The sequence below is a fragment of the Esox lucius genome, chromosome 10 (assembly GCF_011004845.1).
Source record: "Esox lucius isolate fEsoLuc1 chromosome 10, fEsoLuc1.pri, whole genome shotgun sequence".
Taxonomy (NCBI): domain Eukaryota; kingdom Metazoa; phylum Chordata; class Actinopteri; order Esociformes; family Esocidae; genus Esox; species Esox lucius.
Window position 1 is genome coordinate 8,292,334 of NC_047578.1, and position 280,826 is coordinate 8,573,159.

A 280,826-nucleotide genomic window follows, 5' to 3' on the forward strand; every position below is an offset into this window, starting at 1 on the left:
GGAAGGGCCTCCCAGTCCTAAAAAAGCAAGACCTGTCTCAGCACAGTCTCTTCAGGTGACATTCAATTACTCAACAATACATGTTCTACACACTACGTGTTTTAATTATTTTATTGTGAGATTATGCAGGTGTTTTTAGATTATCCTTTTGTTCCCAACATGCAGCATATCATTTAAATAAGTGTCACAGGAAAGGTTACGCAATGCCAGATCACCCTGAAAAACATCAGGCTTTCGACATTCTTGTTGGACATTGAAGAGACGATGATGATGGGTGTGTAGGCAGTCAAAAGAAAGTCTGCACAGTGATTGGCCTGGAACTGCATTACATAGTTTCAGTGGATCAGCGGAACAACCGTTCTCAGTGGATCAGCGGAACAACCGTTCTCAGTGGATCACCGTAACAACCGTTCTCAGTGGATCAGCGGAACAACCGTTCTCAGTGGATCAGCGGAAGAACCGTTCTCAGTGGATCAGCGGAAGAACCGTTCTCAGTGGATCAGCGGAACAACCGTTCTCAGTGGATCAGCGGAACAACCGTTCTCACTGGATCAGCGGAACAACCGTTCTCAGTGGATCAGCGTAACAACCGTTCTCAGTGGATCAGCGGAACAACCGTTCTCAGTGGATCAGCGGAAGAACCGTTCTCAGTGGATCAGTGGAAGAACCGTTCTCAGTGGATCAGCGGAAGAACCCTTCCGTAGTTGAGTACCAACACAGGGATTGCCTTCTAAAAAAAACAAATCTAAACCTTTGTTAATTTATTTCATATGTTGAAGATTTTATATCTTTATTTTCTTTTTGTTACAGACACCTTGACATATTTGTATGACTATTGTGGAATTCAGTTCTTTACTGAGGACTGTTCCTATGAGCAACAATATGGCTTTAAAGCTTTTCAATAAAAGCACAGCATCAGCAAATCAAGGTTTATATACATCCTTGTTCTTACACACATAAAAACATTCAAGTCAAAGTCATGCTGGGCTGCATATTTCAAAATCCTTAAATACAAAGGTATTTGAACCCAGGTCTGGTGAGTAAATAAAACTATAACTACATAGTGTGATTTTCTCTCACACTTGATCTCCTACCTCAAATATTTACCTGAACCTTACACCTCAGGAACTTTCCCCTTATGCTCGCCCGAGAGCTCATCTTACAGCTCGCCTTGACCAGAGCATGCAGCTTTCCTTCTCCAGCTCATCCTCTCTTAAACTCTACAGTAGACACTCTCTCTCTACTCTCTCTTCTACTCTCTCCTGGCGTAATGCCATAACATTTCTCTCAGCATGTAAATAACTCAGAAGGGCTCAGGTCTGGAAGGCATGGTCGGGATCCTGGCATGCACTGGTGAGGGCGAGAACCACTACCTATAAATAAGGTGTATGGTTTAAAGTTGCTCCACACTGTTGGATGTATTACGTCTTGATATAAGGTAACCATACGAAATCTCACATGTTGTTTTTGTCACTGTAAATCTACAGTGAATTGGCCTACTCTATTCACAACGGCAACATACACCGATCAGCCATAACATTATGACCACCTGCCTAATATTGTGTTGGTCCCCCTTTTGCCACAAAAACAGCCCTGACCCGTCGAGGCATGGACTCCACTAGACATCTGAAGGTGTGTTGTGGTATCTGGCACCAAAACGTTAGCAGCAGATCCTTTTTAAGTCCTGTAAGTTGTGAGGTGGAGCCTCCATGGATTGGACTTGTTTGTCCAGCCCATCCCACAGATGCTCGATTGGATTGAGATCTGGGGAATTTGGAGGCCAAGTCAACACCCTGAACTCATTGTTCTGTTCCTCAAACCATTCCTGAATCATTTTTGCTTTGAGGCAAGGCGCATTATCCTGCTGAAAGAGACGAATGCCATCAGGGAATACTGTTGCCATGAAAGGGTGCACATGGTCTGCAACAATGCTCAGGTAGGTGGTACGTGTCAAAGTAACATACACATGAATGGCAGGACCCAAGGTTTCCCTGCAGAACATTGCCCAAAGCATCACACTGCCTCCGCCGCCTTGCCTCCTTCCCATAGTGCATCCTGGTGCCATGCGTTCTCCAGGTATGCGACGAACATGCACCTGGCCATCCGTGTGATGTAAAAGGAAATGTGATTTATGAGACCAGGCCACCTTCTTCTATTGCTCCGTGGTCCAGTTCTGATGCTCATGTGGCCATTGTAGGCACTTTCGGCAGTGGACAGGGGTCAGCACAAGCACCCTGACTGGTCTGCGGCTCCATATGCAACAAACTGAAATGCATTGTGTGTTCTGACACCTTTCTATAAGTACCAGCATTAACTGTATCAGCAATTTGAGCTCCAGTAGCTCCTCTGTTGGATTGGAACACACGGGCCAGCCTTTGCCCCCCACCTGCATGAATGAGCCTTGGTGCCCATGACCCTGTCGCCGGTTCACCGTATTACCTTCCTTGGACCACTTTTGATAGTTACTGACCACTGCAGACTGGGAACACCCCACAAGGGCTGCAGTTTTGGAAATGCTCTGATCCTAGTCGTCTAGCCATCACAATTTGGCCCTTGTCAAAGTCGCTCAGATCCTTACACTCGCCCATTTTCCCTGCTTCTAACACACCAACTTTGAGGACAGAATGTCCACTTGCTGCCTAACATATCCCACCCACAGACAGGTGCCATGGTAAATAGATTATCAGTGTTATTCACTTCACCTGTCAGTGGTCATAAAGTTATGGCTGATCAGTGTATAATGCCTTTCATGTTTATACTCACTCTACTGATTCAGAACATACTCACCATTCCACTCTCCGTAGGATCAAGAATAAAACGACAGTGGACATTAAAAGCCGGCCTCTGACACATTACACTGAAGTCATAAGGTCAAACCAGAATAATATAGTGGAATTTTTACAAGTAAGAAATGCTCCTGTGTTGCTTTGACAATTTCCTCTGCATGTTGCTTAGAAGTCAGGAATTTCTTCCTGAGGTTAAACAACCAGACAGAAAGAGATTGAGATGATCCTTCTCCTCTCTGTAAGAGGAAGGATAAATTAAACTTACTGTATGTCCCCTTAATTTGATTTCCTTTTCATAAGAGTGGAATGGGCCAAGTGAACCAGGATTAAGACCCATAATGCTCTAAGTACGGTAGGCCCCAGGGCCAAACATGCTATTCTGCCTGATCTTCCATCAGCCCATCAGCCCAACTATTATGTTGAATTGGACAAAATGGATGGCTTTTCATTCTCAATGGTAGACATTCACAATGAGCTTTTCTAAAGATCTCAAAGGAGCGGCCTGATTGAGTCATCTCTGTAGTAGGCCTGGAGTGGGGGCAGCATTCGAGTGAGGGTGAGCAGTTAGACAGAGAAGACAGAGAGACAGCCTGAAATGACATGACAGCAGCAGAGCTTTGAGGACGTGTCTGTCATTTCTCTGGAGCTCCTAATGAGAGACAGTTAAAACTGGAACATAAAGACAAATTCATCCTCCTCTCAGAATAACACGGTCAACGGCACGAGGAGGAAAGGACAGGGGGAACGCTTTTGTTTTAGTGCAAAGACTTTGTTGCCATCTAGTGGGGCAAAGTTAGGCGTTTTATCAGTGACACTAGTACAGAATGTTTTGTTCCAAATTTTACCACATGGCGGCGCTGCCTTCAAAGCAAAAGAGTACAGAATCGGTCCACCTGACATTACCACCACCAAGTGAAGAGAATGAAATAGAAATAACAGGCTAATACTTATTTGGTAAGTTTAATGACCAATTATGAATGTGGTTATGAATTAACAATGTGGCATAACACTCAGTTCCTTTAAATAAATTAAGACAACATAGGATCCTGGAAAGTAATTTTGAGTAGATTTGAGTAGATTTGTTTTTGTTACTGGGAACACTATTCTTGTTATAGTCCCACTATTCTTTATATTGCAGATATCCAGAACAGTATTTTACTTAGGATAATACAATTTCATTGAAGGCTAGACTCTTTGTATATTATTGTATCTAGTTTTAAAACTTGTCCTGTCAGTATTGCTACCAAGAAAAATAAAACCCAACAGACGCCAAGGCTCAGAAGAAGACCCTTAAATAGACCGGTCACCCTATGGAAACACACACAGACACAAACACACACGCAAACACACACGCGAGCCAGGAGTCGTGTCTTATTTTCTCCGATGAATAACAGCCCTGCTCCCTGGGTTTTCTCATTGTGTTTCTCTAACTCTATTCTCCGCAAACTGCCAGGTGGAATCGGCGTTCCACACCGCAGGGGAAACGTTTGCGTGTGCGCGCGGGCGCGAGTGTGCACGAGTGCTTGTGCACGTGTGTGCTTGGGTCCGGCATGACTGTCTCACAGACAGCGACACACCTAAATGCTTTCTCATAGACAGCGACACACCAAGGACTAGAAGTCATGCTGGCTGGGGTGTTTCAGACAGATCACAAATATGGAAGTTGAAAAAATAGCACTTGGTTTAAATGCCAGTAGTCTGAGGTTTTCAACATCTTTATATCGCTGGGAGTAAGGGGGGTTGTGGAGGGGGGGGGGTATTCAGTTTGGACAGAAAGAGTCCCTTGGGCAAGATAAGAGTGGTTTAACGTGTCCAGAGAAAGGTGTAATCTAACAGCTTTTATGTGTCGTGCTGAATTTCTGAACTCTGTCCGGAATAATTCTGCCATTCGACTGTACATGAGTGAGTTGTCTTCATGGGAGCTTTTGTGTCGGGTTCCAAAGGCATTGTGGGACTGTAAATGTTTAACCACCAACGTATGTGCGTGTAAAATCAACCGTACGCTCCCCCAAACACATATTGTGGGATAAGGTCCTATTTTTTGAAGGATTTGGCGGTCCCTACACAAACTGGCTCACGCTACTCTCCGGATGAAGCCTTCAGGAGGTGATGAAGTCCAGTAAGGTGGCAGGCGCATTCAAGTGCACACATTCAGGGCAGAGAAATACAAGAGCAGCGCATTATGTGGATATTATTTACCGTCTTCACATAGAATGCAAACAGTGTTCTGCTAATATGATGTGCAAATATTACACTGATTTGCCAGTTTATTAGGTCTGCGCTCTGAGAAAAAAAAAGGAAGGCATCTAAAGACAGAGAAACAGATGGCTGTGGCTTGCTTGATCAAGGTCACTGTTCGGCAGGACTTGAAAATAGACAAAACAAGTGACCTCAGCTATTTTGGCCTGCTCACATTTCCAACATGAAATCCATGCCCAAAACTGTTTGGCTGTTCTGCAGATAAAGAGATGTCCAGCAAATACAGGTAGATACAACAATACTAAACACTGAGCCCAAAGATTACCAGCCATCACTTCTTGCCAAACATTTGCTGTTCCAATTCTGAGAACGACAGGAAAGACTCAGAAGGACAGGCTATGTGTTTAGATACATGACAACATCGTAGGATTCACAAGAGCAAATCGGTGCCATTGTAAATTAACAGTTACTAGTTGTAGCGGCTCCTTGGATGAATAGCAGGGCCGGTACACAATTGTGTGTTGTTTCTGTGGTTCCAGTGCTTTGACTGTTCCATGTTCTCTTCACCGTGTAAAACAGCCTAAATGAGCCATTAATTAGCATGTTAGTTCAATATGTCAGAGTCCCCTGATAAAAAATTTAAACATGGCAGGCAATTTCTCCGGCCTTAAATCTGTAACCAATAGTAACCGCATACTAGAAGACAATGGCATTTAAGAAAATAGAAATTATACATTTTACACGGTCACAGTATTTAGATGCCCAATTTGCGATTATGACCTTGTAGTACCTCACATGGCCTTGTAGGTTACACTGTAAGTCACTCAGTGTAAATGTGGCTTACTAAATGACTGAGATGTAAAGAATTAACCACGTTTTCTTTCTGCCTCACATTTTCGACAGCTTCGGTGCTGGTCAAACAGTGCCACCAAACGTGAATAACCTAGTGATACAGTAACTGACAGAGAGGAAACTATAGATTAAGGGAGATTCCGATTGGTCTTGTCACCTACACTCTTTTGACACATGGTTAGCAATGTTCACCTGAACGACACAAAAGTTGTCTAAGTAATTACTACATTATTTCTTTTTCATAAATAGACGGACACCTTAGACGCCTACTATACATTACAAAGAGAGGTGGTCTCCTGGACCAGGAAGTGAGGGGTTAACGGGGCTTGTCTGGGAGAGGAGCAGCTGCACTCCTGACTGAAATGAAAACAGGCCGGAATGAGGCCTGTCAACCTTCTGATGTACGACTTGTAATGTGTGTGTGTGTGTGTGTGAGTGTGTGTGTCAGGCCTCTGATGTACGACTTGTAATGTGTGTGTGTGTGTGTGTGAGTGTGTGTGTCAGGCCTCTGATGTACGACTTGTAATGTGTGTGTGTGTGTGTGTGAGTGTGTGTGTCAGGCCTCTGATGTACGACTTGTAATGGGATGTTTCCAAAGCCCTCCGTCCACATGGCTGCCGACACATTCAGCAACACCCACCGCCTACAGAGCTGCTGCACATCTGGTAGACACACTCACAAACGCACACACACACACACGCACACACATTCCCGGATGCGTACAATATACACAAACACTCAGATGCATACAGGACACACGCATACACACACAGAACACACACAGATCAATGCAAACACACACAGATGCATGCTACCATGTGAGATGTGCTACTACGGACGATGTGCGTTTTGTCGGTTCCTACACGACTTAGCTTCTGTTCAGCAATATTTTTGTTTATTTGTATACTTACAAATACATATGGACATATATTAAATTTTTGTGCACAGTGTCCCGAAACTTTGAATTGTAACCAAGCCTTTGCAAAACATATTATACCTGGGCACAGCAGCTACATAAGCCTGGTAGGATATGTAGAAAAAGCTCAGATTATTATGTTACTTTCCTAATTATTTGGGGAGGTCTCAACCTCAGTCAGTCAGTGAATTCAAAGTTTGTCTTAGGCCTTCCTTTATAAGGTTACCTCTTCTATCTGCAACTCCATTCTTAAATTCACCCATTGAACGTGGGAAACAGAAACAGTTCCAACTGTTGGCATCCCTCTGATTTCTCCCCGTTTGCCCACGTGTGGCTCTGCACCATGCCGACTGACACTTCTGTGGTGAGCCTGAGAATGACAGGGAGGAGGAAAACAAACCTGCATTATGTTGATGAAAACTGGAAGCTCAAGGACCACAAGGCCCGTGGCATTATCAAGGACCACAAGGCCCGTGGCATTATCAAGGACCACAAGCATCGCCGCCATGCGCTATTCATCTGCTTGCTGTTGGACAGAGTTTGTCTGTATTGAAGCATGATATCAAATGCCAATAACAAGGTTTGAGAAGTAGTTTACTACGAAAGCAATTATACCGCTCAACATTTGACTGACTGAGTGATTGCACACATAGATACACACACACACAACACTCATCCACACACACATACATATACACACTACACACTACATTTCCACAACACATACACTTCATTATTGCTACTACAATATTCCTTTTTAATATGTATTGTTGTCTTGTGTCAATCATGCTTTATTTAATATTTTATATATTTTTTAAATTAATTTAGCATTTCTTAGAATGGTCCCAACCATGTGCGTCCTTTTCACATAGATATAAAAAGGTCAGGGAAGTTTCGAATTAAGCGCTAAATTAACTCTCTTTACCTGGTGATGACAGCCATGTACTTCTACACATTTGTCTGTTCGTATGACAAAAGATCAACTCAGAGTGTCAATGATGCACTGGTGCCCTCTAGTGGTCCAACTCAACATGTCAGACAGAAGGAAGCGCCACAAACAACTCTGAGCTTGCAGAACACAGTGGGGGAGAACAACATAAAGACGCACTATTTAAGATCATTTGCAGTAGTCACAGACAGAGGACTAAGGTGCTGTTGAAGGTTGTGTGTAGGGCCATGCCCAGCTAGATTAACACAGGGGTCTGTGATGGATACGTTTCCAAAGATTTGAGCTGAGCAGCATGAACCCTGTTCCCCGTTACACCCTCCCCATTGACCTTTGACCAGTCTGTATTAAACGCAGAGACCTAAAACTGAAACTGCCCAAGCCCCCCAGGTATGGAACCCAAAGCATGGCGTCCTCCAGTGTATGAAAAGTGGAGGTGACAGGTAATTGCAACTTATCTGAATTGGTCTGTGTCACATAAGGCAGGGCTTTCGGGCCTGGACAGGCAGGTGGCTTTTTATTGGGGACTGTGATATCACTGGTGAGAACAGGCCAGACACCGTCGTCACACACACATGCTGACACACACACATATACACACACACACACCTTGTGGTGTGCACTACCTCTCACACAATGAAAACCCAGATGTGTGTCACAAACTTTACAATCCAGACTGAGAGCTTTACTGGGGAAAACCTCTACTGTAAGTGTATTTCTGACGGGAACAGCATGTGACACGCACACACACGCGCGCGCGCAGGCACACACGCAAACACGGACACACACACACACACGCACACACACACACAGCAAATGGCATTAAATCAGTGCCATACTTTTTGAAGGAATAACGAATACCATTAAATTAGGTTTCCCCAAGTCCTTGGTCTCAGGCAGCCGCAGTTATTGGACTGGCACAACTTCAAAACACCTTCTCATTGTAGCACAAGCCCTGGTCAGAGTCCTAAATGGGCTCTTCCCTTTTCAGTGCCATACGGCTTTGGTCAAAATAGTCCAGAACTTGGTAGGGAATAGGGACGGAACTATTTGGGATAAAGCCCTGGCTGTTCACATCATGAGCTGACAAGGCATTATATTATTAACATGTTATTCCAAACTTGGAAAAGTGTTGGGAACGGGGGAATCGGGAAAGAACCAGGTTCTGTTAAAATAAATCCAATAAAGCTTTATAAGTGGCTTTCATCTTTACTGTGTCTTTGGCCACTCAGTTCTGTAACGCCAAGAGAAAATCCCCTATTCCAACTTACACTATCAATATTTAAACTGCTATTTCCAGCAGTGGAATTATGCTAAGAGTGAAGACCCGTATTTTTCCAGTTTTGTGTGTGCTTGTGAATACTGTATATAAGGCTCATTTCTGGGCTGGCACATGTTCTGCATTCCCATTGTCTCACCCACATCAAGTATCTTGTCAGAGGAAGGGGCCCAATTGACCATAAAATCATATTTTTTCCCCCTTCTTATTCCTGTGGTGCCAAGAGACACCAAAATGTAGAGACGACCTCTTATTATTTGGCTTCCTCTCTGCCATCCATTCCGCAGCTGGAGTCAATTAGAAACGTCTGGCATTAACAAGAGAGGGACATTTTTAAAGATAGAGGGAGAGAAAGAGAAAGGCCGATTCACAAGTGAGGTGTATTATGGTCAACCTTTCTTTGTATTACGGCAGACCTGCCAATGGATCAGTGTGGTGGGAATCCCAAAAAGCATAAGGAAGAGAGAATAGGGCCCTCCCACCTTCCTTCTAACAACAACAAGACATTGCATGCATTAACCAATAGTATAACTAATTTAAAATGCAAATTCAGGTATGAACATCTGTCAGGCATCAGTTACATCTGAGCAGACGAACAAGGCTTTCATGTGACACAGTTGTACATATCCTGCTCCTCAGGTCTTGTCATTGGAACCAGTAGGGAAGTCCAAGCCATGACTAACATTGATACACTTGGATCCATGAGGGCGAACCAATTGAGCCTTGCTGACACAATCCAGGTGAATTACTCCGCAGGGAGAGTTGGTCTGACTCCCTGGTCTGGACAGGAGCCTATTGTAACCGCAATATGAGCTCAGAAAATGTGAGAGCGTTTTGATTTAAATACTGTCTTATTTAGTAACTACTGACAAACGCGATGGCGCAAGCTTCCTCATACATTTTGGGGACGTTGCCTTGATTAAACACAGATGATAATTAGCTCAGAGTGATACACTGATATTCAACCAGAGGTGCCCATTCCCTAAATTATCGACATCTCTTGCCGACAACATCAAAACACTCTTTCGCAGACTCGGAAGTCAGGAAGAGTTTGAGTAAGTTTCAGGCAGGATTAATTCAACTATTTGTCTGTGGTTTACGTCCCACTGAGCACCTTCGTGTCCACAGCGCAACAGCTACCGGCCGATCAGGTCACTTCGGTTGAAAGTAAACACTCAGAATTCTATATTGACCTCCACAAGTCATAAAGAGAGCACCTGGTAAAAAAAACTATTCACCTCCGTCATCTTCAGATCATTTGAGCGCCTAGTCCTCTTCCATCTCAAAAGCATTCCTGACACCTCTCTCTAGCCACAGTTTTGTCTGCAGAGTTCGACTGCAGTTCGCCTACAGAGTTTGCCCGCAGTTCGCCTATAGAGTTCAGTCCCATCTGAACAGCACAGTAACTTATGCTAGCAGATTCTCATGTGGCAGCCTATGCTGATTAGCCTTTAGCTGGCTAGCTGATGACAATACCACATTTTTGTGGGGGAGCTTCAATGCAGCAAATGGAACTAAACTCAAAACTATTGTTTTGACATGGTAGTGGCTTTTGATATTTTGGTTGATTGTTTTGGGCTTTTTGGCTTTATGGTTTTATAACTCTTTTGCCAATTAACCATGTATTCTCCTTTCTAGTTTTGGCAAGAGGAAAATGACTGAATCATCCGAGAGCAAACAAACGATTAGAGAGTAGAATCAGTGCTGCAATTTCCAACACTGTGGCTTTTTATCTAATTCACTTCATTCACAGTGGCAGTAATATACACTGCAACACGGCTTCACTGATGTAATGTAAACAGTACTGGGATTAGTAAGTGCATATTTTTTACAAGGTGGTGGATTATGGAACCATCATTTAGGAATGTGTAATTCCACCTAGATCCTTGACCACCTAAAATAAACACATAAAGTAGACACGTGTGTGAGTGTGGGTGTGTGGGTGTGTGGGTGTGTGTGTGTGTGTGTGCACGTGTGTGTGTGCCTGACAGCTAGCTAGTTCTGCGACTGAGACTGGAATGCTTTAGTTGTTTTACCTTAAGAGGTCAATGATTGATTTGTCTTAGAGATAATTTTGACGGGAAATGGCAGAGCTTTACCACAAAGATATTTTAATATTCCTTGTGGACCACCGGAACCCTCAGTCCTTCTGGTTGGTGGGAAATCAATAGAGTCAGAAAGCAAGGATGGTGAAGATGATATGTATGCTTCTTCTGAAGAAAGGCAGTATGTGAAAAAGTCGAAAAATGACAGGCATTTGGGCAAAACCGAATCTATTACTCAGACAGCAAAAGTGCTTCCATGGGATATGAACACATTGGCAAAAAGGTTTTATTAAGGTTATCATTCACTAGGTGGTTTAGAACCTGATTGCCTATTGGCTGAAGTCCATGGTATATGGGATGGAATACAACAGGTGTGACATCACATACCTTTTTAACTGTTCTAATCCTGTTGGTAACAGTAATGATAGCAATAAGGCATCTCAGAGGTTTGTGGTATACACCACAGCCAGGAGCTGTATCCAGACACTTTACAATGTGACATGTCTAAGAACAGCTCTTAGCCATGGCATATTGGTCATATACAATACCCTCTAAATGCCTAATTGTTTTGATTGTTCCTTTCCTGTTTCCCTTTTTTTTGGTCAGCTCAGTGTTTCCTGTAACACTTGGCACATCTTTCTGATTAGTTTTTCCCCCTTACCTAAAACTTTAACACCTAGTTTGACATTTGTGACCACAATATGCAGTCATGTAGAATTTTAACACACTAACTTTTCAATTTAGCATGATTAGTGACCACCCCTCTTTGTGGGCCATTTTTAACAAATAGAGGGATTAGTGAGGTCTGGCTAACTGTAGGGCTAGCTGGGGTTATTACAGGTATTTGAAATTATCCGCAATACACAATTATTTCCAAAACACTTGCACTATTCTGGACTTTTATCGTCGAATAATTTAGTCATAATACCAGTATATGTAAATCAAATATTCAATCATAAAAAGCAGCAGTAAGGGTTTTGTTTTCAATGATAACATTACATCCAAAATGGCCTTGCCTCCAAAGCAGACAGGAAACACTAAATACTTTCCAATGCGCTTGCTCAACTATTACATTAATATGATGAATTCTGTGAAAAATATCCTTTGTGATAAACCCAAAGCTGTAAAGTGTTACTCTATATCCCACCAACAAACTGCAAAAACAGACTGACACCACCGCTCAAGTGAAAGGGTAGACAAGAGGAGTGACTGCCTCGCTGTGCATCAATGAAAGGCTTATTGTTGTCCGTGTTACCGGAGACGCACATCTCAGTGTTGCTCGGAGACCATTAAGACTCCCACCAGAAGATTCCAGGCGGCTCACTACTCTTACTGTTCCTCACGCCAACGTCTCAGTCTCCTGTATTGTCAACCAGGCTCACAGGAAATGTCTACTGGACACACAGTTCTACCTCTTCACTTCAGAAGAATTCTCCACGAGAACCTCCGTCAGTTGCTGGATTTTGTGGTAATATTCGTGACATTTGTCAGGTGTCAGATGTGTCTTCTGAAGGAGCCAAATGGTTAGGAATTCATGAACTAGCCACCTCAGCCCCCTCATTTGGAAGGGATGGTCGTTGGGCTACCACCCAAAAAATACTGTCTCTCACTGGTCAGTCACACCCTAAACAATGTTGGCTTCCTCTTGCACAAGAGAAGAAAAGCAGCTAAACACATGACTTCAAACTTGGAAAATCCAGGTCATAACCAAATGCCAGAAGAACTGGGCTTAAATGCGCTATGTAGTTCATTTTTAGCAAGGCGACAGCAGCATGGTGGTGAGGGCACTAGAAACAATCACTTACTAATGGTTGTAAAGGTTTTGAAGGCTGCTCCCAGACCAGCTACAGTGTCATGGTCCCAGCATAACGATAACTACGGCGTCGGGCCGAATGTGCATTCAGTGTTGTGTGAGATTTTACAGGCTTCCGACTTCTCATTCTGGTTCAGCATGAGACTCGACAATAGAGAACCACGATGACCACATGTTAGGAGTTTTACTTAGAGCTGGCCAGTAAAGAGTCAACACTGAACCCCGGAAAATAAAGGCCTAACAACACCCTCCCTGTCCGGGCTGCTCCATCCTGGTCCCGGAGGTCTTCCATCCAGTAGGTTTTCTTTCCAACCCCAGTTGTGACTAACCTGACTTAGCTTTTCATCCAGCTCATTATTAGAATCAGGCGGGCAAAATTATGGTTGAAGAGAAAACCTACAGGGTGGGAGCTCTCCTGTAACAGGATTGGTGCAGCCCTGCTCTATGTTTCAGCTGTGAGAATAGCCATTTGCAGTTGACTATGTTAAAGAAGCAGTCCGCGATTTTCCGGCCAGTGAGTGGCGCTGTTGAGCCAGAAAGGGACCCGGGAAGTGGTGCACTGTCTTATGCAGTGTAACGGCTGGGCCCTCTCCAGTGCCCCACCTCGCCAGTGTACTAACCACCGGCTGGAGAGTGACGGCAGCAGCGCACCCAACACACACATGCTACTCATCACTCGTTAGTTTGTGTTTATGAACGTCCTGTTTGCGCTGGCTCCTCACGGAGTCTTGTGTTTGCTATTGTCTACCGCGTTGGTGCCGTCCGTGATTCCTTTTCGCAAAGATATCCATACAGTCGTACTAATCATATTCTCAGTTGTCAACGTTTTGCTTTTAGTTTTTTTATGTCCCTCGCCTGGTACACCCACACCCCTCGCGTGTACCGTGTGAACATTCGCGTCCCGTGTCATCAAAAAACCAATCGCTTTTTTCCAATGGAATTTTCATGGCTAACTGGGGCATGATGGTGGCTCTATGCACAGCTTCAGTCCGAAAGGGGAGATGAAACGTTGTTCATCCCACACATTTCAGACGACATATTCAACTGATCCTACATGGAGACCTGGGACAGGGCTGTGGACTTTCAGCGGACTCTGGAGAAAGTAGTTCCAGTCGGACCACCGTGGATCCATACGCCACCGTGTAAGAGCTCTGGCAGAGAAGACACCTTGGGCGCCACAGAGACGGCACTGAGTTGGTATTCAACACACATGTGCGTGCCTGCCACACACGCACACACAAACTCTTCAAACGCGCTGCGCTCTGTGCAAATGCATTTTTAATGCTAGCCTAGTGCCAATTGTCTTATCAAAATAGAAGAAAATAACATTATAAAGGTACAGTCAGTTTGTGCCATTGTTTTAATTATGCGTCTCTGTTATACCTGCTACATTTCTCAGGGTAAGAACTGACTGGGGTTTATGTGCCAAAGAAAATACACAGAAAAGCCTTACCAAACAGAACCCTGTAAAGTTGTTGAGCATAACTTTGAAATGTGTTTGCAGAGTGCTGCAAAGGTTGGCAAAACCTCTACATTCTCGAGGAGATGGAAAATGTGAAACCGCTGTCCGAACATCTCCAAACTGTGTTTGTTTACAGAGTATTTATTTTTACTGACATTGTGTTACTGTTCATATTTAGTATCAGTGATGCTATAGAGATGCTATAAGATCACTTACGCACAGAAACTTCACCTCCTGTCACCCATTTGTGACACCTTAAGAAAAGTGCGGTCCAGCTTTAGACAACAGCAAGAGAAAACTGAGACCATTGGTTATCGCCTTTTTCCTGGATGGCTTGTAATTTGATATTCACCGAATGCATTGTTTAGGAGCCACAAGACAGAAGTCACTACACATGCAACAACAAATGCAATGTAATTGACCTATACAATGTAGAAACTTTAAACACACACAAACTTACGATCCAAAATGGTGTATAAAAATGGTCATTAAACGTCCCCCTTACCACACACGCACACACACAAACACACACACACACACACAGTTCTCAGATAGATAAGCAGTGCCAGCCTTTATCTATAAAATAATATTAACCTGGACCTATCATGGCTTATGGCCTCCAATGAGGCATTGATTTGCGATCTGCTGACTAACAGGACGGCCTGTCAATCACGTTATCAATGGTGTGTGAGTGGAGAGGGAGGCTGACGGTATTTGGCACGAGATATCCCTACACAGAGCGCCAACCAAAACAGAGGCTTAAGCCACTGGACAAACCGTTCTCTCTCATCGCAATACTTCATGCTGTCTCCGCCACCATCCAGCCAAAAATACATGGTGCATATATTGTGGATATGGAAGTGAGAGAGTGAAGGAAAACACTTTCCCTCTCTCTTTTTTTCTCTTGGATTCTACCTCTTTCCCTCTTTCTCTCTCTCTCTCTCTCTGTTATGAGACAGAAAACCACTCTTTAAAAACAGGAGTTAGACTTTAGCTTGAGGCCAATGCATGCAGAAGGGATTTGTTATATTATTAATTTGTATAATATACCATTGACAACTCTCATAACAGGAGAAAGAAAAATAAGCTGAGGTACGGTAGAAGTTGGAAGGGGAAAAAACAGCCCAAATCTCCCAGGACAGAGCCTTTCTGGAACTGTTGAGGGGGGTGATTCATTCTATCGTTAACATCAATGGTTTCCCATAACTTTTTCCTGGGCTTTAGATCGCCACAATGCACTGCCCACACGCTGTCTGATGTTCCCAGCATTGTCCTTTAATGACGAACGATCAAAACAGAGAGGACTAGCGAGGGTAGGGACAGAAGCCTGGTTAAGCCTTTCACTTATTCATCAGCCTGGTTTCGGCACTACATTGGCCCGTTCCAAGAGGAAGCGGTTGAACGTGTTCACAGATTTTCAGTTCAGTCATGGACTCACTGTGGGTGGGTCGTCCAGGCATGATCGCGGCGTGCTAGTGGGAGAGCACATGAGGGCAGCCCAGTCTATGGAAATAGGCGCTGCGGGTGAGAGCACACTGCCCCCCACAGGACGAGTATAGAAACAGCAACACACACACACACATCTCACCTGGTTCCCACGGACAGAACACTCCTCACCCACACACACACACACATGTCACATGACCTCCCTTACCCCCTGTGGCGCTCATTGCCTAGACCTCTGTTGATGTTATCTCACTGCCCCTTGGGCACCATGTTCAAGCACAGCGCTACAGATTCTGCACATCCTGAAGAGGAGGTGAGTGTATCCTAGTGGTTTGTAGCCATTCCACTGTCTCGCTCTCTCTGTCACGCAAACACACACACACACACAGACATAGCCTCCCAGCTGCCTTGCTCAGCTAGGACCTTCCAGTCCCGGGGAAGATTTATGAAGGCCCTCACAGTCGGCAGTTCAGGCGCTCTGCAGAGGGGAAAAGGGGTTGTTCTTTAAATAATAACATCCAAACGCCACAGAATAGAGAGAGGAGATGAAGGTCCACAGTGTACTGCAGCTTTCGGCTGGTAGAAGAGAGACCCGGCTGGCCAGGTGGGTCTGGGTCGAACAAAGCATAATACTTCGTTAATTAATAATCCAATAATCTACTTCTAAAAAGGTGACATCAACCTTGTCATCTTTAAGAACAGTGTCTAGCTTCATAAAACCTTAGGAAAAATAGCTACTGCCTTGTTAGATTTAGTCGTTATTATATTGTCACACCTGAATAATAACAGGGCACTCACTCCGGTAGCATTTTGTAAAATCCCAATCAAACACAGGCAGTTTCCAGAAATCCGTATTGCAGACAAAGCATTTGTGAGGTAGTTCACAGTTTTAGTTTATGTTGTTCAAGTTCTCTCTTCACTTTACCTTCCTGTTGTTCTCCCTTTCCCAAACACTTTGCACCCCCTCCTCTTTTTTCTCTTCTCCACCTCTGTCTCTCTCTCTTCCTCCTTTTCTCCCTCTCCTACTTTCCATCTTTCCCACTTTCTCTCACTCTCTTTCCTGTTCCGGACAGTTTAACATATGCCAGAACTCTCCACAAGTGTGAGTGGGGGTAGTTGGAGTGATGAAAGACCAGTCATAACATGTGCGAGAGACTGCCATTAGCACATATGCTTCTTTCATACATTTCATATTTCACATTTGGCCTTTTCATTACCTATAGTTTAAAAAGGAACAGCCTTGGTTTTTTTATCTAACGACCAATAATTGCTATGGATAGAAGGGAACCAGTGCTGAGTTAAGCATGACACAAATACACACACACACGTGTCTAGCAAGGTATCCTCACATACACACACACACACCAGCACACACACCTACACCGCAGATTCCTTGGTCTGTCAGGGATGTTCTGGACAGGTTTTGGTTCTGATGTCATTCGGAAGTGATCATGATTTGTTATGCTGACCTCTGCCATTTTGTGTGGTGAGGTAAAGGTTGTTTTTCCAGAAAGTGATGAGGTGCTACAGGATTACTGTACACAGTACACATACTGTACACACCCTCACACACACACACACACACACACACACTCATCCCCTCACACACACACACACACACACACACAAACACACACACATTATGTCTGACTGACAACCTGCATGCAGGGCCAGAAAGAATGTGGGGAAACGACATGTGTTGTAAAAACTGCTATAGGTAGCTGCTATAGGTTAGAGAACTGTAGGTGTGTCATCCAACATGCTCCAAACATTCTCTAGATGTTTCTAGATATAGTAAAAGCAATGGTAGTGCCATTTCCAAATACACCAGCTACCTCTGCAGTAGCTTGGAATCATATCCGCATTAGAGAAAATGTAAAACCCTCATACCCCACAGACCTGACTGTATGAGGCAGACGTTGACCGAAACATTAACATGATGACGGATGGAGTAGTTAGTTATCCTTTGCCAGTGAGTGACAAGTTAATATTAATGGTTTTATTTATATGTACCAAGTACCGGATAGTACTTCTGAGCCTACCGCCTATGTCCATTCTCATAAAGCATCTCAGAGACAGAGTTCTGATCTAAGGTCATGTCCCTCATGTCTACATAGCCTTGTTAATTATAACCTACAAAAGCTAAACAGAACCTAGATCATTACTCCAACTCTCAGACATGCTGTAGGTCAGTCATATCGCTCTGTAGTCCACACTTACTCAAACAAACACACCTATATTGAAACAGTCGCACTAGTCCAAGCTGGCCTTGCCCTTTCCAATCTGACAAGCTGTTTGTGTTCAGACCTAACAGTGGAACAGTCTTAAAATGACCCATATATGTATGTATCCTACTTCCCTGACTCTTGTCTCCTGCTTCATTTTGTCCCACACGATAAAACAGTGCCACGGTGACCCTCCTTTATTCATTCGTTTTTTCTTTATCTCCTTATCTTTCCATCTTCCTGTGTGCCTCGTGCTTCTTCCATGTTCACTTGTTGATATAGATACACCAAAATGTGGCTTCTGAACTAGTTAAAACAGCCTTTAATTGTTATGCCCAGTAGGTGTAGAATAATCAGCAAAATAAACAGGCTTAAATGCCTTGTGTCTTAAAGCACACTGAAAGCATTGCTGGAAGTTTCCCTTAAAGACAAATGTAGCTGCTTTTTGTATTGTTTAGTGCTTCTTTGTCGTAAAATTTCTATCTGTTTTGGTGTGTCTTACTCTCTACATTATTTTGCAAAACATTTATCTAGTGTTCAGTGCGCCAAAAGGGAACCTACTCTCAATGTGCTTTTCATACATGATGTACATTTATAAGGACGTATACATGTGGGGTACATGAGGAAAAGCAAATGTACAGTTTAATACATCTAGATAATACATCTACAGTTTAATATATCTAGATAATACATCTACAGTTTAATATATCTAGATAATACATCTACAGTTTAATACATCTAGATAATATATCTACAGTTTAATATATCTAGATGAACAGAGCATAAATGCAGAGTAGTTTCGTTATTTCTTCATACAGTTTAGAGTTTTATGTGTGTTCAGCAGCGTATTCCTTTGTTATTTAAGGGTCATGGGGTCGCTAAGGGCCGTGGTGCAGGGAAATAAACTGTGCAGGTGTCAGGTGGTTTGGGTAATGGCTGACCTAAACTGCCGACTGAGAATATTTTGAAAAGGGAGTGACTAGGGTGGACGGTGTCCGCACTGATCTTTCCTGCACGCTTGAATCTTTAAAGGTAACTGCCTCTTGCACATGGACACTATATCCTAAAAATGTGAATGTCTTGTTTAGTTATTCCTGCAGACGCCTCAGGACAGAGCAAGGGTCCTCCTTCATTAGGCCACGCTACAAACACGTTGCTTCATGTGTTTCTCCATGGGAAATTGTGAATGGTCTTTCTTTGTAGGCCCGATATTCAGAGGCCGACTCTGCACAGTCCTGGTCTGGAATAGGTCGGAAAAGCCAGCAGGGCAGTGACAGCATGTGGCACTTTGGCACTGGAAAAGAGAGGACATTGGTAGTGGTAAGCCTAAAGTGTCCTGATGACTGCTGGGAAAAATAAAAAAGCTACTCATTGACTGGGAAGGGAAAAGACATGCTGTGCTAAATTAAGTGTGGTAGAGAAATAGCCTTGGAAGAGCAGGGAAGACCTTGGAAAAGCCCAGACGAATAGACATTGACAAAGATCAAAACTGCAACGTGGGTGACATCTCTGTCTATGACTGTCTTCTGGGTCAAAGAAATGACGATTATTTAAAACCAAGCTGGGTCGGTTTCCATTTTGAAAAGAATGGGACTTGCCTTTTTGGTGTTAACTAAAATAACACATCTATTTAGAGATGACACTGGCCAAAAAAACTGCTCTCTGGCCAGCTTCTATGGTCACTGTCATGCCAAATTGCGCAAGACAGGAAAAACAGAGCTGGGACTGAGCTTTTGCCGCAACGCATTACCTCCTGGAATCAGAAACCGACCCCAGGAAGAAATAATGTCTTAGAAATATGCTGTGAGGTAAATCAAACTGTGACAGCTCTAGAGATAAATGAGAGACAACAGATATGTCTCATCCTTTTGATTACCCAGAAAATCGACTTTCTGCTCTGAACATAACTTCCAATCCCTTTTCTGTTTGTAGAGATTTAGTTCAGCCTTCATAGACAAGTGCTTCTAGTGGCCAAGTACTGAATTTGAATTCTTCCAGACACACCCCCTACTGCCATGTCGTTAACATTTCAACTATTTATTTTGTCTTTGTGTGAAGGTGCAGGTAGTACAACCTGCCTAGCTTAAAGCCCTCTCTGTTTAACATCTGGATGTTCTGAACCATCTGGAGAGTGGCAGTAAATCACAGCTTCCTTTTGTAAATCCACTAAAACCTTTGTGTGCCTTTTTCATCTCACCAGTTTCCCCCTATAGACGTAAGGTTACTTTGCATTCGTTCATTCATTTGTCACCAGCTGCCTGTTGTAGCCACGGAGAGGAAGGCAAGCAAATGGGAGAGCAGCACCTTTAAGATTTGAGCTGCTGCTTCATGCAGTAATCTGGAGAGGTTTATTTGTTCTCAGGAAATGTGTATTTCAGATTTAAGCGCAACAAACATTTTACATTTCAGTAATGTTCTTATTCAGAATCACATACCTTATTGCATACATTTACTAGAAACAATGCTTCACTATTTATTTCAGGTGGGGGCTGGGGGGCTTGGGGCTGGCGGGCTGGGGGGTAGTGATTCAGTTGGAAGCTGGGGCTGATCAGGCGGCCATGACACTGTCTGGACCGAACAAATCTGACTCTGGTTAGCTTCAGGGGAGATCTACAGCTGCCCCTGGTCCAGACTGGGACATGGCATGCAGCCCTGGGGGAGGATAAACTACACTCTGTCCAGGACTTATCCAGTCCAACTCCATGGGCCCGAAAAATGAATTCCACCTGAAGGTTTTCGCAGATTTAAAATTGAAATTGAGTTTTGAAGTTAAATTCTTTCACATTATATTTGCGTTTCAATGCACGCTTTGATAACACACATCTGGAAGTGCAGACACATTTCGTATTCTTAAACAGCACATTGTCGTATGGAGTTCTGCTGGCTGAAGAAAACTACTACATTTACAAGTCAGCACCCTGAAGGAAAGCAAGTCCAGCCTTCCATGCAATTACCATGCATCCCCAACCCATGATCCTTTTCATGATAGCTCTTACAAGCCTCTTACTTTTCTTTTATCCCAAATGGCTGCGCCAGAATGGTTAGCCAAGCAGAATTACGTCTGAAGGATGAAGATCTACGGCCATGAGACACGGCATCTCTGTGTTACTGTTGGCCAATTATCCCCCTAAAACACTGTGGATGAGAACAAATGTAACTTAGTAGGATGCATGTCTGACACTCCTGGAAGTGTCTCAGTGCAGGATGCATTCCTTGCAGGATTTCCTATGATAGATCGCGGAATGTTCCAGGAGAGTCCACCGATCCAGGAGAGTCCACAGCCTGGGTGAGGGGTGTGCACTACCCCCCAGGGGAGTCACTTTCCTTGGGGAAACCAATACTGTCCCAGTCCTGGAAGTTTGGTCATTCAATCTGTAATGTCCTTTACGTGACAATACAACAAATGATCTGTTTTTATTAAATCCAAGAGTTACTAAAGAAGCAAAATAAAATGCAGTTTGGTACTTTAGTTTTTTTTTTAACATTACATTTTCAGCTGAATGTGTAATACGTTTATGTGTTCATTATTTTTTTTATTAGAATCACTACTACACCTCAGATGGCCATGAATTTCTTAGAAAATGTTTGGCTAGACAGCACCACTTCTACAACTAGTGGCCAGAAACCCCAGAATGCAGAGGAAAGTATTAACAATTTCGTAACACTTTCACTGTAAACAACGATCAAAGCGTGAGTGCACCAGTTCATGGTTTGCCTGAGACGGGTAAATGTTCTGGGATCGTTTCTGTTGTGTTTTAACCAATATTCTTAGTTTCATGGAGTTTGGGGTGCTGGCGCGAGCCATTTGGTTTGCCTTCCACTTTCAGACAGAATAGTGTCCTCTCTCCGGGAGGTCCTTTGAAGGAAAAACGTGTGTTTTAATTCCAGGAGGGTTGATAAGAGTGGTTAAAATTTGTTCTGCTTCAAAGACCTCAGATGGACATGCATTGGGCATGTGGTAGGCCAACTGCAACATATTTAGGATCTGCCTGGAATAGATATGGTGAGATCCACACAGAACGTATGTTAGTTAGTATGTTGGTTAGTGCTTACAGTACATAGGTATGTAGACCACACGCAACATACAGTATATTACTCTGATTGGCCAGATGTTGGTCGTTAAAAAATGGGATGGAAAATGCTAAATTTGAAAGGTCACGTCCATAACACTGTTTGACCTGAAGTCATAAAATCTGTTTCAAGTCCTTCTTTTCACATGGAAGACATTTCAGGGACCCATAAGGTCTGCCTGCCATGATGAATTTTATGAAAAACATATAACATAATGAAAAACTCTACATTGTACATTGTTGTAATATTTTCAAGACTAGCACCTAAAACAGCAGGTCTGCTAATGACCAATAGATAATCGTATGTATTTGACCTGGCAGATAAACGCTTATCAAAGGGAGATCTCTGTGTGAATGCCCTTTACCAAAAGAAGGCCTCTGGGTGAATGTCCTTCATCAAAGGGAGGTCTCTGGGTGAATGTCCTTTACCAAAGGGAGGTCTCTGGGTGAATGCCCTTTACCAAAGGGAGGTCTCTGGGTGAATGTCCTTTACCAAAGGGAGGTCTTTGTGTGAATGCCCTTTTCCAAAGGGAGGTCTCATTGTGAATGCCCTTTATCAAAGGGAGGTCTCTGGGTGAATGTCCTTTACCAAAGGGAGGTCTTTGTGTGAATGCCCTTTACCAAAGGGAGGTCTCATTGTGAATTCCCTATACCAAAGGAAGGTCTCATTGTAAATATTCTTTACCAAAGGGAGGTCTCATTGTGAGTGCCCTTTACCAAAGAGAGGACTCTTAGTGAAGGCTCTTTATTAAAGTGAGGACTGTTTGTGAATGTCCTTAATCAAAGGGAGGTCTCATTGCGAATGCTCTTTACCAAAGGGAGGACTCTTGGTGAATGCCCTTTATCAAAGGGAGGACAGTTTGTGAATTCCGTTTATTGCTTAGCTCAGACTGTTATCTGATGTGCAAGTTGGTTCTCAAGTCCTTCAGTTTTTAATGTCCCTCCCTATTGTCCTAGACTGACATCCGTGGCAAAACCATGGACATTTCTGGATGTCATCTGACTTTTTCGTTCTGGATTAAATTAGTTTTTCCTATATATATAATGATCTCACTTATATATTATCCATGAATATGGAGAGAATGTGTGAAACAATAATTATATTGTGTTTATAGCTGACTGTGAAGCATATCATTATGGCAATATCATTTTTAAATAATACAATCAGTCTCCTAAAATAGTCTCTTAGAAAAATATAACATTATCCTTTTTAACAAAGTCAATGAACGTCATATATTGGCTATTATGTGAAGTTGCCAAATGTTAAGACTGATGCAGTATCACATTAAGTCAACCAGTTCTGGGCTTAGGTCTTGCATGGAAAGAAAATGACAGCATTTGTTGAACAGATGTTTGTGTTGTGTTCAAAGTGAACTGTCTGGCAGGTCTGTGGAAGACTGCTGAGTTGTGTGTGAACAATGGTTTTCAGTGAGAAAATCAGTGGGAACAAGATCCAGATTCACCACATTCAAAAAACAAAGTCAACTCTAATCAATTATTGTAATCCTTTTGTTATAGGTACAATAACGCATTGGAAGCGTTTATATTATTTTTGCCATTAATAAAATGGGGAAAAGATCATGATTAAAAGAACACAATTACACACGCACAGCAATAAATCTTGCTGAATAGATTTATTTAAAATATTTTCATTTATAGGCATGCTTCTTAATAAAAGTTTTATTTGTAGTGTTTATGGCCACTCAATAAAACTTTGTTTGTTTTATTTCAAATTACAATCACACGCTTGACTGGAGGCGTCCAGCCGACAAAATCATTTATAGAGCAGGATACCATGTAAGTTGTGCTAGCCTATGTTTAAGATGTATGGTAAAATGTGAGCATGTGATGAAATGCTTGTTTGGTTGTGTCAGCCTAAAATAAATTGTTCCTCTTTTCGAATGTTTATTACTTTCATGCTAGGTTTTTGATGTGACCATAAGCAATGGGACAGCTATCGTTGACAGCACTGCAATTGTATCTTCATTGAGGGATTTTTTTTTGTCTTTTGTTTGGCAGCAGTGTGTTGAACTCAGTCCTATATCACTCCAGGTGTGAAGTCACAATTTTCACCTTTACCTCCAGTTCCTGGTCCAGACACAACCATTACCCATACCAGCTATTGTAAAAGCGGCCCTCATGCTAATAAATAAGGCTCTAAATGGCTAAAACAGCTGTCACTCATGGTCCCCTGCCAGTTTATTGGAGGGCTTGTGGTTTCCTGCATTTCGTCATCCAATATCATCCGGCCATAATCTTGTGATTTGGAACAATTTCCTGACCATTAGTCTCTCCTATTCGGCTCTCTGAATGGTCACGGGTGTAACTATAGCATGATTTCAGACTCAAGCAGGTTATTATTATGTTTTTAAACAAAATCCATCACCATTGTATAAACAATATGGTAACCAGTTGGCTAATTTGCCAATATCTGAAATTTGAAGAATTTTCTGATACTTAAGAACCCTGAGAGCATTTGAGACATGAGTCCTCCAACTGTTTGAGCAATTCTGTTTGGTTCAGAGCATTATGGCGTAAAACTCAGGTAACTCAGGTAACTCTGATATATTTAGTTGTTTGAATAAACACGTATAAGTTGGGGATTTTAAAGTAAGTAGGTATTCCAGATGTAATGACAAGACAAAAACTGAGAAATCACACAGAGCTACAGTGGATATAAAAAGTATACACACCCCTGTGAAAATGCCAGGTTTTTGTGATAAATCATGTCAGAACTTTTTCCATTTTTAATGTGACCTATAATGGGAAGCAATTAAATTGAAAAACAAACTGAAATCTTCAAGGGGGGAAAATTGAAAAATGTAAACCTTACAATAACCTGGTTGCATAAGTGTGCACACCCTCTTGTAACTGGGGATGTTGCTGTGTTCAGAATTAACCAATCACATTCAAACTCATGTTAAATAAAAGTCATTACAAACCTGCCATCATTTAAAGTGGCTCTGATTAATTACAAATAAAGTTCAGCTGTTCTAGTGGGATTTTCCTGACATTTTCTTAGTTGCATCTCAGAGCAAAAGCCATGGTCCGCAGAGAGCTTCCAAAGCATCAGAGGGATCTCTTTGTTGAAAGATATCAGTCAGGAGAAGGGTACAAAAGAATTTCCAAAGCATTAAATATACCATGGAACACAGTGAAGACAGTCATCATCAAGTGGAGAAAATATGGCACAACAGAGACATTACAAAGAGCTGGACATCCCTCCAAAATGACGAGAAGAAAACTGGTCAGGGAAACTTCCAAGAGGCCTACAGCAACACTAAAGGTACTGCAGGAGTGTCTGGCAAGTACTGGCTGTGTGCTACATGTGACAACAATCTCCCGTATTCTTCATATGAATGGGCTATGGGGTAGGGTGGAAAGACGGAAGCCTTTTCTTACAAAGAAAAACATCCAAGCCTGGCTGAAGCTTGCAAAAACAAACATCAAGTCTCCCAAAAGCAAGTGGGAAAATGTGTTATGGTCTGATGAAACCAAGGTTGAACTTCTTGGCCATAATTCCAAAAGGTATGTTTGGTGCAAAAACAACATATCACCCTAAGAACACCATACACACAGTGAAGCATGGTGGTGGCAGCATCATGCTTTGGGGCTGTTTTTCTTCAGCTGGAACTGGGGCCTTAATCAGGGTGGAGGGAATTATGAACAGTTCCAAATACCAGGCAATTTTGGAACAAAACCTTCAGGCGTCCGTTAGAAAGCTGAAGATCAAGTTCACCTTTCAGCACGACAACAACCCAAAGCACATGTCCAAATCCACAAAAGCATGGCTCCACCAGAAGAAGATTAACATTTTGGAATGGCCCAGCCAGAGCCCAGACCTGAATCCAATTGAACATCTGTGGGGTGATCTGAAGAGGGCTTTGCACAGGAGATGTCCTCGCAATCTGACAGATTTGGAGCACTTTTGCAAAGAACAGTGGGCATATATTGCCACGTCTAGATGTGCCATGCTAATAGACTCCTACCCAAAAAGACTTAGTGCTGTAATAAAATCAAAAGGTGCTTCAACAAAGTATTAGTTTAAGGGTGTGTTAACTTTACAACCAGGTTATTGTGAGATTTTTTATTTTTCCCCCTCAAAGATTTCAGTTTGTTTTTCAATTGAATTGTTCACGTTATTGGTCACACTACAGGTGGAAAAAGTTCTGACATGATTTATCTTTGTCTCATTCTTTTACATCAAAATAATCTGGCATTTTAACAGGGGTGTGTAGACTTTTTATATCCACTGTATATCCATGGTCAGTGTTATTCTCAAAGCAAGTCTTTCGATGAAGTAAAAAAAAACAAAAAACATTTGGAAATACCAATATTTCAGTGTTTATTTTCATTGTTATGCTGGAGATTCAAGACACAGATTGTGCACTCAATGTCATGTTCGCGGTGTGTTGAAAAATATTTCTCTAACAGAAAGAAACAGAATTCGTACTATTTGCTATGGTTTTGGGATATCATTCTACAGTACACATTTTTTTACATCTATCAACACCTACACTATACTGAGTATGAAACTAAATCATTTTTGTTGGAAAGGCAAAAGAGACACTCGGATCCAATGTGGAAAAGTCTTTAGTTAGTGTGTGTTGTTCTTGGCACTGAGGGTTATAATGACAACATTGCCCTTCCTGCAGAAGGAAAGCTGCTCCCAAAGGGCTAAAGGTGGAAGGTTTATGCAAGATCAGAAGTTACAAGGTCCAGAGGTATTCTACAACAACTCTCTACCCAGAGACGTTTACATGCACGTTGAAACCAAGGGGCCCCACGCAATTGGCAAATCATTTATAACCCCATTTACAAAAAGTTGGGATGCTGCGTAAATATAAACAAAAACAGAATGCAAAATAATTTAAACCTTATATTCAATAGACAACATATCAAATGTTGAAACTAAGGCATTTTATTGTTTATTGAAAAATATATGCCCACTTTGAATTTGATGCCAGCAACACATTTCACAAGAGATGGGAGAGAGGCAACAAAAGACTGGAAAAGTTGTGCAATGCTAAAAAACTAAACCTTGTGGAATATCAAACAACTAATTAAATCAATTGGCAACAGGTTAGTAACATTACTGGTATTTGAAGATAATTCCAGAGAGAATGAGTCTTGAGGATGGCGAGAGATTCACCACTCTATGAAAGACTGCAAAGGCAAATGGTGCAACAATATATGAATAACATTTCTCAATGTAAAATGGCAGTTTGGGGATTGAGTTTGTGGATCTCATCATCTGTGGTACATAATATTATTAGAAGATTTAAAGATTTAGAAAAATCTCTGTATGCAAGGGACAAGGACGAAAAACAATACAGACATGATTCTGTAGTGGAAATCACTGCATGGGCTCAGACACACTTCCAAAAATCAAATGCAAGTTAATGTAAGTTAAAACTCTACCATGCAAAGGAAAAACCAAATAAAAACAAGATCTAGAACAACGCTGCCTTCTCTGGGCCTGAGCTCATTTAAGATGGACTGATGTGGAGAACTGTCCTGTGGTCTGACAAATCAAAATGTGAAATTATTTTTGGAAATCATGGACATCGCGTCCTCCCGGACTAAAGAGGAGGGGGACCATATAGCTTGTTATCAGCGCAGAGTTCAGAAGCCAGCATCCTTGATGGTATGGGGGTGCATTAGCGCACATGGCATGGGTGACATGCACATCTGTGAAGGCACCATTAATGCTGAACAATACATACAAGTATTGGAGCAACATATGCTGCCATCCAGACAACGTCTTTTTCAGGGAAGGCCTTGCTTATTTCAGCAAGACAATGCCAAATCACATTCTGCACGTATTACAACAGCATGGCTCCATAGTAAAAGAGTCTGGGTGCTGAACTGGACTGGGTGCTGAACTGGCAGTCCAGACCTCTCATCCATTGAAAACATTAGGTGCATTATGAGGCGAAAATTACAACAAAGGAGACCCTGAATTGTTGAAAAGTTGCAATCCTACATCAAGCAAGAACGGGAATACATTTCACTTTCATAACTAAAGCAATTGGTCTCAGTTCCCAAACGCTTACAGAGTGTTGTTAAAAGAACAGGTGAACGCAACACAGTGGTAAACATCTCCCACCTCCAACTTTTTTAAAAAGTGTTGCAGGCATCAAATTCAAAATGGATAGGTCTTTTTTCCAAAAACAATAACATTCTCGGTTTCAACATTTGTACATTGTCTTTGTATTATTTTCAATTAAACATAGTGATGAATGATTGCACATCGTTGCATTCTGTCTTGATTAACATTTAACGCATGAAGCTGAAAGGGCTGAAAGATGACCCGGTGCTGAAAACTCCCTGAATCTTCTTCAGGCCATTACTGTCAGTGAGAATTTGTTATAAATGAACTTACCTGGTAAAATACGAATAAAATAATTAATTGTGTTGTCGACCCTGTCAGCGGAGCTTTAACATAATCCTTGTTTTAGAAACTATTTTCTGTGCTTGTCTTAGTGTGACCTGGACTTGTTTAATGAATAATATGTGAACAAAGTTTGTTGCCAATGGAGTCTATTTTAACACGTTGTTTGGACATGACTCTGATCATGCCAGCTGGACAATTGGCTCAACCATTCAAGAAAGCCTAATACATTTGTAACAGATTTTCTTTTGTTCCTCAACAGTTGTGCTTTGATCAAGAAAAGTAATTTACAAACAGCTAAATAGGACTGTCGGCAATCAAAATGCCAGAATGAAAGGGAGAAGTCAGGGTTCTGGAGTCTGATAGAGTATGACCACAACTGAACACAAATCCACTTCGCCCGAGTTATGTCTGTGATTCTGAGCGAGCTGGAAAGCCACAAATCAGTTAAATACAAACTTGAGCAGCTATTGGATAACCAGCTGGTCATATGAGGCTCTGGCTCTGCTTGGGCCAAAATGCCACTCTAAAACACATTAGAATGCACACTCATACAGAAGGGAAAGTCTCAAATTTTTAAATTATGGGTTGAAATTGCATAAGCATTATTTAATATTTTTGCATTTACAGATCTATGAAAATACCATATGTATGTTTGAGAAAAATCTGACAATGACAAAGACGTTTTTTTATTGATCAGTTTTATTTACTTATGAAAACCATTGTATCTGTATGTAACAAAATTATTATAATTCTTTCACAAAAAAAGTAAACTTTTAGGATTTTTAAAAGCGATGCATCAATGGTCATTATGAATTTTACTTAAATGTGTCATTCAGTTACGTTGTTAAGTTAAACAGCATAGCTCAAATAAATTCCAAATGTTTACCTAAAATTCATTGAATGATTTTTGCAATCCAAACTGAGTAAATACAGTAGAATTTTACATTTGACAGTGCAAAAGTCCAAGCCATTCAATCAATGCAAGGCACGTATGGAATGTTCACAATAACAACCAATTGTATTCCTAATATACAGTCTCAGGAGCTTGTGGATTTGCTCACAAGCAACACATCACAAATTCCTTCTATCCTCCTTCCATTCCTTCTTCTTCCTTACCTTTTGTTTGATCTTTTTCCTCCCTTCAACGATTTGCCAGTCAAGAAACACCTTCAGTTGGAACACCTGCTGTCGCTGGTTCTCGAGTAGGCCTACGTGTTTTTCCTCTCCTCTGAGGATATTGAGTACACAGGCCCATATGTTTCCTTTGAGTTCTGACTAGAATCCAAAGAACTGAGCTAGCTACCTACAAATGCAAGATGATCTCATCGACTCGCTGCATTTTTAGATGTTTGTCCGAATTGTCGCAAACATGACATTTGTGCTGCGGATCAGGGGTCATAACTGAGCGTGCTCAGAGCTGAGGTCGCTGTCGTGACTGTCCTCGTTACCAGGGGAGCTGACGGAGTGGTGTAGTCCTCCCACCATGCCAGAGTACTCAGAGGGTAACAGCGTTCCCTTTTTCACGTTGACCAGTTCTTTCTCCCGGGCCACCGCCCCCTGCTGACCCCCTTTAACACGCTTCCATTTCATCCGTCTGTTTTGGAACCACACCTTCACCTGTTGGAGAGAAGAGCAATGAGTTTCCAGGGAAATAGTGTGTAAGTTATACCACAGTGGAATCCAACTGAGTGTCAGGTGTTAGCAAAGCTAGTTAGCTAGCATAAACGGCCGGACAAAATTGGCAATATTAATATTCACTCTAAGCTAAACTGAGTCTGATGGAGTAATGTGAAGCACACATCGCTCATGTATTGGTCTTTAGTGCTACCTCTCAGTTGTTGATGGCCACGGCTACTAGTTGAGGTATCTGATTTTGTTGGGTGATATACAAAATGCTATCATCTTCAAAAACTACAGCTTGTGCATAATACGTCGGTGCGGGTGCTCACTTGTGGTAAACTTTTCCATACTTTCTCATTGTGGCACTCCACGGGAATCAAACCAACAATCCAAACATAGCAAGCACCATACTCAACCAACTGAGTAACCTGTGAGTTGAACTGGGTTCAATAAAAGCTGAACGCAGACATCTTTCAACACATTTTCAGTGGACCAGTCTTAAGAGTGTAGATGGGTTGTACATAGAGGGTGATGCTCTGAGGTAACTCGATGCCATGGTGGATGTCTGGATTCTGGGCCTTCTAGAGACTGGCCTTCTTGGCACGTCAACTCTCAGTAAGACCCTTATATCCACCTGTGCGTCAGGAAACCCGGTGTCCTGAATCTGTTAGTGTGAACCCTCCTCTATCAGCATGTGTGACTGAGAGATTTACAGACTCAAGTGAAACAGACCTCTGCCAGTGCAGCAAAACTCTCACTCACACACAGACGCATATACACACACACACCCATGCACGCACACACATACACACCACCCCCCACACAGCACTACCCCCAAGCACATAATTAGCTGGCCCCTGCCGGCTCCGCCCTCACACGGCACAGTCTTATATAATCCCCCAATGACACCTCATAACCCAGAGCTGGCAGAGCCATAGTGTAATCTACAAGATCCTCCCTCGTTCAGTCACATGTTGAGTCTGGGTTCCCACGGCATCAAAAACAGACTATGCCAGGACGTTTTCATTCCACTAGGCACGATGGACGTTCCACGTGGTCTTCAATGACAATAAGCCCCAGGTTTAGGTAACGCTGGATGACAGTGAGCCCTGGGTTTAGGTAATGTTGGTTGACAGTGAGCCTCGGGTTTAGGTAAAACTGGTTGAGAGTGAGCCGCTGGTTTAGGTAAAGCTGGTTGAGAGTGGGCCCCTAGTTTAGGTAAAGCTGGTTGAGAGTGGGCCCCTGGTTTAGGTAACACTGGTTAAGAGTGAGCCCCTGGTTTGGGTAAAGCTGGTTGAGAGAGAGCCCCTGGTTTAGGTAACGCTAGTTGAGAGTGAGCCCCGGGTTTAGGTAACACTGGTTGACTGAGCCCTGGGTTGAGTAACACTGGTTGACAGAGAGCCCCGGATTTAGGTACCGCAGTTGACAATGAGCCCCTGGTTTTAGTAAAGCTGGTTGAGAGTGAGCCCCTGGTTTAGGTAAAGCTGGTTGAGAGAGAGCTACTGGTTTAGGTAAAGCTGGTTGAGAGAGAGCCCCTGGTTTAGGTGAACGGAGCAGGCGTGGAGCAGTGGCGTTGGCCTCCCCCGTTGAGGCGTCCTATTTCGAAACGGCCAGGTATGCGCTGTTGCAGGGGTCACGTCCGCACCCTGGCACCGGGCCCAGCCTCCGGTCCTTTCCCTGACTCGACAGATCCTTCAGTATTTGCGTCTCTTCTTCGCGATGATTAAGTTGCTGCCTAAAACGGCCCGATCAGATCAGGGACAGAGCGGCGCGCCGACTCCCTTCCTCCCGTGTCTCCTGCAGCCCATGTGTCATCAGCCTTTAATCCCCCATAAACTGCAGCCTCCTACTATATACCACTCACCCCCCCCCCCCCCCCCAACCACCCCCCACCCTTACCCAACCGAGCGACCTGCTTTCTCACAGGGGCCCAATACTCAGCTGTAGGGTTTATTTTAGGCACTGTGGCCACACAGACCAAGGCAGGAGTTAACAGGGTAAACACACACACGTGTGGCTCGTTTTCCAATTAACAGGTTTAATGTTGATCGCCTACAGTATGTACTCCATAGGTTTGCGCTAAACACACACACACACACACACACACGGTCTCCCGGACACCGTATAAAATCCTTTGCCACTGTATAAGCCACTACGGTCCATGACACCGAGCTAAGATGAACGTTAAGTAAATAAAGGTGCAGGCCCCAAATGTGCAATCAGTCAGTATTCCGGGAGTAGCTCGGCACAGGGATATGCACGCAAACACACAGCCATATACAGGTCCTCTGAAGGGGTTCAGTTGATTGGGATCTATGTCTGTTCATTCCCATGGGCTGAGGCCTAAATATGGGCTCAGCGGTGACGCTACTAAGTGGTTAATGACCAGAGGGAGGTAGACGCTATACTGTAAGATAATAACCAGAAGGATGCAAGAGTGGGTTTAACATCCAGGGTCGACACCCACACACCCTTTACACACAATCACACACACACACACACAGACACAGACACAAACCCCCCCACGCATATCCAGATGTATAGGCCATGTATTGGGAATGCATGAAGCGGAGGAATGAAAAGGAGGGAAGGGAAAAGGGAGAACCGGCCAAGGTGAGTGGGAGTAGGGAGTGACGGGGAGTGACGGGGCTCCTAGCAGCAGGGAGGGTCTCACTCCTGGGTGGCATCGGCCAGTCTGCCCCGGCCCACAATGCAGCTGCAACACTCTTGATTGGATTTATACAACAAACTACGCTCTCCAAAAGCACTCGGGTGCTTTTGCCAAGTCTGTACGTTGCTTTGGCTGAGAGCATCGCCACAAATAGATTCGTGGGGCCACGTGAAAAAGCACACTATTTGGTTTTAATTAAATGGTAGTTAAATTAATTTATCAAAAATATAACATGGAATGAGGGTCTTCTTTTCCAGCCACAAGTCACGTGCTTGTTCTGTGGTCCCGTTAGTAACAGGTTGAAAGGAGAGTCTCCATTGTAGAGCATACTGTTCTGTCTCCTTCCCCTAATGTCCAGTGTATTTCCTATTAGCGTCTGAAGGGAATTACAGAAACATCTGGTCTCTGACACATGCCATCAAACAGTCCCTCTGTACACACACACACACACACACACACACAGACAAACCTGCAGTGCTGGCAACACAAACACACACCCAGCTAGACCAGCACCTTTGGCAACACACACAGCACACACACCAGAAGCTCTGAAAACACACACACACCAGCATAGAGATATCAAAGACCTCTGTGGTTTGGTTTGGAAGAGATTAGATTCAGAGAAAGAGCATGACACGTCCAAGCGTTTGTTATTGTCAAAACATACCTTATTTCCCTCCTGAGGTCTGTGTTTTTAATAGAATTCATATCAAATGTCATTACCTGTCATTCAGTGAGCCTCAGTGTGAGTCTTTCAATAAATGTTTCTGTGAGTCATTATGGTAATTACAGAATTAATCCACAATAAAATGCCAATAAAATGCCAATTGTCTTGTTTATTTGCCCCGCAAAGAGAGAAATTAACTGGATCCGTTTCCCATTCTGTTGGGACTCATTAACTTGTGTTTTTTTTTCATTGCAACAACTAACAGGTACGAGAAATACGAGAAAAATCTAAATCGTTGTTTCCCATGTGTCCACACGTTAACGTACTTGTCTCTCTGTGAGGTCAAGATTGACAGCGATCTCGTATCGCCTCAGTCTGGTCAGGTAGTTGTGGTGTGCAAACTCCGACTCCAGTTCCCTGATCTGTTCCTTGGTGAACGCTGTCCTCTCCTTCCTGGGTTTGCTGCTCACATCAGACTTATAGCTCCCGTCCTGGGAATCTAAAATGAAAAACAGAACTTTTTCCAACCCACAGTCAAGTCGCCAAAAAAAGAAAAGGAAAAGGGGCAAAAAAAAAGAAGAAGAAGGAATTGTGTGATAAACTGCAGGGCCCCTGTCTGAAAATAAAATGAAAACAAAACAACTAGTGGTGCTATCTCGTTTTGTTTTACAGGGGCAATGTAGCGTCTGACTGGGATAGGAACGCTTCATGAGAGGAGCCAGCTAGAAAGTCAGAATGAGGTATCTATTTTATTATTAAGAAGTTAAACATGCAAACGTTGCAACAAATAAATTTACTATAGTCACATTTATTTTAAACATCTACACAGACAAAGATTACAATCACTTGTTCTACTGGAACGTTGGTGGAATAGTATCTGTCTGTCTCTTCTACTTCATCATTTATTTTTTTCATCCAAACAGAGATGCACCGCCGTACAACATTTTTAAAAAGCCAACTCAAGACCGTGGCTTTATTGTTTGACGACAAAAGTGATTCCAGAAGCTAACCTTTGCTTGGGCCTGAATAGAGGCAAGGCTGAGTTTTGTCAGGTGTGGGTTAATGTGAGGCTGCAACGTGCAGTATATCTCAGATGAATGTAAAGCTATCAAGTTTTGCCATATCCAATCAGCGCCGGAAATCAGATGCAGGCGGTCACTTTGAAGTGGCGTGTGTGGTAGAATGACAGACATGGTGACATGGGACGCTAATGTGAGCCTAACAACTGTGACCTCATAGACTGCTAAACAACTGACCAATAGACACGCTGATCAGCAGAGTGGAGCACCACCCACGGGCGTAGACATAAAATGGCGGACGCTCCTCTGTGAAGTTCCATCAGCCAGCTCCACTGCTTCAGCAGATGCCACGGGTGAGGTTGTGAGCGGCGATATATTTGAATGAAATTAAAATCAATTTCGGAAAGCCTTTACAGTCTGTAATTACACTGTGTCCGACGGTCCGTATTTCATTCAGATGAACGCTTAATTAATGAGAATTGTTTTAAATTGATCCCAGTTTTTCATTAATGACATTCCTTGGTCATCACCTGCGTTAAGTGCTGTCATTTAGTCCACAAAATCAGCTGACATCCCCTTTTTAACTGCTGATGTTGGACTGGCTGACAAGCCGACTGGCGCCAGGAAGCAGTCAGTGTGTCAGCCACCTCACACTGGCACAGCATGTCATCTATACATGTTTCCTCCATATACATAAACACAATATTCAATATAAGACAAAGGCATTCCTGGAAATACAATATTACAAAATTTCACAGTGTATTATTGTTTTATTTTTAAATAGTAGGTTGATCATTTAAAATATTTTTGAAAGCAGAAATTTGTCTTATTATTATTATTATTATTATTATTATGCAAATTACAATGTGTTGTCCCAGAATGGATTTCTTATGTATATTTTTTATTCTTTTTATGAAAACACCCTTTGACTTGAAAATCCAAACCACATTGTCTTCTGTAACATATCAAAGGTTTTAAAACAAAGACTTGGGATCCATGTCCAATGCTCTGTTGTGCTTCCCGAGTCCTACATCGTGTCAATCAGAGTTGCACCTTGGTGTAAAACTGACTTGAAAGATGGGATTTGGAAAGTGAATTAGTGGTCACCATGGTGACACCATGACTACTGCCTGGCGGGTTACCAGGACAGGAACAATAACCCTGATACGCATTTTCTATGATCGGCAAACAGCCATCCTGCCCAGAGAAAATGGGCACTCTCAATATAAGATGAAAACAGACATAATAAAGTTGAACCTATATTGGGAAGGATGTAGTGACACGAGGAAAACATTTGTTCACTATGACTGTGAAGTGCGTGTGTCCCTCGTAGCTACATTAAAACAAAGGCCCTGGATAGGTGCGCCTGCTCAATCACTCGAAAGTAAATGTAAAATGTCTATCAGTCTCCCAGTGGAAATGTGTCAGTGCACAGCCCGGCACGAAGCCGGCGTCAGTGAAATCTCTTCTGGACACAGAGAGCAGTGACTCAGCGTGACGGTACGCCGATGACCTGAATCTGCCCAGATCTTAGCACACCTGTGACCGGCAGGAAGTCCAGGCACGGTACCAGTCACTTCTCAGAGTCCTGACATGTCTAGTCCCCAGGCCTGATATGGGTAAGGCCTGCATTATTCTGCCGTCTTCCGATAATGAGGACGGCCACAGTCATGTACAGCCTTATTAGGTGTAGTGCAGTGCCCGGGCATGACGCATCCAATGCATTTAGCCGTCGGCCATTTTGAGACGCCACCCTGGGGCACAGATCGGTCTGTCCTTACAAACTCAGCACTTTCTAAGGCAACCCCGGTCGTCGGCAGGACAGTGGGTAACATGAACTATAATATCCCTGACTTGGGTAACTGTGGTCATCCAGCCGTTGAACAATCTGTCCATTTGACCTGGCTGTGCGCTCTTATTTTTGTTTAATTAAAAATGTTACTATTCACCCCGCAGAAAAATATTTTTCACACAGAAAGATATACATTTCTGTCTGTTTGGCTGATATTTGTATTTAATTAAATTCAGTTCCATTCCCTCTTTTATCGTCCACACTGTACCCTCTCTGAGTCACCATCTACACACCGCTGCTCCAGCTTTAGTTAAATAGGTTCTACAGCCATAAATGCAGGGTCGGTTTAACGCTACCAAAATGCCCAGGTGGGGCCGTTGTAACAGTTTAAAAAAGGCAGCTAAAACTCTGCTTCACAGAAATCACACCTGTAGGCCATTAATGCCCTGGAGGAAAATGTCACCGCTGATTATTCCCGGGAGACTAAAGACCCGGACAAAGAAACGCTTGGATGTGCCAGGTTATGTTACCTAAGTAGTTTGAGGCGGTTGGGTTTGGAAAAAGTTAATGGAAGACGGTTAAAATATATGTATGTTTTTTTCTTTGATTCTAAAGAGAATGTTACATTTGGGCAGAAAGTGAAAAGATCCATGTCAGTAATGCAGCAAATGACAGAGGTGAGTCAATTCCCTGATAATCAAAGAGAGGTAGTTAATAACTGTTGGAACAAATGGAAAAGCAGCTTTAGAGATTGGCTCTAAAGCTTCACATAACAGAAGATAGGATTACAGAAATTTAATGTTTTCCACAAGCTAGTTTAATAAACGTTTGTCAATAGAATAGTATGGCGCTATTTTATTGTATATATTTATATAAGTATATATAATGAGCATTTTAGGTTTCATAGGAAGTCAAATGTTTTAATTTAATGTGTTACAATTTTGCAACTGGAAAGCATTTCCTTAAACACATATTTAAAACATTAATTAATTCAGTATAAGCATTGTTTTACTGAGGAGAAATCTATATGATGGTGTGAGAATAATTTCTTCACTAAGGTGAAATCAAGTATATCAAATATAATTCATGATTTTGTTTCTGAGAATTTCACTAATGTGCTAGGTTCACTTCTTTTATTTCTCTTTAAATTCTGGACAAATTCTCCACACTAACTTAAGACATTAGCAAACAATGTAACAATTGATAATACACTCCACAAAGATCCTATAATATATGTATATATAAGACCTAATAACAATGGAATATTGGAATACATTTTTTTATAGTCCACAGAAATGTTTTTGCAGATAATTGTTAATTGATCATTGTTGGTCAGTATTTAGTGTAATACAGTGTGCACCAAGCACTCCCTTTGTAAACATCCAATCAAAGACAACTTTTTCAATCATAAGAGTGATGTATATTTCAGAAGCAAAAAATGTTAACCCTTATACAATAAACAAGTAAATAAAGCCTAAATAGTGAAACAAAAACCCTAACAATTATTGAGGTCAAAACTTTACATTTACCTTGGGAAGAATTTATTTTAATTAAAAAGTACAAGCAATGGTCTTCTGTCGCTGCATGATTGTCCGGAGGTTAATGGAAACATTAGCCAATTAGTAGAAATACTAATCACCAGATTGGTTAATTTTCTTACAGTTTTCTTTTGTGTGTGTGTGTTTTTGCAGAGAGGACTCGTGCTACAATCTCCTCAGCGATAAAAAAATTAGACGGCTGTAAAAGCGAAGAAAGAGAAACGAGAGGAGGTGGGACCCCTCACTGTCCTCGTCTTACCCGAGCTGTCACTCTTCCCTTTACCGTTGCGCCTCCGTTCCGTCTCGTCGGGGGACATCGTCTGTCGGCCAGAGTCCCCGGAGGCACAGGATACACCTGTGGAATCACCACCTCCTCCCAGACCCGGGTTGGCACCGGAGCCACACAGACCGGAGGCTTGGCTGTCCTGCGGGGCCAGGCAGAGGCCGTGCCTGGTGTTGGGCGAGGGCATCGGGGGGATGTGCCAAGAGGTCTGGTGGGTCTGGTGCTGCGGGTGGTGAGGGTGTTGCTGGGGCAGGTGTCCTCCGTACACCCCATCCTCCCCGGGTCCGGAGTACCCCCCGCAGGGAGGCGAGGAACCGGGCAGGTCGGGGTAGGAGACGTGGTCGGAGCGTCCGTGCAGCGCCAGCGGGGACTGGGCGAAGGCAGGGTGCGGGTGCAGGGCCTGGGCCGGGGCGTGGGGGCTACGGAGGCACCCAAAGAGGGAGTGATCCATCACAGTGCTCCGGGAGATCCACCCGGTTGGACGAAACCCCCCTGAGGCTGCCTCACACGGAACCGCCCGGGAACGACGGGGAGAAACCACGCTGCGGACCGATGGAGTATCGCAAAGTCGGAGAAGGCTCCCCCGGACGGAGCAGGAGAGGACCGTAGCCAGCTGTGGAAGGCGGAAGGACTGGGGAGTCTCAAGTCACGGCTCTCCTCCACAACTCTCCTCTCGCACCTCTGGCGGGACCCCGTTAGTTCCCAGGGAGACTGAGTGTAGGAAGCTGAAGAGAGGCAGAGCGCGTCGTGTTGAAAGGAAGGGCCTCCGGTAATCCGGAGCATGCAGCCCGTTGCCAGGCACAGAGAGGGTAAACACAGGCTGGGCTAGGCTGGAGTTCGGGTGTCAGCACGCAGAGAGAGACGCTAGACCAAGAGGAAAAGCAGATGAGAGGAGAGACAGCCGAGTCCGGAGTGGTTCCAGGGAAGTAGTGAGAGAGGGAGAGAGAGAGGGAGAGAGGGTGGGAGGAGGACGAGGAGGGGGGATGTTATATATAGGGCGTAATGTGAGAGGGAGGCCGGGTCACTTGTGCACTGGCTCGCTGCTAGGCTACTGACCGCACGCATGCGATCTTCCTCCAAAACGCAACGCACAATCAATCTTCCCCATTCCTATAGCTTTGCCTCGGGGGAAAGAGGGCCAGTTATTGTGGAGCCACCAGACCCGTTGGCACACTCTCTGCGAGGTGCAGTGTTGCGTCAGACTTCAGGGGTTGGAAGGTTCAGAGGTTCAACATCCCAAAATGATCTGCTGTGTGTGTGTTTATTGTATATAGGTGAAGGTTGGGCTGGTGCTTTGCTTTTGAGTGAAGGTAGTTTGAAAAGATGTCCACTGTATCAGTCTCAATCCTTGACATCTAACTGCAATGAGGAGTAACTTTATACAAACGCACAAATCTGTGCACATACATTACCTAGGTACTTCTAAGTATTTAGCCCTTTGTCATTCTAAATTTAAAACTGTCAAAGCAACTATTTTAGCGGAGTGGTTACGGCCAATGGAAAAGCTCCAGGTTCACAACTTAATTGAAATGCTATACAGTAACAACTAATTATGGGAAATTATAGGGGAGTTATTGAAACATAAGACGGAGACAGATTTAGCACAAGAAAGCGTGTGTTATGTTATGTTTTTTTGTCAACATGATTCATTTGGTGCTTCTTTTGAAAAGCTTTTCATATTAAAGTATGTCAATGTCATATTTATCAAGGGAAAATAACACACACTTATTATCAAAAAATTTATATTTTAGTGGTTGGAATATGAGTGAAAAAACTTTAGGATCAAGGAGTCCAAATAGAGTTTTCATGTTTAAATGGAAATAGTATACTTGATTTGTAATAAATAATAGACGCATAGCTTGAGCACACCAAATTTGTCAAGATACAATTTGGAAATGAACCTGTTTTTGCAGGTCATAAAATCTTGTGCAGTGGTTCCCAACCAGTGGTTCAAGGACCCCTAGGTGTACCTCGCGTCTCTACATCGGGCACTTGAAAAGACTCATGAGATCATATGCTTACTGGACAGAATTCAGTAGGTGGTACAGCAACCAAAAAAGGTTGGGGAACCATTGGTCTAGTGGGTAATGTGGGACGCAAGAAACAGAGACCCATTGTGGCTCATGAGCACTTCAACAACTACTGGCTGAAATAATACAAAATGTCCAGAGGCATTTTTAAGTGACACAGTTGTCTACAGTATATGTATGTTTGGTATTTTATATAGTATATGTATGTTTGGTAGTGAATATTATATATCTATGTTTTGGTATGGATTTGGTTTGGTATTGTTTTTTATAATTAAAAGCAGGATTATATTTCTAAACATACATTATTTTAGATACATAATAAAATGTGTTGTTTAAATCCTGAATGCTGAGAAGTTAAAAGCTGTGATATATAAGATTATATACCATGGCATAACAAAAATAACTATACATTTTTTTAAATGTAATTCTAAATGGGTTTGTGCCTTGTTTATAATATACCAATCCTGAATGCTGAGTAGTTAAAAGCTGTGATATATAAGACTATATACCATGGCATGACAAAAATAACTATTACTTTTTTTTTTATTAATTCTAATTGGGTTTGTGCCTTGTTTATAATATACCAATAAGGCACCTCAGAGTTTTTTTTATCCATGGCCAATATAACACATCTAAGTGCTCAATCCAGACGTGATAAAGAACTGCTCTTTGCTGTGGTATATTGGGCATATCCCACACCCTCATGCCTTCTTGTTTCAACAATGCACTCAAACTGGTGGTTACTTGCACTTTGATAATATCTGTAATTTCATTAATTCCAGACTACACCATTTGCTTTTCTACCATAAAGAATCTTCAGCAACCCCTAATTGCGTGTGTTCATATATACACTACTCTGGTTTGCTTTTAAAAGCATCGACTGATATACTATGTCAGCTCCCTGGCCGTTTTAAGCCTATAGGTGAATGCGGTGGGGGATAAACCACGCACACGAATCCCGGCACTGGAGAGGAAATTAGATTCATCTTTGGAGGAAATTGTTTTAACAGACGGAGAGGAAGAGAGAGTCGGCCGCCACGCAGCGTTAGGGCAGATCCCTCCGAGAGCAGTGGCCATGCGAAGTCCTATCCAGCACCACCACATCCTATCCAGCACCACCACATCCAGTTAGCCCATGTGTAGCTCGGCCGTCCCGAAGAAAAACACTGTGTTTTACTCTACAAATTAGGCCCAATTAGTAGTTGTGTAAAGTAATCCCTGGGTTTAGGCCCCTCGCTGAGTATTAATGCTCATATGGTTTCGTTTTGGGTGGGTACGGAGGGCCATTTGCAGCACAAACGTAGGTGTAGATGGTTGCTCCGCTGCCCAGCCCGGCGGGGCCCCCCCCCCCCCCCCCCCCTCACCCCCCCCCCCCCCCCCCCCCCCCCCCCCCCCCCCCCCCCCCCCCCCCCCCCCCCCCCCCCCCCCCCCCCCCCCCCCCCCCCCCCCCCCCCCCCCCCCCCCCCCCCCCCCCCCCCCCCCCCCCCCCCCCCCCCCCCCCCCCCCCCCCCCCCCCCCCCCCCCCCCCCCCCCCCCCCCCCCCCCCCCCCCCCCCCCCCCCCCCCCCCCCCCCCCCCCGCAGCCCCTCAATCACCACGAAAGACTCCTAACCCCTCCGTAACTAATGCCCTGCTGCTAATCTGACTGCACCCTCGGGACGAGGGATTCTCAACAGGTGAGTCCTTTTACATTTTTCCCACTGCAGACCGTGTGCAGTCTGTGTGTGTGTGTGTGCGCGCGAGCGTGTGTCCGTGCGTGTTTGTATCTGTGTACATGCTGACTCTATAGACGGTGATTATGATGTTAGGCATTTCACTGCAGCCGTTGGTTCACACAGCAACCTGGCTTTGTCAATCAGTCTGGGTTTTCAGTGTGAGAAGAGTAGTCTGATAGCATATTAAATAGACCTGGCATAGCACTAGAACACGAGGCATTACAAACAGGACAGTGGCTGCTCTCCACAGCTCAGTTTTCTTGGGATCTACAATTAAAACTGAGCTTGTGATTTATTGTGTGATCCAATGATTTTACAGTCTTTAGATTACTCGTATTAAATTTGAGTTAAACTCCAGTAAAACATCTCCAACGTGTGAACCTTTACACAGATTTCTTTCGGGCTGTTACGTTTCTTTGTTTTATACGAGGATTCCTCTAAACTTCAATTTAAATGCAGTTTGACATCTGAAAAGGCTACATATTATTTTAATGAGTTCTAAAATGTCAACTTTCCAAATGAAGAACAGTAATGAAAGCCTAACTCTGGTCGGTCCTATTCCTTTATTGTGGTACTTTTAGTGTTGAGCCTCAAAGAGAGTTTAACTGCATAATTTCTCACTGAATTACCAACTAACTCAGTTTTTTTGTGATACAAGAAATGGAGTGGGCGTCAGAGTGAGTGTGACTAAATGTGAAGCCCTGCGTCAGTAAGTGTATCAGATAGATTCAACAGCCGTCGTGTCTTCCTTCTGTAGACTCCAGCAACTGCTTCACAGAGATGAAACAAAAATTGTATTGCGTTTACAGACCTTTCAAACGTTCATAGTTTTCATGGTACAGTTATAATACAGGTATTATTTTATTTTCCAAGCAGTTAAAGCAATAGTAATTATTTTTATTGCTCTTTTAATTGCATTCCAAAAAAAAAAATGTTGTAGAAGAAAACAAAATACACAAAATAATATCCAATAGTCTTGCACCTAGTCTTAATTATTGAATATTATGGTGATTTCAACTGTGCTATTGTAGCCGACACTGGGTCTTTTTTAGTTTTGTTTGTTTAAATCCCATCAGCTGATGCAATCATTGTGTTTAATAAAAAAGAAAATTGAGTAAATGTAGACGTTACAGGCATAAGAATAGGAACAGAGTAAAAATCAAAGCAGCTAAATTGAAAATAAGATAATTTCTGGTTGTTCTGTTTGTGTGGGTGTTGCTTTGCTATGAGGTGTTCGTGTTGTTGTTTTTTGATCAAACGTTCTGCTTGCTTGAGTTACTTCAGGGAACGATAAGTTCATGTTGACATGGCTCTATATAGCACTGTGCATTTACTCTCTTCCTTTCTAGGTTTGGGAACAGTGAAGAAACCCCTGGTTCCATGTCTTGTTGGGTAATTATGGGTGACTGATTGCTAGGTTGTATAAGTGTAGAAACAATTTGGACTTTGAGTCACGATAATATTTCTTATAAAACCACAAAGTGACGCCGCCAGCCTGGAGAGTTAGTCCTCCAATTGTCACGGTCAGTTCTTAAAGGTCGTCTTGGGGGGTGAAAAACGGTCAAACCTCTTTTTTTAATCTGATAACTGTCAACAGCTCTGCCTGTCATGGTTGTTGAATTCTGCTGGAGTGACTGCTGCCCACTCCGTTAATATTTGGATTGGTCATTTTTACAGGACAATGTTTTGGGAAAGAAAATCTGTAGAGCTCTGTAATAAATGTCTCTCTATCTTTACTAACTTGCTAAGATGCTGCATTGATCAGATGTACAAAGTTTAAAGTGATTTTCTCTCTGTTTTTGCCCGTAGTCAGCCTTTAAGGGCATGGCATGCTGATCTGTTCTGAGCATGCTCCAGTTTTGCTAGGTGTTTCTCTGCTGCCCAGAGCATACTGCTGGACAGTGGTCAAGACGGGATCAGACCAGATCCCAAACAGTTGATCTTTGTTTAAAAATTAACAATCTCTTCATAGAGACTTGCTTCTCCCCTTTTTAACAACAGCGTTTGTCAACCTGAGCTTCCCATAAAAACTGACCTATCCCGAGGAGTTAAGCCTCATCAACTCTTTTTTTTTCAAGTCTCGTGTGCAACTCCTGAGGAGAATGTTTTGAACCAAATGCAATGCTTTCAGTTTCAGCTCCATTTAGGATCAGTGTGTTGTTAGTCTTCTGTTCGGAGGCTAACTGGAACTCCATTTAGGATCAGTGTGTTGTTAGTCTTCTGTTTGGAGGCTAACTGGAACTCCATTTAGGATCAGTGTGTTGTTAGTCTTCTGTTCGGAGGCTAACTGGAACTCCATTTAGGATCAGTGTGTTGTTAGTCTTCTGTTCGGAGGCTAACTGGAACTCCATTTAGGATCAGTGTGTTGCTAGTCTTCTGTTTGGAGGCTAACTGGAACTCCATTTAGGATCAGTGTGTTGCTAGTCTTCTGTTCGGAGGCTAACTGGAACTCCATTTAGGATCAGTGTGTTGCTAGTCTTCTGTTCGGAGGCTAACTGGAACTCTTTAAAGTCACTGCCTTCGGGGGCGGACATTTAGAGTGGAATCATCCATTTTGGTTGACAAAGCAGTGGGCCACTCTCTAACCCACGCTGCAGCTGTAAATGGCCACAGGGGTTGTGGCTAAGATTGCTGGTCCACCCTAGGCCAAGCAATAATCCATTAATACTTATGTCCTATGGTCATCTCTTAGATAGGCAACAGTCACCCAAGTGCGATACAAGTTGTGTGTCTTTCTTTGTATTTGTGCAGACAGACATAAACAATTTTCAGTTTAAATCAGTTTAAAACATAAATGTTGTACAAACTAGTTTAACCGAAGCCAGTAGAAACCTAATTAGGTAATTCTTATAGTCTGCTACAGGTGTTTTAAGTTGTGGAAGTACTTCCACATTTATGGAAACAAATTTCCCTTTTAGGTTTTGATTAGTAATGTCTATTTACCATGTATTTAATGCAGTAATTCACAACATTTCTCACTGAAGGTCGTAGATACCTTGTGGTTTAGCATTATTGAAGAACAACACTATTTCCACCTTTCCCACACAACCTGGCTTTGTTTAAAACAGCAGTGCTTCTCTTTGCTTGTTAGACATTTTATGCAAAAATATTATCACTCTTCTGTTGTGTTTTGTCATTTATCTTGGTTTGTTAATATAATTTATTCTACTTTTTCTTAAGTTTAGACAGAATATCTCAATGTGGTACGTAATGCCAACCAATCAGCTAAGATACCTGCGACTCATTCACCACTTTATTTCTTCTGTTTAATTTTTGCATAACCTTTTTCACATTATTTCTATGTAACATCGTGTTTTTCAAGTCATCAGCTCAGCAGTTACTTTTGTTAACAGGTGCATTCCTTGTCAAGAATTTCCATGAACAATTTGACAAATACTTTTAACGCTCTATTTGGGGTTATCGTCTTAATATACATTAGATCAACATAACTTTTTTTCAAGCTTTATTAAAATAGTTCTCTTTAAAGATGCTAGACACTCTAATTCCTTCCTTTAAGGGCCCATGGTATTTAGACATTTTACTGTGAGTGTAATGAAGTGATGATCACTGCAACCTAGTGCGACTGATACAGCCTAGAAATATTGCTCAACCATTTTGGTAGTCATACAGGTTCATAATATGGTACCCAACTTACTAATACTTGTTCTGGTTGGGTGTATCACAACTTTGCATTGATTTTTTTTTTCTTCAAGGAAATGTTAGTAGTAAACCAGTCAGTATTCAACTGTATATGTTTGCATTACATTTGAGTGATTTACATTATTTCCATGTGTTCATGTCATCTGAGGTCAGTAGCAGGAGACAACCATAGGTGTCTAATACGAATGCCAATGAATGCACAAAGTCTCTATTTCACTCAGCATTACATCATTGCACTGGTTTGCTGGAATATGACTCTGCACATAAACTGCAACTCTACCAACATGTTTATTCCTATCCTTTCTAAACAGATTATGGATTTCCATGTAGAGATTTATGAATCCTCAAATGAGGTTTCCAAATGCATCCATTTATTGCTAATCCATAAATATTCTTTGATTAGAAAGCATACTACTAACCCCATTACGTTTCCATCAACAACACAGGCCATGTTCCAATGAGTCCGATTGAGAGGTTAATGTCCACATACAGCTCTGGAAACAATTAAGACACCACTACACCTTTTTCTTTCCTTTCCAAAAAAGTCGAAAAGGAAAAGTTCAAATGAAGAGACCACTGCTTATTGAACACTTGTGTTCCTCTCTCAAAACGCCTTGAGGGGTTAGGATAAAACAAACCAAGTGTTAAAATGTTGGTTACTTTTAGGTTACGGCATGTTTATGGGTAAGATTTGGGTTTAGTCAGCATTAGGTCAAGGTTACACGCAGACAAACTTTGGGTTATTGAGAATAAGTTAGGTTAGGTTAGGTTAGGGTTAGTTTTGCTGGAAGGCAAGAAAGCTGCTGTAGCAACAATGTTCTAGTTGACACTTCAGAGAAGACTACGTTATGTCATTTGTAACACAAATAAAAAGGAAATATAATGTAATTAAATAAAATAGTAAGGTGGCCGATCATTGGGGAGGGTGGATGATAGGGGTCTGTATTTTTTAGCTACGTCGCTAACAAACTAGCTGAAAATATTAAGATTTCCTCAGAAATTTCAGAAATGGTAATTTATGACATGCTAGCAAAAATATTTATGTTTAAGAAGATGTATTTAAAAAATACTATTGGAAATGCAGATAATAATGGGTAGCAATGCTGGCTGTTATGATGAACTTCAATATCTTCTAAACAATTTAAATGTATCTAAATTAGGCCACATTTTTTTTTTACATATTGAAGTAATGTATTGTACTTATGCAGGCAGTAATTATTTTTACACATACAATATAAAGCAAAAAAATATGAATTGCCACATTTTGCGGTTGGATTTTGTGGTGGATTACATAATGCAGTATAAATCCAACAAATATCTGCCTTGTGTCATCTGTTTCCAGGCAGTGACTCTCTTCACCACTATCAGGAATAAAGTATCCCATGCAGTCAATCCTTTTTTCTCCATGTCTCTCTCTCCCCTCTCCATCTCCCCCTCTCCCTCTAGCCTTCTCCCTCACTCCCCCCTCTCTCCTTCCCACTCTCCCCTCTCTTTCTCTCTCTCTCTGTGCTGTTAGCCACTCGCCATGTTGTTCTAATATTAGCTATATTTCAGAAAAGTGAAGCTGACATCTCATGGCTTAATTGTTTCCTCTCATTCTCTTCTTAAGCTTTTTATGCTCTCTGGCCAACGGCATAACTGCTCTTTCATTCTGCCAATGGCTTTGTACTGAGCAAGTGATATTCCCCATATTTATACGTGTATGACTAATGATATTTAAATGTATGATTAATTCAACCAGCTGTTTTCTTGCTGCCACAGTATACGACAAAGTCCAGTGATTAATATAATCTAATATGTCTTTTTGGGGTTGTGGTTGAACAGGCCATGGTGACTACTCAGTACCAATTCTGCAAATACCAGACCAAGTACTCTGAGCCTGGATAAAATATACTACAGTGGAAGGATCATGCTCATAAATCCTGAACGGGTCACATTTCCATTCAATTTCATCCCAGAAGTGTGTCCCAGGCTGAAGTTAACATAAACATCAACACACCAGGGATAGGGGCTACAATATGGGCACACTGGCCTCTACTGGCCTGGTGTGGTATTGCACTCTGAGACGCAGGTAATCCAGTCATCTGAAGTCATCTTCAATGCTGGAAGGCTGCTCGTTAAATCAAGGTTGACGGCTCCTCTCGAAGAGCATATGGACGCAGGCTTCTGCTCCAGCAGAGCTCCAACACCCCCGCCCAGACTCACCTGAGGAGCAGCTGATTTTTAAATGAGAAAAAGAGATCAAGAACAAAGTTATTGCTTGGTTTACATACGAACCAACACAACTTTTTTTCGCCAATTGAGAACAAGACCTAGAATCCCTTCTGTTTATATATGAGGTTTTTCAAATCAGCCTGTTTTAAACAACGCACCAATTGAGGCTAAGCATTTAATAACCGTAAATCACCGGCCCACATTCTGGGCCACATGTTCACACACACAGACACACACACACCCACACACACAGTTCAGTCGTTGTTCATCTCTAATCAGGGTTTCCCCCCAGGTTTTACCCCCAGAACGCCCAACTCTCTTGAAGAATGAACTGTAAACAAAGTGAGCGAGAGACGGAGAGATGGAGAGTGAAGCAGAGATTACTTACACGCACGCACGCGCGCACGCTCACACACGCACACACCAACACAGTTATGCCAGTCCGCGTCTAGAGTGGATTGTAACTACCACATGTAGTTCTACTTCAAAAAAAGCCACAATCAAACAGGCCACAATGCAGCATTTTCTTAGCTAATGGGCCGTGTCACAAGGCTAAGCCTTGGACATGTGATGCCACCTTGACTTCTTTAGAGAGGCTGGTTAATCAAACACACCGCCGTCTTACTGAATGGAAAACCTTAATCGCTTGTACCTCCCTCGTTTACAATGCATGTGAACAATGCAGATCTTGTATGGACACACGAACACACACACGTACGCACGCACGTACCTCTGGAAAGCCCGCTCTTTCTCGCAAACACGGACACGCGCAAGCACCCTGTCGAACATTTGACTGACAGAACTACAGTTTGATCTAGGAGCAGACAGTCTCTCCACTGCGATGACGGAGGGAAGCTAGGCTGTGTGTCCGTTGTGTTCCTGTGATCAGACTGCCTCTCGCAAACGCTGTGATGAACGGACGCCAACAGAGAGCAGAGCTTGGTCCGCACAGTACTTGGATTCATTCTCTATTACTTGTAAAAATGTAGTTGGTTATTTTCCTTACAATTGTAACAATTCAGGGGAGAAGCAACTAGCAAGGCTGCGCGGGACTTGGAACGAGTGTCCGTTGTGCCATAGTGGTCCATATATCTCTTAAACAACTATCCATCCTTCTAAGTCATATCAGGATGAAAAAGACCAGAACAGACGGACCAGCCGCCGAGAAAGAAAGACAGAGACACAGAGAGAGAGTGAGAGAAACTACATCTCTGACCATTATAACTCGTGTGGTGAGAGACTAAACGACCGTCCGATCAAATGTGACTGAGGGAATAAGGAATGAGATGATTTGGCAGGCTAGGAGGAAACACTTTAACTAGTCCCATTCTCACTGGGCTTTATAAAAGACAGAGTGTAAGGATATGAATCATTCTGTCACTTTCAGTCCAGCCCCTCGGTCCAGCCTGTATGGGAGGGCACTGGAAACTAAGCCCACTTCTCCTGCTGGCCTGTCTCTGTTCCCTCTCACAAGGCTCTAGCGGAGAAGTCATAAAATGTGAAAGTCAGAATTCTATGGCAAACCGAAGACATATGGATCTAAAGGTTGACCACGGAGGACGGTTGGTATGTAATCAGAGCTCTCTAATTAAGGACAAGACTAACATATCATGTAGGGCTGTCATAAAGCTACAGGACGAACCGTACGATTGCTCCCTTGCTCTGGGTGGAAAGTTCAGTATGCAGACAATTCTGCTCGACCAAGAAGGCAGTGTTATTTATGGACAGATGATGCCATGTCGATGACTGACCAAGGGCTGTCACCCACACTCGCACACATGTACACACACACACACACACACACGTACAAATCAGTGGTATTCTGTAGAGATAGAACGATGACCGACCAACTTGCGTGTTATAGCCTTGAGTAGGCCTTTGCCCAACACACAAATACAGCCAACGCTAACACAGGTTTCTAATTGGCTATGGTGGTTTATGTTTCCTACCTCATGATTGGCTGTTTAGGAACCCAACCCAGTGCTGATGGGTCTGGGCCGGGCCCCAGAATGTCGGCACGGGCCGATTGGGCCGGCCGCAGACTTCTGGTCGTATGAGCCACACGGTAAATCCAGGGGCCCCACATTAGTTCATGTCTACATCATACAAGTGATTTTGTCAGCATACTGTTTTGGGTGAAGCTAGCCGCATGCCATCTAAACCACAGGGATGAGGTCATTTCCTGCTTTTAGGAAGGCCAATGTTGCTGTGGGATGCCGGAGGGGTGGCTTATTCACGCGCACCGTGGACAGGGGGTGGAGAGAGAATGATTGCGAGTGGTGGAGGTGGAGTTGCTCCCAGACATTCTAATTAAAGACGTTAGAAAAAGAAAGAGGCCCCCCGGAGGAGCACGGGACCCTCCGACCTTCCATCTAGGGACCCATGCATAAGACCAGAGCTTCTCCACAACACGCTCCCCAACCTCACCACAAACTCAGAGGCAGCAACATCTGAGCATGCTTAGGATTGCCCGGGTGGTGGTGGTGGGGGGTTGGGGGTTGGGGGGGGTTGGTGGTGCTAGAGAGTTCTGATGAGAGCTGTGAGGGGATATGATTTACAGATTATTGGACACCGTTAGGAGAAACACCTAGCAGCCCGCTCTTCACTCTGTCTACATATGTAGAGTATGTCAGAATATGTGGATTCTACACATACTGGGTATTTCATCCTTGTCTGAGGGATAGAGAGCCTAGGTCATTCAGCGCGGTGCTTAACTACAGTATTATAGTTACGGCCAGATTTACACTCTGCAAATCCATTTCACAGATACAGTGCTGACAGGGTTGACCACGCAGAGACTCTGGCACCGGCTTTTCCATCTGAAAGAAAACTATTTCTGTCACGCCAAGCAAGGAAACATTTGGTTTCTATTTTTTCCACTTAGAGTGGATGTGTTTGTCTTGACTAAGGCTGCTGCAGAATCACCCCATGGATCATTCCAGATCAATAACACTCTCCTGTACCCTGTCAGCTGAGACAGGATTTAAACACATTCTAGCGCTGTCCAGGTTTATGACATCAGAAACCATAAGGATATCTCTGCCTGTCAGCAGGACTTTCTGGCCGGCCAAGGGCCTTTCTCACCTACGACGTTTTACCACTTTCAGAGGTTTTTATTCCATCAGATACATAACTCATGACAACATGCACCCAGTGGGAGGGTAGCTGGTTTCGATCAGATGCTGTGTTTTACATTTCTACTTTTCCTTTAAACATTTGCAGTGAATGAGGCTGCACTTGATTTAGTTTGTCTGGTACAATTTGACCAACGGACACAAAAGTGCCAAACTCCAAGCCTGCAGTATTTATGCATTTAAGAAATGACACCAACTTGTGTTTTGTAAAATGTTGTCAATATACTTCCACAGAACAAATGTTTATTTATTTTCGCACTAAACATGAGTTTACATTCATAACAAAAAATTCACAGAGTAAACATACGGCATTTTACCAGCTGCAATAATGAGTGATTTCTTTGGCCCATTTCACTTAATTCACTTTGTATTTGTGTCTTTTTGAGAAAACCAAAATAACTGTCATCGGCATGTTTCCTTCTACAGTTGGTCAGTTCCTTCACCTTGTGGTTAATGGCCTGTTTGTGTTTCTTTTCGGACCAGAAAGAACAAACCCTCCCGAGTGTTGTGAGGTGGAAGGGCAGGTGTGATGTTTAATCTGTCCTGCATTATCTGCCCACAGCTCTTTTCTCTAGTAAACCTTACCTCTCACTCCTCAGAACAGCAGTTTGTAACAAAAGGTTTTGCGATTAAAAAACAGCCAACCTTTCATATTGGTCAAGTTTAGGTTGTGCCTCGATGCCTAATGAAATACGGCAATGTGACCACACACAGTTGAAGGATGTCAGCAACAGTCCTCATCAATACAATACAATATTACATACAATATTAAAACAGAATTTCAAGCGGTTGCTATACAATGACAATAACTGCATCAAACCACCAGGTGACACTGTCCTCTCATAATTTAGATTTAAAAAACTACTAGTAAAAACTATGAATACAGTATAAACAAATTACAGGGTGGCTGTCATTCTCATTGAGAGCCGTTTCTTTATGTTGAAAAGATACGTTTGTCAAATGGAAATGATTTTAGATTTACTTGTGTTTTAGTCTAACCCCGGCTCAGCGTTTTAATAACCGTGTAAGTCTTGTCAGGACGCAGTGACTTCTATCAACATATTCTCATCAGTTTCCTCTACAAAAGTGCAGGGGTTAAACCAGATATGATGGTTTAAATGAGACAGAGGGGGAGATGAGCTCTCATACATCCACCAGCCAGCTGTTTAACATTTTAGATACTAGAAACTAGACAGTAGAAATGAAGGTAAACCCACGTCCCAAATCCAAATTGAACCCCTTCAAAATGTACATTCTTATTAGTAACATCGAATACATCATGAAAGACCACAATTCCCTCCAGTGTCATCTCTAATCGATGCTGTAAACAAACAATGTATAATTAAGAGGATTTGTATTTCATATTTAGCCACTGACTACACTGTTAGCTGAGCTGTAGCTCAGTTGATATTGATTAAAAAAAAATGCTGCTTATAGTATACTAACAACAAATTAATTTAAATGTGATGAATCTGGCCTCAATTTGAGACCCAATTATCATGGCATTTTTCATCGATGAGCATTAAAAGGAGAGAAGGCACCTGCATGTCAGGTCTGAACCATTTGAATTCCAGCAGCGTGCAAGGGTTGGATTGACCAACCACCTCCTGTAGTTCCTCTGGGAATTCCCTGAGGACCTTGACGATGACCAGGGGGTCAATGATGTGGCCGACATTTCTGCCTTTCTCCATACAGGTTCTGGCAGCCCGTATCTAAGAGTAGAGCCACGCTTTTACCGGCTCCTCGCGTCAATATTGGCTACTATGGAACTTAACTCCTGTTTTGGTGTAATCTAATACCTGGCCAATGACCTCTGCTTTGAGTGTTCCGCAGCCCATCTTCTCTAAGGTCAAACTGGCCCCTCTCAAAGACAGTAATGTAGGCCTCATTGTCATCGTAAAGTGGGGTAGCATTGGTGTCCCACTGAATCTCCGAGAACATCAGACGTCGTGCGTCTCGCCTCTTCCTGGCCCAGTGATGTTAGGTTCTCTAGCTGTTAAAGCCATTTAAGTTTGGAAGCCTCATCCTTTTGTAAAAACTTTTTCCAGTTGTTTCCTCTAAGCAACTGTGGAAAATCCTCTGTGCCTTTTACAGAGAGACAAAGGGACACACATTTTTTTTATGAAAGTACAGCCATCCTTTCTGGCATCCCACCTAGCAAGGGGCCACAATGATCTTCATGAGCTGCTTCACGTGGGATGAGTCTGAGCATGGCCTGCACATCACGCTTCATGGCTAAAAGGGCTAAAAACACAGCGTGTCCTCCCTTCCCCTCGATAAGCTGTGGTGTCTTCATCTGGACAATCACACCTGGATGACTGAGGGAGGCACCAGCGTTGGCCTGGAAACCAAAGACGTTTAGTCCGTGGTGGCATTACCGCCAGTCGGTATCGCCGTCTTCAGCTGCACAAAAACACAACATGTTGTGTCACAACACGCAAGATGTGACAACTTCAGACAGCTGAGACAAGTATCTGTTGTGGGCGAGTAGCAGTTTCTCCTGTACTGAATTCAACCACGCCAGTGTTTCCAGAAGATGCTCCATCATGACAACATAGGTGGTTGGTTCAAATCCCCAAACTGACGAGTCAAAACAAATTTGCCAATGTGCCTTTCAGCAATGCACTTGCTCTGGTAAGTTACTCTGGAAAGGTTTGTCTGGTAAACAACTAAAAAGGGAAATTTGCCAATTTGCTAAAACTGGAATCCCTCTGCAAGTAGTTCAGAGTTTGCACTGCGAATGCATTAGGGGGTAAAACTATAGAAGCATACAGAAAGTGCAAAAAATGTAATACTGCATCACAAATAATCCATAAAGTGTTATTTCACTGCTGTAGGTCTTCTCTAGTCTAAAAAGCCTCTCAAAATGACAATAACAAATCTACTCCAGGTAGTCACTCCAAGAGACGTCTGACTTCTTAATAAGACATTCATCTTTAGCAAAATCTTACGTACAATATTTTGACAAATGGTCACCTTGGGAAATCAATCCAGCATTTATGTATTTTGCACAGTACTGGGTTCAAATACGTTCATTCTTCTGTAGAATAATTTGTTTGATTAAGCTTGTCTGCTACACTGGAACCAATGGAACAGTCGACTACGTACTAAACCCAGTTGGGCACTGCACGTTCTGCTAAATCAAACACTCAAATATATATTTTTTTAACCAAGAAATATGATTTGAACCCAGTTCTGTACAACTGAATCGTCCTAATTGGGATCTGATGCTCACTACCATCAGAAGCCAACTCTGTCATTGGGGCTCAAAGCTCTTTTTGGCAAAGTGGTAACGCTCTCTTAGTAACTCAAAACAGATTTCTAGGATTTTAGGGCAGCAGTTATAATTTGTCACAGAGAAAATATTCTATCCACGATGGTGGTGGTGATGTTATTCCGTAACAAGATTATTTCTCACCATTAAACATGTTCCTTTTTCCATTTCTACTAAACCACTCACACTCCCCACTAAGCCTCTTTATACACACGGATTTGGTCAAAGTGAAACGTATTCAAACACCCCCAGAGATACTCTGCGGCCCTTTCTATATTTATCAAAGGTGTCGCCTAGTGCGACGATTTTAGTATGTTTGCCTCAACAGCACTGCCCTACTGTAGAGCCCCAAAAGCAAACTGAAACACAACAAGAAGGGTAAAGCCTGAGGAAGAACCCTTGGTAGTAACCAATCTCTCGATAGGGCAGGCCCATCTCGCTACTGCTAGATCGGGGAGAGGTAAGTTTACAAAACACTTTACATGAGCGCCACCGGTCCTCTGTCGTGTAATTAAGGGGAAAGGTGCATTCAGTTTGTGGAAGAAAATCGTCCAGAGGCATGAAGTCATCCACGGAACAGGAGGATCGGGTGGTCGTTGTGTATTCATCTCCGGTCACACAATACGTAACGAGGAACAAATAACATCTGTCTTCCCATTTCCTGTCTTTCAGGTTCAGGTGTCTGTCACAGTAACGCAGCCTCGTGCACGAGGATACCGGGTACCCTTAATGTTTGCAACACAACACTCCCCCTAGTTTCACAATGACCTCACGGCCGAGGTGCTCCAGCACAGTGACATCAACTGGCACCCAGGAAAGGTGTGAGCAATGCCTCTTACAGAGACCTGGGAAAACATCACCTTTTAAAGCAGTTGACGGCTAAGGCCTGTTTTGGTAGAATATCAGAATGTATTCCGAAATAGTCACCATTAAAGGTAGCTGTTCTTTATAATCTTAAGTGTTATTTCCTCCTACTTCATGCCACTAATCATGTTTTCTGTCATCAGGCTGTTGGACAACTGAGTATGTATACAGTTTGCATATAACGGGAGTAAATTGAGTAAATTTTGGTATTTGGTAAGCCTAATTTATTTTGACGTTATAACAGGTTAACATTTGAAAGGCTGCACGTCCAGACACAAGGGTGCAGACCAGCATGTCCAGACCATCTGCTGTCTCCAGAGATGTCTTCAACCTCTCCCTGACCCTGTCCGTCCAATATCTCTCCAACATCTTATGCTGTCAGGCCCCGACTCCTGAGCCCAGGAATGCAAAGGCAACTTGCGTCTATGGCAACCACCCAGCAGCACCCACATCTGTTGCTATGACACCTTTTGTGTCGCCATGACATTTTGAAATGCTTGTGATGGATCAGATCAGTGGCGTCACGCTGGACGTCCTGCCCCAAAACAGAGCCACAGGGAACGCATTCTCAGTTCCACTCTACACTGCCCTGTCCCACCTGGAAAAGAGGAATACCTGCAGCACCTTCCAAAAACTGTAGTGACTTACTTTATAAAAGATTGTTGCAGTCAATCTTCACAAAATACCCCATAACAACCAAGTTAAAATATGTTTTTAGAAATATTTGCCAATTTATAAAAATAAATAAATAATGTATTTCAAATACATATATATTCAGACCCTTTATTCAGGACTTTGTAGAAGCGCTTTTGTAGAAGAAATGGGTGCAAAAACATAGAAGCAAGGGGTGTCGTGTTCTTAAAAATTCTTTCCCCACTTTATTCTAAAGAAAGCGTTACATTTTGCCCGTATATAGTATATTTCTGAGTTTGATTTCAGTAGATAGAGTTCACAATGAGGGAAAGAAAAGAGGCCAGTGAGATGACTTCTCCTGGACTGGCTCATTCCCAGCTAGTGTTCTGGCTGCAGAGTCCTGAGTATACTTCTGATCCAGACCACCCAAGTAGAACCCAGTCATTTCACTTGGCGATGACTGATGATGTCACCAAATTATTCAGCGTGAGGAAGAGGCTTATCATCATCAACGTTCTGGCAACAAAGCAATGACACACTCTGTGACACGTACACACACACACACTCTTTGACTTTTGTAGCCGATGACCTGGCGTGCCTAATTTTCATGGCACACCTGGGATAACAGACACAATTCACCTGGGAAGACTGACAGAGTGAAAAAAAAGGTGTGGGGGTGGGGGGGCTATGAGGCATCAAATCAAATACTCAAACAATGTCCCTAGTTGACAGAGGACGGATGACTCACATAAATCACAGTAAACACCTACACGACAGCCTTTTCCCCGCAATAATGGTTCCAAATATTTAGACATTTCAAGTTTAGGCCAGTCATTTATTTGCCTGTCTTGTGTTAACGTCCTGATTCCTAATTGTATTTAAATGGTAAAAGTTTGAACTATCACTCAAACAGAATCATGACAGAATGCTGAATGCAAATGTACAGTGGATATAAAAAGTCTACACACCCCTGTTAAAATGCCAGGTTTTTGTGATGTAAAAGAATGAGACAAAGATAAATCATGTCAGAACTTTTTCCACTTTTATGTGACCTACGTATAATGTGAACAATTCAATTGAAAAACAATCTGCAATCTTCGAGGGGGAAAAATCAAAACCTTACAATAACCTGGTTGCATAAGTGTGCACACCCTCTTATAACTGGGGATGTGGCCGTGTTCAGAATTAACCATTCACATTCAAATGCATGTTAAATAGAAGTAATTACACACCTGCTATCATTTAAAGTGGCTCTGATTAATCACAAATAAAGTTCAGCTGATTTTCCTGACATTTTCTTAGTTGCATCTCAGAGCAAAAGCCATGGTCCGCAGAGAGCTTCCAAAGCATCAGAGGGATATCATTGTTGAAAGATATCAGTCAGGAGAAGGGTAAAAAACATTTCCAAATCATTAGATATACCATGGATCACAGTGAAGACAGTTATCATCAAGTGGAGAAAATATGGCACAACAGAGACATTACCAAGAGCTGGACATCCCTCCAAAATTGATGAAAAGACGAGAAGAAAACCGGTCAGGGAGGCTTCCAAGAGGCCAACAGCAACATTAAAGGAACTGCAGGTATTTCTGGCAAGTACTGGCTGTGTGCTACAAAATCTCCCATATTCTTCATATGAATGGGCTATGGGGTAGGGTGGAAAGACTGAAGCCTTTTCTTACAAAGAAAAACATCCAAGCCTGGCTGAAGTTTGCAAAAACAAACATCAAGTCCCCCAAAAGCAAGTGGGAAAATGTGTTATGGTGTGATGAAACCAAGGTTGAACATTTTGGCCATAATTCCAAAAGGTATGTTTGGCGCAAAAACAACACTGCACATCACCCAAAGAATACCATACCCACAGTGAAGCATGGTGGTGGCAGCATCATGCTTTTCGGCTGATTTTCTTCAGCTGGAACCGGGGCCTTAGTCAGGGTGGAGGGAATAATGATACCAGGCAGTTCCAAATACCAGGCAATTTTGGCACAAAACCTTCAGGTGTCCATTAGCAAGATGAAGATGAAGAGGAAGTTCACCTTTCAGCATGACAACGACCCAAAGTACACATCCAAATCCACAAAAGCATCACTTCACCAGAAGAAGATTAACGTTTTGGAATGGCCCAGAGCCCAGACCTGAATCCAATTGAACATCTGTGGGGTGATCTGAAGAGGGCAATGCACAATGAGAAGTCCTCGCAATCTGACAGATTTGGAGCGCTTTTGCAAAGAAGAGTGGGCCATGTTAATAGACTCCTACTCAAAAAGTGCTGTAATAAAATCAAAAGGTGATTCAACAAAGTATTCGTTTAAGGGTGTGCACACTTATGCAACCAGGTTATTGTGAGTTTTCTATTTTTTATTTTTCCCCCTCAAAGATTTCAGTTAGTTTTTCAATTGAAGTGTTCACATTATAGGTCACATTAAAGGTGGAAAAGGTTCTGACAGTTGTATCATTCTTTTACATCACAAGAACCTAGCATTTTAACAGGGGTGTGTAGACTTTTTATATCCACTGTATGTCTGTGGTAGCCTACCGGCCTTCCCTCCGGACCATGAGAATCTTGCATTACAAATACAAGCCTTTTAAATCAGTTTGTCATGCGACCCGATCGGGTGTCTCTTTGTCGTTCTGTCAGCCCTGAGTTGTAAGGATGTTAAGAGCATACTCAGGCTAGCACTACCCAGGCCCACTCCCACTGTTGACATCTCTGTTAGTATGTTGTCCTTAGGCGCTCTTAAAGCTCTTGACGGACAGATACCTTACGAAACCTACGGCTGCCTTATGTTCTCTGTCAAGAAAAAAGAATGAAATTGATACGTATTGGATAAAAGCATCACATTTCATAGAGATGCTCTTTGGCAGGTAATACTTTTTATTAAATATATGTTTTACATAATCCAATATGTCTGCCAATACTGACAGTTATTTTGTAAGGTTGATGTAACTGTTGAACTTGTGTTGTTATTTAAAGAAATATGTTGTGTTTGTAACTGGTTAACCAGTACAACAATGTCATCATATTTCATAAATAATCTTTCAAAAGTGTCTGAAAGTGCCTGAGAAACAACAGGAATTAAACTATAAACCGTTAACATTTTGTTAAATTACCTTCAAGCTCTAAAGAAAAAACATCTTATCATGCTCAAAATAAAAAATATTACAACATTCCTTAGATGATGTACTAGGTTTATTGAGAAAACTGGTACCATAACAGTGACTTTAAACAAGAGATGGTTGTTCTTACATTGGATTTTACACTACAATGCAGCTACAACTGCAGCTGGAACTTTCCAATTTTTTTAATTTGGAAGAACGGGGGCATCCTGGTGAGTAGTGTGGAGAAAAGCAGAATGGCTTGACACTGATGCCAGGAAGAAAGCTTGCAGTGATGTTAAACTCTCCAGATCCTCTGGGAAGTTGTTGCGATGAGACAAGGATACAGTTTTTGTTCATAACAATAGTTTGATGACCAGATGTCACTACATCTGGTCTTTGACAACACAATCTCTTTTGTATCTCAAGCATGAGGAGTCCATGTTATGAGCTTCTGTTTTTGAAAACACACTGTTGTATAAAATAGATGTCAATACAACTGTCTGCATCATTGAGAAACTATGCACTTGGCGTCATGGATAGCAACACAGCCATCCATCAGACTATTAAGAGGAATAATATATACCACAGCTTAAAAATGCTAAGGCAAAGCCAGTCAGAAAAGAGAGAAATAAACTCAGCATTAAAAAGAGATTCTACAATTTTCGGCCAACATTACATTGCAAGCTAGTTCCGAGATGGAAATCTGGGCACGTTTTTCTCTAATGGGAATAACCCATGTCTTGCAAAGTGACGTAATACTTCACCTGCCAACGCAAACATCTGATATTCTATATAGTTCTGGTCTCTGTAGCCTCCTACCCACCTGTGCTCTCTTCTTTTAACACCAAGAACACTGAGAGAGTTGTTATTGTGCCATTCCTTGCCGAAAGTTTCCACGTTTGTCGAATACCGCAATAGTCACTTCCAGTTAAAAGATGGCTAACGAATTGACGTTGTCTGAGACAGATCCAGAGAAGATAGAATGATGGAAACAAAGAGAGTCGGTAGAGAACAATGTATGCATAAGTTGGCTGGACAACTAATCTTGCACATACATATTGTTTTCATTTGGGCCATCATGGCACCACTTTGCATCGTTGTCATAACTCGCTTCCTGGTTAATCATCAAATGCTTCCTGCTTAATCGTCACCTTTTCTGAGATTTTATCATTTCACCTGAAGAGTAGTCGCTGTTAATGTCACGCTATAATCGAATGCACAGAGGAGCGTCGTTCCTCTAATGCCTCTGACACACAGACGTACGTGCTAAATCTTATTCATGTGGAATGCATTGCTCAGGATTCCGGCCAGTTACTGTGCAGTATCATTACCAAACTAAATCGTCCGACTTTCAGATGAGGTGACAAAACCAACACTTTCCACAAATTGGGGAAAATCCTAAGGGTGCCAATTCAAAAGAAAAATGTAAATGAAAGCATTTACAAAAAACAGAATATCTGTCCAGATCTGAGAGCTGTCAAATGAGGGTAATGTTCTTCGTTAAAGATCACTGTGCGGAATTTTATAGACCAAGGTCACAAAACTAACACTTACGGAGGGAAATACGAAGGGCATCAATGTTACGTTTTTTTTTTTTTATTAAAGAAAAACACAAACAAATTTTGTGAGGCTGGAAGGCTGGGACTGGAAGAGACCACCGTGTTGCATTTTATAGACAGTGGGCTGAGCGTTTCTGTAGGCCTCTAAATTCAGATGATAAAAGCGAAGCAAGGCTTTCTGGGCATGTGCACATGTCAATGAAGACCCCATATCAATTGCAATTGTCTCATAAATGGTGGCAACAATAGTTTGCTTCTTTTTTGTATTCTCTTTAGTTATATTGCTAATGTTTCCAAATAACCTCTGTTCATACTGCATGTTCACTGGTATACATTACCTGAAGTGCCCCTGGCCGTGTTTATGCCTGAAGCCAACCTGCTTATATGGTGTGAAAATATATCATCAGTAATGATGGAATAACTCACATAAGCTGAATGGAAGAAGGTGACAACAAAATCCACTTGCAAAGGCACATCAACTATGACACTGGCTTCTCTTCTTAATTCACATATTGCCACTCAACTGCCACTGTATCTTTAACCCATTTAGTCTCTAGCAGAAAGTAAGTCAAATTGCACTTACAGTTGTGTGATTGGATCTATTAGCAAGTGAAACCCAGGGACCTCCACTGGGACTGTCTCTAGTCTACTAAACACATGTCTTCTTCTACAAGGGCAGATTCTCTACAGGCTAGATGAAGACATTAATGAGTAACATCCTGCAGGAATGAGAACCAGGTGTGTGTGTGTGTGTGTGTGTCTGTCTGTCTGTCTGTCAATCTGTCTGTCTGTCGGTCTGTCTGTCTGTGTGTGTCTGTCTGTGTGTCTGTGTGTGTCTGTCTGTCTGTGTGTGTCTGTCTGTGTGTCTGTGTGTGCAACGCAGGTCTTCAACTCACCCTTGACACCCTGGCTGTGAGTTTCACCCTAGCTATGAGTTGGAGAACACACATGGAAACCGCATTGTCACCGTCCACATACAAAAGGCTGTAGACAAATGTTTGGCTCACTATAGACAAGAGATATTGAACCATTTCTGAAGCTGACAGAAGATTTAAACTGTGAGCGACATGCTGTGCTAAAGAGTTGCAATGTTTTGGTGGTGTTGGACAAGGGTATAGGTTTGTGTAGCATATTGGTGGGGTCAGGATCATTGGGTCCCAGGATTGTCACTCCTCTGTTTGATTGACCTATCTGTAACATTGGGGGGTCATGCCCCCCACCCCAAATCTGCGCCTCTGGTGATGAGATGATTCATTGGAGTGTCGCTCCTGGACGTGGCTGATCCATTATCTGCGATGGGGACGACTGCCTCCACTGCTCTAAGAGAGACTGTGGTTTGGCAGCCAGCATGGCAATGGCAGAAAATGATCATGATTAATTGGACTGCATTATTTGGGGGATTGTTAGCACGTGGACCTGGGTTCAGTTCAGCTCTAACACCAACCGGTCCGGCGCCGGGCTGGGGTGTGTTCAGTCAGGCACACGATGGAAGACAAGAACATTTTCAGTAGTTTTTAAATGTTTCCCATTGGAAAACCAAACTTACTGATGGATACAGTGGTCAAGGGGTTTGGGCTAGTAAATGGAAAAGTGTTGGTTTTAATCCCAGAGACAGCGAGGTAAAAATACCTGTTGCCAGGTCCCCGTTGTGATTTGAATTTTCTTCACATGCTTACCTGGTTAAACAAAGTTCAGGTGACCCTGGTTCTTCAGGTAGGTGCTGCAGATTGAAAGGTTGTGACCTTTCCTAGTAAGACTCGCAAACCCGTTCTATTAGCGTGAGACCTCAGTTTGACACCGCTCTGTGACAGGACGAGTACAAAGTCAAGCATTATTAGGCTAATCCTCAAAAATGATTCCATGGTTATTTCATTACGAGATGTTCACGGAGCTACAGAGCGCCAAGATTAAACAGAGAGAGATCCAGAGAGAGACCGACAGAGACAGAGAGGTTCATTGGACCAGCTGTGCAGGGATGAAAACTCTTTCCGGTTAGGGTGTGTTGAGAGTGTAAATAAAAGACTGATGAGAGGGAATTAATGAAAGAGTTTAATGAGGTAATATAGGATTCCAGATCAGGCAATGCGATCTATGACCTGTGGATTACTTTCAGTTCTTTGTTCGAGTGTTTCTGTGGTAGTTACAGTGATACATCAGGCTAGTTGGTCCTACAGCAACAGCACTACTCAGGAGAATGACCTTTGCAAAAGATGCGCATTCTCAATTGTACTTCAACTGCAACTGTGAAACCCAGACACAAAGCTTTCACGGTTGCACAATGACGGAGACATCTGAGACTATTATATGTGTTAAGAGTAACCACTGTAGTTTGTGGGAGGAGAGATGAATCCAGGATAACAAAAACATTTCTATTGTGCTCAAAACCACAAAAGCCTATTTTCCAGTTTGCTGTGAAGTTAGACATCATCTGTCTGTGGCTTTGTGTTCAAAGTATTACATTTTGGATGGTTAGCAAAATATTATTTTGCTTTTGAATATGCAATCTGTGATTTAACCAAATAAGATTCTATTTATTGGATTATCAAAAGACAAATAACATGAGACACAATTGTTTACATTGAATCTTGGAACATATTTCTATTAACTTATATTACATGATTACAGTTATCCTTTACATACTTTAAAAAGGAACCCATGGTGCATATAATCACTATTTATTTACATACTATGCCATTTTCTGCATATTCAAATCATTATCGTACGGACAACGTATTCGGCTGGTGATAGGAACACTTCACTGTGCATTGTCAAATGTGATACTGATGCGATCTAAAACTACACAAAAACCCATCCACAGACAAACATATCGACAGTTGCCAGCATTTGGCAAACCAGCTGCACTGTCGGAGGAATCCCTGCTTTGCCTACAGTCCACATAGCTGCATTAAACACAGTAACCGCACTGGCTACTTCTAAACAAAACCGTGTTCCCGTTGGAGCTTAGGTCGTTTCTGAAGTGGCGTCGGAGACAGCCCTTGAGCAGGGCCCAGTTCAGTTGTTTTTTGGCTGTTCCTCGGCCCAGTCCTCCGGCACCGACGGTCCGTTCTTCCCTCCCTTTCCCTTCCTCCTCTTTGACCCCTGGGATGCTGAGCCCTGGGCCAGCCCCGCCTCCACATCCTTCTTCCTGTCGCCCGAGTCGTTGTGCTGTCTGGTGTAGCGTTTACACTTGCAGGATGTGACCACTGTGATCTTGTAGGTCCGGGAGCTTCCGTCTTGACATTGCAGCCTGATGCGCTGAGTCCGGGTCCTGTCCACGACACAGCGCCACTCCGGTGCCTCCCGCCGGCTCCAGTACTTGCCAGTGTAGCCGGGCCCGGAGCCAATCCAGTTGGGCAACAGGTGGGTGGGGAGGCATTCCCCGGCACACACCAGCTCCTTGACTGGGTTCAAGCTGGTGCACTGGCCGTCTGAGATGTATTTGGTGGAGCGCAGCTCTCTGCAGCCCACTTGGCTCTGTGTCTGTCCCGGCTCTGTGAAGGTGAAGGGAGGAGAGCGTTATCTTCTGTCAGGTACAAACTTTACAATATGCAAATATTTGTTTATGTCTGACTAATATTTGATTTAGTTTGGCTTCGTTTAGCTGGATTTTGGGGGTTTATTCCATTTGATGCTCTTTAATTGAGATTAATTTGAAGAGTTCAAAAATAACAGTAATGGAAGGTCAGGTAATGTGAATGTGCAAGTATTACTGTAGTTGACAAGGCCAAAATACCCAACATTCCTCCAAACGTCTGTCATTACACATTTTCAAATGAAATGGCCATTTATGTCTATGAAAGTTATATAAATCATCTGTAAAAGTCTATGCATTCAATACTACTATATCCATACATTGCCTACTGGCCTATGAATCTAAGGATTGCGGCTAGCTACAAAGAAATTGTTGTTACACTATTATCGGTCAAATAAAATTAATGTGCCAAAAGAAAAGTAACTTACCTCTCAGCGCATCACTGCTCAAAAGTCTTCCTCCGTTTCGTGCCTGATTCATAGACACATTGCTACTCGGTTTATCGACGTCAGGACTGGTCAAATGAGCGTTTAACGTTTCCGTGGCGCCGTTCATGACAGCTTGACAGCTCTTCATCAGAAGGCAGGAGAGCGCGAGCTGGTACCCACTCATGGTAAGATGCATCGCTGCACTTCTCCCTCCGCAATTGGCCGGTATGTAGACAGGCGGGCAAGGAAGACAGTGTGAGGGGATCTATGTGCTGGTGTCTAATTGCGGAATTACGTATGTGGCTATAATGTTACCTTACCTGTAGTTCAGCCCGTTATATACTGTAGGCTCCAGTGCCCTCCCCGTGCTTTGGCACTGTATGCCTTGCTTACATTATCTGTCGCTTTCACTCCCAGCTACGCCCACTGAAAATCTCTAAGCATTTTTACAGCTTGTATACTCCTCCGAGTTACAGCATGCAGTTACTAAATACATGGACAATTCATTAATTCCGTCAGTTTAATGAATGTTGCTTCTTGTGGATAAAACATGATCAACACTTTCTTAAAGGCTATAAACAATGAATCTCCCAGACACTTCGCGCTGTGTACAAAAGCCTGGGGAATAGCTTATTTAAATCAAATAGGCTTGACAATAAAATAGTTATCAGAAAGGTATACCCTAGGTCATCTATTTCATGATACATTGTAAACAAATCCGGCAGCATTAGGACTTGTGAATTGTTTTTAGGATTTCAATTTATGGACAATTAATCTAAGGGTTGATATTTTCCATCAGGGAAAATCCAGTCTGACATTTTTAGCGTAAAGTTACAATATGTCCTTTTTAAATCTCAAATTAATTTTGTTGGTGTACAGCAAAGTTCCTGCAACAACCACATGATCAAATTAAGACACTGTGTGTGTTTATAACATATTACCTACATCATCCAGAAAACCAAGCAAAGGTTCCTCTCATCCTCCTTCATCCATCCATCCCTTCATCCATCCATCCCTTCATCCATCTACCCATCCCTTCATCCTGCCGATTCCGTGCCCCTAAGAACCACAGTGTCCTCTTTCACTCGTTTCCCAGGGCTTCGCTGACAAAGAATTCATCCCAAGTCTCCTTAGCTATGTCCTCTCCTTTGATAGGAGTGAAAATTACCCCACTGTAAAACTGCCCAGGCCCATGCCATATTGTTAAGCTTTTCTTTTTCATATCTTTTTTGTTCGTCTTTTTAAAAGCCCCGCTGTCCAAATGATCTCCTATTACCCCAAAAAGCCATGTTAGTCATCCAGCCGGGAAGAGGGGGAGGGAACCTGGAAGGTTAGGGAAAACTGGGGAAAGGCATCCCGGGGGCTTGAAAGAGGACTATCAAAGTTACAGTACATGATCCCACGGCCGGGGCAGCTTTCCGCTAATTTTTTCCATCTAGAAAACCGGAAATCTGAGATCGACCCTTTATGTGTTCGCAAGCCCCACACATGAGGGGAGATCGGGGGGAAACGAGGCGGGGGGTGGTGCCGGAGTTATGGCTCTATTGACGGACAGCAGCATGACAGCACCACACTCATGGGTAACCTGGTCCCTAAGGGCAACACACACACACACACACCAGCACCACCTGTGTGGAGGAAGGGGCCACCATCTGTTCCCCCTGTGGGACCCTGGGACCAGGGCAACAATGGGGACATGAGGCAGAGACAACATGGCCTTAGGACGGGACCACTTGGCTTGGTTTATGTTCGTGTGAGAAGGTTGTCCAACATGGGTCCCTTGGGAAACTATAGCAATGTTGCGCAGATGATCTCCTAGACTCTGGGAGATGCGGGCAACAAAGAAGAGGCTGCCGACAAAAAGATAAACAACAGAGTGTATATTAATACCAGGCATATTAGATTTGTCTGGCAGTGTTTGTTCATCAAGGGCAAAGAGGCGTTGTTTCCACATGAACACTGACTGAAGGTTAGCATCTGCACTGTCCAAAGGTTTTCATTGGAATGAGCTCTGTTTCATGGATAGACAAGGCTCTGTTGTCTACTGAGAATGTCGGTCAGTGTGACAGAAACAATGAGATTTGGGATTTGAACTATTCTTCAGATTCCGCAAACTTACCATCACACATCGCATTACCCTCTGAACCCTGCCAACAGAGTGCAGTAGCTACAGTATACTACCAAACCCTGCCAACAGAGTGCAGTAGCTACAGTATACTACCAAACCCTGCCAACAGAGTGCAGTAACTACAGTATACTACCAAACCCTTCAGACAGAGTGCAGTAGCTACAGTATAGTACCAAACCCTGCCAACAGAGTGCAGTAGCCACAGTATACTACCAAAGTCTTCAGTGTAGGTGACCGGACGATATTTCTTTGAAGGGAAAAGCTGCCCTCTAGTGTCTTGACTAAGACATAGGAATGTTCTCATAACCAGACTGAAAATGTATAAAGATGTTCACTGCCTGTGTAAAAGCAGCAAATATGTTATAATGCTTATTTTGTATAAAGGATGTGCATTAATGATGTGTCTGTATGTTATATACACATCCAGCACACTTCAATCTAGATTACGGCAAAGTTCGTTAGAGGAGACCCAGGGTCAGGGGGTCAGGGGGTCAGGGGGGTCAGGGTCTGTAGTAAAGACTTCTGATTGGTGAACCAGCAGAGTTGTTGACACACCAGACCACAGTACACATCTGTAGAAGTAATCAAAGAGGAAAATGTTTTTATATTTATTAATTCATATTTATTAAGTTTTAGTTTAAATTATTCCTTAAATAGCCATTATAAACGTGTTGCTTCATACACTGCAGGTTTAGTGAGAGAGAGAGAGAGAGAGAGAGAGAGAGACTGGAAGCAGGTTACAAGACCAATTCCAAACTACCTCATAATCTGAAAAAGAAGAGAGAGAAAGAAACTATCTGGGTTTCACCCTAACCACACGCGGCGTCCCGTTCAGCCTGTTATATCCCAGGGTTCATAGTATGATGCTTATTACATAACACTTTATATCCTGCTGAGCTCCTGCAGTGGAAGAAGGCTAGGTACCCTCTGAGATCAGGACCTTAAGGGATATGGGATGTGAATGTCACAGCTCGTGTTCTCGAGTTGAGATTCTACCTCGTGTCAAACTAAGCTGTTGAAGAGAAAAACAATCCCAATGCCATGACACACTGAAGATCTGGCACGTGAGGAAGCAGCACACTAACTTTGACATAGCACCTGTGGCTGAAACCCCGGGCTCTGCCAGGACACTTGGTACATTCAGAAAAGCAGGTTGCAGAAGTCGGTTGTCCTTAAAGGAGAACACTTTCAAAACATCTTGTGGGGACAGCTGTGGATCCATGGTATGTTAATCCATACATTATCAGCCCTGACTATTTATTCAGTGTAAATGGGGAGATAATTAAGATAACTGTGCCCTGTAGACTTCAACCCTGACTAATTGATGGACTTGAATCTGGACTTGTCTTTTCCCAGATGCATTTGTCCCCCCTCTGCATAAAAGCTGGTGTGACAATTCATCATTATGTTTGTCCATCTAGAAAAATAGATGACCGGTCGCAAGCAAACATAGCCATGCATTAAATAAACGTGTAATCATTGGTCTCCAGAAAGAACACTTTTTATGTCATCTCAGACACTAATGACAGTCACAAGGTGTGTGCAGTGGGTTCAGTGACCCCACGGGTTAACAGAGCCGAGGTCTGCATGTCACAGAGACACAGATGCACGGCCTCCTGTGTATTTATCCAGCCGGATGAATATTTTCGGGTGGATAATTACGTCGCCGTGGGGATGTGACAGCAGGTCGCAGGAGGGGGGAGTTGAACTTGCCGGAGGTGAGTCAGGATTGAATTACTGAATAACAGGAACACTTGGGGGCCCCAAAACAAATTAGCCAACCATCCTACTCCCATAATAATGTAGACATGAAATGCCGCCCACCACCACAAGTGAGTCAAACATATCAGCTTCAGTCCCCAATTTCTAATTTGGTTCCTGATCCAAAAAAAACTCTGTCAAATCAATCTTGTGCCCACCCATCTTATTCCGTTAAATCCCGGAGTCGTGCTCTGTCAGCCGTGTCCTAACGTCCACATCTCAGCCAATCTGATTAGAGCTCGCTAGCATACGATACGTTATTCTCACCAGTTAGACTGCATCCGAAATTACACCTCTCTTACCTGAAGCTCTGGTCAAACATAGACTCAAGAGAGAGGGAATAAGGGGTCATCACTCTCAGAGTACTGGATAAATGGACTAAACCACAGCTGTTCGGGGTTCCCTGAGACTCTGCAGATGAAGTGTGTTAACCAGACAAACCACTCCACCACTTGGAGGATTTCCAAAACCTGCTGCACCGGGAGCGGCTGTGGTATGATTCACTGGCTCACGGTACAGCTGCGTCACCATGGTGACGACGTTGAGTCCTGGAGAAGCGTACCTACAGTTCAGACGGGCACCTGTAGGGGGCGGCGTTAATTGGCTGGGCACCAGACAGGGCTGGATCTACATACTTACCTGCAAAAATTACCTTTGATATGGCCCGCTCCACTGCTGAAAGGTCACTTTTCCTGGAAGCAGACGTGCTCAGTTGTGAAAATAAAAGTGTTGACAATACATTGCTGGGGATCTGTGGTACCCAAAACTCTTAGTGCTTAGTGCAAATAATACACACGTTTAACGTGACCTGTGTTACCGTTTAAACAACCTTTGTAAGCATGTTTTGGGACATGATAAGTGCCCAGAGACCTCCAAAGACCTCCATACGGTAATGGCCTACTGGAAAACAACGTGTGTATGTTTGGGACTGGAAAGCCGATGACAAAATGCAGCTCCCTCTGTCTGCACGCGCTCAGATTATCAAGTGACCCAAGTATAACGGTCTGCTGCTGAACTCCTTTTAAGGGCATCATCGTCTAGGAGGACAAAGCTGGGCACCTGACCGTTGCCGACAATAACGTGCCTTTGCCTGACGGCCAGATGTGACATGGTGCCAACATTCATCCCTGCTCTCTCACTTGGAAGTGCATAGTCCCTTTTCATTGTCACCACGTCACCACTCTTGGACCACCATCACCTGCTTCCAGGAATTTTAGCGTGTTATTTTTGTTGAGGGGCGGTGCTTGAGGAGGGGTGGCGCCTGATGCATGTAACCCCTCGGAAAGTTTGAGGTGCAAGGACTGTTAATTGTTAATAAATGATTATTATGAATCTCCAAAACGTGACGTTAAAACTCTACAGAAGACATCACCTGCAGGAGAAGCCAGTTAGCCTGCCCCGGTGGTTTCAAGAATGCATATGAATAGATTTTTTGCAGTACTAAGGACTTCCTTGGAGTTAAATGTGTCCCAATGTGATCATTGCAAAGTGTGTTTACACGATAATCCGTCACATACCGCATCACATCCAGGTCCGCGGTGGGATAGGAGTCTGATCTCATTATTATTATTAAGATCGCATCACTGGAAATCAGTCAGCTGTTTGGCTCCTTTCAACAGTGCAACCTCTGGGGGCGCTACGCTGTCCTTTTGCCTGAGGGGACAGACAATTCGCTTGACTCCAGAGGTTTGTCCTGGGGGCTCACGTCAGGGTAAACACGTTTAGAGAATCTTCCATGGCGATAATTACTATCACTAGAACCATTCCCAAGGGCACTCTGCCAGGACATGGCGGCACTCCCCTGAGATATTGTCTGGTGTTCACTAGAAGCCTTTTACAGAGTGCACAGAGCCGCAGGGAGACAAGAGGCTTTGTAATCCTAACCATCAAATGCGATTTGTTTCTGACACTGCAGCTACAATGCTTCATAGCTTGTAATGAGATCATGTGGTTCTTTATAATGTCTGGAAGGGTTTATGGTGTAATAGTTTATAACATGTAATAAGCTTTGGTGACCCTTCATTATGTCCTAAAAGTCCTGTTTCTTGGTTCGTATCATTATAACGGTAATTACATTGTTTTGGTTGGAGTATCTAAGTCATGACATGTTCCTATGACTGATATTGCCAGTAGCGAGAACAGAATACGCCCTCTGGGGTCAGTAGAAAAGACTGGGGGGTCAATTAACCTATCCTAATTCAGCCAGTCCTCTCTGCTGTAGTCATTCGTGTTCATGCTATTACGATACGGCAACCATCGTCAGAGAACCTGGCATTCACATGTCCAGATCTGGCATCTGTGTGACAAAACCAATTAACTAGCCTCTTCATAATGATAAACCCCTCAGTCAAGGGCTCCCAGGTCTAGTTATGTGGAATCCCTCCATATGGAAACAGCAGGTTAATGCAGGACGTTCTGTGGGATCCCTTCCAGACAGCACAGCTTGGTACAGTAGATTACAATGTTTCTTAATCCTGTGACACTCTAGGGCCGGCCTGTCTCAGAGTGGCTGTGACTGTCCCAAAGAAGACTGTGCCCTCGCAGACCCTTCCACACCCAAATGGTAGCCTCTCTCATTGGATCAGATTATGGTAGCTTGTACCAACCAGCTGTTGGAAAGTATGTTGGTCTGTGTGAGTCCAGTGTGTGTGTGTGGATACCAGGGATGACTCGTCCTGCTTGGAATATGACACATACATGCGAGAGAGAGAGAGAGAGAGAGAGAGAGACTAATGATTCTTTTTCATTTGCCTTGGCATTGTACACGTTTCCCATGTGTCAATAAAGCTCTTTAAATTGAATACAGACAGAGAGAGAGAGAGAGAGAGAGAGAGAGAGAGAGAGAAACAAAGAATGAAGTGGGTGGAAAGAGATTCAGAAAGAGAGAGAGAGAAAGAGAGAAAGAGAGTGGGTGGAAAGAGATTCAGAGAGAGAGGGAAAGAGAGAGACACTTTGGTTTACACTGCAGGGACACAGATGAGCCTGCTATATATAGCCCAGGGCACCAGGGTGAGAGGCAGGACAAGCCTCAGAGAGTCACCCAGCATTCAGTGAAAACTACTACTGACTAACTGAGGGTCACAGCTAAGAGGGACTCGTAGCTGGTAAGCATAGAGTTCAACTGTTCTTTTAGCCTTTGGGACTTTGGTTCAGGGTGTGGAGGTCTGAGTTATAGCTGTGGAAGTCTCAAGACAGGTGCTGTCTTTAAGGTAACCATGAGTGTTTGAAGTAATAAGTGTATAGAGGGTGCCAGGCTTAGGGTTTGATTCTAAACTATTATTAAATGGTTTGTTAACTATTCGTACGCTGTCATAGTCAATTTAAATGTTACTGCATTGGAATAATGTTGCAAACATTTATGGACAGTTGCTGGTTTAGGTGGTCTGATAGGAGCCAGTGCATTCTATCACTGAGTGAAGTTTGTTGAGAGTGCTGTATGGTCTTCTCTGTCTTGTAGTGATATGCGTTGTATGTTGTTGTACGATGGTCTCCGCATTTCAAATTCCTCTATTTGTGTTGTCCCCCCTCAGGACTTTTATGAATACCGGTAAGCAGCAGAAGCCAGTGCTAACAGGCCAGCGGTTCAAGACCAGGAAAAGGGGTGGGTTGAGTTATGACCGTGGCCAGCTGTCTCATGTCTAATGTTTACCTCGTGGCAAGACAAACTATGTGGTGTGAAATTGCAGCACTGATATGTTAGCAAGACCTCAGACAATGTTACGTGGCAATAACAAATAATTGAACCTGTTTCTTAAAGATGCGGTGTTGGATTTTAAGCTCTTATCCTTCGGTACAAAATGGAAATTATAGCCTATATTTATACAAAATATATACAATATGAATTTATACAGTACGCAATTTTCAGGAAACGATTTTGGATTGCAAACGCTGCTTTCAAAACAACTGACTAAAATCATACAAAAACTAAAGAGCTTGTTCAGTCTCTGTGGGATGTCGGTTGTGTTTGAAGTCTTACCAAGGTTCCGCCTTGCAAAGCGATAGCAGGGCCCTCCACTCCACACTGAGTACACTCTGTTGACTTCGAGACCTCTGTGTAATCCCTGTGACGGTACTGGGTGGTTGTCGGTACATACTGTCTTTTCTGGACAATTTCCTCCCCAGAGTCCCCCCCCCCTGTGCCACCTCCTGGCTCCAGACAGCCTCCCAGTCATTATCGACTTCATGCTCCCAGGGCTTTGCAGCCGTAATGTGAGGACAGAATGTCTCAGCTAGCCTCGGCGTGCGACCGTGTCACCGTGACTGTGACAGGACGTGCGGTGAACTCCACAGTGAGCTTGACATGTTGAAGTTCAAGTTGAGGAGTACGTTCATCGCCAAGCGAATGATCCCGGGGTGCACACCCGCTTCGCTAGGCAGCGGGATTCACAGCTGTGTGGAGCTCAGTTGGCACAGAACGGCCGGCGCTGTGGGGTTCACAGCCTCTAGCAGCACAAAGGCTGACCTTCCTCCCAGGCAGAAGCAGTGGGTGTTTTTCTGAATGCTATTCACAGAGCAGGAGGCCATAGGAACATTTGGTTCACACTCTGTGGGGCACCTTGTCGATTGTCTGGGTACCAATGTGCGCTTTGTGATTATTCAGGACGGGTCAATACCGAGTGGCCCAGTGGCTCTGATTCGCCAAGCAGATCGTAGGCCCTTTTCCGAAGGGGGTTGTCAAATGTACTTCTGTAACACACCCGATTCAGCTGATCTAGACGGGATCCAGTGTGGTAGAGCAGGGCTGGAGCACGCCCTGTAGGCGTCGGAGCGTTGAACACCACTGGCCTACATTCACATCACCAGTTCACGTCAACTTCCTGTCTCCCCACCCAGATGAAAAGGAGAGGTTTGAGCCCACAATTTTCAGAGACACGATTGTTCTGGGGCTCAACGAAGCGGGCGGGGACCTTGATGCTGTAGCCAAGTTCCTGGACGTCACCGGGTCCCGACTGGACTACCGCCGCTATGCCGACACCCTCTTTGACATCCTCATCGCGGGGAGCATGCTCGGTAAGTGGATTGTCGCGTATCTGACAGGTGCCCTGAGCGGGACTCGAACCCACGTCTGAAGGGCGTCGTTCTTTGCCGTGACAACCAGACATCCCGAGGTGTTACACTAAGGCAGCTTTGCCCCGAATGAGAAACATTGACGCTCATTTCGCACCAGAGCAGGATATCTTCCGCGTAGTCGTCACCTGTACACATGCACTACTTCAGTTCTGATAGAATAGCTAATGAATGGAATGGCACACATCTGTTGTATTGGCACTCAGCGGGCGCGCTACCGTCCTCAGTGTCTATACACATGTCTGCTGATCCCTGTTACCAAACTGTCCCATTGAGGACAAACCGACAAACAGATCACGTCTGTCTCTGTCAGATTATCGGGTAATTCCCCATTATCGGAGACATCCAGGAGAGACTTCTTCAATTGCATGTAACCGTCGTGGTACCCTGTCACTGGATCTCAACAGATCTACTTCCCCGTGGGCAGACAGACTAGCTGTTAAGCTATTGGGCCACTAACCAAGAGGGCGCTAGCTTAAATCCCTGAGGTGAATTTAAATTTTCCACCCTGTCTCACTTAGGGCAAAAGCTAAATGGCTGAAATGTGTACAGCCATGAAAGAAACGGGTGTTGCTGTTCAGTCTCCGCCAGTTTGTCCTGGTCAGTCCATACACAAACAAACACACACACGCACACACACGCACACACACACAGAGGCACTTTTCTGCAGGTCAACCCCATTACAGATAACAGGCTGACCTATGTTAAGACCCTGACTTGGTCATCCACACCACCAGGACACCGTTTTTCGGGAAACCAGAGTAGCCTCAAGTGTAGCCAGACAGCTCGGCTACTGGGTAAGCACACAAAGGCTCAGTCCCAATGTTGGTTTTTTTGCAATTCTAAGAGGTTCAGATGTTTCATGTGATTGTTACTCACACTCATTGCTAAGCAACAACAGTCCTTAAAAGTGGATAGGAAGTTAACAATAGATCCAGATCAAATAGATTAGACAGTTCACCCTAAAATACATTGGAATACATTAAACTCTATATCAGGTGGGATCAAGAGCCATCTATTTTACAACCAGATCACAGACGTCGGACATCAATTTGGTTTAAGTCAGATGCAGCCGATTTACAGCCAGTCCATGTAACCACACTCTACATTTATTACATGTAAAACCAAGCCAGTATGACCAGAAATGGGAAATGTCCATGTTAACAGGATTAAGAGATTTAACCTTTAACCTTTGCCTTCGTGTCTGTCAGCTCCCGGTGGGACTCGCATTGACGAGGGGGACAAGAGCAAGGTGACAGAACACTGCGTGTTTACTGCCGAGCAAGACCATGCTAGCCTCCGCCGCTATGCTCAGGTTGGTGAAACACACACACCAACCTATGCTATCAATGGCTACATTGTTATAGTCACTGGAAGTCCTATTATAGTCACTGGAAGTCCTATTATAGTCACTGGAAGTCCTATTATAGTCACTGGAAGTTGTATTCTTTTTAAGGACAGGTGTCGTTAAAAAGAATATATGTTTACACTCTATGAGTAGATGTGTTTAGACTTTTACCTTCTCTAAGTAGATGCCTGTGTTGATACTTTTACATTCTCTAAGTAGATGCCTGTGTTGATACTTTTACCTTCTCTAAGTAGATGCCTGTGTTTAAAATGTAATACTCTCTAAGTAGATGTGTTTATACCTCTACATTCTCTAAGTAGATGCCTGTGTTTATACTTTCATATTCTCTAAGTAGATGCCTGATTTTATGCTTTTACACTCTCTAGAAAAAAGACATGTTAATACTTCAACACTCTCTAATGAAATGACCATGCTTGTGTTACACTCTTTTCCACTGGCCAAACAACTCCAGGATCATTGAGAGATAGGGAGATTACGTAAAGGCTTGCCTGCTCAGAGAAGAGCAGAATGTTCTGACCTGCTTCATTACGTTGTCTGTTATAGCGGCCCTTATGCATAATGTATTTGTTAGTCTGGCATTTCTTCACCGGAATGAAAGAACATAGGCACTGAGCGTGCACACTCACACACACACATCCCCAAAACGTTAGCCTACAGTTTAGCTTCCAGTACCAGGGCAAGAAGAGAGTGTGTATGGTGAGTGATGGAGATTATGGGGGTGAGACACTAGCTGGGAAGTGGTATTAGACTTACTAATACTCTAAACCACCACAACATTATTTTATATAATCCTCCTGGATTAAACTGGACAGTCTGTCTGTCTGTCTCTCTCTCTCTCTTTCACTCTCTCTCTCTCTGTGTCTTGCACTGCCGATTTAATTCATGTAAACATGTTACAATGTTGGTTGTGCTCCACTAGTTGCGCTGTTTTCATGGTAACAGGTCACAAATCTCACTGGTGAGATTGCACAATGCATTATTTCAAATGATTTAAGTGATTTGGGAGTTTGTGAATGTTTGGTTTTGTGACATATGTGTCTCTACTGTGGTCAGACATTTTACAGGCTTGGAAGTGCAGCTCAGTTTCCACCTCATTTTGTGGGTTGTGTGCACATAGATGGTCTTCTCTTGATAGCCAGGTCTCCTGTGGCGGCCTCTCTTAATAGCAAGGCCAGGCAGTGTATGTATCTGTCTCTCTCTGTCCTACTTTATTTCTCTGTCTCATATCTCTCTCTTTCTCATCTTTCTCTCTTTTTCTGTTTCTCCCTTTCCCAGACCTCAGTGGGAGAGGGACGAGTGGGTGCATTGGTCACTGAAGCTTATGTCCCTTTGTGTTTTTCTGTAGGTTTTCAACAAGCTTATCAGGAGGTACAAGTACCTGCAGAATGCATTTGAGGAGGAAATCAAAAAGGTAAAGTATTATCTTTGGGTGTTGTCTCTTCTTGTTTCCCATGTCTGGAAAAAATATATAAACAAAAAAGCAGACCAGATTTTCATTGTAAAAAAAGGAAGAGATTGTATATACAAGGAAGAGAGTGTGCTAAAAAACAGTGGGCCAGACTGAAATTAATACTGCAGCAGTATACATATGTTCAGGAGAGGAAGGGCCTTAGACCCCTAAACAGCCCGAGGCTAGACTGATTGGTTCATCCTGTGTGTACAGCTTCTGCTGTTCCTGAAGGCATTCAGCGAATCAGAGCAGACCAAGCTGGCTATGTTGACTGGCATCCTATTGGCTAATGGCACTCTGCCCCCGCCCATCCTCACCAGCCTCTTCAGTGACAATGTTGTCAAGGAAGGTGAGTGTTTCTGTTCTGGCATGTTTAACTTTCCTTCTGGGGACTAACGGACTATGCAAGTAAAACATGAACAATGTGGGGACATTAGGAACATTTGATTTAGATTTTCTGGCTTATGGTTTAGGGTTAATTTTAACTTCCAATTAGGGTTAAGGATTAGGGCTAGAGTAAGTTAAAGCAATAGGGCAAGGTTAAGTGAGGACATTATGGGATAGGTTTAGGGTTAGGCATTAGGGCTAGAGTAAGTTAAAGCAATAGGGCAAGGTTAAGTGAGGACATTATGGGATAGGTTTAGGGTTAGGCATTAGGGCTAGAGTAAGTTAAAGCAATAGGGCAAGGTTAAGTGAGGACATTATGGGATAGGTTTAGGGTTAGGCATTAGGGCTAGAGTAAGTTAAAGCAATAGGGCAAGGTTAAGTGAGGACATTATGGGATAGGTTTAGGGTTAGGCATTAGGGCTAGGTTAAATTTAGAGATAAGGGTTAGTAACTGAGTTTACGTTAAGGTTATGAATTTGAATAAATTTTTGTTTTTGAGTCCTCACAAGGATATTAACACAGGACTGTGTCGGTGGCATGGTCTTATTTTTTATGGCATGAAAATATATGTATGTATGTGTATCTCTGGTTTCCTTAGCAAATGGTAATAATGGTATCTCGCAGGTATCTCTGCATCCTTTGCAGTGAAGATGTTTAAGGCATGGATATCTGAGAAAGATGCTAGTGCAGTTACCTTAGCCCTGAGGAAGGCTAACTTGGATAAGAAACTCCTGGTAAGATACCCTTTTGGCATACAGGTGCATCTAAAAATTTGAATATCGTGGAAAGTTTCCTTTTTTTTCTGCAATTCAAATCACAAAGTGACACCTTCATTTATTCTAGATTCATTACACGGCCTTTTTTGTTTCAATCTTGATGATTACAGCTTACAGATCATGGAAATAAAGAATCCAGTATCTCAAAATATTAGAATAAAAAATTCATAATACAGAATTGTTGACCTCAGAAGACCTCCAATCAGCTAATTAACACCTGCAAAGGTTTCCTAAGTATGTTAATTTAGGGACTTAATACTTGGTCTCAGCCTGCGGCACTGCTGAGGTGTTATGGAACGCCAGGTTGCTTTGATAGCAGCCTTCATCTCGTCTGCGTTGTTGGGTCTGGTGTATCTAACGCTTCCGACATTGTCTCTGGCTCAGGAGTGGCTTGACACTAGGAATGCAACACTTGTAGCCCATGGACACGTCTGTGCGTGGTGGGTCTTGATGTACTGTCCAGTCCACTCCATGTGAAGCCCCCCGAAAGTTCTTGAATCGGCTTTGCTTGACAATCCTCTCAAGGCTGCCGTCCTCCCTGTTGCTTGAGCACCGTTTCCCTTCCAGTCAACTTCCCGTGAATATGCTCTGATACAGCACTCTGCGAACAGACAGCCCCTTTCAGCAATGACCTTCTGTGGCTTTCCCTCCTCGTGCAGGGTGTCAGTGAGTGTCATCTGGCCAACTGTCAGGTCAGCAGTCTTCCCCGTGATTGTGGTTGTGTGTACTGAACCAGACTGAGAGACTGAAGACTCCAGGAGTTAATTAGCTGATTAGCGCCCCTCTCAAGTCGACATTTCTGTATAGCACTTTTTTTTAATATTTTGAGATCCATGAGCTGTAAGTCACAATCACCAAGACTGAAACAAAAAAGGCTTGAAATGTTTCACCTTATGTGTAATGAATCTACAATAAATGATGGTGTGTACCTTTTATATTTGAATTACAGGGGGGGGTGATAATCACATTTTTTGTAGATGCACCTGTCCAGTCTAGACAGTCTCTTTTGTTGATGTCTCATGCAGCCACAAGAGGGAGCTGTTATCAGGAGTTTGTAGCATTGAGGTTCAATCCAACTTGTTCTTGTTTCGCTAGGAGCTGTTTCCTGTGAACAAGCAGAATGTGGAGCACTTCTCCAAGTACTTCAATGAGGCCGGGCTCAAGGAGCTGTCGGACTTCATGCGTGTGCAGCAGTCTCAAGGAACACGCAAGGAGCTGCAGAAGGAACTGCAGGAGCGCCTCTCTCAGAATTCCCCCATAAGAGAGGTACATTATCAGACACAATTTCCTGCCATTGTACATCTTGAAACCCTGTGACTGCTCCGAGAGTGCTGCAGTGTGGCTGAGTCTTCCAATCCCTCCAGGAGGTGTGTTTGTTTGCCTTGGCATGGGGTTGTTCAGAGGGACACATTTCTGTTCTCCACAAGATCACGGACCGTGTCAGTGCGGTTTTGTTCTTCTCCTGCGGATCTAGATGGTAGCGTACGTGAAGGAGGAGATGAAGAGGAGCGACCTCCAGGAGCAGGCTGTGATCGGTCTGCTATGGAACATTCTCATGAACGCTGTAGAGTGGAACAAGAAGGAAGAGCTGGTCACGGAGCAAGCTCTCAAACACCTTAAAGTGTGTTGTAATCTCCACCAATAAATAACTCAATCCCGTTTAACCCAACTACAAAATAACAACTATATTAATCAGTTACAGAATGACTGTACAAATTAATGAACTGGTAAACAGACAAACAGATCCATTTATAAACTGTTTTAACAGAGTGTATCCTCTCCCCCCCGCCAGCACTATGCTCCCCTGCTAGCAGCGTTCAGCACCCAGGGCCAATCAGAACTGGTCCTGTTGCTGAGGATCCAGGAATACTGCTACGACAACATCCACTTCATGAAGTCCTTCTCCAAGATAGTGGTGCTCTTCTACAAAGGTCTGTATCTCAGAAAATGTGGGTCCCTTCTCTGCTGTACTTAGTAGTAGTGATGGTCAGGGTGAAGTTCATCCATGAATCCTGTTTCAAATTGTTCTTACTGTCTCTCTGTCCTCCACGCCCAGCTGATGTGCTGAGTGAGGAGGCCATTTTAAGGTGGTACAAAGATCCTCACACCACCAAAGGAAAAGGTGTCTTCGTCGACCAGATGAAGAAGTTTGTAGAGTGGCTGCAGAATGCGGAGGAAGGTAATATTCACATTGAAATGCAACGTTACAGTTACAGACCAAACAATCCAAACCAAGCAGAAGACCTGTGTATTTGCACACATTTCACAATGTTGCTGTGTAGTGCTCCCAGTTGTAATAACTGGTTTTACCATGAGGGGGAGCTGTTACGTCATGGTTTCATCATTTATGTCTTTAGAGTCGGAATCTGAGGGAGAGGAGGACTAGAAGAGACAGACCAGCAAGTCTGCTGTATACAGTGGCCTGAACATGTCACTCAGCTCCCCCATGGTTCCCCTGTCGTTCCTCGGTTCTACGCCACCTTCATGATATGCTAACTGTTGTATTTCAGAAGATTTGCTAATCATAACATATTCTCATGGTTTTCAGAGACATTAAAGTTTATTTCTATGGAACTCATGTATGAGATGAATTCAACACGGAACAAGCTCACCGATAATGTCCAGTTGAGCAGGGGTACTAGATTTATTGATCTTTCTTCAGGCAGTCGAAACACAACCCCAAGGACAATCAACTAGATTTCCAGCCTAGAAAAGTTAACTGACGTAATCTATTAAAACAGCCTTTAAAGGCCCAAGATCTGACTTTCTTTCATAGGGGATTAGGCTTTTAATAAAGAGGCCAAACACATTAGTCAGTCAGAGCAGCCTTCTTTTATTATGATTGGTCAAGGATAAAGGAAGTTAAGGAGCTTAATCTGCAGTAGTCATACTCCTTTTATGAATTACAAATTTGTATGAAACTTGTTTGTTAATAAATCAATTTTATATTCAGTCACATGTTTCCGTATTCTTAAAACAGAGGCCAGGAAAGAAGGGTTCCCTTCTAGTGATGATAGACGTCAGGTAAGTATTTTTCTTCTAGCTCAATTTGTCCGGCCAGTTATTGTGTAACTTGACCGTCAAGCACCTGCTTCTGCACATGAACCGGTCAGATCGGGAAATGCTGTTAACACACCGATGTGACCTCGGTCCAGCGCTACAAGGAAATGTTTCGAATAAGAGTTCTCACAGTGCTGATGAAAAATAAATTGGTCTTCACACTGCTTCCAAATACTGACATATTCTCCATCTAGTGTTTTTGACTGGGGCTGAGACTCTGAGTACTGCACCACATCTGGTACAGAGAATATAGGTGTTTCATTAAACTACTTAACTTGGTCGTGCCTGACCCCGAGCTATAAGCACTGAACAAGTTGTGTGCATTTTACTGGCCAGTCAACTAGGCCTTAGATCCATAAACAAGACGAGTGTAAAAATCAATATTTAATTGGCTGTTTCATAATAGTTTCCACACTCTCTCACGTGACGTGCACTACACATGCACTGATAACTGACCTAGTTAGCCAGCCCGACTTATCGAAAGGATATTCGGATGGTACCTTTTGAGATGTGAATTAGGTTGATAGGAGACAAAGTCGGGTTGGCAGGGTAGCCTAGTGGTCAAGAGAATTCGGCTAGTAAGCGAAACTTACTGGCCACTGGCTCTAAACCCTAAGCCCTGTCCCTGAGCGAGAGTTACCCATCATTGCTCCCAGGTCGTTGCTGTGAATAGAAATCTGTTCTTAGCGTTGTTGCAAGGAAAAATAACGCTTTAAATAAGTAAAGGTCTAAAGGTGATTTGAAACTATTCATGTTGATGACAGAGGAGGAACAGACGGAGGAACAAATAATAAGAATACAATACAAAATATATTATCATACTTTTTAGTAAACAATTTGCAAAGCGTTCTTATCACTGAATCTCTGCAATAATTTGCATAAATGACAAACGTAGTGCGGTATCCAATCAGCTCACAATAGCAGCTGCGGCGCAACCTCCTTCTGTTCGCTGGCGACCCGCCCTGCTAGGCATGTCATGTTGCGACGCGGTTTTGTGAACGGGAGAACGATACACCTCGAATTGGGATATTTTGGTTTTTATTTTGTTCTAACATATAATTTGTATCCTTTTATTTGCTTGGATTCATATAAAAATCGCTAGGATGGGCTGCGCCGGTTTCACCTGCTCCAAGCACTCCCTCTGCGCGCTCAATATCCTCTATGTTGTGAGTATGCGGTTCCAGAATTGGCCATATGGATCATTATTACGCTAACAAGTTTGGTGTCTTGGGTTTAATATAGATGCCGCTTGGTATGCGTTCTGTGCTTTTATGTAAGAAACAAAGTTGTTTGATGCCTTTTTAAACAATTGGATCAGACTAGGCTTGGGTTCTATCAATTATTCAGTCTTTGTCTGGAATTGGTTCTGCGTCTCCTGTTTCGGCAAAGGCAACCTCGGTCCCAAAACATAGCAGACTTTTAAATATATAAAGCACATATTCTCTCCTCTTCCTTTTGTATCTCGTTTCCTGTCTGTCACTTCCAATGCAAGGGTGCATCCTGTTTTTGTTCAGCTCTGCCCACCTTTCCTGATATCTCACCACATGAAATGGGCCATGTTATGTGTCTGTTGAGTCTAGACTCCGTAGCATTGACATGGGTCTCAAATGACTAGTGTACCACTCAATGTGCCACGGTCCAAAAAGGAAATGAAGTGTGGTGGTGGCATTAAAACCTAGCCACAGTGTTGACCTACATTTACTCTGAATTAACATGTCCAGGGAAATGAATGCTTAAGCGATAGTCAATGCGGTCCCACATGTGACTTTTGCTGTTTCTAATTCTAAAGCCTTCTGAGGTGGCTTCTGTCTCCTGACTGGTCATATCATAATGACGTCACGCTCTGTTTTATTACGTCCCATGACCAATAGGCCTCTCTGGTCCGTTTCCGGCCAATGTCCACAAGTACACACATACACACAGATTACTTTGTACCCTCTGGTACGCTGACATAATCAGAAAGTGATGACAGGTCTGTACTGAAGGAGGAGACTTTTACTGTTCATACTTGATTCCAGGAGTTGTCTTCTTTAGAGTTGTTGTGGCAGTCAAATTCAATTGAATTCATTTTATATACCCCATTTTACATCAGCACTTCTACAGATAACCCAGCCTGAAACCCTGACGAGCGAGCAGGAAGGGTAAAAAAACTCCATTGTAGTGGTCCAAAGTTAGAAAGAAACCTCAAGAGGAACCAGACCCTGAGAGGTGGCCGGTCCTCTTTGGGCTGTGCCAGATGGAGATTAAGAGTGCAGAGAGTCTGTCTCTGTTTTTGTCCATCTGTGTTTGTCCGCCTGTTTACTTGTATTTCTGTTCATTACTCTGTCTCTTCCTCTTTAGATGGTGAGTCTGCTGATGATCGGCATCGCGGCATGGGGGAAGTGGTTTGGCCTCGTGTCCAGCTTCCAGGTGGTGGGCGGAGTCATCGGGGTGGGCGTGTTCTTGTTCTTTGTGGCGTTAGTGGGCCTCATTGGAGCGATGAAGCACCACCAGGTCCTCCTGTTCTTTGTATCCTTCCACCAAGGCAGATTTGACCTCATGACCACACTTAATACATTTTGGGCCAGTTTTCTTCAACACAGATTAAGCCTAGTCTAGGACAAAAAAATAATCATAAATCTATAAAAGCCACAAACCAGGACAAATACTCCTGTTTGATCTGGAAGATAATGTGGTATAATCTATTTGGCCTTAAAGTGGAAAATCTGATTGTCCCATTTCAGATGTTTTTTTCTGGATATGCTGTTTCTCTTCCTATTCGAGGACGGGCATGTGTTTTTAGCCTACATTTTCATTTCAGGGCTTGGTTATATTTTGAGTGTTACCACCAACCAGCATGGCATTGTTTATGAAACATGCCATTCTTTCTCTTCTGAGTGTGCCTCCCAGACACCTTTCACCTATGCAGTCACATTGCAGTGGAGCACATTGAAATGCAGGGTGAAACGTATGTGTTTGCACCTCCCCTGCCATCTCCTTGTCACAGTCCTTTGGATAATCAGTCCTGTTCGCTTCTTTTTTTCACTAGCCTTCACGAAGCCAAAAAGTGAGAACGTTTTAGAAATGGTGAAATTGCTTGAAGTGATAGCTTTTTAGAACTATGCTCCCCTGTGTCCTGACATCTGTTTTGCTTGTTTCTATTTTTTTACATTTCTATGTCGGATTCAAAGCTGGAGTTTAGATAATGCATTTATATATTTGGCTTGCTGATAAAAGTTGAATGGGCTACTTGATCATGTCTGTCTTTTTCCAAACATTAATGATTTCTAGTATCCCTTTTTGGAATACAAACAGGGCCACAATGCGCCACTGTTATTTCCAGTAGCATTATCAATTCAACAAAAGAGAACAAAAGCTCAAACTCTATGCTTCATTTCAATTTGAGATGTTTTGGAGTTCTTTTGGGATGGATTGTTTTTTTGCCTAATTTTTTTTCTGCTGTTGACTTAACCGTAATTAGCTCTATGCAGTGGAACAATCCCAGTAGATTTTTCCATTCATGCATAGCATGCATATTACAACGCGATCAGGGAGAGCGTGTCCTGTATCCCATTACAAATTCTAGACAACCTGCAGAGACACTGTTGAGCCCATGGATTCTGTCTCAGTGATTGTATGAAAAGTTATTAGTGATCAATCACTGGTGATGCATGTATTAGTTCCACAGTACATTGTCACAATACAACACATGGTAATCATTTTAAAATAAAGAGTACAGTTGGAGCCCACTAACTGTTGACAAGAAGTGGCCTCTACCTATGTTAGTGTTAGTAACTGGGTTGAAAAAGGTTTGTGCTAAGAATGTGCGTATTAGTGTTTGTTATTCCTTGACTGTGGACCCCAGTATATGATCATTCTCTTCATGGTGTTTATCGTCCAGTTCTCCGTCTCTTGCGCCTGCTTGGCCATCAACAAAGAACAGCAGGTGGGGAGAAAATGCCTCGATCACATGCAACAGCATCGGCACAGAGGCTGGATGCAATGAGTCATTACTCAAAAGCTTGTTACTAATGCACAAATGCCACATTAACTTCCTTCATACCGCACCCAGATTCCTAAAAATAGTATCCATAAGTTGCTCTTACTCTTGGGACACAGATGAAGTGCCTGCCATCCAAAATCCAGAACCCTTTTGAGACTAGTGGTAGATTGAAGTAGTATGTTTTGGTATGCCGTGGAATACTACAGTTATACCACACTGTATCTGTCCACAGGGCAGGGCAGGGATGGGATGGTGTAATATCCTGGAGAATACTGATCTACCACCTTAAGTATCCCTTGATTGTGTAGCGCTTAGGGACTGTTGTATGTTTTTGTATACCTGAGTGTACTATAGAAATATGTTTAGTGCCTTTATTGCAAGACAGCTTAGCGGGGCACTGAAACAGCCCAGTCATGGTATGTACATATTAATTATTAAAATCGCCGTCAACCAAGTCCGATTTGTGGTACACTTGGTAAATGTGGTCCCATTTTGCGCCACCTACTGGTGAAGGCAGGTATTTCTCTTCCCTACAGGTCACTAAAGATCTCCAGTGCCAAACTTAGTTTTATTCTATTTTCTTCTGGGCTGTACCTGTGTTTTAGGAACACCTTTTGGAGGTGGGATGGAATAACTCTCACACAACCCAGGGAGACGTGGAGAAAAGTCTCAACTGCTGTGGCTTCCGACAGGTTGACCAGAATGGAACATGCAGCGCTGTAAGAACCAGCGAATAAACAGTCACAATCCTTACTCTGTTGTTCATAAGCTCTGGTGTGTGCAGGCCTACAGATGCTTGTATATTGTAATTATGACTAATGCTATACACACTTTGTGTGTCTATGGCTCTGACCTAAATAAACTGTTTATATGTTTTATCTGGTTGGTTCTGTTGGGACCGGCAGTATGTTTTGAAGGCTGTAAAGATGATCGCCTGAGTATTGACTCTGTGTTTCATCACCGTGGTGTTTTTCCGTGTCCCTCTGCAGGCCTGTTTCCACAACCTCTCCTGTCAGCCGTGTGCCCAGCAGATCCAGGAACATGCAGGGGAGGTTCTTCGCTTTGTGGGTGGGATCGGCCTCTTCTTCAGCTTCACTGAGGTGAGGTCTCTGTTTTACACAGCCTTGGCCGTGTTCTGTCGTGTCAGCCAGTAAATAAATGCTCTGTATATACTGGTTGCTTAAAAAAAAAAATCCCCCCATAAAATGCATTGCAGCAAACTGCCCTGTCATGAGCTGCTGTTTAGAAAACAATAGCAATACTGATGAAAATGTATGTATTCAGTACGCAGTCTATTATAATAGGCCAAGATCCATGGTATTTGTTATAAGAACACTGGCTGTTATTTGTACTGTTTCAGATCTTGGGGGTGTGGCTAACGTACCGCTACAGGAACCAGAAAGACCCTCGAGCAAATCCCAGTGCATTCCTGTAACCACTGGCAACTGCCTAGCTCTGTGCCCTGTCCTGGGAGTGGCCAACTCTCCCCCTGGAGAGCTGCTGGGCGTGCAGGCTTTTGCTCCTGCCCTCCCTTTATCTGTAACACTAAACAAATTAGCTGCTCATCTGGACCTTGCTCAGCTAAATCAGTTGTTGGCTGAAGCAGGGCCGGAGCACAAGCCTGCACCTCCAGGAAGCTGTTCAGATGGAGGAGGCTTGGCTATCCTTTTAGGGGCTGTGTCTGTAAATATTCTTGTGATGTGTGTGTGTGTGTGTGTGTGTGTTTTCACCAGCTGAGCGAAGTGGCAGGACTTTGTGCGGTGCTACAGGTATTGATTGCTTTGTTTGGAAAATGACTGTCGTATTTTAGTGGGCACCAGACGAAAGAAAAGTGATGCGACCAAGCGGAGCCACTCTATCCTCACAGATCCAATAAGAGACTCATTTACCTTCTTAGAGGACAAATGAAAAGTGATCGTTCACGTGCTTTGTACACAACAGGGGTCCAGACTTCCAGGGATCGAAATGAACATGACCTTGCTGCATATTCAAGACGCCGCGTGAGCATGTAAACCTAATGGGACACAGAGCGCTCCCAGTCAGAGACATGACCTGTGTAGCTTTTACATAAACGGCTCACGTGGCTCTGCTCCCTGTCACACATCTAAAGAAATCCTAGTTGTCAGATGACGCTGTGACGACCGTAGTTCCGGTTTGTAAGAGAGGCCTGTCACATGATCAGCGGCATGCCGGGCTTGGGCCAGAAGGTTCGGGGTGGAGCCTGTTACATACCAAACATTGGATATTTAAAATCCACCCCATTGACGAGAGAGGTTCACTATGTCACCTGGAATGGTAACTATGTCACCACTGAATGACGCCGGTATTTCAGACAATGACATGATGAGAATTAGTATTTCTTTTTGTGTGCAAGAAAATTGTCAGATAATTAGTAGTTATGATTTGGGCGATGTTTGATGTGTGTGATGTTAGGTCGGCCTGTGTCTGCTGCATGTCTCCTCTGGCACTAACACCCGGATGGTTCTGTGAACTGTGCACCTCAGCCTTTGTATAACAAATCACAATAAAATGGCAACGTTCAAATATGTAACACCCTGTTTCTGTTCCCCGCAACAACACATTCAACCATTTCCACCAATCCCCGGCTGTGGTGATGTTAGATTTCATTTATTTCTTGGTGCCGATTTGGTCCGTCCTGTTTCTTGGACGTCTGCCAGTGGCATCCAGTGACTTGTGGTATCCAGCTAGGACTGTTTAGGTTTCCAAGAAACTCTTCAAGTGCGTGTATGTGTGTGTGTGTGTGCGTGTGTACGTGCGTGTGCATATATTTGGTAACTAGGCAACCAGAGAGCGGCTCAAGAAAAGTCCTTTCAAATCCTCTCCCGCTCACCCGTTCAGGGCGTGACCAGGATACCAGCACCATAGAGAGAGAGAGAGGGCCCTGGAGCAGGTTGTAGCATGGGCACCACTATTGGGGAATCTATTTTGAATTAATACATTTTGTGACACTTCCGCCCAATTTTTTCTGTTCTGTTGGAACACTTAGACCAATATGGCCTTTTACCAAAAAGAAAGCCGGGGGGAAATTTGGCAACACAGCATTGGGTTATTCGACTTTAGTCTAGAGACCAATTATCTCCCTATATACCACGCTTGTCTTCTGCACCAATTACTACACTGAAACATTGAAACATCCAAATCCAGATGGTGATGTGTGTCTATGGTAAGCATTCACTACATGTCCACACGCTGGCACACACAGTCTCTTTCATTTCAATTACCATTTCACTTTCGTTGTTGTGACACAAAGCAACACAAAAACAATCAAATTATGGTTCCCAATGACAGTGTATGAATTGCACTACATTTAATTTAAAAAAACATCTCAGTACAATAATACATTACAAAGACAGATAGGATCAGGAGAAACAACAGCATTTCTGAAATGCCATTGTGTTTTGTGAAGTTTTTAGGCTAGTTGTTTCCAGTGCTTACAGGTTAAGTTGAGTAAACGTTGTTGGTGTGACATTGGCTGACTCAAAGACTCCAGAATACCTTTAGAGAATGCTCTGAGAATGTTTTTAAAACATGAAAGTCACAGTAAGTAACATGATCGGACGATGTCAGGATTTTACAGCTCAGTCTTCAGCAGCTGCTTGGCCTTCTCCATGTTGCTCAACACTGTAGGAGGAAATGACAACGAAGAGTCTTTCACAAGGGGTCAAGAGTCTCCAATACAGGCATTTAAAGGCAATTTCAGATTGAGCCAACAAATAGAACAACATGGAAATGGGAAAGGATGGCACGAAAGTCTTGATCAAGTCACATAAGTGTCATTCAGGAGCAGGTTGTTGTTCACAGAGTAGTGAGTATTTTTGGAGAGGGTACCAATGGCCAAATTCAATATCACAGAATTAATTTAAAGAGCATTAGCAATTAAGTGGTTCGAATCCAAAATGCTGATTGGCTGATAGCTGTGGTATATGAGACTGTGTACCACAGGTATGACATCCCATAATTATCTACTGGTTAACCAGTTTAAAATAGCAATAAGACATGTCAATGTTTTGATATGTATGGACAATACACCACAGCTAAGAGCTGTATCCAGACATCTTGCAATGTGTCTGTAAAATGGCCATATACCACACGCCCTCATGCCATATTGCTTAAACTTACAGCATGATTAGACTTTTTATTATCTTACATTTATAAAAACCTTAAATATTTAAACAGTGATAAGTATTTCACATTTATGAGGTACTGATGTAATCAAAACAATGTGTACTATTCGTACACAACCAAACTGTCAAAAGATGGAGATCGAGTTGTACTCACAGAGTTTGATGTCAGAAGGCTCATAGGCGTACATGCGGTTGGAGTAGCGTCCTGTGATGTCGGCTCTGACTGTCATAGATGGATCTGTGGGGAGATGGGGAGAGACAACCACTGATTCAGATCTGTAACTTTAATATAATGTGTTCATGGACGATATAAAAGCCATAGTCCACGGACATGATATTGGTTGCTTAAACGTGATATAATCACTTACCGACAAAGATGATTCTGGGAACGTACTGACCATCAGGGGAAAGATGCTTGTCTGTTGTTTCATACTGATGACACAGGAAGAGAAATTCAAGTCTTTTGAAATGCAAAGAATTATGGGAGCAATATAAAAATAACGGTGATGTAAAATTTTAATGCATAAAATCTAATTCTATCAATTAATATTATATTCAATATTTTGAATCTAGGTTTTCTTTCGCTAATTATGATTCTGTAAATGTTTTCTTTAGAAAATAAAAAACATTTAAACTCACCACAAGATTGAGGACAATGAAGTCTTCATCAGCTATCTTCTGGATGTTCTTTTCTTCAGCAAATGCCTTCTTCATAGCTGAATACGTGAAACATACATATAAAATACATCATTAAAGATTGTAAAAGATTGACTATCAGTTACATGCCCACATTTTTATTTTATTGAGCACTCCCATACATCCAGGCAGCAGGATGTATACCACCTTGGCAAACAAATGGAGCCATGTTTGCTCAAGTACAAGCTTGATTGTTTAAACAAGTCCTGACACTAAGATTGATTAATACTGCACAAATGCTGCGTCAGGATTTGGAAGAATGCCAGGACAACATAGCAATATCAATCCATTAATAACTAGTCAGGGAGCGACTACGACTCAGGGTCTTTTATAGAATGTGCTACAGCGGCAGCCTATTTGCTGAAGGGTAGCAGTACAAGGTTGAAGGTCAGGGACTTGCCTGCACTGTGGGGACAATCCTCCAGATGGAAGATGACCATCAGAGGCTTGTTCCTATGGAGATAAAGTAGTTCTGGTTACAATAGAACAACACAAGAATCCAGGGGACTTTGTTCTCTTGTCATTATAAATACCCATGTGAACTTCAAAGGAAACAGTTAGCCATTTAGCCTAAAGCCATTCAAGTCTGTTCACTCACTGTGCCCTGGCCCAGTATAGAGCCTCCTCATAGGTTTGAGCCCAGATCAGCTGGTCACCCCAGCCTATGGGACACAGATGGAACAAGGTTAGGAGGGTTCTGCTCAGGAACCGGACACAGTACGGATCATTAGTGTAGAGATGTGTTGTGTGAAACAGACATGCCTCCACTGCCCCTGTAGACTAAATATTCACACTGATATTGCAAAGCTTTGATATCGAGAAGAAGGAGAATGTGTGCTTCACTCCCCTCAAAAAATGCATTTCATCCATTCATTCCAACGGCTGTGTCAATCTTTGAGAAACGGTAAAAGGTGGTAGGGTGAGACTCGGTAGAGTTACCTCTGGACAGAGTCTGAGGGATCCTCTTGCCCCTACTGGGGATGTTCTTCCCAGGCTTGGCCATCGCTGGACACACGCTGACAGCCACCACCACCAACAGAACCGAAAGCAACCCTCGGATCATGATTCCAACCTTTCTGCGAAGAAACAAACAAGAAGACGTGGTTCAGCATACCTGTCAGAGCAGGGAGGAGTGATGATCCAGTATCAGGTCACCTGAACACATCATTTATTATAATTACCGAGTTCATCTTATATCGGCACTCTATTCTGCGTCTCAGTGAGCACACTATTGTTACCCAGAGGCAGAGTGGAGATCTTTGAGTGGATGAATGCAGAATTGCAGCTATTCAGATTGTTTCAACATTTCTGACTGGAGGAGTTTTGAAAGAGCCCACAGTATTTTCCAGGAAAGGTATCCGGTAGGTGGATAAAGGAGTGAGGAGAGGATGAGGAGTGAGGTGTGTTTGGAGAAGAAGGCTTCCATTGTGTGGTGTGGGGTGAGATCTATTTCCTACCTGTTCTCTGAGGTACCTTTGTCCGTCTTCTGTGGCGTGCAGCTCCTCTTCGTGCCGTGTCCCTCCTCTCCCACCGGGACCTGCTCTTATACACCTGGCCTGAGCTCACCTGCTGGCCCCTCCCATCATTTTTCCAACGGCTCCCATGGAATCTGTGTGGAGGGCATGCAGCTCCGTTCTTTTTGGGTCTTTTTACTTCCTGCAACTTTATTGCAATGATACAACATTCCTGAGGTATTTCATTGAGACCATTGCTACTTTTTTTTTGCCATAAGCAGGCTGCGGTAGAGTTGTTCTGAACATGTATGTTTTTATGGAGTTTAACGCAATGAATATGCAACAGGACCGGTCAATTCCAATAGAAGTCAAAGGACAGGTCAGCATTAAATCTAGGAATCCGATTTGATAAGAGGGATATTAGTCAGTTCATGATTGGTTCAGATCAGATCCATATGACTGACAGGTTTCACATTAATTGACCTTTCATAAAATAAACAAAGTGTTTTAGGAGGGTTAAAGGAGAATAACAGGCATTGTTTTTACTTCTACTTTTTAAATTGACAATTGGTAGGGATATTTAGTGATGCTATATATGCTAACACAATGTCCCTAGATGATTATTAATTGGTTAAGTACTGCACAATAATCATATTATTAACAAAATACTTATATAAGTATTTTGTTAATAATATTAACAAAATACTTATTTTCTTAAAGACACGCTGTTTCTTGTGGATGTAGTGTATCATACACATGTAGAAATCAGCATTGGGCAGTGAAAAAGCGTTTCTGCCCACAGCCAGAGGCCCAGGGTTCTGAGGGGTACAGTGTGTTTTTTTCCCTCTATCTACACCAGAGGAACTACTGATCTACTACCCATTACAGCTCTCATTTTACTTAAGTTACCTGAGGTGCTGTCCAGTTATCCAACTGAACACAAAGCCCGGTAAAAAATGAGGAAACTTGTCACGATTGGAGAGTTAACTAACTACTGTGCCCACATGGTTGTTTGCAGTCTTTGTGTCGGTTGTTTTCTTCGTGTGTGCCTGGCCTGAGGGCCCAAACAGAAGAAAGTGGAGGAAGAAACTCCACCACACTGATTACTTTTTGTGTTAATCTCATGAGGAATCAGCTGGGCTTGTTTAGGGAACCAGGATCTGCCCAGACAAAGATCTTACTCTTGTATGCTCTATTCTCTGACCACATGGATGGAACGCCATCTGACAAAAAGGGAGGAAAACACTTGACAGTGTTATTCCAGTGTCCTAACAGACCCATATCACAGGTGTAAGCATTCTGACAACACTGAGACATAGATACATTTGGTTGTTTGTGAGATTTTTCATTTTTTTCTAAACACTTCATAACACAGAAATGGTGGAGAAGTTGTTTGAATTCAGTCAGTCATTGGGATTCCATAGAACACAGTATCTCCTTTGAGATATAAGTTTCAACAGACTACCCCACTACCCACAGCCTCTACAGACCAGGACTAATGCGATAGCAACGGATCAATGAGGGCCTTTGTTCAAGACTCAGGGTCTCTACAGCCACCAATACACCTCTGGAGTTAATGGATGAATGAATCAGTCTTTTTCTATGGTCGCGATCAGTTCACTTATACATGGCATAAAAACAAGGCTATTTCTGAGGAACATTTTCAGATAGTCCTTAATAAGTTCTCAGATTGCGCTCATACTGGAGGTTGCTATGGATAGCAGCATTGGTGAAATGGAGTCTGTAGGGAAATGTAGTCTACCTGATAGGAACTCAAGCTGACCCAGGAAACAGCTCTTTGTTGACATGTACTTTTAACACTGACACTGATGGAATTAATAAAAAGCCTGGATGGTTGCCCTATCCGTGAGTATACTAGTTAGAGTTTAGGCCGTATTCATCAAAGGACCAGATTCATCTATAGTATAATAACAAAGACAGCATTTGATTGCAAATGGCTTTTGTAGCATCTAAATAGAAGAGCAAAATAAAGCCATAGAGATGTAGAGATTGCCTTGAGTCAGACTATACACTAATAAAATCAGAATAGTTCAACCAGAATCCATGGCATCAGAAATTCTATCATTTAGGGGATAAATGCTGAGGTGTACTTAGGGCTTTTTCTACTGATTGTTTAGCAGATTTTCCAAATCGCCAGAATTAATTTCAAAAATATTTTCCCAGAAGTAAAACACAAGACTTTTGTGATTGTATTAAATATTTTCACTGTAAGACATATTTTGAAATACGTTGTCTTTTTGGGCTTAGTTGTGCTCAGTTGGTAATGCACAATTATAATTACTTTCCAACTCCTTGACCAGTCAGGCAGGACAACTGACCGCCAGCAAGACCTAGTAGACCTCTGACCAACACCCTGCCTTTTATTTCCATAGTCTATTTCTCTCACAGCCAAAATGCCTTGTGTCCTTGACTAAAGCTTTGTACTAGAATGTTCTTCTTTCCATCTGTCAGAATGCTTAGGTGTCCTTAACTCCCAAAGCGCTGAGGTGTCCTTAACTCCCGAAGTGCTGAGGTGTCCTTAACTTCCACAGCTCCATCAGTCATCAGGTCAATATTTGCAGTGGAGGGCAGGGTTGAAGCCACTCCTAAACATACATTGCGTCTGCTGCCACCTGTTTCTGGCCTCGCCCTGAGAACACGGATCTTCCATTCACCACACCAGGCTGTAACTAACATCACTATTGGCTGAGACAGTCACTCACTGATTGGCTGATAGGACCTAATAGGATGTAGGGTTATGAAGTGCGTCAGAGGGGCATACTGACAATTTTAATGTTTTGCTAGCAACTGCGCTGCCTGGGTTAGCATGGTTTTTCTGATTAAACTAATCTGAATGCGGATGTTGAAGTTAAAATGACGGTTATCTTGGTATGACTTTAAAAACCACCCGGATAAAAGATGACATTAAATCCACGCCGGAAATAAATATCAAGACAGAAACATTTATTTAAGGACATTTATTAATACATGTACAAAAACCTCATACTGATATGTATATGCGTATGAATGTGAGTATGTTTGCGTTTGTGTACACAGACACACAAAAACAAACACCTAACAGAAATGTCGACCTCAATTTGTAGAGATCCAACTCAATATTGTATCAAAATAAAAAGGCTAAATAATAAATCCAACCGCAAACAATTTGACATAATGACAGTCCCACAAGAGACACAAAGGCCACTGTTTTCACAGAAAACAATCTGAAATAGTTTACCCAGAGAAAGATTCTTAGTTTTATACCTTTTGGACTTAACACTGACTGAACACAAATCACCTACATGAACCACACACACAAGATAATACAAAGGCGTGTGTGTGTGTGTGTGTGTGTGTGTGTGTGTGTATCTCTAACTGTCCGACATGTGCAGAAGAAGCTACTACGAGGGGACTGTGTAATTTTGTCATTGGGCCTCTGGGGGGACATTTGAAAGACATGATTGTCACATGGGAAGATAAAATCCACCTAGCTATATTAGGTGGGACCTTTTACATGGTGGAACTGTATCACGGGTATACAGGCTTTCACTAGGCCTGAACTTCAGATAGGAAAACTCTCACTATAACGGAACTTTCTTAGTAAAAGCCTCAGTCAAGTCAAGCAAAGCTTTCTCCTATTGTTTTTTCCTGTAAAAGACAGATTGATGTCAACTGGTTGGAAACAACACGTAGCATTCAAGTAGCATTGCTCAGTACCTAGTCATCATTTTTAAAGGGACAGTTTGGTTCCAATCTCATTCTAATAGTAGTTTATTCATTTGTTCTTAAGGGGAAATGCTGCAGGTCAGGGTTCCAATCAGGGCCTGTCTGCCCAAAACTGGGATTTGGTCCTAATTATTTACTTTTTGGTGTAAAGTGCTTCTGAACTCTTGCCTATTGGGAACTTGTTAAACAAAAACTGTCTAAAATGACAATACGCTAATATTTGGTCAACTTCACATTCATTTTTTTCTGGTTTAACTGTAGAAAGTGGCAGGCGCCACCTGGTCATAGGTCTTAAAACAGTGTAGTGAACATTGGAACTCAGCCAAGTATTTGTGACTACAGTTGGAACACCCAAGGAACCACAGTTGTACACAGAGCAACATTCATTTAGAAGGGAAAGACGGTGCTTAGCTGACAGTTGGCTACAGATCCTGTCTGTCAGGGGAACATGGTGAAATAGGCCAATGTCGGCCTGGAGTGACTCTATACAACTACAGATTAGAATGATGGAAGGAAGGATGACTACTTAGCTTAAACAAGTCTGACTTAATACTGAGACATTCTGGAGATGTTTCCACAGATTCATAGGTTAGTGCTGTTGAATTATGGGATAAATATGAGCTGGGTGGACTGAGATAAGTGTTGGACAGGACTGATTCGGGACATCAACAGTGTGTCCTAGTGGTCATGGGGGGGTGTTACTGTATATTTTCATCAACCTGAAGTCACTGGGTTTAAAATGATCACAATAAAACATCTATATAAACATATTAGTGATCATCTAACAGCTAGAGCAGTCCGTCGACTTCAGCACATCCAGGAAATGAGTGCGCTCACAGACGGGTGTGTTCGTTTACTCTCGCGTAAAAATTATTCCTCCATCCCTGACAGAGGAGTTTAAACGCACAGGTTGAGATTTTAGTTTTGTTGCAGGAGGTCAAGAAATTCTTGACGGACATCTTGGGTTAGAGACGAAGTAGTAGTAGAGAAATGAATGACAGGTGTTACTCCCCGCCCTCCACCTCCTGTGTCCTCTCCTACTGGTCAGTTTTCTTATTAAGGTCCTGGCCACAGAGGGGGAGGACAGCAAAGAAAACACCACCTGTTTCTTCCAACAGGCCTGCAAAAGCATCCCACCGAGATGACCGGAGCAGAGCAGCTGGCGAGGCAGAACAAGTCCCAAGCCTCTCACGTCCGTTAGACAGCCGGGTCCTTCACAAGGCCCCTCTGGCCTGCCTGTCTCAGTTCCAGTAGTGAATCCAAACCAGCAGCTCATGAACTCAGAGTCCTGCCGCGTAGTGGTGGATAGAGGGTAGTGGTCGCGTCAGTGCCCACGCAGTTTCTCCAGGCTGGGCCTAGTGGCCGTGTTGGGGCCCGTGGTCGTTGTACTGGTTGTGGGCCGGGTGGTTGGGGGGAAGTGGGGGACCGTTGATGCCCGGGTGGTAAAAAGCACAGTTGCTCTCGTAGCGGCAGTTTCCCTTCATCATGAAGTGGCGACACACCGGCCTCTTGGACATATCTGGGAGGGGACGAGGTAGAACCGTTAGAACAACACACAGGCCTAAAGACGTTTCCCTGTGAGACCGACACCTGAACTCCACTCACCTCCCATGTTGTTATGTCCTCCTCTGGGGCCCCCCCCGCCCTCTGGCCCTGAAGCCCCCCTGTTCCCCGCCTCTCCCTCGGCCCCCGCGGTGGAAGTGGCCCCCTCCGCCCCGGTGTGGGCCTCCCCTCATGGAGTCCTCCCCCCAGTAGTTGCCTCCGTTCTCTCCGCCGCGGCCCTGGGGAGGCGGCGGGCCCATCATTCGGGGATTGGCGTTGAAGCCGGGGGGGCCGTGGTTATGTGGGGGCGGGGGGTGGTTGTAGTGGGGGCCCCCGGGGCCTGGGGGTTTGCCGGCCGGGGGGTACCCCCCTCCGTTCATGGGCATGCCCATGTTCATGTTGTTCATGTTGTTCATGTTGTTCATGCCTGGACCGTGACCCAGCAGCCCCTGATTGACTGGAGACAAACAGCCTGTTAATAACACAGAAACACACCGCTATGCAAATAACACACAGGTTTGGCTGCTTAAGTAGGTGTCTGACACGTAAAGAGAGGCGTACCTCCTGGCGGAGGTCCAGCAGAGGAGCCCTGGTTCTGGGTCTGCTGTAAAGAGCCCAGCAGCTGTTTGATCTTATCAGAGAAGTCAGGCTGTTTGATCAGGTCCTCAGTAGACTGGCCCCCAGTGGCCCCCTACAGGAGAGAGGATATCAGTTAACAGTCATATAGACATGAGAACAGACCAGGGTCCTATACACTCTACTATAATACAGTTCTATACACTCTACTATAATACAGTTCTATACACTCTACTATAATACAGTTCTATACACTCTACCATAATACAGTTCTATACACTCTACCATAATACAGTTCTATACACTCTACCATAATACAGTTCTATACACTCTACCATAATACAGTTCTATACACTCTACCATAATACAGTTCTATACACTCTACCATAATACAGTTCTATACACTCTACCATAATACAGTTCTATACACTCTACCATAATACAGTTCTATACACTCTACCATAATACAGTTCTATACACTCTACCATAATACAGTTCTATACACTCTACCATAATACAGTTCTATACACTCTACCATAATACAGTTCTATACACTCTACCATAATACAGTTCTATACACTCTACCATAATACAGTTCTATACACTCTACCATAATACAGTTCTATACACTCTACCATAATACAGTTCTATACACTCTACCATAATACAGTTCTATACACTCTACCATAATACAGTTCTATACACTCTACCATAATACAGTTCTATACACTCTACCATAATACAGTTCTATACACTCTACCATAATACAGTTCTATACACTCTACTATAATACAGTTCTATACACTCTACTATAATACAGTTCTATACACTCTACCATAATACAGTTCTATACACTCTACCATAATACAGTTCTATACACTCTACTATAATATGTGGAGGCGAAGTATGGAAACATCCAGCCGAGTGACAGAGGAGGTGGTGTCGTACCATGATGGAGGTGAGCAGCTCCTGCACGTTGACAGAGGGGGTGGCCGGCGCGCTGGGGGCGCCCTGGGCTTGGGGGCTAGGCCCGCTGTTGCCCAGGTTACCCAGGTTTCCCAGCAGATTGTTGGCCCCCAGGTTGCCCATCAGGTTGGCCAGGATGGGGGGCAGCTTGGAGCCCTCCGCCCCCACGGGCCCCACGCTGGAGCCGGGCTGGGACGATGTGTCCATGGGCTCCATGTAGCCGTCGTCCATCATGGTGGAGTCCTGGAGGGAGAGACGGGTCAGGGCACGGGTCAGACAACAGCAGGGACACCGCGTGGGCGTATTGAACACACGGTTATCACGTCACTTGGAAATACGAGCCAATCGTCTAGTTTGGATTGGTCCTTGACAATACTGCACCAAAGGGCCTCTCACCTCATCCAGGGGTATGAGGCGGGGAGGCATGGGCTCATAAGGTTCCGGATCGGGTTCGTGGGGACTGTCTGGAACACTGAAGGGAAGAGAGGAGGTTCTCTTAGACACTGGAGAACACACAGCATCTAGCAACCCACTAGGACACATCATATCAAGTCATTCTAAGCAGTGTGTGCGCGCGCGCGCGCCTCCCTACCTCTCCTTGGTGAGGAAGATCTCCTGCAGGATGCCCGTCTCGCGGTCCCTCTGCGTGAGCCTCTCCGTGCTGTTGGCCCCGACGTTGACCAGGGTGCCCGTGAGGGCCAGGGGCCGTGGGGGACTCCAGGGCACGCGCTCCTCCATGGAGTCGTGGGACAGGCGCCGCGCCATCTCAAACGTCTGTCGGTCCATCATCATCTCGCGTTTGGCCGCCTCGCCGAAGTCCTTCACCTTGTTGACGTTGACTGGAGGGTTGGGAGACAGAGGGGCGTTAGACGTCTGACCGGACCAACCTCGTTAACAGGTCTTACTAGGACACAGAGCTATTGGAGAATAAGCCAAACCTAAACCAAACGGTCAGCTACCTTAGTGGTCTTGACTACACAACCACAGGTTGACGTGCAAAACACACACAACACACACCAAACCAAACTTAAATGAAGTTACCGTTGTTTTTCGTTCTCTCACCTCTCTCGGTCTCGTCGAGGTCGAAGTAGAAGTACTCTTTGAGCTGCTCCTCCTCGGCCCAGCGCACGCTCTTCTTCTTCTTGCCTTTCTTGGTCAACTGAGACTCGTCGTCGCCGCGGGGCTCGGCCAGGGCGTTGGGCTTCTCGCAGCTCGTGTCCATGGCCTCCGGGTCATCCGCTGGCACCGGGGTTCCGGGCTGATCCAGGTCCACCGGGACCTCGTGGGGAGGGGTGGTGGAGGCAGTCTGGGTCTCCGGGGAGGTGGGCTTGGCCCCACCCTGCGACGACGGGTAGGAGGGTTTACTGTCAAACGGACAAGGCTGGGACGACGAGGGAAGGAGAAAAAGGAGTGTCAATACCGCATTCCTGTTTGCACGAGCCTTCCTACAGATGTGTAGAGACGGAGTAGCTGTCGGTCTGCCTGGGTTTACCTTGTTTGAGGTGGGAGAAACAGCTTTGGGGTCTCGGCCTTCCCTCCCCTTCTTTTTCTTGATCTTGATGCCCGGCACTGGAGCAGAGTTCAGGGCATCCAGGAAGCCTGTTCCCTCAAGAGCTGCAGAGTGGAGGTTGGAGATTAGTGACATCACCAACAGTCTACATACTGAGATGTGTGCAAAAGGGGGTGAATTACATCCCAATAATGTCATGGAGCTGTCTCATCTAACGGTTCACGGCAAGGACTCATTTCAGAAAATCTTCCAATTCAATTTTAAAAAGCAACTCAATGTACAGGAATATATTCATAGCAGGGTCTGGCTATCTAACAGAAAATAGCCCTTGTAGAGAAGTACAGAGAACACAGACTGGCTGAACTGTGAAGGACTTTAAGAGATCATTTGTGATTTGGGCGGAGAGTTAGATCTATTACATGTTGTTGAGTGTGCTCTAATGTAATACAGGCAGTGAAGGGTCCAAAAAGATGGGTACATACTTGTATCTGTGGAGGACTTACGTTGTGCCGGGATGATCTTCACCTTGATCTCCTTGGTCTGGTTGGGTGTGGTGTTGAGCGGTTTATACTTCTTCTCCACAGGGGGGGCATCCAGAGGACCCAAACTGTTGGAGAGAAAGACCATAAAATGTTGAGGTTTCTCTGAGGGGCAGTGCTTAATAGTTCCAAATATGTTCTATTAGTAGTCAACAGACAGGACAGTTTGAAACAGGAAGCCAGTGCTAGGTTAAGGGGTATTAACTTCAAACACTAGGGGCAGCACTGAGTTGACAGTTATGCAATCTAAACCCTGCTATTCGCTGGTGCGCCGTAGGAGGGCAGCGAACACTCTACTGTTATCGCACTCCAAGTAGTTGTAGTTTACCTGGGTCTCTTGATGACCTGGGCTGGTTTGATGTTGTACTTGTCCCCCAACTGGAGGGCCACTGGGGGCTTCTTAACTGGGGCAGGGGCAGGAGTGTCCATCTCCAGGCCTGAAAGACAGCACACAGGACCGGGTCAGGACATAACACAGAACCACCTCTAGAACCACAGGAGCGGCCTCCCTATAATGTAAGCATATTTCCTCAATACACTGTGGCCTGTCTGTCAGTGAGTGGGTACGGGCAGCAACCTTCACACACTGAGTAGTGTTCTGCTAATCAGACAGCCCACTGTGGGACCAAACGTGACGACTGAGGATAGATGGCTGCGAAGAGCAGAGAAACAAGGCGTACCTATGGAGCGAATCTTAGCGTGACTAGGGGCGTGAGCTTTGGGCTTGTCCCTCTTCTTCTCCTCCTCAGCCGCCGCAGCCGCCTTCCCCCCATCAGCAGCCTTCACATCTCGGACAGGCACTTTCCCTTCCTCCTTCTTTCGCTTTTTATCTGGGGAGGAGGAGAGAGAGCGGAAGGGCGTCACGCAGATGTAGAGATGAGAGAGCACAGGGGACGAGGGAGGGAGGAGAAGCTGATGGAGAGAGCGTGGGAAAAGGGAGCAGTGGTTACCTGAAGGCGAGCTGGCCGAGACACTCTGGGAGCGGATGATGGCCATCCAGCCGTCCACCAGCACAGCGGCCAGCTTCCTCAGCTCTGGAACAGAGAGATGACAGGTAAACATCAACCTCAGGCCACTGATGCCTACGGCACACACGCCACTACGGAGACCTGGCTTAAAGTGAGGTCAGCCCATTGCAATAGATCGGGCAGAACCAACCACGAACAGGAAGTTTTGTCAGAAACACACCCTCAGTCTCTCCGCTCTTGCTGAGCTGCTTGACCAGCTTGGCAGTGTTGTTCTGCTTCAGGTGGTCTACGGTGAGGGGGAGTTTCTGCAGTGTCAGCAGGATGAGCTGCAGCAGAGGGGTGTTGGTGCTCGTCTTGGAGTAGGTGAGCCACGCGTTCAGCAACTTGTAGCCTCCCACCCGGATAAACCTGAACAAAAGGAAGACAATCCACCCATCAAGAAAAATCAAGATTTGAACTTGCCAATTTTTTCAGAGTCCTTAGTGACGTTATTAAAACAATGAGACCATAAAAAATATATGGTCATCAATTAACCAAATAATATGGCAGAAGACCTTACCGATTGAGAATATCATGGGACTTGGTCTGCAGTAGGATGTTCAGGTACATGCACCGGCTCACCATCTTGTTAGATGCCTTCATGAGACTGCAGAAAAAACATCCAAGAAAGAAATTGATGGTCAGAAAGAAAGAACTGAAAACACTACCATTAGCCTAGGCTGGCTATCAAGAGGTTTTTAAATGATAAAAAAACAATATGTACAGTAGCAGTCAGAACAGGTATGTCTTGTGACTGGTACTGTACATGAACAGCAGTAGAGAGGTTAGACTGGGGTACAAATTCTTGGGTATTACAGGATGTCAAACAGGTTTTTGCCTGTGTATTGAAGGGCTTTGAAATACACAGCCAAAAACAACAGCATAAACTACTGGTATTTTTATATAAAAGGCAAACACTTGTTTTTAAGGGTAAGTAAATGAGGTCAGGAATGGTATAAAAACTAAAATAGAACAGAAAAGACAAAAGTAGATTTTGTTGTTGTTGATTACCTGAAGACTTTGGGTACCCCCTCCAGGCTACGGAGCTCTCCATCTTTCCCCAGTAGGTTCTCTACTCCCTTCAGGACCTCTCTGGGGTCCACTGGGCCCACGGCCATTTCTGCTCTGAAAAAGGAAGACATATAAACACTTAACAGGATACTACCTCAAAATGCATGATTACTAAACACTGTTCATTTTAATATGCAATGGAAGGGTTGTTTGCACGGCATAGTTTTTCCAGGCATGTCAGATGCAACTTTGTTTTGGGAGAGCTCTTTGGAACTTAGAAAATATGTTTGCCACCAGATCCTATACAAATCAGCAGCTTACAAGGTGACAGGTACTGCGCCAAAAAACACTTCCAGACTCATATCAACCATACAACCAACCACTACTAAAATCCATGAGGCACGGTATGAATCATTTAATAACCTGCCACAAAAGCCCAGAGTGACTGCAGAAAGGCATGTGTCAAAACACCCACAATCAAATTCTAGCTCTGAAATCTGCCAAAACAAGACATATGGGGCCAGTGACATTCCAAACTAACTTCAAACCGACTACATATCGTTCGCATTACATGCGTGTACTGTGAATACCATGAGCCAATCCCTGTATGATCTGTTGCCTCATACTACAAATACTTGCATTTACATTTCTCTGACGATGGCACATGTCAGTTGTGTGTTTGATCCCCATTGATGAGGGAGAAGTGGGAAAAACCAAGAACACACTGTTTCAGGCTGTGTCCTTCTATCTACTGAGAGACCTATCACAAAACCTGCTTATAAAGGTCATGCTGCTAGTTCATATTCTCTTTCAATGTCAATAAAACACAGAAAAGGAGAAAATATACAAAGAGACAATTCAACACATTAGTATGAGGAAATGGCATGTTGGGCTGTGTTTTAGAATAGCTTAATGCAGAATGTCCTTGAGGGCAGCAATAAACTCCATCAGCTATGCTTTATTCAACAGATTGATAAAACATTACAAACCAGTTTCAACAAAACCTCCCATTCATGTGATTGCCTTAACAAGTACAACCTAAACAGGTTTATGAAAGTGCACAAAAAAAAATAAACATGGGTGATTAGGCCCGGGTATGAGCAAGACAACCAGTTGGGCTAAACTGTGGTGGGGGTTGAAAGTTAGGTGCTGGTCAGGTTAGACCATACTTAACCTGTACTGTTCTACTCTCTGAAAAAGAACCCCATTGAGGAACCTTTTGAACACTCTACTCTTTTTCATATGACATAAAGCATGACATAAGTTCTGGACACTAGAACACTGCAACCCTGGTTACTGGGAGGATGTTACAAGTTATGTGTTTGTAGATGTAGGCAGAGAAATGCTGTCCTTTGGGTAGATTGCAGATCTAATAATTAGAAGGAAAAAAAAACTGTGGTTTCATGTAGGCCAGCTGGTAAAGCAGGCTCTCGCCACACCAGGGTTGTGGGTTCACTTCCCACAGGACGTGAAGGCAGCATGAAAATGCATAAACGCATCTGCTTCACAAAAACTGTAATACATATTCATAGCTAAACAGACACTCAGAAACACACAGAAGGCCCTCCAACTGAAAGGCAATCGGCATTCAGTTTCAGGCTCGCCGGTGCACTGAAACTGGTGGTTGGAATGACTGACCAGCTCCCTCACGGACGGAGAAAGGTGCAGTCATAGCACCAGTAGTCTCAGGTAGCACAGGAACTCCATGAAGTGCAGCTGGTTCAACAGAAGAACTCTATTCTTCACAGCGCTACACATTTCAGTTATCTAAAGGACGTTACTTGAATTGCTGTAAGTATTGGTATTTTTTACATGATTGATCTTATGCGGTAAACCCCTTAGTGTGTGAGTGGTGTGATCAGTATGTCAATTGATTACGATTAAAAGAGCAAGACAGGGTTATGTTTGAACTGAAGAATTATCAATGATTACCACTTGTTCTCGCTTAGAATACATTTCAAAACAATTCCAACTGAAATCAAAAGGAGGTAAACGCCTTTGTATTTTTTAGCTTTCTCTGCCCCCTTCAGCTTCGTATGGAATTATATAAACTATATAAAATATACAATAAGCACATCTGCACTGAAACTCACATTTTAAACGACTTAATTTGCTGCTTTAATTAAATAATTCAAGGATCAAAGAACATGAATACTAAAATACAATTCATAAATTGTGTAAATTCAGTTGCAGGGCTGTTGTAGTTTCACGAATTCACAAAACAACCATTGGTTTGCTATTAATAAATGAAATGTTTGTAAGAGTAATTGATTATATCAAGTTCAACTGGGGCAGCAAAAAAATAAAACCCGGGAGTTAACCTGAGCTACCAATGTCATTGCACTGCCATATAAAGGCAACACTGGTAGACCAGCCTCAGTGTCCGATCCAGTGACAATGAATGGATCCTCCATACGGAGTTCTTTTCAAGAGGCTATTCAATTATTGCTGTGAAATAGCCTTCTGTTTATGCTTAGCCTTGCATACAACGGAGTAAATTATAAATTGATAACACGCACAAAAGTAGGGACCGGACTTACTCTATATGCATGCATTTTGATTACTTGAATGCATAACTGAACGTTATCTGATTTTTTTAAAGGTCATTGTAATATAATTATGACTGTTCATTATTATATACTTTGAATTACTGTATCCAAGTATTACATGGATAATATTCAAGTATTTAATTTTGCAATGTCATGATGTGAGGAAATCAGTTTGGTCTTACCCGTTTAACTGTTGTAGTAGAAGTTTTATATAGTCTCAGAACTCCACAACACACAATTCCTGAAAATGTCACAACTGTTACATACGCAGAAGGTCAACAGAAAGTTATTGTTAAGACAGGAGCCTATTCAACCATAGTGGACAAGAAGTAAATCATCATAAACTCACAAAGGCATTGGTGCAGCAAACATTTTCAGTGCAGTAGAAAATCTCATCCTAGATTAGTAAAATCTATTATATTACAGTGTAACAAATACTTGTCACAATACAGCTTCAATAATCTGCCTACATCAAGTTTTTTTTGTTTACATAATGGAGTTATCTGTGGCTGACAATCATGGTTACATGAATATAATTTTCTACTTGGGTAAATAACATACATTCATATGAACATTATAAGCTGCATTTGTTATTTAGCTTTTTGTCTAAATCAGACAGCTCCACCAAAAAAATCCATTAACATACTGGAATGAATGGAAATAAAACGAGGGTTGAAAAGCCATACAACTGAATGTCTTTCTGAAACACGCCACATATTAATAAGAGTTAATACAAAGTAATATCAAGAACTATTGCACTACGCATGACACCGTAACGCGCGCCCTACCCTATAGAATGATCCCGTTCATTATCTGAGTTCCAGCTAGGGGGAGGGTGTTGTTAGCTTAAAAAAAAATCTAACCCGTGCTCCACCGAAATACATCTAAGCCCTGCCCTCTTTTGTTAACAGTTTCGTGGCTGCCACAGCCTCTAGAACATAAGAACAATGTTTTCCAGCGAAGCCGGTCACAACAACATACCTACAGTAGCCTCTCATCACATAGCACGACCGGAGGATCATTTACTACCTACAAACCAGGTTGAAAGCTAGTTACAACGGCTACAAATGCGACACGGACACAGCGAGAAGAAATCGTTACTCGTCTCTGGGAAGTCAACTCCGGTCGCTCCAGACACTGTAGCCATTATTGCCTCGAGTGTTCAAAGGACAAAACGACAACCAGTCCGCCATTTTGATGTTATTCCAACAAAACCTATCTTGTATACTGTAATGCCTCAACATTTCCCCGTTTTCAATCCTGCAATCTTTATCCTCAGATTGCCGTATAAATGTCGGACACCTGGGGAAATTTATTTTCTGCTCTAACGTTATCGACCATAACAATAAAAGTAGCAAAAAAACTACCACAAATGACCAAATTTTCCAGTGCAGTCCGTACAGTAATCCTCAAACTAAGCAATCTTTATGTGTAGATTGCGGTGGGTGTTAGTTCCAATGAGCTCTCCCCTATGAATTTAGCAGAGGGAAAAAAATCAGATTAAGCAAAAAAAAATAAAAAATGAACATTTCCTAGCTGAGCCTGCGGCAATCTTTATGAATAGATTGCTTATGATTAATTTAAACATTTACTATCTAATTTATTTTTCCGTCTCACACACAAAGAAACGGAGCGTTACCACCCCGTTGACTTTCATGTGTGAGCTCATAAACTACTTTTACGGTTAGCATTTCCTGTATTTTAGCTTCAAATGGCTAGCTACGATAGCTAGTTAGCCCGTACGGAGGCCAGCTAGCAGCGTTAGACTAAACAATGACAATTTTAATTTAGTTTCAGATTGGTTTGAAAATCAACACTTACTATAAATACCTCTCCTCAGCGTCTCGGGTTGCTATATATACTCTTATAGTGTGCTTTACAGCAACAGATCTCTTGTTACATCAGTTTTATATCGTTAACCTTCATGGTTTTATAACGTTAACAATCTTATGGCTGAACTGCTTTTATGGGCGGGGTTGTGGCAGCTAAAAGCTAGCTTTTCCCTCTGGAACAAACTGGAGGCAAAAATAGTATCAAATGTCCATTACTTGAAGAAAAAAATTTAAGATATGAGTTAGGTTGTTCAAAGTCCTCGACGGCCACTCTTCAGACAAAGACCTGGAAAAAAGAGCACACAGAACGAAAAACACTTAAAAAAAACATTCACTAAGGATTTTCTCTTAGTGTGTTCATACACACCTGCATCTTTGAAGTTTTTCTTATGATGGATTATGTTTAAAAACTAGTACATGCGCAGTCGTTTTTGTTCAAAATAGCAGCATTTCTTTACACGTTACTCACCTCAGAACAAATCCAGGAATGAGCTAGAAGGGGAGGGACTTGATATTTATACCCTATGACGTTTTCGTAGTCGTAAGCGTGTTCGAGCATGCGCTTTTGGGGCTTTTCATGTTAACAAAATGGCGGTGTTAGTCACGCGCTCTTGTTTCACAACGACCTTTATTGTCCGTCAAGGACAGAAACATGGCCGTGTATACATTTCGCACACTCTGTTTTAGCTCTCACATTTCAATTGTGATGTTGGTTATCTAACCAAATTTGTATCAGTGCCAGTGCTAACTTGCAAAATATCATGTGTACACTGAGTTTTAATGACAAACTTAGGTATAAAATCGATTTTAATACTTGTACAAAATGGCTGCGATTCACTGAAGCATGTCCGTCACACCCATTCGCACGTTAATAATAAACATAATTTCACCAGCCCGAATTTTATGCCGAAATTAATAATAAAGTGAAAATCATAAAAATGAATGCATTAAAAGAATAAATGTGAGTTGTAGTCATGCACATAAATGTAATGAATACATGCGCTACTTACCCTTTCACCTGTAACCTTTCAACTCCACAGTTGTGAAAAGCAAAATGGCAGCGTTCATACCAGGCATTGGAAAGATTTTATGTCGTGTTTCGCCCTTACTTCTACAAAATATTCGTCAGAATAAGGTACGGTGTATTACGCGTCAAGTAAAAGCTAGAATTCTCACAATTACGTTTGCAGATGAAGTACAATCACGAAACAGGGACGGTGCTAAGGTCGGATTATAAACACCAGCCAGTTACAGTACTGTAGTGCTAGCTAGTTAAACCTTGCAGATCTGGGTAACTACATACTAACTCGGCCGTCGTATAGGGGACGTTAACATTGTGCATATTCCATTTACGCACCCTTTACAATGTAACTCCCGAAATGTTTCAGATTAGTAGAGACTTTCTATACATTTTTTTTAGTTATTTTATATTTTGAACATTACTCTAGATTTATACAAGCGGTCACAATTGTTGACTTCATTAAGTCACCTGTTTGTTTCTGTTATCCAAAGAGGTTATTTGTTAGGCTATGGACAAAGGATGTGTTTCCAGGTATGCAGTACAGCGTCTCTCTGTGCACGGCAGCCTCACTTGAGATCCCGAGTGATGCCGCGGAGGCTTCAGCCCGCTACAAGGACAGTCCATGGGACTACCTGGAAAGCGAAGGTATGGCACTTACCCAGCATATTTGGACAAGGTCAAAAAGATAATTGGAATAAATACTACTAGTGGATCAAAACAGATGAAAAGGATGGGATGGAGTTGGTTAAAATTCAAATCCACAAGAATTGACTGAAATTGATGGTCTAGGCACCATGTCTATGAATTACATTGTAAATCAGGATGGTAAAGTAATATCACTAGCAATTAAAGCGTTTATATTCAAAAGTATCCACTATAGAAAAGTAGAATAAACTCTCTGCTACCAGTTGAAAACAATACATGGGGCATATTGACTCATAAAACAAAATGTACCAGCATCATTTGACGTAAAAGGGTTTAACAGCAATGCTGTGTACTATATTAATCAGTTGGTAAAAAAATATTTTGATGTATCAACATCATGGCATCAGGTCATGATTTGGTACACAGTATTAAACAACTGACACATCCAGCCAGGTACTTTGCATCCATTTAAGATATTATATAGAAAAGTTTAGAAAAGCAAAATTATAAAAACATGCTTTGTCACCTTTCATTTTATGAAATAATATTAGACAATTGAGAATGATAACCTTGCTGGAGACGTAAAGATTGCGAGATAACACTCGACTACACACAGCTACACATATGTAGTCAAAACACTATGTTCAAGGAAATGGATGAGAGAACAGTGCATTAAACAAATGTAGGCATGTGTCGCAAAATACCGTTGTTGGAAATTGCCACAAATGAAGAAGTGAACTGAATACCCAAATGGAACCTTTCTTAACACAACATAGATGCAGGAGGAACCCATTGTAATTGAACGCTACTGGCTACTTGCACTCCAAACATTCCTCCCATGGTTAAATAGGATCCTGAGGATGGAAGTCACCCCGCCCCCAGTGCTCTAAATGTCCTTGTCGTTTGTCTTTTCAAGACGGGGAGCTGTACGATTGCATCTTAAAAGAACAGATAACGTCATTGATCAGGTCACACCAATAGCCTATCTCTTTAGCAGATTAACAAAGCCCTGTTGGCCCAGTTACTCAGTTGTATCAACAGAGGCCCGTTTATGCTTGATTAAATTTACTCCTCCACAATACCATTGTAAATCAATGGTAAATATTAGTTTATCTGAGGACAAAGTGTTGGAGATTGGGTTAAATAATGACACTCCAACAGTGAATGGGTTTGTGTTACAACAGAGGTTCCTGTTATGTCACCAGTGTGGTTATAACACCACACTAGGGTTCAACCAACAACTCATTGAAGGATGAAAGTAATGAATTTGGTGGATGCAGGTAGTTTTTTGTGTAAAATGTATTTATTGAACAACACTGTAACTTTTAGAAATAACACACAATGTTCCCCCAAATGCAAATACAGAGGAGGAAGAAACAAACAAAATCAGGACGGAAGTCCCGGATCATTATATAGTTCTTTCAAATATAACTAAAATCAAAATGACTGAAATTACATAAAGCCATTTAAGCACCTCTGGAATATAAAGGTAAAAGGCAGATTTATGTTGTCTAATGGAGTTTATCTACCTAGTTAATGACAATTTATGCATAGAGACAACCTGGCAATCATATTTCTAAGTGTTGTGATGCTGATACTTTGGTCTATCCAAATATATTAGAAATAAAAATTCAGAAAAAGGTACCATTTACTTTCTGTCCGTCTGCCTCTTATATCTCCAGAGTACATAGCGCGATACGGAAACAGTCCGGTGTGGTCTGACTACAGGAGGAACCACAAAGGAGGGATTCCCCCCCAGAAAACACGCAAGACTTGCATTGTAGGTTCAACAGTGGTGGTTCTGTAACTGTGCCTGTCATGTGGCAGCTCTCCAAGCTGTTGCCTGTAAGCTTTGGGGAGTGCACCAATGTTCAGAGAATGTCTACCATGAAGCTATCTTCTTGCTGTGGAACTCCATGTTCTCCACCAGACAGAGCTGTGACTGCAAACCTCTGAACAGTTCCTGTTTTGTTTTTGTCAGCGAGGTGACAAGATATGTGGGAACCCCTGTCCAATCTGCCGAGACCCCAACATAATTATTCACCATCAGGTCTGTTCTTAACTATGTAATACACACGTTGAGATATGGATGTTAAGATGCTATTACCTTTGGCATGGTTTCATTAGATTTAACATTATTCAGTGTAATTTTTGTAAATCATTGGACTGTTGATCCTGCAGAATGTGAAGCTGTTGCAGCAGTTCATCAGTCCGTATACAGGCATGGTTTATGATGGAACACGAACAGGTAAGATATGCTAACGCAATTATGTCTCTTTACCTAACGTGCCTAATGTAGCAAGTGGTGTTTAAACAAATAAATGGGTGTTTTACCATGGAACTTCTCTGCATACCCTTTTCAACACACATTCATAACCTAATACTCCGTTTGTATCCAGGAGTGTGTGAGAAGCAACAAAAGCAACTTAACAAGGCTATTGGTGCTGCAAGAGACCATGGTAAGTTCCTCCCCTGGGACTAAGGAGCAGAATGCTATAGTTCATTAATGATAGTCAGCCCAGTGCTTAGGGTTTCCACTGAATTTTCCTATTTCTTCCAGGGCTGCTGGCTTTCCAAATTCCTCATGTAGACTTCGCGGGCGAGGACTACTCCAATTCCCATGATGCAGTGGGCTTGACCCCAGCTCCCCCCACTGTAAATTCTAGCAACCCTTGGTACTGGTGGTACGACACCATACAACCAGATGAGACTGAGGTGGCTAAAGTCAGGAAGACCTACAAGGCATATTTGAAATAGACTAGGAGGGTCTTTCAAAGTTATCATGAAAATTTGAGCTCTGGACTCTGAGCAAGTTTGTTTATTTTGTATAGAAACAACTCATAAGTATAAAAGTGATTGGTTTAGGTGACTGTCAGTGTTCACAAATGGCTTGTCCTATGAAATGTTAACCCGGATCACTGATTCATTCCAGTCCTTTCTCCCATCTGTAATAATTGTCTAATTATATTGTTTTGCATTTAGAGAAAGCTGTACAATAAAACCACTTAAGATGCAAAATCATTTTATTTTCATTTTTGCTTGTAGTAAATACTTGATTTTACAGCTATGAACTGGTTTATTCCCAGTCAGTTGGAGCTTCTGTCCTGTAAGGAGCCACAGGTGTTAAGGTTTAGCCATTCTTTAATCCTTTAAAATGTTTCTCCTGTCACACTGTCCCATGTTACATTGGTGAAACATGCCAGCTTGGCAAATCTAAATGTCCAATTCACCCAGTTGCCTCAAAGACAAAGACTCTCTTGGATCTGATCAGATCTAAAGGTGTGTTTTAGGACAAGGGGGGGGATTTGGACTTGTATTGGAAATGTATGCGTCTTATAGGCCGAGAGGATACTAAAATTGACCAGGGTGTGTCTCGGTTGTCAAACGTGGCTTCCTTTGTCCATGCCTCCTCCAATAAAATGAAGGAAGGAAGGGAAGCCACTTTAGCATAGAGATGTACCCCAGGAGCAGATGACATGGCGTGGTTTCAGCGTTAGGATATATTGCATTGTCATGTCCTCATTGGGTCCACTTGAAATGGCCTCCAATTGCCCATAAGACCAGGGGCCCATAATTAGTGCCGGTCAAAGTATGTAGGGAAAGGGGTGCCATTTGGGGTCAGCCCTGGTTCTCTGGCAGGTGGGTGGTTCATTCCTTGACCTTATGGACCAGGGTCTCCCCCAGTGATTCCAGGACCTCCCGTTTGTAGTCCTCAAAGTCCCCGTCGATCTGGTTGACGGAGCGGTCCTCCACCACCCACAGCTGACAGGATGTCTCTGTGATCAGCCGGGCGTCGTGGCTCACGATGATCACCGCTGTGTGGAGGAACAGGGCAAAGTTACGGTCAGATTTTACCCAAGGGCACGGTCGGCAGCAAACTGTTGATGTCAACCAGCGTACTTATGTAGCTGTACTGCTCGAGACGATTTGTTCCGTCTTACGGGCCAGTATAGGCACCAACCCATGAGGCTCAGAGGGGCAGGTGCGGCTCGTGATGCAGAGCCAACTGAGAGCCTGAGGGACTTTGTGATCCTTTGACAAACTTAAGGCTGTGTGTCTCACTAATAACAACAGGGTTTGGATAGCTTTAAAAAAAAAAGTCTATGTTCAAAGACCCTCTAAATAATTTACAAAAAGAATAAGCCTTTAGGATGTAGAAAAGTACTTTGCCCTACATCAAATATAAAGTTATAGAGTTGTTTCAGTAATTATCCTGCAGCTGTACACACATTTTTAACATTTAAAAATGTAAAACTTGAAAAATAATATCACAGTAAATAGGCCTGGCATACACCAGTATATATCCAACACTCAAATCAGTCCTGGGACAGGTGTCTCAAGTAGAAACCTTGTAGACCAAAAACCCTACCGACCAACCGACTGACCGGCATGGAACAGCCTGTGATACTGTGTACATACCCCCTTTGTACTCATTGATGGCTTCCGATAAGGCATCAATGGACTCGATGTCCAAGTTGTTAGTAGGCTCATCCAGAATGAGAACGTCCGGTTGCCGACACGCCAGCTCAGCGAACACCACTCTGGCCTTCTGACCACCTGCATGGAGAGCAACATCGTTGTGGAAAACATTCCCCTTCTGCCTAGCTACGCATTTAATAGCCGAGACACATTGGAATGTGGGGGTCTTCACCTGACAGCTTGGAGATCTGGATAGTGTGCGCGTGGCTCTCCAGTCCGAAGCGTCCCAGACATTTCCTGCTGTCCTGGTAGGGGAGGTTGAAGTTCCTCTGCAGGTATTCCGTCGGTGCCTCTTCCATGTTCAGCTGGTCAGCATACTGCTGGTTGAAGAAGCCCACCTTCAGACGATGGTTCTTCCTCATCTCCCCCTTGTTCTGAAAGGCATATGGACGCACTCAGGTGGGACAGTTGCACACGCATATAAATGATGTATGGACGTGATTTTGTTAGGAGCACCTACCGGGGTTAACCTGCCAGTAAGCAGCAGTAACAGGGTACTCTTTCCTACTCCATTGGGTCCAACTATACAAACTAAATGAAAAGAAAAGACCTGTGAGAAATTGACTGGGAAGACCAATATGCCTCATGTACACTGCTGCAAGCCGAAACAATTTCAACGTACTTCTTGTGTCCATGTCGATACCAAAGTCCACGTTCTTAAAGAGGGGTTTGTGTCCCTCAAAGGCGAAGTCCACACCTGAGACAAACAGCCAAGTTAACGGGGACACAGGAAGTTTGAAAGGGGGAGGGACGGAGAAGAAACAGACTTACTATGCAACCCGAGGATGGGCGGGGACAGGGGAGGGGGGTTGGGGAAGGTGAATTTGACAGTGTACTCCTTGGGCCGTTTCAGTAGCTCTGTGGCCTCCTGGCTCTCCTCCTCCACTCCTCCCTTCTTCTTTCCCTTTGCCTGCTTCCTGGTCAAGGCCTCCTTGGTCTGCTTCTCCTACAAACGGACACAGAACAGCGGCTGACGGGCGGGGGAGGGGGTCCTAGGAGACACAGATCCAAGTACAGTAACATCTCAACCGTGGTAGGGGGACTGGACTCACAGCTTGTTTGGTGGACTTTCCTCCAGCCTTGAGATCCTTGAGCTTCTTCTCTTGTTTATCATACTGTTTCTGGAGCTCCTTCTGTTTCTGCACATACATCTTCTTAAATGTCACTGGAGGGAGACAGAGTAAGAAACAGATTTTAGTAGGTCATTCAGACAGACTTTGTTAATATAGGCTAGCTAGGTGGGACAACAGGATTCCAGCCATAGTAAAGTCAGTGCCAGTGGTTAAATGCACTGTGATAAGGACTACACCGGATTGAAGACAATATTCCCTACTACTCCTGGAAATAAGCTCTCTAGCTGTGATCAGTGAGTGTGTGAACCTTCTTTTTGTTAATCCTTAGTTTTCGTTTAATTTCGGATTCCTAGGTCAGGAGTTGGTGGGAAAAGAAAAATCTGCCTCTTCGCTAAAAAACACTCACAGTAGTTTCCTCTGTAGTAGTAGAGTTTCTGGTTGTCCAGATGAATGATGTCAGTACACACGTCATCCAGGAAACTCTGGTCGTGAGACACGATGAGGAGAGTCTTCTTCCAACCCTGCAGGTAGCTGAGAGGAGGCACAAATTAGAAAAACAGTTCACAAAACACTCCCAGGGACCCCGAACCATTCCATGTAGTCGATGTTCATATTCCAGAGCTAGCATACCCGAATCAACTGGCCAACTAATGATCAAGCCTCAGACTATTTGGTTCAAGTGAGCCTGTTCAGGGCTTCAGCAGAACGGTGACATGTCCAGGGGCCCACCTGAGGTCTGACAACCACTGTGTTAGACACTGCAGTGGGATCAGTCACAGACACAGGACTGAAAGGAGGCCTATTTAGTGAGCAGCTTGTGTGTCACATGTCCTTACTTGTTGAGCCAGATGACAGCGTTGAGGTCCAGGTGGTTGGTGGGTTCATCCAACATCAGAAGGGTGGGCTCCATAAACAGAGCTCTGGGGGGGGGGGGGGGGGGGGGGGGGCAAGGAACAGGAAATGAGTTTAGGATTTAATTAGAATCTTCATTTACAACTGTCAAAAGCAGCAGATACTCCTGCAGGGGTTTGAGTCCAACCTACTATTAATCCTGAATCTTCACCTTCCTGTTCTATTAAGTGTAAAAACCCTGTGAAAATATATGCATTTGTCTGAACAGACCTTGAGATGATTGGCCGGTCAGAGCACTGCGCCATACATTTTTGATTGTTCAGATCAGCTTTGAGTATGCACTAATAGTCTTTCTGAGTATGCACCGATGGGCTTAGTTCAGTCAACAATTGCAATGATACTGATAATGTGGTTAATAAAAAGACTGAAAGTAAAGCATTTTTTTGAGAGTCTGCGTTTTGGAAAATGCAGGCTTTTGAAGAGGTCAAATTTACACCATTGAACCCATTTACACACACTGAGTTCCGATATTCCCAAAATCCCACATTGTGAACTATGAACAAATTGACAAAAGAAAGTCAATTTGTCCATTGTTCACCCCCCCATTTGACTTATGCACTTACAGAACCAGTTGAACAAATTCTTATCAAGCAATTGTACCATAGGAACTCCTTTTGGATCTACAGAAGTTTTGTACCTGGCTAATGAGACTCTCATCCTCCAACCTCCAGAGAACTTCTTGGTGGCTCTGTTCTGCATTTCCGGGGTGAAGGACAGACCAGCCAGGATCCGACGGGCTTTAGCCTCGGCTGCAGCCGCCCCGATGATCCTCAACTCCTCGTATACCTGGTGGACACAGACACACCGTAGGTTAACGCAGAGCAACGAAGTCCATCGTTGGTGGACATTACATCTACGTCTGAATGCAACTTCAAGTATGAGACACCATAACCAAATTCCAGTAAACACAGTATTAACCCTGACTCCAGCCTCGATAGAAACACAAGCAGAAAAAACACTATACTTAAAATGTATTATTTTGAAACCACTTATGTTGTAATTCAGTTCAGTAAATAGCATTAACATTTTATTTAAGTACTATTTACATGTTAATAAGAATACGTGTACTAAAATGGACACACTAAGTATAGTATACTTATTTCCAATCATGTATTATAAGGTATGCAGAGTGTGACATCAATACGTCCATTTTAACATAAGTATACTTATTACTATTTAAATACCATTTAGTGTACTGAAGTGGTTCCTAAACGACACACTAAGTATAGCTTGTTTATGTCTTGGGAATGGATATCTAATTTGACTGGGATCAGGTGGGATGCTTCCACATACCTTCTCCAGTCTCTCAGCCACGCTGTCTTCTCCCTTCTCCAGCAGAGCCTGGAGTTGTCTCTCCTCCTCCAGCAGCTTCAGACGCCTGGTGTCTGCCTTCAACACAGCCTGGACTGCCGGGGTGTCGTCGGCTATCACCTCTAGGGGGACACGGAGAGAGACACAGGGGCATTGGAGGACATAGAGGACAGGAGGGAGACCGAGGTAGGGAGGATAGGAGGGGAACCGAATGATAAGATGGCGGTAGGGAGGTTTCCTTCAGGCCCGGTACCTTGTTCACAGAGAAGCACATCGATGTTGGGGGGGATACTGAGAGCTCTGTTGGCGATGTGTTTCAGGAGTGTGGTCTTCCCCTTCCCGTTAGGTCCCACCAGACCGTAGCGCCTCCCCGCCACAATCAGGAGATCTGCGTTGACAAAGAGCTCCTTCCCGTGGGCTGATATACTGAACCGCTCCAGCTGGGGGAGACAAAGAGCAGCATGTTAAAACAGTGCTAGGAGAACTACTCACAGACATCCAGGGATTCCCAGGTGATATTTAGAATGGACAGGTTGAAGGGATCAACTCAAAACATTTCATAAACACATAGCAATGTTTCAGATACACAGCTCAATCGCTGGAATCCCGAACCACCATTCTTCCGCTAAGATGGGGTTACTTCAGATGTGGGTAAATGTTAATTAGGCCCATTAAGTTTTTCCCCAGTGGGAATGACTAACGTGGTAGAACATTTACCATGTGCTCCAGGGGGCAAAGAAAAACAAGAGGTGGAAGAGTTGAGGTGGTCAGCTCACCTTGATATCGGATGCGTTCTCCAGCATGGCCTGTCTGGAAGACAACTCGGCCTGGGACACAGAGAAGTCTCCCTCCATGGCGTTGGCAGCGCGGACACTGGCCACCTGCTTCTCATACTCCAACTGCAAAACACAGACACATCGTTCTCGGTCAGGTTTGGCCCGAGGCTATTAATGAGGTACACAGGAAGTACCAACTGCTGTTTACCAATTTTTTCTTCTTTTTCTTCTCCTTCTTGCTCATGTTGGCGAAGGGGTCGTCTTTATCCAGCTCCTGCGCTGCGATCACGTCTTCGGCAGACTAACGGGCAGACATTGGGGAAAGACTGACGGTGAGTCTGGCAATCTGGCCGACCCCCACGCTATTAGTGGCCTTCCATATAACCCAGATCAGACGGGAAACACGCACCTTCATTGTGTCGTTCTCGTCATCTTCTCCCTCTTCCTCATCTTCGCTGCGAGGCGGGCGAGCTGGTTTATTCATCCTCTAATTTGGACAGGACACAACATTGTGGTTTGGCCAAACTAGCGGGAAACTATTTTGTGAGCCCACCCTTAGCAGGGTTAGCAGATAAAGGAAGGCGTTTTTCAGGGATACAGTGCAGTCAACCTAGATTTATTTTCCCCTGAAAAACAGTTGTGTGTAAGCCACTCAGGCATTTCTCTTACACCTTCTACACAGGTTAGTGTGACATATACTGCATACTACAGATGTGTTATCTGGACATGGTTGTGAATCATGTCACTAACCCTTTTCCCCATTAAATGCCCTCCCCAACAGATAAGGAAAGAAATGTTCCACACTGAGGTTGTACCATAAGTTAACAGATACTCACCTTGGGCTGATCCTTCTTGCCTTTCTTCTGCTGAGGCTTGTCCGTTTCATCCTCTTCTGGTGCCTTCAAAGGAGAAGAAACTATTACTCTTTCATTTAGTCCTCAAGACATCACTGAATCCTAAATCAACCAATCCCTAGGCCCTATGCTTTACTCCCTAGAGGCTCCAGTACATCCGTCATGATTTGACAGGTTCGTTGGGATCGTCGGTATGTTGGCCAAACCTATCAGAAGTCTCACCTTAGTCACGGCTGCTTTAGCTTCTGGTTTCTTGCCCTTTTTCACAGCTCTCTTCTCATCCTCATCTTTCTTCTCTTCCCCAGCCTCATCGTCGGAGGGAGTCTGAGTTCATGTAGGAAAAGAAAGCAAGGGTCTATATGGACGTATAGCGGTATTTGGTTGGGACATTGAGTTAGATCAGCGGATGAGGCGTGTGAGGGAACGAAAACAGTACAAGAAAAAAGGGCAGAATGAAACGAAAGGAAATAATCGTAGAGTGTTAGTGTTAGTAAACTGAGATATGAATCCTTCTGGGGCATGGGATGAAGAACGAATGAAAGGGAGAGCAATAAGAGAGAGAGAGCATAGTCGAAGCACATTCCACCACCCACCTTAGCGCTTGGCTTAGGTTTATCTTTTTTCTTGCCCTTAAGCACCTTCTCAACCTCCTGTGTTAACGTATCACAGACACACAGACACAGCAGTTCCTTCAGATTACAGAGGTCTTCACACAAAGATACAATACAGTTGGGAAGGAGAATAATGTGTCCTATGCTTTGCAAGCAACGCATGCAGACTGAAATGAATGGAGGGATCACAGATTATGTATGTGAACGACAATTATTGTGTGCTATGAAATACAACAGAGAAGACTTAAGATAAGGAACAGGTATGCAATAGAAACTACGAGGAAGGGTAGATTAAATACACAATGTTGATATCAACTGCATCAACGTTCAGTTTTAAAAGAACAACACATTAACATAAGTAACCCAACGCACCCTCTTTAGGATCTCGTCTTCGTCCTCATCATCGTCCCCTCCATCATCACTGTCTCCCTGAATGAGAGCTGCAAAGATGTTCCCGCCCTGGAACCCAACAAAGGCTATTTCAAAATGGACTATAGTCCACTCACCCCCAAAACTGGAGGACAGAAAACGGAACGAGACTGAACACTGTTGAGACTGTAAATATAGTGGTTGATTGAGACTGTTATATGGACAACATGCTAACCTTATTTCCTTTGCCTTTTCTGGGGGCCACAACTGGGACATGGGTGGGGAGAAAAGAAGTTGATGAAAGGCTAGCTAGGCTATTAACTTCCAGGAAATTAATGCAAATGTTCCTTAGACAACCTACCCTGTTCTTCCTCCTCCTCCTCTTCGTCGCTGGCTTGCACAGACAGCTTCTTCAGTTTCTCCATCATATCCTCCTCATTGTCATCAGTGGCGTCTCCGCCCCTACCTTTTCGCCGGTCTTTCTTCTTTTTCTGACTCTGGGAGCGAAAGGGATTAGGTAAGCCAGGTGTGTCCTATTTCAGACTCCAAAACACTACTTTGCACTACTATTTCAAATGCCCTTCAGTCTGTGTGCCGCAGCGTGTTTCTACGTGGGATATTGCTAGTTGTTGGCAGGCAGGGCCGCGCAGTATCACAATACATAAAGCGCTTTTGGAGAGCATTTCCACATTTTGTTGTGTTTTAGACAAGCTAATGAAGCTAGGGAAGTATTCTTTTTTTTTTTTTTTTTTTTTTTTGAATGAAAACACTTTTATGTTCATTTTAATTGCATAAACTGTTGTATTGTTAAAAATGTTGGTGTTATTTGTTAAATTGGGTTATCTTTATCAATTCATTGATATTTAGACTAAATTTGTCCAAATATGTTCAAATAAAATACAGCTTTTTAGGGGGTGTACTTACTACTTCACAAGACTGTATTCATTATTAGAGAACAGTCAGACTTGTTGTAAAATATTTAAAAAAGAAGAGATCACCGCTTTCCTGTTTCTTTAAGACCTCCCCTGAAGCTACCTGCCACTGAACATATGTGACGAGACCTAGAAATCACTGACGCTCCCCATCCACTCTGACAGAACTTGAGAGGATCTGCAAGGGAGAATGGGAGAAACCGCCCAAATCCAAGTATGCAAAGCTGACAGAGGAATACCAAAGGAGAATCGAAGCTGGGATTGCTACCAAAGGTGCTTCCACAAAGTATGGAACAAAGTGATGGTATACTTATGTAGATGAGATATTTCATTTTTTATTCTTCTCAATAGTCACACTCATTTCTTATATCGTGTTTCTGCTTTGACATTATCAGGTAGTGTGTGTAGATTGATGCCAAAACAAATACTTAATCAATTACAAATTCAGTCTAAAACACAACAAAATGTAGGGAAAGCGAAGGGGGTTGACTACTTTCCGAGGGCAGAGTATGACCTGATGCTTGTATTTATTGTTTAATGAATAAAATATCATCACGATAGAGCAAGCTAGCTACTACTCAGGCTAGTGGTGGCTATGTGAAACCAACCTCCCCAACCACTTCAAGCTCATCGTCAGTCTTTCGAGAGAGCAAATTTGGTGGGAAGGGAAGAAATTGATTATATAATAGCAGATAATTTTAATAAATCACAAAACATTGATAGATAACTGCAACACAAGTAACACTTTCTGAAGTCCCTATACAATGTATGAAACCATTACCTTATTTCCTTGAGTGTCCTTTACCACAGGTTCATCATCCTTCTCAGTTTTGTTATCTGTGGCCAGCTCCTCAAAGAACTGTGGGAGTGTGACAGTCAACGGGATGGTAATACATATTGTTTGCTGTTTACATTTTGGATTTCTCAATTGCTTTTAACTCAAATTTAATTCCACAAATGAGCTAAAAATACTCACACTTTTCTTCCCTTTCTTATCCTTCTTTCCTTTCTTTACAGATTTTTCTGAAGAGAGGGGGAGAGACAATGTATGAAGAAAAATTAGTTCATCATCAACATATGGGAACACAAAAGAGTAGGGCTGAATGAGCCAGAGGGGAGGCTAAGTTCATACAAGGGGCAGCATGGAGGCCTCATATTCGTAATGCCTTTTGGCACAGCAGTTCTCTAACATTCTAGTTATGAGATTAGCCAGTTAGCATTAATGACTTTCATTATACATTTATTATACTTGTTAACCTTAGGTATTTCTACACAAACCCTTTTAATATGTTGTATGTTGACGCGTGACTCCCTGATTTACAAGTACAGAGAACAATTAATCATTTTCCCGACACAATTGCAAAGCATGAATAGGGCATTGCATCATTTTACAATATTATTGTGCCAATGACATCTACGGTCGATTGAGAGCGGTCACACAACATATAGCCAATACAGAAACGCTGCAGCAACAACAACAGATGACACACATTAGGTAGCTTACAACTTTTAAAAATGTTAGTTAGCTAGCTAGGCTAACTTCAGGTGCAGTGGCTTGCAATGTTAACGTTGTAGCTAACCGTGAGCTTAGCTAGCAATTGAGCTACCTGCCGCCGCTGCTGGTGCTGCTCCCTCTTCTCCTTCCCATTCTGGGTCTTCTTTGGCTTTCTTGGGCATCTTCTGTTATTTACTTCTTCGGTTATTAACAATAAACCCTCGACTTTTCTCGAAACACCTTAAAACCGGTGGTAAATATGTCTGTCAGCGATGGGTAAGAGTTTTATCACAACACACATGCGGCCTGAGACTTTCCTACTCGATGATTTAGCGAGAGCGAGCACCACTGAGTTTCAGTCGCCGGTTGAAAACTGACAGTGAAACAGATTTTCACAGCGCCACTGCACTGATAGGGCAGCCACGGAATTGCAAGTCTGTACCATAAGAGTATGCCAAACAGACCCATTGAAGAACAAGGAAACGTTTACATCAGCATATTTAGTTAATATTGCATACACATCGCTCTTTTGAGTAATACATAGAGTTCACAGAATGTCACAACATTCCTTTGAACGTCTCTGTTTTGGTGTGATGACTAGTGTTCTACTCAATGTTTCCTCAATAGGAGCTAGTGAAGATTTGTTTCAAAAAGTACATTACTAAGTCTTGTAACCTTTGTATTTTTATTTATTTATTGTTCATTTTGAATAATAGTTGATGTACAGTAAATATTAATTGTACATCTAAGCAACCAGAACAATACATTCTCCACCAATCAGCGCTACGCCGGTGTATGACGTGGTGGGTGTGACTTCTAGAAACGTTCCTACGCTTGCGTGATGCGTTCTGCGCGACAAGGGCATTGGAAGATAGAATGACATTTGAGTCACATTACATTAGATTACTTCACATTTCAAAAACATTAAATACATCCAAATTAAAACTCCGGACTCGTGGATTGCCATCATAGTATTTGGTCGTTGCTAAACTGGCTCAATGCAATTTCGATCCAATTGGCTTCTGACTCAGGTATGCCTGCTAGCTTGTAGCTAGTCAACGTTATCTAACGACGTATATGAGCTAACCGTGGGAGTGGATATAACAAGCTGCTATCCTATTAATGTAACTCTGTAGCTAAGTAACGAGCTAAGGAACTAACGTTAATTTGCGTTGTATAACTGAGGGGTAGCATTGAATCATTGAACTGCTGTGTGTATTTCAGGCAGACTACGGTATTACAGTACCGTTAAAAACTCTTTCAGTTAATTTACCGCTGGTATTTGCAAGAGCCGAACCGCATATCTTCTCTTGTAAGTGTTCAGTTAACGTTATTACGGGAGGGAGGGGTTTTGGTGCACCATAATTTTATATTGAAATATCTCTTTAAACTGCAAAAAGGTAGTGTGCTTCCAACTTATACAATATTAGAGAATATTGTTGGTTGTCTATAACAGTATGCCAATGAGTCAACACATACCGGTTAACGGTACGGTACATAGCAGTACCCGGGGTTAATTAATGCATGGGATGTAATGTATCCAGATTATTGTTCTAATGTTTTTGAAGTAACATCATGCTTACAACTGTAATAATGGGGTGGTTGACAACAGATGTACCAGAGGACAGCATCTTATTGGATGGACGAGACGTCCGGGTAGAAATTAGGATCTTGTGGTTTGCTTTCCCCCTCATGCTCTGCAAGTCATGTGCTACTGCTGTTGCTTTTTTGCTCTCCAAGAAACTTTATATACTGCTTATAGATGAGTACTTATAATACTTAGTTTTTTTCTGATAAAAGTGAATTAGGAAACTGAATAATGTTTAAACTCTCTGCCTCCAATCATTCCCACTGATTTGAAGTTTTGTGCTATGTGCCAATATTATCTGAAATTTAAAGGGTTTGTTTTCATTTTATTTAGCTGTTTGTGAAATGTACAGGGTCACCCTGGTCACCACATGTCTGTCCTGTCATGATAGATGTCAGTATGTGTTATGAATAGTAGAGTAGCCTGACATGCAGATAATAAATAAACTGTATATTAGTGTATGACTTACAACAACCTATGAATGAAGGACCCTGATGCATGGTCTGTGATCATATAGGCATGTAATTAAGATACAAAAACTGCCCCCTCCTCTCTTCTATTTCAAGTTATAGATACAGAGCGCCGGGGGAAAGGGAAGTACTGGATGTCCGGTTTGGGATTTAGAGAAAAACTTCAAGATAAAGAGTTGTTTTTTTCTCTGAGAGTGGGATGGTGCTGATCTTGTGACTGTCAGAGTTGTCCCCAACCCCCGTCCCTTGGTGATAAGGGTGTCTTCTGCCCCTCTGGTGACCGGGGTTACCCCAGCCCCCCGGCTTTGAATGGCTGCATGTAGAGGAGGCATTGGTCTGTGGGTGGGGTGTTTGAGAAACCATGGCAACAGACCACCGTTTAAGTGGTTGCAGTGCTGGAGTCTCGCACAGGTAATGTACTGATCTAAATTATATATATTAGTAAGACTTTGAATTGTTCTGCTTCAATATGTCAGTGTTGTTTTCATATAACCCTATATTGAAATTAAATTGATTGAAAATCAAATCTTTCCCTGTCTTGTGGACGTTTGTAGGCATTGGATTTGCAGTGGCATGCCCAGAACCGGTCTTTGAGCAGCACATCATGGGCCCTGGTTCCCCCCAACGGTCTTAGGTACCAGAACATCAAGCAGCCGGCCTTGTCGCACCCCTTCCACCATGCCAGCCAGGGCCAGCCCCAAAGCCAAAGACCCCCAGTCCTTGACGAGGACTGGGAAGAGACCGTCAGCCTGTGCGTGCTGGTGCGACCAGGACTTGGGGAGTGTGATGGCCAGCACACCCTGGTGGAGGTGCCTCTGTTTGGGCAGACTAAATTAGGTGAGCTCTTGGCTCCAGTAGGACTCAGTAGGCCTGTGGAGTTCCTTTTTCCCCTGACCACGGTGGACGGGAGCCGAGAAGATGACATCAGCGTTGGAACGAAGACGGTTCAAGTGGGAGGTGCAGAAACAACGATAAACAAGGGAGGGACTGAAACAGAAAAGAGGGAGAGAGGATCGTTCCGGAGCCTATTCGAGGCAGAAGGCTGCCCCGCTCCATTCATGTACGGATCTAGATTCTACTGCTTCCACTGTCCTGGGATGGAGCCTAACCCTGGTTACGGGGACAAATTAGGCCATGTGAATGGACTAGATAAGGAGCTGTCGCTGTTTCTCCCCAACTCTCTGTATAGCTATGCAGAGAGAAAGACAATGGAGGGGAGTCACAGTGACAAGGAGATGGAGGATGAGGAGAAACTGGCCTTGATGTACGAAAAGCTGAGGATTGAGGTAAAAAAAAAAAAAAAAGGAGGGGGGTATTCATTGTTAGGGGGTAGTACACACTAATATTTAGCGATTAGTATTAATAATAATTTGTTTGATTTGCAGCTTCCAAGTTTCTTCATACAGAGTCATGACTACACCATGTACACAAATGATATTGAGTTCGTCAACTGCATTATAAATACCAAAACCAGGTAAAGGCTTCTTTCTGACTACTCGGCAGTAGATTCCTTTCGTTTCCAAAACGGGATGCTGTGTAACGTGGAAACAAAATGCCGTGATGTACGAATCATTTATACCCTGTGTTCAATAGAAAATATTACAAAGAACACATATCAAATGTTGAAACTGAGACATTTCATTGTTTCTTGAAAAATATATGCCCACTTTCAATTTGATGCCAGCAACATGTTTAAAAAGGTTTGGACAGAAGCAACAGAAGAATGGAAAAGTTGTGTAGTACTAAAAAACTATACCTGGTGGAATATCACACAACTAATTACATCAGTTTGCAACAGGTCAGTAACATGATTTGGTATTTAAAGATCATTCCATAGAGGATGGGTCTGTCAGAAGTGAGGATGGGGACGGGTTCACCACTCTGTGAAAAACTGCGCGGGGGCAAATAGTGCAACAATTTAAGAATAACGTTTCTCAACGTAATATTGCAGAGTTGGGGGATCTCATCATCTACGGTACATGATATCATTAAAAGATTCAAGAGAAATCTCTGTATGCAAGGGACAAGACCGAAAACCAATATTGGATGGCCGTGATCTTCGGGTCCTCCACCTGACACTGCATTAAACACCGACACGATTCTGTAGTGGAAATCACTGCATGGGCTCAGGAAGATTTCTGAAAATCACGGTCTGTGAACACAGTATGTCGCTGCATCCACAAATACAAGTTAAAACTCTACTATGCAAAGAAGAAACCATATGTGGAAAATTGTCCTGTGGTCTGTCTAAATCGTACATTATTTTTGAGAATTTTGGATGCCCTGTCCTCCAGGCTAAAGAGGAGAGGGACCATCAGGCTTATCAGCGCACAGTTCAAAAGTCAGCATCCATGATGGTATTGGGGTGCAACACAGTGGTAAACATGCCCCTGTCCCAATTTTTTTGAAATGTGTTGCCGGCATTCAAATTTCAAAATGGGCATGTATTTTTCCAAAAACAATAAAATGTCTCAGATTCAACATTTGTATGTTGTTGTTGTACTATTTTCAATTAAACATAGGGATACATGATTTGCACATCATTGCATTCTGTTTTGATTTGCATTTCACGCAGCGTCCCAACTTGTTTGGAAACGGGGTTGTAAAAGGATGTTGACCGGAGCCCTGGTATTTATACCGGTCAAGGTTGCAGACGGTGTGTTACAGCGTTGCTGTGTCTATCTGACCTCCAGGGGCAGAATTGTGTACCAGCTGAGCCTGTCCCTGTGGAGGCTAATGTGTCAGTGTTACTATGCTGATGCCCGGTTAGAGGTGCTCAAGTTGACCAAGCACCCAGAGGACAGGAGCATCAAGGCCAGGTGGAGGGTCCGAGGATTGCCCTTTCTGTCTCTGCTGCTGAGGTTCTACCGCAAGGACAAAACTGACCTCTACAGGTACGTAAACCCGTCTGGGACTTTTAAATTCTTAATTTTTTACCCAGTGTTCACTTAATGTAGTGTGTGGTAAGTGTTGTGTTTTAAATATGTGGTCTACTTCCTACATACTCAAGTGAACACTTTTGTTTTTCGTAGGTCATACGATGCTTTCTCTACCTTCTACATTGGTCATGATGGACTCATACACTGCCACAAAGTGGAGAAAGTGAGTGGTCCTGTGGTCTGTTGTCTCCTGGCTTTTCGTCTTGTCAAAACCAAACCCTTAAAACCTGCTGAGTGTTGTTTTCCTGTCCCCCTCCAGGTGATGAAGGCCCAGCCTCCCATCCTGCCTAGAGTGACCACCCTGTTAGCGGGGGCACTAGTGGCTCTGGGTGTCCAGGAGCACAGGCCGGCCCTCAACCTCCTACCCCCCCTGCTCTCTTCCCTCCGACAAGGCAGGGACTGAGTGATGCAGGGAGAAGGGAGTGCGGGGGGGGTTGACAATGGGAAGGAGACAGCGGGACAGTCAGACACGCCGGAACATACATGGCAGACAGACGCATACACAGACAGACACATTGACCGACTGCCAGACAGACACATAGAGAGACAGACGGACACATAGAGAGACAGACAGTCAGACGGACACAGACAGACTAACAGAAACACAGATCAGTTGGTACGGAGCTGTAATGCGGTTCTCCCTGACCCTTATCACAGTGGGCTCTCTCTCTTGTACACCTCAGAAAATAAATATAAAATCCATTGAAATGTTTCACCTCCACAGCTTTTCATTTGAAGTCATTAACTCTCTGGACCTCCAAAACAGTAGAGTAGAAACTACTGCTTTAGTTATGCAATCCAGCAAGTCTTGTCAGTACCTTGAGTTAGTCTACGCACAAACAAATGAATGCACTGAGTGACTGCTTGTCTACTTGTGATGTTTAACCACTTCCTGGGGCTGGAGGTTCCTACTGTGCATAGCCCACTGCTTATAAAATATCAGATGAATGGCATATATTATCTTCACTTTGCTCTGAGAAGACACCGTCAAATGCTTAAAACAAACATTGTAAAAAAATAATAATTGATGTTCACTTCAAATTTCATTTTAAAGTTCAATAGTTTGAGCATTATGGGAAATAATTCATTTGTGTGAGTTTGCTTGGGAACTAGGGTTTAATGGGCACATGTTTGTAACTGGTTGAGGGGCTGTTATCCATCACCACTGGCCATGTCTTTTTGTGGATCTTGTTTGAGAGACTCTTGGATCTCTGCCTGTGCCTGTGTAGAAGGGGCAAATCCATTCAATGGGATAACTTCATGCCATACAGATGACAATACGGATGCGTGACGTTGTTTGTCTGCCTATCTCTGTACAAACCACTAAAATACATTTATTTTAAAGTGTGCACGTGGATCTCGCAATACTTATTTTTAAGTGTCTTAAATCAAGTTTCTTCATTGTGGAGATGTAACACCTTAGCTTCATTACAACCTTCGTCCTGCCCTGATTGAACACGGGTCCATTTTGGATGGCAAACTGGCTGTCAGGAAGTGGAGGAAGAAGCTGCAGACTGCCCAGCCTGCAGTAAATGTTTAACACATCATCCTCTTATGTCTCTGAGAGTGCAACAGATTTGTTGAACCAATAGGATTCAGGATTCAGTGTGTGGAACATATTTGGAATTGACTGTTTGGGACTAACGCTTCCTTATTTTCTGATAAGAAAACAAGTGACTTGATTGAATTTGAAGACTTTCAGTTGTAACAGTATATACTTATTAAGGACCTGTATGTATAACCAGAATGTTACCTTCCACTGTATTTCTACAGTATGTTTCAGCTGACGACTTGTATTTGTTTTTACAAATTGGGTTACAGAGCGTGCCATGTGTTAGACCTAGCATATATGTGTAGGCAGAACCACGAGATATAGAACATTTGGCTTTACAATCCTGGAAGACTGTGTGTGTTAAATTTAGTTCACCGTGAAGCTGTGACTCTGAGCCAATCTATCAGTTATTTAATTAAATTCAACACACCTGCTCTTTCTGACTGGTTAAATCAAATATTGGCACTTCCTTATCCAGCCCTAATGTTAACATTCAGCAATACCTTTACTTGAAAGGGCAAGGCCTTCAAGTAAAGGAAAAAGAAAATAATTCTAATTATACATACCTTCTGTGTCGTTTAAGACTTCATATGTATTTAATGTTTTACTGTGCCGAGACCTGGCTCTAAGGGCCAGATTCATCCCATACGCCCCGTCCTGCTGTGTATGATACTAGTTATGTTCATTTCTGAAAACGTATTGGGTTTAATTACAACCTGTGGTATGAAACCTGGCTATTTATGTGAATAAAACAATCTAGTGATTTTTGCTGACTAAGTCGTATCATCCTGACCTACGTTAGCACCTTTCTAAGTTTTTACATTTAAAGTTGTATTTTTTTCTTTGCAGACACCATTATTCAGATTGAAGTGCAGTAGTGGTAGCATACATTTTCCCCATGGGAATTGGAACTCAAACGCAGGTATTGCAGGGAGAGCCTGACTGCAATTTGCCAAAACACACCTGAACATGCCAAAATCCTTCTTGGACTATCTCCTGTGGACTGATTCAGGTTTTCTGGTAAAGCACACTAAATCTTTGTTTACAGAAAACAAAATGATACTTTTAGAACAAAAAACTGAACTTCCCAGTCAAACATGGAGGAGGTTCAGTGATGTTTCAGTGGTTGCTTTCCTGCCTCTGCCTCACCTGGAGATCTATAAAAGTAAAAGAATACAAAGACATTTTGGAGCGCAATTTCAAACCCGGTATCAGAAAGCTGGGTCTGTCTTTGGTCCGGAGTCTTTCAGCAGGACAACAAACCCACGCTACCAAAAGCACTCATGAATGTTTTAGGACAAAACGCTGAACCATTCAAGTGGCCAGCAATAAGTCCAGAGCTGAATCGTACTGAAAACCTGTGTGTCTGTTCAAAATCTAGGACATATGGAGCAGTTTGGACAACAGAGCCAAACTGCCTGTACATAGGTGCAGAACGTTCATGCTTGATTGCAGTTCTTTTTTGGCCATAGGCAAACTGCCTGCACATAGATAAAAGGTATTATAGGTTCTGAATCAACAACGAAAGTTATGTAACCATGAAATAAAAAGTGGTGACCAAATACTTCAACAGTCAACAGCAACTTACAAGACAATTGTTATTTGAAGAAAGGTCAAGGATGCCAATACTTCAGGCTATTTGTGTAAAACAAATACAATTCTAAAATCTATATAACAAGGTTAACCCTACTGTGTAATAGTAAGGTTTCTTAAATGGGATTTCCTCATGGCATCCAGAAGTAATATTTATTTCAAAGTTAAGTTCACAAGTTACAGAGCATTCAACATTTTACAACTATCAGGTTCTAGAAATCAGAGCTGTGGTTACCTGGAGAGAAATTTTTTCATATGCAATGACACATTTCTTTTATTGTTTTGATTATGGCAGTTAATCTTACAACTTAGCAATTATGGTTAAAACACCATTGAGCTCTGTACTCAATAGCTGAACACAAAAAGTGACTCCTACCCTCTTGACCTTTCCCAACCTCTAGTCTGAAAGCATGCTGGTCTTGTTGGACCAGCATACCCATTTCACTTGCAAGCAGTACAATGGTTTGAACAAGCCTAGCATACAGGTAGAATCGGTCTCAAGTTCATCTCTAGTCAGGATCTAAACATACAAAAAACTGTCTATGGAAACTTAGTTTCTTACTAAGGAATATCTGTTGCATTATCACCACAACATTATTACATCAGCTTATTAATACAATGTACAATTTGTGCTAATTTACAAGTTACAACAAGCTCATAGGGACCAACAAACATGACAACCAGTAAGGAATGAGCTTGATGGGAAAGAAATGTGGTGCATTGTGGGAAGTACCACTCTGGGAGAATAACATTTTCCATTAATAAGTGACAGACAGGTTAAGCTCCCGTTTAGCAATGATTGTCTTTTTCCTTGGCAGCTCAATGAGAAAGAAGGGCCTAACTGCCAACAGCCGTTAGGGGGTCAGACATCGCCATCACCCACTGAGAGAGTGTTTAGTTTCCACACAGTCTGTGGTGAGTCGTGTCTAAAAGTCAGGCTCAAGAATCGCCACGCTTTTACTCTTGATGACTGAGGTTGTCCGGTAAATTGATATGATAAAAATAATAATTCTGCAGTCGCAGGTCGAACGCCACATTGACACAATGTTAACGGCAACTTATGTAGCAGAGCTGAAGTGTAAGACGTGTGTTTTCTTTGCTTTTTGAGAAAGCTTACAACAATAATCCAACAGCCAGGAGAGATACATTTTACAGGATGATGAGGACAGAAATGTCTAGACTAGATGGGGTTACAGACAGGTGCGGTGACCAATCAGGTCACAAGTATTCCAGGAGAGAATTGACTAGATGGGGCAGCTAACAGGTCTGAGGACCAATGAGATTTAGGAGTCATCTAGAGGGAAAGCGCGGTGTGTGTTGGGGAAACGTTGGGAGCTGAAGTCTGGGTCATCCCTCACTCTATCCTTGATGTCGCTCTTCACCTGAAACACGAGTAAAGACTCAGATTTATATTCCAACCTCCAAACATATTTGCGCTTTAGGGTGAACTGAGGCCATAAACACTCACAATGCTTTCACTCACCGGTAACTGCATATTAGTATGTGATAGCCTTAGGATAGATGTTGCAGGCCCCATGACGTACCTGTTGTTGGTAGGCCTCCTGTAGCTCCGGATCCTCTAGCTCCTCCTGGAGGCTGCCTGGGGTACTGACGGGTCTGACTCCTGCTGTCCTGGCAGCCCGGCTCACTGCCTCAGACAGGGACAGGTGAGGCTCATCCCCCTGGTGGGTCTGGAATGGATGACGCCACATCCGTTAACAGTTACCAGAGGGGCCCCAGGTCGGGGTCAGATATCATCTGGAGATCTAATTTAAGCTGGGTCCCATTGGGTCCCTAGATGGACAACTCACCTTCCTCCTCTTAGCAGGCATTCCGTGGAGATAGGCGTCAGACAGAGGGGGTTGGGCCTTCATCTTCCTCTGAGACAGCATGTCATGTCTGATGATGGGAACCCACTCCTGACACACACACACACACAGACACACACACACAGACAGACACACACACACAGACAGACACACACAGACAGACACACACAGACAGACACACACAGACAGACAGACACACACAGACACACACAGACACACACAGACACACACAGACACACACAGACACACACAGACACACACAGACACACACAGACACACACAGACACACACAGACACATTAACAGGAGATCCTCAAACCTGGGGTCACAAGTTGAAATTTCAAACTGGGGAAAAACCTTGTGTGATTCTAGGTATTCTAGGTGACATCATCCATCCTTCAGTCGAGGCACTGACCCCCTAAACTAGCGTTTTTCAAACTCGGTCCTGGGGGACTCTCAGGGTACACGTGGCGTGTTGGTCAATGGTGAGTTGGGCATTCTAATCAGCTGTGCGTTTGACCCCAGGTTTCGGGAGACGCTGCCCTGAACAGTTCAGCAGAAGCTCTTACGGGGGGTACCACAGCTGCCCAGGACTCCACGTCTCCTCCCGACTCCTCCCTTCCCCCTGCCGCCATGGCAACACTTCCTCTAGTCTCCCCTGATGACGCTCTCCGCAGAGGGGTGGTCTCCCCGGGGGGCGCTCCACCGACCTCCTGCCTGTCCCCTGACGAAGCCATGGCCTCCTCTGCCGTGGTGGCTGGTGCCGGGGACAGACCTTCCTCCATCTACGACAGGAAGAGAGAAAACCGGGTGGCTGTGATGTTTTGAAACACAAAGAGAGAAGACAGCCGTACTGTATGAAGACATGAAGACCTAAGCTGTGAATATGATATTTTAATATATATATATCCCGCAGGTCTGCATAGTTATCACACTTTAGGAGAAAGTGTGTTTCGGTTTCAACTCCCTTCTGTGGGCAGAGTAAACACAACCTGGCATCTCTGGCCTGCCACACCCGTCTGCGACGACCGGTCAATATGGCCAGGCTGTGTTCGCCGTCTGCACCCAGCACGCAGTCCCTCACCTCCACGTTGTGGTTGTCAGTGTGCTGCCCAGCCCCAGGCCCCGCTGGACGTGTGTGGATGACGTAGTGCTGGATCTGGTTCTGGGTGACCGGGTTGTGCTCCAGGATGACCTGAAGTCTCATGGACATCATACTGGTCAGCCAGTTGACCAGGCTGGGGTTGACCTCTGCGGACATCCTCCTCTGTGGGAACAGTGCGTGGGTGGGTCAGTGCATTGCTGGATAACAGGTGACTGAAACGACTCAGTGACGAGTTCGGCAACCAGATCGTACTGCAACTGAAAAGAATCTGCATTCAACTCGCGGCGATTTGGAGATAGCTTATGGAATAACAGTGTCCAGGGCGGTGTGGACGAGTGAACTCACAATGCGCTGGTTGATGACTTGGGTGAGAGCTCTCTGTTCCCCTCGGAGACAGTACAGGTTGAGAGCCAGACATTCAAACAGACCCTGGGTGCAGAGTAACAGCAGGCGGGGTCCAAATGTGTGGTCTGCAGGGAAACACACACACACACACACACACACAATGAGCAACTGATTTAGGTAGCCCTGCTGTCGTCGGGTACTGCAGTAAGGTTGCCAGCAGACCGACAAACCGTGTGGGTGGGGACAATATGAATAACAGGCTCCTCTGGGCCCAGTCTCCTTCAGCTGAAAACCCTTTATTGGTCATCAGTCCAAACGTAATTGTGAAGATACATTGGTTACTGTAAAACAGAGTACCACTGAGCAACTATCATAATTCTGCACATTCTGTACTTCCTCAAACTTTCCTGGGGCATTCCACCGCTTGGCTAAAGGGACTGTCACTTGAATGGTACTGGGTTCAGAGAACACTGTTATTCACCCGCACAGATTCTGGTTCCGACTCGGAATGGTGAAGCAGTGTTTCACCTGTGCAGCGAAGAATGTGGGCGGCCATGTGTGTGAACTGCTGTCTAAGGAAAGAGATGTTGGTCTGAATGATGTCCACTCCTTCCCTCACGGTCACCGTAGCCTGAGAGAGACAGAACCCGCCTTACAACATTATCAAATCGTGAGACAGACAGAGGCAGGATAGGTTTATTACAACACTATCAAAATCACACTGACAGTTTAAGAGCCAGACTTACAAAGCTCTCTGCTATGTACTCCTCCAAACCATTGATGAGCTCCTCGGAGGCTGCCTGCAAAAACAACCCCATAGTCGTCAAAGACGTGCCTAACCTTGCAGTGAGATGCTACATGCGTTGTGATGTTCCAATAAAAGCAGCAGGGGGCAGTAGTGCCCGAGGCAGACAGCAGAAGCACTCACGCTGATACTGGCGTCCGTAGGCTCTCCACCCTGCAGATAGTGCTGGCTGAAGAAGTCAGTGAGCTGAGGCTGGATCCGGCTGAGTGGCTGGGCGTTACCATGAAGTAGCAACACCATGTCCACCATGGACAAACTCTGGCACACCAGGGACAACAGGTCCCCGAAGAACCCTGCACACAGAGGAGCTCAGAGATCATGTTCAGCAGGAAAAATAAAACACTGGCCATCTTATACTTTCCCATGGACCCCCAGCTGGTGAGACACACGCCAGCTAATTTATTTGCAGCGGACTCACCGACAGCATCCCCAGATCCTGGGGTGAAGAGATTGGTGGTCTGAGACAGCCTCTGGATGAACTGAGCAATGCTCTCCCCGTTTCCCTGCGGAGCCCCCAGAGAGCCCATCATGGTGGAGAGGACCCCCTGGACAATACCCGTGAACAGCTCCGGGCTCAGGGAGGGGTCCTCTCCACCTCTGGGGGTGGTGTGAGGGGGAGGGGCGCCAGGGCCTTGGCCTGAGGGAGGGTCCTGGCCGGGTGGGGGTGCAGATGAGGGTCGAGAGAAGATGGGTTGGTTAGCCTGGAAATGGGAGACGAACTACAGGGTAACTACTGGGTAACTACTGGGTAACTACTGGGTAACTACTGGGTAACTACTGGGTGAGACTTAGCCAGTGACGATGACTTCAACCTCTACTGGATACAACTACTTGAAGTAGATACGTCTATTTAAGCGTAATAACAGTTTAATGACATGCTTATAACCTAAAAGTTACCTTTCAGTCACACTGATCATAAGATATCATTAAGTTTAATACGTTTATTTCTCACCTGAATGAAGTCAGACATGCCCTGGAAGAACCCTGGGACTCCGGGTACAGTCACAGTAATGTGTGGGTTGGATCCAGAACCAGGGGCCCCCTGTAGACCACCTCCCCTGAGCAGGGAGCCAAGGATCTGGGCTATGTTGGCCTCTGGGACCCCATCCGGTGGCTGGCCCATGGAGGTTGTGCTTGTAGTATGGGTGGACGTCTGGCCAGAGGTATTTGCCCCACAGGGTTGGTGGGGAGGGAGAGGATTGGAGGAGGAGGAGGTAGACGAGGAGGAGAAGGAGGAGGAGGCAGAAGAGGATGAAGAGGACGAGGTGGAGAAAGAGAAGGAGTGTGAAGGAGGAGTGGAGGTCTGGTCATCTGGAGGAACTGGGAAGAAGACCAATATGTTATTTAATCTTTTTTTTTTATTACGCAGAATATATTTTGAACGAACGAAAAAACAATTTTTAAAGGCACTTAGACAGGGTGGGATATGACCATACCCGTGATATATGGCCTCATACACCACAGCAATCAACCAATCAACATTCAGACCATCTGGTATATAAGAGACTCTATGCCATGGTATTATATCACATCACTTTGCACTGTTTTAACTGTGTTGTTTACAACAGTTACAGCTCATCTCTGGGGCTGTGCTATACAGCCAATATACCAGGCACTTCCCGACACATCCAGCCATGGTATATTGGCCATATACCACACCCCCTTGTGCCTTATAGCTTCAATAAACCAAAGTGATACAGAAAAAGCCATTAAACTTAACTCAACAAAATAAAAGCCATAATTTACCCAATACAATAATCCACCAATCAAACCAATTTAACAATCCCAGTACAATTCACCTTGCTGCCCTGGTACCTGCCCTGGCATTGGTCCTGGCACCTGGCCCTGCATTTGTTGGCCAGGCATCAGGAGCTGTCCGACCAGGCCACTGATCATCTGAGTCAGGGGAGAGGGCGCCGGGGGCATGCCCTGGAAAACAAGAACACATGCATGGGGCAAACGCACAAGCGCACACACACGTGGTTCCTTCCTCACAGACATCTTAATTAACCTCTGCCTCTGCTCACCTGTAGGTTGGGCTCTCCGCCAGCAGGGGGCACCGAAGCTCCGAGGTTTACACTGGTACCCCTGGTGCCGACGGGTTGGGGGACTTGGGGAGAAAACGAGGGCCTCGTGATCACCACCCTGGCCCCCGGGGGCAGTGTGCTGTGAGGGGGGGCAGAGGGGTCCGAGCCCGGGGTGGTTCCCACCCCTGGCTGGCCAGCGGCGGCAGCGGCGGCCATGGCTGCAGCCTGCTGGGAGATCTGGTGGACGATGGCCTGCATGAACTCTGGAGGAAGGCCTGGGATGTGGACTGGGGTCGCACCTTCAACAGCAAAAAAAAAAAAAAAAAAGGAAATGCGGTTCGGGTGTCATTAAAACTGTTCTGGGGTTCATCCGAGGGTTAGGGCGATAACAACAAAAATGAACCCCGAACAAAACAACCAGTCATCGCCATCAATTTGCTGGTATTGTTTATTGAGATAGCTAGCCCATACTAGAGAAATGCAAAGTCTGAAATGTATAACTTAGTTAATACAGGTGATTGTTAATGAAGCAACGAATTCTTCCATTTGTGTCTGGCACATCAATTGGGTAAATGTATTGCTATGTTGATGTGTGTCAGAACGGCCCCGCTCCGGTATATACCAGGACAGTGAACACTGTTAGTGATAACCCTAGGAGATTAGATCCCTCACCAGGATGTGCTGTGCCCGTAGAAATCTGTTGTCCTTGGACCTGAGCACTGCTGCCTGAATCTAAAAGAGACACAGGTTCAAAACATTGACTGACCACTCTGTATACTCACTAAACTCCACTCCCACCCTGCTACATCACATCTGGAAGGTTCACTATTAGTTCCAGGGTTTGGACTGAGGACAGAATGTACTGATACGTAAAGTGGCCCCTCCCTCACCGTCCAGGTTCATTTGCATCATGACCATAGGCTCCATGGTCTGATGGGTGATTCGGATCACACGAGGAGCCCCCTGGCCCGACTGCTGATTGGCTCCATTGAAATGCGTAGGCGGCGCCTGGCCCTCTGATTGGCCAGGAGACTGAGAGGGTTGAGGCTGGCCCTCGGCTGCCTGCCTCCCGTTGGATGTCACGGTCACCGTGGTCCCCATGTTCCCAAGGTTGGCCAGATTTCCAAGATTCCCTAGGTTTCCAAGGTTTATCTGAAGACACAAGTCATGTTAATAACGTCCCAGGAAAATGGCGGTAACAAACCGGGCCCTTAGATTTTCACCAGATCAAATGCTGTCGGTGGGGTTCAGCTGCTATGCTGAGGGATTGTTAGTGAGTGCCCGCACAGGGACCTACTGGAATGGGGCCGTGGTGGGGCGTACCACCCTGGAGCAGGATGGGGGAGCTGTAGTGGGATATGGGTCGAACCACGTGGAGGTGGCGGCGGGGAGGAGACGCCAGGTTACAACGCAGGTCACTAAGGGTGACCAGGGTGTTTCCAAGGAGACGTAGAGACTCCCCAACCAGGTTCAGCACCCGCTGGTCCTCCTCTCTGCCCTGGGTCTGAAGAAAAAGGGGCAAAACTGACTTCATGCAAAACTGTCAATCAAAAAGATGATTACTATTAAAGTAAAAACAGCCATGTATGTTACAGGAGTTTAGGTTTGAAGTGAAAACTGAGTAATAATGTCTTGCATTTGGTGGATTAGCTGCTTGTTGTATACTGGGACAGGAGTGACTGGAAAAGCTTCCTCACATTGTTGTTGTAGTCTGCAGAGGTGGCAGCTCCCAAGATGGAGTGAGTCCTCTCTATGAACGGACGAAGCCTCTCTTCCACCCTCCTCACCTCTGACAACACCTCCACTAGCTCCGCTGGGCTGGGGTGGCTGAGGGAGGAGGTCGAGGGAGAGCAGGAGACAAGGGAAAGGTGTTCAGTAAGCCCACAACAGGAGAAAGCCTTTTGTTTTTCCTTGAACTTGAATTGAAGTTTCAAATACTTGGCTACAGTGGTCCGTCCAACACACCACCCTGGGGGTGGGGGGACTTACTTAGGCCCGGCGTGGGGTGCCCCCTCTGTCTGTGTGGAGGAGGCGGGAGGGGGAATTGGGGGAGCAGGGGCGGAAGGGGAGGTGTCCATAGGTTGTGCAGCTCCTGTAGTAGCAGGCGTGGAGGACGAGGACTGAAACGCATCTGGCTCAGCTTGAGACGGCACCTCACTGGACTGACCCTGCGAAACACACCTACAAGGTGACCTCTGTGCTAGAAAGAGTATTCCTTTTAGCATAGAATAAAATAGCATACAGACCTCCAGTCTGTGGATTATAGATTGGATATCTCTTAGCAAGTTCTCAGCCAACTGCAGCCTCATTCTGGGCTCGCTCTGCACTGATTGGTCCGTGTTGATATGCACATCCACTGAGCCGCTGCTCTAAAAACAAAACAGATGATCAGCATGAACATACCCTAATGCGATACTCTATAGCAGTATAAGTGGTAGCATTCATATTTTAAGTAATAAAGACCTACTCCAGTGGTGGTGCTGACCCTGGTACTCCGTCCTGCTTCACCAACACCCGCCATCATCTGCTGCACTTGCATCTGCCAATTCATTCAGTTCATACACTTTAATCACTACACTGATGGAACTTTGTTAATGAACTAAACTAATTTGCACACAACCAAATCTAGAGACGCATCCGGAACCCAATAAAACCTTTTGACTACTTTCTTAAAGTGCGTGTTACTTTCACAATAAAGACAATGAGGACCCCTGACTCAAAACACCAGGGTTCCTCCAAGGTTTCCTTAGTCCTCAGCCCTACTCTCTTTTCAGCCATGACATTGAGGGTCTACATGACACCCACACAGTTATAATGTTTCCAGATGACACCACAATGACAGAAAACAAGCAACGATTACTTTTTTTAACCCCAGCTACAGGTTGAAGTTAAAAAAGGAATTGTGTTGCCAGGGTAACCTCTCCATTAAAGAAAGCAGAGAACACACACCAACTGACACCAACAGAGCTGCAGTAGAGAGACTTCAAAAAGGCAAAAGACTCCTCATGTACTATCAACACCACCATTACTGTCAAGAGGGAGTGACAGATGCTCCACTCCTTAAAGGGATTAAACGAGTTTGGCGTGTCACCATGCAACCTCTATAAATACTACATCTCAAATCAATATGGGCCAATCCCCCCCAACACCCTGGTCCAAAGCGGTGTCTGACAAAAGCCGGCAGAATTATGAAGGACCACACCCCCACCAGCCAAACACTATCCATCTAACAGAAGACTAATGGATCCATTAGTCCAGGGGATCCATTACAAACTAGCTCAGGGAAATTCAATTTTAAATGTCCAAAGGTTGAACTGGATTGACTGACCATACTCATTCATACACACAATTATGCACGCACACTTCTTTACTCCTGATACCAGATTCCTTTCTGCTAATCATTAAGGCTCAGACATGAATCTTATTGGCCCGTACCCTGTGTTTCCTGTTCATATTAAAACCTGAAACTCTAAGTCCAGGAAAGCTGCCCAAACGACAGACATTTCTCTCACCTGTATCTGCTGCGGGTCCAGCATGTTGACAGGCAGGTTGAAGGTTCCCAGCATGACATAGCTATTCCCATTACGGTCCTGGGGGCCACCCTGGGATGTGGAGGTGGCGCCTCCCTCTGCGCCTCCTGAAGAAACCCCTCCTCCCCCGCCACCAGACTGGGAGGCCTGAGGAGGAGCACGCTCCACCAGGTGGATCACTTTACCAGCCACATCTGAGATGAGGACAGGGGGTGGAGAGAGCGAAGAGGAACAGAGAATACTGGAGAACTATGCTGTCACATGTGCACTCTTATTAACACCAAAAAGAACTATAACTTCTAAAGTCACAGTTTGTGGTATTTCCAGCCATATGTTAACAATGTTTTGCTATTTTACAAATATATAAATAATATATGTATGTCTGTAGTGTATAACTTAGAGACCTTCAAATAGAATAACACAGTGGTCACTGGCTTTTCTACTCACTGTACTCGTTTAGTGTCCTCTGGTCTTGTAGCACTCTGCCCTGGTAGATCAGTCTCTGCTTGTCCACTGGGATCTCCACGGATGCAGCTATGTGTTCTTTGAACTCCTTCACTGTTAACTGAGGGGGAAACAACAGGCTGAGTGCATTGTTAGTACACAACTGGGCCCTGCAGTGGACTAGTTCTGTCCAGGGGGCATACGTGTGCCTGACTGTACTGAAACATGAGATGCAACCCTGTTCTTTCGAGCCAGATGCTACTACCATTCACAAGGATAGGATGAAAACCATACAGGCGTATCCTGGAACACATTATTGGGGGGGACGGGACGGGACTGATATGCTATTTTGGGTTGCAGGCTAAAACAGTGGTTGAAAACATGCCAACAATAATAACCACAGAAAGCCATAACATACCCCGCCGCGGACGGTGTAGCTTCGGCTCTGGGAGTCCAGGGTCTTTACAGTGACCTCTATGGTGCATGCCGACTCCTCCATGGTTCTCTGCAGATATCAGAGGACAAGTAAGTAAAGGACTACAGTAGAGGAACACCACTTCGTTTTCTCTTCCGAATAACGTTACGTTACTCAATTAGCAAATAACGTGCAGTGCATTACTAAAACTCTTGTTGACAAAGTGACACTATCATTCTAGGGAAAGCCGGCTATATTATAACTATTAATTGTGGAAAATTAACTAACTACGTGCAATATAAATACAATCCGTTAACGCGCTAGCAAACCGCTACATATCAAAATATTATTTATAAATAGTGCTTAGTACAGTACCTGTTTTGAATTATCTCGCTTGAATTGGTTTGTTTGCTAGCTAGCTAACGTTAGCACGCTAACAAATCCCAATTTAAATAAGCAGCTAGCCAGCTAACACCAGCTAATCTCCCGGAGGAGAACTTCTGTCGTCGTTCAACGTCAAAGCAGTGCAATTCAATTACGTTTTCGGTATCTAACGGAAAACGCTACCCATGCAATGGCAGTGGTATTGTTGGAGCAATTAATGTTTATCCTTCAAATATTTACAGTTCATATTCCATTGAATGGTTGCAACAAAAAAAAAGTGCGACACCCGAAAATCATGTAAGGACCCCTCTAATACACAAACTGCGAGTGTCCATTTAAAATGCCGGTTTTCATTGGTTTGTCTGCGCGAGTCTGTGTATGAACAGTGGCGTTTTAATATGTAAAAGAAATGGTGGGGCACAAACCATTTCAAAATATAGGATACATACCAGTAAAGCTACAAAACTCCCTCTTGTTATTGATGTGTTTATTTAACACATCAACAAACGTGGGGCTGACAGCCGGTAGCTGTCAGACCCACTTCGCATCAAATTTGTGTATTCTACATTGATCACACTAACATTCTGAGCATGCGTATTAATATTTTCACGCGTACAATGTACATTGCATTGTAAGAGAGGGGCTAAACCCACATTCACGCTTAGCCTATGGCCTACTATTTGCAAACTTGAATCGGCAGAACGCAGTCTGAAGCAGCAAGGCAGGGACCAATGAACATGAAATAAAATCCTAACAATCCTAGCAATTTTGGAAGATGCTATATTCATAGATAATACATATTAGGAAGTAATCTTAGAGAAATAAAAATATTTTTTTGGCAGTTGTGCCCCACCTGCCGCTAATGACCAGTCGCCCCTCTGTATGAAACAAGGAAAATCCTGTGAAGTAGGAGATTCGGCCAGTCCTCAATTCAACAAGAAGCTGCATCTGACTTGGAGGTTTAGAGTTAATTCATGTTAGAATTAGGTGGTTTAGGCATTAAGGTTTAGATGTTAGGTTAAGGATATGCATCAATGTTGGATAAAATAATCACTTTTAATGGTACTAAATTGGCTGTCCCCATCTTAACAGTAAATCCTACATCACTGAGTGTGTGTGACAAGCTCAAACTAGACAGTCTGGGAAACAGGTGTAGTATAGTGGCCTTCATTTTCAGTCTTGGCCATGTAGGCCTATAATATAATTGGCCTCCAGATAACAGGGCTGATTTGTCTTAGCTCAGCTACCTGGAGAAGATTTTTGGTACCCTTAAAAATGCAGCCTGGGACCTTTAGTTTTAACAGAGGAAAGGCCATGCATAAGTATTAATGAGGCCCAAAATGTCACATACTCTTATCTTCACCTGACACAGCCCAAAGAGAACTGGCCACCCCCCAGTCTGGTTCCTCTCTAGGTTTCTTCCTACGTTTTGACCCTTCTAAGGAGTTTTTCCTAGCCACTGTGCATCAGTTCTTGTTGTCAATTCTTCTTCTGGATTTCAAACTGGGTATCTGTAAAAGTACTTTGTGACAACTGCTGATGTAAAAAGGGCTTTACAAAATTAACTTTATGTCATGTATGCACAAATCGTCATACATGACATTGTGCACAATTCTTAGGGACCTTTTTTGACTAGACAATACCATGATGCTTGACTAGACAATACCAGAAACTTTGTCATGATGTCAAACACCTTTGCAACTAATCTTTTATTAATGTGATGTTATTTGCTGATGTATGTATAAAGTATTAATGTATGTTCGGACTGTTAAAACAACCCTTCACCCTATAATGATATATTTGGCGCAGCGTTCCCGTTATTCATCACGCTCTGTTTCACCTCTTATCTCAGCTTGAGCTTAATTAGCTATTCTTAGCAAAAGCCAGGGTGTGTCCATTGGGTAATGTTAACCTAACCTTCATGAGACAATGTTCAGCTTGTGTAAGAAGAGGGTTAGAGGAAAGGGGTACTTATCGGAAAGGAACATTTTCATAGAGAAGGCATATCATGTTTTCACCTGTAACCCACAGCAGACCACTGAGATGGAGAAATACACACGTCCCAATAAAAATTAAATAAAAAGAGCATTTTTTCTAGGCAGTTCCCTGACACGGGAAGTCCTTAGGACATCCACTTGAACATGTTGCCCTCCTTATGGACACGGGAAGTCCTTAGGACATCCACTTGAACATGTTGCCCTCCTTATGGACACGGGAAGTCCTTAGGACATCCACTTGAACATGTTGCCCTCCTTATGGACACGGGAAGTCCTTAGGACATCCACTTGAACATGTTGCCCTCCTTATGGACACGGGAAGTCCTTAGGACATCCACTTGAACATGTTGCCCTCCTTATGGACACGGGAAGTCCTTAGGACATCCACTTGAACATGTTGCCCTCCTTATGGACACGGGAAGTCCTTAGGACATCCACTTGAACATGTTGCCCTCCTTATGGACACGGGAAGTCCTTAGGACATCCACTTGAACATGTTGCCCTTATGGCATGTCAGGTGCCTGCTAGGTCCATGGTGGCTTTTGGCTGGGAATGTGTTCTCCTCAGCTTCCGTGTACCAGCAACACTTTCCAGGTCCAGGGAGCAGTGCGAGAAGGTCATGACATCATGAAATTAGAAGGGGATACAATTCTGGAAGAACATGGGTATAAACATTAAAAAAGTAATTACATATATGAAATCATTCTACATGTCAGAGGTATATTTTTCCTCCACCATGTGTCAATTTTCCAGAAAAAGTGCATTGAACGCAGCTCGGGTCTGCATATTGCCTCACAGCAAGATGAAAAAAGAAAGACACGTAAGCTGTGAGATGTTTTACTTAAGCTCAGGCAACATTAAAACAGCCATGACATTTTAAAAAATGATTTGAAAGGCAACATGGAGCTTAATGGAAATGTGATAAGGAGTCCTATGTTTTAGGTCTAATTTTGGTCCCGTATTCGTCGGTTTTAAGGGTTTTATGTCTTGGGTTGCCATGGCTATTAGCCTGGATTGGCTAGATGCAATGGAGCTCAGTCAGTCTGGAATCCCAGTGGACAACGATAACCCTAAACGTTCCTGAAGTGTGCCTTTAATGATCATAACAACAGATATCAATAATATGACAAAAACAAATCAGAGAAAGTACCTACAGAGCGGTAGTACATTAAAAAAAACAAAAGCCTTTAGAAAATGATAAAAGCCAAAGTGTTTGGCAAATTCCTAAACACTTTAGGGCCACGATGTGCAGTTCCACGTTACGCCGCCCAATCAGAAAGTCCGTGTAAACAGTAAGAGACAGAACCGAAGACGGAGTATTGGTGTGAGATGGTGTCCGGAGGACTGGATGTTCCCCGCCCTCCCTCATAACCTCTCACGGACCGAAACGTCTCCTTGGATGACTCCCTTCACATCCTCCTTTGACATTCCAACCCTTCTCTACCTCCATCTCTCCCTTCCAGTGTCAGTCTCCTCTCAGTCCATCCGTCCTTATCCCAGTATATCCTCAGCACCTCCTCCCTGCGCTCCTCTCTGGTAGAACATACAGGCCACAGTGACACAGAAGGTATAGTATTTGCAGAAGTTGAGTTTGACAGAGGACTCTCAGTTCATCACTTGTTTTCTTCCTGCCCACTGTTGCAGAAGACAGCCTCAAGTCCATAGGAGTGTCTCTCAGTCTTCCTTCCTCTTTTGTCCAGGGAGGCTACAGGTCTGGTCCTCTGTGTCACGGCTGTCCCCACTGAACCCGTTGACCAGGGCGGCTGTGTGGGGGATAGAGGGTGTGGCCCGAGATGGGAGCAGGTACTCATGAGAAAAGTCTGGGTGCTGCTCCACAAACCGATGGATCTCATCTACAGACAAACAGAGAGAGGTCAGCATTAAAGGTGAATGCAACTATTTCAAATGTATGTTAGACGGTTCTTCACTCTGAAGGTCAGGAGAATTTTATCTTTACTTCAGCCAAAACATCAATCCCAGTAATCAGGGGTGCATGCAAGTCATTTTCTTAAGCATGCATTATTTCCATAGTGTATCTTGTGGTAGCTAAAGTTAGATGATGTTTGTAATGACTGAAAAATGGATTACAGATTCTCGAACATAAAAAGTAAATTTAATCTTTTGAGTGTGGGGTTAAACAACAGCCGACAACTTAGGAGTCACATCACGAGTTGTAGCATAACGACCGACACACACACACACACACACACACACACACACACACACACACACACACACACACACACACACACACACACACACACACACACACACACACACACACACACACACACACACACACACACACACACACACACACACACACACACACACACACACACACACACACACACACACACACACACACACACACACACACACACACACACACCCCTTACCATATGTGATCTTGCCAGTGTTGTGTGTGTCAATGGCTGTAAACAGCTCTGTGACATCAACCTCTGGTACTCCCAAGGCCATTCTCAAAATGGACGCCAGCTCCTTTTCCATGATGGCCCCATCCTCCTCTGCCCCATACATCTGACCAGAGACAAGCCATAGGCCAGTTATAAAACACTTCATTGACATAGACCCCCCCACTTAAATGTTTCATAGAAACAGGAATATTCCTATTATAATGCTTCATAAGAACGGTTAAATTTCACTCACCCCAAAGGCCAGCCTGAGGGTGTCCATGGCTTTAGAAGGCCGACACACCACAGACAGGGCTATAACATACTCCCGGACGTCGATCAGGCCATCTCCATGCTTCAAGGAAGAGGGACAACAGACGACCAAAAGAACACATACCATTATTTCCATTAATTTGGGTAATTGACTTGTGTGAGGGTGTGTGTGTGTGTTTTAGACTCCTACCCGGTTGAAGAGGCCGTGTAACTCCGTCAGCATGTCTGTCACTGGCAGATCCAGGTACTGAGCAAAGTCCTCCAATCCCAGCCGGTCTCCCCAAAGCTTCCTGGCTCTGTTAGCTGCCAGCTGTAACATGGCATCTGTAGTACTTGTTCTCAGCCTGCATGCAGAGAATACCAGGCTAAGAAATAGGCTAAGAATTTCATACTTCAGTCCAGGCGTGTGTCCAGAAGCTTTTAGTCAATCTAATGGCCAAATCAAGAACATATAAAACACTTTACGCATTAATTTATCTCTACAGGGACAGAGTGCATTAAATCAATGTTTGTAGAAAGTACTTGTTTGAGCATGCAGATTAATTATCAATTACACTCCCTGGTCAGGTTAAAACATGTGGTTTTGTGCCAGTACAGACAGGCAATGTGAGCAAGCAGAGAAACACAGGACAATCTAAACTTAGCCATCAGACAGACGAAAAGCTGCCTAACAAAACAACAGGAAAACAATGTCTAAAGACCACTCAAGCGACACAAATCATTTAAAGTAATCAAAGTATTTAACATATCTATTTACTTGATATGGTTTCCCATTACAACCAGTAATAAAACCAGTAGACTATCAGTAACATTTTCCGGTTTGACCAGCAATCCCAGTAAAATGTCAGTAATATTTACCAGTTTGTCCAGTAAACCCAGGTGTACTTCAGTGTATTTCTCAGTTCAACCAGTAGTATTTTTCCAGTTAGTCAAACTGGCCAACCTTACTGTGGCCCGAGGTACAGAAAATCACCCCTATCCTACATATCCATTTAGTCTTCTAACAACCGAAAGGTTTTAGCATTTTCATGTGTAGCACTTTGAAATCTCCTAGCATTTAACATTTTGGTTTTATTATAATGGCAAAATAATTGTTTTAAAGAGTTGTAGCTGTTTTAAATGACAAAATTACCCAAGTCTTCTGGCTAGTCTGTTGAACTGAAGTAGGCTGCTGTTGCTAGGGACACGCAGCGGGCCTGTTGCCAGGCTCAGCTGGCAGTCGTCAAACGACAGATCTGTGACAGGCAGCTCCAGTGCCCTATCAGAGAGGAGAGAGCAGTGAAGACCAACCCTCTGTCAGATATAGGGTATATATGATGCGCATTTAGATGAACTCAAAACAACTCCACGTGAAAGCTTGGCGTAAACCAGAAGAGGAGGAGGCAGAGAGGCACTAACTTGGCCATGATGCTTCGGACATTGTTCGCGAAGAGAGCAGGGTTGTTCTTCTCCTCCTCTGAAGGAGTGTAGAGAGGCAGATACTACAGGAAGGGAAATAAACATCACTTGTCCATCTTCCATTTCTATTACCAGACATTCTTCATGAGAAATTTGACTTGTTGATAATCTGTAGCCAGTGGTGAATTCAGTCCACCAAACAATATTGTAGTTGTTGGGGATCTATGGACAAATTCAGGCCCTCCACTTGGTTGTTTGACCTACCTTGAATTGTTACAACTTTGTGAAAATATTTTCGGGGACAAATAATATACAGCACAGAAATTAGCCCACTGACATGGAAAGAGGTTCATCTCTGTCTTTACATTAGCATTGTCACCATTATGTAGTAGTTCGTTTTTATTTAAAAGGACTGGCTGATGCCTTCAGATGACCCGGTCGGACATGACTCCCAAAAGGGTCATCGGGAGGGATTTGCCTGTAAAAGCTGTCCCGCCCACTTGACTACTTTCAAATACGCCCTCACCAGCAATGCAAACTTCTGCTAAACAATCCCCAGGTTGTCACCACCGTGTAATGATGCCATCATGTTGCTGAGTTCCTTTAAAAATAAAAAAGATCCCATACCTCAATCTCTATGGGGTTGTGGAACTGGCACAATGTCAGCCATAGTATCTCAAAACTGAGAAAAAGAAAGTCAAGAGATCAGCGTTAGAATGGCAAGTTCACTGTGGCTGTATTACTGTTCTTCAGCTTGATGTCAGATGGTTTCAGAGAAACTGTCATCTGGTTAATTTCATTCAGCTCACTGGGAAAGAAAGGGGGGGGGGTGCAAAAGGGTGACGACAGGGAAGAGACAGAGCGGGAGAGAACGAGAGAGAAAGGACGAGAGGGACAGAGAAAAAGACGGGGACATTGTGCGGGAAGATACTTTGAATGTCAACTCAGGCCTAAACAAAAACAACCACATTCCCCTCTGATCTAAAACACATTGCCAGCGGTTTCCGCAAACAACAGCCAGGGGGCGCTAAAGAGAGGAATAGCGAGACGAGAGGCAGGAAGGGTGAGTGTGCATTTCAGAGGGAGAGAAAGCGAGAGAGATACTCACGCTCCAGGGCCTTGCCAAGTCCACGTTATGGTATCCTGTCGGGAGAGGAAGGGGAAATCAGTTTCACACAACGGGACCAGGGCCTTCACAGATACTGCACCCCCCCCCCCTTCAACCACGGCCAGAGATACGCCGAGATGCAACAAGGCGGACTCAATACTCGGCTGTCCTCTAAATCAACAGATTGTTATTTTCCAATTTCACCCCGTTTTTTCCTCCATTCCCATTTCACGGCTTTGCCTCGTCGTTACAACGTACAGCAGGCTCGGGAGAGTCAAAGATCAAGACGTGTCCTAAGGAACACATCTCACATTCTTTGCTTGATTTTAATGTATTTTCAACGGGTGCAGGAAAGCAGGAGATAAGGCAGGATAATGTATATCTCTCCAACACACATGGTTACAGCTCATAAGAGAAAGCAGAAGCTGCGGTGAGAAGGGCATTAAACCTTAGAGACAGGAAGAGGCAAGGAGGGGGGAAAAATAGAGATAGAGGGGATAACATACGAGCATGAAGTCAGTAAACACAGGCGGGACGGTCTCACGCTGAGGAGAGTGGAACTGACAACCAAGGGAGGGAGGGAGGAAAGTTATAAAATATGTAAAGGGAAACAGTGAAGAGAGAGAGAGAGAGAGCCAAGGTCAGGAGGAAGAGTCGTGCCTTTACCATTTTGTTGGGGTATCGCAGAACTACTGGTTGAACCGGAACTGCTGGAATGAAGGCTCCTGAAGACAGGAGAGGAAACGGTTACCGTCTGGTTTCTAAGCAACCATATTCACACCAAGAATAACTGACATCCGTACAACCATCACAGTCTGGTCTGCACGCTGTTTTCGGTCTGTCTGTGTGTTCCAGGAGAAGGCTTGCGTGTGACTGATGTTACAACCTTCCCCTTGGGGGAGCTACAAATCAGATCCATATGGACACACTTGTCATAATGGATACAGTATTGAGGACTAATGTAGCCTGGCCGCCACACCGCTCCGACCCAATGGGACCGTTACCACCAGGACCACATAGGAGTGATGACTGAATCATTATGTATGGGCAGGGAGAGAGGAAGGACCACGGGGCGAAAGAGAAAGAGGGCCAGGTGCGGTTTTGCGAGAGGGGTATTATAGAGTAACAGGGAGGTAGAAATGAGAGGGAGAAGACAAAGCCACATGCACAAAGTGAAAGGGAAATGGGATGGATCTGACGGGGGCTGTTTTCTGACGGGGGGCTGTTTTCTGACAGGGGGCTGTTTTCTGACAGGGGGCTGTTTTCTGACAGGGGGCTGTTTTCTGACGGGGGGCTGTTTTCTGACGGGGAGAGGACTGAACAGGAGGCGACACGCTGGACGAGCCACCAGTGCTATCCAAACACAAAGCCTGCCGGGGTTTTAAAGGGACAACGAGGAGCAGGACCCGGCTATACAAACCAGGCTTAGGGGGGACAGGATGCTGACGCTGGGCCGGGCCGGAAGGCATTACTCTGCCCGGACTGTCACAAAGAACAGGGTCACAACTGCCGTGAGCCTCGACGGCGGCTGCGCTTCAGCGCGGTGGGAGGGGAGCCAGAGCGAGTGACAAACGGGTGAGAAAGAGAGAAACGGAGAGCTTTGCTCAGTCAGCGTAAAGAGCAACGTACCAGGCTTGAATGTGATGAGGCAGGATCTGTTTGTGCACGTCCCCTCCGGAAATATCATGATCTGGATCCCGTCACGTGGCAACCACAGAACGCAAAACGATATTAGATTCAAGCACACTGTATTATGTACACAACTGAGGGAGTCTGACTGTGAAGCAGCACGTGTGTGTGTGTGTGTGTGTGTGTGTGTGTGTGAGCGGGTTTGTGGGTGTGTTTACCTGAGGCCACTCCCCTACACCGTGGGCTCTGCGTTTAATCTCTTCCACGGTCTTCCTACGGGAATCCTGGTCCGACCGCGACACGAACACTGGCCTGATGAACTTTATCAGAGCTGGTGTGGAGCGGGGGGGGGGGGAACGTTGGTCATAAACCTTTAACTAATGATGTTATGGGACATCTTTGATGCCTGGTCTCCCTTCCCACTTCTGCCCCTCCCACACAGGGAATAACTTCAACATATTATAAAACATGGATGGGGGAGGGGTTGGGGGGGGAGCTGGCGGGAGACTACTGTATTTAATGAAGATGACCGGGAGAAAACGAAGACTACTCACTGCCCCAGAGGGGGATGTTCTTGCTCTCGGTCTTCATGACGATGGAGGCCATGGTCATGGTTATGGGGATGGCGTCGAAGTAGGACGAGTGGGGGGCCAGGGTGAGGATGGGGGCCTGCGAGGGCGGGGCCGGCCGACCCTTCACCGTCACCCAGTGGAATCCTCCACAGAACCACATGGCGCGCATGATCACCCTCAGGGCCGTGTCACAGAGCCTGCGTCACAGGGGGGCGGGGGCAATTAACCTTCGTTCGCACAAATGTTATCCCGGCGCGGGATGCCCTCCCTCTTACTCACCTCCTCCACCAGGTCTGCTCCTCCACGGCCAGCTCAGATCGTCCTAGGGTGGCGGCGAAGGCAAAGGGCCAAGCTAGCAACATGAGGAACGCCGCAAACAGCAGCCGGACTGGGAAGACCGTCACGGTCATGACGCCGATCTGACGGGGAGAGGACCAAAAGGCAAACGGTCACGGCGTTTATTTCCCGAAAACACAACCGGTGACGGAATCTGTGTCGGCAGTTCATGTGTTGCTAGCGGCGCTGGGTTTTTTTGCGACCCCGCCTCCGGGACCGTTTCGAGACGGTTTACGCGGTTGAGGGCGAGGCGGGAATCAGGTGGGAAGGCCTGACAGAAAACCCCACACCACAGGTTCGGTTAGGGCACATTTTCACTGCCCATGTTTGTCATTTAAACATTAAATGGTCCAGTCAAACATTCACAAACATATTTCTGAAGCCATCTCTGATAAATATAGAGGTGAAGATGCATACCAATCCCTGGGGAATCAAATGAATGTACTTTACTAATAACCTGTCTGCAAGAGTCGGAGGCCTTGCTTGGCCGTTCTCTGGAAAACGTTTTGCAACGTGTGCTGTGAGCCACAGCAGTTCCGTAATGTCCCACGCCTGGGTGCCACGACGAAGTAACGTTAGAGCACCCTTCCTTGAAAATAACCAGGGAAACATGGGATCAATTAATGAAAATATACACGCAACATGTGAAGGGTTGGTCGCCGAATTAAATGATCTCAGACACTCTCCATATGCTTATTTTTCTAAGCTATGGCAAATAAGGAATGCGATTCATCTGCATGATCATTAAACAGGTGTTTATTGTGCTGGGGGACAAAAAAAAGGCCAATGTAAAATGTGCAGTTTTGTCATACAACCCAATGCCACAGATGTCTCAGGTTTTGTGGGAGCAGGTAATGTGCATGCTGACAGCAGGAATGTCCACCAGCATTTTTAACAGACACTTTAATTTCCATCTTGCTACCATAAACCGCTTCTTATGTCGTTTGTCCGACCGGTCTGACAACAGACCAGGTGCAAGCACTCCAGCATGGGACATCAACTTCCGTCGCTATGAATTCATGTTTGAACATGATAATATATGTCCTTGTGTTCCAAGGACATGTGCACAATTCCTGGAAACTGAAATTGTCCCAGTGGTTCCAGGGCCTGCATGTTCACGAGACATGTCACTCACTGAGCATGTTTGGGAATTGGGAAGACCAGGAGTTTTTGTAGCCATGTGAAATCCTTAAGTTCGGGCCTAATTACTTAATTCCAACTGACTGATTGGCTTATATGAGCACAGTAAAATCTTTTAAATGTATACATGCTGTCTTTATATTTTTGTTCAAGTATGAATGTAGAAGACAATATGCACTATGACTATACAACATCTGTTTCCCCAGACACTTTTCTTAAATTATCATAATTTTTGTTTACCTTATTTCCCCCCATCATTTAATGGTATCTCATTTTTGTTTTTAAGGCCTTGTTTCATTGAAGAAACACCCAGCCGACTCAGTATAGTTGATTTCAACATGTGTCTTTCAAAGCACAACCATGTGGTTTTGCATCTTATCATGCTGACAGCTCAACTAAGAAGTCTAGACCGTAATCCTTATGCGCGGAAAGGAATGCACTCTCTGGCCTTCTACTTTGGTCGAGCTCACAGGCACTCAAACCACCACAAGGAATTACTAGAGTGCAAGGGATCCACTGTAAATGTATTCACTAACCCCCTGAAAATGTTTGCCAATTGCACAGCTCACCATATATAAAGACTATTTAATAAAATAGGAAAGGAAGGTGGAGTATTGGCAGTAGTTATGATGGAGCAGAATGTATCATCTACAGGGGCACTTTATGAATGCCACCAAAATGTCAAACAAAAAACAATTATTAATAATTATAAGTTGGATATGCCATACAACACATCACATACATAACACAGCCACACAAGGACTACTGTTAAAAAGTATTTTTCTATGCTTTTCATTTGTATAAGATAGGACAAGTCTCTGCATTATTCTGTTCAACTGCCCCGAGGCAGAGGAGGTGCAGTCTAAACGAAGTGATTGGCCCACACCCTACAAAGGTCAAGAAATGTTTCTCATTTTTAGAAAACAAGTACAACTAGTATAACTTTGCCCTTCATGCATTTTTCTGACTGTAGTCTCTCCAGAATGGCGCTGGTCCCCAGACAGTAACCCGACTGATCCTAATCTCTGGGCCACAGTGTCAGTCGTGACATTTCTGATCTGATGCCTCTCCGTCTTGCTTCCTCTCCACTGTTCCATCATCGTCTCCGTTTCCTTTAAGAACTCCGTTGCTCTCCTTCCTGCTCCCCCTCTCCTCCCCCAACTCCTGTCTCGCTCCCGCCCTCTCTCCCCTTCCAAAGCCTTTTACATTTAATTTGGCTCGTGTAATGTTGGTTTTGCTTTGTGTGACCGCAGAAACAACATCGAAGACCACCACCAGAAAATGTTCAAAGGTTGCTGTGAGAAGCCCTTACTGCCATTCTGGGCAGTGTCAGTAGACAGATCCTCATGACAAATATGTCCTTATTTTGTCCCCCCCCCCCCACTCCCCCACATCTCACTCCCTTCACCTCCCTCTTACTCTCTCCCTCCCCCCCCGTCCCTACATCTCACTCCCTTCACCTCCCTCTTCCTCTCTCCCTCCCCCCTCGTCCCTACACCTCCCTCTTCCTCTCTCCCTCCCCCCCTTCTCTCCATCGCTCTATTGCTCTGCCTCCCTACATAATGGGAGACATGCGGTCTCTCTCCCGTCCTTTGGGACTCATATTCCCTCTCTACTCCTCCCTCTACCCACTTTAATTCCTCTTCCATCGATCTGTGTGAGCACCAGGTGGAGACAGCACGGTCAGATAAATAAATTAACACGAATAGGGCGATATTACCACCTACTGACCAACAACCCCGTGATGTTCTGTATTTCACAGACTGCCCGTGGGAGACTGTGGTCTGCATAATGCTGAGGAGAACTGCAATGCACTGTACAGTTCAGAGAGAAGGTCACTGGATGCTACTTCTCCTCCACCGAGAAATGACCGTAGGTGGAGAAATCCTGCCGGCAAGGCTGTGCCTCTCACATCGCTCACTGGTGTTAAATAAAGGACCGTTCAGCAGGTTGAGGGCTGGCACACGGTCCTGGTTAATAATGACCAAAGAATCTCACCACCCAAACAGTTCCTTTCCTCGTTTAGTGGCCCACAGCAACCGGCAGCATGCTCCAAAGAAACTCAACAAATCACTATGCTCAACAAATCAAGACAATCAAAAAACGACATTATGTTGAATTTTTTGCATCGCAACATCAGAACCTTTCCCTAGAATATCTACAGTCACAGTGGAATGATTGTGATTCATCTCATTTCCTCACCAGAAATAGTTTGAGGGCATACAAAAGCACATCCTAAAATTCTGAATTTATTTTGGCCAGTGGAAGGAGGATGACCTGTTGGCCAATGGAAGGAGGATGACCTGTTGGCAAATGGAAATGTGGAAGCCTACATCTCTTCAACTTCAATAATATGATCCTCTCCTCAAATCAGCAGAGCCACAAGTGAAATCCCTCCGTCCTTTCCGGATTGCTAAAACTGAACTGTATATGGATTGTGCCACCTAAATCACTTTATTATATCCAAGAAATATTGTTATCATAGCTTTTGTGAGATGGTCAACCAAAAGGGAAAGTGCGTATTCAAAAATGTTGTAGGAAATACACAAAACAGCTACAAATGAATTGGGTGTGTGACTGGAGATTCTGTGGCGCTGTCTCTGTGTGTGTGTGTGTGTCTGTCTGTGTCTGTGTGTGTGTGTGTGTGTGTCTGTGTCTGTGTGTCTGTGTGTGTGTCTGTGTGTGTGTGTAACAGAGACATTATATCCTTGTTGTTTGTTTCCTGAAAAACACACTCAATCACTGGAATCACAAACATACACTTCCTCCCATCATACAGGGTTCACTAAAGTCATTAAGAGTGGGCTTTCTGGTCCCCCACATACTTCCTCTGTTTTAAGTGTCACTCTCGCACGCACGCGCCCATGCGCTGGAGTCTCGCCCTCCCTAGACATGAGGGACTGACATGAGCTCTAGAATGTGAAGGAAATAATCACCATATAAATGTAACTAAGAAAAAAAGGGTGCTAATCAAGCATTAAATCTGTAATGAATGTGCCAGTGGGGAACCATCAGGACCATCTGTATCTTCAGAGAAGGCCTAAACATCTGTACAAATCTTCAGGTTTTTAAAAAATATATCCTTTTGGGTTATTTCTTTGCTTTCCTATCGATTTGCACCTCATTTTTAGAACATTAGGGGCAAAACAATCCATCAATTTTAATGGTTTTCATATTACATTTTGGGAGTTTGTGTTGGAAAGATATATTTTAATACCAAAGAGAAAGAAAAAAAATATTTGGTGGCCTGAGGGTAGACAGAATCTAGCTAGGCCCGGAATGAAGGCACCGGTCTACATCATTGTATCCGTCATTCAATTCGATTAGAGCATGACAGTAGAATCAACCTATCACAGTTCGTCTTGGAATGTGTGGGACTGAGACAATTGATGTGTTATGCCTTCTAGGTGGGCCGAAAACGTCACTGAGAGCGAATCACCAGCATAGACCACGGGCCCCCTTCTCGAGTACACAGGCTTGAGAATCTGCTCCAGACGTTTTTTGCAACAGTTACGTTGGCCAACTTGATAACTGCATGACTGACTGCATTCCAACATGTGTGTTGAACCTAATCATTTATTTTTGCATTGGGAATAATATTAGCACATTTCCATTAGGAAATACTTTTGTATTGTCAAGATTGAGGCTTACTGGTTTATTACCTCCAGTGAATAGAATGTAATGGCTTGTTGCATTATTCTGTGCCGACTGGCCACAGTTGTCCTGCCACCCAAAGCCCAGGCCAGAGAATGTGAGAGAAGGTAAACAGTCTGTACTCCCATTCACTCATTTCCCTGCTCTGCTGAAAATCGATCATTTGCATATTTTTTGTAATAATTCATTTTACATACACTGCTTCTTCTGTAACTATCCAGGCTAGGGTTTGCTTTTTGATTACGCTATCTGAGAAGAAGCACTCAACATTTCAACAAAATAATATTTACAAATGTATTGTTTTAGATTTGGGTTCTTTCAGCCTGTTAAATTGTCCCAAAACTGAATCCCACATAAATAGATCATGGTATACCACTCCAGCCTTTCAGAAATTCTGTCTGCCGCAATGTCTTTATAAAACGTGCATGTTGCCAACATTGAAGTAAATGTCTATCTTATAAAGGGGAGCAATATAAACATTTCAGAACTGTATATTAATAAATAAAGCAACAATCCTGCATTTCCTATTTGAAAGGGTTATGTTACATAGCGGTGTTCCCGGCAGTGTCTCCCAGCCCAACGCCTCCATCTGACCCCAGCACCACTCCACCTCCATCTGACCCCAGCACCACTCCACCTCCATCTGACCCCAGCACCACTCCACCTCCATCTGACCCCAGCACTGAGTCAAATGAACCACGTCACCTTAGGGCAGGACTGAGTCAAATGAACCACGTCACCTTAAGACAGGACTGACTCAAATGAACCATGTCACCTTAAGACAGGACTGAGTCAAATGAACCACGTCACCTTAGGGCAGGACTGAGTCAAATGAACCACGTCACCTTAAGACAGGACTGAGTCAAATGAACCACGTCACCTTAGGGCAGGACTGAGTCAAATGAACCACGTCACCTTAGGGCAGGACTGAGTCAAATGAACCACGTCACCTTAGGGCAGGACTGAGTCAAATGAACCACGTCACCTTAAGACAGGACTGAGTCAAATTAACCACGTCACCTTAGGGCAGGACTGAGTCAAATTAACCACGTCACCTTAGGGCAGGACTGAGTCAAATGAACCACGTCACCTTAGGGCAGGACTGAGTCAAATGAACCACGTCACCTTAGGGCAGGACTGAGTCAAATTAACCACGTCACCTTAAGGCAGGACTGAGTCAAATGAACCACGTCACCTTAGGGCAGGACTGAGTCAAATGAACCACGTCACCTTAGGGCAGGACTGAGTCAAATGAACCACGTCACCTTAGGGCAGGACTGAGTCAAATGAACCACGTCACCTTAGGGCAGGACTGAGTCAAATGAACCACGTCACCTTAAGACAGGAGTCAGAGTAGGAAGCACCATCCCTACAGATTGGGAGTCTTTTAATGAAAAGATGTTGTATATTTACCAACATCTCTGCTGATAGGCACATCACTGAAGGTGCTCCACTGGCTCTAATAAACAAGAACTACTGCAGTTACACACAAAACAACTTGTGGCGTCACTGGTCTAACATGGAGGCTTCACAAAACGAATCAAAGCATGACTGCATTTCAATGTCAGATGTCACTAGCCCCTGAGAAATACATTCTGACATACTGGAGTACCGTTTGGCACAGCAAAATCCATTCCCATGCACTTCAGGCCAATTATGTGTGAAACAAATTGCACTGATCTCGCATTTACAACCAGCTAAAACGAGCCGACTGCAATCACCCACGCGACAGCATTGTGTCATTATGGCTAGCCAACTATCATTTCAGCATAATAGCACCACATAGCCTTCTGCCTCATCAGTGAGGGTGCCACATGTTAGCCCTCCCTGGAGGAGCACACAACTAGGGTGTGTCCCAGTTGCCCTCAGAGACATAGATCTACCTGCAGCGTTGTGAAACCGGCCTCCATGTTGGCACATAACATTCTGACAGCAGTGGAAGAGAACCACCGCAAACAAGTTAATTCCTGCAAAAGGCACACAGACACAGAGACCGACACAGAGACCGACAGAGACAGAGGCCGAGTGTGAGATTGAGACAACGGGAAGAACGGGGAGATTCAGAAAGGACAGACTTAGCAAAAGCATTTGGCTGCTGAATGTGGTGCTAATTATTCCAGTCCCAGATCTAGGCCAAGCCTCTGGAAATGTGAGCATTTCTAAATAACACCATGGTGACGTTTTCTATTGTAATGTGAGCCTGTTGGCCTTTAAAACGGTCTTTGTTAAAACCGGCACATTGTATCCAATTGCCCTGCTGTGGTTTCTAGCATGTTTCTGTCAAAGATCTATATATCAGACCGAAGTGACAGGCTAGCTGTATAAAAACGACATATCACAAACTGACCGAATCATCACAACAAACAGTTCATTCTATTCCATGAAATGGCCGCTAGATTGACTGTTGCAGGTACACATTTATCCATTAACAAACACCCATATTAGAAAAGGTAACAAACTTCATCTGCGACACGTCCCTAATAAGTGATCAGTTAGAAGGTAAGTTGGAAGGTAGAAGTTCACGGAGGTCACTTAGACACGGAGTAACACACACAGTTTCAACACACAAACATACATACTTGGGCCAATCAAAGAAGGCTAATACACGTGCACAGGCTGCTAGCACACGTGCACACGCACACACCCACACTCTCTGCCGGAACACAAACACCACGTCTTTTCACACCGCTGGCAACAGGAACACATGACAGGGACTGGTGGCCGAGTGTGTTGGTCACAGCAAACACGTGGAACGCATTCCTCCCCAATGCCCGCGTCTTCCAGACTGCCTGTTTCGAGGAGTCGGCTAAACCAGAAAAACTCCTCAAATCAACGTTGCCGCGATATGAACAATCAACAAACCCGAGCCTCCCAAAGGACCGATGTCACCGACTGAACCGCTGAGGAGTCTGTATTGCCGCGGTGGGTCGGCAATCTCATTTGACATCACAAAACCGGCCTATAGTTTGGCCGATTTTTTGGCCGGCTTGCAAATGGGATCGCCGCTGTACCCGTGTGGTGACGGTGATTCCAATCTGATCTGGCCAAATTTGCCAATATAGTCCTCTACATCGTTGATACAAGTCAAAGACTATACACGTGTCCTCTGCTTCTTGTCAAACTGCTTGTGCGACAAGTATTAATGCACACGCTAGTACACACAAACATGCTCTTGACTGCTTCCCTGACCAACCACAAAGGGTTGCTAGAGTGCGATGAGCCAAGGCAACTCTGCCGGACACTATCCACCCACTTTGGAGGGTACAGAACCCATTTGGACCCCCTTCTGTGGTGCCGGGCACTACTGGACCGGTACACCGTGAGCAGGATAAAACCTCCTGGCCGCAGATGTACAACTCCAACAGTCTGCGACTACTCAAACAGTAAACAAAACAGCAAGAATCCACTTGAAAAGTGGTCCTAAACAGACAGTACACCCAGACAAACTATATGACCCTGGTAGCTGATCAAAACCTTAGAAAAACCTTGACAAAATACAGGCTCAGTGAGCACAGCCGTGCCACTGAAACCGGAGGACACAGGAAAACCTGGCTCCCGGTCGAGGAAAGGCTCTGCAGCCACTTCACCACAGCAAAACCTGAGTCAGAGCAGCATTTCCTGACAAAATGTAAAAACTATTAAACAATTTGTCATTTTCCAAAACGCTAAACCATCACAAGGTTTCAGATCTCTCTAATGGGAATAAGACAACTCTCCTTTTAGGTGAATTGCAGCACAGTATGTTGCCGCCTGCAACAAAACAAAGGAAGGTATCTGACAGACACAAACCAGTCTCGTTGCAATTGTAATTTAGCGTGGTAATTATTAGGTATTTTTTATATTATTATGTATTTTTTAGGCCTGGCTGAGATGTAGTCCATCTGGTTTGCATTTCTCAATGCCAGCATTGATGATGTAACTAAATAAATCACGGCAGCACTTCTGCTTGTGAGCTCCTAACAAGCACTTTATGTGGTTGATGGATGACATGCAAAATGACAATGTTAACATCTAAATAAACTATGTCTGTGTCTATAGTAGTTCAAGTTAATTAGTAGATCTATTTTTTTTGGGTGGAAACTGCCTCTACCCAATAAAGCAGGGGTATTCAAATCTTACCCTACGTGGTCCAGATCCTGCTGGTTCTCTCTTCTACCTCATCATAACAATCACCTACCTGGTGTCCCAGGTCTAAATAAATCCATGATTAGAGGGTTGCAATTAAAAAAATTAGGTAGAACCGGCTTGGAGATCCAATGGCTAATACCACTACAATAAAACATACATTTTAGAATGTATCTTCATAAACAGGTTGTTGAAATCCTGGAAGCTGATTGGCTAAAAGCCATGGTATATGTAAACAATATGGCACAAGGGGGTGTGGTATATTAGCAATATATCACAAACGATAGTTACTTTCGTAACTCCAGTTCTATGAGTGGAGCGTCGCCAATAAGGGCTTCGCTCCTATTGATTTACCCATCTGCCAATAGGCAGTCACTGAAGATTTAAAAATGCAAATCACACCTCTCATGGCCATCTGCCCCATGGCTATAAAAGAGGTGGTCACACTCTGCTCAGTCTCCTGACATACCTTTCTTCACGAGAAAAGCAGGCAGAGACCGGTCAGGGCATGAACCCTATGGGGACGACGCTCCACTCATAGAACTGGAATTACGAAAGTAACTATCGATCGATATCGTGAAGATTTGCCCATAGGGGCTTCGCTCTTATTGGTTTAGGGCAAAGCGAGCGAGCCCAAGATGTACTCCCTGTCGGTCGCCCACCTCACCAACGAGATAAGTGCCCAACAGGACACCTCAGGCACAGAATACCAACCATGCCACCGAACCGCTTCCATCCCACTCAACCATTGGCACATACGTCTGCGTACTGATAAACAGCCCCAAACAAATGCACACACGGCACCAACCCAACCGGCACCTCCTCAATCATTAAAAACGTAAATCAGAGCATCCGAGGACAGCCCAAAAAACACGCAGAGACCTGGACGCACAAACTGACACTCAAGCACACCGGAGCGTCCGACCAAAAACCACCCAGGCAAATCGGAGCATCGGACGGAACCATGTCAAATGCACCGTCCCAGCTGCTCAACTGACCCAACTCACACCCCAGCCTCAGCCACACTGAGCACAGAGTGAGCCAGCGTACCCGCAGCCATGTCACGCAAGTAAAACCGGACAAAGGGCGATGGCGTCCCTCAAGATGCCGCAGCGCAAAATGTCCACCCCCACGCCTCCAAAACCCCTGGGCGTGGGAGTGCCACGTGACTTGGAGACCAGATCAACTGCCTCACACAACCAGTGAGACAGACGCTGTTTCGACAACGGCTGGCCCACCTTTGGGCCACCATGACACACAAAGAGCTGTGGGCCGTGCGCTGCACACACCGGACACAGAAGAGGCAGCCTCTCCTCCCTCTATTCCGCATGGGGAGGGGGAGAAAACGCCCACAACACCATCTTCATGGAACGAAACGACAACTTGATCACCTTAGGCAGAAAGGCCGGGTTAGGGAGCAACACAGCCCTGTTGCCATCGGCATAGATGGCGAGACAGCCAGGCTTCGTCGATAGCGCACAAAGGTCACTGACCCTCTTAGCTAGGTCCGACTCCAGAGCGTCCGCAAACAGCCACCCCGCCCAAGATGGGGGCAACCCGAAAGGGAGAGGAAGACGCATGTGCCACCTGGGCCGAGCTGTCCATCTCCCTATCGGTTACAGCCGTAAACCATGGAGATAGAGGCTCCAGCAGGTGACGGAGCCAAGTATAGCGGAAAACTCCTCCTCGCCCAACAGAACCATGCCCGGGCTCCCGCACACAGGGTGGGGAAGCATCCGAGGGACAAACCCCCACCCCCACCCAAAGAGTCAGGTACGGCGCCTCTTGAACGGAGGAACCTTCCGTCCTCCCTTGTTTTGCCGGCGGGAAGGAGGATGAGGGACGACCTCTGGGGACGAGGTTCCCTCACCTCACGCTCCACCGGTTGAGACACATCCGGTTCCGATGCGCCCGTAGACCTGGCACGGTGATGCTGAGGACGGCGACCCCCAGGTCTCCATGGACCCGAAGTCTCAGGGGGGGGCAGCGGACGCCGAAGAGGAAGCAGGAACCGGCAGAAGGGGACCCAGCCGGATACGCTACTCTCAGTCCTTCTTTTGACGCACCAGGGCCTCAGTGACCTTAGCGCCAAATAGTGTGTCCTCCTGCAATGGAGTGTTGAGGAAAGGCATCTTCTCAGGCTCCTTCAAGGAGGCGAGCGCCAGCCACAGGGGCCTGACCTGAACCACTGACATGGCCATCACCTGGCCGGCCAAGAGAGAGTTAGCCTGGGTGAGCTTGAGGATGGACGCTGAAGCCCTTGCCAGCTCACTCACCTCGGATGGAGACAGCGTCGGGCGTCGCGCACCTGCGTCTAGTGGGCAGCCTCAAACAGACCCCCCCCCCCCCTCCCCCGGCGGGGCTCTAGCATCGAAGATGGCAGCGAAGAAGTCCTCCGTTATCGCCAGAGGGTCAACGCTCCGGTTCTTCGCGGAGGCGACCTCCTCCTCATCCTCCGAAGAGGCAAGCGGGGGATGTGATGGCAATTCCATCGATCGACACTCTTAAAGGAGTGAGAAACAGAGACGAACTTCTCTTGGCACAAGTTAGCCATCTTAATATTATTTGCAAATAAGAGAGACGCGTCAAACGCTTACAAACATAATCGTCCAAGGAGTCTCTAACTCAATACATGCACAATCCGTATTTATTACAGTTAAAAGGGGTTTGGTAAGTTGTTGCCCATCTGTCTTGTCAATAAAACACATTCCTTTTGTTCCATCACATGTCCTAGGTTTCAAACAAGTCACATGTTGTCCTCCCCCATCTGGGTAACCTTCTCAACCCTTGAGGGGGACTTAAAGCATCTGGACAACCTACAGATAGGCAGATTTATGATTAACCCTATCATCTACTCTTACCAATCAAGAATGCCCCCTAGGACAAATACCAGATCCCTCTCTAACACATTCATGTTCACATCCAAACAATGGGACTCAGTCCTTTAAACAGTAAGAATGCATCAGGTTTCAACAGGGAGAATAGTTCCGGAGGTGGATGGAGCTGTAGCCGGGCCGGTCACCTCATCCTCTGACCCCGACTCCTCCTGAAAGGAGTCCTCCTCGGAGAGGAGAGAGAGAGGACGTCAGCGAGAGGGACCTCCTCAGCAAAGTATGCCAGCCCGTCCATCCTCACCTGTAAAGGCAGGACAGCGCAAGCAGTGCACGCAGAGCATGAAGTGGTCCCAAACATGCACAGCAAAGTGTGTGTGCGTCGACCGCTGCGTCGAGCTCACTACACCGGCATGCCGACAAGGAAGTCGGCGGCCGCGGCGCCGGTCTAGCAGGGACCGCTCCAGCGGTCAAAGATGGTGAAGCCATCCTTGGCTTAGTAGAAATCACTTAAACTTTTCCCATGAAGAAAAAATGGAGACTGAGCAAAGTGTGAGAACCTCTTTTATAGCCATGGGGCAGATGGCCATGAGGTGTGATATGCATACTTACATTTTCAGTGACTGCCTATTGGCAGAGGGGTAAACCAATAAGAGTGAAGGAGGCAAAGCTTCACGAAGTAGAACCCCAGAGACGCCTCACTGCTCTTATTACCAAGTCACTAATGTAATTAGGGCAGTAAAAAAAAGTTCTTCCATGTGATCAGTGGCATTTTATATGCAAAACATTGGTGGGGCACAAACCATTACAAAATATAGGATACATACCAGTAAAGCTACAAAACTCTCTCTCGCTACTGATGTGATTATTTAACACATCAACAAACAGCGGCTTGCTTCTACCAGGTGTTGTAGTACACATACTGGAGCGAGCGAGCGAGAGAGAGCGACCTTCTTATGTAATTGCTCTCCTTCTCTCTCACACATGTAAAATTACCACGGTCACATTTACAAACCTAAATCAGCTTTTCTCCCAGCTTCCGTGGTTCCAGAGGTTGAGTCCAGTTTTATCTTTGACTTCCACAAACTCCAAAAACCTCTCGGCCACTGTACTGTCAGGCAACATGTATCGCGACACAACCACCATTTGTGATTTACAGGAGACATCAGTTGTCTCATCTGCCTAAATGGCAACAAATGATGTCTCGTCCACTTGCTTGGCTATCTCCGACCTGCACACTTCATACATACAGTCTAACGGTTCGTTTTGTACAGTGCTAGATGTCCCTTTGAAGATGGGCTGAGCGTCATAGTGCCTCTGAAGTCTCGAATCGCCCTCACACAATCTTGAAAATGCATCTGAATATACCAGGATTCAGGGAGTCCACCGACTCGTCGTGCCCCCGCACTGCGGTTTCACATTTTCCACACAGTTTAATACATGTTATGATCTGACTGAGAACGTACCCGTTTTCCTCCACCTGTCTGTTACGCTGCTTAATGGAGCGCCTGTATGCACTGTCAACTTGGGATGTGACATTTACCCTTCCAAGTAAGCCCAATTTCACAGCATTGTCCAGATGACTCCGGCTGCTCTCGTTTTGCAGTCCTCTCAGAAAGATGTTTTAAATCTTTGTATCCAGTCCTCGACCAAGTACCATCTCCACCAAATAGCAGAGATGGAAAACAGAAGAGTGCCTTCTTTTGTATGCTAACCGTTAGCCACTTTTTCTTCAAAAATCACTCCATGTTAAACCCGCGGATACTTTTACCAGTGGTTTGAGTGATGACAATATCCCTTGACTGATGGGCACCAAGTCGCTTTACTTAAAGTTTCTCCTCCAAATTAAGGGTTTCAAACCGGTGCTCGACTATTCATTTTCTCAAGTTAGCAGGCGTTTGTGAAGCTAACAAGCTAGCTAAGACAATCTACCCTCCTTGCACTTCTTCCCGACTAATGTTGGCACCAGACAGATAGACAGCCAATCAGGTCTGAAATACGAAATTACGCTTTAGTGGGGCTACCGGCTGTCAGCCCCACTTCCCGTACAATCTGTGTGATCTACATTGATCACACTAACATTCCGAGCATGCATATTAATATTTTCACACATTCAATGTACATTGCTTTGTGAGAGAGGGGGTAGCCCCAAATTCACACTTAGCATATAGCCTACTACTGCGAACTCGAATCGGCAGAACGCAGTCTGAAGCAGCAAGGCAGGGACCAATGAACATGAAATAAAATCCTAACACAAATGACATGCACTTTAGGAAGATGCTATATTCATAGATAATTAATTATAGGAAGTAATAAAAATAATTTTGTTGCAGTTCTTTCTGCTGGCTGTGCCCCACCCTCCCACAAGGGGGTGTGGTATATAGGCATGGCTTCAGGTTGGACATGACCAATCGCGGCATCAATTCTGATTGGCTGATAGCAATGGTTTATCAGAGAAGATACACCAGATGAGTATTACATCACTTTTTTAATGTTCTTAACCTCCTAGTGTGACATACATTGCATGTGGATTTACTTTTTTCCCCCCTTGTGTGCGTGTGTGTGTGTGTTAGAGAGAAAAAAAATACTTTCTGTGACCCAGATCTCTGAAACCTATAAAGGCAGTTATTAGGACAGTTTTACAGTTAACTGCCATTTTATATGGTAATCCAATGCAAATGTCCAACGCAAAAGTCCATCAGTTCCATATGATGACAACCAATATAATCAGTTCATTTCTACAGCTAGTCTTAATAGCTACAAACAAACGTTACGCTTTCTGATGTAAATTTTGCAAATTATTCTGTATGGAATAAAATCCCCATACAATAACAAGTTTAGATATAGGTCTCTTACACATACAAACAGGAGAAATGATCGAGGTAATAATTCTAGCTTCCAGTTTCGACCATAATAGCAGCACGTTCGCGAAAAGCACGGAAAACTTGGTGGGCGGAGAACATCAAGTAGCCTAGCTACCAATTCTGATAGTTAGCTGCTAGTGATGAGCTACTGTACAGTACCCCAAAACTAGTACCGTTGATGGTTCGCTAACTGGTTACTGAAGCTAGCTGACTGGCAAAACACACAAATAGTTCGAATGTTTATTAAATTAGATTTTCACCAACAATTTAAGGGCCGGGTTTCTTACCCTGATTTTCTCCAAGGGGGTAAATCGTAACTCGTGAACGAAAGGATTTCTCAAAGGGGGATTCAAGTCCGACCCATCTCCGTTCTCTGAAAGATGCTGATTATTTGACAACTTCATAATTAAAAACAAATAAACAACGCCGTATCCTATTGAATGATTATTTTTTCGTCCAAAGGAAACAAGTAATGACTTTATATCAGGTAAAAAGAAACGTAGATTAATTTGTCTCGGAGAACATCAATCAGCTCCTCGTCTGTGAGTGAAGTGATGGGATCTAGGGCGGGGAAGTCAGTATGGTAGAATTTCACATTGCTGTAAATACGCATGCGTAGTGGCGAGCCCCCTATGTGGCCGTGTTCGAGAGAATCAAAACAAAGCCGGCGACTGCTTCGTTGGATTTTTAACAGTATATCAGTATTACATACATTGAGGTTTTGATGCTCTCGAACACAGCCAATGTGTGCGTGTGCGGGTGTGCGTATGTGTGTGTGTGTGTGTGTGTGTGCATGTGTGTGTGTGTGTGTGTGCGTGTATGTTGTGCACGTCTGTGTTTACCTGTCCCTACAAAGATAGTGGAACCTGAAAAATAGGTCACCAGGTTTTTGGGACAAGGCCCCACGAGGAAAATACTATTTCTGGTTCAGTGGTTGGATGTAGTGAAAGCATACAATTGGGCATAGTGTTAAAATTGGGATTACTTTTAAGTTTAGGCATTACCATTATGTTCTGGTAAGGGGTAAGTTTAGGCCTAGGGAATAGAGAAAATTGATTTCTGGGTCTTACGTCCCAACAAGAATAGAAAATCAAACGTTTGTTTGTCATTCAGGTTTATTGACTGAAATAGTATGAATAAAAAATCAAGATCAATAAAACATTGAAATGCTTTTCTTTGCTTTATTACACCATTAATTTCTTTGAGGTCAAATAAGGTCTGTGTTTCGTTTAGGCTTACACCACCTTAATGGTTTGATAACTGTGTAAATATATATAGGACAAGGTAACTTGTATCAATATCTTTGCTTTTATTTAGCCAATCATGTTGTTGTAGAGTGAATTGATGCAAATATCTTGACCAATGTCACTTTGTCCTTTGTAGATTTAAAAGGTTATCAAAACACCAAGCCAGGGTAAGTCTAAACAAAACACAGGCCATATCTGACCGTAAGAAAGATAGCAAAACGTAACAAATTAGTCCTCATAAGGTTTTTTGCATGGTCCGCTCTAGGAAATATGCAAATGTTTCTGTGGTCTAGTTTTAAACAGGTCCATGTGCACCTGTACCAACCACACAGGACCACCTTTCATGCTGTCTCCAACCTCATTGCAACTCCAGTGTGTGAGGTGGTTAAGGGACCATCTGTAACACTGGAATTATTCTGAAAGGTGGAGGACCATTTCACCACATGAACCTTGCCTAATGGTTTTCATCATACTAGTTCTTGAACCAGGAAGTACACACACACACACGCACACGCACACAAACGCACTTGCGAAACAGACATCTGATAGATGTTTTATGGGGACAAGCTCATTTTCCTGCAACGTGTCTTTCAGATTTACAAGATACCTTTGAGGGAACGTTGTGTGTGTTTAAAAGAGATGGGTTGCCTATGTTTCAGAAGATAGTGTGGTGGTGCGTGGCTTTAACGCTTCCTCTCTAACTTGATCCACCCCTCAATTTGCGTCTGAGTCTGATATCCGAACCACAACTGTACAGTACTATGTAAATACATTAAGTTGTATATTTTATTGATTTACCTTTATCCACTGATAGAATAGTCTGTTTTAGAGCTGAGCCCTGTATTACAACACTAAATACCAACAAAATGGAAATAAAACATACATTAAAAAAAATCAATGACAACTGACAATAAAAATGTCCTTTATAAGAATTGTAAAATTTCTTAAAGGCACTGAAACACTTACTTAAGATAACAGTTTATCACTGATCATAGATTACATATAGAGATTGAAGTGAATACATATATAGTATATCACCATTATCTAGTAGTGACACAACAGTTGCTTGCACAATATATTTTCTATGCAGTTGTGACAGACAAAAAAATGTTCGACTAAAGAAACCTATATTAATCTTTTGCTTTTTCATCAACTCACTAACATGTGTTTTAAAAGACAGATTTTCATCTGAAGAAATCCCAAAGTATTCGTAAGAAGCAAAATATTCTATAAGAACCATTCAGGGTAGTAATTTTAGGGTAATCTAAAGCTAGGTTCTGTGACCTAGAAAATAGCATGTACTTTGTTTTATTTGGATTTAGTACTCAATAAGATTGAGTGATATACTGCATCGAAGGCCTTCAACAGGTCAACAATATAATTTACAACCAGTGTAGCTGCTGTGACAGTTCTGTGCCCAGGTCTAAATCCAGACTGAAACACGCTAAAAAAGTTACCAATACCTCCAAGATTTTGATATATGCATTAGAGCTCCAGAAATAATTGGAGTAGCACTAGCCTGACATATCAGCCCCAGTGGTGTTAGTGTCTGCAACTGACCATGAATAAAGGAGCCATTTACTCAGGGAAAAATCAGCATGTTCTTGCATTATTAGTCGATAACTGTCATTTCCCCCTCTGTCATTCGGGGTAAGAATTGAGTTTTTTCTTTCTCAAAAAGATAACCTGCTGCAATTAAGTGTCAGTTAAAGGCATCGGCAATTTGGTCAGTAACAGGTATAGAGTCCAACATTATCTGTTGAGGCAGCGTGGTAACAATACCGTTTTAAGGGTTAAACGGTCTTCCAGAATTTCGAAGATCCACTACAGGTAGATATAGTGTAGCTAACACTAGTGTGCTAGTTCGACCTCTGGAATGGCTGAAATACAGTCAAGATAACTTCGGGAAAGGTCTTGTAAAAATGATTGTTCACTAAAAATTCAAAAATGTATTTTTAGTGATAAAACATGGTTTGACCTGAATTCTAACATATTTAATGCATACAATCGGGCAATGGTCGCTGACAGGCCTATCTATCGGAAATATGCCGCTATAGCTGCGACTGAATTGGTTCCATAAAATAGTGCTTCAACTGTTCTGAGCTGCCTTTCACTGAGTCGTTGTATCCCACATGAACGACAACAGAATACATGGGTGAGTGTTTGCTTTTGGGGATCATTGCAGTACTCACTCTAGCCCCAGGACAACAACGTTAGCACCGGGAACACCGACGATGCTACACTCTAAAATAATGGCCGGAGATGGACTAGAGAAAAACCTCCCATCTCCACGTTTATCATCCCGCAGTGTATTACAGTTACAAACATGTTGTTAATTTATTATGTAGTATTCAATACCAATATGGGAATATTTTCTTCATCAGAAGTTAATCAAATCTTTATTTTGAATGAAAGGCAGTAAAGAAACCGGTGCATAACACACTGAAAACCTGGGTCCCGCCCTGGTGTCAGTTGGAACATTAGGCCGATTTACTTACACGACGCGTCCATAAATTCAAACATGAAGTCAATATACTCCAATATACTACTTACTGCTTGCCAGTTTAGAAAATCAATGTGCCTCACACTCTCAAAAAGCGGTCACAGTTCTGCATAGCATGCCAGGAGATTTGCGCACTGTGAGTCCGACATTAAGAGATGCAACAGTTGCCAGGTTACCTGTTTATTGACAAAACCGTCTCAAAGCTGTCATACTGGTTTCCTCTGCGCAGCTGCTTGCACTGTGCTGTGTGCATTAACATTTGTACTGTGTCTGTCGGAATGAGAAAACAACCCTGGATTCATAATTTAAAAATATTGATTTTATTGGAAAAACATTGTGTAAATCAAGATGACCCATTTCCTTACCCTCCAAACAGGATGGAAAAGAAAATGGAATTGACGAATATCATATTTCCTGGAAACCTCAGCATATCCTTTTTATTCATCTTCCATTTTCCTCCCAGAGCTGCTGGTTAGTGTAAATAACAGCAGTAGAAATGTCAGAGAGTGGCATTATTTGACCATCATTGCACTTGGACATCTGAATTGTTCTTAGAAAACGTCATTTTTCTTTTGCATATTGCAGCCATATAGTGCACGCTGCACCTAACGCCAAAATGTAACAATGACTCGCCAATCTGGTTCCAAGACAATGGGATTTCTGTTATGAGTTCTATGTCGAGATTTTGGCGCCATCGTATGGTGACGGATAGCGCTTGCGCAGTGAATATAAATGTTCCAACATAACTACTTCTATATCTACGGTTTAGCTGATTATTCACAACCGCACACATTTTGGATTTATAGGAAACTTTTATATGGCCAATAGAGATATAAATGAAACAAAATCAACATTCTCTTCTATTTTATCCATTATTACGACCATGTCCAAAGTTATTATCACAAGTATCTATTCAATTGGGTACAGTAGGTACATATGTACACTCACTGATGTTTTCCTCCAGAATCTTTATATAATCCTGACTGAAAAACACCCCCAAAGCATGGCATTCCACCCACCGTGCTTGCCCCTGGGGAGGGTGTTCTTGGGGTAGAATGCTTCTCCGTTTTTTCGCCAAACGAAAGCCATGTCCCTGTGTCCAAACAACTCAATTTTCATCTCATCCGACCACAGAATGTGATGAGCAACAGCTTTCTTCTTTGTCCAAGTGCGCTTTTGCAAAGGCTAGGTGAGCTTTTCTGTGCCTGCCTTAAAGAAGTGGAGTCCTTCTTAGTAGGCATCCATGGAGACCAACCTTGTGCAGTGTTTGCTGGAGTGTCTACCTTGAGATGTTGGCCCACACCTGAGGAGTACCAGGCTTGAAAGACCTGTTGCTGTCCATGTTCAAAGTCCTCCTGGTTGTGTTGCAGATCAAGACGATGCCTGACGATTTCAGCTGCCACTGTTTTGTCCCTCCCCTATTTTTTCCCTGTCTTTGTCCATCTGGTCGTGCTCTCGACCTGGAACAAGTTTAAATAGACTCTGGACTCAACCCACATGCATTTATTAATTATTACAATTTGTACTCTTAATATCTCACCCGGCACAGCCAGAAGAGGACTGGTCACCCCTCTGATCCTGGGTTCTCTCTAGGCTTCTTCCTAAATTTTGGCTTTCTTAGTGAGTTTTTCCTAGCTACTGAAATTCAACACCCTTTTTGTTTGCTCCTTGGGGTTTAAGGGTGGGTGTTTTGTAAAGGCACTTTGTGACAACTGCTGAGGTAAAAGGGCTTTATAAATACATTTGATTGATTGATGTCGATATCAGAATTACTCAGATTCATCAGGATGGCCTTGGTGGTGATTCTTGGATTCCTCTTGGCCTCTCACACAGCCGTTCTTGCAAAAGCAGGGGTCATTTTTGGCTTCTTACCACACACTTTTGAGATTTTTCTGTGTTGAACTCCTTGTGCTTTTTGATTATGCTTTGACCTGTGGCCACTGGCACTTGAAAACACTTGGATATAGCTTTATAGCCTTTCCCTTTCTTGTGAGCTGCCGCAATTCACAACCAGAGGTCCTCACTAAACTATTTGGTTTTAGCCATGACTTGCAATTGACTAGTACTGACTAATAACTACTGTGTCACCTGTTCTCAATTTGTAGTTTATTAGAATGCTCTAGATCGGTAGAAATTACCAGGACCATTTGGAATGGTATAGAACTGTTCATTTTCTGTAATGTGTGTGACAATTTCAAGGGGTGTGAATTAGTGATGGCCAAACGAGGCTTCATTAGTGTTATTTTAGCAGCAGGATATTATGCTGGCAGCACTGAGATTTTCTTTATCACAATAAAAGCCATCATTGAACCTTATAAGGCAATATAGTTAACAATCTAGTCTGTAAAAAAGAACAGACAAGAACAGTATTGGAAAGGACATCAAACATAAAATGTACAGACAAGATTTTTAACTATATTGATTTTGAAAAAGAAAATCTGAGTTAGTGATGCTAGCATAATATCCGGCTGCTAGAATGGTAATGAAGCCTTGAATGGCCATCAATAGTGTGAATAATTGTGGACATGGCATTTTCAGTAAACATGTACATCATCATTAACCTCTGTAACACCACATCTTACAGTCCTTTGTCACTTGTCATTTCCAGCTGGATTAAATCTATTGGCCATATAAAAGCTCTCTACAAATAAAAAATTGGCACGGGTATTAATAATTTTGGGCTTAACTGTATATCCAACCGGGATGCAACATCACATTAGTGAGGTTTAGTACATCAAATGGCTCTTCCGGATCAGCATATTATTTTAGCCCCTATGTAATGAACAGGTGTATTTTACTAGCTTAGCTTAGCTTACTTTCCAGCTGCAATTGCAAAGTCTTATCCTTAGAGACAAAGGTTCATTCAGGCAGACAGATTTTCCTAGTATGTTTACCAGAAATGTTTGTCACCACTGAGGTGGTGCTGAGAGATCGTGAGAAAAGGACGCCAATCTGTCAATCAGTCCAACACTTTATTGAGGTAATATAATTAAAGTGACAAACCACAGAGGAGAACACATCAGCCCTGCCTCTGTTTATGTCTGGGGTGAGTCTTGCAGAACACATACAGATGTCCTCGCCGCACAACGAAGAAGCAATCTTTACAGCGCCTTTTCAGAGCGCTCTTGGTTTTCATGCCAGCAGAGGGCTGCAGGCAGGCAAGGTGCTGACACTGTCCCAGGAGAGAGGCCTGACACCGGGGTGACGATCGATGAGAGAAAGCCAGGGGCTGGACCAGTCTACCTGGGGCCAGGAGCACTCTGGTTGGGTAGGACGCCAGGGTGGAGAGGCAGCGGGAGATTGCAGTGGTGTTTGGGTAAGTTCGACTGAGGCTGAGCCGGGTCATCTGGGTAAGATGGCGTGTTATTGAGCCGACAAGGTTGTTCAAAAGGTGGGTAGCCATGGTGTCACCAACTCCTGCTGGCTGAGAGAGGGAAGACATATTGGTCGCTTTGGACTATCTCAACAGTTTAATTCGCTTCCTCTGACCATCTGAAGGTACATGACAGTTTAAAACAACAGGATGCCACAACCCCTAACAAGGGTCTCCAGCCTTCCTCCTGGAGAGCTGGGGTTGGTTGTTTTCACTCCAACCCTAACTTAGCACATATGATTCTAATAACAGGCGTTATGGGCCTGCATATACACGGGGTTGGAGTGAAAACAACCAGGACAGTAGCCTAAATCAGTTTTAAGTAAATGTAGCACGATGGATTCTTAAAGCCAGACGTGACCTGATCTGCTCTACTGTCCGATTAAGAAAAACGCATAAAAAATCATGTGATCATAATGTTAAGGAATGTGTACCAACCTTTTAACTGTACAAACGAGTAATAGCAGGGTGGGAACCCTCAAATAGCCGTTTACTCTTAACCACAGTGCCAAAATACTATTTCTTTTACACAGAAGCCCTCGCAGCTTCCCGGCTCATGCGTTGACGTAAGTGACTTTGAGATAAGTCACGCAGCATACCCTGGGCCCTAGTGCACGAAATGTTTTTGTATTTGACAATGATAAATACACACGTTTTATGTTCGAATGTCATTCCATTGTCGTCTCAAACTAATATAATATCAAGGCATTTTTTGTGAGTCTTTCACAGTTTTTGTTAGAAAAATATTTTCTGAAGCTCACAGGAGGCTGCTAAGTCGTAAGAGATGCTTTGAACGGACCGCCGTCTGACTAGGACCATGCGGACGACTTGCGATTCGGGAGATCGCTTTTCTTTCTAAAGCATTCTGGGTAAAGCATCCATTGTAAACATGGCGGCCGCTGTGTATAGAGTTCTGTCCTTCAGTAGAAATGCTAAGGCGCTTGTATCACCTTTGAGGACATCGTTGGTTGCTGTGCAGCGCTACAGTCTAGAAACATCGAGCACTGGAGAGCAAATTACCCACACCGGACAGGTAGTTTAAACTTAGGCTCCCAGACCTGAGTGGAAAGGCAGAGCTTTAATGTTTTCAATAGCAACTGGTACACTTGCAGGAATTGTCAGATGCTGGTGTTTATAATTACGGTCTTGGCTACTTGTCCAGTTTTTTTGTCTTGTCACCAATCATTTAGTTAGTACTAGTAGCTACCCCGATTCGTCCCCGAATTTGAACTTAATTCATTTTAATGTTAAAACTAATCCTTTGGGCCCTTGCTGTTGACACAGAAGATGGCCACAATACTAGTTGTGAATTAGATCCATAGCATGAAATATATGATTCATCTTACATTTTGGTATTTACGTTTGAAGCTAGTACACAAGTAAGCTTCCAGCTGCTTGTACACAAGTGTGCTGTTTGGTGAAGCCATGTAGGCATTCTAACACAAAGCTAATCGGGGCGTAGGTTAAGGGTGTACATATGTACCTACTCTACCCAAATGAATAGATACTTGTGATAATGCTTTACTGTGATCACTTATAGTATCCACCGATATGTTTCAAGTTCAAGTTTATTTATCAAATGTACCGAATAACACAGCGTCGTCCTGCACTATGAAATTCTTATGACATGACTCCCGACATCTCTGTAGTAAGATTGTATAATCTATGCTCCTAATTTGTGTCTGCATGTTGTTTCAGGTGTTTGATGAAAATGATCCAAGGCGGGCCAGGTTTGTAGGCCGACAGAAAGAGGTATTGAGAGACGTTATATAATCAAGGCCACCTATTCTTTTTGTATTCATCCCCAGCTTCGAGTTGGCCAACATATACCCCCCCCCCCCCATGTCACTTCACAATGCTAGGCAAAGTTGGCGTTTTTGTCGACTTATAAAATGCAGAACATCAGTGTATGTGGACCACCACACGGACCGCAAGCTACTGATGGTTTCTTCTGTGTCGTGTATTCCCAGGTGAACAAGAACTTTGCCATCCAGCTGGTGGCTGAGGAGCCAGTCAGTGCGGTTGAAGCCAGGGTGGTGTCATGTGACGGGGGTGGAGGGGCTCTGGGCCACCCTAAAGTCTACATCAACCTGGTAATGATGTCTCGGTAGTGTGCGCTAGTCGTCTGCATGCAGGTGTGGTGTCAGTGTGCACTAGTGCGCGTACACGTCTCTAGTGTACATTTGCTATGCATGATGCCCCTCGCTAGTTAGAGTGGTCCCATGCAATGGCGATTGGGGAGTCCTGGTTGACTCTTCCCAGCCCCGTTACTCACCACACTACACCCCCAAGTGATCCAGGCCAAACAGGACCAAAGAAGTCCCACCGCCCGGACAGTTTGTTTCCCGGGCTGTGGCCCTCGGCAATGGCCGCCCGTCCCACGGAGACTGCCGAGGCTCCTACCACCTCATTAACCGATGTCCAATACTGTCAATGACAAAGCTGCATGATACTGCACACAACTCATCCCTTGGCATTTAGATATACCATACCATGACTATATTATGGTGGACTAATAAGCTCGCCACCTATTGAATATCATTCTAGGTCAATGTTTTGCAGATGTTGTGTATTCTGTCTTCCCCTTGTCTGCCACCAGCATCTTTAGTACACAGGTGAATTCTGAGTCATGTTAAATGTCAACTAGGCGATTGTGATTCCGTTAATGGTTTTCTTCTCTCCTGTCTGTCGGCTTCTCCAGGATAAAGAAACCAAAGTTGGAACATGTGGCTACTGTGGACTGCAGTTCAAGCAGACCCATCATCATTGAGACTTGTCCTCAGTCCCATTCTCTCCCCTCTGTGTGGTTTGTCAATCTGCTTAATAAATTATATCCACTGCTCCTGCCTCTGTGTGAATTTTTATGAAAGGTGTTTGTATGCACACCGAGAAGCCTCATTGGTTGGTAAATGCCTGTTACCTGGTCTTGGCACCGACACTCAAATCATTGCTCCCATCAGAGACCAGAGTAGTCTACCTTACTTTTTCCAGATAGCTCTCAAGAATCTGTCAATGTTTCCTTTGGGTAGTTGTGTTTGTCACAGCCAGAGGGCAGCATTGTTTGCCTTGTCAAAAGTGTTGGAGGAATTTTAATGGTTCATTGATACAATGATGTTAGGGTTACAGTAAAAGTTGTGAAACGGTTAGTCTTGATGAGGCATTGAATAATACTTTTTTTTTATATTTTAAAAGCATAATGGAGTATTAAATAGTTTAATGTGCAAGTGGCAAGATCTGTTCAGGTATCTTAATTTTTTGCTTTAGAACATATCCACAAACCTAATGTTGCAGTCATGGCCCACTGTGTTGGAGCTTTCAGCGACTGGAACAGAAAACCTCAAAGAACAAGAGTATTGATGATTAAATTGCTTTTTTTTTTTTATATTTATGTGCATGCGAACCTGCTACTAACATGTGTGTTTATTCCCCAGTCCACAAAAAACACTTGGGGTTTACCAGATAAAGACATATTTCTTCATAAAGATCTGTGGCATAAGGGTAAATGTTGTAAAACTTTTGTTATACTCTTAACCCTGAACAGCATGGTCCCGAGTGGCCCACGGTGGTATTGTAATTCAGTAATGTACGTTATGTCATTCTGACGCCTGGGCCTTCAAGTCTCCGCGTCCGCCCCTCTCGCTCCCTGTCTGCATAATTTCAGTTGTATCCTGCACCCTAGACTTGGCTGTCAATCAAACATGTCAACCAGCGCTTGCTAGGTTGTCTATTCTATAGCAAGCTGCTCTGTCAACTTTGATTATTGAAATTATTTGTAATTCAATGAGCTAAATGTATTAAACCATTTGGATTTCACTTCAAAATAAATACATATAACTTTAGGCTATTAGAACAAATTAGCAAAAAACGAATTCTGGTGGGCACAGTGAAATGGGACCTGCAGCAATTTGGTTAGGTCCAGAATGAAATGACTGAATAATGCTTTATGCATAATGGTATTGGTTAATACATCGAAACATTGTTATACACTTATAGATATTTATTTTAAAATGTGGACTCATCTCATAGAAAGGCCACCTTATCAGGGACCATGCAGAGATTCAAGATTCTTATAGGTCTCCTCCTGCTTTCATCCAAACCCTCCACCCCCCCATCCCCCACACACACTCCCCAGCCTGTAAGTCACGCTGCGCTCTGCCACCCCTGGAAGATGTCAGGGGAGCGCCAGTCTGATAGGGAACAGCCGCGCGGAACAATACATGTTTGAAGAAGATCATATATATATTTCAGCAGTCTTATTCTCCATAGACCTATGCATCCCAAATTGGCGCAGGCCGGGTGTAGTACGACTGGGCTGGAGATACAGACAGACAGGCTGGGTGTAGTAGGACTGGGCTGGAGACACAGACAGACAGGCTGGGTGTAGTAGGACTGGGCTGGAGATACAGACAGACAGGCTGGTTGTAGTAGGACTGGGCTGGAGACACAGACAGTCAGGCTGGGTGTAGTAGGACTGGGATGGAGACACAAACAGACAGGCTGGGTGTAGTAGGACTGGGCTAGAGATACAGACAGACAGGCTGGGTGTAGTAGGACTGGGCTGGAGATACAGACAGACAGCCTGGGTGTAGTAGGACTGGGCTGGAGATACAGACAGACAGGCAGGGCGTAGTAGTACTGGGCTGGAGATACAGACAGACAGGCTGGGTGTAGTAGGACTGGGCTGGAGATACAGACAGGCTGGTTGTAGTAGGACTGGGCTAGAGATACAGACAGACAGGCTGGGTGTAGTAGGACTGGGCTAGAGATACAGACAGACAGGCAGGGTGTAGTAGGACTGGGCTGGAGATACAGACAGACTGGCTGGGTGTAGTAGGACTGGGATAGAAATACAAACAGGCAGACAGACATGGTGCTGTAGTGCTGGGCTAGAGATGCAGACAGACAGGCAGACAGAAAAACAGACAGGATGTTGTAGAGCTGGTCCGGATATAAAGACAGACAGGATGTTGTAGAGCGGGTCCGGATATAAAGACAGACAGGATGTTGTAGAGCTGGTCTGGATATAAAGACAGACAGGATGTTGTGAAGCTGGTCCGGATATAAAGACAGACAGGGTGTTGTGGAGCTGGTCCGGATATAAAGACAGACAGGCAGCGCGAGAACTACCCTGTCCTGTCCCAGGCTAGCGATGCAGGCAGCCATTGGAACAGCGTTTTTCCACACCATGGAGCTCAGGTTGTGAGGAGGGCATCCAAGCTGATATAATTGGTCCTGGTGACACAGGCAGAGAGTTTGATGTGATGGTAAAAGGGTAAGACTCATTCATTCATAGTCAGACCGGGGATGGTTGATTGAAAGAGAGAGGAGATGGCCTTTGTTAGAAAGGATGTTCGGTCAGGGTTAGGGAGTTGAGAGGTTGAAAGGCGTGGAGGTTTTAGTGAGACACACATCAGTTGGTTAGTGTGTGTGTGTGTGTGTGTGTGTATAGGTTGCAGGTGCTTGGCAGGATGGCAGTGAGAAATCTTCAGATGAAACTGAGCATGTGAATCGTCTTGAATAAAACAACACTTTTTTCAATTATTCATCTGTCTAAAATACCCTGACCACCTAATAGATATAGAGATGCAATGCTAGGAAGAGACTCATTTTCGACAGTTATCAAACTTCACAGTCAAACTTCATCTAGTCTCAAGTGTAATTAAGCCTTTTGTTATTGTCTACGATGAGAGTGAGCTGTCAAACTTTTTACCATTTAAGACATTGCTATGAAATGTTATTGATAGGAATTGTTGTTGTTGAAGGGTTATGATTTTCACTGCAGTCCTTCCATCTGTCTTTTATGTACAACAGCCCTTTATGAGAATATCATCAAAGTTCTGCTATTTCCTATGCAAACAAAGGGAAGGAACTGTGGATGTTTTGTGTGAGAATAGCAGCTCAGTAAAAATATCCAATAGATTCCTCTATGCAAAAGATAATGAGGATAAATGCCATTGAATTTCCTCTCCACACAGCCTTTTATACACAAATGAACACACACACCCACACACACACCCACACGCACTATGATCACTGCATTTCCCCCTCAACATAAAATACAATTTCTCATTGTTTAATTGCCCCATTAAAAGATTGTCTCGCTAAGATCTGTCACACTGCGAAGCTTCCAGCCTTACTAAGGAGTCAACCCTGTTACCGCTTTAGCCAATTATCTAACCTTCACTTCCCTAAAGTCCCGCTGGGTCAAAGCCGCCCATAGACACAGATCTAGGATCAGCTCCAGATCCGTTCAGCCTCACCTTTACCGTAATCCTATTAAAGTTAGAGCTGACTTTGGATTCCTGTCAAGCAGGGACCGCCTCCTACTCAACCGAAGGAACTGAGTACAGACGTGGTGACCTTTACTATGGAGACGATGTGGCATGTTCTAGTGCCAGGGACAGAGAGGTTAACCTAGGGAAACAGACACCTCCGTTAAGGGGGGCTGACATATGACAGGGTCTGGGGAGAGGGTTAGCTCTCAGCACTCTGATAGCCTCGTAAAACCTGAGTGTGTGTGTGTGTGTGTCCATGTGAGCGTGTCTGCGACAGGACACAAGAGAGAATGGTGTTGCCGTGGTGTGTGTGTGGGTGGAAGAGGGGGAGAAGAAGTGTATCTGTGTGTATTCATAAAAGTGTGTGTGTGTATGTGTGTGATGGAGTGTTGAGTGGGCTAGGTGTTAGACCGAAGGTGTAGAGGGTATAGGAGATGTCAATATAATGCTCTTAAAGGAATGAACGCCCTCCTCCCCTGGAGTCTGTAGAGACACCTTGACACGGACAAACCTTCAGGATTAGATTCTACGGAAAGACTGTCAGCCAGCTGTATGTAGAGCCGCCACCTTTGTGTAGCAGAGATGGAAAGCACTTGTGTCACGATTACCACGAAATATTAGTTCATGTTTGGGACAGTTCCACCCATGCGAATACAACTCTCAGATCGATTCGGTCTCATAGTAATAATCACTATGATAATACTTTTCTGGAACTCAGTTACTTTTTATAGAATCTTAAACTGCATGAAGGGCAAACAAACAAACAAGCAATATACAACGAGTGATCAGCCGACTGAACGCAGTTCTTTGAATGCTGCCTCTTTTGAAGGAGGTGGCCCGAGGATAGTTGATAAAGGTGGTGATCCTAACCCTAACCCTTTCAGAATAGTTGTCCTGCCTGTTATGATTCCTCTTGCTCAAAGCTGCTGTTTTCCTTTATCTCCTATACCTCTGACACTTCAGGCAACTCTTGAAATAACGTTCTTAAAAGACCCAGAACTGGTAGCCAGGTAAACCAAAATAATCATACTACATAATTAGAATCTACTTGGATAAAAAATAAATAAAAATGTTGCCAGCTAACTAGCTATGACTAGCCAAGATGAAGCGTGATAATCTGTAAGTCAGTGGTTAAAAAATGCCATGCAATGAAAATAATCATTATCAGAAACAAAAGTGCGGGAGGTACTTTGTCAGTATGTTATAGTTCTTCCACCGCTATAAAAAATTAACATACCCAATGTAAATGCATTCTTTGTTGCAGGACAGACGTGCACTGGTCAGGCATTTGCATGTCTGTAAATGGTTGTTTGATGCGTCCCCAGTGGATTGGTTATGGTGTGGCTGTTTTATTTACTGGTGTGAAACAGGCAAGCTAACATCAGCTCCAACATCTTGTCTCCGCTCTTCTACCAGACTGGTGCTCTAAACACACCGCAGCTTAATTGCATTATCTGGCCCACAGAGCATGGTATCGTGTAAGAGAAGAGGGATGAGAGGCAGAATACGATATTTTGTGTTGCGTTGTGCGTCGACTGCTTCTGCGGCCGAAGGTGAGAGGAGTGGGGCAGGGAGAGGGGAGGTGAAAAGGAAGGAGACACGAAAGGTGTCTTTGAGCTGAATGGGAGGAGAGACAAGGCAGAGGGAATTGAATGAGTCACATCTCATTGGGATAAAAGGAGATGGAACGAAGAAGTTAACCCTCAGTGAGACATACGTTTAGCCACCAGTCAGTGCTCAGGCTAGGTCCCTCCAGCTTTTGGTACCCCACACCCACTTGGTGAGAACAGGTTCTCCAGTCCCAGTATAGCCCACTCTCCTGCTCTCCTGTCTTTTCATACCTTTCCCCTAACATATCCTCTTAAGTTAAAAGGCATGGATGACTCAAACCTTTCGTTTCGTTTGTTTTGAACTTCTCAAATAATCCCTGCTATGTGAGCTGATATGGTTGCTATGTCTTAAAATGCTAGTCATTACAACATCAGAAGAGTGGTTTCATGGTCCAATAAATGTTCCCAAGATGCGCTCAAAAGTTTGTAAACCCTTTAAAATGTTCTATATTTCGGTATAAATATCACCTAGAACATCATCAGATTTCCTAAAAGCAGATTAAAGAGAACCCAATTAAACAAATGAAACAAAAATATTGTCGCTGTCTTGCTGTGTTGTTTCTCTCATTCTCTTGAGATTCAGTTCACAGACAGATGTACTGACATTTTCCTTTAGAATTCACTGGTGTAATTCGGAATTAATTGTTCCATCAATGATGGCAAGCCGTCCTGGCCCAGAAGCAGGAAGAGGCTCAAACCATGACACTGCCAGCACCATGTTTCACAGATGGAATACGGTTCTTACGCTGGAATGCAATGTTTGCCTTTCACCAAACATAACACCTCTCATTTAAACCCAAATGTTTTTTGGGGGGGATTTTGATCTATCCACAAAACATTTTCCCAACGGCCTTTTGGCCTGTCCACATGATTTTGAGCAAACTGCAGACGAGCAGCAATGCCCGTTTTGGAGAGGAGTGGCTTTCTCATTGCAGCCCTGCCATGGACACCACTGTCGTTCAGTGTTCCCCTGACGGAGTACTCATGAACACGGACATTAGCCAATGAGAGACAGGGCCTAGAAGTTACCCTGGGTTCCTTTGTGACCTCGCAGACTATTTCACGCCTTGCTCTCTGAGTGATCTTTGTTGGTTGACCACTCCTGGGGAGGGTAACAATGGTCTTAGGTTTCCTCCATTGGTGGTGTCCAAACTCTTCAGAGATGGTTTTGTAACCTTTTCCAGCCGGATGCGGATCAGCAACTATTTTTCTGAGATCCTCAGAACTCTGCTTTGTTTGTGCCAAGACACACTTCCACAAACATGTGCTGTGAAGGTGCCTGTTCTTTAAACGAAACAGGGTGCCCACCCACATCTGAATGTCATCCCATTGACTGAAAACACCTGACTCTAAGTTTCCCTGTCAAATTAGCTGCTTATCCTAAAGATTCACATTATTTTGCCGCTCACGGATATGTTATTTTAGATAATTTTCCTCAATGAATCTGATGATGTTTTAGGCCATATTTATGCAGTAATATAGAAATATTTATAGATTTCACAAACTTTCAAGGACCACTATACCCTTTTGATTTATCAGTTTGAGATTAAATCAAACTGAATGATACTCACTATAGAAACATTTTAGAGATCGTAGGATATTAGATTGTTCGGCTATACCACAACTATCATTAACTAGATGACTGTAAATAAATACTAAATTGTTCGTTATATTATGTATCCATTGCACAGAAAAAAGAAAGTAAACTTTACAGGAAGAGCCAGATGTCATTATTTATCATCTTAAATCTAATTTATTTATGAAGCAGAAAAAGAATGGAATTCTCGGTTGAATTCCTCTTAAATTATTTAGACTGAAATGGTTAATTCCATACAAGGCCTCGGAAGGTCTCGGCTCTGTTCTGTTTAATACTTTATTATCTTTACTCTGAAAAAGGAGGAGAAAAGAAGAGGGAGAAAAGTAGTTTATCCATCCTGGACCCTACCACATAATTTTTCTTGAACTCTTATTTAGAAAGTGTTTATGGACCACTTTAGGAAGCTTACAATCCACCAAGTTTTGTTGAATAATTAATTCTGCTTGACAACTTAAGGTTTTTGGGATATTAAAGGGTTTACGTTTAAGAGAGGGTGTGAAAGCAATTGATGCAGGGCAGATCTCTACAGACTGAATCGGCTTGATTAAATGGTATTGAGTATCAAAGTAATCACAAAAATGTCATGGCTGTGGGGATTTAAAAAAAAAGTCAGATAAGTCCATGCTGTAGGCTACCCAAAATGGTTATAGCCTATCTTTTTTTGAAAGCTTTTCTAGATCTGTTTTTCCCAATTTGTATAAATAATTAATCAATTTAGTCCCTGTCATGGAACTTATATTGTTCTAGGCTCAAAATGTTTAAGTCATTCTCAATCGTCTGGTTGTACGACTTTAACTCAGGGATCTCTTAGGCCTGTCTCTATACCCTTTAACTGGCAAATCAGAAGATATTGCATTAAGTCAGTAGAGATTAAGCTATTAGATTAAGAAGTGTGTTAGGCAGCTCAACTCTTTGCTAATAGAGTATATTCTATAATGTCGTTTATTTTATCATGACCCGTTTAGAGAGCTGTGGATGCGCAGCTAATGGTCCCAGGTTGATGCAGTCAAAAGCCGGCTAATGAAAAGAGACGCATCGCTGATTGCGGCTATATCTGGGCCCGCGGTGGAAGTGGCATCGATTTAACAATTTAGCAGCCACGTCCTCTGTGTGTTGGAATTAGTCACGGCTCAACGATGCCCAGCTTGCCGCCTTTTACACAGACCCCCACACGCGCGCGCGCGTGCGCACAGACACTTACACACATACACACATATACACACACACACATTCCAAGGCTAGGAGATATTTTAGTGTCATTTAGATGTGGGCCTACAGGAAGCATAATTTCAGCTTCTTGGAGAGTGAACAGGAGGTACCCATAAAAAAAAAATCTACCTCCACGTTTGTCCCTCAAAAAAACGTATGTGCATCTTCGGTGGGTGCAGACAGCTTCAGCACCGTGGAGAGCGAACACAAGGTCGCTCTGCAAGAATCAAACAAACACAGCAGAGAACGTCTTTCTACAAAAAAACAATTGTTTATTTCCGTGAGTCAACAACTGCAATCGGACTTTAGTGCAAGAACATGTATACAAGTGTGCAATAAGCCTATCAGGTGCGGTAATAAGCAAAACATATGGACGTTCAGGAGGAAAGAATGTGCTTTCATGCTGCCGGTTACAGTCCAATGTCTGGAAAAAGTGGGCAGGCCAGTGTCAGCTATTGCCAGAACGGATACAGTGCTGTAGATTTATACCCACATTTATATCAAAAGATCAGATGGGTGTCTTACATTATGAAGCAACGTTTGTTTCGGGTGTGTCTTAGTGATTAAACCATCCAGCCCTGTTGCAATATGCTGAATGTGGGGGAACATTTTAATTTACGTTTCTTTTCTCATAGTTTCCAAACGAATTGAATTCCTGCTTTTCATTTGCAAGTTAAAATAGTGAGATATTCATATTTAAGAAAAACATATTTGTTTAGAACATTGTCAGTAGAACTTCAAGTTACTGACCTTGAGGTGTTTTTCTAAAAACACAAAGTCATGGGAGACTGTATCATAAAGAGTTCAAGTACTCTTATGCTCAGCTGAGTAAATTCAAATGGTGACAGGATATGGCGGTCTCAGTAAAATATTCTATACATGCTGCAAAGACGAGATAACATGCTCGACGGAACGTAGTCCCAGAGTTCTGCCTTCCATTGCCTGTCCATTCAGCCCAATCCACGGCCGGTCCGTGTCCGGCCTGGGCAACTGCGGGTCAAAAGAACCCTGTCTGAACACTGGATCATGGAAGACCCCATCCACCCACTCTCTAAGCGTGGCCATCGGCGAGACTTGTTGCCCTGCCGACCCAACCTTCAGATGGGGCACGTCGGTCGAATACCCTCCTGGGGACAGGGCCTCACCGGGGCTAACTGTGTGCATACATGGCGGGAACTCAGATTGGATGGCAGCAGTCTGTGCAATGGACCAGATTTTTGGTTTGCGGCCGTCTGTATTCAGCAGGTCTTGTTGGGCGTAAAATGAGTGGACTGTTCGCCCGTGGTCCGGTGTGTGTTTGAGGCAGTCTGCTGAAAGTAGCCCCCCCTCCACCCCGTGTTGGGGTACATCCGTGTTATGCGTTGGGGGGCTGCTGGATGGGTCCTTGGGGTTGTGATGGCGGTCCGACGGCGTGTGCGCTTGGGTGTCCTCGGGGTGAAACCGGTGTTTAGGATCGCCGTCAGAACCCTCCGACTCCAACAGATCAAAGTCCTCCAGGTCGCTCTGCTGCTGGTCCGCACATCTCCCTGTCACAGAATCTAGGACAGAAAAAAACCCACTGATGTGTGAACAATCACCAACCTGGCAGGCTGTGTCAAAGCAATATGCAACCAAATGAATGGTTGTTTTTTTTTACATTTATAATGGCTTTATTTAGTCAAGGGATGGGTTCCAGTTTTTGTGGCCCCTGGATTAGTTTCCACAAATAGAAATTGTCATTGCTAGAATAGTAGAATACACAATGCACAATATAGCATATTGGTTGGGCATTTACTTATACATCAGCATTGTATACGACTGATGTTCAATTACTTATTTTTTGCAAAATAAAATTATTGGTAGTAACCACCTATCTTTTTTTTGTTATTTTAGAAATACCATTAATTTTGGTTAGTCATTCTCAGTCATATATCATATTCAGAACAGAAAAGCGTTATTTAGCATGCACAATGCTAATTCATCTACCAGTAGCTGGAGGACAAACTGTAGCAATGCATGCTTCATTAGTCTCTTTACTGCATTTTACTTTCTTACACTGAGAATGTGGTTGTCTTATTGTAGAACGTCAATATGCCAAACAATTTTGATATCTGTTTATCTTGCCAATTAAATCTCATCGGAAGACAAACTTCTAAATACTATTTAAGAAATACAGTACTGTGCAAAAGTCTTAGGCACCTGAAAGTCAAACTAAAAACATTTGGGTAGTGTTTATTGGTAAAAATTATAACAGTATTTATAATATATATATATATATATATATATATATTATAAATATATATATATTATAAATATTGTTATAATTTATACCAATAAACACTACCCAAATATATGTTTTTAGTTGAATTGACCTCAATCAAAAAGGCTTACAGCACCTATATATATATATATATATATATATATATATATATATATATATACACACACACAAATAAACACTTACTACCCAAATAAATGGCATTAGTTTGACTTACAGATGCCTAAGACTTTTGCCCAGAACTATATAATTTTGTACCGCAAAAATGCATTAAGTCTTGTGAAAAAGTATCAGAAGGACAAAAATTAATTATCCACAAAGTTCTAATAATGGATCCACATTGCATTATTTAGTATTCATAACTTAATAATTATAAAGTAATACAGCACAGATAAATCAAGTGGATTTTACTCAAATATCAACATATCTCACTACTACTTGTATTTTTAAAGACAAAATATCAAGTAACTTATATATAACTTCTAAATGCTACAGTTTTATTAGCAGTACACAAATTAATAAAGTGATATTGAATCAACAACCTATTATATTTGCGAACTGTACTAAAAAACATTGTGTTGTGAAACATTATTGACTGAGTTAGTAGTACTTCTGAGTTCTACTGACCTTTGTCGATGTTTGAGTAGTCACTACTCAATTAATTTAATGAGTTAGGCAGTTACTTTTTACAGTGCACCACATGGAAAAAACTTTTACAACCGCAGAAAATTAGCTGTGAAACTGATAATATTTTCTCTCCACCTCCATGGAAAAATTAGCAGAATTGCACAAATGTGTAATAGCATTGCAAAATCTTCTCTCCGTCCCCTGGCAACATTAGCAAAATTGCAGGGCCGGGAGGGCAGTGCATGGACATGGGGAAATGTAGACCTCCGGGGCCCCGGGGCCTCTTCCGAAAAAACCAAAGAGGTCCGGTCTGGGTCTAGTTTCTTATGTAGATCTGTGGTATGAACGCACTCACCGTCCACATCTATCTCACTTTTGATTGGATCCTCTTCTTGAGATCCCTCAGCGCCGTCGCTATCCTCATCGCAGCCCCTCTCGTCAGAGCTCTTATTGGCCCGTGGTGACCACGTGACTTTGTTCTCCTTCTTCAGCCTCCGCCTGGCGTTCGCAAACCATGTGGACACCTGAAGGAACAAGCCGATCTAGCAATTATTGCATATTTGTTAAATTTCCACGCCTGCCGTTTGGACCTTGAACATGGCACTTAATCCCTAAAAGTGTTCCAGGGTTTCTGGGACACTTCTCACCCTCTCCAACCCCTACGACCAGTTTGTCTTTTTCTGAGGGTTTGGGATGGAGCGGAACACTGTGAAGTCTCTGGGTTCTAGTTCTGTTATTAACCAGTGACCGGGGGCTCCCTGAACCCAAATATCCTACATGAAGTTTAGTCGAGCTTCCACTGCCATTTACACTCTTACTATCAGCTGTTACCTGTGTAAGAGTCATCTTAGTGATTATGGCTAGCATGATCTTCTCTCCCTTGGTGGGGTACGGGTTCTTCTGGTGCTCCTGCAGCCAGGCCTTCAGAGTGCTGGTGGTCTCCCTGGTGGCGTTCTTCCTGCGGGCCGCTGCACTGTCCACTGAGGACCCATACCTGGGAGAAGGTAGGAGAGGGTATGGGTGGATGAGTACATTTGTAAGAGATTCAATTCTTGTGTGCCCCAAGCAATGGTATTGGGTCCACGATCTATAGTGAGGCCAGTGTGACAGTGGGGGGGGGTAAACTATTTTTTATTGAAGGTTTTACAGTAAGGTTTGTGCATGAAAGGCCATGCCTGCAGACACTGAACTATGGCCTGCTCAAGATCAAGAACACTTCATCTCATATTTCTCAAGTTGAGAGAAATACATATTTGAATTGTGATATTTGATATCCCAGTTATGAAGAAATGACTAAGAGTTAGACATGTTTAGTAGACATACCCGTATCGGTCATATGGATACTGCCCAAACGCGTAATCATATGGATAGTAAGCCGGAGTTTGAGAGGAACCCACGGGCGCAGACGCTCCATCTTTTGACTCCAGTGATCCCTGCAAGCGTGTTGTTAAAATATTTTTTTATTCCTTACAATTTAACATTCTAATGAATAATAAAACACAAATACGGATCAGTTAAGAACGCACGATATGGGGGAGAGCTGCTACCAATTTTAGGTTCACTTAGATTACCAAGTGAAAAAAATAAAACGCACAAAACATAGATTTGAAAAAGGTACATAGAAAAGTAACTACCCTGGCATATAGAGCTGTTGCGTCTCCTCCGCAAGTGCCATAATATCCCTGGCTCTTTCCATAGGCAGCTCCGTACACTCCCAGACCTATAGCCGGAGTTGGTAGCTCCTGGCCTGGGGAGCCAAGAAGCCTGCTCTCGTACACCGGGCATCGTAAAGGCTGAGGAGAGGGAGGTGTCATGGAATCCAGTAAAGACCTTCCAGCAGGCTCCAGACAGTTGGCCAGAGAGCTCGGGCTCATGAGGAACTGGGGGGTGGGGTGGGGGTGGGGTGGAATCAAGAGGATTAATAATTAGGAAAATATTGCAAACCATTAACATAAAAGAAAAAAATCACACACATATTTCGTAAAACAAAGAAGAAGTGGGGTATATTCATCTGCAAAGCATAGTACACCAGAACATATGGGACAGAAACAAACGATGTTTCCGTTACCACACTGTTTCTAAGAACAAGGAGACGTACCTGGTGCGTAGGTGAGTAGGGATATCCTAGCTGCGGATATGCCATGATATCAAACATCAGTAAAAGTCGTCAAACATCAACGGATCAAGTACGAGCAGAATACACAACTGTCACCTATCCGTGCATGAGGATCAAGCTGACCGTAGACGATGATCTAAGGTCAGTTTGCAATTCGGCGGTCTGGAGAAGTTACGCGTGTCCTAGGTCTGTGCGTAAAAGTAACTCCTACCGAATCAAACCAATACCGAGACGCACTGTTTTCCACCGCTGGTAAAGTGGTAGCACCCAAGACTTGCAATGATTTATTCGGCTCTTCTATAGAGGTATTAAAGAAACATCAGATGTAGAGCAATGTTCATTCTTCCCGGTCCGTGGGAGGCTTTTTGGATGGCTCAAGTGTCCATGTCGGTTGGTGACGCACTGAATGCTTGAATATGTTTTGTCTACCGTCCAGTCAGTCTGACGCCGTGAAACGCATAATTTGCAGTCCAGAGCGGGTGTGATGTAGTGATCTATCATCCGCAAACAGACCATGCCACTCCTGATGCGCTTTCTGCTTTTAACACGCCTGTCTGTCTGACGTCACATCGACTCCCGCGTGGACCCGACGTGCCCTCTCCTTGAGGAACTCGGTTTGAGTTCAGGACCTTCGATTTAACCCCGTTTAATTAAAATATATAAAATAACAAAAAATGAGTTCAATACATTTAAATTAGTCTGAAAACATTGTTTACGGATTTCCAGAAGTCCTCTGAGCATTTAGAAAAAAACAAGGTAGGCCTACAGGTCTCGAAATTATCTTGTCATTCAGAAGAAACTAGACCTATTGAATTCTACTTTCATTCGAACAGAATGTTGCGTCGGAGAAAATGTAACTTTAACCCGGGTAGTTTCTGCCAACTGTTCATATATTACTTCCCGTTATTGCCGGTGTCTATGGATAGACCTGCTTGCTCAATGATTCCTTTTCCCCAAAAGCGCACACCGCCGCGGGGTCCCGGTAAATATAATGAGGATTTGTTCAGTTCGCCCCCTCCCTCCAAAACACACACACACGCACACACACACACACGCACACATACTCAGAGAGAGACACTCATACACACACACCGCATCATAGGGGAAACACGAAATGACGTGACAGCTCAATCGCGGATGATTGATGACTATGTGATGCCATTAGCATAATAGCTTTTTATTCCTGTACTTTAGATAACATGTCACCTCAATGAAATTACCTCCAGACTCCTGATCAAGCTGTTATTGTGGGGAGGAGATGATAATAGCTAGGGCTGAACAAATTAATCAAACAATAAGCTCCTGTTATCTTTCCAGGCCATCATTTCCAACTTGGTGTTGTGCTGTTGTACATTCAGAGTTGCCCTGCATGTGCGAATGCCACTTCTACTGCGTTTTAGCTGCATTATAGATTCCATTAGTTACCAGAGTAAAGGTCAAACGATGGTTATAACCTGAACTCAATGCGTGTAGACAGTATGTGTTTGTGTGTGTCTGCGTGAGAATCCCATATGTGGCAGTAGGCCTAACAAACACTTGACTGGAGATATCACCCATAATAATGCTGTTATTGTACCTGTCGTCACTACTCTATGGCTTTAGTGATGACCAGTATCTCATCTCTGTCTCCCCTCTTTCTCCTCTTTACTCCCTCTCCTCTTTTCCCTCTCTCTCCCTCTCCCTCCTTCACTCCCCCTCTCCTGTAGCAGCTAAAAGGGTTAGCATGTTTCTGTTCACTTATTCTGCATCATTGATGAGAAGGGTCAGTGGATTTATATCATACGCTTAGTTCACAGACTCCTTCCCCTCTTCAGGGTTCCTCTTTCGGGCTCTTGTCAGGGCTATTAGAATTAGGTTTCCAAAAGAGTTCTTCAACTGTCACCATAAAGAACGCATGGGTTCTAGATGGAACCCTTTTGAGTGTCATGTAGAACACTGTGGAAAATGTCTCTATTTAGAACCCAGAAATGTTCTACCTAGAGCTAAAAGGTGTTCTGTCAGAAGGCTTTTTTTCTGGGTGTAGTAGAACATATGGAAATCAGTTGTTGGGGATGTTACATTGTGTTCCTGTATAGTACACCCACTGGTGGGTTAGAAGAAAGGAAGAGGGAGAGAAGAGACGGTAGAGGGAGAGGAAAAGATGGAGAGAGGGAGAGAAGGAGAGGAGAAGAGAGAAAATGGGGTAGAGAGAGAGAAAAAAGAGAGATGGAGAGGAGGAAGGGGAGAGAGAGTGGATAGGGGTGAGAAGAAGAGAGAAGAGCGAGAGAGTAAGAGAGAGATGGAGAGGGGGATAGAGAGAGGGAAGAGAAGGAGAGGGGGATGGAGAGAGAGGAGGGTAGGGAGGGGGAGGAGAAGGAGAAGGAGAGGGGGATGGAGAGAAGAGGTTGGAGAGAAGAATAGAGAGAGGGAGAAGAAGGGAGATGGAGGAGAAGGAGAGGGGGATAGAAAGGGGGATAGAGAGGGAGGAGAAGGGAGAGGGAGGAGAAGGGAGAGGGTTATGGAAACCTTTCAGTTTCCTTTCAGCTTTTCCTCCTTTCCTCTTCCAGTCGTACTCCTTCCTTTTTGAATAAAATCCAATAAGTTGACTGAATGTATAATCAACTGCTTATATTTTAATAGATATGGACACAATCAATTACTTTTATATGCACTTGAATTAGAAATACATTTCCATCAAATTCAGTTAAACTCTATTATATTTTAACACAAGATGAGAGCAGATCAAATGTTCTTAGAAGGATGCACCAAACTTTTCTTAACTAAAACATTTTCATGAAGAGTTTCTATGGACTTTTTTCCTCTATCTCTTTGTCATTGTTTTTTTTTAAGTGGTTCTTCATCAGAGACATTTAAGGCATGTTTTTCTCCTCTCTGCCAAAGACATTACCAGCTCGACTGCTTCCTCCAAGCTTTTATGCAGAAAAAGCCAAACCTGAGAGACGCAAAAAGCATCTACATGTTAAATAGTGATTAAAATTGTATAGTTTTCATATTTTCAGGTAGAAAATATTCAAATGTGCCTTTCTGTATTATACGGTGATTGAAGGAAGTTGTGATTGGAGATTTTCCCCCTTTCTGCATTTATCTACTGTGATGTAAATTAAAGTGTGTGTGTGTGTTCATGTGTGTGAATTTGTGTGCGCGCGCACATGTGTGTGTGTGCATGTGCACGCCTGCAGTGATGCTTTCCCCTCTCACATTGACTACACAGCCTCCAAGTATGCACAGAGGAGAAAATAAGAGGTGTGTGTGTGTGTGTGTGTTTTCCTTTGAGTAGATGCATTATAAATGAATGATTGATGTGAAGGGAACATTAAAATAATCACGGATGAAGAAGATGCAATGTATTCTCAGAAACCTATAGAAGTATTTAGTATAGATGTATAACTGTTCATACTGTACATTAATATATACAGGAAGCCCACAATAGAATATTAAATAAAGTGCAATAATTACATTTATTATGGACTCATCTTTTGAAAACATTGTGTCACATAAACATGATGGAAGTTGCACAGAAGAAACAAGATAGAAGACTCCAGTATTTTTCCATAGGCCTACAGAATAACATTGTTTTTGTCATTTCATTATAAAAACATTCTTTAATCTTTATGATGCACAGAAATAAAAAAGATCATCTTGTCAGTTGTCAGAAGTACAACACGGTGTTATCATCTTGGAGTGACAGGTGTGTTTAGTGAGAACACTACCTAAAGCCAGAGTAGAACTATAGGAAGATAGGTACATTTTTATTCGTAGTGTTGAGCTCAGAGACAGTCACCTTTCATTTCATGGGACAAATGGAATGTCAATCAAGCCCTGGAGCACAGAAAGACCATCCCCCGAGACACTGGAGTTCAAGAATGACGTTGGGTCTCTGTTGTTGGAACATCATCACTTCAGGTGCAGTGGGACTGGTTGGGGAGGCTGGCGCCCTCTTACCTTGCTTCAGTCTGACTCTCTACTTCCTTTCTCTGTTTCTCTACCTTTCCTTAACTGACCGCTCGTTCCCTCTTTAATTCTTTTCAACTCCTTGTCCTCTCTGCTACCTTTCTATTATCCTTCCTTCGCTACCTACCATCTTTCCTTTTCTCCTCTCCCCCTCTACTTTTTCTTCTATTTCCTCCACCTCTTGCCTCCCCTGTCCCCCTCCCCTCCCACCTCCCTTTCCAATATCTCCTCTCCATCTACAGGGCTTGTAGTTTGGCTGGAGAGAGTCAGAAGGGACTAAGTTGAGTGGTCTCTCAGCGGTGAACCGGGCAGTTCGCTGGACATGTGCACGCCTGATAAGAGGGGGTTTTCTCTAAAATGTCGGAAAACATGACCTTATGTCAGATTCAATAGGAAATTATTTGTGAAGAGGTAAAACCAAACAGAAGGGGATATCGAACAGGAGAAGAGCAAAGGAGAGGAAAAGTAAGCTACACAGAAAGAGAGACCAGGGTTAGGGAGAGAAGTGAGAGAGAGAACGGGAAGGACAGACGACAGATGGAGAAATGGAGGGAGAGCAAGAGAGACGGGTATGGAGGGAATGAGAGAGAGAGAGAAAGGGATGAATAGAGGGAGCTCTTTAAATGTGTATCTGTTGTGATCTCTCAGTATGACTTCTGCTTCATTACCCTCTCCCCTCGGTGGAGATATACATTATTCACCCCTTCAACTCTCTGTCCTCAGGGGCTGATACAGACCATCATACAGCGTGCCGTTTACACTGCAACCTACTGCTCTTACACTGGGACTCAGTGACACTGGCAGTGTGTGTGTGTGTGTGTGTCTGCGCACATGTGTGCATTTCACTTTGATAGAAATTTAAGCTTGTGTGCCTTTGTGGGTGTGTCACACTGATATGATATTTGAGCGTGTGCGTTTGAACGTGTGCGTTTTTTGCTGTGTGTATTTCCGTTGTCATTTTCAACGGCTTCTATAGCTCTTGCTAGGGTTGTTAAGTTCTTTAAGGAATAAATGATGGGCCAGTTTCAAGACACAGATTGTGCCTGGTTCTGGACAAACAATTCAGGCTCAGTGGAAATGTCCATCAAGGTAGACTTCTTTTAGTCCAGGGCCCGGCCTAATCTGGGTTGGCAAAACCAGCCCTGTAAGCGCACTTGCCTCTGCAGAGACATCAGACCTTTAATGCATCAGACTCAACACTGGAAATGCCCACAGACAGTCAGTGGTTGAGCCTTTTCATCACTCTAAAACGCGTCGCCAGCCAAAACAATTCAGTCCTCGACATCACTGGAACCTGCCTTATTGTGATGGATTTGAGAACACTATATGTGGTGGAAATTAACTGTCATGGGAAGTTTCTACTTGCTGCTGTTTTCTCTGGCGCGATCAAAACATTGTTTTTAGCTAGTCATGCTAAAAAGGAGATAGCTTGAACACTGACTAGACTATGCACAGAGTTGGATGGCACACAAACAACTGAAAAGGGAAATGTTTGTGAGAAAAGGAGAGAAAGAGTGTCTGAGGAATGAAGAACATGCCAGCTTATAAAGTTACTTAAACAGTTCAAATTGTCACTCAATTTCATAACATTATTGGATCGTTTCAAAAGCTCTTCAGCAGTTATTTTATCCCACTGATATTGATAACACAGAGTAGTTCTATTTATACAGGCATTATGACAAAATGTCTATCTGCATGTAACAGTGACTAAACTAAAATTGCTGTTTTCACCCCTTATAATCTAAAATAATTCTTAACTCAACGCACTGCATTTCATGCAAAATCCTAAAATATAAATGTTAGACAGCCCTAGCTGTAATCTTTGGTTTTATCATCGATAAGAACTGGCACTGGTGACTGGCAAAACACCAAAGTAATACCACACCCAGCTAAGCATCCAATGGTTTAAGATGTTCACTTCATCCCACAGCTTATTGCACTCTCTGGAGTCAGGCGCCATCCTCTGGACGTGTTAGGAATTACAACATTGATTACATTCTAAAGGATGACAACTTGCTAGCTCCAACATCATCTGGTGCTGTTGTTCTCCACTCTGAGCCTGGGGATCCGTCATACTGCTGGTTTTATATTCTACCTCCTACTTAATTCACCCAGAGCCCCAGGTGTAAATCAGTCCCTGATTCAAGGGCTAAAATAAAAACCAGCAGTTCTCTGTGTCTGAGGGCTGGGAGATGAGGGCCACTGGGCTGGTGTCTCCAAGTCAGGTAGCCTGGATAGTCAGTGTGGGGGGTCGATGTCTGAGCTGGGCTGTGGGGGGGATTCTGACGACAGGAGGGCATTAAGTGCTTCTTTGAGGGTCTCTCCCTGAAGAGTAACAGGCTGTAAGGCTGTGAGATTGTTCCTGTAGGACTAGACATCAGCAGGAGGGTGTCTATGTCCACTCCCATCTTGTCATGAATGCACAGGCACCAAAGCATCTGTGACAGTCCGTAACTAGATATCTGCCAGCTGTTTGTGTGTGTGTGTGTGTGTGTGTGTCCATTTATGACAGTGGGGATCTCTGCCAAATGCTTATCAGACGTAACAGAAAGTAACGCCCAGAGACACAAGATGGACTGGGTCGGTGTCCATTTGGTCCTCTTTTAACTCAGAACTTTAAGGGGATGACATTACAGTGTGTGTGTGTGTGTGTGTGTGTCTGTCCGTCCACGCATTATTGCGTGCGTGTGTGTTGTGTGTGCGACAACTGCCTATAACTGAGCTATAATGGTAGACACTGGTGACATTCATTGCTACCCACATGTAAAGTTCCACCTGACAAGTTGCACCAAACCCAGGGCCTCCACTTCCAAGCCAGGCCCATTGGTAGGCTGCATGTGTGTAACATTAGAATGTGAGGTATGAACAGGGATCTATAAAGCCCAGTGTGTGTTTTCCATTGTTGAACATGCGGGGACACAGAGATGTGGCCTGTGAATGTGTTCCATTCATTCTAGCGGGCCAGCCGAATGGCCACCTCTGCAGACGCTATGGGAGGATAAACACTAAAACGTCTGAAAAGAGCCGGCGATGCGAACACTCAACCATGAACTCAACGACTTAATCTTCCGTTATTCTTCCCTCAGATTAGCACCGTGAATGAAGCGGAGAAGGAGACGGACGACTTATTACTTCAATCCTATTCACGGTTTTGTTATGTTTATTTTGGCTCTATATTAAATTCTACAACATCAGGGTCCTGACGATGTTTGGAGATCGTCCCCTCGACAGTCTTCCACAGCTGCAATGTGATAATAAAACACCAAAGAAGAACAGGGGACAGAGGGGAGTTTAGTAATAAGCAGCACTGGGTAAATTGTTATTACATAGCATGGCTGTTGAATGACATGAATTTTACATGAGTTTTCTTGGGAGACTCTCGTCTTGTCTTTTGTCCACTTAGTTCTAATCTTTTAATAGTTTTAATACCAATAATCTCTACAGAGGATCGAATGTGGATTGTTCTCTATGATATCTCTAAAAAACATTTACTTCCAGGCCTATATTGGCTTCATGAATGTATTGTTTTGATAACATCACTAGAGTGGATTTAACTTAGTGTCCCCCATATTCTATACTACTTTGAATGTCCTAAATATTTTTTTGATGATGTATGTATTTGTTGTTTTTCCTTTGGGTCATTTTAGGAAAGAGTGTAAGCATTTAATTAGAGCCCACTGTGCTACATGGAATGGACAAATTCACGTTTCATAACTTCAGCTTCTAACTTCTCAACACTTAACACTAATCTCTTCCTTTCATCATTCTTATTATTAGTATTCATTTATTTTAGTAAGCAGGTCGGTTAAGAACTTATTTGTATTTACAATGATGGCCTGGACATTCTTTTAATTTCGACCAATGCGTAGTCTTTCGGTTCAATTTAAGCTATATACTTTCCTGAAGTTGGATCACAGGCCAGCTCTTTTTCCCAGGGGCCTTAGGGTCAAATCCTCCTCTGCCTGTTGGGTTATAAAATCCTGCCTTTCTTCATCTCCCTTAATCCAGCATTGTGCCTCTTTTTTTCCCTCTTCACCTGCTCCCACCCCCCCCCCCTCCCCCACAACCTCTGCTGGAAACAAGGTATCAAAAATAGATGTTAAAAATCACTTTAGATTCAGACGTTTCAATTATGTTCAGAATGTGCGGCTTTACAGGCAGGATAACTGTCAATGCATGGGTGAGGGGATTAAGGTTAAGCATTGTCTAATCCCCAGTGGTTATCAAATCCACTACACTGGCATTGGGCAGATGCCACCCTCTGCCACCTGAGCTACACAGGACCCCTGCTAGGCTATAGGGTTAAGGCTTGGTATAGGGTCAAGCCAAGATATTTATTTCGACATTACGACCTAAGCAAACAAATTGACAACAATAAACAGTCCCGGCACAGGAAAGTACCAGGATTGAATTCATTACTCTTGGAGTCTGTGTTTTCCTTCATGTTCACTGTAATAGTGGTCAATGAATGGCACCTATTGGCTGGTTTTCAAGGCATCTATCGACGTTTTGGGGGCCTGAACCAACATCCAATTCTGACTGGGAACTGTCCCCATACCCCTGGTCTCCTCTTTCTTTCTATTCATCATTTTCTCCCTCTCTCCTCTCCCTCTCTCCTGTCCCTCTCTCCCTATTTCTCTTCTCCTCTCCCTGTCTCTTCCTCCTTGTCTCTGCTAGCCCTCTCAGCAGGCCTATAGACTTCTAACTTGTCTACATTTACCCCCTGTGTTGTTCCTCCAGTGTGGTTGGCACTGTGGACCCCCTCCATTCTCCCTCAGTCAGCTCACTCTCACTGTTTTCTCCACCTATAACCTCAGGCTCATGGCAACAGGAGCAGGAATGCCAGCTTTGATTGACAGCACAAAGACGACCCCCCCCCCCCCCCATCTCACTCTCTACCTCCCACCCTCGCACACAGGACTGGACATCTTTGAGAAAAGACAATGGAGGATTTGGGTTGATTGGATCACTATAGGGCTGATGACTGTCAAAAGAGCAACGTTGTCTTTACATAAGCCTGATTATCTCAGCTTGGTGAAGAGGTGGGGAGGGACCAGGGGTGCAGGGGGGAGCGGCAGGGAGTTAGACCCCCACAGGGTGCCTCCAAAGGGGATAGGTTTGTACACGAGACCCAGGCTGTGGGGCCTAGACCTGTCTGAACCACTGGAGGCCTTTAACAAATCTATTCAGACGACCAGAGGTCCTGGGACATGTGGATATCACAGTAATGTGTGTATATGTGTGTGTGTGTATGTGTATGTGTGTGTATGTGTGTGTGTGTGTGTGTGTGCATGAGAGAGACTATGAGTGTGTGTGGGAGGAGGGGTGCATGGATCAGGCACCCATTGTCCAATGTTGGCTGTAAAAAGAGCATCCCTCCCCCTCCCTCCCTCCCTCCCTCCCTCCTCCCTCCCGTCCCCCCTCCTCCTCCGTCATCTCCTCCTCAGAGAGAGAGAGTGCCAGGACAGAGAACGAAGAGAGGGATGCCAGGATAGAAAAGAGCAGCAGGACAGGGGTATCAAAGACAAATCCCCCCATAATCTGCCTCTTTAATAGGGATTTAAACACACCAAAGAGCCACTGGTGGAATACCAAAGACCCAATGAAGCTCTATTCAAGCTACGTGCACTGAGAATGACACAACTTAGAACTGTATAGATAGTTGAAGCACTTTGTTCCGTTTCCTATATGGCCCTGTATGGACTGCTCTATATAGTGCCCTGGGTTTTGTGAGTTGTGCGCTAAGGTGTCTCTTAGAAAAGTGGAGTGCATTTCTGAGGACAGAAAATATCACTTCGACTTTCTAGCCTGGAGCCAGTCTTCAGTAAAACCAAAAGGAAAGCTTCCTCCCACCATTTTTGGAAGTGGCTAATAGAAGCACACAGTGATCCCAATGACTGTGATAAAGAACGGGGCTAATGTTGCCGTTATTATCCCGCTTTAGCTTTATGCCAATGTGAAACACCACTTAGGAGAGTTCTAAGGAAGAGAAAAGGTGCATTGTGACAGATTGTTAAAGTGGCTAATAATATTGTCTTTAACAGTGTTTAACAGTCCCCACAGCAGTCAGTCTGTCTGGGAGTTGGCAGTAGATATGAAACAGGCCTGGCTCCAGGGTTTGGCCGACATCCACCCCGTTCTCACTTTAATGACTGCATTCTCTGTATGCGCTCAGTATCTCTCTCTGTATCTCTCTCCACTCTATCTTTATCTCTCGCACTCTGTAAATATATATACAGTGTACCTTAATGTGAATGTTAAGCGCTTTATTGGCATGGATTCTTTTTTTTTTTTACATTGCCAAAGCAAGTTTCAACACTGTGAAAACTAAAATATACCTCTCTCTTGCTATCTCTCTCTCTAAATCTCTCTCTCCTTTCTTCATCTCTCTGTATCTCTGTATTTCTCTCCTCTGTATTTCTCTCTTTGTATGTCTTTTGACTTTGTCTCTCATTATCTCTATTCTATTTGTAACTCTTTGTATCTGGCTGTATCTCTCTTCTCTTTGTATCTCGCTGTATCTCTCTTCTCTTCGTATCTATCTCTGTATCTCTCTTCTCTTTGTATCTATCTCTGTATCTCTCTTCTCTTTGTATCTCTTTTTCTCTTCCTTTTTTCTCCTTCTCTGTACCACTCCCTGTTGTATCTCTCTATGTATCTATCTCTACTAGCTGTATCTTCATTATATAATGAGGCGTTTTGCACTTGTTCTTCCAGTTGCACTGTGCTGTATCTACCTCAGTCAGGGCAGAAAGTGACAGGGTTTGGACAAATCATCCTTCTCGGGTAAGAAAAACGCTGTCTCTTTCCACCTCCCTAAGCACGGAAAAATCGAGAGAAACTCTTGAGGTGTTTCAAGGTGCTGTGTGTGTGTGTGTGTATAGGCATTTGTGTGGTTCATCCTGAGGTTTTCAGCGCTGCTGTCATGTCCTCCCCTCACCTGTCAAGGCGAGAAGCAGACCTTCCCCTCGGAGACAGCGCAGGTTACACATTTCGCACACCTTTCAGGGCCATGCTTTAAACAACTGATCAAAAGGAATGGTTTTAGATAATTAGTTATTATTACATTTGTCTTCGTAGAGCCTGATCCAGGGGAACCACCTATTCCTGTAAGTCTACCAATGACTTGTCTTTTTTAATAGATTTTTAAATGTGTATGTTGAGTAGTATGATATATAATGTATTTCATGGCTTTACTGTTGTGTTTAAATGGCCCATTATATTACACAATAGAAAAGAAGCGGCTGTTATGATTAAAACAGAGTGTTTCCCACATCAACAGAAAGAGGGCAGTATTGAGTAAGGTTTACAGTTCAAGAAATGGTGAATGGTTTCAGCAGGCCTCCACATTCAGGAAATGAAAGAAACATACTCAAACATAACCTGATGAATTAATTAAAGTCACAATCAGGAATTTCCACACTGTTCAGTTAATGATTCATTCCAATTACCAACATGCAATACTAGTTATTACTATTGCCTTCCCCAGACCCATCACATCAAACAGAAAGACACTTTCTTTAATCGTACGCAACTTTAAGAGTACCTTGGCCTGATTGGCTCCGACCCCCCCTCCCATCTCCCCATCTCCTCTCCTCCCATCCTCCTCCCCTCCTCCTCTCTCCCCCCCCTGCAGCGGTGCCATTTAAACCAGTTCAATAATTGAGTAGTAGCGTTTGCGTCACTTCTGTCCCCCGTGTGTGTTTGTGGCTCTTTCCTAGATCCCTGAGTTGCAGAGGAAGGACCACCATCTGAACCCCGACCTGCTACAGCGGGAGCACAAATCATCCACATTAGGCTGCCATCACGTTCCCTGTCGCATTTCTATAGAATATTATTCAATTACGTTATGTTTATTATATTTATAAGTATTATTGGTGTACTGAAATTCCCCTCCTCCATTAATAATGGGTGCTTTATGTTACTTTTGAAAGGGAAAACGGTTTCCCCCTTAAAGGTCATGACCGTGTCACACCGTGGTCCCGTGGCCACAGAGAAGACAGGAGGGTTGGATCCTAATGTCTGCTTTACATCAGGGATCCTGTTCAAACCCATCCATACACAGGGGTTGAGTAACTAGCCTAAAGGAGTACTGTTTCACTAGCACACACACTAAAGGGAGCCGCGGCGCTCTCTCTGACTTAATTAAAATAGTGTGGGACACAGAGAAAGAGGGTGTGTGTGCATCTGTGCGTGTGGTTTCAGGCTGCATACCTCCATTGTGTGTTTTCACACTCAGCTGTGTTGTCTTAACCTCTTCTGCACTCTGCTGGGCCTCGTCGTGAATGTGTAACCTAACAGAATTAGGTTACACATGCCCTACAGAGAGGTGTGTGTGTGTGTGCGTGCGCGTGTAAGATAGAGAGGGTGTGTGTTTGTGTGGATGATTGCATGTGTGGGTTTGTGTGCGTGCGTACAAGCATGTGAGCGTGTGTTCATGTTTTGTGTGTGTGTGTGCGTGCGTGTGTGTGTGTGTGCGTGCGTGCATGTGCATTGTGACCCCAGACGCTCCCAGGGATTAGAACTGTATTTTCCTTTAATCACATTTAAGATGGATTCTGAAAAATGTCCCAAAATCACAAAGGGACAAGTGGCGCTCTGTGCAGATGTTTGGATGGGAAAGTCCCTCTACCTGACTGTGCTTAGCTTTTTAAACCTTATATAACCAGACTTCCCCTCCATCCAACCCCACCCACATCTAGGCGCACTGTGGATATCCCAGTCAAAGTGTACTATTATTAAACAAGCCCTCACTGCTCCTTGAGGTCATGATGGCGACCAACAGAATCCGAGGGACCGAGGAGGACTGTGGTTGCAGAAGATGATGGTGGGGTCGCCAGAAACGAAGCGACTTTTCCTGGCATTACACTTGTTTTGTTATTAAGTGTAAGAGGGCAGTGATATTGAAAGCATTTGATCGGGCCGCAATGATCCACCGCACGGGGGACCAAAGGGCGTCAGTTTGACTGAAGCGTAGCTGACAAGCCCCTAAAGTTATTGCAATACCTGATCTTTTCATCAGCTGTTGGGCGCGATGCGGATTTTCATGTTAGTCCAGAGGCAGGCCTAGTCTGAGGACCACCAATGGAGACACACACACACACACACACAATAAATAATACACCATATGTGATGCATGTTAGAGAGGATTACCTTATCGTGGAATTGGACCCTTTACACATAATCCCTCCTTTTCCCGTATGACATCACATCCTGTTCTTTATCCAATTTGTGTGTAATCAACTTAGAGTTTCAATTTCCTGCAATTTGACTGCGCTGATACAATATCGCTGGAATCGGGTTCAAATGACAAAATGGAAAATGTGAGGGCAATAATTTTCTACACCCAAAAGAACTGTGCTACTGTTGACTTGTAGTTCCAAACGTTACTCACATAAAGACACATAACATAATAGAGACAATCATTGCCTGTTTAGAATGTCCTTTATTCACTCTGTGTGTGTCTGTGTGCTTTGTCTTTAGGTGTGTGTTGCTTGATTATATATACATAATGAATAAATATGCATTAAATCGATTTGTTTACGCTTCCGTGTAGACAATCTGACTGGTTTTCCCTTGACTACATTATGACATATCTCTATAGAGACAGACAGAGAGAGAGAGAGAGAGAGGAAGAGGGAGAGAGAGAGAGGAAGAGAGAGAAAGAGAGAGGAAGTGTCGGAGAAGGACAGAGAGATTGGTTGAGAGAAACAGAATACAAGGGAAAGTGGTTGGGAGGGATAGATAGAGCAAGATGGACAAAGACAGAGAGAGAGAGGGAGAGAGAGAGTGATAGAGCTACTGAACAGAGGGAACAGTAGAGTGAGTAAAGAGAGAGGGAGAGAGAGAGTGATAGAGCTACTGAACAGAGGGAACAGTAGAGTGAGTAAAGAGAGAGGGAGAGAGAGAGTGATAGAGCTACTGAACAGAGGGAACAGTAGAGTGAGTAAAGAGAGAGGGAGAGAGAGAGTGATAGAGCTACTGAACAGAGGGAACAGTAGAGTGAGTAAAGAGAGAGGGAGAGCGACAGAGAGAAACAGGTAGAGAGAGAGTGTGGTAGGGAAGGAAGTAGAGGGAAAGGTAGAACGAGTACACAGGGAGAGGTAGGGGTAGAGTGATAGAAACTGAGAGAGATAGAGAGGTATGAAGTGAGGAGTGGAGGTGAGTATAATACTGTATAATCACAGCCACCGCTGCCCTCCAGCCTTCCATAGCCTCTTCTCAAAACCTCTTATCTGGAGCTTAGATTCCGGACTGACTGACTGGCCGATTGACTGACTGAATGGCTGGCTGGCTGATTGGCCGACTGGTTGTCTGACTGGCTGACTAGTGGACTGGCTGGCTGACTCTTTCTTTACTCATCTGATTGAAGACAAAAGCTACTCCTTCTATCTCTCCTTCTCAGACCCCAATGTCTCTATCTGTCTCATCGGCCATCTCAAGGCCAGTCCCCCTCCTTCCCTCGAGGTTTGACAGTCAAAAGGAAAGAAGGGAAGAAACCATTCTGCATTCTTTTCCCTCCTCTTACTCCTCCTCCACCATCTTTCTCCTCCTCTCTCTCTCTCCTCCAGAGGGAACGGACCGTCCAGGGCAGGACATTTCTATCATGTCCGGGATATGGCCGTTGATTAAAGAACCGCCGAGGGAAAAGGCAGGTGACCATATCAGTGGGCAGAATATTTTCTTTTAAAGGTAGATGACTGCTTTTGTGCCTCGCGGACAATTTGAACGGTTTTTATTTTTCATTGAGCACTAAAATGGACAACGTACCATTAACGTCCAGAAAACGATGATCGCGCCGGTTTTTTATTTTAAACCAAACACCAACAAAAAATGCAATCCCAATAACGACAAAAGTTACAAAAAAAAAATAAAAAAGGGAGTGCACACTGTAATTTATATCGATTTATTTCTCTGGGTTAGTTTAACCATTGTCTTATTTCTCCAAGGGGACAAACGGTTATCTAAAAACGGTGGCTGTGTCATGATGAGACGATACCGAGGACAAAGACTTTTAAATGTGCGATGGGGCACTGTTTCGCAGGCTTATTCAGTAGTGTTTCAGTCCGTGTGGTTGTCAGGCTGGCTGTGGTGCAGTGAAGAACGGGCTCACAGTGAAACTGACAGTCCTGTAGATGGCCGTTTATACAGGCTTCTCCTCACATCACAGGATTGGAGATGGAGGGAGAAAGACGGGATGGGAGGATGAAAGGAGGAGACTGATGGAGGAGAATATTGTATTAATGCACACAAATTAGTTTAGGCTAATCTCTTTCCTGCAACCATGCATGAAGAGGAAGAGGAAGGAGATGGAAAAGGAGAGATGAAGAGTGAGGGAGAGGGAGAGAGAAGGAGAGAGAAGGAGCGAGGGGGGGGGTAGATGAGTGAAATGGTTAAGCTTTAGCAGAAGGACAGCTGAAGTGTATGTGTGTTCATGGAAGAAAATATGGTGTGCTTATGTTTGTCCTATTCCACACACACTTTGTTGTACAAGTGTTTTTTTTTTGTGCATAACCACTCTCACTGAGAAACCCCCGGGAGAGTTTGGTCATGGCCAGGGCATCAGACATTATTGACAACAACCCTGGAGCAATTAGGGTTAACTGCCTTGCTCAAGGGCAGATTGACAGATCATCTTGTTGGCTCAGAGTATCAAAAAAACAACCTTTCAGTTACTGGCCAAGCGGTCTGACCGCCAGGCTACACTATTGTGTGTGTGTGTGTGTGTGTGTGTGTGACTTAAGCTCTCCAGCAGCAGCTGTCTGAAGCCTGTGGGTAGAGGACCGGAGCAGACAGTGGGATTCATAACCCTTTCTCCATTAATATTACATTACCTCCATTCACAGTGATCTCTGATCTCTCTCTTCTCTGTCTGTCTGTGTCTCTGTTTCTCTGTCTGTGTGTGTGTGTGTGTGTGTCATATCCCCTGGTTGGATTAAAGAATGTGATTATTACTGTACTTAAGGTGTGCACTGGAGGCTTATAGAGATGAGTGTTAAATGATGTAACTAGGTACAGGTCAGAGGTCATGAGATAGGGGACAGGGGAGGTTATCCAGTGAAGTCATGTCTGAAAGGGACTTTTTCCCTTCCTCTTACAGACCGCCACGGTCTGCTCAGCATATGGAATAGATCTTTCTAGATTATATTCGTCATGGGTATGTTCCTGTGTGGTTCAGTCGGTAAGAACATAGTAGTTGCAATGCAAAAGTCATAGCTTCAAATCTCACAAGGATCACAAAGCAAAAACAACTCAGAACTTATTGCACCATTAGTGGCTTTGCAGAGTAGCGTCTGATAAATTAGATTTAAAAATATATTGTTTTACTTTCCCAACCTATAACCTATGTCAATTCATTGTCTATCATGCGGTATTTGTCTCTTCATTAGTGGCGTTTTCTGTGTCAGTATGACATTATTAAGGTAATACTGGTTTCATCAGAAGGGCCTGTGAGCATTGTATATTATAACAGTGCAGTTCTGGTGATAAATATTCATATTTATTATTCATGTCAAATATATTTAGCATGCTTCAGTTTGAGAGCAATCTGCCACTCACAGACACACACACCCCTCCAAGCGCACACACACACACACAAACAGACACACACACACACACGCACACACACAGACACACACACAACCAACATACATATACAAACACACACACACACACACACACAACCAACATACATATACAAACACACACACACACACAGCCGACACACATTGTTATTCAAGCCCACTCTCCTCAGCATCTGTGTGAGCTAATGAGAGAAACTCTGCTATGTTTCATCTAGTCTCTCTGGACCAGGAATTAACATCTCTAAAGACAGGAGGAGGAGACATAGACAGACAGACTAAGAGAGAGAGACAGAATGAGAGGGAGATGGAAAGACAGAGAAAGAGAGAGAGACAGAGGGAAGGCAGAGAGAGACCGATAGACAGGGAGAGGATGGGAGACTGAAGGAGAGAACTAAATATCGTGTGAAAGAAAGAGTGTTGGAGAGAGACTGTTTGGTAGACAAGGAGGAGAAAAATAAACACACCATATTGACAGGCGGTGTTAAGCGGATGTGGCAGTGCCTTTGCGCGTGTGGATGTGTACATGTGCGCGCGTGTGTGGGATGCGTTTGTGTTAAATGCGTTTGTGCGTGCGTGTGTGTGTGTGTGCGCGTGTGTGTGTGTGTGAAACAGCACTAATAGGTCCCTGATGGGCTGAGATGAGAGAGTGTCTCCACCCAGGGGTTAGAGGTCATAGGTCAGCCAATCATTCTCCTCCGCCTCGCCACTTGACTGCTGAGCCGCCTAATGATTATTAACACGTTAAAACACTTAAGGAGCGCTGGGAGCCATCGCACCCCGGAGAGACAGATGAGAGGAGAGGAGGAGAGGGGGATGAGTGGAGGAGTAGAGGAGAGGGGGCGTGCTATGGTAATGATGGGCACACACTGCTGGGTTTATATCTCTAATCACCTAGTCCCCATGGTGCTACACACACACACACACACGAGAGAGAGAGAGAGAGAGAGACACATCTTTAAACACACACAGCACACACATATCAGCCTAATAAATATTTCTCTTTTGCGCTCAATATTTTTCAAAAGAAGAACAAAGAATGTTGCATATTTAAAGAGAGTTCTCTCATGCATCCGTGTGTGCCGGTATGTATTTGTGTGTTGAAAAGAGCTTCCCCGTGCACGAGATCGTCTGAGCGTGCGTGCATGTGTGTGTGTGTGTGTGTGTGTGTGTGAGTGTGTGTGTCTTAAAAGAAGAGTGTCTCTCTTATGGGTGTTTACCCCAGTTTAAGCAGAGTGATTGAAAGGATTGATGTGGCACCACTCAGTGGAAATGTGCGTGCCTGTCGCTGTAGTCCACGCTGTTTCCAGAGAGACGAGAAAAGGGCGGGGCTTAACGCTCAACATCATAATGATGATGAGTGGAGATACTAACATGTCCATCACCTGTTTGATTCAGCACTTGAAAAAAGATCAAGCTTCTGTTGCAATAGACTTCGCTGAAATCGGCGGTCTTTTGATTTAGAGAGAATGATAGAGTCTGTGTGTGCGTGTGTGGGTGTGTGTGTGTGTGAGCGAGAGAGAGAGAGAGAGTATGTGTGTGTGTGTGTTGTCAGTAAATGCTGTGCACAGGATTGTCTCGCGGGAGTTATTCTGTCAGGAAGGGTCAGCAGTGCCGGCTGGTGAGGGTATCTGTGTGTGTTGTTTTGTCGTGTTTGTTCCTGTGTGTATGTGTATGCGTTTATGTGTGTTCCTGACTGTGTGTGTGTGTGTTTCTGTTTGTGTTCTCAGAAATCTCAAGGTGGTGAAGGTGGAGTTATGGTCTACTAGCCCCAGATGGGATTTAAATAGTTCACAACACACACACTGTCGGTCTGTCTCTCTGGGTCTCTGTCTGTCGTTCTGTCCGTCCGTCTTTGTCTCTGTCTGTCGGCCTTTCTGTCCGTCTGCCTTTCTGTCTTGGTTTGACTGTCTCTCTGTCTTTCCATGTTTCTGTCTGTCTTTTTGTCTGTCTGTTTCAGTTTTTCTGTCCTACTCATATAGTATTGTGGGTATAAGTGAATGCTTGTGTCCAGACTCCCAAAAAGTACATGTCTTGTTAAACAACAGGATACTGCAGGTGATGAGAACAGAAGGAGTGGTCTGTACAAATGTCAGTCAAACACTGGTGATCCAGATTGGAGTCCATGTGGATCCAGGAGTTTTATCAACACAATAAAACCAGGAAGTCTCGGCATCTCAGTGTTTCCCGATATGTGGCACAACAGCCAGGACGAGGAGTGTGTGTGAACGTGGGTTTGATATGCACTATTGTGCGACTTAGGCACCAGAAAGTCAAATTAAAGCCATTTATTCAGGTAGTGTTCTCATGTAAAAGAAAATAATAATGTTTATAATATACAGCTCCGGAAAAAATTAAGAGACCACTGCACCTTTTTCTTTCTTTTCCAAAAAGGTTGAAAAGGATGGTTTTGTGTGAGAAACAGAAGGGTTAAAATTAAGAGACCACTGCAAATTCAACGCTTCTGTTCCTCACTCAAAACTTTCCTTTTCAACTTTTTTGGAAAGGAAAGAAAAAGGTGCAGTGGTAGGAGTACGATTATCGTTGTGAGACACTTTCCTGGAGGTCAGGCAGTGTGCCGAGGAAGTCATGTCAAGCAGCGCCACGCCCTCCCGAAGAGACGGACAGACACGGGCCGTGGCAGTTGTCACACCAGACGCCGATGCAGACGAAGAGGGGATGACGAGGACACACCGTCTCGGCTGAAGGCAGAGTACAGTAGTGGGCACGGCACACAACCTTGGGGCGCCCCGGTGTGAAGGGACCGTGGATGGACCCTCAGCTCCCCCCTGTGGAGCCGCCAGGAAGCGGAGGATACGGTTTCGCCGAGGAGCTACTCCCCCCGGAAACAGACCTCCCAGTCTCCTGACACGCATTCCGGGCGCTGCGGTGTTGAAAGCTGAGCTGCAGTCCACACATAGGGTTCTCCCATAGACGTTGCTCTTGCCCAGGTCGGAGGGAGCGGCGTGCCTGGCAACGGTGTCCCTGTTCGCCGGTCCGTCCATCTGCCAGTTTGCCTGTCCGTCTGTCTGCGTTTGCGTGCGTGTGTGTCTGAAAAATTATGGATTTGAGTAACATCGCTACTGCAGGATTTTGGTGCAACTGAGCCCCACACCTGCTAATTGATCTGTTCAGTGATAATTGATCTGATCAGGGATAATTGATCAGTGACTGCCTAAATTCAACACACCCGGTCTTTGGTTAAATCAAAAACATGAAGTGCCTGCGGCCCTCCAGGGACGTACCCCTGAAACAGGTATTTTCTGTTCTCTCTTTCCCTCTATGTATCCCTTTCTTTCTCTTTTTAAAAGTGCAGTGAGGGGCTAATGATTCTTAGTGTGTGTGTGTGTGTGTGTGTGTGTGTGTGTGTTGTGTGTGTGTGTGTGTGTCGTGTGTGTGCTGGAATGTGTGTTCCTGTTTTACTATCTGAGTACAACAGTGAGGACATTAGCCGGATCCTCAATTTAACAAGATGCTTTATCTGACTTTGGGTTAGGTTTAGGGTTAGAATTAAGGTTAGAATTTGGCTTAGAATTTGGCTTAGAATTTGGGTTAGATTTAGAGTTTAGGGTTAGATTTAGAGTTTAGAGTTAGGTCAAGGCTAGGCATGAAGTTTAGGTCAATGAGGTTAATTTATGTTTAGGGATAAGTTAAGGTTAGGGTTTTTTTTTTTTTTTATGGTGATAAATTGCAGGTCCTCACTTAACAGTAAAAGCTACATTGGTATCTGTGTGTGTGTGTGTGTAATGGTTTTTGGAAAAAAAATAAAGTTTCCTGGACTGAATAATGGCTCAGCAAATTGGCAGATACACTACATCTAGAAAGTGGCAAACAATTCCCACAATATCACATCTCCACCCGTATAATCCATTTTGAGAAACCATCTTTCTTTTTACCCCAAACATACCTCTGGTTTTTAATGCCAGAAAGCTTCTTTTGTCTCATCTGGCCATAAAACCGAGTTCCAATAAAACTTCTAATGATATTTATCAAAACTCCAGGCACCAATGTTTCTGAGTTGGTGAGAGGCCGGCTTTTTGTTTGGAAAGACATCCAACTGGTCCGTTGGCATCGAGGTGGTGTCTAATTGTAGATCTGGAGACTTTCGCAATTCCCCTCTTAAAATACGTTACCTCTCAAACCATCCTCCACACTGAACATGGGGGTAAAACACAAATTCCTCCAATTCCAAGCAGTTCATCACAGCTCCAACTAATTTTCAATGTCTAAGCTGTTGCCCTGATAGTATATAATAGTGCATTAGTAATACGTTTTGCATTGCCTAATTTATAAAAGTCTTTGAAGAATTCCATCAGGTTGTCCTAAAATCTTAGTTTTTCCTAAATAATTGTACAGATTATTATTAATGAAAAATTACCAGATGATTTAATTAGGTAATAATAGATGTCTGGCCACTTGGTGGGAATGTTTGTCTACAAATTCTCTGCTAAGGAAAGCCCACTATTAAAAAAAATTCAATACCAAGAATTCTCAGCAGCAAGTGTTTCTGAGATTTTCTGATTAATAAAATGACTCAATTGTATGAATAGTTTAAATAGTTTAAGTTAAAGATAATTTTTCCTCTGTTTTGCAATGAGTGCCAATGGGTAACCAAGGGTTACAACGTCCATTTCCCCAGAAAACTGTGTGCAGTAGGTTGCTAAAACACTCACCAGCTCAGTTTCCCGATAAGGTGGAACTTAAGTGCATGAGTGTTTTAACAATGCAGCTTTCCATCAAAGAATGAATATCAAGCATGTTTCCCTAAAACCCCACGCAGAGGAAATGTTCGCTAAGCACACTGTTACACCATGTGTACACTTGCTGCTAATAGGATTTAAAGAGAGGTAGCACTGCTCTCAGAACAGTTTTGTCCATTACAATCTGACCCTAAACTCTTATGGAGGTTCTAACGATGAATTTAGCTGTGAGGATCTTTAGGGAAACTGGGCCCTGGGATGTATCCCAAAGCCAACGTTACTAAAGCACTCAAAAACACTTGTTAGACCAGAGTTTCTCAAACATCTTTATACCCGGGACAAGAAAAGCTTTAGTCTTTGTGGATGATATCGACGGCCCTAACACAATGAATCTTTTAACATGGTCATAACATGGTCAATCAAAGAAGGGTTTCTCTCTATTTTAGGACAAATTAGGGCTGTTGGAAACAATTATGTGATTCAATAAAAAAAACTTTGGGCCAATCAAATCCAATGTATTTCATAAAGCCCTTTTTACATCAGCTGTCATCACAAAGTGATTATACAGATATCCAGCCTAAAGATACACAGCAAGAAACAACACGATACTGATGCACAATGGCCAGGAAAAGCTTCCGAGTAGAGTCAGACGTACGATTTCAAGAAAGTCACCTAAATAACACACCATTGTTTTAAGGTAAGTAAACCAAATTGAAATCAGAACGATTTTGGCGTATGGTTTGTGTTACTTAATCAGGCATTCCTCCTTGGATCCAGGGGTTGAGAAAAGTTGTGTTAGATCATATATGATATGTTGTTACATACTTTTTTGCCCTTCATGGCTTCACTTCATACACAACTAAATGTTAAATCAGTGAGCATTTATCTTTCTCTCCTTGAAAACAGAGAATGCAGACAACAGTAGAGTAGCCAGTGTGATTAACAATCATGTGAACCTTTCAAATAAAAACAGATATTACTATTTTAAGATATATAGAATATAGAATGTAGTATAGACAAAATAGCTTAGGACCAAGTCTGGGTAAGGATAGAACTTTCAAGATTCTTCACATTTCCTGGGTATATTTAGAACCTTATCTAGTTAAATGCTCAGTATTGCCAGGGTGCCCCTGTTTCCACTGAACTACATGGCCCCCAGAATATGCAACTTCATGTGTCCTCAATAAAATAATAGAATGCATTTCCACTCTTCAGAACACACCTTCCACGTTGTGAATTATTTTACAGGCAACCTATAGCTCTATACAAAGCCCAAAATAACGTCTTTCTAAATTGCAGAAAGAATTCCACAGTGTAACATTTTCCAGGACATCGGTATATGGGTGAAGAGCCCCACTTCCTCCGATAAAAGTCACCTCCCTCCCTCCTCCAAATGGACAGATGGAGAAGTATTCCCACCTATCCCTCCGTTCTGTGAAACACCTGCTTATTTTCCATAGGAATTCCCACCCGGATATGAAAAGCATTAACATTCCCATCCGGAAAAAGGCCATTATAAACAGGACACCTCTCCGTCATTTGATGTGGAATCTCATTTAACAACCTGTGAATATTTTATTACAATATTAGAATATTGCTCTGCACCTCTTAGAGAAAGAGGAACGGAGGGAGAAGACAAGAGAGAATGGATTTAGATCATTAAACGTGTTGTGTGGAAATGCAGACAGACACAAAGGCTGCCTTGCACTTAAATAATGAGGGCTGTTTTCCATTGTTTCTTCTATGTAATATTCACAGGCTATTAATTCTGAGTGGCATTAAGTCTTTACATAATTTATGTATTTAAGGTCAGACTGACACGTGAACAAACGCACACCTGACCCCCCCCCCGCCCCACACACACACACACACACACACACATGCCACACACACGTACACAGACGCAGCAAATGCTTGCACACAAAGATGCGCACACTCAGATTCACACACCTCTAACACATTCATTCCTGACACCAGAGACAGCATTGTAATAGTCATTAGCGCTAAGTGTCATTCCTGTCTTCAGTACAGGAATAGAATGTAAGATAAGGGGAAAAGTTAGTGGGAAAACGGGAAAGAGATACATAGAAATATATATATATATATGCAGAAAGTGAGAAATAAATCATATTCCATACAGGTGTGCTAGTCACAACACTGGTCTGTTCTGCTCCCCAATGTTCTAGAATTCCATAATAATAGAAGAATATGAATATTGTAATGGGATCATTACCATGATGACCTGATCAGGTGACAGCTCTAATTGCCCACCATTTGACCTCCCACACACCGACAGATGGGGGGACACACAGTGTGCGTGTTTGTGTGTGTGTGTCTGTCTTGTTTGTGTTCCGGAGTGTGCAAGTGTATGTCAGTGTGTGACTGTTTGTCAGTGCAGTGGTGTGCCTTAAAAGCTTCATTAGTCTATTTTTAAGGTACTGTATCTGAACAATAGATGGAATTCGACTGATTTCTTACTCTCCCATTTTAAAGACAAATTGATGTATTTGAAAAAACAAGCATCGGTCAATTCACTCTATTTATATTCTATTTACAAAATGATTTTAATAATTATTGCACTACTGAGAGTGAGATTTCAGTTAGAAAATTATTTCAATCATTCTTACACTACTGAGAGTGAGATTTCAGTTAGAAAATTATTTCAATAATTCTTACACTACTGAGAGTGAGATTTCAGTTAAAAATGATATCAATAATTATTGCACACCTGAGAGTGTGATTTCAGTTAAAAATGATTTCAATAATTCTTGCACTACCGAGAGTGAGATTTCAGTTGTTCAAATGAAGAGAAACAGCACAGTATATTAATAGGATAATCTTGGCGTTCCTCTGTGTCTCTTTTATTTCTGTTCTCTCTCTTGTTTCTCCTCTTTTCTCTTTACTCTACTCTCTGTGCGTGACATCGGCAGGGGTCTGGCGGCCATGGTGTATGCGTGTGTGTTCACGTGTGTGTGGTGTTACTGTCATTTTCCTGATATAATAGAATGCCAGCATATGAATGTAGTCTTTTCAACAGCCTATGACTATTCATCAATACCCTGCACATGAGTCAGACAACCCAGCAGCCCCTCCATTATTTCTAAGTACCATCGACTATTGATACAGAGGAAGTGTGTGTGTGTGTGAGTGTGCATGTGTGTGTTTGTGTTTGTGTGTGTGTGTGTGTGTGTGTGCGTGTAGTTATCAGTACATTCCTATAAAGTGTTTTTTCCCCATGCATTGCTTCCCTCTGTTCTGTTTTCCACGTCACTGATAATGTCCTTAGAAAAATTAATAAAAATGTCCCGCAATAACAATCCTTTTGTTTTTTGTTTTAGAGTAATGTAATTTGAATGCTTTGGCTTCTACTGTACCTGTTTAAGTAAGGAATGTTGGTCATTGAACATATAAAGTAATGCAGAGATTGGCAAAGTTTATTAAATACAATTGATAAACATAACAAGGAGTAGTTCAGAGAACAGACTTCACTATCAGAAAAGAAAACATTCTTGTTCATTGGAGCAACAGATGAATGTATAAAAAGATGAACTGATAAACAATGCTTTGACTTCCTGTTATTATTTGAGTCCCTCAATATGAATTTGCATTAATTGAAACTCTGGAGAATTTGACAATGTATTGTTCGTGTAAATGAGCAGAATTTGCCCAAAATAAACTGTTTATCTGCATTTGATTAATTTTCTTTGTTCGTTTTTAGTGTTTTTTTGCTGTCTTGTTTTTAACAGCCGGCAGTTCAGGGAACTGAGATGACTTAAATAAACCAGATTTTCTACTTCAACAGATGTTTTTATATTTCTAATGCGGTTTAATGAGGAGTACACAAAACATATATCTAACCCTTGCTCTTAAATTCCTCTCATCCCATTAGTCTCTCTCTCTCCCTATTTCTCTCGCTTATTGACACAGTCGTGCTCACGCATAAACACACAGTCACACACACACACACACACCAAAAAACTCTGCAATGCAAAGAACATATAAATCAATCTAATTATATTTGTATTTTTGTATAAAACATTTGTGTCTCAGGTAGCATTTACGTCTCCCTGTCCACGTAGTGAAATAGCGTAGCTGCTGGATGGCTCTACCATACGCCACCGTGATTGGGATGTTTGTGTTGTAATGGCTGAATTAACATTGCTAATCCATCATTGCACTGTCATGGGGAATGACTTGTGTGTTTGTAGATAGTTGAAGTTAAGCCAAGCGTACCAGGAAAGACAGGTTCAAGCTCTTTACCAGCTGTTCTGTGTTACAGCCGAGGAGACTGAGGTGAACGTTTGTCTCCGCCATTCTCTCTCTCTCCCCTCTTTCTCTGACACTCATCTTTCTCTCTTTCCCCCCTCAGTTCCCGAGCCCTTCTTCCATCGCTCCCACCCACTCCCCCCTCACAACCACCCACCCACCTAACCACCCCTCTCCATATATCTTTCTGCCTCCAGTCTGTCTTCAGACTGTGGAACACTAATTATGAAGTGATGAAAGGCATGGAGGGTACTGTTGACCTCTATTCTGCTGACACACCTACACACGCACGCACACACACACACACACACACACGCCCACACACACAAACTGTCACACACATACATAAACTGCCACAGACGCACACAGTCAAATAGCCACAGACACACACGTCATCATTCTGACAAGACCTGTCTCAGACACACACACACACAAACTGTCACAGACACACGCGCACATGCACGCACACACACACACACACACACACAAACTGTCACACACATACATAAACTGCCACAGACACACACAGTCAAACTGCCACAGACACACACGTCATCATTCTGACAAGACCTGTCTCAGACACACACACAAACTGTCACAGACACACGCGCACACACACACACAAACACACACATAAACTGTCACATACACACACAAGAACTGTCACAGTTGCGCACACAAACTTCCACAGACACACACTCACTCTCACACAATCTGCCACAGACACACACACACACACACACACGCAAACTGACAGAGAAACACACACAAACTGACACACACACACATAACTGACACAAACACACCAACTCAAAATGCCACAGACACACATGTCATCATTCTGTCATAATGTTGTCTGTCCATTCTGTTCTGATCTCAGAGGACTTTTTCCTTGAGATGGTAAGACATCCTCCATCATTATTGGAAACACTGCCTCAGTTACAGGTTTTTTCAGACGCTTTGGTACTATTCACACAAGTATGTGGTAATATTTCACCACTCTAACTACAGAAAACACAGCAGATCATAAAAAAAGCCCTTTTTTCTAAACTCTAAGTACATCTGACATTGACTAATTGAGTACAAAACAACATCTAGAAAGACATGTTTCACATTAAAATACATCATGATCATACAAAGTACTTGCATAACTTTTGACAAATTTCTTCTCTATTGTTACAGTTTTTCCTGATTGCTAACAATCATCGGTCAATACTGAAGTCACATCGGTCAATTCTGAACTCTTCCCACAGTCAGAGAAACAGAAGTGTATGTGGACCAAACTGTGAATACTTTTTCATTGCTTTCACACAAAATGCATTCAATGAACACACTCTCCAAAATCCATGATCTTCTCATACTCCACCACCTGCAAAACAATATATTTCAAATGCTTATACACTCTGCCCAAAACGGTTAAAAACACATTAAAAACAAAATGATGGCAACAGTTTTGCATATCTGCAGTAACCAGATTGAAATATATAGAAGACGTAAGCAGAATATTTGATAATTCCAAACACAGCGGATTGCAGTTTCAGCTGAAAAAGTGTTGTACACTGTATTGATGTACACTGTAGTGTTGTACACTGTAGTGTTGTACACTGTATTGATGTACACTGTAGTGTTGTACACTGTTTTGATGTACACTGTAGTGATGTACACTGTAGTGTTGTACTCTGTATTGATGTACACTGTAGTGTTGTACACTATGGTGTTGTACACTGTTTTGATGTACACTGTAGTGATGTACACTGTAGTGTTGTACACTGTAGTGATGTACACTGTAGTGATGTACACTGTAGTGTTGTACACTGTAGTGATGTACACTGTAGTGTTGTACACTGTATTGATGTACACTGTAGTGATGTACACTGTAGTGTTGTACACTGTAGTGTTGTACACTGTAGTGATGTACACTGTAGTGTTGTACACTGTAGTGATGTACACTGTAGTGTTGTACACTGTAGTGATGTACACTGTAGTGTTGTACCCTTTGAGAGAAACAGTGAATGTGTGAAAGAACTCTGGTATCAATATGTCCAGGTAAGATGTCTGTTCAATAACCAAACAGAGTATATACACAGCTATGCCTAATGTAAAGTACTGTAAAACTGTAGATTTGCCAGGCCGCGTATATTATAGAGAAACAATTTCTCAGGCATTCAAGTTCAAAATCAAATAATATTTTTTTTTTTTTTTTTATGTGCATTAACAAGAGATTTGATCTCAATGAGATAACTTGTATAAATAAACGATAAAAAAGCCTACTGCACAGTCCTAAAATGTACTTCTGGGCACTGTCTAGGAAATCAGGGGTCCATAAAATATCCCCGGAGAACCCCACGCTTCCCGTTACTGGCGTATCCCACACAGTCTTTTAAAAAAGCACTCTGCAAATGGGACACAAGTGTCTTCCCTTACAGCCCAGTGCATCTTGTTGAGGTTCACCACACCTAAACCAAGAACAGAGGATTAGAATGAGCATGCTTACATTTACAAAACTACCCAACACAGCGTAATACACAAAACAGGTGAAACGCAGGCAGATTACGTGTCACACAAGTGTTGATTGGTACATGAAAGTTTAATTACTTTTCTAACTATTTAGAAAATACTTACTCTCCAGCCAGCCAAAGTGGGCCAGCTTTCTAAACTCCTGAGTGCTCACCACATCCCTCAAGGATTAGTAATATAGTAAAAATACATTGTGCACTAACTACCATGTTTGTATGTAATAAACTGGTTACATTATATATTATAATATAATAAACTGGTTACCATACAGAAGTTACATTAACAAAACTCTTCACACAGTCAGCAAAACGGAAGTGTATGCGAACCAAGCTGTGAATAATTTCTCATTGTGTTTGTCTCAGTTTTCAATTGCATGAAACACTTTTTTTCAAAACACTACACACAATTCTCTACCTGAAACACAAAAATCTAACAGGAAGTGACTTGCTTTCCTTTTCCAAACGCAACCAATCAAAATGCTACGCTTGTTCGCCAGGTCACACACACACTCCTCATGTGCAAACACTAATTGCTTAACTGATCACTAACCAATCACTGCTTTTTGTAATTAACACAATGCTTGTCCCTAACCCCGATCAGGAGCCTGCTAGATTTGTGGTTATATGGGATAATGTTGGATTTAACCTGGCAGTCCTGGTCCAAAACTGGTGTGCCACCCATCCATAATTTGTAGTTTTTTACCTACTCCCATTTTCACCTTTTCTATAGTTTTTCTCAATCAATTTCGCAAGGCGAAGCTCTCGATTTACCGGTCTCACCTATGGTCATGAGCTTTGGGTCATGACCGAAAGGACAAGATCTCGAATACAGGCGGCTGAAATGAGCTTTCTCCGCAGGGTGGCTGGGCGATTCCTTAGAGATAGGGTGAGAAGCTCCGTCACCCGGGAGGAGCTCAGAGTAGAGCCGCTGCTCCTCCACATCGAGAGGGGTCAGCTGAGGTGGCTTGGGCATCTGTTTCGGATGCCTCCGGAACGCCTTCCTGGGAAGACCCCGGGTAAGACCCAGGACACGCTGGAGGCACTATGTCTCCCGGCTGGCCTGGGAACGCCTCGGTGTCCCCCCGGAAGAGCTGGAGGAAGTGTTGAGGGAGAGGGAAGTCTGGGCATCTCGGCTTAGACTGCTGCCCCCGCGACCCGGCCCCGGATAAGCGGAAGATGATGATGATGATTTGGTACATTTCTCCAAACTCAGGTAACTGCTCTCAAAACAGTTAACACAGCAAACTAAACACACTCTTATGTTGGTGAAACAGTTAAGTATTCACTGCACAATGAAACACAGCATTTTATTCTAGTAATGCATTTATTAAAATTCTATATTAAATGTTTTTCTGAATGCTTAAACCCTAACCGTGATTGTCATGGCACAATTTCTAAAACTATTAACACTTATAGCAAAACCACTCACTGAGTTGGCAAAACTAAAAGCACACACACTGCTTTGCACTCAGTTTGCAATTTTGTGACACACACTTCGCAAAACTGTAGGTACAATCCACTGCACAGCAATCTTTCTGCGGAACTGGAAACACAACTCACTGCTTTACACCCATTTTCCAAATGATCAAAACACTCCTAGCAAAACTATACACATGTATGGCTATTATTTACAGTATTTAGCCAACTGTCTGGCACACTGTCACATGTGGAAATGATAATTAGTTCACTTTGCAATCAGCCTAAGTACTATGAATAAGCCACAGGTGAGCTGTCAGTGTGGAGTACAATGGAGGGAGCAGGAAGACTGAGAAGAGGGAGAATTCGAGGAGGCTGAGGAAGAGGACGTGGAGGTGAAGATGCGAGAGGGAGAGGACGACAAGGACAAGGAGGTGATGTTAGAGGAAGAGGACAAGGAGGAGCAAGAGGAAGACGAGGAGGGGGAAGAGGAAGGGTAAGAAGAGTAGGAAATAGAATTACTGATGACATCAGAGCTACAATAGTGGACCATGTACCAACCATGGAATGACCCTGAGGGAAGCTGGCCATGTAACCAACCATGGAATGACCCTGAGGGAAGCTGGCCATGTAACCAACCATGGAATGACCCTGAGGGAAGCTGGCCATGTAACCAACCATGGAATGACCCCGAGGGAAGCTGGCCATGTAACCAACCATGGAATGACCCTGAGGGAAGCTGGCCATGTAACCATGGAACGACCCTGAGGGAAGCTGGCCATGTAACCAACCATGGAATGACCCTGAGGGAAGCTGGCCATGTAACCAACCATGGAATGACCCTGAGGGAAGCTGGCCATGTAACCATGGAACGACCCTGAGGGAAGCTGGCCATGTAACCAACCATGGAACGACCCTGAGGGAAGCTAGCCAAAGGGTTCAGCCTAACTTGAGCCGCTACACTGTATTTTTTTTTTCTTCTCAGTGAAATTACTATTTTGTGTTTTTACTTTTGTTTGTTTTGATTGTGTGTAAATTAACACCAATACTTGAAGTTTGGATCCCTGTATGTTTACAAAACTATGACAAAAGTATGACCTCAAATGGACATAGCCTACCTTGTGCACAGAGAAAGCAAAAGCCAGATGTGTTTTTCATTCATGCCATCAGTGTGTGGTTGGCACATTGTGTGCTTATTAATGTGATGGCTTGTGTTAACTGTTTGATACGAAAAGACATTTTTTACAAAGGTTTGAAGAGTTAAGCAAGGTTTATTAACTTTTGCAAGAGAACTATAATGTTTTTTCTGATTTGGTGAAAGGTTTTCTTATTTGTGTGTAGAGTTTTGAAAAATAGCCAATAGTTACAAAAAAGTTGCTTAAGCCATCAGAAAAAACTGTAACATCAAAATTAAAAGTGTGTTCTCTGTTGATTTGATAACAAATTCAGCTGAAGATACACAAAGAAATAAATGAAAATACATGTTTTTCATTAAGTTCTTTAATGAGGAGTTCAGGTGTATAACAATGAGTTGTCACCCCACAAAAAAAACATTATGCAAATAAGTACATAGGTAAATAAATAAAAAATACAAAAATGTACTGCATTCATTGAATCAATTAATTTATTGATCATGCCTCTCAATTACATCTGGCCAGAGAATTTGATCAACATCACAGCAAATATTTTCACGAGTCATGCATTGTGGGAAAAAATGCCTTGAATGCTGTATCCATCCTTGACATGCTTGTGCCCCAATATCTCCACAGGCCTCTTCCATCGCTTGAAGAAGACTAACTTGGTTGTAAGGGTTGCGATCATGTACTTTCCATCTCCAAGAGGAGAAGAATTCCTCAAGGAAAGGAGAACATGGTGGAAGGAACACCATCCTGAAATGTGAGTGATTCTCAAACCACTCTGGCACTAGTGCTGAATGGTGGAATTGGACATTGTCCCAAACAACTACAATATTCCGCACCATTTGCTCCTGATCATTGAGGAGGTTTAAAAAATGTAGGAGCCTTGCTGTGTTGTATGGTCCCAAGACAGTATTGTGTGCCACAATACCAGTTTTTGTGGCACAGAGAGTGATGTTGCCTCCTCGTTGTCCAGGGACATTGACTGTAGCACGGTGGCCAATCACATTTCTCCCTCTTCTCCTTTTTTTTGTGAAGATTGAAGCCTGCTTCATCAATATACAGGTACTCATAATGAGTTGCACTGCTATCCAACTCCAAGATTCTCTAGAGTAAAAAGAACACAAGGTACAATAAAGTAAGTTAGTGTTTTACAGTAATGGCATTGATTGCAGTCAATACTACTGTGAAACTGTTGCTGAAGTTTGAGTTCACACTTTGAAGCAGCAGTATGCATAGATATGCCTAAACATTTTCACTTACAGTAGCATGAAATAGTTTACGGACACATACTTAAAATTCAGGAAAAATATATCTTTGTGTTGACAGTAAAAGTGCAGTAATTGGGTTGCACGTACTTGAACAAACTGGAATCGCAACTCCTTCACTCTAACGTTCCTCTCAAAGGGCACTTTGTATACTTGCTTCTTTCGGGTTGCATTTCTCCTTAGAACACGATCAATTGTGGAGAGACTGCATTGGTGGGTATTGTGGAATCGTTGATTGTCCTGTGTTATTCTTTGCTGAATTTCTTTGAGGCGGAGGGTGTTGTTCTGGACCACCATGTCAACAATGGCGTGCTCTTGTTCAATTGAAAGAAGTCTTGTTCGTCAACCTGAATGTTCTCTAACTTCAATTCTGAAAAATGTTTGGACAAGCAGGAACATTTACTGTAGAAATCTAGACCAATGTCAAACAAGACCACATGGACTCTCATTGTAGACGTAGAATGATTTAGTTACTTACCGGTTTTCTCTCTGAAATGTGCGGATAATTGAAGCCACTGCGGATCTGTTTATATTGGGCTGAACTCTCTGCTCAGCTTCTCTGAGTGACAGACCAAGATTTATGACATGGTCAATAAGTGTGGCTCTGATTTCATTTGAAACACGTGTGTACCCTATCCATCTACCTCTCCTACCTCCTCTTACACCTTGCCCTCCTCTTACACCTTGCCCTCCTCTTCCTCTCTGTCCATCTCTTCTTATATTTTGTACTCTTTCTCTTTCCATTATACCATTGCCCTCCAATCTATCCATCTCTTCTCCCTCTACTCCTCTATATTCTCCTCTTCCTACATCTCTTCTTTCTCTTGCTCCTACATTCTCAACTCTTCTTGCTCCTTCTCCTACATCCTCAGCTCTTCTTGCTCTTTCTCCTACATCTTCAGCTCTTCTTGCTGTTCCTCCATCTCCTCTTCCTCTTCTTCTCCCTCTACCCTGTCCACCACCTCTCACTCTGACACCTCTTCCTTTTCCACTGCTCATTCTTCTTCTTTTTATTGTCTTTTCTCCTCATTCGTCTTTGCGGTTTTTATCTTCCTCTTTTGTAGTTGTTGTAAATAAGACAGCTGTGTGAACAATTAGGACATTTTCTTTTTCTGTGTTGAGTGGATTTGGGGTTAATTGAGGACATAAGGTGTGCAACTGACTATTTTACAATTCACAGAGTTTTGTTTGTTGTGTTTTGAAAATGGTACAAAAATGCTTGTGATCTTTGTGAAGACCAATGAAAAAGCGACAAATGTTTTTCCTGATATATTAAAGATTTGGTTGGCTGTATGAACTGCTGTGATAACATTAAGGAATTTTGTGCACAGTGTTTTGAGAAAACTATGTAATTTGTATGAAATGAAGGAGAATTTACTATCTGTTTAGGACAATTACAAAGTGTATAGATCACTTTGTTAAATGTTTTGAGAGCAGTTACCTAAGTTTGGAAAAATGTACCAAATTGATTGAGAATTATTTTATTTTTTATTTACCTATGTACTTATTTGCATAATATTTTTTTTGTGGGGTGACAACTCATTGTTAATTACCTGAACTCCTCATTAAAGAACTTAATGAAAAACATGCATTTTCATTTATTTCTTTGTGTATCTTCAGCTGAATTTGTTATCAAATCAACAGAGAACACACTTTTAGTTTTAATGTTAATATTTAATTTGAATAATTACATTACTAGAATAAAATGCTGTGTTTCATTGTGCAGTGAATAATTAACTGTTTCGCCAACATAAGAGTGTGTTTAGTTTGCTGTGTTAACTGTTTTGAGAGCAGTTACCTGAGTTTGGCGAAATGTACCAAATCAATCGAGAAAAACACTAAATCACATAGAGGAATTATTTTCAGCCTGGTGCTGGAAAGTGTATGATTGCCAACCCTATGCCTGCATAGCACTGGTGATTTTGAATGCAGCGTTACATTTTGATGGAGATGTGAGGCATTTTGCATTTTGTATGTGCAATTTTGGGAATTGAAAAAGGTTTCAGTATTGACCGATGCTTGTAAGCAATGGAGAAAAACTGTAGTATCTGTAGTAACTCATTGAGAGTCTATAGACTATAAGCACACTGAAGTTGTCCACATAGACTCTTTAAATATGTTTATATATTCTAAAAACAACTGACACGTCGACAGTTTAATTCACAAGCATCCTGATTTTGTTTTCGGAATAACTGCAAGAGTATTTGTGATAATCAATAGTGCTACTAACCAGCTAGTGATTTTGAAAGATAGAAAATGTGTATGTATTTGAATGCTGACTTCATCTATAAATTATCTAAAGTTTAATAATTTTCTTACCGGTGTCATCTGCAAGGTTTCTGTGTAAGACTGAAAACGAAATGACGAAACAAAAGCAACGAAACGGAAGTATGAGTTTTAGCCAGCCGAGTTTTAGCCAGCCAAGTCTGCGGGGCTGCAGTTGGATGCCTCTCCCATTCAGGAATGGTTTTGGCCAATCCCAGATTCCTGACCCTAGACCTGGCCCCTATGATCGCCATCCCCATGAGCATGTCACCCTCCTTTAGCCCATGGATAAGCCATGTCACGACATCACTGGTGGTGACCAATGTCAGGTTTGGATTCACCATGCCAAAAGATTCTTCCCGCAGCGCACAACAAAATATATTAGTTGTGATGTGGACAAGATATCATGGGCAAATGCCAAAGACAGAATTGATGCAAATTAGTGTTTTATTTATATCTGATAGTATTTGTTACAATTGATTAGACAAAAAACATGTTGCAATAAAAGTTACTTGTTTGTATCAATGATTGAAGAAGATGTATTCACTGATCACACTTGATTTTGGAATAGAAATTATGGAAGTTATTTTCTGTCAATGGTGATTGCTAATGTACAGTGAGAGTTTTTCCTAATGTGTAAACAGTGAAATAAACGGTAACAGATTACCTTTAGATTCATTTTGAAACATGTGTCTTACATTGTTTGGTATTGGACTAACTGATTGTTAGAATGACTTAGTGATGACTTAACAAATGTACTTGATGTTCACCAAAAACGTAGTGGTTGAATCAGTAATCTTTTGGTGAAAGATATTTAAAAAGCTAATTAGAGCAAAATCAGTTGATTTGAATGCACAGTTTAATGATTCACGAGAAGCCTATGATCTGTTTGGAATCTTGTGCTAAGTTTTTGAAACACAGCACCATACTACTCATAATAGTACCAAAGTGACTGCAAAAAAACTGGAACTGGATTAAGAATGTGTGTGTGTCAGTGTGTGTGTCAGTGTGTGTGCGCGCTGGTTCATTTCCTACTGTGATAATAGGTTGGTGGGGAACAGATCACAGCACCTTTCAACTCTTTAGACGTACCAACAACAACCATAATGTAAGCTCTTCGTCTTACTTCCTGGCCATGTCCTGTCTCAAACACGAGTGGCACGTCAATGTCATTTTTTACCATCGGTTGCAAGCGTTTCTCAATACGTTTTAAAAACCGTTCACAAAGTTCTCTTTCCAAACATAGACTTATTCTACCATCCAAAAAACAATAAAACTTACAAAAAACGTCATTAATTATACAAAATCAACTGACTTTCATAACACTAGCATGAGATCCCACACAACAAGAACACTTTGTCCCTGATAGCACAATCACCTAAAAACACTGACAGCAGATGGCATTGCAAGTTGTATCATTTTGATACATTTGTTGTTTACATAAACCCACATTTTCTTCTAAAACAAGTGGCACCTCTTAACTGTATAAAATGTACCGCTGTGTATGTTATAGGAAGTAATAAGAAATGCTGTAATATGCTACAATATGCTTAAATGTTCATTTCTTTTTTGCATTTAACGTATTTCTTTAATTGCTAATAAGCATTTATGAAGCATTTATGAACACTTATGAATTTGCTGAGCTCTTAAAACAGCAAAACTCCTGCATCACACAACAAGACCAATTGTAGATTTTCTGCTGAAAACTACATTTTGTTCATTAAATACCTACTCTACATTTCAAAATGCAAAAGCTATCTCTACATACAGTAACTCTATCAAAACACCACAAACTCAACTCAATATCTGATCATTCTGTCAAAACACTAGCATGCTTTCGATCCAAGTGGAATTTATAGTCAATCATAGCACAACAACTTTCAATATACTAACAGTTGATAGCATGATTACACCAATGTTGACAGTGTGTACTTTATACAATAATTTGCATAGATGTGAATTCTTAAATGTCAGAGGGGTTGTAGCCTGGGCTAATCCCTGATGCAGCTCAGCATTGCAAAGCTTTTTAACAAGCTATTGTAGGCTTTCGTTAGTTGGCTTGCTAATAGCTAATGTATTTAGTACTTCTATTATTAACATTAGTAGTTAGCCGTGCTTTTGAAAGCAAACACGATGTGTTAAAACATGAAATCCAAATGTTTTATATTAGGGTGTTTTTGCCACTGATCAACACAAGTACGTCTACGCTTAAAATCACCAATCAGGGGTAGGAAATAAAAAGATTTTCAAGGCATTGAATCTCACACTGTGCATACTGCAACAATTGCCTGAGTGCTTCAAGAAAGTGGCCTTCATGGAAGAGCGGCAAACAGAAAACTGCTCATATTAAATCATGGCTAGAGTTTGCCAAAAGGCATGTGGCAAATGGAAGAAAATTCTATGAAATAGTGTTATTTGGACTCAGCACTGGAGATTGTTTGGCGTGAGTGTAACATCGCATATTATGCTGAGAACACCATCCTACCGTTACAGTTCATTTTTTCACTCACCTGTTCAGGATGTCAACAACTTCCCCTGATGTGCATCACCTCAGTAAATCTTTGGGATCGGTTCAGCCCCACTGAGAATCCCAAGCCAGGATGTCAAAGTAACAGTGTGAAAAAAAGCTGCCACAGGATTACTGCCTCAATTATACCAAGCCGGAGCCAAAACTTCACCATAATCATCACTATGTCCATTGCCAATAAACAACATGGATCCATTTGGTTGCTGCCATGCCTTTCAGATAACTTTGGTATAGATGAAAATCTGTTTAAAATGGATGCAATGAGAAAAACACATCTAGTGAGAGAAGAAGGTGAAGAAAGGGATATATCTACATCCCTCCCTCTCATCTCTCCCTCCCTCCCGCTCTCTAGTCTCTCCATCCCCCATTCTCATCTCTCCATCTCCTTCTCTCATCTCTCTATCCCACTCTCCTGTCTCTCCTTCCCTCTCTAGTCTCTCCATTTATCTCATATCTACATCCCTCCCTCTCATCTCTCTGTCCCTCTCTCATCTCTCCCTCCCGCTCTAGTCTCTCCATCCCCCATTCTCATCTCTCCATCTCCTTCTCTCAGCTCTCTATCCCACTCTCCTGTCTCTCCATCCCTCTCTCTTGTCTCTCCCTCCCTCTCTAGTCTCTCCATTTCTCTCATATCTACATCCCTCCCTCTCATCTCTCTGTCCCTCTCTCATCTCTCCCTCCCGCTCTAGTCTCTCCATCCCCCATTCTCATCTCTCCATCTCCTTCTCTCAGCTCTCTATCCCACTCTCCTGTCTCTCCATCCCTCTCTCTTGTCTCTCCCTCCCTCTCTAGTCTCTCCATTTCTCTCATATCTACATCCCTCCCTCTCCTCTCTCTGTCCCTTTCTCATCTCTCCCTCCCGCTCTAATCTCTCCATCCCTCTCTCCTGTCTCTCCATCCCTCTCTAGTCTCTCCACTTCTCTCATCTCTCCATTTCTCTCATCTCTCCATCCCTCTGTCTATTGTCTCCATCATGACATCCTCTAAAGTGTAGCCAGTGCTCCTGATTGGTTACTTCCCTGCTTGGGCCCGATGACAATGGCTCGGTTGAAGCATTTACAGACATTTACAGAGGTAAAACCTGGAATGGTATTGTCCCTGTTCAAAGGACTATTATTCATCTAATGGGCCTAAAGGACTAACTATCACAACTTTGTGTGTGTGTGTGTGTGTGTGTGTGACTTTGCGTGTGTGAGTGTGTGGTAATGTAATGATTAGATGTTGTAAAGCAATGTGTGCGTTTAACAGCCCATTACAACAGCAGTAAGAGGTCACTAAATTAGGCCGAACCCACTTGATGAATACCGCAACCCTATAGGGCGGGCTATCGCCATGGAGAGAGAACAAAAAGAGAAAAAGCTAAGAGAAAGGAGGGATAAGAAAAGAGGTTCCACAACTGAAAAGCATTGAGGTTAAATGAATGGTTCATGGTGGGTTGTTTGGGGTGCTGTTGTGAGCAAAAAGGTGGGAAACCTTTTAAAATAATGGAGGAACAGAAAGAAAAGAGAGAGAGAAGGGGAGGGGTAAAAGAAAGAGTAGGAAAGAGAGGAAGGAACAGGCAACGCTGGGTTATAAACTGTGGAGCTGTTTTACTACTCCATCACAGAGTGATCAGTGACTTCCAGACAGACCAAGCAACATGCTGGCCCAGTGTTACAGTGGTGTTCAATACACACACACTATAGCAGGTTGCCTTTTGTTGTTCTGGAGGCAGATCAGCCCCCAAGGAGGTAATTATGTGATTGGTTGCCTCAGTGTTGAGGGCAGAGCTTGCATTTCAAACAGGCTGCTCTGTGATGACATATGACCAGGGTTATGGCCTAAACTCTACCTTTAACTCCAACTCTAAACATAACCCTCCACTCACCTCAACCTTTACCTCAACCATTTAAAAAAAAAAAAACTCAACTGAGGGACTTCAGAGATGAGACGTAGGCCCCGCCCTCATCACTCAGTCAACAAATCACATCATTTTTGCCTTTGGGGGAAGATTCATGAGGGAAAAAGGCAAACCTGCTTCTGGGAATGGGATAAGGTGGCAGACTAATCCCTGTGTTGTTATTCCTAGGGCTCCGATGAGGAGAGGGAATTCTGTGAACTCTGGAAAGGCCACTGAGATTCAGGATGAATAATCCCCTTTAAGAAAGTGACAGTGTGTGTTTGTGTGTGTGTGTTTGTGTGTTTGTGTTTGTGTGTTTGTGTGTGTGTGTTTGTGTGTGTGTGTTTGTGTGTTTGTGTGTTTGTGTGTGTGTGTTTGTGTGTTTGTGTGTTTGTGTGTGTGTGTGTTTGTGTTTGTGTGTGTGTTTGTGTGTTTGTGCGTGTGTGTGTGTGTGTGTGTTTGTGTGTGTGTGTGTTTGTGTTTGTGTGTGTGTTGGTGTTTGTGTGTGTGTTTGTGTGTGTGTTTGTGATTTGTGTTTGTGTGTGTGTTTGGTGTGTGTGTGTTTGTTTCAGATGTCTCAGGATAAATGGTTTCCTCCAGCCTGTGAGTGGAAGGCATTCAACAGCCTGCCAACACAGCTAGGAGCGGTAATTAAATGATTCCACGCTCTGAGGGATGGAGGGAGAGAGAGAGAGAGAGAGAGTGAAAGAGGGAGAGAGAGAGGGGTTGGGACATAGGGAATGAGAGAAAGGAATGAGAGAATAGAATGAGAGAAAAGTGTGATAGAACAAGAAAGAAAGGTAGAAAGATGGAAAAGCAGGAAGAAAACGGTGTGTTGTTTTTCCATAAGAGAGATGGAAAGGGAAAGATGGAGGGAGAGATGGAGGGAGAGAAAGCAGAGCGATAGATTGAGGGGCAGATTGAGAGGGAGAGGAATAGAGGAATAGAGGGAGAGTGGGAGAGTGGGAGGGAGGGAGGGAGGGAGGGAAGGGAGAGTGTCGGGGCCAGAGTGCGGGTGTGTCTGTGACTGGTTAAGTGATAAATTGAACTTACTCAATGCTGTCATTAATAGTGACATAAAGCTGCCTCTTAGTCTCCATAGCCGATGAGAGATTATGGCTGTCACACACACAGAAACGTACACACACACACACAGACAGATAAACACACACACACACAGAGAGACTGTGAGCAGGGTTCTGCTGTACAGTATATCTAAGCTCAAAGACAAGCCCATGGAGCAGCTATTGTTTCTGTCATCATACTGTGAATATATCCTCTCCCCTCTGACTGTTGGTGGCAGACTGAAACCCTCAAACAGAATGCTCTCTCTCTGTCACAGCGTGTGTGTGTGTGTGTCTTTGTATCCATCTATCGCTGCGTATGTGTGTGTGTGTGTGTGCGTGTGTGTGTGTGTGACTGACTGACAGTGTCAGTAGCATACTAATCAGTGAGCCTCTCAAGAGGGAGAGGAAGATAAGGAAGTCCTCTCCTATTACCCACAAGCCACCAGCTGGGAAGGGCAAGGGCCACAGCAACCAGACAGATGGTACTGTCACCCCCTGTGCACACATATACACACACGCATACACACACTCACACACACACACTCACACACACACAATAGTGTGACAGAAAGAGGAAGTCATTAGCCACTGAATGAGAGAGAGAGTAAGAGAGAGAGAGAGAGAGAGAGAGAGAGAGTTATGCTGAGACAATCTGTCATGGTTTAAGTAATTGGCCTTTTCCCCGCGTGTCTCAAATATGAAGTGATCTGTCGTCGCCCACCACATTACTGCCAGACTGGAGACAAACGCACACACACACACACACACACACATGCATACATACATACACACACACACACACACAGACCACGAGGTTAGGGAGCTGTGACCTCTTCAACTCCCCACTAAGAAGTTAGCAGCTCTGTTAGCCCCACTCAAACATTTTTTAAAGGACAATAAAAAACGATCCTCCCACCATCCCCTCCTCCCTCCTCCACCTCTTCTTCATCCTGCTTCTATTTTTCATTCCTCAGTACTCCATCCATCCTTTGTGAGGTGAACTATGGGTCTGTTTAATCAGTAATAGTAGCTAATAAGGAACTATCCTCGTTTTTTCTTTTTTTTTTTACTTAGTTGACAGGATGTGTTGTGAGAAAACAAAGGCTTAAAGCTTTAATTGCGCATAACATTGAACTGTTGGAGTAATATTGACCAGGCTGAGAGATGGCTACAGGTCACAATGATTAACAGTCATTAGCTGGTGGTGGTTGTGTGGTCGTGTATGTGGGTGTTTCTGTACGCATGTGGGTGTGTGTGTGTGTGTGTGTTTGTTCATGCACAAGCATTCATGTGTGCGTGATTGTGTGTGTGTGTGTGTGTGGGTGTAATTTTTCTGAAAAATGTGAAGACTCAAAATACACAAGTGCACAGGCACAGTATTTCAGCCCAGACACCCATGGTGACAGACACAGAGGGTCCTGGGTAAACCCTCCCAGCTGAATACACTATGACAGACAACACACTCATCATGAACTAAACAGACTGCGTAATATCTCATCATGATTGAGTCAAAGAAATCACTGAGCTGCTAAGTGGGTTAACTGTTTGTGCTGTTTTGTGTGTGTGTGTGTTGTGTGTCTGTGTGTGTGGAATGCATCCTTCAAACATTCATGGTTGGTTATCCAGTGAAGGCTCTACAGCTTGCTGTTGACTGTAAACTAAACCCAACTGTAAAGCGGAATGGTAAGAATGTGTTTCTATAAAGGGCTTTCTCACTAAGAATGGTAAGAAATGCGTATGTAGCATATGGCATTTAGCGGCCCTGTGTGTCACAATCTAACTACGTTTTGTTTGTCTCGTTGTGCCATCTCATACTGAAATCTAAGATGTCACTGCCTTGGAGCAAGAGTGCTGTGCATGTGCCTCTAACAGTGAAAGAGTTCAAGTTAGTCAGGACAGGATAACATCTGACCACCTCATGTGGAATAATTAACTGACGCTTAAGAAAAGATAAAAAGAGGATATTTTGGTGCACATTTATTTATTTTCCAGTGTTGGTGGGAACCATGTTGTGACCAAATGCAGAAAACAGTAGTCACTCCATTTTATGCTGTCCAGTCTATGTAATGATTTTTAAGCTTGGCTACAATTTGATATATAAAAATGATCTTGCTCTTATCCCTAATAATCTAAATAGTTTCATGATGTTGTCAAGCTTCACACTATGTCTGTGAGCTGTTGACTAGAACGAACGTATCAAGACCATCTAATATGTGGGCATATTTGCAGTTTTGTGAAGAAAGAAAATCAGAAAATACTGAAACCAAGTTGGAAATGGCAAAACCAAAAAGAGACATTTCTGTGCATTATATCATCATATATAACATTTTAATTGCAATAAAACCTAATGGCGGAGAAACACCACCTGTGGAAAAATATTATATAATATACACCTCTCCTTCACACAGATTTTAGAATCCTCGCGTAGAAATCTGTTACCAATTGGAATTGAAACCTAGTTAGTGACTCTTGCACAAGCAACATTCTTCCTACTCTTGGAATGGAGAGGAGATGACGGATAGGTATGCATTTTATTAAAACCACAGTGTTGAAAAATCCCAAACGCCTAGGACTATTTAAAGCCTCATTCAGTAAGATGTGCACACCATCAAAGAAGAGCAGAGCAGCAGGACTGTGGCTGTGGAGGACTGAAGCCTGGCCGGCTGCTGCCATAGTCTCTCCATTCAGCCAGGAGGGCGGATCAGAATATCCTGCGCTGAGCTCTGTAGTCTCACAGGAAGTTATGAGAGCTTTCCAACAGGAAGCTCAGCCATATGGGCCAGCTCTGGCTTCTAAGCCTGTGGAATAATAGAAGTACGGTCTCTACTTTCTTTCTCTGTCCTTCTCTTCTCCCTCCCTCCCTCTCTCCCACCCTCCCTCTCTCTGTCTCCCTCCCTCTCCCCCCCCCCCCCCCCCCCCCCCCCCCCGTCAGTAGTTAATGGCTGATTAAGTCTCGTTTTAGGCACTGCCCTCCCGGGACCCTATAGATCTGACCTTTACCCTTTAGGCTCGGTGTAGGACGTGGCTGGGGGTCAAACCTGTAAGGGATACTCTTTCAGTTCCTCCCCCAGAACAGAGGCTCAAAGCTGGGGGAGGCACCCTGGCCGTTACTCTTGAGTCTCGGGTGGCTCTGCCACTTCATTCCAACCACATTGGGAATAATAGCTCAATAGCTAATGAATACTGTATGGGCCTGTGGCAATGGCTCAGCTCAGATGGGCAGTGACTTTTGTATTTTTATATTAAATCAAATAATGTATGTAGTCTTGCGTTCTTAAAAAATAAACAACTTCTTTCAAAGTAAAGAACTTTAAACATTGTCAATAAAAACCCAAATATTGTTTATGAAGTATTCCAATATTTTCCTATATTGTTAGGGAAGGTATGTTTCAGATTTTTTGATAGTCTCAGGACTATTTTTTGATAGTCTCAGGACTTGTTCTTCTCTAAACAGACGTATTGCTGGAGGAGTTTGGAGTGGAGAAGACCTTGTGATGCTGGGACAGGGAAGTCTCTTTGAGGTGCCGGTTTAAGTCAGCATTATTGCATTAAGGCTTAAAGCCACTGCTTAAGGGCACTTTTTCATCGTCAGACACACACACAAACACGCACACACACAAACACGCACACACACACAAACACACACACAGGCCCCCCACTCTTCCTTTAAAGTATTGTCTTTAACTGCATTATAACAGCATCATTCCTCTCCTACTGGGAACAACAGAGGGGAGAGCTTAAAAATCCTGAACACAGCAATCAGTGCTCTACTTTCAACCATTGTGTGTGTGCGTGTGTATGCCTACGTGTGTGTGTGTGTGTGTGTCCATTAAAGCAATGCTAATGTATCCTAAGCAGCAGCTCTAAAGTGACCCCTAATGTAACAAAAGAGTTAATAATCCCTTTAGAAAACAATCAGCTCCTCCGTTGTGAGAAGGACCCCCCTCAGAGCCTTTCTCCTGACAACCAGGAGGTTCCACCTCACCTTCCTTCTGCTCTGTCAGCCGTCGCGTACCACATCATCGTTTTCCTCCACGCTTATCCGTTCAGAATGATGGAACTGTATTTAAACGGCCAGCTCCCACAGTGGTTAGCGCTAGCAGTTAGCCATTAAATAGGACGTGAAACTTTTACTTGGCTCCGGCGAATAGCATGAATGAAGAAGGTGGACATTTTCGTTTTAAGGGGTAACAAACTGACCTTCTCCCCAGAGGTCAGGTGTTTTTTTTCTTTCTCCATCGGCTCTATCTGATCTCTTTTACTGTAAATGAGTCCCGTAATGGGCTGTTGGTTTTCTAAAGAGCCTATTAGCAAAGCCAGGCTGACACGCCCGCTAATTGCCAGTGATAGGGCTCATTTCTATGGTGTCTCCCCTCTGGGTTCTCACTAACCAACTGTTAAAACATCGCAGATCACAATTCATTCAGCCCTGTTAAAGGCAAAAGATAAGCTTTTGTTATTATTGCTTACCCTGAAGGAATCGTTTCATTCTGCTTCCCCCCCCCCCAGGGATGACTGATCATGAAATACTTCAGTCGCAGTAGTGCAGCCTAAGTGAACACAACCAGTGTTTGGAGAACGCGATGCGTTGCTATGATATTACCAGAGACATTGCGTCACTGAAGTCTGTGATTATATGTATAGTATGTAATGCTAATTGATAAATGTTTATTTATACACCCAGTGGCCAGTTTATAAAAAGGCAGCAATCTTGCACCCGGTCAGGCCTCCGTTTAACTCCAGAACATATTGAATTATTTTGGACACTGATTCTACAAGGTATTAGAAACATTCCAGAAAGACTTGGGTCCTTGCTAATGAGACTGCATCACGCGCTTGCCACTTGATGGGACTGTATAGTAATGCACGCACTCAGCACTTCAAGTTGCTCTACTAAATCAAATGTTGCTCAACTGGTAACAACGGGCTTTAATGGTGTCAGGAAAACATTCCCCACACCATGACACCACGGCCCCCAGCCTGTACAGGTGAGACCAGGCTGGAGGACTCCTCCCTCCGCCGCCAGCATTCATGACTCAGAATTGGGTGTTTTGGTTTTTTCGCACCATTCTTGGTAACCTCTTGACGCTGCTTCTTATGAAAATCCCAGGAGGTTGGCTTTTCTGAAACACTGAAATCAGCGGGCCTGGAACAGGAGATCAGACCACGCTCAAAGTTACTCCAGACACAGATATTTTAACATGTGATCCATGTTCTTTCACAGGGTGGTTTACATAACAAACAGGCTACTGGATATATTTCCTCTGCTGCGAGATCCATTGAGATGTTTGGGATACACAAAGTATTCTGACTTTAATCGAACAGAATTTCCTCACTGGAATCGTACGAGCCGCATACAGTTCACTAAATAAAACATATCAGAGAGAATCTTGGGCATCCCTTCAGAAATGTAACTTCTATGAATGATGTACCACGCCTCTGAGATTCATTGACACCTTAGGACCACTTGTTAGGGATTCCTTTAAACGGTGGCATTACTAGCTGACGAATAGGCTGGAGTGGAATGTTTGTTGAGCCATGAGATGAGCTCTTATCAGACAGCAGATAAACCTATCTGTCTTATCAAATCACCACTGAAATCAGTCACCTGTTATCTCAAGTTATCTGACAGGCCGAGATACAAATGAGGACACTTAAACCTATGATTTCCTTACTGTTTCAATGACTCCCCAAGTTACAAACACCAGGTAATTAGGCCACTTTAAAATAGAGAATAACTTCCAGTCTTCAACCTTGCTTTTTTTTTTTTTTTTACAGTTTTAGTGCCTCTGAAATACCTACGAGTTTGAGTTAAGTGTGAGGTGGAATTGGTAAACTTTGTGAGCGCGTGTGCATGTGTGCGTGTGCATGTGTGCGTGTGTGTGTGTTTTCCTTACTATAAGTTATTCCTTTGTCTGAGTGCAGGACTCAGAGGGTAATAGGAGGCAGTGGGATTCAAACAGAGTCAACCAGCCTCCAGAGAATCCTACAGCCACTACCTCCTTACAGAGAGAGACAGAGAGAGACAGAGAGAGAGAGACAGAGAGAGAGAGAGAGAGAGGCAGAGAGAGAGAGCGATGGAGTGATTGAGAGAGGGTCGGGGCCAGATAAATATTTGGTAGTCTTAGCAGGTTCACGTTAAAAGGCCTGGATGGGCACACACACACACACACACACACACACACTGAATACACAAGCAGGCCCAGGGAGGCTGTGAAGTTGAATGGCATAGCTCAAAGCCTTTTCTCCTCTCCCCCCTCCCCTTCTCTCTATCTCCCCCTCTCCCTCTCTTTTTCCAAACCGCCAAACCGTTCTCTCTCCTTTCTCCAGCTCAGAGGAATTCATTAACTCACTCTCCACAGAGACACTATGGAAATCAGGAGGCTACAAAGACCCAGAGAGAGAGAGAGAGAGAGAGAGAGAGAGAGAGAGAGAGAGAGAGAGTGTGGGGTGCATAGAAAGAGAGAGGGAGAGAATGGGAAGGATAGAAAGATTGAGAGGGAGGGCTATATTATCCTATTAGATGGTGGATGTGTCTTGTTTCCTTCCCCTGTCATGAGAGAGGCATTAATTTGAAGTGATGAACTCACACGCAGGAGAGAGAGAAATCGAGCGGTGGAGATACACGGTAGAGAGAGAGGTGAGACAGAGAAAGACAGGAAAGAGAGAGAGAGGAAAGAGAGAGAGAGAGAGAGAGAGAGAGACGATGGGTGAAAGTCTTTAACGTTGCTCTTTTATAGAGCTGGAATGGATTCCCCTGGCTCCATTTACCTTGGCAATGAGGATATAACCACTTTCCATGAATGCCATTTAAAATGCCATGGAGATTAAGCATCCATCACACACAAACACACAGACACAGACACACACACACACACTTCTACCGCCAGCGCTGCTCGTCATAATGTGTGTTTAGAAAACAGCTTTGAGATTCATGAGCCGAGCCCTGGGTGCCCAATCTGGAATATAAACTGTGTGTGTGTGTGCGAGTGTGTGTGTGCGTGCATGTGTGTGTGTGTGTGTGTGTGGCAGCCAGAGGATTGCCAGCACAGAGTGAGCTTTAAACACAGTAATTAAATCATTAGGGTCTTCTCAGTGCTTCACAGCACAGGGCTGAAGAGGAGAGAGGAGGAAAGAGAGGGGGAGAAAGAAGAGGGGGAGAGGAGGTGGAGAGGAGAGAGAGAGAGAGAGAGAAAAGAGAACTAGCAAACCCACCATACCCAGCCATCCTCATCAGCTAGTCCAGCGTGAAATGATGAATGTGTTTAAAAGGATCACTAATTACTAAGCTAACATCTGATAGAGACCGCGACCACAGGGGTGCAGTGGAATATGGGGGTACCCGGGCACAGAACAGGGTGTTAAACCTCATTAGCTTGTGTGTGTGTGTGTGTGCGTGCGTGTGCGCGCGTGCGTGCGTGCAGACAGGTGTTCGTATGTTAAACGAAAAAAGAAAGATTATACGTTTTCATAACGTACGCATTTTCGGTAGTCATTACGTACCACTGTCAATTACGTAATTGAAAATGCTTTGTTGATGACTGGCAATTCAGATGGCAGTTGCACTGAGGAATCAAAAGACTTCCAAAATTAATAAACATGCAATTATGTTTGAAATGCGAAATACAAATTATGAAAATAGAAAAAAATTAAGAGTTGAAAATGTAAATTTAGACTTATCTTGTAAAAATTTAATATCAGTAGATTGCATCTCATGTCGGTTTTAGCTATTTTCTTTTGTCTACAAATAGGCGCACATGACTATATTTTCCTAGTTTTACTACAACATCTGTCTTCCTTCCATGGACAGACTTCTCGTATCTACACAATCTTTCCTCTCTCCCTCCATCTCTATCTCGCTTTTCCCCGCCCCTTCTATATCTTTATCTTTAATCTTAAAATATGCTTCAGTGACTTCCGTCGATATCCCCCGACATTCCGCGGTATTTGTGGCCGGCCTAGTCGACGCGTCCCTCGGCCATCTGGTATCCATGCTGTCGCCGTTACTGCTCTAGAGCGGTTCTGCAGTGTCGCAGTCTCACAGGACCACTTATATATTTAGAATTAATTATAATGTGGCGAGAAAGTATAATGCAACGCACCTTTGGAGAAGTTGGAAAATGTTTTAAAGTAATGTTTTTCAAAATGGACTTGGCTCAAATGAATGCAAAACATAGCTTCATTATTAGGTCTACTTTATTTGATGATATTGTATAATAATAACTATTTCATGAGAGCATACAATAATTTTTTATTAATAATAGTATTCATCATATCATTAATCATTTGTTCTTAATATTATTTTTATTAATGTTGTTAGCGTTCTATTTGTGTTGTTTATTTGAACAGCCATTCAAAATTGACAGAAAGGTGATTATGAGAAAAGAGATCTCTATCTTGTTGAAACACACACAAACGTACACACGCACGCACACGCGCGCGCACACACACACACACACACACACACACATTCACACACACGACCCAGCGAACGAACCAATGCACTAATCGCTTGCCCGGGGCATAGGAGGGGCTTGGTTGTTAAGTAGCCTGTCAATCATCCCGTCAGCTCCACTAGAGAGTCCTGCGGAGAGAGAGAGGTTTCACTGGGCGCTCAAGTGCCAAACTCATCACTACCACTGGAGCTTGCTGCTACGCTGTCGGGTAGTGGGACTGTCTGTCTGACTGACTGGCTGGCTGGCTGAGTGACTACCCGTGATTTGTGATTTAGACATCCTTATCTTTTGGGGAAACTGGGAATTCCTCCTAGTTCCTTTCTTCCCTTGTGTCACAGAAGACAGAGATTTACCGCGCCTTTCTCTCCGGACATGTCTTTCTCGCAGCTGGGGTACCCCCAGTTTCTAAGTGGCTCCCAGGAGGTTTACGGGGGCGACCGGGCTGGCTCTGGCCGGGATGGAGGCGCCGAGGGCGGGGTGAATCAGGCAGCCACCGCCGCTGCTGTCAGCTCGATGCTGGGGATGTACGGTAACCCGTGGGCGGCTCAAAACTACAGCGCGTTTCTCCCCTACAGCGGTGCAGACCTCGCCCTCATATCACAAATGGTAGGAGTCGGTTTCGCAGAATGTGGAACTGAAACTTTGTTTGAGTGTTCTGAAATGTTTATTGAATGTGCCGTTTAATTACAGTACGTGACAATTCACAGCCTTTAGATTTAACTGGTCTTTATAATGGAATTGTAACGGGATAATTATTTGAGCTCCAGCCTATTCAATTTAAAGTTCTGTCTACTATTATAATTTTCGTTATTGAAACGGGGACACGTGGAATTTTGTGGTTCATAATTCATATGCCTATACCAATTTTCTAAATGTAATCTAATGCCTAATTTTTTTGTTTGCATATTATCACTAGATAGTTAAGAATAGTTTTAATACAAGTTCTAAGACACCTGTCCCATGGTTGAAATGTTATTTTCTATACATTTATGTTTTCTCAGTAATATCAAAGATATATGCCTGTTAAACAAACAATTAGACACGAAATACGAGGTGGCTTAATCATGACTTATTTGACATCAATAGGCTTAATTCTTTGCAATTCGCCATATTTAAAGATGCAATTAAAAATAAATATGCCTATTGTCAATTCAGTTTAAATATCTGCCCAATATTGTACCTTTGTGGAAAGGAACAACATAGGATAGAACTATTGTAAACTGTAAGTAATTTGGATTATCTATCATTCTATCATTGTGTGAAATCCGTTAAAAACAAACTTGACATAATCCAAGAGAAATAACCATGTATATTATGGTAACTTACTCGACAGTCCTTAAATTAGATTAGAAAATAGGCCTAGATTTTAACACAAACAGTATGCTCCTCTTCTCTCCTTCCCCCAGAACTCTCAGTATGATCTGAAAGACAGCCCCGGAGCTCACCCGGGAGGTCTGGCTGTCCACGCTGGTGCGGGGTTCTACCCGTACGGCCAGTATGGTTACAGTGACCCAAACCGTGCCAAGGCCGCTACCAGGGAGACCACCAGCACTCTGAAGGCCTGGCTGCAGGAGCACCAGAAGAACCCGTACCCCACCAAGGGAGAGAAGATAATGCTAGCCATAATCACTAAGATGACTCTTACACAGGTAGCCTGTTTAGTCGTAAATGTCTAGTGGGGGATAAAAATTGGTTTATGTCTGACGGTTTTCTCGAGCACTGGGTCTGCATTATTTAAGTTGGAAAATGTTGGGCCCATAGGCTGCTTACAATGCTTGTCTCTGTGTTGTGCATGTTCTGTTTCATCTGCCGTATTAAGCTAAATTCGTGCGATTAATTGATTCACCTTATGAATAGTTTACTTCAAATAAATGACAGAAAGCTCGAATATTAAGTTATTGTTCATTCCGGTCAGGTGTCCACGTGGTTCGCAAACGCGCGCAGGCGTTTGAAGAAGGAGAACAAGGTAACGTGGGGCCGAAGCGCCGAGGATCGGGACGGTAGAATCTTCAGCAGCGACAACGAGGAAGAGCCTGAGAAACACGGGAGCGAGGATGAAGAGGACGAGGAGATCGATTTAGAAAGTATTGACATCGATAAGGTTGAAGAAAACCGCGGAGATCAGAGGGAAGGGGAGGGAGAGGGCAAGCTGGCCGCCAGGGACGCATCCGATTCGGGTAGCTTGGAGAGTCAGAGGACGCTGTCTGTGGAGGCCCTCAGAGGCATGGATGGGCCTATTTCCCTAATCAAGGCGCCTGTTGGTGTTTGTAAAAACGCAGTGGATCTTTCCCCATATGGACCGCTGTGCCAGAGGCCCCCACAGAACAAACCCAAAATTTGGTCTCTGGCAGAGACGGCCACAAGCCCCGACAGCTCTCACAAACCTTCTCCGACTGCCTCCCACCACCCGGCCCTACTTCCAGGTCATGGAATATACACTTGCCAGATTGGGAAGCAGCTCCACAACTGGGCCAACGCAGCGTTCCTCAGCGCAAACTCTCTGTTGGGCGTCAGGTCTCTTTTAGGAGCGGCAAACCCAGCCGGACACCACACGCCTATCCGTGGAGGCCTGAAGCGCCAGGATGCACGAGCAACGCAGGCGTCAGGGGCTTCGGGGACGGAGGACGAGAGTGGTGACGAGTCGTCGGAGAGCTTCAGTCCAAAGCGAGATGGTATGTAGCCTACAGTAGCCTTGCACTACATCTGCAACCAAATTAAGCACAATCTTATGAATTCAGCCCAGAATTCTACTGTGTTTGTCCAAAAAACTCTTTCCAAATATGTAATAGTATATTGATTTGACATAAATTCAATTTATGTTGTCTATTATGATTTTTAATAGCTAGAGATTTAAATCATTATAGCCTAGATCACTGATTTGTTTGGCTATGGCCTAAAAATACCCCAATAGTCTCCATTCATGTCAAAACTGTCATAGACCTACAACATCACTATGCATTGCAATAAATACAGGCCTGTTGGTTATTTTACTGATTTGTTTGACTTAATTTATTTACAGAGGAAGTGAATATTCGTAGGTCTGGCTCCCCGAAGTCTCCCTTCCAGCTGATCACCGACAGGTAGACTGAGATATTTCAAACCCCACCATGATATTATTTCAACTGTCATCTATATTTTAATCATATGGTATCCCAAATTAACCTTTTAACCCACCGGTAAACGGCTGTTTCACCTGACCGACTGGCCTGTCACAGCTCGAGCTCATAAATCATCTGAAGAGATCTAATCGGTCCAGTTGAACGGCTTTTAATGGCTCACTAGACACCGTTTAATATGGCCAACAGGGGTGGAACCAGCGCCATTGACTTATCATCGTTCACGCAATTTAAATAATCTACCCTCAATTTATTCACGCCTGGCCAGTGAATACACATATGTTAAGGGAGGATATGAAATAGACCTGATAGCAATATCATTAGCCTATAAGGAATTAATTATTCAATGTCACACTCATTTAAATTTTCTGACGTTTGTTTTTTCTCTTCTCTTCATCAAAAGATCTCACCACGGATCGGCGCAGCGGGCTCTCTCGACCATTTCCACAATATGAAGAGTGAATTATCATCGAAGAAAAATCTGGAATAATTATTTAACGAAGAAGAATTTATCGAATAGTCTACTATTTTTTGTGAGTTAAACGTAAGAATTCAATCCGTCAGATTTTAAAACAATATGCGAGACAAGATTGGTATAGGCCTAATAGGCCTGAGTTTTTGATCAGACAAACGATTCGAACATTTTCCGTAGGCTATTGCCATTTATACTCACAATGTTTGTCTTTGCTGTGTACGTTTGTTTTCTGTTTAATTTTCTATGAAAAATTTATGGACATGTAAATAATTTGTTAAAAGGATATATTTTTGAGAAATAAACTTAATCGTGGTCATAGACTTCATTTATTTTTATTATATTCATTCAGCCACGGTCTATTCTTCAGTTTCATCAGATAATCAAAAACAGTCCTCATGATGCATTTTATACAACGATGACGATATTCCAAGGCAAATCTCCAGCACAGTATCAAATGTTTTTGTGAATTGCTTATTAGAAATCAGTGTTTACGTTTTTCTTATGAGATACTCAGAAATTTAAAATAACTGACACTGTGTTGAAATATCATAGATAATGGGTGCAGTATTTGGGTATAACCCAATGTAGGCCAACATGAGGTAACCAGCACTAATAGGGTATCATTCTCACCGAAAAACATTCATTATAAAGACACATTTATTGACCTAATATTTCATTATATAGAAAAGTTTATATGTATTTGAGTTTGTTGTATAAACTTCATTCCATAAGAGTCAGCAAGAGAAGAATAATCTGCTTTGGAGTTAATTTTGTACAACTGTTAATGAATTAACAAAGCAATAGTAGCAGTAGAATTTAAGGTGTGTCCTGAAGAGACCTGGCTTCTTCTCTAATGGGAAAATGGATAAATAATGTCCAAATAATTTCTAAGTCACTCAATTGAATTACAGACATTTTTTTGATACCATAAGATGATTTGAACATGATTTGCCGCAAATATGTAAAGATGGCCCTTACTTCAAAACCCCATGATTGTGAAATACATAATGCCATTTTCCCCCCATATTTTATTTATTCAATCAAAGTACAATGCCATACTTGCCGTACAAGTTAATGACATTCTAATGCAATTTATTTTAAACTGTAGGCGGCATTAACAGGTGGACAGAGTTAGCACACATTACCCGAACCCAAACATTCCCATTTCGATTGGCTTTGTCATGCAGGTATTTGGTCCGGGGGACGGACGGACGAAAACACCTCAACAGCATCATCTCTAAAATACAACGGTCTAGGTAGACTACTTTCTTTGCCAACATGGCTAACCATTAATAATTCTAAATGCAGAAGCCAGTTTGCTGCACTGTAGAAGTCTATTTCCCTCCCTGTGCTCTGTACTGTCCCTCCTCGCGTTTCATCCCGGATTAGCCCCTCAGAGCCCTACTGATGCAAGCTCTGAAATATGGATCAGAGAAGAGGAAAGGCCAGCAGCCAGTATGGGGGACGTGTGTGTGTGTGTGTATGTGTGTGTTTGATATGGGGGTCACTTGATGAAGTCACTGTGACCTCCAATAGCCCAGCAGGGTCTCGTCTCAACAGCTAAAGGAGGGAGAGATGGAGAGATTCAGAGACTGAGTATAAGAGGAGAATGAGAGAATGGACAGTTTACTATACATCATACCAGAGTTTTGAGAGGGAGGGAGGGAGGGAGAGAGAGAGGGAGAGAGAGAGGGAGTGGGAGATAAGGATATCTAAAAGTGGATGTGGGTGAAAAAGAAGTGCAGTTTATCAAGTTAAGCATTATGAGCGGATTGACAACCAGTACCGATCGGAGTGTCTTTTAAAATGGGCGACGAGCACGGTAAGGAGAGCTACACCCTCCCCCCTATCTAACTCTTCTTAGTAATGGGCAGGACATGCTGGGGACACAGATGCCTATAAAGCACATATTTGGGCAATGACAAAGTCAGGGTTGATTTATGCGGAGTCACCACAATGTCACTGATGATATAGGGGACACTGAACACATTTAGTCCCAGATGATATAGGGGACACACTGGAAACATTAGAGACAGAGAATCAACACATGTCCATGTGTTCTAAATAACACAGCGTTACTGCCGTTATTACTGTCTTAATATATGGATGGTTTTAACCACCAACTCCTAGGTTCGCCGCTGCAAAATGTGCTGGCCAACTCACTGCTATTTCACAGATTTAGATTTCAGAAGAAATGTTAAGTCAAGACTCAAATTCGCCTACCTCTTCCAAATAATAATTGTTTTTGTCCAACCCTGAATGCCAGAAATGTGTATTTCAGGAGTGTAAAATGAATAATCACTGCATAACTATACAGCAAGCCCACATGTAAAACACCTATAATACAAACTATGAATGTGGACCTAAGTCCTCATGTTTTAAAAATGCACGTTCTATTGACACCACATAATCTCTAATGTTCAAGTCCACACCAACGCACCCGCTCACCCCTAATGTACTCAATGTCCGTACAAAGCCACCGATAACAACAAGGCTGCTGAATAACAACCAAGTCAACAGTGCTGTTTATGTGTGTCAGTGACGATTAGCGGCAACAGAGACTAATCGAGGGCTGAGATTTCCACATGTGTTCACCGACGCCTGCCTTGGCACCCACACGCCCACACCCATGTCGTTTATCATGGGGAAATATTCAGGGTCCGACGGCTGGAGTTGACTTGTGGGTTTAGTGGAATGCCAGCGAGGCACTAACTCTGTGTGATGGCTCTGGTGACACTTAATTTAAACCCTCATCTAACCTGGTCGTAAAAGGCTTATAAACTGTTATCACATACTTAGTTCATGGCGACTAAATTGTTTTGTAATGATATATATTAAGTTGATGAAGACCATAATTGTGAATGGCAATTTTTCCCATCTGGATCGGCTGGTGACAGTAAATAAAAGTTAAATAAAATGAATGGAAGGAGTTATAAAACAGCGGCACACGTTTTATAAACACAAAAACATTTAATTAGAATGGAAAATGTTTGCAAGGAAACCCCGTTACATATGACTTAGCTGGTACTTTACTCAAACAAACATTGAGTAAAATGATAATTCAACGCCCATGAAAAAAACCAACCCCTGTACGTTAATGTAAATATGGACTAATAATGATAGTCAGTTGTGTTTAAACGGGCCTTTTAACCAACAGAGCTATTCAAAGCACTTTACATAGAGGGAAGAAAGCCTCCTTTACCACCATTGTGTAGCTCCCACCACAGTGACGCACAACATTCTATTTGTGCCAAAAATCCCCTCATGCATCAACTACGACGTGGAGAGTTGAGGATTGATATATGCTAATGAAGGGGACGATCACATGGCTGTGAGAGCAATGGGGCCAAGTTAAGAATATAGCCACGACCACCAGAGTTCACACCACACTCCGAAGTGCCATGGGAATCTTTGTGACCGAAGAGAGTGAGCACGCCCGGGAATTTTTTCATCTGAGAGGCAGGGCCCTACAGAGGGCAATGTCCCCTCCACTGCCCTGGGGTAGTGGGATGTGATCTTTAAGCCTGAGGGGGACAGACTTGCCTTCTATGACCACCTCCAGCAGCGTCTGGTCTCCCATCCTGGGACTGACCAGAGCCGACCACGCTTAGCTCCAGAGACGAGCCAACGGTGGAATGTAGGGTGCCGTGATGCTGGGCGCCATACGGCCGGGGAAAGTGTAATGATATATATTATACAGGTTTAAATTGACTGTTATGTGTTATCTGCTATTGCACCTTGGCAGGTAAGGTGTCAGTCAAATAGAGGTGTTTGTGTGCGCCTGTCCATCTGTCTGTGTGCATGTGCTTGCTTGCTTGAGTGTTTGTGTGTGTGTGTGTGTGTGTGTGTGTGGGTGGGTGTGTGTGAGAGAGAAAAAGGTCTGGATTTGGTGAAATTACATCTGAAACGCTGGTGAGAATACAGGGGAGGAGAGGCAGAGGAATAACATGGCTTTTTCAACCTCACTGTGCATCCAGACACATCAGCCTAGTGTGGCACTCAACTAATGGAATCCAGATTGATATTAAATACTTGCAATGTGGCGTTTTCTATTCAACCCAACCAATTATAACATTTAATTTTCCTTTAACCTTTGTTTAATCAAGTAAGTCAACCAACAAAATAATAAAGATAAGCATATACATATATATATATATATATATATATATATATATATATATATATAATGTTTATATATATATATATATATATATAAACACAATATGTATATGTTTATATTATACGTATTTATAAGGTATATTGATTTGTTTCTGTGTAAACAACGGAAAGAAATCATGGTCAAAATGTAATGAGATTCAACATTATTGTGTTTTGGATCATTCCCGGTTGAGTCCACCTGGGGATGGTTAACGTTAATTTCGCCCCTTTGCCACACCTCTTCACATTAAAAATAAATGTATTCTGGTGAAAAGTTATTGGAATTGGGAATTGTTAATATGCATATTACTTGGAAGTGGGTGAAATGTTTAGACTGACGCATCTCTCTCAGTCATAACATCTAATTGTCTCTGGTTGAAGGAATTGCTCAGGGTTTGCCTCATTCATCAGGCTGTGAGAGGTGATTAATATTGACAATTTGACAACATTGTCTCTAGATATGAAATGTTTTCAGGCCTCTCCAGACATTTCTTTGGTAATAGAGTCTAGTGACTAATTCATCTACTTAAGGCTGACCCAGTGAATTTTGCTTCCTTTTTTGTGTGTTGCTCTCATCTCTGGTTTGCTTCTTGTGTGCGCAACCCACCCGGCACCCCTCACCCCTCTCTGCTCCCACCTCTCGGCCTCCCCCACTGCTACAGACCGGGAGCACAATTGCAAATAGCACTGTTTTGAGCAAACAACACTTCACACCCGTTTTGTGACAGACAGACGCGTCCAGGAAGCTGAAATTAGCACACTTTTTTGCAACGACGTAACTGTAACCAAAACGACTTACTCATTCCATCCCGCAGTGATGCACAATTAGGGGCAAATAAATGACTAGATTTACTACTAATAATAAAAAACACGTTCAACGTTTGCAACAAACTGTCATATTTCCAAACAGAGAGAAACCCTTTCTTGTGATCTGCGCGAACATGGGAACAGCCTTTAAAAGCTTTAATGCCAACCAATTTTTTGATTCTACTGGTGAGAAGACAGCTGAACATCAAACAAGTCTGTGGTAACTGTTAGGCAATAGGTATGTCACTTCCTGTGAACATTAACATTAGTAATGTACTGTCTTAGCCTGGTGTCTGATATAAGATGTTTACAGGCAGAGGCAGACTTGGGATGAGGCAGACTTGGGATGAGGCAGACTTGGGATGAGGCAGACCAGTGGACCTGTGTGTCCAATTGTGCAGAGATAGATATACGCAACATCCCATCATCCTTTGCTTTGTATCTAATGTTCTGGTGAAGGCCTAATCCCTCCCCTCCTTCACACTGGAGACATCTATATTTCTGTTATCTCTCTTACACACACACACACACACACATCATAGACATACACGCAAACGCACACATGGACATGCACACGCACTTGCAGTAAAGGAGTGGATGGTTGTGTTTGAGGTGCCAATCTCAGAGGAGCAGCTGTAGCCTAAAGCCAATATGTAGATCCAGAGGGGACCCTTTCACCCTGACCTCCTAACCCCACAAACAGTACACCGATCCTGGAGAACAAGAGTAGAGCAGGGCCTAGGTTTCAGTTAGCTAGACGTACTTGTGTTTTATTTTTGTGTTGTGAGTATATTACCATTTCGTCTTCACTGTAAAAAAACGAAAAAGCAAATGTAAGTTATTAGTGAAAATGCTGGAATTCACGGAAGATGGCAAGAGAAGTTTAAGGCTTTTTGTCCTGGACTTGCCCTCTACAGGTTCAACAGAGGACTTGGCCCCATCATCTATTATGTACCTCAGATCACCTGGCTCCACCCAAACCATGACCAGACCTCTTCTACCTTTGCAAGGCCACGTAATTCAAGGACTTTGACCTCACACGGCGGACCTGTTCTATTGCTTTTCTTTTCTTTCTTGAAGCGCTTTGAGATTCTATGAAAAGAACTACAATAAACTATTATTATTATTTATTGTTACTGTTACTGCTATTTAATGCCATGGTCCAAAAAGATTTAAGTGGGACAGACTCTTTGATTTAAATAGCTTTTAAATAAACCCACACGCAGGTGGTGTGTGACTGTGTTAATCAACTAGCTGTATTGAGAATGATGCTTGAGGCTAACAGCTCTATAATTACTAAATTACATAGATAATTCTCAACACTGGTATTGCATATATATGTATATATCTTATATGAAGCCAGTCAAAAGTTTGGACACACTTACCCATTCAAGTGTGTGTGTGTATGTGTGTGTGTGTGGTGAGTTTTAGTGTGTTCAGCTAGGGTAAAGACGTGAGTGAGAAGTAAGCACAGAATGTGTGGTTAGGTCACCTGTAAGCCTATGGTGCCACCTAGTGGTCAGTTTGGGGAACTAAACTATCTTGCCTGAGGGGCCGAGCCCTGAGTCTCCGTGTATCTGGGCTGTCATATACTGGAAATGAATAGGCTTGTATGCATTTAACCAGATATCACATATTCAATGCAGAATTTCGAGGTTTGTCTACCGGGTGTTTAATGTATATGGATAAAGTGGGGAGAATGTCTGAGTTAGACGCAAACGTGTATGTAATGTTATGCTTGGGTGAAAGACAAACTGAAACCAGTAATCCTTAGAAGCAGGTTTTGAAGGCCTGTAATACTGCACACCATTATCCCTAGTGACAGGTTTTGAAGGTCTGGAATTCTGATCTGTCCAGAACAAAGACTGAAATGGTCATGCTGTAGTCGAGGCTAACCTATTTCCTATTAGGCGATCCAGAAACTTTGAGTTTCCGAATCACTCTAAAAAGGAAAGAAGACCATGGCGTATTCAACACCCGGAATATTGCCTCATCTGATAGAGGTAGGGCAGAATTGATACCCGTACACACGCCGTAAAGTGAGCTTTCCATCCAAGTTAACAAGATCACCTTGGTATTATCAAAGTCTTTAATTGCTGGAATCAGGTGAGTTAGTTCAGGGCTACAGATGCTGGGGCATCTCCAGAAAAGACCATTACCTCCCAGAGATGGAAAGGGGACAAGCAAACCAGACTGCTGTTAGTGGTGTGATTGAGGTTCAGTATAAGGCCAACAGAGGACGTACTAAGCTCAGTTATATCATTCTAAAGATTCCTTTAACCTCTGCTGGGGGCTAGGGGAATTTTGGAGTGTATTCATTAGCGGACACAAGCAATTCTTTTGGACAAATATTGGAGAAAAAACAAGATTTCAATTGGAAAAATGAGTGTAGGTCAAAAACATGTGTTTCAATTGGCTGAAGGATGGTTGGTTTCTTTGTTCGTCCAGTGGTGGGCCGCTGGTCTCAACTGACCAGAACTCTTGTTTTTGTTTCTCCTGGGGTGACCCAGGTCAGACCTTATTATGAAGATGTAATGGAAGCCAAATGTGTTTCAGCTCTCCAGGAGTCAATGGAAAACATACCGGTAGCATTGCGCTACACATACTACAGTACCCATGATGGTTTTAGACATATGTAGCACCAACTTAGTAAGTAGATTTTCTAAGGTAATGTCAATTCATCCTGCTGTTGGAGCAGGCAGTAGACAAAATACTGTTCAGCAGGATCTGATGCTGGGCGACTGCATCCAAAATGGCACCCTTGTAGTACACTACTGTTGGCCAGAGCCTTTTGACACTGAGATACTACTGTAGTCAGCCTCAGCAGAATCTCTCCAGCCATACAATTTTGGCACTAAGGGGAAACAGAGAGCAGAACGGAGGGAGGAAAAAGGGAAGAAGGGAGTGAAGAGCTTTGGCAGAGATAGGACAGATTGAGTAGGGAGGAGATAGGACAGATTGAGTAGGGAGGAGATAGGACAGATTGAGTAGGGAGAAGATAGGACAGATTGAGTAGGGAGGGAGGAAAGAGGAGATAGGACAGATTGAGTAGGGAGAAGATAGGACAGATTGAGTAGGGAGGGAGGAAAGAGGAGATAGGACAGATTGAGTAGGGAGCGAGGAAAGAGGAGATAGGACAGATTGAGTAGGGAGGAGATAGGACAGATTGAGTAGGGAGGAGATAGGACAGATTGAGTAGGGAGGAGATAGGACAGATTGAGTAGGGAGCGAGGAAAGAGGAGATAGGACAGATTGAGTAGGGAGCGAGGAAAGAGGAGTGGGAGAGCAGGAAGGTAGGATTGAGAGATGACAGTGGAAGAGCGGCAGTCAAGAGGACATGGGAAGGGAGGGGATGAGAGGAAAGTAAGGGGGAGGGAAGTAAGGAATGACAGAAAAGATGAGACAGAGAAAAACAGAGAGAAAATAGAGAAAACCATATTTCATGACTTTATAACCTAAAGTCATGAAATATGGTACATTTGGTCTCTAAGAAAGCATAAGGTCTGCTATAAGATAGTTTTTGCCATTTCGAATTTTGCAAAGACACTCAAAACGTTTCTTTTTGGAACCAAATGAATGATCTGTATGAAACTGTAACTGCCACAAGAGTTACTAAATGCAATATTTGTATGGATGCAGTCTGACACATAAATGCAACGGTCGTGAGCATGTGTTTTTTAACAACATCTGGTAGGCATTTTGTAAACACTGTCAAGACTCAATATATGAAAAGGCATTCACATATCTCTTGATCTGTTTGACTCAACACGCTCACACGCTCACAAACATAAGTTTTGCTACCTCATGAAAGACATTTGGCACCACAAACATGATTTTGACTTGGGTGAATGATGAATCTTTTCATAGAGAACTGGCAATTACTAAAGGAAACCGACAGGCCCAAGGTGGTGGTGTATAATTTGCGGGGGCGACGCATTTACTGTTATTGTTTTTCTTCTCTTTTTAATTTACTGAGGGGTGCAAAATCCACTTGACTTTTCCACTCCATTTATTTTTTCAGTTAAAGTGGTGAATCTGGCTACATTAATCACATTTTTCCACTGATAAACATTGTTCATAAATGCCACTTGTGCTTAGTTTAACCAAGTAGAAATGTTATACTCAAATACTCAAATACATGTTATACTAATTATGGATCTTCTGTCTGGAAAGGCATTGAAAGGAAGGGGTGTCACCAGACGTGGGTTTTCAGGGCGTTGGGCTGAAGTGTTTTGCAGGCTGATATCTGTGCAGCTGTGATGGTGACAATGAAATGACTGCAACCAGAACGGCAGCTAATTTGTGTCTGTGTTGTGTGCTTTGTTTCCGTACCCCAGGGTTGTATGAAAGACATTTTATTGTTTCAACAGCTGATTCCAGCTTTATGTTCACAACAAACCTTTGTAATGACCTGTCAAACTATGGATAGGACATTTTTCATTTGGATATATAAACTTGCAAGATGCTTGTCTCATATATTGGGATCCTCACCACCCTGGGAAATATAATGTGGCATAATCATCAAGCAATCAGAAAAAAAACTCTTGATATTTTCTACAAATTTAATGCACTGAAAGAACAGCAACCCCGAAAAAATCTACACTAGTATATTACAAAACATTGCAAAATATAGGTAAAAGACAGATGATGTAGAGCCAAGCTTTCTTTAATCTGGTAGGTTTTTGTTTAATTGCCGGACCGCATAACAGTGGTTTAGGAGGCGGTCTAAGATGACCACACTGTTACCCACGCCCCTTGGGAAACATACACCATGTGGTGCTGGAAATGACTTGTGCGTCCAGGGAGAATCAGAAAATGGCTCCATTGTGGAGCTAAATTACGGTTTTGACACTACAAATTGTGACGTATTAAAGGACAACAAATATGACAACACAGACAGGATCACATAATTAATGTCTGCGAGAAAAGACCAAGAAAAGATGAAGATCCCTATTATGCCAATTATGTCAGCCAAGCTGTAATTTGGGGGTCATCAAGTCAAAATCAACGGTTAGGCACCACTTCCATGTCAATGTAAACTTTGAAAGGGAGGCACGAAACAAGCTCTTACCGAGCTCCACCCACAGATCACAGGGCTGGAACTTTGCCGGTTGTTATTGGAATTACAATTAAAATAGCATATAATGGTGAGATGAGACAAAAATCTAACTTTGTTTTGTGACAAAGAGGAATGCGTAAGGAAAATCATGTGATTACCTCAGTAAAATATGATGGTGGATCATCGATGCTTTCGGGGGGGGGGTGTTGCTACTTGTGTTCCAGGGGCTGTTGGTAAAATTGATGGCATAATGAATTCCATTAAGTACCAGAATATTTCAGCCCAAACCTGGTTAACTCTGCCAGGACCTTGATGGTTGGCGGTGAATTAACTTTTCAACAAGGCAATCACCCCAAGCATGCATCAAAATCAACAGAGAAATGGTTACCGGACCACAAAACCAATGCATTAAAATGTCTATCTCAGTTTCCTGCCAAAGATCTTGTACTGCATGGAGGACTGGTCCAAGATCCATCCAAAAGTGGGTGCCAGTCTGTCAGACTTCACAGGAAGAGGCTGAATGCAAATATCTATTCTGTCCCTTAATATTGTCTACGCTGAGTGCCAAACTCATTGGAAGCTTTGATTGGTTAGTCCCATGTAAGCGTTCTGTGCACACAACATGTCTGGCCTAGTTTCCCAGTTGATTTACTACAACCCTGTTTAACATCCCCTCCTGAAAACCTGCAAAGGCAGGGTAATGTTCCCTTTCGCTGCAATGACATTTGATTTAAAGACCAGGGGGAATAGTGCCCCCTACTGGCCCTCCAAAACCACTCCCAGATGCATCCGGTGGCCAATGAGGACCAACCCTGCTTTGCTTCAGAGGTGAGGTGGCAGGGGAATAAGCAGTTAAGATGTCTACTGATTGGCTCTCTTCTCCTGCCACTCCATCCCTCTATCCCGCCTCCTCGGCTCCCACTATCACTCCATCTCCACCCCCCTCGCCCGCCATGTCTCTCCTCCCTCTCTCTCTCTCCTCCCTCTCTCTCCCTCTGCGTCCCAACCCACTCTACCACTACCTCTCCTATCACACAGGGAATCTGACCCTGGGGCTAAATCCCAGGTGATCCTATTCCAGGTCTGCTTCACAGGCCAATACATTATTAACAAGTTATCTGTGACGGTGTGTCTGCGTGTGATTGCATGGATGTGTTGAGTGTGTGTGAGTGTGTGTGTGTGTGTGTGTGTGTGTGTTGGTTGGTGTATGGGTGTATTGGTGGTTGCATGGTCTTGGTGAATCACTGGTAATATTATACACTCTCAAGGTCATCCTTGATGCCTGGTACTTTGTCACATTAGGAGGTGTGTGTGTGTTTTTCTATTGGTATGTGTGCATGTGCGTGTTTGCCTGAAAATCTTCATTAATGATCCTCTTCCGGCTATCTGATTGTCATGACAACGCTGTACCAATGCAAAGCCCCATCCCTTTGACAGAAGAAAAGAGAAAGGAAGAGACTGCTCTGAATAAGAATCACAATATCAGTTCTGTTCATTACACACACTGCACTTCTTAACATATTCTACTGGTGCCTCAGAGATGTAAATCAGAAGTACTAACTCATCTATTATGGGATGGAAGACGTAGGTTGAGTGGAGAAGCGAGGGCATTAGTCATTATTATCCGTTAATATAAGGCTAATGGTGTGTGTGGGTTAATATAATGGTGAAGGTTTAACCCCGGGATGGATATGACCTTGAACAAGGGGTCACCAGTGCACTGAACGGACATAGAAGGCATTACTGTGAGTCACAGGAAGGAGCCTAATGACCACTCACACACCCTAGAGTAAGCACACGCAGACACCGATATTGCGGTGTATGTCCTTGGTTTGTGTAGATAACGCGGCCTTGAATAAGTGCGTGGGGCAGATAGATGACGGACGGGGCGTGGTAATGCTCCCATTGTTCTGATTTGTATCCCCCTCATAGATCTGAGTCGCCTGCCCAGGCTTTAACTCTGCGGGCTAACAGAGCGTTGTGGCAACCGGACAACCCAGGGTGTGAATTCCCCCGTTTGTTACCACACTCAATCACCCTGTCATCGATAACATCCCCAACATGGTCCTCCTTCCGATACTTTCTACCGTTCTCCTCAGCTTGCTCCATCCTCCTTACCGGCCTCTCAGCCTTCGCCTGTCTCTCTCTCCAGGCTTGGACAGCCTCCACTCATCTCCAGACGCCAGAGATCAATGGAAGTGATAGACCACAGCGCCTTGGAGGAGAAAATGACTAAACTGACAGATCTTTAATTACAAAGCTCTCATTCCCATCGTGACAGATCTGTGGTTTCCAAAGCTTTGTCAGGGTGTCTTAGGGATATTGAAATGCAACGAGGAAAATTGTAATTTTAGTTTACTTCCTGAATGGAAATGAAACTATTAAATGGATATGAAAGAAGCCTCATTGACCCCCCTCTCTTTTGCTTCCTGTTTATGGGTATGTATTGTGTGTGGCTGTGGATATATGTGACAGAAATATAGACAAATACCACCCGAACCCAATCAAGCCTGATCAGAGGGAGGACAGCAAGGTCCTAGAAGAGAATCTCTGGGGAGAGACCAAGAGAGTTAGACAGAGAGAAAAGCAGTGCTGAGGCCACCAAAGCAAAGGACCGCCTACATGAATACCTGAGCACCGCCATCTTAAGGCTGCTGCCAACGCGAAGCCGTCTCACCGTCTCACCATCTCACCGTCTCCGACAGCTCACGGCGCTGTACCGAGGGTGATTTATTGACATTTTCCATCTGTAGTCTCCAGCCTCTCTACCAACGCAGGCAGCAGCCCATGTGTCCTTGTGTCTGTACGCGTGTGTGTGTGTGTGTGTGTGTGTGTGTGTACGTGTGTGTGTGTGTGTTGTGTGTGTACATGCGTGTCAGTCTCTGGTGGGGGTTAGGGTGTTAGAGAACATATAATTTTTTATGGACATTAATTGCATCCCAAGGAAGTCCTCATCAGTGAAGTAGATCAAGCCAGTGTTGATGTACAGTACACTCTTTGACCCTTTTCTTATCTCTAGGTTAACCCAGACAGACATTGCGCTCACATCTGACAAGCGGAGCAGCTCCAGAAATGTGTGGGTGGACGTGTGTTTGTGCATGTGTGTGTGTGCATTTATGGTTGTATGTGTGTGTGTGTGTGTGTGTCAGAGCTGGATGAGTGACAGCAGAGAGCAGATGTCAGAGAGACAAGCCAGCAGACAACTCATCCATTATTCACCAACTGGAGACAGGGAGGTGTCTGTGTGATTGTGTGTGTGTACGCATTGTGGTAAGACAACATGCTTGACCCAGGTCCGTTTTGGTTGAAGTGTTTGTGTATTCATAGAAAAATTGCACAAAACAACATGTCATTGTAAATGACAAAGACACAACACAGGCACATGGAAAAGGGTTATTTGGTTTGTATATACGGTGTATATATATATATATATACATACATAACATATTATACTGGATCCATCTATTTTACATGGATGGTAATACTTAAAGGAGATGGCTTTCGTCATACAGTGGCTCTCCAAACCCTTCTGTCAGTGTTTTACCCCTGTGCTCCCCTTATGACAGCAGGACTTCCTTGGTTCACCAGCCTGTCATGCATGTCTACTCAGAATGAGCCCTCTTTCTCTCCACCCCTTTTCAACCCACCCCCCCTCTTTCTCTGGCTATCCCCTGAGAGGAGACGAGGTATCCAAGGCAGTCCTGACATTCTTCCGTCTCTATTGCAAATTGCAAAATGTTTATATACGCTACATTTCAAATTCACACAGATATATCAATAAGTACCATACGTATAATCAATAACCTATAATTACCGCAGGCTTGATAGATCAGGGAGAGAGGTGATTGCTAGGTGATGAATTGGGGAACTCCATTATTGATTTGGAAACGGCTCATGCGTGTGTAATCACATGTGGTTATTCAGTCATATTTGCTAATGCTCTGTTTGGGTAGTCTGGGTATGTCTGTTTGGGTAGTCTGGGAATGTCTGTTTGGGTAGTCTGGGTATGTCTGTTTTGGTTATCTGGGTATGTCTGTTTGGGTAGTCTGGCTATGTCTGTTTGGGCAGTCTGGGTATGTCTGTTTGGGTAGTCTGGGTATGTCTGTTTGGGTAGTCTGGGTATGTCTGTTTTGGTTATCTGGGTATGTCTGTTTGGGTAGTCTGGGTATGTCTGTTTGGGTAGTCTGGGTATGTCTGTTTGGGTAGTCTGGGTATGTCTGTTTGGGTAGTCTGGGTATGTCTGTTTGGGTAGTCTGGGTATGTCTGTTTGGGTAGTCTGGGTATGTCTGTTTAGGTAGTCTGGGTATGTCTGTTTAGGTAGTCTGGGTATGTCTGTTTAGGTAGTCTGGGTATGTCTGTTTGGGTCAATATAAACGTACACCGCCCATATACCACATCCTATACAATATCCTATACCATATCCCCCATCTGTCTCTCTGTGTGTTGCGGCCCTTAACATGTCCGTGCTGAAGGATTCTGGGACAGGAGGAGCAGACGCCAATAAGATTCCCTTGGAGTTTGTCCAGGACCCTGACTGGTTGCCATCATGGGGGCAAGCTCTGGCCACCTGATCCGGCCAAACACAACCTACCATCATAGAGAGAGAGAGAGAGAGAGAGAGGGAGAGAGGGAGGGAGAGGGAGAGTGGGAGAGAGGGAAAGGGAGAGGCAAAGAAAACGAGGGAGAATGAGTATGTGTGAGAGAGTACCTGCTGGACAATATGATAGAGTATGAGACAGAGTGGGTGGAAGAACAATCAGCAGTTTGTCCATAGAAAGAGGACGAGAAACAGAAAGAGAGAAATAAAGAGGGAGAGAAAGTGTGAAAGACAAAATGGACAAAGACACGCAGAGACAAATAACCTTCTGCTGCATGTGAGTTTCCATGACAACAGGTGTAGTGGTGTGTTGTGGATCTCCACAGCCACCCACCCAGTCTGACAGACAAGTTAACAACACTCCACCATCACCATCACCATCACGACAAAGTATGCAACAGAGAACTTCCCATTGGCATTTCATGAATGTCACCTGTGAGAAGGACTAGATGGAATGGGATGCGTGATGGAGTGAAGATGTGGAGAAATGGAGGAAGGAGTTTCTGGAACTGTATCAGCATTATAAAAGAGGGAGAATACAGGGAGAAGAATAGATGGAGAGAAAGAATAAAAAGGAGATGGAGAGAAATATGTACACAGGTAATGTGAGGCAGTCAAGATCCTGATAAAGCTTTCTCAAACACTACTGACCAACTGTGATGGATTGATTTTGAGAGAGAGAGAGGAGGAGAGCTTACCCTGATCCATCTTCCAGTCCCTGGCACTTGATCAATACTCACTGAACCATGCAGAGGCAGGCATCTCTCTCACTCCATCCCACTCCATCTCACTCCATCTCACTCCATCTCACTCCATCTCACTCCATCTCTCCAATGCTCTCTCCGTCAAATGTTTTCTCTTTTCCACGTACACAAAGACACACTTTTCTCGGCTCTGTGGCTGTCCCAGTTTGCATCACAGCGGAAACATATTTCCGGTTTATCCTCTGGCCAATGTCAGGAGATCACACAAGATCCAGGAAAACATGGAAGGGGAACAGGAAGGAGCCCCAGCCCCCACTCAGCCAGCTACCCACCACAGGTGATCTGGTGACCCCGGTATTGACCGTCTGGTCTGGAGAAGCTCCCAGGGAGCTCAGGGATTCCATACATGCGCTGTAATATGACCTGAAGTGGGGACGCTCAAGGTTACAGGAGAAGTCTGTGTATAATGTGTGTGTGTTTCTGTGAGAGAGAGAGGACAAGAGAGGGAGAAAAATGGAGGGAACAGGATGTGGATATAATGATGATTTCATTTCATAAGGCAACAGATGTGACTGGAAATTCAATTAACACCAAATGACTTGGTCAAATATTCACCAAATGACATTTGAGGGGATTTGAGGAAACAAGCTCTCCAGAAATTCTCAGTATAATAATTCCTCCCAAACAGACATATGCCTCTACTCAGAGGTTTTTACCTAGTAGCTAACGGCTTTTAGCACTGTTTAACACAAAGCGCTTCAAACTGAATGTGCAGTACAAACACTTTGACACAACTACTCATTTAAGGTAATCTTCATTTTTACTATTTTCCACATACAAAAATAATTGTGAAGACTGTTACTATTATTTTTATTTCAGATTATATATGATATAAAACTATGAAATAACACTTGGAATGGAGTAGTAAACAAAAAGTGTTAAACAAATCAAAATACATTTAGATTTTTCCCTTGATGACAGCTTTGCACATTCTTGGCATTCTCTCAACCTTGAATGCGTAGGTGTGTCCAAACAGTATTATCACCTACTTTCTGTCCCAACTCATCACAGAGTATACCTCAAGATGACACAAACGCTGAGATGCCTTTGTGCAATTAAATGCGGGTTACCAACGCAATCAGGACAGCACCAGTTAATTTAATCAATAGAAAATGGTATCTAATAAACAGGTTTGAATCCTGAATTCTAATTGGATGATAGCCATGATATGAGACCATAACCCACTGGTATAACATCACCTCACTCTTTGCTGCTCTGATTACGTTGGTAACCAGTCTTCAAGCAAAAATAATGCATCTCCGGAATTTGATATATATTTCCAATATACCACGGCTGTGATCAGTCACTGCGTGGGGCATTGTACTCGAAACAGCTCTTAGCCATGGTACATTCGCCATATACCACACCCCTGTTGAAGCACCCATGAAATAATGCTGCTTATAAACCGGGTGGTAGAAATTGTGAACACCGAACCCAGGGATGTATGTTACTGGATTACCAAAGGGTAAGATAAAACACACCACGGCTAAGAGCTGTAGCCACAAAACGTCCCTGAACCACAGACTTATAATAAATGCCGTAGGTCTGCCTTTCATTCATAAACAATGTTATTTTATTAAGGAGTCTTTTTATCCTTTTGGTAGATAGACTGGACAGATGCAATATTAAAATTTGTCCCAGACATCATAACATAAAAATGACCATACAATGACAGGTCATTTAAATTGTAATATGAATAACAGTGTAATGAACTGACACTTGCAGTAGTGGCTGATACATTTCATGTAATTTTTACAATTATTCTTCATTTTAAAGGTGTCCTTAATAATTGCACATACAGAACCATGTTGTGTCTATATAACTAAATATCATTCTGATTTCTAGATCTTTTTTTATTTTCCATTTCTAATTATTCTCACCAATATTTCTCACAATTACATTCTTTTTAATTGAATGCATCCTTACTTCTTGGAGTAAACCAAAAACCTACTGTCAACCTACTCACCACTAATCATGAAAATGTCTTGTGTTTGAATCCTGGTCACTGCATACCAATATTCCGACAATGTCCAGCAGAGGGCAGCGCAAACGTTTGTGCGACAGGGTAGCTCAGTGGTCAAGCATTGGGTCGGTAAACAGAAGGTTATTTGATCTAATCCCGGACAGTTATTCTAATCAAGACAGTTATTCTGCTTCGGCTGTTACCTGGCACATAATATGTGAAAACCAGTGTGCCAGTGGCAGCCATACCACCCCAAAACAGTCCACAGACAAGACTGCACTCTAGTCATTTTATCTCTCCAGACTTTCCGATTGCCTTTAATCTGATACATCTTAATCTAAATATTTCTCTTACCTGTCCACAATACTTTTGTCCAAAATTCTATATTTTCTTTTAGGTATGTTTTAGGTCATCCAGTTTTTTTGTGTTTTTACACCATCCTGGTCAGCCTTTGTAGTTCTTCTGGTCAAATCGTCAGCAATGGAGCTTGTTCCTGACAGTTTCTTCTTCATTATGGTGAACATTCTTTGTACAAAACTTTCTGTAATCTATAGGCTTTTAGGATATTGATGAACATACCTTCAAATGATAGATTACAGTCTGCACTTTAACATCACAGTCCTTGTATAATTTTTGTATGATGGAATTGAAAGCCAAACAACCAATTTGTCACCGTCTAAAATAAATTGTAGTTTGCTGTATATGCAACATTAAAATAATATAAATGTATTCACGTCATCTGTGATATCAATTGCTTCACTGTAAATGAGACATCTCGTGATAAATGTCTACACAACACAATTTTCTGGGGTTTTCTGATGTCCAGTGTAAAGTAACTATTTTGGAAAGTGATGTGTGCTGTCTTTTGTCCAGGCGTTTTATGCTTTATTAGACAGGAAAGTGGCGAAAGATAGATGGCTGGACCACCCTAGATCGTTATTATGTTTTAAAGTCCAGACAAATGGCACGACAGCTATAAATTACAGCTAACAGATTATAGTGATGTTGATGTGTCTGTAGCGGAGAGCAGAATGTCCATACTCTGCAGTTACTAGTTGTCAAAACACAGAGACTGACACTGAAACAGGCATTCCCATAATGGACCCACAGGAATGCAGTACACACATATGTACTCAGGCCCACACACACACACACACACACACATATGTGCACACACGCAAACGGCATAATAGCACGCTACAACACAAAGTGATCCAGCATGATCTTTTAAACTGTCTCACTCCCCGAAGACAGAAGGCAAATTATTTTAGGACTGGCGAACACTAAAACCCCTATGTCTGGTCCAAATAAAAAACCTGCATGAGGGCTTGCACACACACGCACACACACACACATACAAACACACACACACACATACACACACATATACACTCACACACACACACACACACATACACACATATATACACTCACACACACACACACACACACATACATACACACACATATACAAACACACACACACACACACACACACATACACACAAACACACACACATAAGCTGAGTCACTACCAAACATTTTGGCCAGGATACAGCTGCTTTTATTGGTCTAGAATATGACACGGAACACTTAAGCCACAGATGGAGACGTTCCAACTAGGAACACTGAGGACAAATAAACACTGGCTTATAATTACACTCTCTGTGTGTCCACCTCCATTTCTGTCGCTCAGTTTCTCTTTCTCTGACCGCATGTCTCCATCTTTGTTTCTCTCCAACATGCCAGAGACTCTGCCGATAAGAAACAGAATCATCTCCTGGTACTGTCCATCTGGAGTCCAGCTCTAATGTGGTGATATCAGGGTATGACTGGACCTGCACGCTGCACTGTTAGAGAAGCTGGGCAACATCATCTGCCACAAATAAAACACTGGTGTTCTTCCAGGGGGCATTTTTATTTTAGGGGGGCGGTTTCAGCAAATATGACATCACTTTAGAATGAATGGTTGAAAGTATTGCAAGAGGAAATGGAACCCTGATAAAATACTGGGACAGATCTGTGGGCAGTGGAGTGCTGGAGTTGGGACTGATTGGGTTCAATTCTGACCCATCCAGTGAACAATGGACGTCTGGAGAGGTCATCATCGGGTTCCCCAGTCGGTTTGATCCATCATTATCTATGTTGGGTGATGACCTGTGGTTTGGCTGATATAAAAAATCAACTATAGACCACAGCCACAATAATAAACAACAAATAGACCAGATATAGGTTAACATTCAGCTCACATACCTCAAGAATCAGGCCTGATCTAGTTTAACATGCAGCTACATAACCTCAACAATCAGGCCAGGTATAGGTTAACATTCAGTTCACATACTTTAAGAATCAAGCCTGATCTAGTTTAACATGCAGCTACATAACCTCAACAATCAGGCCAGATATAGGTTAACATTCAGCTCACATACCTCAAGAATCAGGACTGATCTAGATTAACATTCAGCTATATACGTCAACAATCCACAATAGGCCTACATGCTGTACAGGCCGGATATAGGTTAACATGCAGCAACCGACGTCAGTAACCTACCACAGCAAAGAGCAATCAGAAACACAGACGCCATTAAAATCTTTCCTCTCTTTGCTTCTCCGTGACACACAGGTACTGTCGGTGTTACTGAAGCATGACATGAGTGACCTGACCAACAGATTGCATGGACACAAACGTCTCTCACAAACACACACATACACCTTAGTCCATAATTCATAGTTACAGTCTGTCGTTATGTAAGTCTGCCTGAAATCTGGATTGAGGGGTGTGTGTGTGTGTGTGTGTGTGTGTGTGTGTATGTGTGTGTGGACTTCACAGACCTGTGGTTGTCCACTCTGCTCATCAGTGCTGGAGTGGAAGAGAAAAGGAGAGAGGGATGAGAGATGAAGTGAAGTACTGAAAGGAGAGCTGGGAATTGATTCACTGGAAGATCTACCCCACCTCTCTCTCGCTCTCTCTCTCTGCTCATTTTCTTCTAGCTTCAGTTCAAAGGCAGTGTCCAATCTAACTTGAGACTGTTTGATCTATTGGATACACACACACACACACTCACACTTTTGTTTATCTATCCTTCTGGGGACCTGAAACCCATGTAATGTACCCAAATCCATGTTCCCTAACCCCTAATTCTTAACAGATCTGTTTGCTTTTACTATCTTTATGGGGACCTAGGAACCCCCGGATGTGCACATAGATGTGGATAACACAGACGCACACACACACATACACACACACACACACACACACACACTGTCTGGCTGAGGAAGTCACCCCACAACCATATGGCACAACCTTCCCAGCCCTCTCCTTCCCCCACTCTCTCCCAACCTCCTCTTCCTCCACCCACCTCTCCTCCTGTTCCCTGTCATGCCCAGAACCTTTTTGGCAGAACCATGCATACAGGATTCTGGCTGAGTATCAGTCATATTACAATGATTAGGGAAGAGGACATATTCTGATCCAAGTGGTTCTCTTACCTAGAGCGAGCATGTGTGTGTACAGACGTCGTATTGAATCCGTGTCTACATTGGACGTTTGTCCCAGAGGTAAAACGTCGGTATGTGACTTGAATACTGAACATTAGGGGCAATGGTGAGGGTTGTTACAGTTAAACTGACTCTCAGTTTGCTCCAGTGTTGAATGAGACAAATACAAATAAAATAATTCAATCAAAAAAGTCTGTAATTACAGAAATACAGTCCAAGTCCTGTGAATTTTAATCCAAACTGAAATCCTGTGAAGGATGTTGTTAGGTCAGTCTACTGAGCCACACCACCCGTTGCAGATGGTGGAGGATATACACCCAACATTTTAGATTCACTGTATTTCTGAACTTCTTAAAGCCAGAACTTCCAATTGCTTTGAAATGGAGACCGGCTTTATTTATCCTCCCTATCTGCTCAGTTCACACTGTACCCCCCCCCTGCAATCTCTGTTTCCAGGATGTTTGCCGATAGCCATGTTCAGAGAGAAGTGAAATGTCTGATTCGTCTGAGAGGCATTTGATTTTCAAGTCCAACTATGATGGTAGGCTTTGTATATTCAGGTACACGGAACTCAAGTCTTTTTAGTTTCAAAATCAAGACATGGGTCAATACATGTCGGTTCATTACATGCCTTATAGCAATGTACACCCAAAGAAAACACCAGGACCTTAACAACCTGCTACACCATTACCTTAACACCCTGCTACACCAGGATCTTAACACCCTGCTTCACCATGACCATAACACCCCGCTATACCATGACCTTAACACCATGCTACACCATGACCTTAACACCCTGCAACACCATGACCTTAACACCCTGCTATACCATGACCTTAACACACTGCTACACCATGACCTTAACACCCCGCTATACCATGACCTTAACACACTGCTACACCATGACCTTAACACACTGCTACACCATGACCTTAACACCCTGCTACACCATGACAATAACACCCCGCTATACCATGACCTTAACACACTGCTACACCATGACCTTAACACCCTGCTATACCATGACCTTAACACACTGCTATACCATGACCTTAACACCCTGCTATACCATGACCTTAACACACTGCTATACCATGACCTTAACACCCTGCTATACCATGACCTTAACACACTGCTACACCAGGACCTTAACACCCCGCTACACCGTGACCTTAACAACAAATCAATTTTTTCTGCCTTGTGCAGGGGTCATTCATATGCTTTGTTGAAAATGTGCCCCATTGGCATTTACCATCTTCTCCAAAATGTCAGATTCAGAATTTGAAAGTCTGATTTAGATGCATATTTGTCACACAGGTGTTGAGGGGCACATGCACGCGTGTGTTACTGTACCCTTGTTGACAAGTCACCTCCCATAATGTCCTGACTATGCCTGTAATTTATTTCCCTGTTGCTATAGAGACACGGCACAGAGAGATCACAGTCAGTGGGTGCCATTGTTGCCTGAATGTGACTGTTGTGATGTCTGCTAAACATTAGCGCACAAACGGCCAAACGGTTCTGCTTTGTTCATCACAGAAAATTGAATGAAATGGAGAGCGATTACTGAGGGGAAAATGATGTAAATGGTGCTTCACACAATGACGGGGAGAAGCTTTCAGAGCATACTGAAATTAAAACTAATTGACTCGAGCGAGTGAAAGGGGTGATTGGAGTAGAAGCTGGTGTTCTATGCTAGAGAGCATGCAAAGGGTCCATTTTCAAAACGCTACGTTTGTGGCTTTGTAGTTTTCAGCAGTTATTTATCACTGGAACCTTCATTTGCTTGGAAAATAAAATATTACCAGTGTCAGGTCTGTAATTAACGGAAATTTAGAGTAAAGTGTTTTTATTTATTTTTGCGAAACACAACATATACATATTAATGAAATTCTTGTATCCTTTATATTTGATGTGCTGATATCATCTAACTATTTTTAGATTATGTCACTGGCTTTAAGTTGCTCTAGGTAAGAGAATTGCTGAATGACAAGTGTAAAATATGCTATTTTCAGATTTGTTATTATTGTACAGTGGGGAGAACAAGTATTTGATGCACTGCAGATTTTGCAGGTTTTCCCACTTACAAAGCATATAGAGGTCTGTAATTTTTATCATAGGTACTCTTGAACTGTGAGAGACAGAATCTAAAACAAAAATCCAGAAAATCACATTGTATGATTTTTAAATAGTTCATTTGCATTTTATTGCATGACAGTAGCATATATACTTGTTCTCTCCACTTTATTTATTTATTTGTAATGTAAAACATTTATGTCACACTTCATACAGCTCCTACATTCGACAGTATATAACCCTTGCAGTGCTAAGGAGAATACGTATCATTTTGTACAAAAAATCCACACAATTATTTTTCCCTCTGAAATGAAACCATTAATGAACTTAAGGATTTCAAACAGATACCTGTCTTCCATGGTGCAACCCCCCAATGTCATGACTAGTCATGAAGAAACACACCAATCTCTCTACCATAACGTTGTTTAAACTGACATTTATTAACATTTGTAAAAATATGTACACAGTGTCATGGAATGAAACTCCTTTCATGCTCAACAACAAGTGCAGCTCCGTTTCCATCCTACATCAAGCAGTGACCGGATGCCAGTTAGTGCCCAGTTTCATCCGTCACAAATGAGCAGTCAGAGTGAGGAGATGCACATAGACTACCTCTCACCTGGGGAGCAGATCGGTGGGACAGTATGACTCTCTGGCAACCCTGGGAGACAGGTGTGTGGGAGTATCTCTGTGTGTGTATATCACCTGGAGAGCAGATGGGCACCACAGCAGGACAGCCTGGAGAGGTGGTACAGCGGGATGGAGGGATGGGGATAGGAGAGGTGGAGGAGAGAGGTGGAGGAGAGAGGGAAGGTGGGGGTTCAGTAGAGGGGAAGACGGAAGGACAGGGAGGAAGAGAGGGGGATGTACAACAGTTGGACAGACTGGCTTCCCTTACCCCCTCCTGAGATGAGTGGGGGGTCGAGACGAGGAATGACAGAGGGGAGGAGGATACTGAATACACGCTGATGAAACATGTAGATTTAAAGCCCAACCAGTGAAGCCATGGAAAATGGCCTTCCTGTTAAGGGGAAAGTATCATATTCCAAACAAGAAAGGCCATACGACTCCTCATAGTAATGTCCTCTGGGTTTTATATTCTTGGTCCTAGCTGATGTTAGACCTTCACATTTCAAAGTTGGCGCTAATGATTTAGCCTTTTCAGTGTTTTTACGGTTGAATTCGTTAAACACATGGAGTGTAGTGGACATAGATGCAATGAATTCCGTACTGAAACACAATACAGACAGGTTCAGGCAGTACATCATGGATTCGATAAAACAGTTAGTACAAATTTGATTCCACTTCAGGGCAATTCCTATGAAAATAAATATTGAATATGCATGACTGTGACTAATGTGCGTGTCTTTCTCTGTGTGAGTAATGTATTTGTGATTGACTCTGATTACTAAGTAGTGTTAGCAGCAGTTGTGTGTCTCGATAACGGCTGGGCTTGCTATGCTAGGTGTGCTATACTAGGTGTGCTATACTAGGTGTGGTGTGCTAAGTGTGCTATGCCAGGCGTGCAATACTAGGTGTGCTACATTAGGTGTGCAGTGCTAGCTGGGCAATGCTATATTATGTGTGTAGTGCTAGGTGTGCTATGCAAGTTGTGCTATACTAGGTGTGCTATACTAGGTGTGCAATGCTAGGTGTGCATATGCTAGGGGTGCTATACTAGGTGTGCTTTACGAGGTGTGCTATGCTAGGTTTGCCAGCAGCGTCGCCCTGCGTCTGGTTTCTGATGGGATGTTAAACACATTTCCTGACTCTCTGTGGTCACTAAAGTTCCCATGGCATTGACTGATGGGGTGTTAACCCTGGTGTCATGGCTAAATTCTCAACCTATCACTACTCACCTGTCCCTCTGATATATGATGTGTGGTGAATGTTCTGGCACAAATTGGCTGTGGTAGACGAGGGTGCTATACATATAGTGTGGATGAGGTGAGCGTTCCACCATTACTAGGTAAAGCTCTTTGAGGGTAACTATGCTACGTGTGTCATGAATGATTAAAGATAGATGTCCTGGTTGTGTTATGAATGATTAACGCTAGCTATCCTGGTTGTGTTATGAATGTTTGAGGCTAGCTATCCTGGGTGTGTTAATACTAGCTACTATCTTGGGGATTTTATGAATGTTTGGGGCTAGCTACACACCCTACTTGGTTGGTTATGCATGGCTAGGGCTTGCGATGTTATGCTAGCAGGTTTCTCGCTCCTCCAGTCACTTTAATTAGAAGACAATTAGGAATATACAAGCATCTCTACAGGAATGCTAATGTGAAGAGAACATAGCTCATCTTTGTGGCAGGTCTGTCTGACACACACACACACAAACACACACACACACACATTCACTGACATACACGTGAGGACAGATGGGGGTGATGTAAAGGTAGGATGCTTTTAGCATCCAGGATGTCCACTCTCCACCGGGTTAATGGTCTTATCTAACACAAATCAAGTTAGAGTTAGCAGGTGACTCAGACAACGCCATGTGAAAGCATTACGGGGGCGCTGAACATGTCCTGTTGAATGTCTCTAATCAATAATGCAAATGAAGAAAGGGGGGAGAAGAGGGAGAACAATGGCCTTATTATAATTATAGGTAACATACAGTCTTGATGAATACCTAACTTAATTCTATCACATGAATCAGTAAAAGATCGATATGGTGAGAAATATTATTCCCTGTTATGATTACATGGTGAAGGGCTGGGGTTGCAATGGACTGCAACTGTGCAAGTGTCTGTATTGAACTCTGTAATGGGAATTGTGTAGGAGGCTTGTTCTAGCGGTAGACATTAGGAGTGAGATATGACATTGTCAGGCCATGTGATACATCACCGTATTGACTTCTCATTTGGTTGGTGTGTGTGTGTGTGTGTGTGAGTCAGTGTGGAATCACACCATCAATACATCATGGCTGAGCAATTAAATGGTTGTTGATTGACTGATTAAATGGAACTACAGAACCTTCCCCAACATTCTGGAAAAAGGCTCGGGATCTTTAGAAGTAGTACAGAATAAGTTATTTTCAGACAAGAATGGGAAGGAAAGAATAGAGAAACATGATAACTATTAAATGTGACATTTTCAACGAGAAGATAACCACATATTATGCTGGCCAGTGAAGAGAAATTAAATAGATAACACCACTGTTCCTTTAGGTTTCACAGAATAGATAGTATAGGATGGTTTAATATGAACCATTATCATAAAATTCCTGAAAAAAAGAAATGAAAGCCCTCTGACCTAGATTCAACAGCTCTTCTGAAATATCACCCTAGATTGTTCACTAGATTTGACCAGGGCTTGATGGCTCTACATAATATTGATAATTACAAAAAAAAGAAAGAAAAAGAAGACAGTTCTGAACGAAAATAAGATAATGTTTCTCAGTTCAATAATCTCACCTCATTCACTTTTATTTAAAATTCTTAATTTCTGGCAGGTTCTTGTTCATTCACATCAACGTACAAGAGGCTTTACAAGCAGACCGAGGGAATTAGAAGGTAACTAGGAGGGAGTGAAAGTGGTATATATTCAGTGGTTCCCTTTTCCTTCATTTTTGCTCAGCTGCCTGCAGCCCTGTTCTCAGCCCCAGATCAGGAGCGGACACTGAGAGACCTAGGATGTGGAGGAGAAATGGAGAAGGACTTAGCAGATGGGAGACATGACAGGACAGAGGAGGAGAGAATGGCATAGAGAATGAACGATAGGGCACGGCCACCTGTATTTTAAAGTCTATGGAGAAATGGTGGAAAATGTTTTAGCCAGGTTACGTTTCAATGGATATGGGTCAAGTTAGAGAGTCTTTTGCAGTTCATTCCAGTCATTGGCAGCAGGGAACTCAAAAGAATGATGCCTGAAAGTGATGACCAGTGTGAGATGTGAGCACAGTGTTCTGTGAGGTACGCTGATATTGTGGAAAGGGCTGAGGTGAAGGGGGGATTTGCATAAGAGCGTCGTGCAGATGATCGGGTCATCTGCCTAACCTACCAGTCAGTCTGGTATTGTGTCTGCAGTGAGGGCCAGTTTACCAGAGAGCAAAGATCCCAATGATGAGTGTTGAAGGGGATATTGGTAACAAAGTGGACAGCATCATGAAAAACTAAGTCTAATGGAGTTAGATGAATGTTAGCAGCGAGCTAGTAAACAAAATGACTATCCTGCAATTCCAAAGGCCTGGAATTGCAGGATAGTCATTTTTACGAGAGCATATGTTTAGCGGCACGGGTAAAGGATGCTTTATTGCCAAATGAGAAACCATTTCTGTATCTGATTTTAGACTCAAGTTGGCTGATGGGGTTCTGGAAAGAGAGTTAACGATCCAACCAAATACCAAGGTACTTCATTGGCTTTGAGACATTAACTCAGATCCATATAAAGGGAGAATGCTCACAGGGCAGGCAGGTAGCGTTAGCTTCTGTTTGAAGAGCAGGTATTTAGGTTTACTGGAGCTTAGGAGTAACTGGAGATGAAGAAAAGCATGTATGTTAGTGAAGATATAGTACGTTGAAGGGTAGTCAGCACAGAGTTCACTTTGGGTCAGAAGTATACAAGATTAACCTTGAGAAAAGCATTTGAAGCCATCTTTTGGTTCACAAACCCAAAAGATCCCACAGACACCACACAGAGCCCACAGAACCCACAGACCCCATAGACTCTGACAGATCCCACAGACCCCATAGACTCTGACAGAGGCCATAGACCCCACAGAGCCCACAGAACCTTCAGACCCCACATACCTCATAGGGCCCACAGGTTCACAGAGCCCACAGACCAGACCCCGCAGAGCCCAAAGACCCCACAGAAACCACAAACCTCATACTATAGGGCCCACAGACCTCATAGGGCCCACAGACTCCACAGAGCCCAAGGGGCAACAGTACAGTTAGAACCAACCAAATCATGATAAATCAAATAGAGGACTACCATGTTTGAAAGGTAGATTTGGTGGTTAATTTAGCTGCCCAGGCAAATCTCTGGCCAAAGATGTCAAATCACCACACTCCTGACACATTTCTCACAGATCATACCGACCCACAGAGAATTTGAATCCAAATCAAACATTGATGAACTCCCATATTTGTAAGGTGAAAATACAACAATCACACCAAACATTATAAACAAAAAAAAAATAATTCTCTTTAATTATTCTCACTTTCCCCATTCATACACTGTACATTGTTACAACGCTGGACAGAGAAAATAATATTTGATTAGAAATGCATTTCAGCTTTTAAAATTTGTGTATGTGTAATATATACTTTGAATTACTGAATTCTTTTCATCCACATTTTGTTAATTATTTATTTTATCTTTCTTATTTCTTACTTGCTTTTGTAACATAAACAAATGCCATTGAAGCTATTTAAATTGAAATAATTTAAGAGATATCTGAGTAGTGGATATTATTGTGAAACGAGTCGATAATATTAATTAAAGCTTTTCTTCCCAATACTCGAGGATGATTTATTTGTACCTTTTGCTTTCCTCCTCCAGGTGTATTCCTCAGTTTCTCGCTTGGTCCTTTGTGTTTAAGTCAATAGGCTTCTCTCTAATAACCTCAATTCATTCTTGAGTTGGTCAGGATGAGGGCCGCCACGGAGAAAGGAAACTGTCTGTTATGTTCAAGGCTACCTTTTTCTAAAACCTCTCCACACAGTGACCACGGCCAAGGCTGAACAAGGCGTCGTTATCACGAGACCAACAGCAATGTGTCATGGAGAGAATCTGAGTGGCGGTGTGCTATTCAGTGTGGACCGGACAACACCCCCCCCCCCCCCCCCCCCCACTGACTGTAGACAGTCTATCCCAGATAAGGCCCAGGGAAATGACACAGATTGAAAATCTAATTTAAAAGGCCAAGATTCTCTCTGTTCCTCTTGTTCTTTATCTGCTCGCCCTTTCCCCCTCCTTCCTTCTTTTCCTCCCTCATTCTCTCTCCAGCGCTGACAGTCGCGCTCTCTCAACTTAATTCAATTCAAAGGTCTTATTGAGGAAGAACATTTCCCGTATGTCCGCATAGGTCTTGCGGTGTAGAAGATAATGAAACGCTGACTCGACCTCTCTGATGTGTTGAGTACCTGCAGCCTGTCTTCTCTGGGTGGCCAGATCTGCCCGTGAAAACCCGTCTCTGTGGCCAGGCTGTGCTCACAGACCCTGCACCTTGTCAGGGGTTTCCTCAGTTTTCCATCAGTCACAGTGGTTATTTTTAAATAAAAATGTCATGATCACTGGCATCCCTAGAGATTCTTGTGAACCATTTGAGTCGTCAGGAACTCTTATAAGTGCTCATCCATGATTTCCTGTTTCACTCACGTATTATAGGAGGTGTCACCTATGCCAAACACCCCCATTCATCTGTCAACACGGGGAAGGTCAGAGAGCACGAAAAGTTGCTGACCTTCATACATTTGTCAATGGATGTAAAAACAAATACCTACATGCCTGAAAATACCCATCTCCACTATACAGTTACATTCAATGGAGATTTAATGAATCTGCTAAGAAAAGGACATTTTCCATCCGTGCCACATCCATTCAAACATCTCATGGAAAGGCTGTGATTGACAACATAGTCAATAACTGTGGAACTATTCTAAAACTCCAGTTCTTTATATTTCCCTTTGAGCTGCTCCACCACCACACATCTAACCCCCTCTGCTCTTTCCCTTGCTTGCTCCACCCATAGGTGTCCCTTAGGCATGAATAAGGAGAGATTGTTGACTTAACTGTGCAAAGAAATTTTGTATACATGCAATGTGTACCTCACTGAGTAGTTAATTCAATGAGTAGTTTATATCAGCCATGAGTAGTTTATTCAATGAGTAGTTTAAATCAGCTATGAACAAATATTTCTGTTTTGTTTGACATTATTTACTCAACTCATCTTTTGGAGAGAGCGTTGGAATTGTGTGAGAAAGCAAAGAGAAACAACCACAGTTTTGCAAAACAAAATGCTGCTATGTTCATTAGGTTATAATGGACCCCAGTTTTATATAAATTATCTAAGCAATCGGAAAAAAACTGTGTGATCCTTGGCATTATGGATTATTATCAAGTACCAGGATAGTTTAGAGTCAAATCTGTCGGCCGCTCCCAGGAGGCTAAAACTGCGTCATTGTTGGGTCTCCCAGATCTTTCTTGATCTCTCACTTTATCTCTCCCTCTCTCTCTCTCTTTCTCCCTCCCTCTCTCTCTCTCTCTCTCCCTCTCTCTCTTTCTGCTCTGTTGCTCTCTGTAGAAGGCGGATAGGCAGCAGATTGTTGTGAGGAAGACAGATAGTTCAGAGAGTCAGTGCTCATTTAGCAGACACACTCATACACACATCGGTGGGATGAGGGACAGGATATAAATGCATCGTTCCAGTGAGGTCCACTCATGCCATTTTATTCACTGATGTTTAGATAGAGCCAGCCGTAGAATGCCTCCTCCCTCGGTTTGAGAGATACCAAGCAGCTCCTCTCTGCCAGGCTCTTGTGTACATTCTCATCATTATTTCGCTCTCTCTCTCCTCCCCTCCCATATGTGTCTGTCCCACTTTCTTCCCTCGACCTCCAACTCCTTGCTCACTTTCCCTTCAGTTTCTCCCCCACTTTCCTCCTCACCTCCCTTCCTCTGTCTTCCCTTTTCCTGTCACTTCTTTTCTCCCTCTCTCTCCTCTTTCTCTTCCTCTCATCTCTCCCAAAGCTCCCTTAACCTGTCTCTGTTCCAGTCATGGACCAGTTCACCAACATCAGGAAGTAAAAGGTCAAAGTGCACATGTGTTATTAACTTTCCCCTGTGTAATGCTATTAGCTTCCTCTGCCTGGCCTGGCTCTGGATGCTATAGGGAAACTGACATAGCTAGACAAAAGCTGCTAAGCAAATGGGTCCAAAAGCTCTGGGGTCCCATGTGCCTGTCATATTTATTAATATATATAAATAACTCCAAAAAGTGTTTGTGTTATCAAATAATCTACATGGAGGAGTCATACAGACAATAGCGTTTGCATCCATTCCTGTTTATTTACACCCTAATCACATAATCAAGTAAAAAAAAAAAAGTAAGACACAATGGACTGGCATAGAAGAATGGGTCCATGGACAGACACTGTGGGCGCCTTGCCTGCACTTCATTTGGCGCACGTGTAGAGGGTGATGTCAGGTGTCCATTCTGTGTGAGTAAATAATCATTTGAACTGTTATTACCTAATAATTAGGGCTGTACATGTATTCTCATGTGTTCCCGCATTTGAATTTGAATTAACACATTTGAAATACATTTTCAAAATAAATTGTTAGCTGTGTTGCATGACTCTTGAATAAATCTGACTGAGCTGAATAAAACATTTAGGAAATTGAAATTGGTAAAACATTAAATGTATGTTCAATGTTTCACTACTTGACGAAAGTAGCCTATGCAGCTGCTCACATCTCAAACGAACGTCCCTTCGGTCTGTTTCTGCAAGCTGTCCCTACATTTCTCTGTACCAATGTTTGTGCCATGCTCAGCCTAAATATTGCGCTTCCTCGTATTTTACAATGCCCCTCTCATCAGTCATTATATATTCTTCCTGGATTCGTGTTGCATCTTTTGCCTAATAAAGTAAAAACTGATTTTCAGTGACTCTGGAGAATACTTTTTGCGCTGTACCATGAGGGAACTGTGTAGAGTTTAAGCAGCCAAGACATGACTGTGGACTTCTGCTTGTCCTGTCTGCCATTGCTTGTTTGAGGATAGATAATCGTGTGTCTTAATGAGGCTGATGGAAGAGACAGATGCTGCTGTAGAAGCCAGTGCCCCTTCTTTGACCAATAGAAATCCTAGGATGGGCTTATGAATGCACTTCAGGTGAGTAAATTATTATTTCAGGTGAGTAAATAATGTGAAGCACTATCATTCCAAAATCAAAGCAAATAAGTATAATATGGAAATTTTCTTAGAGTACAATGATCACACTGTCCCTTTAAAGGTCAATTGTTGCTTTAGTTATGGTCTCAGACACCACTGTTGTTAAAAGGACGATTGTAATTTGAGTCCTTGTTGAACACACTGGGCTCAAGTCAGACGTAGTGCAGCCGAAAGGAGACAAGGTGTGCGGCCCTTGATTTTGCACCCCTGCTGAATGTCCTTATCACCAAGGTCATCAGCCAAGTCACCGCAAGATGACAATCTAGACTCAATGTAATTGGCTTTCTTCAATCTGTCACATAGTTAAAACATTGAATGGAAGTGGAAGCAGTATTTTTAGTTCACGGTCATGTCATATGAACCAAACCATTCATGAAGATGACACCTATTCATTACGGTTAACTGTGTGAGTCCACGAGATAACAGGCTGAGGCTACAACATGTACTAAAAACATTTCCCACCACGGTTCTAAGAACAATGAAAGAATGACAAGATTGATAGAACTTCCCGAGGATGTTCTGTACCTGAACGTTTCACACAGCACTCTGTCTGTAATATTTTGACAGAACATTAAAAACTATATAACTCCAATAGCAGTAATCCACAGCTATCTACTGGTATTACGCCAGAAATCACAGCAGACGTGTCTATGGCATTCTAGGTTGACTGGAGAGACATTCTGGAGGTGAGGTGATTGGTAGAATGATTCAGAATACACTGATAATTCCCATTGAGTTTTCAGCCAGACTTTTAAATTATCCCAGGGTAGCTTTTACTCAGGGGATATAGAAAGTATTTAATAATAGATACATTATTACTCAAAAATTACTCATACTACCCATTTCTCTCTTTCATTCTCTCTTTTTCTTTTCTCTTATTCTCTCTCTCGGTAACGTATTCTGTATTATTTATTAACTGTCCACCTCTGCTTTATCTCCAGGGGTAGGTCAGGAAACAGCAATACAGCATTTAATATCTAACATTATATACTGTACGTGGGCTATATCTTTACTGTGTGCACGCACGTTTGCTTGAGCCATTGTTGGGGGGGGGGGGCTTGTTAATAAAAATTATTCATTATTAGTATTATTGTTTTAACTGTGAAGATGAATAACCTTTTAATGTGGCATGAACACAGCCAGTCATTTCATTTGCCTAATAATTCCAGAATCTAAACTCTCTGACACAGGAAACCAGCACACCACGCTGGTTCCCCCGACTCCAAAGCCAAACAAATTATTCCTTGTTTTTGAACAAGTCATTTTACTGATTGAAGTTGTGACTTGTTCTTTGAGGGCCTCTCGTTCGTTTGAGTCGTTCCTTTGACCCGCTGGCCACAATGAATTCTACAGCAGGATTAATTCTCAGTCTGTGATGCTGGTGTCGTACGTTGCCCAGCCACTGTATAATAAGCAGGCTAAAGAAGATTAAATGCTGGTTTTCAACCGATAGTTGATTGCATGGTGCTATAATGAATGCACTTAATAGATTATTGAATGTTATTAACGGACAGAGAATTGTGGAACCGAAACACAGGCCACACAACCAGCCTCTCAACATCTGAACTAATATGTTGGGCTGCTGCAGCAGTTAGCCAACTACATTGTCCTAAAAAGTCTTCCCTGGTGGCAGTGAACCAGACACCAAGCGAAACCAACTACGGTAGAAATAAATGGTATAAACCACAACAGAAAAGTGCGGGTTTAAAAAAATATATTTTCATGTTTACATGAACACACTTTCATGAACTCTGTGTTTGAAATAAGAGTAAATAAAATTCCTTCATTCCCGCCCCACCCCTGCCTACCCTTTAAGATTGCCAAATGCCAAACATTAATATAACCAATATGATCAGCAAAGGATCTACTCCCAACCTCCCTTCTGTCCTTCCTTCCCTCCTTCCCTCCTTCCTTCCTTCCTTCCTTCCTTCCATCCTTCCTTAATTCCCACCTTCCATCCTTACCTGCCTCCCCCTTCTTGCCCTCCCCCCCTCCCTCTCTTCCTCCCTCCAACCCTCCCTTCCTTCCTTCCTTCCTTCCTTCCATCTACCCATACCTGCTTCACCTTCCCTCCCTCCCTCCCTTCCTTCCTTCCATCCTTACCTGCCTCCCCCTTCCTGCCCTCCCCCTCCCTCACTCCCTCCCTCCCTTCCTCACTTCAGACAACAGGACATAATCGATCTCTGGTAGAACTGTTGTTTAAAGCACACAGCGGGGAACCATAACCCCCATGGAACCTGCCAGAACTTATTAGCTGACAACTGACACTTGACAGCTGATGTATTGAACTCCAGAACCACTGTTTTAGAACTCCTAACATAGAACCACTGTTATAGAACTACTAACATAGAACCACTGTTACAGAACTCCTAACATAGAACCACTGTTACAGAACCCCTAACACAGAACCACTGTTCCATAAAACCTCTTTCCATAAAACCAATTCCATTTAACCATTCCCTGCTGAGGAACCAACATTTGTTTTCCCATTAGTAAAGGGATGAATCAGGCCATGCATTTTGCATCCCTTTGATCTTTTAATCCACTCTTGGTCAATTGAGTTGGTTATTTCCTTGCCCTGTTCAGATGAAGAGGAGACAGAGACCAGGAAGGAACCATGACGGAGAGACAAAGGCACCATTTTAAAACTAGGGAAGTTTGAAATGCCATAGCATATTTCTAGTCCTGTATGTCAGTCAATAAATATGTAATGACTTCTAAATGGTATGAGCTACATGGTAAAACCTAGGAAGAAGAGAAGGAGAGAATAGAGATGAAGAGAAGAGAGGGAGAGAAGAGAGGGAGAGGAGAGAGGGAGGGGAGAGAGGGAGAGGAGAGAGAGAAAGAGCATTAAGAGGGGTGCGAGGGGGAGGAGGAGCCTACGGTTGGAAGAGTAGTCTAGATCGAGATGGAGGAGCAGAATATGTGAAGAGATGTGCCTGTCACAAGGAATGATGTTGTCTATAAAGACCTCTGTCAGCAGAAATGAAAGATGGGGAAGAAAAGGAGAAACAAGTTCTGGTAAATAATCTGTTTTGTCTGCATTTGTCAAGTGTTTCACTCTGTTTTTACCGTGAGGTAGTAGAACAAGAGGGAAGCAGATCCCTCAGTCTCTCCCCACCACCTCTGTCTCCCTATTGTCTTTTGACCCTCCCTCATTGCCAAGTCTCTTCTACATGGTTCTCTACCTGGTTCTCTACCTGGTTCTCTACATGGTTCTATTCATTCTCCTCTTTATTACCAGTAAATAACTCCCTATATGAGACCACTTACATAAACATTTTAAAAAGGTAAGTAGCGTGTCCATTAGACATTCTAAAATCATCCCTTTCTGTTGAACCTACTTTTCGTCTTCCCTCGTTTCCTTCTTCCCCCTTCTCGCTGCTGCATCTTTCCTCCCCCACTCTGCCCTATCTTCTGTCTTTCCTTCCTCCTCTCCTTCCCTTCTTTCCTTTTTACTTTATTTGTCCGCCCACTTTGGCCTTTCCCCAATTTCCATACTCTCTTCTATATTTAACAGTTTCATCATTTTTGTTGAACAATTGATCCTTGTCAGTTTGGCACCTTACCAGTTCATCTGCACGTGAGACAGGTAATTAGAGGTTAATCACTTTTGCCACTATTGACCGGTCGCCTTCCTCTGTCTCTTGTGTTAACCCGCTCCTGCCCCATGGTGTGGTGTCATTGGTAACGCGTGTTAGCGCTGTTGAACAGTGGGTTAGGGAGAGGCATGCAAAGAGTTAACCCACACAACGGACACAGTCCTTAGCCTGATGGAGCTACACACTGTTACCGTGGTTACCGATGTAGGACCTGGCGCCCTTCTCTGTCCTCTAACATGATGACCTCAGCATGGGCTGGGGAACTCAGCTGTGAGTCAGGGGACACGTTGTGTCCTGGTCAGGACTACTAAGGCACTCTCTTTTCTCCATATGTCTCTTCTTTGTGTGTTTTCTCCGTGTCTCTCCTTTCTTTGTCATTGTCAACTCAGTAGCTTTTTATTTTCTCCTTTTTCGTTGTTGATTTTTTTTCCCCATCTGTCTCCTCTCTGTATTGCTCTCCTTTTCCTCACCTCAGCAATTTTACCCTGGATTGGTTTTCCTGCCACATACAGTGCCTCTCTCCTGTACTTGTCTCCTTTACTCTCCTTTACTCTCCTTTCTGTGCTTCCCCTCAATGTCTCATTCTCATCTCTCGCTCTCCTCACGACCTCTCGCTATCTCTCTTTAATGCTATCTCCAACTTAATCTGAATCACTCTATACCCAATTCCTTTCTTTCTCTACACCCTCACTTTGTCTTGCTGTCTTTCCGTCTCTCTGTCGAGCGTAATCTTGTTGAGATGGAAGCCTCAGGTTTGGATAAGCCTTGTGTCACTGAGGACGGGATGCATAATATCACAAGTACACAAGGCTCACACCAAGGCGCACACACACACACACTTTACTCTCACCTCCCTCTTTCTCCAAACAGCAAGGTGGACAGACAGCATAAGGTGATGGGAACAGAACACGTATGTTGGAAGAGTAAGATGACATCCTAAAGACACGAAGAAACCTCATGCCAGACAGACTTCATACCATGTCTTCATCCCTCAAGTGTCGTCTAGACCTGATGTCATCCTTACAGACACTCACCTGTCAGCTCCAGAATAATCACATGATAATCACATGATAATCACATGATAATCAGGAGGGGAACGTGCCTGTGTGTGTGTGTGTGTCTCAGCATAATCACCCTGGTCTTGCAGGCTGTTTGATGGGATGTATGCTAATTTAACACTACTTCAAATTCACGGTGTCCTCCTCTCTGTGGGCTGTCTAAAGTCATACACAAAGACACGAAGGGGATCTGTTTTCAGAGGATGTTCATATATATTCCATTCAATTTTAGAACTATCTACAGATTTGTATATTACATTAAGCATGTACACATCACCTACTTGCAAAAAACATGCATACACACACACACACACACACACACACACACACACACACACACACACACACATACACATACACACATACACACACACAGGAAGGCTGTGAAACAAGAAGGAACAAACTGAATAAGGAGCCCGGAAATGAAGAGGCACCAGAAATAGACTAGTGATGCTATTACATGGCAATGGTGTAAGTCTGTGTCACCATCCTCCGGTGCTAAATATGGACAGATGAAAACTACCAGTGTGTTTGTGTGTGTCTGTATGTCTGTGCGTCTGTGTGGAGCAGAATTACCGGTTTAACAGCTGTTAAACATTTGCTGCAGGTCAGGACCATGTCATTGTAACCTCACAGACTGACATATTAAAGCTTCCACTTATCACAAAGAGGAACTGAGAGAGAGAGAGACTGAGAGAAATAGAAAGAAAGAGAATGAGACAAAGCCAGTTTCCCACTGTTGGCCTAGCCTCTAAAGCAGAGCAGTAGGGGGCACTATTCCCTCTAATCTATATATTAAATCCGAACACCCCAGGGCAGTGAAGGGGACATCGTCCTACACAGAGAGTTGTCCTTGGGACAGATGTCCACCCATTGTGTGGACGACGTTTCCAATATCGCTCTGAAAACAGTATGTCCATCTGATCATCTCCAGTTTTCAATTAGCTCATTATTCCTCTATCCGACCCCCTGTAACTTAAATAAGTAGTAAATTGGTATATTTAGCTAAACTAAATTACCATTATTTCAACTTAATCATTATTACTTAGCTACTTTAATGAAAATGTAGAGTGAAACGAAGGAAGTGGAGATGAGGAGAGGAAAGGAGAGGAGACGCAGAGAAGAGAGTATGAGAGAGAAGGAGAAAGAGGAGGGAGAAAGAGGAGCAAAGGAGGAAGGAAGAGAGAAAATGTGTTGATGAAAGAGAAAGCATGAATGCCCGAAGGTATAAACCTTAATTAGCTATTTCTAATAAGCTGATACAAATAACGGTTTAAAATTGTTTATCCCATGAATCATTTAGCAATTACATTTAGAATTGTAGGACTTATCTAGTTAATACAAAAATTACTTAAAATTACTAGAAAACAATTACAGTGAAATTGGCTTTTTACGGCATAGAACCTAATGTAAAACACATACGCAACTTGGCCAAACAAAAACAGTCAACAAAACACACATTTAGGGACTTCTGTTTTGAAGGGCATTTCCCAAATCAAAGAGATACATAAAAACAAATGTTACTATGAGTCCCATATTTTGTCACTTCTCTCTGTTGTGAGTGGTGATCCACTTGCTTGGTAAACCTGTTTTAAAACAACAGTACTCAGCTTACTTTTAGATCAATAACAAACCTTTGGTTTATTGTACTGCAAGTCCTTATGTCTACCATAAATTCTACTGAGTCTAACTGATGTACGTATTCATCTGTAGCTATCAACGTTTGATGAAAAGAAAGATGTGGGTGACAGTGATGGCACTTCCATTGAATAGAACTCCTACTGAGGAAGGTAAGACAGAGCTCAAAATGCTCTTAAACACAATTACAGTTTATTATATAATATTTGCAAATAGAGACAGACAGACAGACACTAACACAAGATCATTGAGTGTCTGTCCGAAGAACAGTTCAGAAAACCTCCTTTTTCTATAGGCAAGAAAGTATTACATCTCACAAAATAACATCAAAACATGTTGATCTGGTCTAAACCAGGTTGGTTTATTCCTCTGATCAGTTTCTCTCTCTGCCCATTCATCCAAACGCAGGTAATCAATCTGTATTTAACAAATACCTCTTGACTTTCAGCCCAGTACTAAACCAGTAATTATTTACCCCCTATACATCTGTAAAAGGCACTAACACATTAGTTCAACACATTTCTATAAGAGTGACCCTGAACGTATTTTGTGTCACTGGCCGTAAAAGTCCCAGCTGAATTTCACATGGACAATACTGTTCCTTAGACTCAGTAAGTTATGGCTTTGCAGCCCAAATGTTGGGGACACTACTGACATTTTGAAGACTTTCGTCTTTTCCAGAAACTCTGACTGTGATCTTTTACATTCCACAGGCCCTACTGAACGGCCAGACAGTAGCAAGACAGGAAGTTTCCACCAGAAACACAAAGCTATTTTGAACGGAATATGAGGGCTTCAGGTTATCCAGAATCAACCTCCAAAAAGGTTTTAAGGACATTTTGGGGAATCCAAGCATACTGTTTCAGCTGTATCCAAAAAAAAAGGATATAAAATGTGTGCAGACTAAATTTTTGTTTCATAACAGCTATGTTAGATTATCTCACAGGATGAGCCCTGCCTGTCCTATCTGCACATACGTCACAGCTGCACTAAGCCCCTTATTGGGTTATTCCTGTCAGTGTCTGACTCTGGGACACAGGAGCTTACATAAACATGTACTGATTTAGGGACTAGCGCAAGGTGACCAAGCATGTGTGTCTGTGTGTTTTCACTCTAACATCAATTAAGGGACAAAAGTGGAATGACTTTCAATGCCTTTTCAAGAGCTGCGCTAAGTCAATCCACCCTCTTGGTCGCTCGCCTGCTTTCTTGTCCTCCTCACTCTGACAGAATGCAATGATGTGAAAATCATTCATTCCAATATTTAACTGAAAATAATACAAAGACGTCCTATTAAATGTTACTGTTTTTGGAAAATGACATGCCCATTTTGAATTTGACGTCAGCAAAATGTTTCAAAACGTTTGAGACAGGGGCGTGTTTACCATTGCGTTCCATCGCCTCTTCTTTTAACAATACTCTGTAAGTGTTTGGGAACTGAGGAAACCAATTGCTGTAGTTTTGAAAGTGAAATGTATTCCCATTCTTGCTTGATATAGGATATTTCAGCTCAACAGTTCCTGGTCTCCTTTGTCGTATTTGTCATTTCATAATGCGCCAAATGTTTTCCATGGGTGACAGGTCTGGACTGCAGGCAGGCCAGTTTAGGACCTAGACTCTTTTACAATGGAGCAATGCTGTTGTAATACTTGCAGAATGTGGTTTGGCATTGTCTTGTCTTGCTGAAATAAGCAAAGCCTTCCCTGAAAAAGACATTGTCTGGATGGCAGCATATGTTGCTCCAAAACCTGTATATACACCAATCAGCCATTACATTATGACCACCTGCCTGATATTGTGTAGGTCACCTTTTGGCGCCAAAACATCCCTGATCCGTTAAGGCATGTGGTATCTGGCACCAAGACGTTAGCAGCAGATCCTTTAAGCCCTGTAAGTTGCAAGGTGGGGCCTCCATGGATCGGACCTGTTTGTCCAGCACATCCCAAAGATGCTCGATTGGATTGAGATCTGGGGTATTAGGAGGCCAAGTCAACATCCTGAACTTGTTGTTCTGTTCCTCAAACCATTCCTGAACAATTTTTGTTTTGTGGCAGGGTGCATTATCCTGCTGAAAGAACCAGTGCCATCAGGGAATACCTTTGCCATGAACGGGTGCAACTTTTCCAGTCTTTTGTTGCCTCTGTCCCAACTTTTTTGAAATGTGTTGCTTGCCTCAAATTCAATGTGGGCATATCTTTTTCAAGAAACAATGAAATATCTCATTTTCAATATTTTATGTGTTCTCTGTACACTCTCTCTTTGTCGATCTTTGTTGATATACATACATTTTGCTTTCTCTCATTCTCTGTCTCCCTCCCTCCCTCCCTCCCTCTCTCCAGATGGTGTCTAATTGGAAAGCGTGATCAACACGGTTTTAACAGCAGGCTTGTCCACACAGGTCCATCAATCAACAGCCAAATTGTCTTGCCACTGACATAGGAAATATGGTCAACATGCATGCATACATGCATGCACGTCAACACACATACACACAAACATACATGCTGTCTTTCTTCACTGTGTGCGACTGCCAGGGAATGTGCTAGATATGCTAAGTTAATGATCAAGGACAACCTTATGCCGGTTCCACCCAGATAAACATCTTTATCAGAAGTCAGTCAAGATGGGGAAACGTCTATGTATGAATGAAAACCAGGCCTCTATGAAAGTGAAGCAGACTGGCGGTATGGGTAGCGTGTGCAGACTGGCGGTGTGGCTTGCGTGTGCAGACTGGCGGTGTGGGTAGCATGTGCAGACTGGCGGTGTGGGTAGCATGTGCAGACTGGCGGTGTGGCTAGCGTGTGCAGATTAGCGGTGTGGCTAGCGTGTGCAGACTGGCGGTGTGGCTAGCGTGTGCAGACTGGCGGTGTGGCTAGCGTGTGCAGACTGGCGGTGTGGCTAGCGTGTGCAGACTAGCGGTGTGGCTAGCATGTGCAGACTAGCGGTGTGGCTAGCATGTGCAGACTGGAGGTGTGGCTAGCGTGTGCAGACTGGCGGTGTGGCTAGCGTGTGCAGACTGGCGGTGTGGCTAGCGTGTGCAGATTAGCGGTGTGGCTAGTGTGTGCAGACTGGTGGTGTGGCTAGCGTGTGCAGACTGGCGGTGTGGCTAGCGTGTGCAGACTAGCGGTGTGGCTAGCGTGTGCAGACTGGCGGTGTGGGTAGCATGTGCAGACTGGCGGTGTGGCTAGCGTGTGCAGATTAGCGGTGTGGCTAGCGTGTGCAGACTGGCGGTGTGGCTAGCGTGTGCAGACTGGCGGTGTGGCTAGCGTGTGCAGACTAGCGGTGTGGCTAGCATGTGCAGACTGGAGGTGTGGCTAGCGTGTGCAGACTAGCGGTGTGGCTAACGTGTGCAGACTGGCGGTGTGGCTAGCATGTCCACTAGGGGCAGTGGAACTGCTGACTCTGAACATTATGAATCCAATCCACCACTGACCAGCGTCACGCCATGACTCTTGAATGTTGTGTTGCTCTCTCCACCCTCTGTTCTTTCATCCGTGACAATCCTCTCGCCCTGTTCGCCAATTGTGCTGGCTGTATCTGACCGTCTCATGGGAAGGTGGTGGGCGGGGCTGGGAGGGCTGCCCGTTCTGATTGGGCACACCTGGGTGACAGTATAAAGGGGGCCTGGACCTATTCAAAACTCTCTTCTCTCCCAATAGTCCTTTGGCCTCCTGTTCCGGCGGGCGTTTAAACCCACCGACAGCATTGTTCACCCATTCAATAGCATGGCACGCTGTGGCATGCGCTGTTGCTGGCGATAGTAGAATTATTTTGGTGCCGATGTGAGATTTTAAGTAGCTTTTCTGATTCTGTTCATGCATGGAGCTGGACCTTCATGCGTCAATGCTCCCTCCATTCCAGTACACAACGAAAAAGATCTCAGCAGACCTCACCCTGGTAAGGTAGCCAGGAACCATTAAGATCATTGTGTGAAAATCCTCTAATTGCTGTGTTAGGGCACACGCAGGTGATCAAAGACTCTACTGGCTTTACATCCTGTGTGCTTCTGGCATCTGATTGGAGAATAATGCTGTTGGTCAACAACATAGATTTTGAATCCAAACAATTCAGCTCAGGGTAAATTGAGCAGGTACCCATTGATGTTTCTCTTCCTCCTGGCTGTGCTGAACCAGTGAGATATAAATCCACTCTGTGTCTGTTCCTCCTGGCTGTGCTGAACCAGTGAGATATATATCCACTCTGTGTCTCTTCCTCCCTAGGGACCTAGAGGGCGTGTCTTCTTTGTCTCTTGACTCTTTCCCTCTGATCATGCCTAGAATAATGCTTTGTCAATTGTCAGTATTAACTATAATACATCAGTATTGTCAGTATAGGTGCCTGCTATAATGTAATCATATATTTTATAATGTGATGTATATCTGTTTGACTGTGTTTCGATACCCAGCCTTCCCACCAACTTCTTGATTCATTCTGCAGTGTGACATTTTAATGACTACGCTGTTTTATCCCGGTCACACATACAGCATATAGGTGGCGAATATTAGGGCACTGCATTCGGTTCACTACTAGACATTTCCTTTGATTCCCCTGTAGACATCAATCACCTTTACTTCGCCCACGGATGCTCATCTCGGCTAGACAAACTCCGGAGACTAACGTGAGACTGGGATCTCTCATTGGAATGCTGCCACTGGTCCACTGATGATCACACACAACTTGAAGTCCAGTTAACATTTAATCAAATTGTCACTGCATTGAGATTC

General features: G+C 43.4%; 14 protein-coding genes and 2 long non-coding RNA genes across 27 annotated transcripts in view; 8 read left to right on the forward strand and 8 right to left on the reverse strand.

Annotated features, from left to right (window-relative positions):
• The window catches only part of LOC109616198, a 1,127-nt gene extending 411 nt beyond the window's left edge, over positions 1-716 (forward strand). The window contains exons 2-3 of the long non-coding RNA XR_002197297.3: positions 1-55; positions 166-716. The exon at positions 1-55 is cut by the window's left edge and continues 101 nt beyond it. This is a non-coding gene — a long non-coding RNA (uncharacterized LOC109616198). The remainder of the gene's footprint in view (positions 56-165) is intronic.
• A 28,458-nt stretch (positions 717-29,174) lies between these two features.
• On the reverse strand, positions 29,175-39,273 carry meox2b (mesenchyme homeobox 2b). Its single transcript, XM_010873191.3, has 3 exons — positions 38,003-39,273; positions 33,721-33,893; positions 29,175-30,053 (listed from the first exon to the last, which is right to left on the reverse strand). The coding sequence occupies exons 1-3, from the start codon at positions 38,475-38,477 to the stop codon at positions 29,832-29,834; spliced, it is 870 nt and encodes a 289-aa protein (XP_010871493.2). The 5' UTR covers positions 38,478-39,273; the 3' UTR covers positions 29,175-29,831.
• A 2,379-nt stretch (positions 39,274-41,652) lies between these two features.
• LOC105012388 lies at positions 41,653-55,638 on the forward strand. 2 transcript variants are annotated; one of them, XR_828153.3, is made up of 4 exons: positions 41,656-41,731; positions 43,120-43,162; positions 54,725-54,871; positions 55,161-55,638. It is a non-coding gene; the product is annotated as an uncharacterized LOC105012388 (long non-coding RNA). The 2 variants fall into 2 exon arrangements; XR_828154.3 differs by lacking the exon at positions 43,120-43,162 and having other exon boundaries at positions 41,653-41,731.
• A 6,677-nt stretch (positions 55,639-62,315) lies between these two features.
• On the reverse strand, positions 62,316-64,599 carry LOC105012389 (sclerostin domain-containing protein 1). The gene is made up of 2 exons (XM_010873192.3): positions 64,168-64,599; positions 62,316-63,698 (listed from the first exon to the last, which is right to left on the reverse strand). Exons 1-2 carry the CDS (start codon positions 64,361-64,363, stop codon positions 63,220-63,222), a joined length of 675 nt encoding a protein of 224 aa, XP_010871494.1. The 5' UTR covers positions 64,364-64,599; the 3' UTR covers positions 62,316-63,219.
• Positions 64,600-70,993: 6,394 nt separating this feature from the next.
• bzw2 (basic leucine zipper and W2 domains 2) lies at positions 70,994-80,061 on the forward strand. 3 transcript variants are annotated; one of them, XM_010873193.5, is made up of 12 exons: positions 70,994-71,160; positions 71,587-71,657; positions 72,890-73,066; positions 74,335-74,438; positions 75,838-75,903; positions 76,156-76,291; positions 76,954-77,063; positions 78,201-78,371; positions 78,580-78,726; positions 78,898-79,036; positions 79,162-79,284; positions 79,463-80,061. In XM_010873193.5, the coding sequence occupies exons 2-12, from the start codon at positions 71,594-71,596 to the stop codon at positions 79,489-79,491; spliced, it is 1,266 nt and encodes a 421-aa protein (XP_010871495.1). In that variant the 5' UTR covers positions 70,994-71,160; positions 71,587-71,593; the 3' UTR covers positions 79,492-80,061. The 3 variants fall into 3 exon arrangements, with proteins under 3 accessions (XP_010871495.1, XP_010871496.1, XP_019905573.2); XM_010873194.3 differs by having other exon boundaries at positions 71,148-71,265; XM_020050014.3 differs by lacking the exons at positions 70,994-71,160; positions 71,587-71,657; positions 72,890-73,066 and adding an exon at positions 73,628-73,723.
• Positions 80,062-81,060: 999 nt separating this feature from the next.
• Positions 81,061-86,695, forward strand: tspan13b (tetraspanin 13b). Its single transcript, XM_010873196.3, has 6 exons — positions 81,061-81,331; positions 82,506-82,673; positions 84,010-84,090; positions 84,753-84,866; positions 85,137-85,247; positions 85,508-86,695. The coding sequence occupies exons 1-6, from the start codon at positions 81,269-81,271 to the stop codon at positions 85,580-85,582; spliced, it is 612 nt and encodes a 203-aa protein (XP_010871498.1). The 5' UTR covers positions 81,061-81,268; the 3' UTR covers positions 85,583-86,695.
• A 764-nt stretch (positions 86,696-87,459) lies between these two features.
• On the reverse strand, positions 87,460-90,508 carry agr2 (anterior gradient 2). Its single transcript, NM_001304048.1, is given in 8 exon segments — positions 87,460-87,789; positions 88,447-88,530; positions 88,661-88,724; positions 88,932-89,008; positions 89,389-89,441; positions 89,587-89,650; positions 89,928-90,064; positions 90,446-90,508. Coding segments are annotated over 7 exon segments (516 nt in total). The 5' UTR covers positions 90,052-90,064; positions 90,446-90,508; the 3' UTR covers positions 87,460-87,739.
• Positions 90,509-93,405: 2,897 nt separating this feature from the next.
• On the reverse strand, positions 93,406-106,259 carry ppp1r10 (protein phosphatase 1, regulatory subunit 10). The gene is given in 18 exon segments (XM_034294904.1): positions 93,406-95,687; positions 95,774-95,814; positions 95,816-96,167; positions 96,272-96,401; positions 97,235-97,495; positions 97,649-97,724; positions 97,845-98,091; positions 98,315-98,633; positions 98,745-98,866; positions 99,266-99,369; positions 99,630-99,738; positions 99,982-100,131; positions 100,252-100,335; positions 100,490-100,677; positions 100,829-100,915; positions 101,320-101,433; positions 105,690-105,986; positions 106,170-106,259. Coding segments are annotated over 16 exon segments (2,541 nt in total). The 5' UTR covers positions 101,427-101,433; positions 105,690-105,986; positions 106,170-106,259; the 3' UTR covers positions 93,406-95,523.
• A 101-nt stretch (positions 106,260-106,360) lies between these two features.
• Positions 106,361-110,384, forward strand: mrps18b (mitochondrial ribosomal protein S18B). 2 transcript variants are annotated; one of them, XM_010873202.5, is made up of 8 exons: positions 106,361-106,493; positions 106,741-106,835; positions 107,213-107,366; positions 109,049-109,146; positions 109,348-109,416; positions 109,548-109,614; positions 109,766-109,825; positions 109,927-110,384. In XM_010873202.5, the coding sequence occupies exons 1-8, from the start codon at positions 106,481-106,483 to the stop codon at positions 110,121-110,123; spliced, it is 753 nt and encodes a 250-aa protein (XP_010871504.2). In that variant the 5' UTR covers positions 106,361-106,480; the 3' UTR covers positions 110,124-110,384.
• abcf1 (ATP-binding cassette, sub-family F (GCN20), member 1) lies at positions 110,372-120,550 on the reverse strand. Of its 2 annotated transcripts, XM_010873198.4 has the most exons (24): positions 120,291-120,550; positions 119,660-119,706; positions 119,465-119,542; positions 118,113-118,248; positions 117,987-118,018; positions 117,755-117,841; positions 117,365-117,421; positions 116,994-117,095; positions 116,754-116,816; positions 116,327-116,404; positions 116,126-116,218; positions 115,918-116,040; positions 115,395-115,581; positions 115,124-115,263; positions 114,468-114,616; positions 113,755-113,838; positions 113,325-113,449; positions 112,898-113,010; positions 112,617-112,791; positions 112,468-112,542; positions 112,306-112,376; positions 112,018-112,219; positions 111,786-111,923; positions 110,372-111,181 (listed from the first exon to the last, which is right to left on the reverse strand). In XM_010873198.4, exons 1-24 carry the CDS (start codon positions 120,358-120,360, stop codon positions 111,015-111,017), a joined length of 2,592 nt encoding a protein of 863 aa, XP_010871500.2. In that variant the 5' UTR covers positions 120,361-120,550; the 3' UTR covers positions 110,372-111,014. The 2 variants fall into 2 exon arrangements, with proteins under 2 accessions (XP_010871500.2, XP_010871503.2); XM_010873201.4 differs by lacking the exon at positions 117,365-117,421.
• Positions 120,551-121,012: 462 nt separating this feature from the next.
• c10h6orf136 (chromosome 10 C6orf136 homolog) lies at positions 121,013-127,494 on the forward strand. 2 transcript variants are annotated; one of them, XM_029122962.2, is made up of 8 exons: positions 121,013-121,209; positions 121,403-121,490; positions 122,333-122,647; positions 122,791-123,522; positions 123,622-123,710; positions 124,930-125,130; positions 125,269-125,338; positions 125,435-127,494. In XM_029122962.2, the coding sequence occupies exons 3-8, from the start codon at positions 122,546-122,548 to the stop codon at positions 125,576-125,578; spliced, it is 1,338 nt and encodes a 445-aa protein (XP_028978795.2). In that variant the 5' UTR covers positions 121,013-121,209; positions 121,403-121,490; positions 122,333-122,545; the 3' UTR covers positions 125,579-127,494. The 2 variants fall into 2 exon arrangements, with proteins under 2 accessions (XP_028978795.2, XP_010871513.2); XM_010873211.3 differs by lacking the exon at positions 121,403-121,490.
• Positions 127,495-128,459: 965 nt separating this feature from the next.
• Positions 128,460-139,699, reverse strand: bag6l (BCL2 associated athanogene 6, like). Of its 6 annotated transcripts, none has more exons than XM_010873216.4 (24): positions 139,653-139,699; positions 138,823-138,909; positions 138,408-138,525; positions 137,943-138,154; positions 136,898-136,969; positions 136,677-136,799; positions 136,420-136,598; positions 136,128-136,257; positions 135,728-135,934; positions 135,321-135,582; positions 135,103-135,162; positions 134,431-134,729; positions 134,203-134,332; positions 133,356-133,723; positions 132,822-133,104; positions 132,527-132,696; positions 132,345-132,398; positions 132,127-132,229; positions 131,599-131,723; positions 131,233-131,415; positions 130,718-130,933; positions 130,132-130,239; positions 129,865-130,011; positions 128,460-129,702 (listed from the first exon to the last, which is right to left on the reverse strand). In XM_010873216.4, the coding sequence occupies exons 2-24, from the start codon at positions 138,901-138,903 to the stop codon at positions 129,604-129,606; spliced, it is 3,729 nt and encodes a 1,242-aa protein (XP_010871518.2). In that variant the 5' UTR covers positions 138,904-138,909; positions 139,653-139,699; the 3' UTR covers positions 128,460-129,603. The 6 variants fall into 6 exon arrangements, with proteins under 6 accessions (XP_010871518.2, XP_010871517.2, XP_010871520.2 ...); XM_010873215.5 differs by lacking the exon at positions 139,653-139,699 and adding an exon at positions 139,359-139,531; XM_010873218.4 differs by lacking the exon at positions 139,653-139,699 and adding an exon at positions 139,195-139,531 and having other exon boundaries at positions 132,822-133,053.
• A 2,322-nt stretch (positions 139,700-142,021) lies between these two features.
• lpcat1 (lysophosphatidylcholine acyltransferase 1) lies at positions 142,022-164,104 on the reverse strand. The gene is made up of 14 exons (XM_029122942.2): positions 163,832-164,104; positions 148,874-149,013; positions 148,577-148,791; positions 148,241-148,353; positions 148,023-148,083; positions 147,060-147,118; positions 146,394-146,428; positions 145,913-145,967; positions 145,286-145,368; positions 145,020-145,145; positions 144,078-144,231; positions 143,871-143,969; positions 143,600-143,741; positions 142,022-143,053 (listed from the first exon to the last, which is right to left on the reverse strand). Exons 1-14 carry the CDS (start codon positions 163,946-163,948, stop codon positions 142,875-142,877), a joined length of 1,578 nt encoding a protein of 525 aa, XP_028978775.1. The 5' UTR covers positions 163,949-164,104; the 3' UTR covers positions 142,022-142,874.
• Positions 164,105-171,546: 7,442 nt separating this feature from the next.
• Positions 171,547-173,507, forward strand: ndufs6 (NADH:ubiquinone oxidoreductase subunit S6). Its single transcript, NM_001304068.1, has 4 exons — positions 171,547-171,700; positions 172,366-172,419; positions 172,638-172,760; positions 173,369-173,507. Exons 1-4 carry the CDS (start codon positions 171,557-171,559, stop codon positions 173,435-173,437), a joined length of 390 nt encoding a protein of 129 aa, NP_001290997.1. The 5' UTR covers positions 171,547-171,556; the 3' UTR covers positions 173,438-173,507.
• An 8,135-nt stretch (positions 173,508-181,642) lies between these two features.
• irx4b (iroquois homeobox 4b) lies at positions 181,643-186,943 on the reverse strand. Its single transcript, XM_020050167.2, has 6 exons — positions 186,341-186,943; positions 185,877-186,122; positions 185,566-185,675; positions 185,074-185,236; positions 184,598-184,766; positions 181,643-182,896 (listed from the first exon to the last, which is right to left on the reverse strand). Exons 1-6 carry the CDS (start codon positions 186,395-186,397, stop codon positions 182,232-182,234), a joined length of 1,410 nt encoding a protein of 469 aa, XP_019905726.2. The 5' UTR covers positions 186,398-186,943; the 3' UTR covers positions 181,643-182,231.
• Positions 186,944-234,531: 47,588 nt separating this feature from the next.
• On the forward strand, positions 234,532-238,284 carry irx1b (iroquois homeobox 1b). Its single transcript, XM_010873222.3, has 5 exons — positions 234,532-234,992; positions 235,793-236,035; positions 236,302-237,058; positions 237,406-237,466; positions 237,906-238,284. The coding sequence occupies exons 1-5, from the start codon at positions 234,759-234,761 to the stop codon at positions 237,955-237,957; spliced, it is 1,347 nt and encodes a 448-aa protein (XP_010871524.1). The 5' UTR covers positions 234,532-234,758; the 3' UTR covers positions 237,958-238,284.
• The last annotated feature ends 42,542 nt before the right edge of the window (positions 238,285-280,826 follow it).

What these genes read in the sequence shown, in the direction of transcription:
- tspan13b (XM_010873196.3), top strand. Translation starts at nt 81,269, where the DNA reads ATGGGCTGCGCCGGTTTCACCTGCTCCAAGCACTCCCTCTGCGCGCTC. An exon ending in CGCTCAATATCCTCTATGTT is followed by an intron (nt 81,332 to 82,505) that starts GTGAGTATGCGG and finishes CTTCCTCTTTAG; the next exon opens with ATGGTGAGTCTGCTGATGAT. An exon ending in TCTTCTTCAGCTTCACTGAG is followed by an intron (nt 85,248 to 85,507) that starts GTGAGGTCTCTG and finishes GTACTGTTTCAG; the next exon opens with ATCTTGGGGGTGTGGCTAAC.
- mrps18b (XM_010873202.5), top strand. An exon ending in AAACACGCAAGACTTGCATT is followed by an intron (nt 109,147 to 109,347) that starts GTAGGTTCAACA and finishes TGTTTTTGTCAG; the next exon opens with CGAGGTGACAAGATATGTGG. An exon ending in TTATGATGGAACACGAACAG is followed by an intron (nt 109,615 to 109,765) that starts GTAAGATATGCT and finishes GTTTGTATCCAG; the next exon opens with GAGTGTGTGAGAAGCAACAA.
- meox2b (XM_010873191.3), bottom strand. Translation starts at nt 38,477, where the DNA reads ATGGATCACTCCCTCTTTGGGTGCCTCCGTAGCCCCCACGCCCCGGCC. An exon ending in AGGGAAGAGTGACAGCTCGG is followed by an intron (nt 33,894 to 38,002) that starts GTAAGACGAGGA and finishes TTTTCATTTTAG; the next exon opens with ATTCCCAGGACGGGAGCTAT. An exon ending in TTGACCTCACAGAGAGACAA is followed by an intron (nt 30,054 to 33,720) that starts GTACGTTAACGT and finishes TCTCTCCAACAG; the next exon opens with GTGAAGGTGTGGTTCCAAAA.
- LOC105012389 (XM_010873192.3), bottom strand. Translation starts at nt 64,363, where the DNA reads ATGCATCTTACCATGAGTGGGTACCAGCTCGCGCTCTCCTGCCTTCTG. An exon ending in GAGCAGTGATGCGCTGAGAG is followed by an intron (nt 63,699 to 64,167) that starts GTAAGTTACTTT and finishes TCACCTTCACAG; the next exon opens with AGCCGGGACAGACACAGAGC.
- irx1b (XM_010873222.3), top strand. Translation starts at nt 234,759, where the DNA reads ATGTCTTTCTCGCAGCTGGGGTACCCCCAGTTTCTAAGTGGCTCCCAG. An exon ending in CTAAGATGACTCTTACACAG is followed by an intron (nt 236,036 to 236,301) that starts GTAGCCTGTTTA and finishes CATTCCGGTCAG; the next exon opens with GTGTCCACGTGGTTCGCAAA. An exon ending in TTCCAGCTGATCACCGACAG is followed by an intron (nt 237,467 to 237,905) that starts GTAGACTGAGAT and finishes CTTCATCAAAAG; the next exon opens with ATCTCACCACGGATCGGCGC.
- ndufs6 (NM_001304068.1), top strand. Translation starts at nt 171,557, where the DNA reads ATGGCGGCCGCTGTGTATAGAGTTCTGTCCTTCAGTAGAAATGCTAAG. An exon ending in AAATTACCCACACCGGACAG is followed by an intron (nt 171,701 to 172,365) that starts GTAGTTTAAACT and finishes ATGTTGTTTCAG; the next exon opens with GTGTTTGATGAAAATGATCC. An exon ending in CTAAAGTCTACATCAACCTG is followed by an intron (nt 172,761 to 173,368) that starts GTAATGATGTCT and finishes CGGCTTCTCCAG; the next exon opens with GATAAAGAAACCAAAGTTGG.
- irx4b (XM_020050167.2), bottom strand. Translation starts at nt 186,397, where the DNA reads ATGTTTGATATCATGGCATATCCGCAGCTAGGATATCCCTACTCACCT. An exon ending in CAACAGCTCTATATGCCAGG is followed by an intron (nt 185,676 to 185,876) that starts GTAGTTACTTTT and finishes ACACGCTTGCAG; the next exon opens with GGATCACTGGAGTCAAAAGA. An exon ending in TATCCATATGACCGATACGG is followed by an intron (nt 185,237 to 185,565) that starts GTATGTCTACTA and finishes ACCTTCTCCCAG; the next exon opens with GTATGGGTCCTCAGTGGACA.
- bzw2 (XM_010873193.5), top strand. Translation starts at nt 71,594, where the DNA reads ATGAATACCGGTAAGCAGCAGAAGCCAGTGCTAACAGGCCAGCGGTTC. An exon ending in ACTTGGATAAGAAACTCCTG is followed by an intron (nt 77,064 to 78,200) that starts GTAAGATACCCT and finishes TTGTTTCGCTAG; the next exon opens with GAGCTGTTTCCTGTGAACAA. An exon ending in AAGCTCTCAAACACCTTAAA is followed by an intron (nt 78,727 to 78,897) that starts GTGTGTTGTAAT and finishes CCCCCCCGCCAG; the next exon opens with CACTATGCTCCCCTGCTAGC.
- bag6l (XM_010873216.4), bottom strand. Translation starts at nt 138,903, where the DNA reads ATGGAGGAGTCGGCATGCACCATAGAGGTCACTGTAAAGACCCTGGAC. An exon ending in TGGACCCGCAGCAGATACAG is followed by an intron (nt 136,970 to 137,942) that starts GTGAGAGAAATG and finishes ATGAATTGGCAG; the next exon opens with ATGCAAGTGCAGCAGATGAT. An exon ending in GCGGAGAGCCCAACCTACAG is followed by an intron (nt 134,333 to 134,430) that starts GTGAGCAGAGGC and finishes CTTGTTTTCCAG; the next exon opens with GGCATGCCCCCGGCGCCCTC.
- abcf1 (XM_010873198.4), bottom strand. Translation starts at nt 120,360, where the DNA reads ATGCCCAAGAAAGCCAAAGAAGACCCAGAATGGGAAGGAGAAGAGGGA. An exon ending in GCTGTCATCTGGCTCAACAA is followed by an intron (nt 113,450 to 113,754) that starts GTAAGGACATGT and finishes GCCTCCTCTCAG; the next exon opens with CTACCTGCAGGGTTGGAAGA. An exon ending in GCCCATCCTCGGGTTGCATA is followed by an intron (nt 112,543 to 112,616) that starts GTAAGTCTGTTT and finishes TGTTTGTCTCAG; the next exon opens with GTGTGGACTTCGCCTTTGAG.
- c10h6orf136 (XM_029122962.2), top strand. Translation starts at nt 122,546, where the DNA reads ATGGCTGCATGTAGAGGAGGCATTGGTCTGTGGGTGGGGTGTTTGAGA. An exon ending in AGTGCTGGAGTCTCGCACAG is followed by an intron (nt 122,648 to 122,790) that starts GTAATGTACTGA and finishes GGACGTTTGTAG; the next exon opens with GCATTGGATTTGCAGTGGCA. An exon ending in ACTGCCACAAAGTGGAGAAA is followed by an intron (nt 125,339 to 125,434) that starts GTGAGTGGTCCT and finishes GTCCCCCTCCAG; the next exon opens with GTGATGAAGGCCCAGCCTCC.
- lpcat1 (XM_029122942.2), bottom strand. Translation starts at nt 163,948, where the DNA reads ATGAAGTTGTCAAATAATCAGCATCTTTCAGAGAACGGAGATGGGTCG. An exon ending in GAGCAGACCTGGTGGAGGAG is followed by an intron (nt 148,792 to 148,873) that starts GTGAGTAAGAGG and finishes CCTGTGACGCAG; the next exon opens with GCTCTGTGACACGGCCCTGA. An exon ending in ACAACCCCATAGAGATTGAG is followed by an intron (nt 145,369 to 145,912) that starts GTATGGGATCTT and finishes CCCTTCCTGTAG; the next exon opens with TATCTGCCTCTCTACACTCC.